Here is a 239,661-nt window from a genome sequence, read left to right as displayed (position 1 = left end):
GTGTGTGTGTGTGTGTATTCATGTGACTGCCATCCATTCCACATGCCTCGCTGCATTTGCAAAATCTGTGCAAAGGCTACTGTTGTTTACTGCACTGTGTGTGTGTGCTGTGTGTGTGTGTCAAACTGTACTGGGGTGTATTGTGATGTAGTGTAAGGGGATAGAAGGACAATTAAGCTGTGATCTACATCAGTGTTTCTTGTGTTTTTGGATTTTTTTCCCACTGACCTCCTGCAGCCCGAGATAAATAAATCGCAGACCTTGTTTCCTTTGGTCTGGTGCATGTGTGTGTTTCATTGCTGGGTGTGTGTTCCCTGTGTGTGCCCCCTTTCCTCTCCCCCTCTTGTTTTCGAGCTCTGTGTCATGGCATGGGGCACACAGACATGGAAATGTGGAAATCCCTGTTTCAACAATGAGCTCATCCGTGCCCTGGCAGCCTGCCCCGGCCTCTCTCTCAATCTTTCTCTTTGTCGCCGTCACTCTAAATCTTTTATTCACAGTAACACAGTCGCTTTTTTTCAGCCGAACATGTGTTACAATTCGATAAATATGTGGTGTTTACAAGGAAAGTGTCAGTGTGTGGCATGCCTGCGCGTTTTGCATAATGGCAGACAAGCGTACGTGTTTATCTGAACTACTGATTCTGTCACAGAAAACACGCTGCGTTGCGACTATGATAAGATTTTGTAAATCAGTGGAGACTGTGGAAAGCATTCAAGTCCCCACCTGAGTTTTATTGGATTCTGCCCAGTACGGTAAACGCTTGGTCATTCACTATCTCATCTAAAATCAATAGAGTAGCCACACCCCTGAACTGAGATTAGGTTTTCTGCAAGGAGCAAACAGAAAAGCCACACCTTAGAACAATATTAAAATATGTTGGTAGAGCTATTGCTTTTTCGAATTTCATAACTGCATTAGCTGTAGTGATTTGAAGTTTTACTGGTACTTGATTTGCAGGTGAAATTCATACACTTGTGCTAATTTAAAGGAAAAGCTCCACATTTTGGAAACTAGGCTTAATTTCTGTTCCTACAGAGGCTTACATGTGAATATTAATGACAGTTTCGCAACATTTCTGTATGGGTAAAACTACAGTCAGGAGCAACATGCATACCAGCGCCTCTAAAGTTCATCCATCAGCACATCGTATCTCACTTGTTTATTAGTCACATAAAAAACAATGTGTAAAAATGCCCCCATGAGGTTTTCTGTAGGAGGCTGTGGGGATGAACAATGTCTTGCTCAGGTGCAGAGAAGTTCTTTTTACACTTCAGCATTCATATAGAGTACATACATGAGATCTCGGCTAATTACAGAGCTTTCTAGGCATCCTCACTAGTGTTTTTGTAAAATCAACTGCTTAGAGTTTCTTGTATTAAAAATATAGACCCTACAATAGGAACACTGCAACAAAACTGATTACTGAGATGCAAATCTTTTATTTACTACTTCATATGCCTACATTTATTTTGATGACAGCCTCAATCCTCCTCAGTATGTAGGATATAAATATTAGCACACTCTCTGAAGAAATGTTCTGCCATTTTTCTGAAATTTTGTTCTAATTTTTCTCTTAAAGAATCCCCATAGGTGTTTTGTTGGATTCAAACCAGGGCCATACTTACCCAGGTCATAGTTTTCAATTTTTCTTCTTTAGAATCTTTCGTGTGTTTTGGCAGCATGCTCTAAATTGTTATCATGTTGGAATATTCCTCTTCTGTCATGTTTCTGCAAACTGGGAATCATCTTGTCTGCCAGTATTTTGGTATATGCACAAGCATGATGCCATCGATAAAGGTCATAATCTCAGCACTTTTGGCACTCACATGGTCCCATATCATCTCACTCACACCTCTGCACTCATCATTCATCACTGTCAAGACCATGCATTCAGTGTGGTAGTCCTGACCAGGTTCATGCAAGACATGCTGAACCCTATTTGAGCCACATGAATTGATCTTGGTCTCGTCTGACCAAAGAATGTGCCTGCAGTTTTCATCAGAGCTCTTTTGATGTTCCTTAGCGAAGCTTATTCTTGCATGCTAGGAGCAAGCAAGGTTTGTTTTTTTGGATGCTCTCCAAACAGGCTGATATTATGCACTGCTCGTCGTGCTGTCTGAGCTCTCATAGAAACTGATTTCCACTGATGACCCCTGCGTTGACTCGGAAACACTTGCCTGTCTAGAACTAGTCTGTGCGAGTAGCGTAGTGTCTGTGGTGTCATTTTGGGAGGACGGCTACTGCAGCTCTGATTAGTGGTACTACAGCTCCTTCTATACCTCCCAATTACTGCAGCCACTGTGTGTCCACTGATTTCAGCTGTTCACCGATAAATTATTATTATTAAGTCTCAGATTTCCAGTTCCTCTGGGAATTCTTTTCCATGTGGAGTCATAATGTAGACATGCTCATTTTAGACCCATGTTCTTGTAAATTAGACTAACTGAAAATCCCAGGTATTCTCAATTAGTTTCAGTGATTGCAGGTGTATTCACTTCTATTGCATTGAGTTTCTACTTCGGGGACTGCACTTTCAATACAGTTTTTCTGAAGTATTTAGATATAGAAATACTGGAACTATGAGAGCCGATGCCATATCGAATCATTTAGCATTTTAGTCATATTGCACGGGGGTTTCTGTTGTACACTATTTTCAATTTTTCCATTACAGTTCTGTCCTCTCACCACCAGTGTAGTCAGAAGTGCTCCCAACAGATTCTCCCATGTCAACATCCAAGACTAACACCTCTTCTTGAGATTAGCGGCTCAATAGGCTTCAAAGCTGTCAGAGTAGCGTGGAAGTGTCAGACACACACTCGCCCAAACAAATTTTATTCCTCCTCCAACTCCCCAGTGTTTCTGACCGTTCTCTCTGTCACCACTTCTCCATGGAGACGTGCACTTTTGTCAACATAAAAGTGTGACCTCTCGTTCCAAACTCTTGAACTCTGACTTTTCCCACTTTCACCCTTGGGATAGAGTGGAGAAAATGACGCTCCCATCCTGTCATTCCTCTAACTGTCCCCCCTCCTTTCCTTTACTGTTCTTTCCTCTCTTCCCCTTTTTCTCCATTCCTCCCTTTCCTCTTTCCTCCTTTCCCTGTAACTTATCTTTTGCGTTCCTGAATTCCTCCACTGCTCTTGATGCTTCACAGTTTCCAAGTGTTATGTAAAGGAATGTTGTATTTCCCTTGCCTATATTGTAACAACATTCACTATTTAGTTAAAGCCCTTTTTACTGTTAACTTTCCTACTGTTGCATGTGATAGAACATACCAAAAAGCAGTTGTGAAATGGACACCAGCTGTTAAGGAAGTGTTTAAAAAAGCTGGTGAATGAAAAGCTTTGCAATTTAGCTTGAGGGACTGGATGTATTTGCCCTCTGGAGGCTAAGACATGCAAATGCATTTCCCAATTCTGACAGTTTAGTGAGTACTCTGCTTCAATTGGACCTTTAAAAATCAGTCAGTTGTCATATTTTCTCCTTTTATTTAAAGGTACAGTCACAGGTTGAGTTTGTAGTTTTGCCATTTTGCTACAGAAAGTTTCCACGCTCAAATCTTCAACTGCAACAAATCTCAAAAAACAAGAAGTGGGTGAAACCGCTGCAGCAGAAACAACAACCATCATATTCCATCTCCTTTTAACAAACATGTCACTGCAAGTTGCATCAATTGAATGAGCTTTGTATCCTGTGAAATCTACCTGGAGCTACTTCAAAACCCTCAGTAGGGGGTGTGGCATTGGTCTAACCGTCGGCTGTTGGCATAGTACCTGGGCGGATGACTGATTCCCCGAGAATGGTTGACGAACAAGTTTCTCTGACCATGACATGCAGTCTCATGCACAAGAGGATAACTGAAAATCTCTTTACATAGAAGTAAGCAATTTATGTCCCTTTTCCCTTTCCCAAAGGCAACCTATCCAGTTTAAGTGAGAATATTTGCAAATTCAAAAATGCACAGAGGATAGTTTAAAATTAACATATAATTCTGAATGGAAACACACACACCAAATCACCTGCACATAGGGTTTGTTTCAGTCTAGTTTCCGTCTTTTTGTTTCATTTCCACATGTACTGTCCAAGTCATAGTTAACTGATGTTAACATGCTGGCTGTCCTCATCTATGTAGTTCCAGACCACATGTTTGTTTAAGTGCCTGCTTGATGTGGAAGCAAGAATGCAACTGAAACACCTTGAGGCAGACTTCACAGGGACTTTAATGATGGTTTCTCACAAAGACGCAGACATTATGCTCTAATGTCAAAGAGGAAACACTCATGTTGAAGAGTGCTGTCTGCAGTTTTACTTACAGTTGCTTTTATGAAACTGTTGCCTTCATGTAACTGCTGTATGTGTGACACATGTCAAATGTGCAGTATACATCGTCACATTTAAAGCTGAATTAGTTTATTTAAGGGAACTCAGGCGAGGATCAAGAGCAAAATCATCCACTTTTTTGGAAAAAACTGGTGCAGCATTAGCAAAGTCTGATATTCTCTCTTGTGTTAGCTCATTTTATGGCCTCTACCAGCTCATGACAGAAATATCTGGATCTGGTGCTCACTTGCTCAATTCAAATTCTTGATTTCTGCATCCCCATGTGCTTACCAATATGGTCTTTAAATAGGTACAGCAGATGCATATGCACTTTCATTTATATTACAACTACAGAGTTCTGCAGCTCAAAATGGTCTGGCTACACCTCATCATCTTCTGCTTTAGGTAGGAAAAATGCTCTGTGTTGTTTCTATTTCTCAAAACAGTCACAACTGTATGGGGTGAAGCCAAGTGATCCGAATCCTCAGCAAAAAATTTCTGTGCTCTAGTTTACTGCTTGGAGGTTGTTGCTTCCTGTAGTGAAGGAGACTTTGAAAACAATAAAATGTAGATAGCAGAAGGGGAGGGAAAAGCTGCATGAACTGCTAGGTCAATGTCAGGCTCGTACCCGTAGCCTGCATCCAGTGAGTCACACCACTGACTGCTGCAGCTCCATGTCACAGATTAGTATTATTATTATTAGGAAGAATTTCTGGAGAAATTCTAGGATTTAAAACATTTTTCTTCCACTGTATTTGGGCCCTGTGAATGGAAAACACCAAGGACCTCCAAAGTCTGACAGAGACAATTTCAGTTCATTTAATGATGTATAATGTGTTCCCAGGTGCATGCACAGTCAGTCTATTATCAGTTCGGACTATCAGCGGGCATTTAGGTTTAGCACCTTTCACTAGAAACAAGGTATTGCTGTCTGTTCCACTGATGAGAATGGATTTAGCTGCCCTAAAAGCAAAATAATGAGCAAAAAGGCTAAGAGGATCCATATTTAAAAGGAGTACTGTTATCCTCTGTGGGCTCACTACTACGACTGACCCATGTCACATTTTCATAGTCTTTTATTCCAGTGTAAAAAAAACACAAGAACAAGAAAGGCAGTATTTTCAGAACTCTTCCACCTGCTTCCTCATACTTCATAGTTAGCTTCACCTTTTTACATGATGTCTGCAAGAGACACAGCAAGCAGGTTCCCTGATCAGTGTTTAAATGGGACCCCTAATGTTCGTGATTACCGACAACAGTCCCACACAGGTGGTCACACCTATGATGATACGATGGATGCCCGGCAGTGTTTGATTTGTATAACCAGTTCAGACTGGATGTCTGGTTGCACAGTGGGAAGGAAGGAAGCAATGGCACCCTTTTGTCACGAAATCAAAGGCCCCCACAGAGGGGAAAATGGCATGCTGGGACCAAAACAGATGGCGATGGATCTTTAAATGACCCTTTTTCACACACCAGCGTGTGTTAGACACACGCTCACTTAAAGGTGGCCTTGTACGTTCGGAGTGTGTATGCGTTTTCTGTGCTGTGTGATTTCTGTGATGCTATCAATTCTGGAGCTAATGGACCAGTTTTCGAGGTGTTGAGCTCTACACACACATGCCCTCAGACAGCGAGGAAATGCCTTTTGTATGTGTGGATGTTTGTTGGTGTGAGTGCGCATGTTTTCATGTGTACAACACCATCAATTTTCAAACCAATGGGCCAATTCTTCCTTGTGCAAGCAGTCGAGGAGCAGTTTGTTGATTGTAAAATCAATGTAAGGTCTCTCCTGGCCAGTCATTCAGTGTGATGGTTCTCAAATTGAGGATTCCTTAAAGACAGTCATGTGCCTCCCAGCGAAATGGTTTGATTTCACTGTTATGTATTCATTCAGTAGTATCTCAACAGTAATGGTAATTAATCAAGCAGTGGAGGTTTTATATTAACGTGATATATGTATTTTCTGCATGTGACCACTCTGGAAAACACACTAGTATGTTCAAACATGTTGTCTAAAATGGAAATGGTAAGGAGCTACATGAGGAGTTATGCATTTCTAAGATAAGTGTCAAATTCCAGTGCTAACTGCCTATCTGTTAGGCTCAGTGGGTCCTGGGTTGGGAATGAGGTTTCATTTTTTTGGTGCACACGTTGTGTTTTGAAAATAGAATGCTATTCTGGGTGTTTAGTCCTTTCAGGTCTTTGGTCTAGCTAGATAGAGTGAGCCATTCCACAGAAACTTTGCTGATATTTGAACTCAGCAGCCAAACAAACTTATTCCTACCTTCAGGGCTCCTTTGAAAGCCTCAACCCTAAATTAATGGCCATTTGTTGCCATGGCAACAACTGAGCCAGCTGACCAGAAGAGAAATGTTTAGCCCTTTATGGTGTGAAGGAAGATTTCTCTTCTCATAACTGAAGCAAAACAATCATTACAATATAAAACTTGACCAAATTAACAACATGCAAGCACATGAACAGCATTCAAAATGGATTAAACAGCAAAAGTTACATGTTTAGATTGGCTACCTTTCTGCAATCCAGGATGGAAGTCTCAGTCTGTCTGTGAGCACACAAGCAGAGCTTGGTGGTGCTGAAACCGGCTTCTAACTGGACATTTTCTCTCAGAAACAGGAAGGAGAGGAGAGGCTGCTGCTGTCTCTCACACCATCTACTACAAAAAATAACAGGGAGTTATGTTTCTTTAAGTTCATCCTAACCTTTGGAAGGTGTTCATGGTTTTATAGATCTCTTCTGTGCACAAGCACAGACATGCACAGCTAGAATAGTGTTGTGTGAATTAGTCTGAAATATGTTCTTTTCTCCATTTACAGAGTAAATGTTTATTTTTATTTTTTCAGTGCAGACAGATCACTCACAGATCATGAGGAGATATTTACTGAACTGGACAACACTATCTTCAAATTTTAAGTTGCATCAAAGAAATAACATTGATCCAGTGAGTTTTTATTTCATTGTGACAACCTGAGCTCAGCTAAAACAACATGAAGAGGAAATAGACTAGATCAACAGGTTAGTCTTCAGCCTTAATTAAGTGCTGATCATAATCTCTCACAGAGTGACCGACACAACAGACACGTGGTTGTTGTTATTATACTACTTTTCTAATCCACCAGCTGCTTCAAAGCCTTTGTTCCATGTGCTGAAAGTAATATGCACACTACTGCTCAGAATGTGCACTGTGTCTCCAGAGCTGCCACAAAGACACAAATATTGAGCTGCATGCCCTCACAAATGAGGACAGTACAACACTAGCCTTGCATGTATAGTCATTGTTATTAGGCCAGTGTTAAACTTATCATGCTCACGAGAATGCAAGGGTTCACTAGTGTCCTCGTGACATAAACTTCGTCATCTCCAAAGTCAAATGTCACACAGACCCCTCTGCAGACCTCCATATGCTGGCCAAAACTTGTACAGCTACTCTACAAGGGTAGTAGTGTGTATGTTCGGCAGTAGTGTTCATGTGTGGAAAGCGCAGATGATGACTTATTACACACGTATGAAATAAAGCAGACAAAAAAAAGTAGTAAAATACAGCTGTATGTCCAGAGTGTTTACATCTTACAGTATCATCCACTGATGCATCAATGTAAATTGTAGTGAACTTAGGTAGATGTCAAGATTTTCATCATTTGGTACCTACTGGACCCTCTCATGCTTGTAGACATGGATGATACCGGATGAAAGAAAAGATAGGAGATGAGAAATGGACCTTTCAAAGCTCTATCATTTGATTGAATGATTTCTTTATTTTCATGTCATGCACACAAGCGTGACAACCCTCATGAGTTTACAAGACACCAATATACTAGCACTGCAGCAATACATCCAAAACACACATTATTCTGCTGCTCACTTCTCAAGCAAAACATGTTGCCTTCTATCCCAGGCCCGGCAAAGAAACTCTGCCATGAAAGAAGTTCCCCTTCTAAAATATAACTCAACTTTTTCATGGCCGTCCAACCAAAAGAAATCAAAATAAACAGAGGACATCTTACTGAAAAGTACCTCCCATACATCTTTGTATACAGGACAGTAAAACATAAAATGAACCTCATTCTCAGCTTCACCTAAATTACAGAGCAAACAAAGTCTGTCCTTCTCTGGAGCAGCATTAAACCTCCCAGTCTCTAAAGCGAATGGTCATGTTCCTGAGGGTAACTGTGCACACAGAAATCTCTGAGTTTTGCTTAAATTATATTTGACATAAGGTTCCACACTGTATGTAGCCTTTACAAGACAGTAAGTTTGTAATTTTGGTTTGCACCAAATATCTGCAGACCATTTTTCTCTAAACCTAAGAAACAAATTACTTGTCCTGGATATCACAGAACAACCTATTATGAAAAATAAATGGTGAGCGTTCAAAGGAAATAAAGATGTTAACTCATTAGTCCAGGGGTGACGATTGGAGACGCCCCAATTAAATATCTTTTTTTAAATTCTCTGATTGGACATCTTCATCAGTCTATTCCAAAGGCAAAGTATTTGGCATTTATGTCTGATGTTTGGAGGTTCCCATCCCATATCCAGTAATGGCCAAAACTGAAGTAAATTTATGGACTCCCAGAAATTACTGAATCACTCTATGATGCCCTGTATTACAACTATCAGTAGTAAATAGTTCTTTTGATGGGACTCAAAATGTCTTAAAGAAGCTGAATAAGCATTCTGTCCCTGAGGAATCTTTCTAAAGAAGCTCCAGCACCAGTATCACTTGTGTCTGCAGCTATTTTAAGCTTGGAGTTCTACCTTTCAGACGGCTCAAATTAAAGTTTTGGGATGACAAAGCGATAGTTAGTGGTTAGCGCTGTCCTCTCACAGCAGGAAGGTTCTGGGTTTAAACCTGTTATGCCTGTGTGGGTTTCCTTTGGCGGCTCCAGCTTCCTTCCACAGGTGACAGGCTAATTGGTGGTGTTAAACTAGCTGAACACTCACGGAGCGTGAGTGTGCATGTCTGTTTGTGTTACCCCTACGATGGACTGCCAGTGTCAGCTGGGATAGACTCCAGCCTCCTGCAACCTAAACCAGCACAGTTTACAAAACCCTCAGTCGTGTCCTGTTTTCCCAAGGAATCATTTCAATTCTCGGTTGGTCAAAGATGCAGTAAAATTCAGGATATTGCTCACTTAAGCTGTACTTGACTCTGTTTAAACATGATCACACACAAACAGACGCTTCACTTCGTGCCTGTCAGATTACATCCTAGTTCACAAAGCACAATGTTAAATAAAGTATCTGTGTCTGACCCAGCACTGAAGGCAGAATGTGAACTTTTTATCTAATAAGTGAATAAGAAGTGGAATCACTGTGAGGTGACCTTGTTATCGGTGATACAACTCACCACATTCCGAGGTCTCAGATGGGAGCAGATACTCAGACATTCACAGAAATTTCCTTCCTGCTCCTCCCTGGCCTCGAGCCCACTGGATTTGAGTCGAAACCAGCAGGAGAAGACAGGAAACTGACAGGATTACTGTGACTGGGTCTTGCTGGGAGCTGTGCAGACATACAGATGCGAGTACAAATAGGGTGTGGCCAGCGGTTGAACTGCAGGGGAGTGTGACTTTTTCTATTTCAACGTGGGGGAGGAACAGTGGAGGGAGATGAAGGTGAAGACATGCACTGTGGGACTAGATATCCTCCACTGGAGATGTCCTTGCAAGGCCCTTCCTAACGGGTTTGAGGAGTTCAACTACAGAGAAAATGAGGCCCTATCAACGTTGATATTTCAGATTTATTGCAAACATTTGCATTCCTACAGACAGTAATTACTGTCAGTCTGCATGCATAATTTTTTGACTTTTCTGTGTTAAACTTGGCATAGTCTGGTTATTAAGTATGTGAAGTTATTAAAAAACTACTGCAGCTGCCCTTCAGACAAACACATACCTGCACTTAATGCCTACAGGTCCAATAAAAAAGGCTGGGAACATTTGAAGTCTGCCAGAATGACCCAGGAGTGAACCTGAGCACAAGATAGTTTGGGGTGAAGTTCGCAGTGTTCCTCATTATAATGTGACTTTGATGTTTTTCTTGCACTTGGTAGCTGCTGGATAAAATCTTGAGCGTTATGGGTGATACAGATAATACATTAACTTATCCTGTACAAGTTTTGTAAAAAAAAGTTTTTATTTTGAGACCTTTATATCGTGCTTTGCACCAAATTCTAATTCATTTTTTGGTTGTAACAAGTTTTTATATGACATTGTTGCCCTATCAGGTAGTCGAGTGAGAAACAGCAGTTTGTTTCAGCCTGTGTATTTTTGTAAGTACTTTGTGAGAAATGACAATAAAAGGGTCAATATATAATTGTGGGGCTTTTGAAGTTCATGGGATATATCTTGCATAGATATCTTGCAAGACTCCAAGGCTTTCTGAGTTATTTAGTATGAAGTAGCGTGAGGATTTAGCGCATGTCAGCAGGTTTACTACGATATCTTTATAAATAACTTTCAATTTCAATTTTACTCAGTTGTATATATAATATTTTAGACGACTCTTTCTGTAAAAATGCCATGTGGTGTTTGGTTATAGGTGGCCATATTGATTTTAGGCCAGAAAACAGCAAAAATGTCAACTATGATACCTGTCAAGTATGTTACAAAAAGTCCCGCAATTATATATTGACCCAAAAGGAATCTGATCTGATTTTGTGCGTAAATTGCTCTAATCTTTGTTGAACCGTGGATTATCTGGTGGCATGAATTTGAATGAGTCTACTAACCTTGATCTGTCGTACACCTGTGAAGTATAAACATTTCAGTGTACCATCCATGCAATATTGAAGCTCTACGTTTTTGTTCTTAAGTGTCAGAGGGCAGCTCGTTCGATTTAAATTTCACTGGAAATCTGCAGAAACAAGTTCTCACCTTTTGACTATTGAAACACTGTATATATAAATGACTGCAGATGTGCTAAATAATTCTATCAGAAAAGAAACAAATGAGGGAAAACCCTAAAGTGTGCTTGATTGAGAGGAATAACAGGAATAACCTAATAATAATCTGTATAGCTCTGACATGTATTTAATTGACTCTGCTCATTCATTCATACAATTTTAAACTCAACAGTAAACCCACCTACTCTGACAACTGAGCCGTAAGAAGCGGATCTCTTAAAAGAGCCAGAATTCCCATCACTAATGCTCACCGCAAGGTCATTTTTTTATTAAAGATTTCATCCATCGGAAATGATACAACGACTGAGCAGCCTTGGTGGAGAACTGCACTGTTCAACTTTGAACTAACGGATATCACTAATAGATATTAAATGTGCAAATGAGGTGTCTAAAAAAAGTGCCCTAATGTGCAATAATTTGCTTAACAGAAATCTGAACGGTGAATAACGACCAGCCATTTTGTGGTCATGCTAGAGTCAAAGGTTTTTACAGAAGGGATTTTGGATATCTCTCTTTTTTTAATCACAATATAAATCAGAAAATACTGTACTGTAAAAATCTATCAAAAACTAATCTCAGCCAAATAAACAAAACAAAAAAAACAATAACACATTTTGCCATATTTTAAAGCATAAAATGCTCACTAAATGAGGCTATGAATTATATATGAACAAATCCCCCCTGGATAAACCTCTAGAATGTATAATAGATCCAATAGAACTGGGAAGTTTATGTGTGTGTAAGATGGGCAGATTTCTGACTAAACTTATTTTGAGAAAATGGCCCTTAAGGATATGTATTCTATTTAAAATGTACAAGCACAGTTAGACAAAGTGTGGTAGAATAAACTCCTAGCTGTGTATTTTGGGTGTTTTCCAGTCTGAAAGGAAACATGTAATGAAAGAAAAATATCCTAAAATCTCAAAATTGTCTGGTGCATGAAAGCGATGTAGCTTCTCCCCTTAATCTACGAGGCATCATAGTCTGTGAACTGATCATTTATAGAAAGAATTGCTCCATGGAATGATAGCTGTCAGATAAATGCAGTGAAGTAGAAAGATCAGTGTTATATTAGCTTCAACCTGTACTTGAACATATGTAGTTACACTTAAAACACTGCAAAAGCAGGATTGAGGATGTGTAGCTACTTTCAAATTGATGTACTTACATATGAAGGATTAGGATATTCGTATGACAACAGTTCTTGTATTTGAGTTCCACTGACACTTTATTCATTTGAACTACAGCTTTGTGCAGCTAAACCAGAAAATAATTTATGGTTACATTACGAAAACAATCGCTCGTTGTCGGCAGGATTCGAACCTGCGCGGGGAGACCCCAATGGATTTCTAGTCCATCGCCTTAACCACTCGGCCACGACAACCGATGAGAACAACACCAAGGGACGATCCAGAATCATTTCAGATATACACTCTGTGGAATATTATTTTGATGCTGTACGATCTTACAAAATCCTCATGTATGTACAGGCTCCGTGTAGTCGCTGGTACTAAGTTTCACTTTGTGCTCCATGTTAATGGTGGATATCGCGCCATCTGGTGGCGGCTCACACCTGTTGCTATTGTTTGCTGTCTAGTGTAAAGCCAGTAGCCTAAAAATATAAGAGAGGGGCAGTTTACTACAGTTCTTAAGAGGGAAAAGATTGCATAACTCACACTTTTATTCATGTGCTAACATAACTGCACAAGGGTTTTCTAATCATCAATTAGCCTTTCAACACCATTAACTAACACAATGTAGCATTAGAACACAGGAGTGATGGTTGCTGGAAATGTTCCTCTGTACCCCTATGGAGATATTCCATTAAAAATCAGCCGTTTCCAGCTAGAATAGTCATTTACCACATTAACAGTGTCTAGACTGCATTTCTGATTAAGCTAATGTTATCTTCATTGAAAAATCTGCTTTTCAACATCCTTGTCTGTTTATTTGGAACAACTCAAAATTGTGCGTCCCTTATTGTAAAGCTGGAATATATTAAAATCAGTATAAAAGCACAGTGGTGAAGGAATCACACAGGCACTGCAGTAAAAGCAGCAATACAACAAAAAACAGACCAATATAAGCACACTATTGTGTTATAAATGTAACTGAATACGTTGTTTGTTAGCATTATCTTTGTTATTATTATTATTATTATTATTATTATTATTATTATTATTATTATTAGCAATATTCTGATGTGTTTGGGTGAGTAGCAGATACAACAGAACTGAAGTTGGTCAAGATGGACTGAGTCATTCTTAGCCACTTCTATATGTTGGTTATTTTAATCTATTAATGCACCACACTATTATCATATGCTTTGTCTTATAAAACTTGTTGTTTGAAGTAACCAATAAATACCCCTACCTGCTGGTAAAAAGTGTTTACATTTAAGTGAAGATGAATCTATTGTACATTTGTTTTGAATTTTATAACGTTTCATCATAATAATATCAGTGTAACAAGTTCAGCGCAGAGTTACATTTCTGAGAAATGTGAATAGTGAAATATCACATATTTGCTTTAATGAATGCTTTGTTAAGCCTGCCACTTGTTCCAAAGAGCTTTTCGTTGTTTTTCAATGTCTCATAAATGTTCAGTGAGTTGAGATCAGGTGACTGGGGAAGAAAATCCATGAAAGTCACCTCTTGTTGGTCTTCTTTGGTCTTCAAGCCAAAGCTTTGAGGTGTGTTTGTTTCATTATCCTGCTGCAGTAGCAATCCATCTTCACCAGCCTTCAAACTACAGGATGGAAAATGTCTCTGGTTGATAGAGAGCTGCTTGTTCTTAGTCAGGGTTGAGTTGATTCACTGCAGGTGTCCAACTCCAGAACACCTTTGACTTCACTATTCTCACCACAGTGCTTCACTGTTCCTTACATTACTGCCACAGATCTCTACCTTGAATTCATCAGTAAATAAGACTTTCTTTTCCATCATCCACTGTTAAATCCTGCTTCGTTTTAGTCCAGTCCCAGCGTCCGGCCTTGTTTCTCCTCCTTAAAAGTGAAGTAGAGTTGCTCATTGTCCTCTGAGACTCTACCAGACAGCCTTCTTTTTACAGGGCTTTTGCTGATTGGAGTCTCAGGGCAGAAGTCTGTCTACAGATGAAGTAACTATTTTATCTCTCAAAGAGCAATGCTTGACATATTGATCTTCTGATGGTGTGTTCACCTCTTGTCTGCCAGATTCTGCTTTGGATACAGCTGATCCAGCTTCCACAAAGTGTTTTAAAGTGAAGTGGACTGCTCCCTCGATACTGAGAAAGCTCCTCTTTGCTTTGAGTAACTGTGACTTCCAAAACCTTTCACATAGATGTGATTTTCTCAATATCACAGTGTGACTTCGTGAGCAATGTCTGGCTGTAAGCTTGAGACGCAGAGATATTTTAACAGGTAAACAACGACTGCAAACTGATTTAGTTGATGAGGCGATCAAATCAACCTGAGTGTCATCTGAGCCCCGCTTCAGTAGAAGGAAACAGCTCAAGGAATTGTGACCTTTTGTACAAAGGAGCCAGCAAGTTTGATGTCACTGATTTGCTTCAGTTTGATAGCTGGACTAGAAATAATGCAGACCTTGAAATTTCTTCTTCACTTTAAAAGCCAGAACGTCTTGTGTTTTTGTATGTTTCGAAATCCTAACATTGTCAGATTTATTTTTTCCAGATTTTTACATAAATAAACAGTGCTCTCTAACTTTTCTACCCCTCTGTATGTATCATAGTATAATATTTCTTGCTGAAATGTAGTGGGGAAGTGGAAATGCTACAGTAATGTACAGTTATTTCAGAATTGTACTTAAAAATAAAAGTATAATAAAGGTACTTAGTTGTATTCTGCCACTGAAACAGCGAAAACAGCCTAATTAGTGAACTGAATCCGTGATTGTTAGGTAACACAGGATCAGTTCTGCATGTATTCAGTTGAAGAAATGTAACCATAACGTATGCCATTTGTGTCACCTTTGAAGGAGTGCCATCCACTGTGTACAGTTAAGACCATGAGATGAAGAACTAATAGAGGACACCACAGACATGCCTTATGTAGCTGACATTTAAATCCTGTGTGATACACAACAACATTAATGAATATGAACTACATGGCAAACAAAGGCCGACACATCGTTTTACATTTCGTGATATAAATTATTTATTTACATTTACAGAAAAATGACCCCATCAAGACAACGTAGTAATAACTATTGGAAATAGAACCCAAGATACAGTAGCTGACGTCATCGTCACAACCGAACAGAGAGCTCTATAATAACATTGTGCCCTCTGTCAAAGGTCTCCTATAACACAAAGTGCAAGGCATCACGTGTAGCCCCGAAACCCTCCCCACCCCCCTCCCAGACTGAACACACACCTCATTTAAAGCCCGTTACCCTGCTTTGCACTACCCCGATTTGCTTGTACCCCTCATCTATAAACAACAGACACCGACTAGCCCGCCTCTACCAAAGCGCACACATCTAATACACATTCACACACACACACACACACACATTCAGTATCCTCAGCGCCTCCCCCCTCCCCTCGGCCCCAAGACCTCACAGTTCAGTTTTTCAGGAGAACCTTCAGAAAAAGGTGTAAGGAGATACATGGGCAACTGGAGGGGGGCTGGCGGCGGTGGCGACTGATGACAACATTACCCCAGTGTTTGAGTCTCACCACTGACTGGTGTGCCAGCTCTGTCTTTGCTCCATGGGCGTTCTTCAAGTTCATACTGGGAGAGAGGGCGAGGAGTGAGGGGAAGCAGATGCTAATTTTCAGGGTTGGCCTACTAGGGGGAACATCTAACGCCACAGCGCTCCGTAACGTGAAGAGGATGCTGTCCGGTGTGTCAGGGCTCAGATAAGTCGAGTGGAGGCGCGCATGGTATTCTCTGAACTGAAGTGAACATTGTTCTGCTTCTGCCGGTTGATCCTGTTGGTCCGTGGGCACTTCCTGGACACAGACACAGGTGAAGGAGAGGAACAAGAAGATACATCACTTACTCTGTGAATAGTCACTTTGTTACAGAGACTTAGGCAGAATTCTAAGTGTTTAATGGGCAAGGCTGGTGATGTTCAGTACTTTTTTCGGTGTTACCAAATCCCATCAAAAGACCAAAGTCAACAGTGATCTGATCCTGCTCAAGTATTATTTAATATATGCACTACCATTCAAAAGTTTATTGTCACCCAGATAATTTCATGTTTTCCATGAAAACTCGCACTTTTATTCATGTGCTAACAGAATTGCACAAGGGTTTTCTAATCATCAGTTAGCCTTTCAACACCATTAGCTAACACAATGTAGCATTAGAACACAGGAGTGATGGTTGCTGGAAATGTTCCTCTGTACCCCTATGGAGATATTCTATTTCTATTCCAGCTAGAATAGTCATTTACCACATTAACAATGTCTAGACTGTATTTCTGATTAATTTAATGTTTTCCTCATTGAACAAAACTGCTTTTCTTTAAAAAAAAAAAAAAAGACATTTGTAAGTGATCCCAAACTTTTGAACGGTAGTGTATATCCTGATATTTTACATTTGCACTCATCTTGCTACATTACAATGAACACCAGTGTGCATTTTGGAGTTTTTTTATATCCAACATTAATTTATGACAAAACTGGATATTGTTTCATAATAAATGGTAGCATAAGTAAAATAGAAAAGCTATGTAATTGATGATATTGCCTAAGTACTTCTTTATATCTGTCCAGTACAGCTTTGTTTTCAAGCAATGTTCAATTAGTAAAAGTAAATAAATATAGAGATTAAGAAATTGTTCTCATGTAAAAATGCGTTTTTATGAAATTTAGCTTTTTTTTAATGTCTTTTGGCTTTTTGTTCACATGCAAATGCAGTTTTAGGTCACTGAAAATTGAAGAATTATTAGAAATTGAGTTTTCAATTTTGACATACAATTAGAGGTTTGGTGTGTGTGAGTCAGAGTATGCGCCGTTCTCCCCATTCTGATTCTGTACAATGGCAGATGTGATAATAATGCTGGTGCTAACATTGCTAGCAAGACTTTTTACATGTTTATATATAAATCTGCAGTGACTCCACCACTGTATCAAGGAACATGCATCACAGTCAGTTCACACATATTTTTTCACAAAGTGCAATTATTAGTAGGCTACTAGAACCATGGCCTCTTTATAAAAGATGGACATAGCCTCCATGACACCACCCGATGGTTTGTACATTACCATTTTATAACCACTGAGTTTGAAATTTAGCATCTCGCTCTTTTTAAACCAGTTGCAATGAGTTAGTGGATCTGACTACACAGCAATAGTAGCCCTCTGTTAATCACAAGGTAGCTCCGCCTTGCATCACACTCTGCTTTATCACCTGTTTTCATTTAAATGTGACAATAATTTATGAAATAAACACCTTGCTGCATTGAAAAAGCCTTGAAACTAGCAACTGAGATCATGAACTCACTATCAAAATGTTGATGAGGTAACAGATCAGGTGAGAAGTATATACATTTTTTCATAGACTTTGGTGCAATCTGACTTCTTCTTTTGACAACCAGAGGAGTCGCCCCCTGGTGGCTGTTATAAAGAATGCAGATTTAAGGTCCGCATTGGCTTCACTGTTCAAATCCAGAGGCTAAGTCTATCTTTAATGTACAGTCTGTGGTGGGAACAAACAATAGATATTTTTTCAGTTTTCTGAATGGCCAACATGACTTTAGGTAAGAGGTATATCGCTGCCTGTTGTCTTGGCATACTGTTGAGTGCGCTTGGTTTTTGAGAACGAAGGAGGAAGGAGGAATGAGGAAGGAGGAAATACCCATGGACTAGGCCTAATAGCCATTTTCAGCTCTGAATAGTCCTTGCAGTCTTCCTCTCAAGCTGTATACGCTTGACAATCTCCTCCAATAAGATAGGACAACCTGTGTTGACTGAGAGGTGAAACCCAGGGTAACAATGGTTGCTGAAAGATTCACCACTGTCCACAAAAACTGTTGCTGTGGGCACAAAGGGAGCAACTGAAAGCAAATCAGATGAGTAAACCATAAATACATTTTGTTTTACTAATGCCTGTTTTCTTTTCAGGACTTTTGCAGCTGGAATATAAGAGGTCATAGTATTTGTTCAAAACTACAGTGTCCATATGTTTTCTGAAATCACTAAGCCTTTTTAAAAATGTAAAAGTTTCTGTTTCTTTGGAGGGTTTTGGGTTAGGATAAAGATGTCAGAATGTTTCAAGAGACAAACTAAAGCATGGCTGGTTTTGTTCTGCTCTTTTTATGTGATATGAGTACGGCAACTGGGGGAAAAATACAGAATAATGTGGTCACAACATGATATTCTGCACTGAAATCCTTTGGAGCAGACCTTTTTGAAGATTTGACAGAATGTCAGGATGCAAAGCATAGAGATGACCTTCTCCACTCCCGCCTGCTTGTCCTTTAAGTGAATGGTGAAACTTTATAATAAGCAAAAATCACACAAAAAACTCCAGCAACATGTGATACATGAACTCCAAGCTCAGTCTGTCCAGCAGAGATGAAGCACGAAGGTCATCCATTTGTTTCTTCGCTCACTTGATTCCACTGTAACAAGTAAGAGCCATGATCTTCTCAAGGCAGAGTTTTTAATATTTCTGTGTTAAATGGATATCGCTGAACTGCAGGATACATTAGTGCTACTGTAGCTGCGTTCGGTGTTATAAATTCTCTCTTTGCTTCTTTATCTTCTCTCCTTACCCTCTCACCCTGCACCTTTACAACTGCTCGCTCTCTCATTTTGTCCCTCCTCCTCCTCCCCTCCTTTGCTCGGAGGAGCAGTTTTGTCTCGGCCAAAACTCTTTTAAAATCTTTTATTAAATGTCATAAATTGCTTAGGTCAGCCGGAGGCAGACAAGCTGCAGGCTATATATGTGTGCGTCTGTGGGTACGTGTGTGGGTGGGTTTTTACTGTTAATACAAAGCGCCTGTTAAAACACAAGTGTGCATGCTTGCCTACACAGATAACTCTGTGTATCCGTGCACACACTGCATGTTTTCAGATGTGTGTGCTTGCCCTCGGGGAAAGTGACAGTATTTTCTGTCCGTTGTGAAAAGCTAGGTGACCTTTCAGCTGTTTCCTCCAGGCTCAGGAGCTTGTGACTCCCAAACACGCACAACGCGGAAAATATTGCTGCCAGGCTCATTAGTAGGCTGTGTTTGTGAGTGTGTATATGTGTGTGTGTGTGTGTGTGTGTGTGTGAGGGCATGACTCACCTGGTAATGCAGAGCACCACCACACAGATGATGACCACCTGGAGTGCTCCAATGATAGAGGCGATGAGGACGTAGTGCAGTTTGCCGGAGCCTGGCACCACATAGAGCACGTTGTACTCTTTGATGTCGCACTGAGGGCCCCTAAAACCCGAGTGACAGCTGAGCGCACACACACCACATAGACACACACACACACACGGACACAAGTGGGGAGAAAGAGAGAGAAAGCGAGTCATTGCTTTGAACTGAGCGACAGGTTAAATCCTTTCAGTGACTCTAAATGAAACGCTATTACCTGTTTGATAAAGACATTGTGGTGGAGCACTGCATCACACAAAGGGTCCTTGAGAGAAATTTTTTGAGGACTACTTCTGCGTGACCTCGCATTAATGTTACCTCTCGCCCATAGAGGAAGGCTTAACTGTATGATGAGACAGTGTCATGCGTTCTAGTAGACTGCTGTTGCTAGTGACTTCAGTATGAATGAGCTGTGGCTGTCAGGAACGAATCTGTATCACTGCATTTATGAAGACAACTACAGGAGCTGGTTCAGCAGCTCTCTCACTAAACACTGCTGCTGTAGCTCCCTAGAAAGACAACAGGCTTGGGATGACATTATCAGTGCAATGATCAATCGATTAGTCGTTCGGTTGTCAACGATTAAAATTCACCCACAATTTAATAACCAAATAATTGGTTTGAGTAATACTTTAAGCAAGAAAAGTCAAAATTAGGGGCTGCACAGTAGCTCAGTGGTTAGCACCATCACCTTGCAGCTAGAAGATCCCTGGTTCATGTCCTCGCCTGTCCCTGGGACCTTCCTGCGTGGACTTTGCATGTTCTGCAAGTGTGTTTGTGGGTTCTCACCGGGTACTCCGGCTTCCTCCAACAGTCCAATAACATGCTGAGGTTAATTGGTAACTCTAAATTGTCCGTCAGTGTAAATGGGAGTGTGATTGTTTGTCTGTGTAGCCCTGTGATAGACTGGTGACCTGTCAGGGTGTCCCCTGTCTTTGCCCTTAGTCAGCTGGGATAGACTCCAGCCCCCTGCAACCCTAATGAGGATGCAGCGGTGTATAGAAAACGGATGGATGGAAGTCAAAATTCTCTGATTGCAGCATATTTAAAGTGAAGATTCATATCAGTAGACTGAGCATCTTTGGCTGCTGACATGTCATAGATCAAACAACTAATCGACTGATTGAGAAAATAATCAGCCTTTTAATCAACAGTGAAAATAACTGTCAGGTGCGTCTGTAGATGACACAGCTGTCACTGAGGCTGTAGCCGTGGCTCTGCTTTGGATAGAAGAGTTATGGCTGCAACACATTCATTTTCAGGGATTGTTACACTGACTACATTCAGTAGTTGTGCGTATACAGTGTTGGTGTTTCTATCTGAGTGTTATATTGAAGTGACTGTATTCCTGAATTCCTGTGGCATCTTGGTAACACATCTGTCACTGAAGCACTGCACGGTCAAACAGTGGTAGAGCTGGATATATCCACACCACCACAGATTTAAGTCATAAAAATAACCATATATCCAGCCACAGATTCACCATCACAGTGTGACAAAGCAGCTGTGCTGACAATCAGCAGCTGGATACTGTCACAGACCGGTCTTTTAAGATGAATAATGACCAATAAATGTATCATTTAAAGTGTCACATCATGTTTCCTTTTCTTGATATCTATTTGCCCAAACTGGCAGCGTATTAAAACTGGACCAGCACACCACCTGTTCACATGGACCAGAAAGACTGCAAAACTTACTCCAAGATAATACTCCAAAAATAGTCCCACCATGACTTTTGAGAGACTCAGTACATTTCTGTGACAGTCTGGTGACTGTGCTTCTTCTCTGCTGTGACTGTTTAGATCAACATGACTGATGGGGCTTGCAGTAGGAAAAAAGATGGAGGGATGGAGTCTGAGTATGTTCACACCAAGTGGCTACAAATGCATAATGTTCTCCTTGTTCTGGTGCACACTAATACTGGAACTATAGATGTGTGTCACTATGGAACCCACGCAAGCAGCTGCCATAACTTCACCGTAGACTCCCAGAGAGAAACTGTAAGGGCTGCGATTAGTCAGCTCGAGCTGCTTAGTGCTTTCTTCTACAAGCTTCTGATACCAGGAGACTGTTTATAGTGAAGGCAATAAGGAATGAAAAGGAACATAAGCACAGTTACTGCAGGGATTCTAATTAAAGCATCGTGTGTTGCGGTGGTGCCATCAGTGGCTGAAATCCAACACTGTACAGGAAATCTATGCTGTTAGTAGCTGTGGTGAAAATGTCATTAACACCTCATGTCAAGTGTAAATCCAATATTTTTTGGCACATAAGAACAGGGCTTTTTTGGAGTACGTATTGGAATGAAGAGAAAATGGTAAAAATAGAAGACAAAAATCAAAATCTGGCAATGAGAAATAATCCAAATAGAAACCTATTAATAATGCATTCAGCTAATTCTTCACGGTGCTGTATACTGCTCTCCCCCAACATCATAATAGGACTCAGATTTGGTCAGTTTAGAGTGGGTGTAGTCTGAAACAAGCAGACATATGCATGCTCAGACACACAGAAATAGAGACTGATAGAGACGATCTTTGTCCTCAGAGACGAGCTAAAACGGTCCACCTTTTAATCTCTCTCTCTCTCTCTCTCTCTCTCTCTCCATCTCTTCTTCTTTACCTGCTTTTCCTGTCTCTGGGGAGGTTGTTACCCACCAGCACCTGCACATCCTTGTTTGGCACAAACATGCACAAACACAGTCTCCTTCACATTCTCTATCCCTTTCGACCTGACAGTGTGTGAGATGAACATTGCAACCTTGTTCCGTTTGGGGGGCTGTGCACTTTCCACACTCATGTACACACACACACACACACTTACACGCACACAAAGAGGGACACACACCACTCCCACAGAGACCACTGTGCTCCCCTTCTCATTAGGATGCAGCCTCCGACTCCTACATCCAACAGGGGGCAGCAGAGACCCTTCACACTCTGCCTGATAAGCTCTGCTCTGTATGCAAGGAGAATGTCTGGCTGGGTGAGCTGGGACGATCGAGGTTAGAGAGAAAAGACAGAGACAGGAGGAGAGAGAGACACCAAGACCCCCTGGCTGCAACACTATGAGGCTGTAAAAGATGGCAGACCTAAGCAGCACACATGTATATTCACTGTGTGAGTGGGAGGTTAGTTTTAATATCATTCCTCATTGTGCTTTTATGTAAATAAGCGTGTATTCCGTGCATCTATGTAAATATATGTACACATGTGTGCTGTCATTTGCACCTGTGTGGCTGCTATTTAGCTGTGTGCAAATGTGTGTGTGAAGTGTCTGTTATTTGTTGCATTTTTTTGGTGTGTATTTCTGTGCATTTAAAGCCCAAATGTCACAAAATCCTTTAAAATATGGACATTTTGAAGCTCCTTGCTTCCTTATAGGGTTATCACTTTAGAAAGTTGACGTGCCTAATGCATTCGCAGTAACATATTCACAGCTCCAGCAAAAGCACGCTTTGAGAATTTTGTATTTGGCTGTTCAGATGCAGAATGCTCTGCCACTTCCACTCACTAGATGTTGACTTTTACACTAACAGTTAAGAAATTGGACACACCTTCTCATTCAATGTTTTTTATTTAACTATTTTATACATTGTAGATTAATACCGAAGACATCAAAACTATAAAAGACTACATATGAAATTATGTTGTAAACAAAAAAAGTGTTAATCTTCAGTACTAATCTACAATGTAGAAAATAATACAAATAAATAAAAAGTATTGAATGAGAAGGTGTGACCAAACTTTTGACTGGTAGAGTATTTTTGCTTTAGAAGTTAGTTTTTCTGATTATCACCCTGATGAGAGTGAACCATAACAATATAGCTGTTGGTAAAAAAAAAAAACAAAAAACCCAAAACATAAGAACTGACAGATGCTGTAAAGCACCACAAAGCTGAGAGAGCTTCCAATTAGTGGATGATTTTTTGGGGGTTTCTCACTACAAACAATCTCTTTCACACAACACACACTAATTACCACTGTTAATGATATGAAAAATACCAATTACAGCAGAATGGTGGGCGTGGGTTAATGAAATCAGGCACCACAATGTGACTAGTTGGTATCTTGTGCTGAGAACAGGCGTCTCAGAAACACGACTGTCGTCTCTCTGCTGCTGAGATTTTATCAAAACTAAACTAAGGATTGAACGTGCAGTGATGAGCAATGCTTGAAACATAAATGCATCATTTAAATTATTCACTCTCCAACCAGTAGATACGTTTAAATCAAAAATGAACATTTAATGTGAATGTTCAAGACAGTAAATCAGTCTGCCTTTATCTATACTTAAATATGAGTGATTGTTACACTGTCTGTGATCAACAGCTGCTTTAAGTTTCAGCTTCAGATCATTAAACCCCTGCAACCCTCTGAAGGCAACAGGAGAGATACGGTGAGCTTCTCTGAAATTAAGGAGTGTATTTTTAAGACACACAGCCTTATTCTCGTGGAAAACTTTGCGGTTTTGTTGTTAGTTATTAGTGCTCAAAACTGGCGTTGAGAGTTTTATTTTTTTTTATCTTTTCCTCTTCTTGCCTAGTACAGACATCTGACCTGCAAGTCTAAGAGTAAACTTTCTAGGATTGTGTTTTACAGTTTGGCAAGCAAAATAGTTGGCAAACCCTAAAAGTCCCTGGGTGTGCGTATTACTGGAAGGATGAGGAAGACGGCGAGGGGTATCCAGGCAGACAGCTTCCTTCCTCTCTTCAGCCGGTCTGAGCCTTTGAACTCTGAGAGGTGCTGCATAGTCCCTCCAGCAACCAAAAATTTATTTGAAGTACTCCTTTCTCCCCAGTGCCGCCAATATTCTGAACTATACAGGTCAACTGATGAGATTTTAAGCCACAGACACAGGCATGAGCTGTATTTAATGCGTAATGTAACTAATTGCTAGCCTGTTTCTTATCTTGTGGTTTCCTGTGTTTGGTGAGACGGAAAATTTCTATCCCAGTAAATAACAAGAAAAGCACTCAGAGACCGCAGTACTCTGCTAAGGCTGTTCAGTTGTTGTATGATTTCCGACAGCTGAAATTTTGAAAGAAATTGTGGCAGAAATCATGGCAGTATAGAATGTGGCCATTTAATACAGATATAACCACAAACAAAATGACGTTGCGCTGAGCACAGGCGTGTGTACGTTATGTACAGATACCGAACTGCGTGATCTAAATATGTAGCCGGCGGCAGGAATTGATGGGACTCGGAAACACCCGCACAATTTAATCAATTGTCCCCTGTATCATTTCTGACTGATAAGTCCTGATAAATCCGCAGCAGTGGATTTGTAGTCAGATCGCAATCATGTGATCATCGTAGTCATAGTTACAGTGACACTGTGCCGCTGTCTCACAATGATACAGAAATCTTTAACAAATCCGTGGATCCAGACTATAAGCCACATCACTGTCAAAATCTAATCACTTGGTCATTGTGTCATTTCTGACCTTTCCTGAAAATTTTATCCAAATCCGTTATTCTGTTTTCAGTAATTTTGCTCACAAACAGACAAACATATGTCGATCGTCACATAACTCCACCACATTCCTTGGCAGAGTAATGAAGCTCTATTCTATTCTATTCTATTCTATTCTATTCTATTCTATTCTATTCTATTCTATTCTATTCTATTCTATTTTCAATAAATCTGCTGCTGATTTGAAACGAGCTACACCAGGACACAGTTTGCCCACTGTGTTTCTTTGTTACAAATGACACCAGCTGCTACACAATACCCACGCACACACACACACACACACACACACACACACACACACACACACACACACACACACACACACACACACACACACACACACACACACACACACACACACACACACACACACAAACACACTGTCAGGGCTCGCTGTTTATGTTCATGAGATGCAGGATTGCAGTGGCTCCTCAACACAGCCTACTTTCTAACTTACTTTTTATCAAAAGTGGCGTATTTTGTTTTATTTGTGAATCACGTGATAAAGATAACATGTTTGCATCGCATTTTACGATATGTGACCATTTATGACATGAGGTGCAGCCGAATTAAACCTGAAATAGCCTCATAGAACAGAAAACTGATGCAGTCGTTTAAATGACTTCACCAACGTTTTTTTAAAAAAATGATTATTTGTTTCTACTATCATCGTGCAAATTCAATAAAAGCAATAATCTGCGACCACCTGCAGATTTGGGTTCATGTTGCGCTGCTCGGCACCATGCAGACAACAACGTGAATTCCTAGACAAGTGTCTTTGTGTTTGTTATGCTTGTCTGAGAACGGCACAGATGTTTCAGAGCTATGAGACTCTGGCTAAGACTGTAGACATTAATCACCACACTGTCTGATATGTTTATTTTCCACTCAACCAATTCCTTTTCCACTTTCTGCTGCTGCACATATGCGAACCACAATAGGAGGTGTGACTGGATTGGAGTCCAAGACACTGAGAAATAGGGCCAAAGATCATGATGCACGAGGAGGGAAACACCAGCACCCTCATTAAGCAGTGAGAAATCCAACATGGGACTAATTTGAAGCAGTGCAGCATATTTGACTGGTCAACAGCCTGGCTTACCACTACAGCAGGGGGGGGTATCTCAAACACTTTCCTCTCTTAGCACACTGGCTTATATTCCTTCAGCATAAACAAGCCTGATTAAAAAATAAATGGGCTTCAGCACTTGCCTAGCAGTTGCAAAATTTTACAGCTGATTAGCCAGCAGATCAGAGAGAGAGCTTCAAAAAAATGTGTGGTGACGAGACAGAAACAGTGTGAAACCTCTAATGTTTATACGCGGACTACAGCCAGAGTCACACGGTACAAATATTTTAACCAAATAAATATAATTAATTGATTGTAACAGAGTACATGCACTGCAATAGCTGACATATGGCATTATGGCAACATGGCAATATTGATAGTTAACTATTCAAAATCTATTCATCTCATTATGAACTGATAATAAATAGTCCATATTTAAATACAAAAAAGAGAAATGAATGATTTAATGAATTAACAAGCCTATTGTGGTCAAAGGTCTAGTGTGGAAATAGAATATAATATTTTGAATTATATTTTCATTCTTGTTTCATCACATGTCGTTACAAACAGACAGAGGGTCTTTAAGATTTTACATGTGTTTTCCATGGCCACCGTAGACTCTTCTAGGTGTGTGGAAGGTGAGGCGAGAGATACTCTAGTTCAACTGGAGATGCCATTAAACTGTTCGGTCTGAACTGTGGAAGCATACCATTAAAACCAGTTAGCCACCACAATAAAATCATGTGCCTAATATCATGTAGATCCCCCTCATGCTCCTAAAATAACTGTAAACCACTGGGGCATTAATCTCTGGGGTTGCCCTTGGGTGTCTGGCACTGGGATGTTGGCAGCAGATCCTTTGGGTCCTTTGGGTCTGTGCTTGAATCTAGTGGGATCATACTCAATATAAAAGATGGACACAAGGACTATGATGTAATCTATTGGTTTGTGAACTACTGCTGTGAGGTCTTAAATCTGTCATTTGGCCGTCCCCATAGTAGTGTTTTGAAATACATAACGAGCTAGATGTGGGTCTGATGGGAGAACTTGAGGACACTTTAAGTATTGACATGGTAGCGACCTGAAAAGCACGAGGTAGCTCCGTTCTAAAACATACTCTATTTTATCATCTGTTTTACTCTAAATTGGGCGACAGAAGTGGACATCATGCTCAATTCCAAAAGTCTCGAAACTGGTGATAAAATTCATAAACCCTTCGCAAAATGTTCACTGAGGTAACAAATCAAGGTAAAGGTAAGTAGAGTCGTTTTCTCATAAACTTAGAATACAATAAGACTTCTTTTTGCAACCTGAGGAATTGCCCCAGGTGAGCACTGTCGCCTTGCAGCTAGAAGATCCCTGGTTCTCGCCCCAGCCTGGGATCTTTCTGCATGGAGTTTGCATGTTCTCCCTGTGCATGCGTGGGTTCTTGCTGGGTTTTCCGGCTTCCTCCAACAGTCCAAAGACATGCTGACGTTAATGGATGATTCTAAACTGTCCCTAGGTGTGAATGTGAGTGCTCTTGTTTGTCTCCATGTGTAGCCCTGTGATAGGCTGGTGACAGGTGTCCTCTGTTTTGATCCTAAGTCAGCTGGGATAAACTCCAGCCTCCCTTTCCAAACCAAGAGACTACATCCATCTCATATATGTGTTGTATGATTGGGATCTAGCTCATTTGGAGGCCAGGTTAATGCTTTGGGCTCTTCACCTGTGAGTGGTTTCATTGTTGTTGCTCAGCAGTGTATTATAGCTTCAGTTGGATCCTGGTTGGAGAGCTTTGTTACACACCTGGCTATCCCTTTGTAATATCAATATACAATATCAATGTCAATGTCGTTTTCTAGCTTCCCTCTTCGTCTCTCTCTCTTTTTGTGTGTGCGTGTGTGTGTGTGTGTGTGTGTGTGTGTGTACCTGCAGGAGGGCTGGGCCAGGATACTGGGAAACTGACACTCTCCGTGGACGCAGTAGTTTTTGTAGTGATCTGGACAGGGGATGTACAGGCCGCGGGCCAGTTCACTCCCTTTTTCCTTTGCTGTGTAAACATACACACACACACACACACACAGACACACACAGACACACAAAGTCCATAATTGTTAAATACCTGCATACTTGGGGCCATCTGTGCAAATACATTAATGTACTGTACAAGAAAGACATTGATTTTGATAAGAAAAAGAAGATATTAATAATAAAAACCTGTGTATGACAATGGATAAAGAGAGAGAAGTGTCTGATTCTGATTCCTCTATGAGTGACAGCACATGCTATTTGCTAATCTACCAATGTTACAGAAGCACTCACCCGGGAGGTCGGTCCGAGCGAAGGTGCTATCTCTTATGCCGTCTCCTGGAAAGGTCAAAGACACATTAAAGCTGATCGCAGGTCACTGTAACCTCTCCTCTAGCTACAACCCCATCTATTATGTGATATTCATTCAAACTGGTTGCAGCTAGAGAGGACCGAATGAACATTATCATCTCAACAAAGGGTTAATACGGTGTTAGTACCCGTGTGCTTAATGTGTACAAATGTGACCCATTCTCTTCAAAAATCAGAGGCCGTCTCCCTTCCTGTATTATCCGGAACAAAGGGGAGAATGGAGCGGAGTCGGGTGGAAAAGATCAGAGGGACTAATGCATTTTTGCTCACCTTAGTGACGGTGCATCGAATTCTTCTTTTCACAATGGCTAGACAGAATCCTTCAAATCATTATCATTTTATTGCAATTGATTTTTTTCAGAGGTCAGTGAATATATTCCCACAAACTGAGATTGCGAAAGTATTTTCACAGATTCATGATGCAAGAATTGTGGCAAGAAATGTGTCTGGATCTGCGACTTTTAATTTCTCATTTCTTATTTTTCTTTTTTTTTCTATCTTTCACTGTGTATTTGCTCAATTGTAGAACACCACAGGCACAATAACAGAAACGAAACAAAGAAGGTTTTCGATGAGGTCAGAAGCTCAAGCCTTGTATGTATGACATCCACTTAAGAAAAAGCAAACAACAAAAAAAATCTAATGAATTTTAAAACTATCTGGAGGCAAGGTGTTGAAAATGGAACACACTGCAGCTACAATAATACAACACCTGATTATATGAGCATCTATATCTGTTGTGTTAGTGCAAGGTCATCAGTACTTTTTTTGTTGAGCTACTGCAGCAAGCAGAACTACCTCCAGAAATGTAAAACTGTTTCATAATGATACGAAAAGTGAGACATAAACCAGCAGTCTAAATGGCAAGAAGCCACTCTGAGTCCTGGCTGACATGAAGTTTATTTTCACATTGTTTGAATCCCTCACTTTAACGACACGTGTTGCTCTCTTCACTTTCTCTGATTGGAACAGAATGTGTGGAAGCGTGAGCAAATTGATCAGGGACCCACAGGCTGAATACAGATTTCTATTTGTGTTCCAGAGCTAGTTAGCTTTACTCTCCATTACTTTGCACAAGACCTGTTCATGCTCTGTGGATGCAGAGCCAGTAAAATGCTTTCAAATGTACTCATATAATTAAGGCCACTTAATTGTGATGTGAACATGTCCCTGAATTGCGACCATGGATAAGTCTCTGCTCTGCTTTCCACCTGATGACACTTTCAGCCTGATCTTAAAGCAAAATTATATATATAAAAAAAGAATAAAATAGCTGGAACAGACCTTGAGTACATTGAAATAAAATTAAATGCACATTCAAAAGAATAATTCTTATGTGCTTTTTCTTCTCCTACATGGATTAGCAATATGACTCAGTTTATGGATTTAAGCACAGAGATTAATAAAACAACTTTATCCCCTGAAATACCGCACCAAAATAAAAGATACCACACTAAAAAGGGGGGATTACCATTCAGTAAAATTATCAATAGAAGTGGCAGCGGAGGCGATGTGGGGTTTTGAGGATTATCTTTGCATGCTGTTTCAAAATATGATTGAGTGAAACTTTCTATAATTATGAAATGTGGCTGGAACTGCAGCTGGAGGCAGATATAGAATCACGGTGTCTGCGTTTAGCTCTGCAAGAGGCCTCATTTGCCTCCATGTCCTTACGTCGACGTGAGGTGAACACCTGCTCTGAGAGAGATTGACGGCTTCAGCTGTGTTTGTGAAGGCGTTGTTGAGTCAGTGCACGCATGCATGTGCGGCGTTCGAGTGTCTGACCTTGGCAGTGGCCCAGGTACTTGACCTCGATGCGCTCCTGCTTCTGACAGGATGCCTCTTTCACCTGGCAGGGGTTGTCATAGGAACGGCCGTCTGAGGCGCACACCGGGTTGAAGCTGATGTGTGAACAGTCGATGTTGCAAACACACCTGAGGAACAAGAAACGGTATTAGAGTGGTACACTTCCTGGTATTTAATGTACTATCTCTGCCAAGGTCTAAAAAAACGTTATCTGGAATATTAATGAAAATGAGAGCGCCATCATCCCAGAGAGATTCATGTGTGAGTTTGAGTCCAAGAGGCAACTCAAATTCATCCAGGGATTAAAAGTGAGACAGCTTGCACTCAGTCAGGATGCTGGACCATGCATAGTAATCCTGTTCAGACTGGGCTTTGGCTCATTCAATTTGATACAATAGCAAATGGATTTAACTTTGCAGAAAGAGACGGTCTGCAATAAAGGCGTGATTGATAAATGTTGTGCAGAAAACAATAAAGGAAGAATTGTAGTGAACAAAGCTTCACATTTTAGTCTTGCAGAGGAGACAGCACAAAGAAGAACACCATTCAAGTTGTCAGATGTAAAATTTATTTTAGATAAGAAGGAAAACAGTCTAAATTGAAAATAATGAACTAATACTATTTTAGTGCACACTGAGCTAGTTTGTTAAGACAAGCATTATGACAACTGAACAGCTTGTTTGTGGTATCACACCAGGCCTTTTGTAATATCTTTCAACAAAACCCACATGGCTGAAAAATTCTGAAAATGATCTTGATGAAGCTGAAGTGTAAAACTCCAACAGTCATATCTGGTGTATTACAGTCACACGTTGTTGCCTGCATTATATTTAAAGTTATAATCACCTGATTTACTTAAAATGTATGCATTTATTACCGACAACAGATGCTTTCCTTAGGTACAAGATGTTATGTTTAAATGTTAAAAATGCTTTTGTATATAACTGTAACAGCCAACATCTGTAATACGTTCAGATTTGTCAGGTTCAGTTTTCTCTGCATAATGAATCAGTTACTTTCTTCCATAACGCTGATGTTTCTGCTGTGTTTTTGTAACAGACTGTGATGCATTTGTTTCTCCGAGAATCGGGAACTTACTTGATGCTTTCAGCTCTTGCAAATTAACCGGCCAATTTGTTGTCGCACCACAATTTTTGATGAAATTTCGGTGCGAGCTGTTTTGTGCTTGTGTGTCTGTGTGGGTTCCTCCACATGCGTGACATCTGCATAAATGACGCTGAGATTGAAGGACCACGTATTCCTGTGTGCATGTACATATTGGTGTGTGTGTGTGTGTGTGTGCGCGGATAATGGCATATGTGTAGTGTGACCCTTAAGTCTGTGGCAGGCCTGATCAGCAGAAATTACACCCAGATTGCCTTCCCCAGAGAGTTGCTGCTGAGTAGCGCTGAACGCAAGATTCTGTAATTATAAATCTGTCATTATTCTCCCGGTGTTTTCATTTTCCCCTGGTGCCAAGCTCTCGGTAAAGCACAGGCGTTCAGCTGTCTTACAGCTGCATTTGCATACACGCCCACGTGGCCACCCACCAACACACAAACGTATGCCCACACACACACACACACACACACACACACACACACACACACACACACGCGCAGACACCTTCGCAATCAGCCATGATGATTCGTACTGCTGACATTGATGTTGATTGAAATGCCGCGCAGCAAAGCGTGGCGGCGCTCAGCTACTGTTGTAATGATGGATCAGCAAAGTAAGAATGATGTGAAGAAAGGCTTTGTTATGCGGTTGTGTAAAGGCTGGCAATATCCGAAATCCAGCATGACACTGAAGGTGAGCTGCCACAACTATGAATGGCCTGCCACTGCAGAAGGTTACGCAATGAAACCGTGACACCGTGATTTAAAATGTCGTTCCACTGAAATTATTAAACAAATCCTTTCTCTCTCTCTTGTTTTTTTTTTTTTTTGTCAATTAGGCTCTGTAAAAATGACAAGAATCTACATCGATGCACAACCACAAACCCGACACTAAGTCTTTGTGACATTTACTGGCGATTGATTCAGCTGTCAAAAAAAACCCACGTCTTTTCAGTGCTCTCTCAGTCAGTGTATGCCTGTAGTGTGTGTATGTGTGTCAGCCAGTGTGTGCCATCCACCCCTCTCTCGGTAGTTAGCTACGTTTTCATATATACCAAGTTTTCAGCTGAAAACTAAATCCTAAACTAAAAGAAACACAACTCTGTGCACTGTACAGAAACTCATGAAGTCCTACAAGAGAATGCATAATACATGGTGGTTTTATAAAATGTCCCCATGGCACTACAGCTGTTGCAAACCTTTTAAGAAGGAATGTGCAAACTGAGAGCTGTAAATGCTACTAAAAACTACACTGACCACTAACTCATCCCGGTAAAAGCCCATAGATTGTATGGAATAATTGCAAAAAACAGCCAGGAGGGGGCAACTCCTGTGGTTGGACTCCTATGGACTCCAGTTCTTACTCGACCTGGTACCTTAGAAAACATTTTTCTAAAGAGTTTATGGTCTTATGTGCTGGTGTGAAGTCTCCTTTAATCCAGCATGAGGTCTGTTTTGTAAATTACAGTCCAAGTTACAGGAAAATAAAAGATGAAGTAGCATATGCTTTATACCAGGGACGCTCTGTGATCAACAGTTACCGTATCACTATGTGTAGCTTCTCCAATCAGATCCATTGCTCGCTCATTTGGTCTCATTTCAAAATAGCAAGATAACGATGAATAAATTCCAAACTCAGGGTTTTCTAACTGTGATCCACAAGGATGACATTATGGTCGCTAAGGCCATAATTTATATCCACTCTGAAGATAAAGCTGTATACTAAAGCCTTAAAGTTCTATTTGCGGCTATATGGCATTGATAGAAATACCTATATTTAGAATACTCACTTAAAGCTTGGGTAGGCAGTATTTGTTTTCGGCATCATCAGGCAAAAATCCCATTCTAACCTTTTTAGGACATTGTAATTCAGTTAATGCACAAGGAAACTAGGCTTCTGCACCTGTTACATTATCAGAATAAGAGACAGGAGATGGTAGTCACTCATAGGGTTTTCAGAAGAGAATCTACATAGTGACAAAGTTCAGGGTGAGATCAAGATGTGGTGGCACAGTGAGTTAGATGCAGGATTTTCACTGAGGAGAATGGGGGTTGAATCCTCGTAGAAGTCACATATGGATGTTGACTTTTAGCCTGATTATCTTTGCATGTTTGAAGCACGTGTAGAGGGGCAAAGAACAGAGAAAGAAGCATGTAGTTTATATACAGAAGTTTACAAAAATTTCTACGTACTGCAGCTTTAAGAGGTAATTAATAGCTGTTAAGCAGGATTTGTATTTGATTGAAAAGTGAGGAAATGACATCTTTTAGTGACTGTCAGTCAAGTTTGTACTTGAAAACTAAGCTTAAATCTTTTTACATTGCACTGAACCATTGCATTGCATTGTTACAAATTTTTACTTCACTAAGGAGGCGGAGCCTCGGCAGAGTTATGTGGTGATCAGCGTACGTTTTTCTGTTTGTCTGTCTGTCTGTTAGCAACATTACTCAAAAATGTACAAACGGATTTGTATGAAATCTTCAGGGAAGGCCAGAAATGACACAAGGACCAAGCTCATTAGATTTTGGAAGTGATGCGGCTTATGGTCTGGATCCAACAATTTGTTAAAGATTTCTGTGTCATTATGAGATAGCGGCACGGCGTCACTGTAACTATGACAACAAGTGAACACTACATCAGCTGCGTGCTGATGATCACATGATTGCAATCCTACTATAAATCCACCGCTGCAGACTTATCAGGACTTATCCATCGGAAATGACACAAGGAGCAATTGATAAAATTGTGGTGGGATTTTTTTCTGAGTCCAATCAATTCCCACTGCATATTTAGGTCACGCATTTCGATATCCGTACATAACACACACATGAAAAACAAACGCCTGTGCTCAGCGCAAGGTCACTTTGTTTGTGGGTACATCTAAATTAAATGGCTACATTCTGTAGTGTTGTGATTTCTGCCACAAACTTTTTCAAGATTTCAGGCATAGGAAATGATACAATGACTGAGCAACCTTCGCGGAGTACTGCATTCTCTGAGTGCTTTTCTTGTCCTTTGTATGTAGATAAGTACCAAATCCTAAAAGGGATAGATGCACACCCAAGCTCCCAATGTATTTAGGTGGCTGCAGATATTCCTCAATCATGACTCTAACAACAAGCCAAAATTATCTGCATAGTGAGATATAACTGCAGGCAAGTGAGAAAAAATATTTTTTGTAATTTGGGCTAACCTTTAAAGATTATACAACACAGACTTTAATTTTGCAAAAGCCACCCTAAAGACGAGATTAGGCTTACAATTAAATCGTCCACGTTATCGTAAAAGTATCTAAATGAGAACAGTTTTCGGATGAAAGGAAGCAGCGAGAAGAACTGAGGAGCTAAGAATCAAAGCAGTATCTTAGCACTCTTAGAACTAAAAGGAAACTTCCACACATCCACTGCGTTAAAAAACTGAAATACAACACAGACTTAACATCACACACGTGTACATGTATGCATGCACACTACCATCACCAATCTCCCATCATAGAGGAGCTTTCAGAGTCTTGTCCATCCCGAGAGGCCGCTGTTGGTCGGTGGCTGATGTCTCAGCTCCATACATTTTTAATGAGGCCTCTCGCTTTCTCCACAATAGGCAATACACCACCAGACTGCAGTGCGTCAACACATCCCAGCGCTACCCGCAGACAGCCGTGCACAAACACTCATCCACACGTTCAAGACAGCTATCGCTTTGTGATAATCCTTGTTTTCCCCCCTTCTTCTTCTTCTTCTTCTTCTTCTCACACACACCAAATTGTTCCTTCACACATTCCGCTGAGAGGTAGAGAGGGGTAGGAGAGTGTTAAATGAAAGTTAGCGTGGTGCGTGTGTGTGTGTGTGTCGTGTCTGCGTGAGAATACTTTCTTAGCAGGATGTGTCGTATTGATTAGTTCCCTGCGATTTCCCTCCCATCAAAGCCTCCTCACCTCCAGACTGTCTGCGGGCTCCCAGCTGAAAAGGCCACTTTACACACATTTCAACACTTACATACACACAAACTTACACACAGGCCAACCTATCCACTGACTGCCTCGTGTTGTGTACAAATCCTAAGTAGCAAGCCTCATTGCAACTCAACATAGCATTGATTTCCTTAATCCTTTGCCTCAAATTTCACTGTAATCCTTTGAAAAACTGAGTGAGAGGAAAACAGACAAACGGGGAGAGAGACAGAGAGAAGCACGGTGAACAAAAGACTAACATTGAAGCAGAAAGATAAAAAAAACAGAAGAAAGACAAAATAGAGAATAAACATCCACAAGCACACAAATACACACAGAGCAAAATATACCACTTTGCTATGTGGCGATAAATGTTATGAGTCCAGTAATCATTGATGGATCACTGAATGGGGATACTTGGCGCAGACAAACAACGAGGAGGCCACAGACATCCCAAAACATCGTACAAGTGCTCGATCAAAAAACACATCCAAGACAAAATGTCATCACAAAGCAGAACAATCTATATAGAGACACAAACACATTCTCCACTCAGGTGACTGTGGTCCTCATGAGCTGGATAACACAGTCTGGTACTCCCATGTGATACATACAGTATAAGGGGTAAAACACCCCTGTATGAAAACAGCAAAAATAGAAAAATTTAGATAGATGAGTGAAAGTGTGTCGCATTAAACCAGCTGGGAGCTATCAGCACAATGTACAGATCCTTTTTCTGACTTTTACACATCAGGACCCAAGAGGTCAAGGTGGTGGTCGGAGGCTGTAGGCGCAGATTGACAGCCATGCTTCCATCAGTCTGCCCCAGGGCAGCTGTGGCTACAAACGTAGTTTACCACCACCAGAGTGAGAATGTGTGAGTGAATGAATAATGGATCCACTGTACACGCTTTGAGTATGCCTTAATAGAAAAGCGCTATATAAATCTAATCCATTATTATTATTATTATTATTATTATTATTATTATTATTATTATTATTATTATTATTATTATTATTATTATTATTATTATTATCATTATCCATCCATCCATTATCTATACACCGCTTAATCCTCAATAGGGTCGCGGGGGGGGCTGGAGTCTATCCCAGCTGACTCAGGTGAAGGCAGGGGACACCCTAGACAGGTCGCCAGTCTGTCGCAGGGCTACATACAGAGACAAACAATCACTCTCACATTCACACCTACGGACAATTTAGAATCACCAATTAACCTCAGCATATTTTTGGACTGTGGGAGGAAGCCGGAGTACCTGCAGAAAACCCACGCATGCACAGGGAGAACATGCAAACTCCATGCAGAAAGATCCCAGGAAAGCCGGGACGGAACCAGGGATCTTCTTGCTGCAAGGCAAAAGTGCTAACCACTACACCACTGTGCAGCCCTATTATTATTATTATTATTATTATTATTATTATTATTATTATTATTATTATTATTATAATTATTATTATTATTATTATTATTATTATTATTATTATTATTATTATTATTATTATTATTATTAGGCCACAGCCTCTGTCTGAAGTAATGGTTAACAAGTCTACCAGGAGAAGCAAAATGAACACAGAAAGACCCAACACTGCCACAAAGCGACACAAAACAACTACAGAGATGCAAAATGACAGCAAAGTGATGTGAAACAACTACAAAAAATTTACAAAACTCAAAAACACAATGTAAAATAATGACAAGTGTACAAAAACAACTTCAAAAATTCATCATGAACAACTATAAAAGGATTCAAAACTAAATTGCCTTTTGCAACATGACCACAAACAGAAACAAAACAACTACAAAAAGACTCAAAATGCCCTTAATGAGCAAGAAATGACTGCAAGGAGATGGAGGAGGCAAAGCAGCTACAACAGCACACAAAGTCATACCAGACAAAAACAACTACATAGATACACAGATGGCTACAAAGAAACAAGTGTAAGGAGATACAAAATGACTACAAAGGAAAGCAATACCACAAAACAGATGTGAACTGATATCAAAGGAAAACAAAACCACCACAGAGAAAAGCAAAACTACAAAATTCATTCTTTGTGTCTTGCTTCTACGCAGAAAAGCCACCCTTTGGTGGGAATGGTATCTGGGGCTGGCTGACATGTCTACTGGTTCACTGTGTATATATATATATATATATATATACACACACACACACACACACACACACACACACACACACACACACACACACACGCACACACACACATACACACACACACACACACACACGCTACCATTCAAAAGTTTGGGGTCACTTAGAAATGTCCTTATTTTTGAAAGAAAAGATAAGATTAAATTAATCAGAAATACAGTCTAGACACTGTTAATGTGGTAAATGATTATTCTAGCTGGAAATGGCTGATTTTTATTGGAATATCTATATAGAGGTACAGAGGAACATTTCCAGCAACCATCACTCCTGTGTTCTAATGCTACATTGTGTTAGCTAATGGTGTTGAAAGACTAACTGATGATTAGATGATTAGAAAACCCTTGTGCAATTATGTTAACACATGAATAAAAGTGTGAGTTTTCATGGAAAACATGACATTGTCTGAGTGACCCCAAACTTTTGAACAGTAGTGTGTGTGTGTGTGTGTGTGCGCGCGCGCGGGCATGTGTGTGCGTGTGTGTCCATGCATAGACGCGGCTGAAGAAAAGTAAAGGCTTTTACCTTGCCTTCTCTGTGGCAATTCATTGAAATTTCCTTTTGCTCTCCACAGAATGGGCTTCAATAAGGACATGAGTGCAGGCTTTGAAAAACCGTCGCTCTTTTCTCTGGTCTAACCTAAGCGTTCACACAGCAAGTGTCCCTGCAGCTCCTTCTCTATGACTGGCTCACTATCTGCTCCTCCTCTGCCTTAATTCTATCAACACCGATGGGTGCTATTGATGGGTTTGAAAGCATGGATTTTTGCGGGTAATTACAGTTTTACACCACAAATGGATCTAAATGGGTTTTTGTGGCACTATTGATCCCTCAGGGGCAAATTGGTCTTTTTTTTTCTCCTGCTGCGTGCCTCCGGAGTAGAGAGGTGGAGTAAGGATACCGAAGATCTTTACTACAGCACGGACAGGCGCGGTAGAGTTCAGCCACAAGAGTTTCATCTAACATGAATTACACAGAAATGTACACACACAGTGCATATTCTTCCTTTCCTGAGTCGGTATGAGAGGGAGAGGGATTTATTTATGGTGAATCATAAATGATGACAAATAGAATCAATGGGACTTTGTTTGGGGAGAAAATGGGCTGAAATAGCAATTTTCTCCTGACCAGGCAGTTCAGTGAAAGTCACAGCATCATTTCTAAGCATATTATGAAAATAACCCTTCATTATAGCAGGCTGGCATGCATTCCTTTATGTTGTCAAATTGTATAAAAATAATAATCATGTTTTAAAAAAAATAAAAGCATCAAAATATGAGGAGCATACTGATGGATTTCAGTAAGGCAGCAGAATATTGCTGTCGCCATCAGCAGCTCCAAATGTCTTGTGATTTGTTTGCTGTTTGGAAAGTGAAGCGCTGTTTGCAGAGGGTTTTGAGAATGCTTTGAGTCCAACCTGCTTCTGAATTGCCTCCCACATCTCAGGTATTTTTCGGTGATTTACATAGGGTTGTGTTCGCTGACTCACTGGTGGCTGTTTCCGCTGTTGGAAAAGCAACCGAGCCAATCAGAGCATTTAAGTTGTGATTATGAATGTGGAGGTTTTATTCCGGCATCAGAACCAGAAAAACGGGCACAAAAATAAGCACTAACAGAATATACACGTTGTTGCCAAGTTGAAACCTCCTGCCATCCTCACAATAATGGCCAAACTCAATCACCTGCAATTGATTGAAACCGTTGCTTGTTATAACCTGCATGGTGTTTCATTGTGGAACACAAGCAACAATAACAGTCGCATGCCACAATATTTTTTTGTCGCTTTTCTCATCAGGTCTGACAAATTTCTTAATGTCTTCCATTTTGTTGACCCATGGGACTATAGAGCGGCCTTCAGTGCCCAACAAACATAGTAAAAAAGAGGAATTACATACTTAGTGCTGTCAGATGGAACTGTTAAGTTGGTCTCTGGTACCTTACTGATCACCTGTGTGCTATAAATCAAGATATAATTGGTTAGGTTCTTGTAGCCACATCTGTAGGCCAAGCTTCAGCAGGAATTTGCGAGTCTGCGACTACCTGACGTGACAGTGACCCTAGAGTGCTAAAACAATGCACCACTTTCACTTTGTATCTGACAATCAAATGGGAAGCCTTTTGTATTTGTCTGGTAAATACGCAGCAACAGCAACAGCCGCTTAAATTAGCCTTAGAGACCACTTCTGTAGAAAAAAGGGCAGCCAATGCCATGGTTGAGTATTTCCACCTTGAGATTGTGTGTACTGATGACAGTCTCGAAAACACATTTATACTATGGAACAATCCTGAGGAACAAACCCTGTCAACTTGCAGGTGTAGCGCTGCCGAAGTGCACCTGAATGAAGCTCCACCACTTTTTTCTCCAAACATAATATATAATAAACTCCTAAATATTTAAATGGTAAATGTTCTGCACCTACACTACCGTTCAAAACAACATCATGTTTTCCATGACAACTCACACTTTTATTCATGTGCTAACATAATTGCACAAGAGTTTTCTTATCATCAACTAGCCTTTCAACACCATTAGCTAACACAATGTACCACTAGAACATTGTTGCTGGAAATGTTCCTCTGTACCCCTGTGTAGATATTCCATTAAAAAAACAGCTGTTTACAGCTAGAATATTCATTTACCACATTAACAATGTCTAGACTGTATTTCTGATTAATTTAATGTTACCTTCACTGAAAAAAACTGCTTTTCTTTCAAAATTAAGGACATTTCTAAATGACCCCAAACTTTTGAAAGGTGGTATATGAGGTGCTTTTCTACCTTAGTGGTTAAAATGTGTTTCTCATTCACCTTTTTAAACCCCGATAGCGACAGAACTGCCATGCAGGGTGCTTGCCTGCCACTGTGAGCAACTTTAACTTTAGTGTCTTGCCCGAGGACAATTCAGTGTGGAGGGGGATTGAACCGGCAACTTTGCAATAAGCGGATAATCCGCTTCACCACCTGAGCCACAGCATTTAGAGATCCCATCATTATTGAAATGCATCTCATGCAACAGAGTCAATAAAAAACAAACTGAATGGTCAAAGCTGTACTGGCATTTCAGGTGTATTGATTATTAAACAGCTTCAGTTCATGCATTAAGCAACACATAAGAAAACATTCCACCTTAGAATGTTCTGGTAGCCTTGGAGCAGCGCAGTGAATTGACTTATTTTTTTCTTTGTATCTAATGTTAACTTGTGCAGATGAAAAGGCAGAAAACCATTCTTTCATTCATCATTCACTCTGCTTTATTTCTGATGCATTCACGCAGAAACATTCTACAGGCAGCCTGTTAAACTGGAACAGCTTGTGCTGCCTTCACACTGCCTGCAGAAAATACAAGCTTGCTGAGCTACATTTTCAGAGTCTAGCCTCTTCACAGACTGCATCTATGACCCCCATTAGAAGATCATGGCCTCTGTCTGCACTGCAACTTTTCCTCAGAATGGATGTTTTGAATGCGGCTTCATTTACTTGCCACAAGTAAAGAAATCATCAAGAACTAGTGGTGGAACGTGAATTTAAAAAAAAGTATTGAATTAATTAGAGGCTTTGTAATTAATTAATTGTGATTAATCACATTTTTTGTCACATAGCAATATTTGACACAATAATTAAAGTTTTTCAATTCAAATAAATGTTGGTTGACGACTGAATCGATGAACAGACATGTACGTGAACTTAAAAAACAAAATGTTTACGTTTCATTTATCTTTATCTGTGCATTTTTCATCTGTCTACTACATTCACAGATTACTGCAAACTCAAAGTGCAATTATAGCGATTATATTCAGCTTTTTGCAAACTCAAGCACTTTCTTTTTCTTATGGTCTATAATGGGATGGCTCCACCGTTTGCCGGTACCAGGACTATCGTGGTTAACGTTAGCTCTGGTGCTAACAGCAACATGTTTTGTATTGAGGTGATACTGTCGGCTTGAAGTGCTGCGGTGATAAGAAAACTCTTTGTTGCACAATTTGCACACAACCACACTTTTATCTGCCATCGGGAAGATTTTTAAGAGAACACTTTCCGCCCAACAAGCTCAATGCGGTCTCGTCTTTCATCGCTGTTCACCAAACTTTTTTGTGCACTGACATCACTTAGTGCATCTTCTTCACAGACTTTAGGTGCATTACTGCCACCTACTGGGCTGGAGTGTGCATCAGTGTTACCATTGTGCCAGAAATGAGGGAACTGAGAAAGTTGTGATCAAATGTGTTATTTTTTTACCATCTTATTTTTTCTGCAATTAATTAATCGAAATTAACGCAATAAAGTCCCAGCCTTAATAATAAGTATCTATCTATCTATCTATCTATCTATCTATCTATCTATCTATCTATCTATCTATCTATAGACTTGCCACTGTAGTAACAGTGGTCACAGTCTTCTTCTTCTTCTTCCAAGGTGGTTTATGGTTTGAACCTGTACGGCTGAATTACTTCAATACTACAACTTCCTCTTGTGTAGCATAGAGTAGCTTTACAGAGTTTGAGCGGAGTCAGAGGTGAGTTGGTGTGTTCCAGACTGAGTGAGTGCTGAGAGGTGGATGGAGAGAGAGGCATGCAGGGACTTCAGAGATTGTGAGGAGAACAGTGTAGAGTTACACCTAAGCCATTTTAAGGTAGGAGGGGATTATTTTCATGGGAAAAAACTTCTAAATATGTAACTTTTGGGGGTTTAATCAATGACTTTAAAACTGGAAACAGGAGGAAACAGCTACCCTAGCTCTGTCCAAGGGTAACTAGATCTGCCTTCCAGAGCCTCAAAAGCTCACAAACGAAGGAGATAATTTACTTTCTCCAAATAAAAATGAAAAAGGTAACATGCACACAGATTTCCTATAATGTTGAACTGCTCCTTTAAAACTTGGCTCAACTTGTCGAACTTTAAGTGGGTTGCTCTCAGTAACCTCTACGGCAGCTTCAGTGCTGCTTGAAATAATAATAATAACAGTGTCAATATGAAAAAAAAAGAAAAAACTCCTGTGAAACAACATAGCTAACAAGAAATAAATGTCAGGCTGAATAATGAAGTGAAAACAAAATGCCACTTCATTCTGAATACATCCCGCATATCCTAAGCAACAGCAACACTGCATGGATCGGCTAACAATTTACAGGAGAATATTATTCACTAATCTGTACTGTTTGTGTCAAATAAAATACAATGCATTGTTACGAACACACCACTTTCCGGTCACCTGCTCTTTGATTACATCTCTCATCTCTCTCTCCACTCATTGTTTGATTAACTGACGGTTTGTTTGATTAAAATCGGCTGCTGCCTGATTGGAATAACCTGTCATTTTAATCAAAATGATCTTATGCTGCACCAGTTGTTGGCTGCTGTTTGATGAAAATTACCTGCTGTTGGGTTGCAATTACCTGTTTGATTATTTGCCAGGAACATTTTTATCAAAACACCTTGGGGCTTTTGAGGGATTAAAGAGTACTTGCAGTTTTCCATTTTACAAGAAGCGATCACTGAAATATTCATATATCTGTTTATGTCAACTACTTTTTTAACGAGATGCATTATTGACTTTGGCTGCTGCGCTAGTCCATTGTCTCCTTCCCACGTTATGTGCTGTGCAATTTGTCTTTATTTCAGGTTCTGCTAAATATGCTTGAGGCTCCTTTTTGCGTAAATGTTTTCACTTTTCTGTGCACAAACCACTGACAGCACACTGTGACCTTATGAATTCTCCCTTTGGGTATAAAGAAACTGTCAATAAATCAATTACTGCGTTTTAGTAGAATATTAAGGTGCATTTGTGGAAGTGGGTGGCATCGGGAGAAGTGGACTCCAGCTGTTTAGTATTTGCAACAAGGCTCAGAATGCATCATGAAGCCGGTTCTTGGCATTACGGTTATTGCACACCAGGGTACATTATCTTTCCATTACATCAAGCAGTTTGATAGAGTCATACTCTCAGGGCACTTCTAATTTCTAGCGGTACATCTGGGATTTCTTATAAGCGCTGCCTCCTTTTTGCTGATACCAGCTGATGGCGTTCCACACCAGATCAGTACCGTTGGTTCATTTAAACCTCATTCAGGCTGTACAAAGCCTCCATCTAATTGGGTTCCGCACATGCGTGTTTTTATGCACCCCCGAGGATGTTTTTAGTGCTGCTTCCTCACTAATGCACGTGGGCGAGCCAAAAACACATTACCTGCATCCATCTCATCTGCAATAAATGGTTAAATCTATGACCAACGTTATTTCATCACTGAACTAGTTTTTCTTGTGCGAGTCAAAGTCATTTTTGGCCTGACACTGGCAGGTCCTGTAAGGATAGTAATTGGATTTCCAGAATAAGCGAAAATCTCCTTTCTCTCCCTGCCCTGCTCTAGTAATTGAGGTTAAATGAAATGGTCAGCCATGCACTAAACCTCAGTGGGTGTTCAGTGGCGGGTGTGTGCAGGATAAAGAAGAGCTCCAATTTAAATTCTTTGTGTTCAAACTTACTAAAATGCTTCAAATAACAAATGCAGGGGCTATTTTTTGATTGAAAATGTCAAAGGGTTTCGAAATAGCACGCCTGGTTTCACATGGTTTTGAAACAAAATGGCAGATTCGATAATTTTATGGGGTGTGTTTGTTGCGCAAACTAACCAAACGTCCTCGGCGTCCACATCGCACTCTGCCCCAAACTGGCAGATGTCACAGGTGGATGTCTCCTTCTGCCCAGTCTCAGCTGAGCCCTCTCCTCCTAAAAGTGACAGAAAGAGACAGAGAAAAACATGTTTTACACGAGTCTGACTTCCAGCTTCTTGTGTGTTCTCCACAAGCCGGCAGGTTCATTCAACAGGGAGGACAAATGTGTAACAAACCCTGTATCGGTGCACCTCTCACAATGCAACGTGACCGTGAGAAATCAGCCTTGGACAACTTTAAGTGCATTTACATTCTGCCATATCCCACCATAATCCCACTGAAGCTATCTCCTTCATCCATTCACTCTAACCCCCTTCTTCTCCACCCTTCTCCACTCCCTCGCCCGACTCTCATCTATCACTCTCAAATCCCTGCTGATCTTTTCGGAGTCCCTCTTTTATTTCATCGTGCTGATTTTCTCGCGCTGTGAGTGCGACGACTCCTTGGCGGCGGTGTGGGTACTGGCGTCAGGCTTATGGCGGCTTAGGGACCCCACCAGTGCATATCACGCCTCATGAGCGGCCGAAGGGGAGAAGGAAGGGGGAAAAAAAAAAAAAAAAGCAATCTGGCCAATCTCAAATTGCATTCTCCTACCACAGAGGACTCCTTCAGACTCTGCACACTTTCACTCCTCCTCTGCTTCCCCCCCTCGGCCCTCTTCTCCATTAGACACGCTCTATTTTTAAACTTACTAGGGCCCATGAGGACAACTTGGGAAAAGAAGACGAAGAGGTGGAACTTGGCATCATTTCCCCATGTCACATCTATAATCTCCCCAACACACACACATTCACAGACACCCACTCTGCTGCCACCATGCATTGCTCCCTTGTGTCGCGTCTTTCATTTTCCCTTCTGAAACTTTTGTTATTTCTTGTGATCCCTTGCGACACGCTGGATTGAATTGGAAAGAACTCTTGTAGAGAGGTTTAACCTGATTTTCTGCTGCCAGTCTTACGTTGGGTTTGACTCTTATTTTAAGGTCAAAGTCAGTTAAGTTTACTCTGACTGTTGAATCTAGTTAGCATGTGACGTGCCTCATCCATAACTCTCTGCTTGGATTTTGTTGCTGTTGTCTTAGATTATCCCAACAGCTTCATTCGTCTCTTTCGACTGTGTCCAAAACCACAATGCAGCCTACAAGGGGGAAAAGTTCCTTTGCCGAGGATGTTAAGCTCCTTTCATATGTCCTGCCTTTGCTTTTAGTAGTTTTTTCCTTTTGAAGCTGTGTCTCAGGCTGCAGGTGTTAGAAGGCAGCCATGGCGGAGATGCAGCATGTCCTCTGAATGCTTAACATTTACTGGCACGTGGAAATAAATATACATTCTGTACTCACAGCTCTACCTTCAGGTCTGAGGACTGGCAAGACTACAGGGCTACAAGGTGTGAAGATGAGTTGGTGTGTGGCCAACTAGTGGCTCTTGAATGCCAAATAACCTAAGTATGCATGGAAAAAACATCTATCTATCCATTATCTATACACCGCTTAATCCTCACTAGGGTTGTGTAGGTCCTGGAGTTTATCCCAGCTGATTTAGGGTGAAGGCAGGGGACACCTGGACAGGTCACCTGTCTATCACAGGGCTGCATATAGAGACAAACAATGACACTCACATTCACACCTACAGACAATTTAGAGTCACCAATTAACCTCAGTATGTTTTTGGACTGTGGGAGGAAGCTGGAGAACCTGGAGAAAACCCAAATACACACAGGGAGAACATGCAAACTCCATGCAGACAGATCCCAGGAAGATGGGGATCTTCTAGCTGCAAGGCGACAGTGCTAACCACCAAGCAACAGTGCAGATGAAAAAGACATTTTCAGCAAATATACTCATATACAATGTTAAAGGGACTTTAAGTTCCACTGCAGCTTAATTTGATTCCAAGAGTTCTTGAAAATTTTTCCAGAACATAATATTGTAATAATACTGTAAACATAAAGTAAACCAAAACCAGTCATTTAATCACAGTGTTTTGTTTACTTTTAATTACTTTAACTCAAAATGTTATTTTTTCACTAAAAACAAAACAAAAAAAAATCCTGGATTTCTACAAACTTGAGCAATTTTGACTTAAAACGAAGAGTTGAATGAATGCACCACTTAGTATTCACTCAGCTCATTAAATTCCATTAAGAAACAAAACAAGCACATAAACATACTTCCCAGGATGCACTTTAAGGGAGACTCTACTTTTACACAGTTTGAAGAAAACAGACGTGATGGAAACTCGGTGTGTGTCTTAATTAAGTAAACTAAGCAACTTAATTTACTTAAACTTAAGGTTTCATGAATTTAATGTTAAATTAAGTGCCAGCTGTTCCCATTACAAACAATTAAAATAATTCTAACCGTGATCAAGGCTCACGTTGAATTCTGTCCCTGCACACATAGACTGCATCTCACTGTCACTGGCAGCAGCTCATTGCTTGTTTTGTACTGAACACAACATCTTCATTTGAAGTTCTGCATTGTAACTGAAAAAAAAACTATCTTTAAACTGAGAAGATATTTCATGAGTATAAAGATCGGCCAAACAGTTGGTTCAGCTTAATATCTTCAGATTAAGTTTGTTTAACTTAACTATTGTACTTTTACAATTTTAAAAACCATACAAGGACTTTGAACTAATTCATCAGCCTAAGTGCAGAGAATGCACATTTACAAGGCAGCCAGGGGATATTCATATACCTTTCATATAGGAATAAACTTGAAATACGTTGCAGCCCTTTTGCACAGCGATAAAGTGAAGGCATTTTAAAAATAATGTCCGTTGTTACTGCCCAGAGGAAAGGAAGCTATAAAGTGAGATCTCTTCTTTGTGCAGATCGTTTCTCCTACACATAATTGAGCTCAAGTTAACATCAATATGACATTCTGACCATTTTCTCACACTTCTTCAAATCAGCTCCGGAGAAATAGCCTTCGTCTTGTCTCAGCCAGATCCCAGTTCAAGATCTAAAAAGCTCTTCTTTTCTCTCACTGCTCTGCGCTTTGTTTGTCTGAAATAATCAGCTCTTGAGCTAACAGTCAGATCCAAAGGAAAACTTGATTGGCTTAGAAATGAGCCTGCTTGATATCAGGAAATTGTTTAAAGTCAGTATTTTATCTGTTCTCAGAGTTGTCTCACTTCTAAGATCTACACATAAACGTCACTTTCTCTTTGATTTGTCACAACCACATTTCACATGCCTTCTAAACAAGAGCAGAGCAGATGTCCTGCTGGGCGCCTCGTGAAGCTGGAGGGAGGGTCATGGGGTCACCAGAAATGTCAGGTCTCATGCCAGCATGAATGCTGTCACAAGATTTCATGGTGATCCAACTAATATATTTAGAAATGTGCTGCTTTGGACGGACAGTAGCTGCTGACAGACTGACAGATCTTTCACCTTAAGGAGGAAAGGGAAGAAGAAGCTGAAAGCGGTAATCACATTTCTTAATTCTTAACACATTCTGGTAATAAACACAAACATCCATTTTACTTTTTATTATTTAAGTATTTGAAAAGTCATTTTAATATTCCCACTGGCTTATCTAAAACAACTCAATATACTGAAGCCCTGTTACCCATTTCTAAAACACTACTGGAGGAAGATAATTAGGGCTCTGCTGTTATTTCAGCACATATTTTTTATTTTCCTTTTCGGTGCACATCTGTTTGGATGGAAGGTTTATTCACACTTCTTTTAATTTTATTCTAAAGGGTTTGTGCATGATGTGGCACGGTGATGTTCTGGTTAGCACTGTCATCTCACAGCAAGAAGAAAGCCTGTGAAGGTTTTCCTCTGCAGGTGTTCCAGCTTCTCCCACAGTCCAAAAGCATACATGGTAGGTTCAGCGGCCGTGAGTGTGAGTGTGCACGGCTGTCTGTCAGTGTTAGCGCTGTAATAAAAGGGTGACCAGTTCAGGATATACAACACCTCTCACCCAACGACAGCTGGGATGGACTCCAGCAACCTTCTACATAAAGCCAGTATAGCTAATAGGTGGATGGATTTTGTTTATTATGAGAGATTTACATTTCATTTATAGTCCCACACATTTTGTCATGTTTTTGAAATTAGTCCCCTCAGACAATTTATCAGATATACACTACTGTTCAAAAGTTTGGGGTCACATAGAAATGTCCATATTTTTGAAAGACAAGCAGTTTTGTTCAATGAAAGTAACATCAAATTAATCAGAAATACAGTCTAGACATTGATAATGTAGCAAATGATTATTCTAGCTGGAAACGGCTGATTTTAATGGAATATCTCCATAGAGGTACAGAGGAACATTTCCAGCAACCATCACTCCTGTGTTCTAATGCTACATTGTGTTAGCTAATGGTGTTGAAAGGCTAATTGATGATTAGAAAACCCTTGTGCAATTATGTTAGCACATGAATAAAAGTGGGAGTTTTCACAGAAAACATCAAACTGTCTGGGTGACCCCAAACTTCTGACATCAGACAAGTTTGATATCAGAAGTGGAAAACACTGAAATCTGAATCATGTAGTTTTTTTTGTCATGCCAGTTTAGTCATTGCTCCATAGGGCTGTTAAGGAGAAAACTCTGAGAATTCAATGAGCACAGTAAAAGAACCGCTTTTGTTGTGATTCTCCTGTTATTCTTAAAACTGGACGGGATAATTTGTCTGAGATTGATTTATTCTTTCGCTTCTCGTTTCTCTTAAGGACTGTTTAGGAGAAGCAGGTCAGAATTTAGTAAACTCCGACTACAAAGTTGATGTATGTCTGATGAGACAATGAAAAGACAGAAAAGTTTTCCTCAGAGTGGGGATTTGTACATTAAGTACCAGTGAAGAATTTCAACACAGTTTTTCTTCATTGATTTCTTCCCCCCCCTATTTTCTACATTGTAGAACAAAACTGAAGACAGCAAAACTATGAAGTAACACAAATGGATTGTTGTAGTGAGGAAAAAAAAGTTTCACAAAAGCTAAATATGTTTAATAGTTGAGCTTCCTAAAAGAAGCTCAGCATGACAGCTTGGCAGACTATTGCCAAGCTGTCAAAATTTTCATTTAACAAGTGAGGCTTTTGAAAAGTTAATGGTGAAATTTCTTACTTTCATAAAGCGTTTGATACCCCAGTTGTGTTGTGTTGAGGTAGTGTTGGTACAGAATCAAGGGCTCCATTCACTTACTGCAGCATTACAGTAGGTGTGGAGAAACTACAGTCCATCATCACTTTAAAACATGAAGGTCAGTGAGTCCAGAAAATTAAAAAGTACAGCCACAAAACCATCAAACTGTGTGATGAAACTGAATCACCCCAGGAAAGTTGTAGAGAGTTATATCTGTTGCAGAGTTTTTTTAAAGTTACCAGCCTCAGAAATTTCCATTTTACGGGCACTTAAGAGAGGAGTCCACATCAGTGCTTCCTGGAGTTCAAAAAGCAGACACATGCCAACATCAACTGTTGGAAGAAGATGTGACTCAGACCTTCATGGTCAAACTGCTGCAAGAAAACCACGACTGAGGGAGACCAAGCAGAAGAAATAAAAATGCTTGGGCCAATCGCAGAAATGAACATTAAAACTGTGGAAATCTGGACTTTAATCTGGCTTGTACAAATATGAGAATTGGATCCAGTGGTTTTGTCTTTGTGAGACGATGAGAAAGTGAACCGAAGGTGTCTGCATGTGTGGTTCCTACTATGAAACATGGTGGGAGGGGGGAGTGGAGGTGTCGGTTTAGGGGGACTTTAATGGTAACGCCATTGGCCATTCATTCATAATTTAAGGGAAACCTTAACAAACATGGCTACCACAACATTCTACAGCAACACGTCATCCTTTCTGGTTTGTGGGAATCGCCATTCGTTTTGTACAGCAATAAGCCAAAGCACACCTCGGAGCTCTGTAAGGGTTTGACCAATGAGCAGCGTGATGGAGCGCTACATCAGATGACCTGGCCTCCACAATCACTGAGCTAACCCCAGCTGACGAGGTCGGGATGAGTTGGACTGCAGAGTGAAGGAAAAGCAGCCAACGAATGCTCAGGATATGTGGAAACTCCTTCAAGACTGCTGGAAAAGCTCCATGTGACGACCTCATGAAGCTGGCTGAGAGAGTGCCAAGAGTGTGCAAAGCTGTTATTAAGCCAAGAAGTGGTTCCCTCAACAGAATTTGCTTTGTTTACCACTATCGCTTTGCTTACTACATCAATCCAAATTTGTAAAACTACTGAAAAACCCTTCAGTGAGTCGCTTTTGTTGAAACTGTTCTAATGAGGTGTGGATTCAACCTCAGAATCTTTGCACTTTGTGGTCCTTTTTAACTATACTGCATTACAGCTATTTCTGTGATTTATCTTATCCCCATCAATAGAAATGGAACCAAATATTTCTGTGATAACTCACCAGCATTGTATTTATACCTAATGAGTTTATCCACATTTATCTTCTTTTCAGCTACTAAATAGTGCATTGATTATAAGTTTCTCTCATATTAAGTAGAGTACTTTTATCCTGGAGTATTGGTCAAGCTCCAGAAACCTTACTTAGCATAATGCAACTCACATATTCTCATTAGACCCTCACTGCTCTGGTAAAAGCCATGTTTCTCAAACTCGAGGCCCTCAGTTTGGAAGGCAGGATTCATGTTATCAATTTGCAGTCTCCATTAATTGACTTAATATTTCTGGATTCCCACCAATGTATGCAACACACAGTGATACCACAGGCTGAGCACTTTATAACTGAACTTGATGCAAAAAAAATCCGCGAAGCTCCTCATTAACACAAGAAACACCAGCAAATTCATGTATGTTAATTTATATACTGTCAAGGACTATTGTCAGTGTTGTTCTCAATGTTCAGCAGCGCATGACAGTTCAATTATATGGACTTGGTTTCCATCCCACATCAGAGTTTAGGGTACTGTCAGTAGCTGATTGAATTAGCCAGTTGTGACTCTTTGTCCACTGACGTAAATGTAATTTCCCCTATTTCCACCTGTCATGTATGATGTGGTGTGTGAAATTCTCAAACAGACCACACCAACTTCCGAGTTCTTGCAGTCACCAGAGCTAGCCAGCCTCTCTAGCCTCTCTGTCAAGTGATCAGCTCCACATAAAGGCTTGTGGGCAGGGAAGCATGTAAGCTCTCCCACGACTCTACTCTCCCACCATTGCACACGAGAGAAGGAAAGGGAGATAAAGAAACAGAGGGAGAGAGAGAGAGATGTATAGGTGCTCTAGCTGTCGCCTATACGTGTCCGTATTGCTGACTTGTATTTCTTACATGTGTGTTCGTACAACGCAAATGCCAACATTGTCTCCTTCCCCTCTTCTTTCTGCCATTTCCTCTCTTACACTGCAGCCAACACATCACGTATGCACACACACACACACACACACACACACACACACACACACACACACACACACACACACACACACACACACACACACACACACACACACACAAACATACACTCTTCCTCAGATCCCCGTTCGCAGTACTGCAGGCACAATTACAAAAAGCGACTGGGGACAGGCAGTGTTTTCCACTCCTCAAATCCCCGATAGAGTCTCCTGTAGCACTAACACAACATCTCCCCTGTTTCTATGTCTGCTAATCCCTGGAATCAGGAGACACGGCTGGGTAATGACTGAAATGATTAGCCCTTCTCCTGCCCCACAATCACCCCCCACCAGCTCCTACATCACCTAATATCGATCCACGCCTGGACCAGAGCGGTCGACCGGTCTCATCCGTGAGTGCCGTCCTAGCCTCACCTTCATCTCTAACAAATACTGTCTTCCCTTTGGTCCTTTTGCTTCAGTCACTTCAGTTTAATAAACACGATGAAAGTGTAGCTTCTGAGTGACTTTTAACACTGCAGAGAAGGCAGTGAGAGCAACGGCAAGAGAAACTTAGGATTAGGTCACTAGGCAGAGAATAGATCAGAGGGAAATCTGGAGTTAAAGGGGAGCTAAGCAGGATGACAGATACAATGACGGAGGAGTAAAAAATGGTGGATCAGTCACAAAGGTGCTGTGGACCTTCTTCCCAGGGGTTAGAGATCATCTTTAATCCCCTTACTGAGGTCTGGAGCTCGGCAATGCACGATTTCACACAAATCCACCTAAAAACACAACAGAGTTCAAGACTGTGACTGTTGCTTTTAAAACTGTGACTCTGCCGGTGTTGCTACCCGTGTATTCACCAGGCTGCCAGGTTTGCTGCAAGGGAGGGAACCAGCGACAAGCTTGGAGCTCATTTCTCTGAAGCAGCTGGCTGAGTCGCTCTGCTGAGATCAAGCGTTGGTCGATTGGTTCAGCTCCTGTAACTTGTGAAATAGAACCAGGGACAGCCGCTGTGCACGGGGAACTAGGAAGATATTTGTGATTATATCACAAATAACTTCAGGGAAGAGATTCTAATTTAAATACATTCTAAATCTAAGAGCTAAGAAGCCATTTATTTTTTGGAAAAATATGTGGAAGAATTACAGTTGTGACGGTGAGCACATTTCCACTATGAGCATCCACACAAATTTGTGCACCGACTACAAAGGCTCTCATTGATCTATGATGATTATTTCCCTCCAGATCATTCTCATTTTGTTTCTATCTGCAAACATTCATGAATTGGAGTCAGGATAAGCACAGTTTTCTAAGCAAAATTCGATTCACGCCATCCACTGCAATTTTGCACCTTTTTACATCTTCCTGCATCTTGCTGTTGTCTTTATATTCAGTGACACCGCTTCGAAAATTCACTATGCATTCATTTTGCTTAAAGTACCTGTCAAAGAGCTATCATGTGAACTACATTTGCATGCATTGGGAGCAAAGGCTGAGATGAATCTCTGGGCTTTTGCTGTAAAGGACTGCTCTGAAAAGGGAAATTACAAAAAGCACCAAATATGCTTAAAATTACAGCAAGGCAATACATAAAAAATACAAACAACAATTTTCCTGAAGTAGGCCATCTTGAAAAACTGGCACAGCAAGAAGGGCACCAGTAAAGAGGCAATAATGAGTCCAGTGAATGAGCTACAAGGTTTCATGGCTGAGATGGGACACACAGATGCTGGGATGATCCACCTGTCACAGCTATATGGCTGCTGAAAAACCTCCCATGACATCTGGGCTGGTATTTCCTAGAAGGCATATTGGAAACTCTGTGGAGGAGTGTCCAATGGTCTAAAAAACCGACCTCAGCAGCCCAGATTAAGGTGCTAACGGCAGTGAGACTGTAATGACTGAAAAGCAACCATCTCTGTCCCAATCTGATCCCAATTTCACAGTCCCCATGAAACCTGACAGTCTTTTTTTTTTTTTTTTTTTTTGCAAAGAATAGAGGACAAATTGCAGTGTCCAGATGTGCCAAGCAGATACAGACCTATTGATATTGGCCCGAGGCTGCAGATGCTGCTAAAACTGCCTCGACTAAATATTGACTTGAGTGGGGTGAGTCTTCTTTTGCTTTAACTTTGCATCCCTAGCTGTTCTTTGTCTTACTTTCTTTTGTTCTCACACAATCCCTCTGACGATCTTGTACAGAATATCATGATATAACTGCACTGTACCGTACTGTACTGCACTGTGTATACAAGGACACTAGCACAGTCCTGTAGAATGTGACTTTATGTAGATATCAGTGAAATAAAAAGGAATTCAAGAGAGAACAGAGACAAAGGATCATTCATTTGAGTGAGCATACAGAGGGAACGAGAGAGCGTTTCTTTCAGTGAGCACAAACATACACACACACACACACACACACACACACACACACACACACACACACACACACACACACACACACACACACACACACACTCGCCAGCATGCACGCACAAAAGCACACACACCCAAACACAGACAGGAGATTTAGGGCACTCTAGTGTGCAGCTATCATACGGATGATGAATGAAGCCCACACACCCCTGAAAACAGAGCAAGACCACTACGACCTTGGTTGCAAACACACTGGGGAGAGATGGAGAGCAGTGGAGAGGGATGAGAGACACACAGGCGGATATATCCTACATATGGTTGTGTGTGGCTGCCGAAACAGATACAGTGTAAACCCCACATGACTCACAATCATTACTGAATCACCCTTTAAAGCGTTTCGACTGGGTTCAGACTTGACATGTGTGTAGTGATTTATTCACACTCCCCTGAGCATTTTACTAATTTGTTTGGCTGATTTGGAAAAGTGTAACGTCCATGTGCAGTAATATCATAATATGACATTATGTAATGCAACGTGTGAAATTCCAATTGTAAGCTGATAGAGATTATTGTGTCAGGACAAGCCGGCATAAGCAGTTAATAATTTAATGACATGATTCATTTAGTGCAGAATAACTCAGGTAGAAACTTCACATCCAGCACAATAGGACAGCCGTTGACAATATGCTACCTTAGCCTCACTGATAATAAATGAAGCAGACAAAACATCACTAACACCTCTTGCAGTGCAAACTGCAACCTCCAGATAGCTCATGCAGTTGAATCAACACTCTCTCAAACTGAACATTATAACCTTCATGAAGATACAGGGTTGTTACACTACACTGCATTAGTTTTAGCTACATGTACCTAATAAATTACTCCTCATAAATATACTCAATTGCGTTGAGTGTTCCTAAAGATACAGGCCACAAAATAAATGTACCATGCCAGCAAAACAAAATTATGGCTATTGGCAGGTGTGATAAATCTTACCGAGGCCTGTTTTCTTCCCGTAAAAGGACATGCGATCCATGAAAGGTGATACAGGAAGCAATGAACATGAGCCAAATAGCTGATAATGGCTTCGGATGATGATACAGAATCTGTCCTACAGCCGCACTGTATCAACATCACAGTGCAACCAGTACACAGTTTGAACTCTGACTCATCTAAGATGTAATCTCTCAGTTGTATGGGGAGCTCATTTAAAATAGGACCGTGCTGACAAACTATGGAACCCATCAATCAAAATGACATTATCAAAGGGCCGCTGACCCAAGTGGCCGGTCTGACATGGTGAGCTGAGCCCGAGAACAGAAGACAGCCAAATAATCTATAAACATAATGGACATCAATATTGAAAAGATGACAGATGAGACTGTCGACAGAGGCCAGGATTCAATTTCTATTCTTTTTTTTGCTGCAGGAGACCATATCGCGTTTCACAAAGTCATTTGTCAGCCATAAGACCAATGAGGAGAAGCCAAGCTCCTCCAACATGTGAGCCAAGGGCGGTTGTCCCAGTGACGCAAATGACAAAATGAATCAGGCATGGAACAATAATGACTGTGATATAAATAATGATACCATCAAAAAGCTTGGTGGGCAGTGGCACGGAAACACAAAACACATATCATACGCAGTACTACTCCAGTGACATAACATAATACCCATCAAGCCATATTTTCAAAGGATGACAGTGAGGGCAAAATTGTACATTCCGATGACAAAAAGGAAAAAGTACATTTTTAACTTTTGGAGTCAATTTACTCGCCTGAAGGTGTATCCCAACCAAAATGTACCTTTTGTTTTTTTAAATGATGTATACAGAAAAAACCTATTAACTTCCAGTAGAAAATTGATCCCACAAGATTTCAAGGTTCTGCCTTCTCCAGCCTGTTTGAGAAATTAGAATAAACCGATGTCTCTTGATTGACTATTAATATCCTTGTTTATCACTGCATGGCAAAGTAATACATGCAGCAGAGAAGGACTAATGCAGTTGGGCTGCAGTGAGCACGCCTTGCCGTTGACTGTATATGAAGATGGACGAACCTGCCATGAGATCACTCACAGGTTTCCTGAAGAGCGGTTTAGAAGCTCAGTGTGGTGGCTTTGGAAGTCGTCATCTTGGCAGTGCCTGACTCTACGTAACTCCCAGCTAATCAAAAATGAGCAGGTGGAACTGGAATGGAGCTGAAGAATGTCTCTGGGCCATGGAATGTCCTGGGACAGCACTCACCCATCACTCAGAATAGTCATGCCCCTAATTATATATAACTTTAAGCCTTAGACCATTTAAACTGGTAAGTTATATATTAAAAAAACACTCCCCATACAGTTGCAAGAACTGAAAATTATCTTAACATTTTCTTTATTCTTTTGACATGGGTGTCTATGAGGATTGACTTGCTTTTGGAGCCTCAAGTGGACATTAGAAGAACTGTAGTATTTGGTAGATTTACTTTTAGATGGCTCTCATGTTTTAACACGATCCAGTTAGAAATGACGGTTTTCATTTGTAACCAAAGAGACGCTTCACACGCATTTTCACGATCTCATCCTTTCATAATGAGATGGAATATAATGTGCATGTCACATTACACTAATGCCCGATGAAGACTTAAACTACAAACATGTCTGTCTGGCAATAAAGCTGCATCGCTGTAGTTGTGGCTCTTTATGGCTTCTTGCATTTACCTTGCCAGTAGGAGGTTGTCTCAACTTTTCACTCACAGTATGAACTCGGCTCTTGCGACAAATTCAGTGGAACTTTCAGAGAAGTAAATTCAGCAGATACCAAGTTAAAATAAATGGAGCTGACGGACTGAATGAGTACCTCACTCACAAACAGTAGCTAATGCATTTTGCACACAGCCTTCCCAACACTGAAGAAGCCTGGCTTACTGAAAACATAGCCATTTAATTTTAAAGATGTCAGCTGTCTAGGCAGGTAGACTGACTTTATTTGTGGCTTAAGGGCAGGCAATATTGTATACCTCTGGTATGTAGTGGGGATGTGAATCAAGATAGATGACTATCGGGGCAAATAAGTCACAGCACTAAAACTACTGACAGATGAAGTGAATAACACTGATAATCTCACCACAATGTAATTTCTGCTAGGAAACCTTGAGTCACGATGTTCATATGGATGTTACTTGGATCCTTGCACCCCCAAAAAACATTGTTCCAGATTAAATTGTGACTGATTGCTGCAGTTCTCTCCATGAGTGTGTTTAAAATCCTCTGTGCTTTCAAAATCTAAGTCAAACCTTAAGCGCAACACATACACAGTGACCTCTGGCTCACTGCCCCAAATCCAACAGGAACTAGACACAGCTCCAGCCAGGTACAACCACCATCAGCAGCGACCGTGCAGCTGTCAACGTAACATAATCCATAAACAAGGTCTTCAGCTGGGTCCGAGCCTTTCTGAATGGATTAAAAAGAGGAATTATGGACCTAAAACGTCATCTCTTCCTGCTTTGAGAGGATTAGATGGTGCATTCTGTTCTCTTCTCACTCAAATGGCACAGTGACTGTCAGCCAGCCACAGCTCAGGAAATGTGCATTCAGGTTGCTCAAAAAACTTGGAAAAGTGCATTGTATACCTGGATATTTCTTATCTGGTTTCTGTGTAGTTCATAAAGACACTCCAAAAAATGCTGACAATATTTCGAGAAGCTAACTGTTCTTTAGTTAAATAAAAATGGTCAGAATAAGATACAGTCAAAAAATGAAAATAACACATTCACATACAAGCGCATACACCCATCAAAAGGTAGATGAGGGTGGGTTTCAATAGAGATCTATTGACGGTAACAGCATGAGTCACCAATGCTATTTTGCTGTTTTTGACCATCTTGCTTTTATCAGAGGGGTGTCCATGGTCATTTCCTCATTTCACTCCTGAATTAGTCATTCTGTGAAAATATGACTTCATAAAGTAACATCTAGTCTTTGGAACAGCTCAATATCATTATACAAAAAGCGTTTTGTGCACTGCTTCACAAACAACATGGTGTGGAATCATCTTTTGTGCTTTTTTTCCCTTCACATTTGCAATGGTTTACACGAGGCCTTTTTTGAGCAGCCTCTTCCTGTGTTGTGTCCCAGACACGATTCTTCTTTTAATCCGGAAATACGCTGAAATAGCCTAAAGCAAGCCACATTGGACTTCAAATAACACGGGGGAGAAAGCAATGCAGGCTATTCCTTGCTAAAGAAGACACCCATCTATTTTAAGTTTGATTTTTCTAATGCATTATGACATAGCCACAGCTCTGGGCTGCAGCACTCACTGCCTATTAAGCTGTTAAATGGATGTTTTTGTCAAATCAACCACACTAAATCATTCACGCCTTTGTTTCTGCTTAATTTCAAGTCCATTTAATCCTATATAAATGTGGCAGCTAGCACCACCAAGGCAAAACGTAAGTGATCTCCATTATTTGATCGATGTTTTTTCCCTTCACCTATCTCCCCCTTTCCTCCATTACTCCATTATTTGTTGTCATGCACATATTGCACAAGGATTTTGAATTTCCTACCCATATCTCACATCAACATGCTCGTTGGAAATGTAATTAATATTGCTCTCAGCTCGCACTAGCAGCTAGACCTCTCTAACCTTGGCATATTTACTCTCCAAGCCCCAGCACAATGTGGAGAATATACCGGGGTGAGCTGGCAGTGAGTGACAAACACCCTCTTTTCTCTATCTTTGTCTACCCACCCTTGTGGAACATCGTGATGCACTCCTGTTTGGTGAGTGGTCCTGACACATATGGCTTGTATGGGCCACTAGTCGCCCACCTGGACCTGGTGCTACAGTGTGAAGCTCCAGTGATTTGTGCAGAGACACACTTCATTATAGTGTGATAAAAATGACCCGACAGATTTTCAAACGCACACGTTACTGTCGTGGTATCACAACAACACCCACAGAGCATTCAGGCTAATTAGATCTCTGCTCAGGTTGACAGGAATTATGTGATGTCACCAAAGTCAATAAACAACAAAGATACGAGCTGTTCTGCTCTGACAGGTGACAGCAAAACCAATGAAAAAAGTGAGGCAGATGTCAATCAAGCCTAGTTTGTACACATTCACAGTCCCATGAGTGACTTAATCAGGTGGATTAAGTGAAAACACCAGTAGGGGTGAGCCACGGGTGTGTGAGGACTCTAAGTGCTTCTACAATATGAAGTCCTGCTGCAATTACCTGGAATGACTAATGTTTTTTCAACTTGTCAAATTACAGCTCCCACATGCGACTTCAATTACTGCAACACTTTGCAAAGTATGCTTTTTCACTTTCTCGCTGAGAAGTAATAAGAAGATTGATAGCACTTTTGTGTGTTTGAAGCAACAGCAGGGGGACAGTTAGGAAGTTAGCCTGGCTCTGTCCAGTTAAAAAAACCCAAAAAGCTACAGCAACCCCTAAACACATAAATGAACGCCTTCTTTCTTAATCTTGATATAAACCCAAATGTAAATGAATTAGGATTTATTAGGGTGTTATGTACTCCAACTAGTTCTCTCCAGGTGAAGTGATAGTGGATGGAGCCAACCTGTTTCCTCTTTCTTTCAGTGTTTATGCAAAGATAATCGCATCTTCAGTGGTGGTATTAATCTCACTTAGCAAGAAAGTAAATGCGATCATTTCCCATATGTCACATTGTTTCTATTCAAACAACCCTGGGCAGCGTCTTTGACTGCTAACAAAATTATTTTTGAGTTAATTCTCCTATTGTGTTTGCAAAGGGTTTACACTGCTTGTGTTTGTGGTTCAGTGTGGACTTGTGTTTGACACCATTAACAAGAGTGGAAAAAAAGCACATCATCATCATTTTACATCTATCTATCTATCTATCTATCTATCTATCTATCTATCTATCTATCTATCTATCTATCTATCTATCTATCTATCTATCTATCTATCTATCTATCTATCTATCTATCTATCTATCTATCTATCTATCTACCAGTCCAAGTTTGGACACACCTTCTCATTCAATGTTTTTTCTGTTTTTACTGCATTCTACATTGTAGATACATACTGAAGACATCAAAACTATGAAGCAAGATATATGTAATTATGCAGCAAACAAACAATTGTGAAGTAACTAAATATAATAAGTAAATATGTTTTAGATTTTAGATTTCTCAAAGTAGTCACCCTTTGCTTTGCAAACCCTTGGCCTTCTCTCGATGAGCTTCATGAGGTAGTCACCTAAAATGGTTTTCACTTCAGAGATGTACCTTTTCAAGGTTAATTTGTGGAATTTCTTGCCTTTTAATGGGGTTGGGACCATCAGTTGTGTTGGGCAGAAGTCAGGTTGGTACACAGCTGACAGCCCTATCTGACTGTTAGAATCCATATTATGGGAAGAACCAATCAGCTAAGGAAAGAGAAATAACAGTCCATCATTACTTTAAGAACTGAAGGTCAGTCAGTCTGGAAAACTGCAAAAACTTTGAATGTACTATATGTGTATAAAACGGGTATGTTGATGTTTAATCTACCTTTGTTACAATGTAGGAATCATTTTAAGTTTGAAAAAGAGCACAACTGATCTATTTATTGCTTGTGATGATGATACTTCAAGAGGCTAACAATAAACCAAATAATTCTGCCAAAACTTGTATTTTCTTACATTAAAATGAGGAAATATTGTTACATCTTTTATGAGTCAAAAATTACGACATATACTTTTCTATTTTAAAAATTACATTTAATATCGACCAATAAGAATTTCAGTCGACCACAGATTTATGAATAAGTGTTATTTCTGGCAGTGTGTGTGTTTATCTATGTGTGTGCTGTATGCTGTACCAGTTGTGCGATGTGATATGAGAAATAAAGTGTGAAAAAGCCCCAGCCTATATAGTGCAATACAGCTGGGGAACGTGAGGTGTGTGTGTGTGTGTGTGTGTGTGTGTGTGTGTGTGTGTGTGTGTGTGTGTGTGTGTGTGTGTGTGTGTGTGTGTGTGTTTGTGAAAAAGAGTACGCGTGTATTTGAAGAGTATGTGTGTATTTGTGTGGGATCACACTATAAATGAATTCACGCTTGGCATGAAACATAATTTTAATATTATTATACAACATTATTTTACTATCTATTATATGGTTTTTAGCACCATTATTTTGTTGTGGTTTTTTTTTATTCCTAATGGTTCTTTTATAGGTGTTTAAAAAAGAGAAAAATTATAAAAATGTGGTTTATTGTATTCAGTGGACCATCACTGAGGATGCAATGAAGCCCAAACACAATAGGAGGGCTAATTATACATAGATGGCAAGAGCCTCAAATCTTAGCGTGTAACAAGAGTAGATATCAACTAATATGGACACAACCCACTGGATCAGAAGACCAGTGACGACAAGCCATCCTTCTTTTAAAATCTACTATGTTTCTGTCATCTCCACTCATCTTGCTGTTGTTATATTCACGAGCTGGAGCTGCAGACTTTTGCCGGCCAAATGATAGACCAAAGGTAACATCCCGCTCCATCTGGAACTTGAGCCAAATCCATTCATATTTTACTGCTTATCCATGTCCTGCCATTCAGCTGGCAGCAAACCACACTCCTCTCCTTGCAAGTGGTCAGCCCACATGGCAAACAAACGAGACTGCAGCTGACTAATGACTGTTTCTGTAAGCTAATGTTACGTTTGACCAGCAGTGTAATTATATACTGTGTCATTTGTTGTAGTTATCACTGAGGGCTAGCCGGGCTGCTGCAATACAAGCAGCCTTTGTTTGCTTGTTGAATAGCTTGTAATCACAATGGTACATAATAAAAAAGTCATTTTTTGCCCATATGCTGAAGTAGCTGACTGCATCACTCTCAGCCACGGGCTTTGAACTATCATCATCTTGCCATCAGATGTTTTCCAAATGCTCAGTGGAGTTTTCAGAAGCACAGTCTTGTTTCTTTTTTAAATGCTTTCCCAAAAGAATTACTGGATTTATGCTAAAAAGCAGCAAAATTCTGTCTGTGAACATCCCTCAGGCAGGAAGAAGAGATGGTGAGAAGAAGAGAGATGCAATACAAAAAGACATACCGAGCGAAATGACATGATAATGTTATTTTATTTTTGTGTGAAATCTCTACAGCTATGAGGTAAATGTTCTAACAGGGATCATAAAATAAGAGAGCGGAGATTATAGTCATTATGTTCGGATGACTGATATGGCAGGATAATGACTGAGTCTAACCATTAATAAAGGTAGCATGGGGTTACAATTGAGTTTTACCTTCAAGAGAACGTTGAAGAAATATTTGTGAGTGTGGTCGAGACTTCATAGGTGAAGCAATACAAACAAGAAAAGCACTCAGAGAGCACAGCACTCCACCAGGGCTGTTCGTTCCCCCATATGGCATTGTCAGAAATGCATAATTTTTCATTTTTTTTAAATTTTAGAAATGCAGCATTTGTTTATTAGTTATTGATGATGAGAAATCACGGCACCATAGAATGTGGCCATTTAATATAGATGTACCCACAAACAAAATGACCTTGCTCTGAGCACAGACGTGTGTTATGCATGTGTACATTGTGTATGGATAACGAATCGTGTTACCTAAATACAGGGTGTCTCAAAAAAGTTGACATAATTTCATCACCTTATAATTTCTTGAAAATTTGTTTGCTCTTTTTGCTCAAAAAAGTGTAATAATTTTTATTTTTCTGCTTTCAGGAATAGACATGCCATTTACTGCAACAGAAAAGGCATTCTGTGTATTGAAGTGTGCCCAGACTCAGTCAAATCTGAATGTGCAACGTGAATTTGTTAGAAAATTTCATAAACAAGCACCAACAGGAAAGCAGATTTGGACGTGGCATAAGAAGTTTCAAGAGGAAGGCTGTTTGTGTTGGGAAAAAGGATTTGGACGGCCGGCAGTTTCAGAAGTTTCAGAAGCGGCACACACATTGAACATTTATAACAACTTTGGAACATTTTCATTTGAAATTTGTAGAATAAAACATTTTATGCACAAAATAAATCCTATTAATTATTATTTCTCCTGACCATGTAGTCACTCCGATATGGACATCACAAATTATGTCAATTTTTTTGGGACACCCTGTATGTAGCAGGCCGCTGCCTGCTACAATTGAATGGGATTCAGAAACACCCCCACATTTTAATCAGTTGTTCCCTGCATCATTTCTGACGGGTAAGTCCAGATAAGTCCACAGCGGTAGTAGGATCGCAATCATGTGATCGTCAGCGGGCAGTTGATGTAGTCTTCACTTGTAGTCATAGTTACAGTGACACTGTGCTGCTATCTGACAATGATACAGAAATCCTGAACAAATCTGTGGATGTGTATTATAAGCCACATCACTGCTAAAATTATGACCTTCCCTGAAAATTTCATTCAAATCCGTTTGTCCATTTTTGAGTAATGTTGCTAACAGACAGACAAACAGATGGACAGACAGACAAACATAGACAGATGTCACATGACTCCACCGAGGCTCCGCCTCCTTGGTGGAGTAACAAAGTTTGTGTCTTCTTGTATGTACAGTACATGAATACACATGCACACTGTTCAGCCACAGTAGTAAAACCACCAGCCTAATATGATGAAGGTTCTCATTGTGTAGCTCTGACCCATTGGGGCATGGACATGGGACTACTAAAGGGTATCCTGAGGGGTCTGGTACCAGGATGATGGCAGTATGTCCTTTGGATTCTGTGGGTTGTGGGGTGAGGCATTCAATGGATTAGACTTCTTCTAGTACATACCACAGATGTCTGATCAGATTAAGATCTGGGGAGTTTGGAAGCCCGGTCAATGCCTTGGGCTCACTGTGTTCCTCTGCTGCTTCTGCCATGCGGTCGTTCTTGGTCTGCAACAATGTTTAGGTTGGTGGTACATGTCACAGTAGAAACCACATGAATGCCTGGTTTGACCCAAGGTTTCCAGCAGCATGTTACATTATAACGAGATGATCAATGTTATTATTAATGTAAATTTCCCCTGGAGTGGGGAGAAATAAAGAACTTTATCTTATCTTATCTTATCTTATTCACTTCCCCTGTTAGTGGTTTTAATGCTGTGGCTGATCTATAAAGCCTTCACAGCCATAGAAACAAAAGATTCTGGATGAAGGAAATTAAGAAAAAATACACTTTATTAATCAGTACTGAAATCATAATATCAACACATTTTCATATGCATAATAACATTTAATATGAAAATGCCAGCCCAAGCTTGCCAATAGCCTGGGAGAAGATTTGAAATTATTGCAATACTTCAGGGCATATTGGCAGTGATAATGGGTATCACAAAGCCTTTCTTCATCCTAGTTGAGTATAAAGTAACTCAACCTTCTCCAACATCAACTCATTAACAAATTAAAATGGACTCATCCACCCCCCGAGGGCCTCTATTTACTTGCCAGTATGTTAATGCAGTATAAAAAAAGTTCCCTTTGACGTTATACTGGCGTCTGTCCAGACTAGAATTGAATTTCTGGGCTTATATTTCAAACAGACAGGCAGATCTGCTAAAATATTGCTATATACACACTGTAGCAGAATCTTGAACAATGTGTCAGGAAGGGAGCAGCCCTTCTGTCAGAAGCTGCTATTAAAAACCTTTTGTGCTCGCATGGACTTTCAATATCCGACAGTAGTTTCAAAAGGTCCATTTTCATTGTGCTACTTATTGCTCTGAGCCATTTAGAAGCACTTTAATCACTTTTATTACAAAAGAAATTTGCTGTGTATATCTTTGTGAGAAACCAAAATATGCTCTCACCATGGTGTTCTTTCAGAGAGCAGAGGAAGACATGTCGTGTCACTTTAGTAGGCAGAACTACAGCATTGTGCTTGATTACTTGGGAAGCATTTGCATGACATAAGTGACTTTGACACACTGTCAGCAGGGCCCACTGCCTGACTTGAACAAACAGCCAATCGCATCATCATTAATGCTATTTTGAGTCAGTTAAATGCCAGTCATGTAAACATGGACGACCCCCTTCATAATAAAATCTTAGAAAAACAAATGTGTTATTGTGTTATCAACAGTCTGACAGATGAGACAGAAAAGACAATGGCAAAAAGATTTATGTCAAAAGTAGACTCCGCTGAACTGTGCTAACAATTTATATTGCCATTGACTACAAACCTAGTTTTCTTGAACCACCAAGTGTGAGGACATAGATGCTTCAACAACAGATGTTTCAATCCTGAAATCAGTAATCAAGCAGTCAGAGAAGCACCCATGCATATCTTCAACCCATCAGTTAGACACAGACTTATCATACGGACTACTTGGATGCTAAAAGAGTTGCTTTTTGAGACTAATGCACACAGCATTATGACTTAACTCTACAGCTCACTTCAGCTTTACAGAATGTCTCACTGTTTTTGTTTCCCCCCCAACTGAAATTGTGCAATTTAGATTAACTTAGTCACTCTCATAGTGCTTTTTAGGTCACAGCAGGCAGCTGGTCTCAGTGAAAAATCGATAATAAACTCCATGCACGCTACCTGTGCAGCTACAAACAACAGACATACAACATTAGAAACTAGCTGGTGACCTAGTGCAGCAAGAGCCCAATCTTTCCCTCAGGAACAGATCTAAAAGGAGACTCAATATTGCACTTACAAGAGCACAAACCCCTAACGCCACATGAATTATAATTTTGCTCTCTGCCTGCTTAATGTGTAAATAGGTGACTGTTGACTAATAAGTTTTCCATATCAACTTAAAGAGTGCATATATGTCAGTGTTGTGTTCAGAGTTATCAGATATCACAGGTTTAAAGCTAGAGAGGAGGACTTTTGCATGTAAATCAACATCTGTTACATTCTTACACTGATAAAGCGAGTTCACACAATGCTGATTAAACCTATCAGCACCACAAAAATCTTTCTGTATTTTGCAGAACACTGGAATTTTCCATCAACCTCATGTAGCAGCATTTCTGTGCTGGTAGCATTTTGCATCCAGCAGCAAGGACTGGCTTGTCAGAATAAAAGAGCGGCACAACTATAGTGAAGTAGACAACAGCAACTTGGAGAAAAAACACAGGAAGTGTCAACAGTGTTTGTGTAATTTCTGCCAGAAGGGGAAGATGAACGCTCCACAGGTTTAAGAAATAGACTCATATTTTTTCAAGCAATCAGACTCACTTCTTTACACAGATCGTGATGAGAGATCTTCCTAGCATAGCTAATATGAAAGATGAGACAACATCCAAAAAAAAAAAGAACCACAAGGCTTTCATGCAATAAAAAACCTTTCTACATTTCAACTGTAAGTTAAACTCGAAGTTAAACAACCCATGTGTATTTGTTGGTGGTGTTGTGTCCACGTTACATACTTAAATATAACCTCCCATCACACCTCAGCAAAGAAACAGTGAGGATAAATTTTGTAGAAGGAAAAAACAAACAGTAACTTCAGAAAATACCAATCTGGCAGTAATTCAGACTGCAGTGCTGTTGCACTACATGGCAGTCCTTCATGTTCAACAGAAATGCTAACTTGATTAACATTCTAATATACCTTCACATCAACTGATAAGACAAAACTTTACAGGTGTCCCGGTAGCACAACGTGGGCAACCCATAAACAGTGGGCTATAGTCTGCAATGCAGTGGTCATGGGTTCGAATCCAGCCTATGGCCCTTTGCTGCAGGCCCTCCCCATGCTTTCCTGTCTCTCTCTACACTAAAAGGTAAAAAAAAAATTAAAAAAGAAACTGATCAACATACACATCTACACAAACGCCTTTGGTTACACACAAGCTAACATTCTCCATCTCACGTCCCTCTCTCCTTGGAAAAAGACATAGATTGGTGATTTTGGCACAGTAATGCTCCTTCTGTCCCCATCACCTGCTTGCTCCATTATGCAGCGGTGACAGAAAATCTGAGGAAATGTCAGCTTCCAGCGTGCGACTTCTCTGCACCAGCTCCACTGGTGTCAGCTGGCTGCCCACTGAGCCCCACTGTGCCACGTCTAATCTCACCCCAGCCTGCGGGGCCAATCTCACACCACTGAGTCTTGGAGTGGAGCCTTGGACAGCCAGATGGCACGTGAGTGGTGGCAAGGTTTGGTCTCAGGGGCGGAGAAGGAAGAGCTAATGGCTAATCCTATGTACACAAGGCCACAAGAGAGGATTGGCTAGGGCTAAAGAGAGAGAGATGGGGAATAGAGATTTGGAAAGCAGACCAGGTGAGAGGAAAGGAGTTGGACAAAAGAGAGTAAGAGTCATGTCAGAGTGTAGAGGGCATGAGTGGTGGAAGACGGAGGACTAAAGGAAGAGCTGGTGGTCAGTGGCTGACATGAATGCACAAATTTGTGCACTGTAAAAAGTATATAATAAAGAGGTAACTTATCAGTGCAGTCCACATTTTGCTAAGTAAAAAAAAAGAGCCTCAAGTCTGCCTAAACCTACATTAACCTGTTAGCAAATTATGACTCATTTACATGTATAGCATACAGAGAGCAACATTAGCATTCATTTGGAGTTGTGTTTCTCTACAATGTGGCTTCAATATTCATGCTTCATTTGGCTCTGGTTGGGTGTGAGACTGTCCTGCAATGGAACATAATACCATGTTGTGCCCAAAAATGCCGTGGTTACCTTCAAGTGACAAACTTCCCTGGTGGGAATAATAATCCTATTTAACGCATCAAACCTGTCTCACAAAAACTAGATTCCTATCCAATTAAACTGCATTCTCACAGCTTTTCACCACAAAAGATAAGATTATGACTTTGTACAAAACACTTTCAGTTGTAAAAAGCAACAAAGTCCAAATCAGAGTACAACTTCTATTCACCAGATAAAACAAACCCACATTCAAAGACCATCAATGTGCTCATGTTCACCACAAGCAGAAAAGAATGAAGTAGCAGCATATTCTATGAATGCAAGACATTTCTACTTTACCTTCAGTCATTGCTGAGATTGATGGAAACAATTTAATAAAGGCTATACAGTGCAACAAAGGTTGTGCATTATATTTAGAAAACTGCATGCTTATACCAAGCTTAAACATCAGGCTTTATCAGGAGGCATATAGATGGAAATGTTCTGTTTTCATTCAAATATTTCTTGATTTAATGTTTTCTGTAGCTTGTGCAAAAATGTTTAAGTTTAGTTAGATTATCAACTGCACTGCATGGAATGCCGAACGCGAATACAAAAATAAAAACAAAACATGAGAACTATTTTCTGTCAGTGAAGGTCTGCTCTTGAATTATGCATCCAAGAAAAAATGTGCCTGATTTATATTTCAACAGAAAAAAGAATCTTTACTTTCATATGCTCCATGCTGATGAGTCCCACTGCAACACAGATTGTTCAGGAGTTAAGGAGTTGATGGAAACAGAAGAAATTGACATCTTTATATAATGTGTTAATTGTCTCGGTTTCCGTACAGCAATCACCTACAGTAGAAATGCCATTAACAGTTACTCAAACTTCCTTGCTGTTCCTTTCACCTAATCTGTGAGACTCAGACACAGGAAGAGAAAGGTGAGGTTAGTGTGACACCTGTAGTATATCCAGGCAGGCACTGTGACGTTTGTACTTAAGATGGCTATTAGTAAAACAGTTCTCAAGCTGTCCTTGAAAACCATTTATTTTCTAGTAGTTAGGTCTGGTATGTAGGACTAACTGTTGTTATCTCTTAATTGCTGAGACATGCTGCCTAGACTCTGTGTGATGGCCAAATGAGTGCTGGCATCTTCTGGCTTATCAAGTGGGCACTCTCTTTTCTTACTGGTCCACAGCACTTCTATTAACTCACTTGGGAGCCCAGAAGGAGTCATTTTTCTTTGTCCAGACTCATTAACTGCACTCTTCAGCAGCTCTGGAGAGGTCTTTGCTTGTCGGTGGGCCTTCGCACTCCCATCTGCCAGAGTAGCCTGCTGATGCAGCTACAAACCCACTGCAGCCTACTTTGACCGGTCGCACCTTTACTCTGTCTAGATTGTTGCGCATTAGATGGAAATTCAGCATACCTCAGCTCCTTGAGCTTATAGGCCTCCACTAAATCCATCCATCCATCCATTATCTATACACCACTTAATCCTCATTAGGGTTGTGGGGGGGCTGGAGTCTATCCCAGCTGACTTAGGGTGAAGGCAGGGGACACCCTGGACAGGTCACCAGTCTATCACAGGGCTACACATAGAGACAAACAATCACACTCACATTCACACCTACAGACAGTTTAGAGTTACCAGTTAACCTCAGCACGTTACTGGACTGTGGGAGGAAGCCGGAGTACCCAGAGTACAGGGAGAACATGCAAAATCCATGCAGAAAGGTTATGGGAAGGCCGGGATGCAAACTGGGGATCTTCTAGCTGTAAGACCAAAGTGCTAACTCAGGGTAAATTCAGTAATGGAGAGATGGAGTGAGACCAACCATAGCACAAAATATGGACTGAGGTTGGGTGACATGACTTCAACTGCAAATCAGAGCTTCTGGCTTAAAAACTTGAATTGCAGATGTGCAAATAGACATTTGCGGACACCACAGACATGTAGTTGTTGTTATTAGGTTACTTTGTAGTCCACTTGGAGTCTGCTAAGAAGACTCAGTTGCCTGCATGTGCTGTTAGTAAGTCAGGATCTACGTATTTCACCCATACACTACAGCATGTGCAGACATCCACGGAGTGATCTGCCTGTGGGACTTGGGTAGATGATGAAATTTACATCACTTGGATTCTAACAGGCCCTTGCATATTTGTGGATCCAGAGTATAATACCGGGTTAAGTCTGTCACCATCTTCCAATTGTTTGTCCCTCTCATCTGCCTGGGCTTGATACGGTGGGTCTAGTTTAATCTTCATCTTCCAAGACAAACGCTGTTTCCAGCCAGCAGGATGAAGAGCGGAAGGGGATTGATGCTCATTCGCTGACTGGTTCCTGCAAACCACTGTAGCGCTTAGTTGTGCCAGCAGGTGAATCAGCTTTATCCCGTCCTTGCAGCCCACAAGGATATGTTGTAGTGTTACTGGAGTTGGGCAGAGGAAGCAGGTGCAGTGTAAGACTGGCTGAGATTCTTGGGAGATGGCAGGTGTGTTGAAAAGAAAACATGCTGTCTGAACTGTCAAGGAATACAACAAGCTGAATGTTCAAGAACAAGAAAGAATGAGGGCTTCCTTTTTAAATAATATGTCATTTTCCATCTACATTTAGCACATCCTACAGGAAGAAATGCAGAAAAGAAGAAGCACAGACACTAGATGCTCCACAGAGAGAAACCTAAACAGATGTCTTTAAGGATGTGACTCAGAGGTCCTCTATTATCTCTACCTGGAAATTACAGTAGAATACACACACTCAAGAGATTTTAAAAAAGTACTTTGGGAAATATATTTTTTTTAAAAACCCTGAAGTTAAAGGAGAAGAGCTGGATTGATTTTGGATATGTACACGTAAAAATCCATTTATAATAACTATGCTAGATTTGTTGAGGCGGGCTAAAGAAAAAATGTGTCAGACAGTTGTTTTTTTCTAATGGCACATACTGCGCGAGTCAGGAAGTGTATTTTTCAAAGCTATTCATTTTCTCACAATGCACTGTAATATTTGTGAATAAATACATTCGTTAGTCTTAACTTCATCATGGGACCCTTTCAATCCGAGCACTTTTGCACGGCTGCTGTAGACGCAATTTCATTGAGCAAATAAACAAGTCAACTGTCCCTCTGCCACTCCACCATTACAACCCTCAAAATGATCTGTTTCTCTGATGTAAACAAACTGGCAGCCACACTGGGCTTTCCCAAAGCACGGCGTAGAAGTTCTGCTCTCAAAACACAAAGCCTTTAGCACGCACAGAGTTTCCCCACTTTAATGCCATGAGGGATTCACCCACTCCTCCTGAGATGAGTGCCGAAGCCCACAAATAAACAGCCTTCAGATGTTTACATATGGAGCACAACACTGTGGAAGGCCTCCGGAGAGTTAGTGGAAAGCTCATTTGCACTGTCGATGAGAAGAATCAGAAATGGCTGCTTTGGTTTACTGATTAAGAGAGAAATATACAGACTGAGAGGCAAAGGAAAATACCATGGAAGCAAAACTGGCATGCAGAGTTTTTCCAGAGTTTTAATATTGGCTTGTAAATGCTGAAAAATTGTGAAATGTAGTTAAAATGAGGTAAATGAGGTGGCAACAGAGCTCCATTAAATGTGGTGATAATGCACCTACTGAGCCTAATAGGAAGAGGAGGAGGTCCCTACTGGCTGCGTATGGGGAAGATCTGAGATGATAACAACCATTTAACGGGCTGATAACATCTGAAACGGGTGTCTAAAGGGAATATTTGTCCTTTTAAGAGAAAAAAATAAAGCCAAACATTCTCAGTTTCAAGCTTTTCTTTCTCACATGTGAGAGTGAAGTAAATTATTTTGGACTATTTGTACTATGAACGCATCTGTTGTATGCATCCCTGAATATAGAGCCCATTGTAACTGTAGTCAGCAACTGTTCTACTTTGTTATCATGGCTCACTCTAATAATGGATTTCGAAAACAATAAGATGAGAAAACACACACAAACAAATAGCTACAAGGTGTCCAGCAGATATTAAATCTCAGCTGTGAATATAAGTCCCATATAAAATGACCTGTTCTGGTTTACTGCTTAACTGAGCATCAGCAGAATAATAACTGCTGCAATTATCTTCAAGCAAATGAGAAAATGTTCTTCTCCCTGCTACAATGACCCACAAGAGAAACCAGCATTGTGATCTTTCTTTCTTTCTTGCTTTCTTTCTTTCTTTCTTTCTTTCTTCCTGGAATTGAGGCCAACGCATCTCTGTGAGCCCGTAGCTCAAATTGCTTTGCTAGCATCATCCAGGCTCTTGCACTCTCTAATGAGCTGTGCTGGCTTTCTGGTGACAAAGGAAATGACAGCTGGTGTGATTACAGAAATCTGGGACTTGACCAAACTGCAACTTGTGGGGGGGAAAAAAAAGAACAAAAAACTGGGGAAAGGAAGAACTTCTAAAAGCAACAGCATCCACTGAGCCGCTATCTTCTACCTAGAAAGGGAAAGGCAGAAAAATAAATAAAAAACTGAAAAGCATATCACCATGGTGACTGAAATCCTGAGAGGGTAATGACATAATAGTAGCAATGATGTTAAAAAATGACAGACTTTTTAAATCCAGGGAAACTGAGGACGCTGTTGTTGTACTATTACAAAGGCTTGCATAAGAAGGCATGACCTCAAACCCCCAGAGAAGCCAAGAGGGCCACTGCTGCTGCATAAAGGATTATGAGGCTTCATTTATCTGGGACATCCTATCTGTTTCCCTGAGTACTGTCTTTACAGCCATGACAGCTACACTGTAAGACTGTATACAGCAGATGGTTATGGCACAATATAACCGAGCTGATATATAGTATGCCAAGTTTCTGCGGATGATGGAGCTACAATCTGTCATTTGCTTTATTATCCACTGTGTGTTTTGACATTATGAAATACTACAGCCATAAGCGCACTTTTACAATCTCCTTTCCTCAAGTCAGACATGAATGTTCACAACTGCTGACGGTGAGCTTACACTCCAACTGGACGGGGCAGCTCACAACAGTTTCAACACATCTCCCTCTCTCACACACATGACACTGCTCGCATTCTTTTCCTAAAGTGCCCATCTGATTCCCCCGTTCCCTCTCCTAATCCCAGTCAAATCCTGCCATTACAGAAAAAAGCGCCAATCCCCCAATCTCTCTATCCCAATATCTGCCCATTCCTCCTTTTCCACGGGCCTCCAGTTGGCAATCTCTCCCCCCTCCCCGTGCCACTCTCCTCCTCAGCCCTGTTCCATTATTTTCAGGATGGCAAAAAAAAAAATATCCGACAATAAAATCCCTGACGCCGGTGAGAGTGAGGGCTGGCCCAAAGGTGACCCTGCTATTCTCATCAGCCTCCGTCCCACTTTTCGCCCACCTCCACTGATAGCTCTGACACACGGCGGCTGCCACTCGCCGTTTATATTCCCTTCACACGCCAGATACCGTCTGAACCTCCCCACTCCAGCTCATCTCATTTAGAGCCCCTGCTGCACACTCCAACACACACATGCAGGCAGACGAAATTTCAATAATAATTTCAGAGTGGTGTGATTGGATATGTTCCCATGGAGAGACGGAGGAAAAGCAAACCAGCGGAGGTGAGAGATGGGAAAGGAGAGAGCGTGAACGCGTGTGGATGAAGGGATCTAACGTCTTTGCTTCTATCTCATTTGCAGATCCTATCCGGTCGTGTATATTTTTACTTTTCTCACCATGAAATGCTGGCAGTAAAGATATCTTTTAGTAACTGTGTAGAGGAGATTATCTGGAATCTGGCAATATCAGAACCACAATGGTGTGATACAGTATGACTTTAAAATTGGAAAATAATATGTGCTCAGTGCATATATGAACATGTCTATGCAATAATGAGTTTGTGAATAGTTCTGGCTAAAGCAACGGACGTGGAGGCAGAGCTGTATGCAGGCCGTAACTGTGATTAAATCTGATGTCAATTCAAGAATATTTTTATCACCCACACTTTGTCGGGCAGACAAGCAAATACACTGATGAAAAGGTCAAGTCGTGCAGCATTATTAGATATGTGCTACACCTCACTGCAATACATATTTAAAGAGCATTACAACAAGAAGAATGGATGTGAATTTGAATGCAAAGTGCATCTGTCAGGGTCTCGGGGTTAAATTTGATTTGAAAAAGAAGCAAATGTTAGTCAATGAGGTCACTGACACTGAGTCTGTGGTTGCTATGATCTGTAATAGCACTACGTTAGCCTAAGGAGTCTTTTCCACCAAACAATTTACCAATCCACAACTTCTTTTGTTAACACTGCTAGCTTTTCATCACATCAGCACAAGCAATTTTTAGCAACTGTGACCACAGTAAACATTACAGGTCTGCATGCACCCATATATCACTTTAACGTCCAGTGACTTACTTTCTGATTTGCGACACGAGGGACACACTAAAGCGTGCACTGGTATAAAACTTTGACACTGGACTTTAATCATTCAATGTGGAACTGTGTTATAAACAAGCCTGGGCTTTCTGATGCACTGCAGACTTTTAAGTGTGTTATTTTTCTGCCAGCATGTGCAACACCTGCTGCCTTACAAAATAAATAACAAGAAACAAACCACACCATGATCACTAAATGTGCCCACTGCTGTTTCCAGAGGCTCATATGGCCAATCAGCTGGGGGACTGTGATCTGATATTCAGCTCATCATTACTGTAAAATGTAACAATCACCTCAATGATGACTTGCAGAAAATGCTGAAACGACTTTTCTGTTTACAGTCGATTCACTAAACCTCTGCAATAAACAGAGCGTTGCTTTAATGTTGAGGATATTGGTGCAGAATGTCAACTTCAGTAAGGTTCAGACTTTTCAACAAGGCTGGAAGCCTATCTACCCTTCGGCTTTCACCTGCCTATTAGGGTGGAACATATTGGCTAGATAGGTTTTGCGTGTGTGTGTGTGTGTGTGTGTGTGTGTGTGTATGTGTGTGTGCAAGATGTGCAGCAAAGAATAACTGAATAGGACACACACACACACACACACACACACACACGGGTGGGCTGGCGGTGGTGAGCCTTATCGCTATGCCACAAAGTGGGAAGATTAGATTACTCACTTCCCTAAACCTCTAACTTGGTTACCATAGCAATAGCAGTGTGACTGGGGCAGCAGCTCGTCACTGTGGAGGCTGCAGAGGCAGGAATGGATGGAACAATCACCAGGGGAACAACAGGTCAGCCGGCTGCTTTACCTCAGCACCTCACTGCTCTATTCTATTCTATTCTATTCTATTCTATTCTATTCTATTCTATTCTATTCTATTCTATTCTATTCTATTCTATTCTGTTCTATTCTATTCTATTCTATTCTACTCAGCAACATCAGTAAAGCAGATATTACTTATGATCAGGTCTGTTTTTGCAGTGTGCTGGATCATCTTTGTGAATCCTTGCATACATTTTGATTGGATATGTTGCTCCACAATATTTGAGGAGTCGATACAATAATAAAGTACAGGGTGCTACCTCATATAACCATTTTGTGCATTGCTGCATATCGACTAAGGAAGATCAATTGATATTGAATTCATAATTGTACCATAGCGGCGCCTCTGCCTTAATTCAAATTAATGAAGTGCTTGCAAATCCATAGTGTTGTGGGTCTGATCATTAGATTAATTACCCCAATCAGGCTATTGTATTTCAATTAAGCCAAGTGCAGTGTTTATCTTTTCATTAGTCAACACTCAGAAAAATAAATGTTAAACAAAGAGTGGAGACAGGGCGTGGTGCGTGTGCATACAAATACAGAAATACAAATCTAATATTGTTATCTATCTGGTGATAGCCTTGTCATAAATAATAGTGGAATTACAGCATCGTGTTTACTGATCTTAACAGTGCTGACAGACAAATACTTAAAAAGTGTCTGCCTAAACAAAGCTCAGGGGATAATTAGAGGCACACACAAAGGAAACCAGGTAGCAGAAAAGAATGAAAGAGATACTTAGAAGAATGCCCCATAAATACTGGTAATTGGACTGTAGACAGTCCTGACGTTCTCAGCCTGCCGCTAAGGACTCATAATGGAGTCAGTTTTTTACCATTCAAATAGAAAAATGGCTCTCATAAGTTACGGGACACTGTTTTGACCTTGACAAAGCACTTAATTTAGATAAGAGTTACCCTCGAAACTGCTGTGGAATTAGGTCACTTCAATGCCAGTAGCCCACAGAGCATGACTGAGCTTAAATCTTTGACTTCGGGACTTGAGGCAGCAGAGACCTGCTGATTCCTAACCAGTGTTCTAGCTGGTTCTGCAGAGGACTAATTATAGGTCTACTTGAGGATTTCTCAAAAAGTAGATATTTAATATTGAATTCAAAAAGCCATGAAGAAAGCCCATACATTAAGTACATTTGGGTGTTTTAAAATGATAGTGAATAACTGAAAATACTGGTTTGCAAACTAACATTTTCACAAGCTGGATTCTCCATATTAAGATGTGTTAGATATACACTATCGTTCAGAAATTTAGGGTTCCTTAGAAATGTCCTTGCTTTTTGAAAGAATAGCATTTTTTGTCAGTGAGGATAACATTATTAATCAGAAATACAGTCTAGACATTGTTAATGTGGTAAATGACTATTCTAGCTGGAAACGGCTGATTTTTAACAGAATATCTACATAGGGGTACAGAGGTGTGTTGAAAGGCTAATTGATGTTTAGAAAACTCTTGTGCAATTATGTTAGCACATGAATAAAAGTGTGAATTTTCATGGAAAACATGAAATTGTCTGAATGACTCCAAACTTTGAATGGTAGTGTATGTAGTGATGAAGTCCATGAACTGGTTGTTAGCCAGGCTGTATGGCTCTATGGATGGTGGTGGGTGGTTAGTCTGTCAGCTCACCTCTTCAGTGAAGGGACTGAACCTACATTTTCTACAGTCTTTGTCCTTAGAGGGAAGAGACTACTGACATTTTCTTTAAGTGCTTTTATGAGATAATTAAAATCTAAAATCTCTCAACAGCTATTGGAGTAAATTATGTACGAACATTCATGGTCACTAGAGAATGCATTGTGATTACTTTGGTACCGCCAAAATATATTGTGACTGTGGACTTATTTCAAGTGGTATTTCCCAGAATGCCTATGCATGAATTTCCATGTGGAACATTATTAGTCCTTTATATTACCATCACACATCATTCCCATACATATGGTCCAATAGGGACCTCCTCTACCTTCAAGGCTACAAGGTGTGTTATCACTAAACAGAAGTAACGCTGATAATGCTGGGGACCTTTTGCAGTCATGTGAATAATGTACAGATACAGGGTGTATTTTAACACAAACCACGATCCTTTTCTAAAGCTAACTGAGTAGTTTTAGTTTCTGAATTTAACCAAACACTGACTAAATTAAATGAATGAAAAGCAGTGAGTGAAAATGAAAGTCAAAATGACACTTAAGCCAAAAAATAATATTCTAGTAACGAACCAAAGTCCCTCAAACATCCAAAAGTGAACTTGTGTTCCGCTTTGTAAGTGCAAAATCCCAGCTCCATCAGCATTAAATGAGGTGATAACAGAGCCCCATTAAATGGGGCGATAAGGGCCTGCTGAGCCTACTAGAAGGTGGATGAGCTCTCCACTGGCCCATATGTTTGGGAATGATGTGCCATTTAATAGTATGATAACATCTGAAATGGGTAAAACTTGAGTGGATCTGATGTCAGATAGGTCAGTGATTCACAGTGACTGGGCTGCAAACTGGCACCTGTTCATGCAGTGTTGGCGACGGGTGTGCACAGATGTTGCAGCGAAAACCGCTTCTTTGAAACCAAGTCAATGCCAAAAATCATGACATCTTGATAGTACATGCTTTTCTTTGGTACTGTAGGTATCAATAAAAGATATAGGTACTGGAGACACTGGACATCATACAGCAACATGTAGAGTGACAGTGGCAGGCTCACAGTGACTGTAAAAGAAAAATCCCCCACACACACACACACACCAATTGTATGGAGATATTTTGCATTTAAATCGGATGATCAGGATTCACTTCAATTCAGTTTTATTTGGATAGCTCCAATTACAATTCAGACTGTCTCAAGATGCTTTACAGAATCCGTGTGCCTGAATGCCCAGAGAAAGCCCTAAGGTGACAGTGGCAACAAAAAAACTCCCATTTAACGGCAAGAAACCTTAAGCAGAACCCGGCTCACGGGGGACCCATCTGCCGCTACCTACACACAACTGAAGGTCAGTATAAAAATTGTGTTTCTGAGCATTTCAACATGTCATCACAACAAACTGAAATGTTACCATAATTGATGCTGTAAATGATGTGTTCACAAAGGCGTGACGCAACGATAGCTCATCATGTGAGGTGGGGGCAGCTCACAATTTTAGCAGATAATAAAATATAGTGTGTTTGTGTGTCAAAGACAAGAGTTTACATTGATATAAACTACCATTCACAAGTTTGGGGTTACCCAGGCAATTTCATGTTTTCCACGACAACTCACACTTTTGTTCACATGCTAACATAATTGCACAAGGGTTTTCTAATCATCAGTTATTCTTTCAACACCATTAGCTAACACAATGTAGCATTAGAACACAGGAATGATGGTTGCTGGAAATGTTCCTCTGTACCCCTATGTAGATATTCCATTAAGAATCAGCCATTTCCAGATAGAATAGTCATTAACCACATTAACAATGTCTAGACTGGATTTCTGATTCATTTAATGTTGTATTCATTGAAAAAATGCTTTCCTTTCAAAAATAAGGATATTTCTAAGTGACCTTAAACTTTTGAACGGTAGTGCACATTTTTCATTTGAGCTATGTTTTTGGTATTGAACTTGCTGTCACAGATTATCAATGGACCAGCTTGGCAGATCTTCGGTGTGAAGAACTTGTTGAAGAACATTGTTTTCTCTTAACCTTTCAAGAGATCAGCAGAGAACTATGATCTTCGACTCTTTCTTGCCACCACCTCCTGTCAGTGGGAGTGAGAATCTTACTGCTCCTTCCAGTTGCACAGTACTGTGGAACAGACACCCGCCACTTACAATTATACAGAAACTTTTCAGTAAGTGCTGTGCTGTGTTTGGTCCGTGGCAGCAATAGCCTCTATCTGATCTCTGCCTGTCTCTTGATCAGCTACTGCCTGCACAAAATTCCATGTCTATCAATCCAAAAGCTGTTGAGATATTTCAGTTTGAATGAAACTTGCTGATACCCATGATGGCATACTGCTTCAATCCAAAAAATAAAGATTGCATTTTTCCTTACATCATTCCAGTTCATTATTTTGATGTTCTGTCACAAAGTCTCACTGATTTACTCTCTTGGCATTCTAACAAATGTGCCATCACAGCTTCACAGATCTGTCTGTGTGTCTAAATAATCTGACTGGCTGCTTTAAAAATACAATTGTTGAGATGCATAGAAATCTTTTAGGTTTGAGGCTTTGGTTGTCTTTTGCTCTCCCGTGATCATGTGAGTGCAATTCAATTTTCTGTGCAATTTGATTTAGACAAATGTCTGATTCTGACTAAAGGGGCCATGTGACTACACTCATGTCCAAAGGGCATCTCTCTGCACAGTTGACTTGTGTTCTCACTTATCAGATAAAAGAAGAAAAAAAAAAACCCACAAGAGGATACAAGCACAAGGATGAATGCACCCATGCTTGCATTTCTGCTCTGCACAAACAAGCACCCACATTCGCACATATAAGGCCAATGAAACCGGCAACTTCCTGGCTGGGCCCAGTTTTATGTGTGTAGATTTATCAGTGGCCATTAAAATATATTTGATTTTCACCGGGACGGCTCTTCACTGCTGCCTCCTTCAATAGAAGTCCAACCCGCCTTTTACAACCACTTGCTTTAACCTTCTCTCCTGCTCATAAAACACCAGCAGCTTCTTCCACCTCTGCCAGATCCCCTCCTCCTTTCCTTCCATCTCTTCTACTGTATCTCTCCATCTATTTTGACCTCTGCTATGATTCTATCTTTACAGGCTGTTTGTGTTCCTCCTCCTCCTCTTGTCCTTGCCCTCGTCTTTCCCCTCTCACGCCTCTACTGCACAAATACCCTCTCCGCCCTGAGCTATTTTTCCTTAATTGTCTCTTTTTCCTCCTGAATGATCGATTCGTCAAATTTATCTGGCAGTTTGAGCATAAGGAGAATTCTCAAGCTTCTACTTGAAACCACCCAGAGGTCTCAGAAGGTGAGCATTCATAATGAGCTTTCATGGGGAGATCCAGAAAAAAAACCTTCCTCACTTGCTTTTTTTAGAGGACAATGGTCTATTTTAATGTGCACAATGACACTAAACTGTTCACCTTTTCTCTGACTGATGCTCCGCTGTCATTTCTGCTGTGCAACTCCATGTTTTCCATGACAAAGCAGGAACTTAACTAGAATTCTAACTTTTTAATGCAATCTGTAGTATAGTGCATATGGTGTTATAATATATTATGAACTGAAATCTCTGTAAAATCCTCTTCTGAAGGACAAATGAAACATGTCTGGTGTCTTTTCTTACTTCTCTAATGATTTCTGAAGTTCATCAGAGATCAAATGTATTCTTATGTAGCATCTGTTGACATTTTGTTAGCTCAAGTGTGGTGTTTTTGCTCTAACACTGTAAGATAAAATGCATGGACTTCTTCAGAATAATGGATTCCTATGTATTGCAGACTAACATGACTCACTCACATTAAGCATCTGCTTCATGATTTGGTTGGAAACTGTTTTTGCTGTACTTTTAATGTTTTCAGCTGACTCATCTTACTAATGGTTACTGTGAAAAAAAATCTAAAATATGCTTTTGGTGACAACAGAGATGATATTTGGCATCTCCAAAGCACAAAAAGTCAGCAGCGGTTGATAATCCATGTAGAAGGCATTGAGACACAAAGAAAACTCAGCATATAGGGGGGAAAAAAAAGGTCAGACTGTTATTATGCCAGAACAGAACCCTGTTTAGCTGCTTCACTTTCACATGAGCAGACAAATCAGATTTGATCGCATTCAAAAATAATATTTCTCTATTAACATTACAAGAGAAAATGCTTTTAAGATAAGGATTAACCCATGTAACAGAACCACAGGCTAACATTAATCTGCAACCTGACCTGTAAAAATGGATGCACTATTGTGAACAAAGCTTATTTTTTTATGTAAGCCCACAAGCTAATGTAGTATGAAAGGTTCCTTTCCCCTCAGATTAACACTGGGTTAGGATGCTAACATTAAATTACTAGACAAACGCATTCTATTTCATACAATAAAAAAGGGTTCTAGTCTCACTAGTGCAATTTGTTGCTGAATCCAAAGTGCGACAGGTCTGCCATGCCTGTAATTACAGCTCGCTTTTTTCTCCTTTATTTCCCTTTAATCTTATAAGAATTTGATTTATCTTTGGTTTTGTTGACTATGCCCTCTTCCTTGGTGCTTTTGCTCTTGCAAAGCACAGAGATACTTAATGGAAGCGAGACTCTGAATACTTAGTTCCTCTACAGCTATTATGCTCATGTCTCACAAGAAAATGCTGGAAAACAGCCCCAGGAAGTGCAGTTTTTGTCCACTATACGACAGAGCACAGAGTCAGAGCCAGCATCCGGGGTACTACAGACAAAGCATGATGATAATGCTCATGTCAGCCTTTACAATACATGTAAAACACACAATGCAAGTTGACTGTATGCATCCTTCTATTTATGCAAATATTGTGTTTGGACTTATACACTAGTGTTCAAAAGTTTGGGGTCACTTAAAAATGTCCTTATTGTTGAAAGAAAATCATTTTTTTTCAATGAAGATAACATTAAATTAATCAAAAATACAGCCTAAGCATTGCTAATGTGGTAAAAGACTATTCTAGCTGGAAGCGGCTGATTTTTTTTTTTTTAAAGAATATCTCCATAGGGGTACAGAGGAATATTTCCAGCAACCATCACTCCTGTGTTCTAATGCTACATTGTGTTAGCTAATGGTGTTGAAGAGCTAATTGATGATTAGAAAACCCTTGTGCAATTATGTTAGCACATGAATAAAAGTGTGAGTTTTCATAGAAAACATGAAATTGTCAGGGTGACACCAAATTTTTGACTGGTAGTGTATCTATAAAATGTATATTTCACTTTGTTCCTCCTTACTCCTTCTTCTAATCGCTGCCTGCCCTCCTTCTTAATCTTTGAATCAGTTGCCGTCTGTTTCCTCTGTTCTGTTATCTATTCTGCGACTTTCCCCAGGCTATTTCTTTGTCAACCCCCCCTCACCCTATCCTTCTCTCCTTCTCTCCCGCTCTCTGGTTGACCTAGCACCACTTTCATTTCCGCTCGTTCGTCCGTCTGTCTGCCATCTATTTTTTGGTGAGGACTAATCTCTTTTTCAATCTCTCCCTCTCATATACAGTAGGCTTGGAGAAGCTCCATGTGTGGGAATTAATGAAGGCACTGCATGGGTAAACATAAGAGAGGATGGAGCCGGGCGAGTGCAAATATATGCATGCGTTCAAACATGCACTGACAGATGAGCTTGACTGCTGCCTGTGTATTGTCTGTGCTCATGTTGGTGTCTTGTTAGTCAATTAGGCAACAAATGAGAGTGTTAGCTGAAAGACACGTTATTAATCAGCTGGAGACTTTGCATGATCAGTTACTCACACAAAAGTTATTCATAAAAAGCCATTCGCAGCTCTAAGCTCCTCTCCATCAGACAAACTCTCACAAAGTTTTCACTCCCTCTCACTGCACACGTCCTATTAGATTATCGACTGCAGTGTTGTCCACACACATTTTGAGAAAACAGCCACTGTCACTCCACTAAATGAGAAAACTGATGAACAAAGTTCCCCTAACATATGTAGCTGGCACTGCCTTTGTAAGTCACAACAAGTAACAAGTAACAACTGTGCAGAAACAACACAAAATGAAAACAAAGAAAAAAAAAACAACAAAATGTAGTCAAGTTAATCAGTTTGAGACCAAAAATCAGAAGACGTGGTCATTAATGCTGCATGCATTTTTGTACCAGGCGGTAAACATGTTTCTGTCTGCTGTACATTGGAACGATTTAGCATGGAGAGTGTCTGGGGATTGACTAATTTTTGGAGTTAGCCTCAAGTTGATACATTCAAGGAATTGCAGAACAACCTCATGATAGAAAGCCTTTATTTTGTAATTAAACGTTTCTGCCAAATTCACAAATCATTCAGAGCAGCAACTGCAAGCAAAGAGCACTTGAAAAGCTTGTGAGACAATAAGAGATATGTTGGCACTGACAAGTGAGCTTCACGTGAAAGATGAACGGTCAGGAAATGTCATGTACGGCATCTTTCTAAGTATTTACACTAAAAAAGTTTGGGGTCATCCAGGCAATTTCATGTCTTCCCTGAAAACTCACATGTTTATTCATGTGCTAAAATAATTGCACAAGGGTTTTCTAATCATCAATTAGCATTTCAACACCATTAGCTAACACAATGTAGCATTAGAACACAGGAGTGATGGTTGCTGGAAATGTTCCTCTGTACCCCTATGTAGATATTCCATTAAAAATCATCTGTTTCCAGCTAGAATAGTCATTTACCACATTAACAATGTCTAAAAAAATAATCTTACAAAATAAGGACATTTCTAAATGGCCCCAAACATTTGAATGATAGTGTATGTTAAAGAAAAAGACTATTTATTTCATATTTATACATTCTTGTTCTCATTTTAACTCTTTAATGTCAACTTGCCCCAAGAAAAGGGGTCTGAGAAAGCACATAAAGTCCAAGGGAATATGTTTATCTCTAGAAAGCTTTTTGTCTTTGGAAAGTTGGACTCAACATTTCCTAAATTGTATGGAAAACTAATCATTAAGTTAAATTTACAAAACTAGTTGCAACCATCTATGAAAAGGAATTCATGAGTTTTCTGTTTACTGTAAAAGCTGTTACATTTGTACTTCTACTTTAGGAAACGGGTAAAACACCAACGAAACAGCAAAGACTGTGTGTGTTTTAATTTTCACAGTGATTTTCCAACAGTTGGCTATTTATGCATCTGTCAGGAGTAAAATTAGTATTCATTTGGAGTCGTGTTCCTGTCCAGTTCATTCCTCTTTGCCTCTGCTTTTTCTCTGGCAAATATCTGACTCTTCAACTCCTAAATGCTCCAGTATGTCCATCAGCTATTTGTTGTTTTGTCTGCCTGCTGTGAATAACAGTGACATACAGTATGAAGGAGCACGAACCAAAGCAGTAACGCTTCGTAGGTTCAGCAATACAAGTGACCGTTTTCATTTGCAAGTAGTCATGTGACTGACTGATAATGTAACAATATTTCTTACAGCAGCTTTAAATAAAACAATAAAATACATTAAAACAGAAAACTTGTCCAACTGATATATTTCACTTATTTGAAAACTCAGCATAACATATTCTGATGCTTTCAATACTTAACTGATACTTACAATATAAAGCATGTTCAAGTCAAACCTGTTTCTTTCTTCCACAAAGTTCCTATTTTAGAGCTAGAGCTAAAATTCTTTCTAAGTGAATTCAGCTTTTTAGCCTTCCAGTCCACCATGTCTGTTCATTACAGAAAAAAAAATACATAGTTTCAGTGGTGGAAGACAGTGGGAGCAAAAAAAGAAAAAAGAAAAAGCATATTAAAAAGCTGTACATGTGGAATTCGAGGAAGAGGTGAGTAATCTTACCATCATCTCCTGATCCTGAGCCGGCATCTGCAAAGCAGAACAAACAGTTATTAACCAGAGGCTCACACAGCCACAAACGTTAGCTGAATAAGCGTGTGTCTGCATATGTAACCGAGTGTCTGGGCCAATTTGAATATCTGCTTGTGACTGTGTGTGCATAACAGAAACACATTTTGTGAGCTTCTGGATGTGTTTGAGCGATAGGAGATTTCTCTAAAGATGGTGCACAAAGTGATACTGACTTATGAAGAAAAAAGCAGAAAAAAAAACAGAGAGAAGGATGATAGTGAGATGGAGGATGCGCTCAGGCTTTGAGCATCCTGCATCTTCCCCATTCTGCAGCAGAACATCCATGCTAAAACCTTCAGCCGTGGACCTTGCAGTGGGAAAGCACAGTTGCAAATGTGTTTGTGTGTCAGTGAATCCTTCTCCATGGCTTTCCCGCTGAATCTATGTAAAGCTCCCGCAAACACACTGAGCTTACTGAACTGTTCAACAATACAGCTGTGAAAGGGATACTCATGAGCACTTCGAAGCTCAGTGTAACTTGAGCTGCCGCATAAAGTGATCTGCTAAAATGCACAGAGCAAGAGACCAGACGCATGCAGGCCCTCTGAGGACTGGAGGGGATAATGCCTCAGCTCCATATGAATACCCGTGTGAGAAGGGTTTAATAAGAAGGCTTTATAGTGGGGCGAGAACACATGGAGTCTGACCAGCAGGCTGATACTGATACTTTCAGGACATAAGGTCTGGATCAATAAAATACATTTTTGATGGGATAAAAACATGTCTGCATGGCGTTGATTCTCTGAGGTCGGTCCAGCAGATGGTTCGATATGTCAGGGGAACGTAAGTCTAAAAGCAAACAGTTAAAGTCTGAATATAATCAATACTGTGAGACTGCCTCAAAATGAAAAAAAAATACTTGAAAATATACAATTTCAATATGTTTTCTTTTTGGCAACTGATATTTATTTTTTTGATGGCCACTGAATAATTCACATAACTAACATCGAAGTGATGCATCATGCTCATGCCCTGGTGATTGGGTCCAAGCCCCTATGTGCAGAACTGGGATAGGGATAAATAATGTCAGTGTAATGTACACTGCCTGTCCAAAAAAAATAAAGTCACCACCTGGATTTAACTAAACAAATAGGTAAACCTTTCCTTGGATAATTGCTGCAGTGATGAATATGTTTCATCCGCAACAACTTATTTTACCCTAGCTGATGCAGTGAGTAGCCTCTCAGTTCTTAAACAACCAGGTTGGAAGACATATCCTGTGGTCATGGAAAGGATGTTAATCTGTTTCAGAAGGGTCAAATTATTGGCCTGCATCAAGGGAAGAAAATAACTAAGGAGACTGTTGAAACTACTAAAATCACGTCCAGAACCATCCAGTGCATTATTAAAACCTGGTAGGATAGTGATGAACTATCATCTTCGAGCAACAAATGTGGTCAGAATAAACTCTAGGATGATAGTGATTGGAGATCACTTACAATGTTCCCTGTAATTTTTCATGAGTGTGAGCAAACACACAAACTCCCTGAACGTCCCTTGGACCACTGTGAGCAACATCAGACGTGTGCACTGTGGTCACACCAGCATCACATCCATTCAAGTTACATGGTTTATTAAAAGAATCAAATTACAGCATTTACATTTCTGTTAAAACACTTTGTCAACAGGAGCCAGTTGAAGGCTGCAGTGATTTTAGTGACACTACAATGTATAAGAGTGAAGTTATTGAATATTTGTCTCTCTTTACTGTTGCAGCGGTTTTGCAAATTGCAGACGGACCCTGTTCACTCCATAGACACCAATGTTATTCCTGTAGCTTGAAAGACAGCTACTTTTGATAAAACTGGGCTTGTAGCACATTGTCTGCCTTGCAACAATGGGAAAGAGGCACCGTTTATGTTTTGACAACCTATATCTAATGACTTATTGATGCTGGAAGTCCAAATCTGTGAATATCTTTCCAACTTTACTGAACTTGGGGTCACTACCACCTAAGGAGTGATATATTTAATTTTGAAAAAAGCATTTAGCCATACTTAAAGCTTTAAGTGCTTTATTAACACGGAACTAAAAATTTTGTATTGTTTTATTATCACAGGTTCTGTCTGAAAAGAGGTGGCGTCATTTTAAACAGTGAAATCAAACTAATAAAATGTAATGACCAACCAGTGAGTAATACTGGATTCTGCAAAAACATAAACAACTTTTTTAAAATCTAAATCTTATCTTAACACAGTTAATGTATTAACTTCTTTTGTGTGTATGCATGTATTTATTGATTTATTTAGTACTGTTAACATATCAGAGTTCTGAGTGAGTTTTTCTTAAAATAGGCAAAGGCCATTTATTGATTACATATAGGCTGTTAAATGTTTATTAAAAACTAAAAAGCATTTAAAAAAAACAACTTAGGCATTTATTGAGTCTCTAAAATACTGTAGAGTACAGACCACATCAGCATGATTCTAAGCATCCTCTGGTAAATTAACAACCAGATACTGATGTCTCTCACCATATGGACTTCAGGAGATGACTGGGGGATGATAAACTGTGACCTACTGGTTGGGTTCTCTCTGTTCTCATGTTTCTTACATGTTTGTCCCCTGACAGCCAGGTCCTAATGTTTTTTGAGCAACACACCATACTATGACGTTTTTACAATGATGGTTCTACTATGAAACCAGTTTGACATGTTCAGGTGTTCTTTGTGTGAAAACTCAGAGATTTCAGGTATCAGAAGGTGGTTTTCAACTTTCTTTGTTAACTTTCTGCTTCAACTTTAAACTAAATTTCCTTCACTAACCCCGCCCTCTGGACTTCCAGGAAGCTGTGTTCCTATTGGCTGTCCAGGTGGCTGTGTTCCTATTGGCTGTCCAGGTGGCTGCTTGGTGTTATCAGGAACACCTGAGCAGCTCAGTGTCTTCCTGCTTTATGTGGCTGCAGACAAACATTTCCTCTGCTTCTCTCCACCAGTGAACCGGGTTTAGCTCCATTGCTTTAGTTTGTTCTTTAGGTGTTGGCTTGCAGCTTCCAGCAGTAAAATCGTCTTTAATGTGTTACTTGGTGTGTTTTAGAGCTTTGTACTGGATAGTTGTCTTGGTAAAGGTGGTTCTTTAGCCACAGTTAGCACATGGTGCTAATGTGTGCAGTGATTAGTGGGTTTGGTGCAGCTGAGTTGTGTCTTTATCTTGGCTGTAGTGAGTCTTTAGAGGTTTTTGATCAGACACATTCTGTATTCTTGTTTGTGAACCAACGTTGGTTGTCCAGAAGGTAAGAGTTCCTGTCCTGATTCTCTGTTCTCAGAGGTTCTCTGGTAGGCTGCAGGAGACTTTAGCGTTTGGGTTGTACTAGTTTGGTTTTTGTATGGTTTCATTTGGACGACTATCTTGAGGCCCCTCCATGTGGTTTAGTGAGGTTTTCTGCAACAGTTCTACATAGCAACCTGCAGCAGAAGAGACTTTGAGAGTTTTTAGGAAGTTCTGGAGACCAGACTTTAGAGCAGCAGAAACACTTGTCAGCAGTTTGAGCAGGAGAAGGTGAGCTTCAGAGCAGAAATGAGACGGAAACCTTCTTGACCCGTGTGGTGAGGTCCTGTACCAAGAGTTTGAGCAGGTTGTGAAGAGTCTGTAGTTCTTTGGTCTGAAAGCACAAGAATCGACTCATTAAAGGAGAAAACAGGAGATATTGTTGGTTCTTCTGTCATTCTGCAGTTTCCTTAGACTGAATATCAAGTTTATATTTTAAATGATTTACCATGTGAGCCCAAGAAGACTTCAATAAACTCCCTCCATCCCCTGGACACAACATATTTTATTACCATGTTAATTCTTTTTTTTTTTGTTGTTTTTTTGTTTTAATGTTTTTGAGTTTTAATCATAGTTTTTTCTCTTTGCTTGTTTAGTTTTGTCATCTGTGTGAAAGGTGCTAAACAAATAAAGTTGAATTGATAAACTGAATAACTGACTAACTCGTAATTGTGACAACATAAGTATTTTTATTGCGATTTAAGGGTTTGTTTCATTTTTAAGGCTGAGATTAAAATCTTAACAGAAAAAATGAGATTAAAGAAATAAACTACATAACAAAAAGCAATTAAATCAAAGGAAAAAAAATACTACAATAGAACTTTTAAAAATTTTATTATTAAAAAGATTTAAGAAATTTAAGGTGTAATTTTCTAATTAAACATCAAATTTTTTCATTAAATGTTTTGTCTTTTTAAAGGTTTAATAATCTAATTAAATGTTTTGCATTTTTTGAACTGTTTAACATTCTTCTTGTTGAATTGTATTTTTTAAATGTTTAATTGTGGAAAATATTTTAGCTGTAATTTTGAATATTTGTATTTTAAAAATTCTGTTTAATTTCATAACGACATGTATTGTATCATGTTGAATCATCTCATTCAATATTTTGTCTGTTTAATAGAGTTAAACATTAAATTACATTACATTACATTAAACAGACAAAATATTGAATGAGATGATTCAACATGATACAATACATGTCGTTATGAAATTAAACAGAATTTTTAAAATACAAATATTCAAAATTACAGCTAAAATATTTTCCACAATTAAACATTTAAAAAATACAATTCAACAAGAAGAATGTTAAACAGTTCAAAAAAATGCAAAACATTTAATTAGATTATTAAACTTTAAAAAGACAAAACATGGGTGCCCGTATAGCTCAACGGGTTGAGCAGGTGATTCACGTACAGGGGCTGGTCCCCGACGCAGCGGCCCGGGTTCGAGTCCGTCTCTCACTACACCTATCCAATAAAAAGCTGAAAAAGGCCAAAAAAAGGACAAAACATTTAATTAAAAAATTAAATGTTTAATTAGAAAATTACATCTTAAAGACAATAAAACTTCAAATAGGAATTACACAGAAAATACAATGAAGCATTTAAAAAGAAAACTAAACATTAAAAGGTGGTAAACCATTTAAAAAGAAAAACCTTAAAGATTTAATCGAAACATTAAATATTGGGAAAGAAAAAGAAACTCAAACAAGCCGATAAAACATTTGAAAAAACAAGTAAACATTAAAAAGACAAAACAGTTGGAAATCAAATCAGACATTACAAAAGAATAAAAGGTGAGAAAAGAGCAAAACTAAATGTTTAAGAAGAATCAAACTAAAGACGAAACATCTGAAAAGACACCAGTTAGACTTTAGAAGATCAAATTAAACAGAAGAGACAATAAAACGATCAAAAAGAGCAAATACAGATAAAGAAGTCTTAAAGCGTTTTCTAGTCTGAAACGAAAACATCAAGTTGTTTCTTCAAACATTTCCTCTTTCTATGTTCTTGGGTTGATTGTGGACAGATTTACTAAGAACTCATTTCAGAAAACTGCTTTCCAGATAAAGTCTACTAGTAGTTGAAGGCATTTATCAAACTAATGTTACCTTCTGATCTCCACAAACTTTACTGTTCAGTGAAGAGAATCAAAGTTTGTTAAGGATTTCTAAAAAACCCACAGGTGAAGGTCTGAGAAGAACTCAGATGGATGGTCTAAATGTGAAATCAAGACTCATGGTCACAAGTTTTAAGGCTTCTGTTAACCAGAAAGTTCAAACTAAACGTTGATTAGCTGCGTAAATACCATTATATACAGTCTATGGTAAATATGTATGTGAATCGCATCATTGGCTGCAGCAGCCAGTCACCGGTCATTCACTGACTCACATTGAAAAATAGCACAGAATGAATTGTTACATGTTTATTTTACTTACAATTTAGGTTGGACGTTTTTTTTGTGCGCAGTGCAGATTTTCTGTGCGCGGAGACCGTCTCAGCAGTGCACAATTGCGCACGCGCGCAGCTTAGAGGGAACAGTGATCACTTACATGTTTGGTGAAATAATATCATATTTTGGATGGGCAGTGTGTGATGCACTGTGTAGGACAGCTATGAATGTTGCAATCCTTCTCCTGCTCCAAAAAATGGAGGGTCTGAACACACCGATGGACAAAAATGGGTCTGAAAGCAACAGATAGACTGCATCAATTTTCCCCACAGTTGTCATTTTTTTCTGCAAAAAAAAGCTGTCATCAGTACAGTGAAAAATGCTATCACCAGAAAACAATTCAGCACGCAGTGGTTTCAAAATAAGTCAAATAATCTGAAATTTATGGATATAAATCAGTGTCAATAAAAAGTGCAATACATTTTTTACAGCTTGATTTTGGGGATGACTCAGCACTGCAACCCTCCTGACTACCAGCAGCCGGATTCTAGACAGAGTCTGGATGCAGATGGTATTTTTGAAGGTGGTGTCAGGGTCTTGGGACAACATTAGCATCAGGAGCTGGAAGCAGCTTTATAATGCAGCTAACTGGACTGAGAAGGGGGATGCGATTAGTGATTTGCTCCTGCGTGGACAGACAAGAGATGCAGTGGGGGAGCAAGGAGTTTCATATTCATACTTTAACCTAGTACACTACCTGGAACAAAAGCACCCAGCTTAGGAAGTAAAACCACAGTCAGACCAGTTTTGGTTTAATTGCAGAATAATGAATGGAAGAGTAGCGGATTACAAATATTATTACAATAGAAACACTCTCATTCATTCTGTCACAGTGACCGACAAGGACATCCCTCTTGTGAATCCTCGGCGTTTCAGGTCAGAATTATGGAAAACACAAATCGACTGACATCTTCTATAAACTACACTGTCTTGATGCATGCATACACTAAAATGCTATTTAAACTGTTAGGGAAAAAACTGAATTTGCGTGTGATTCATGAGGAAAGAAATATAGAGGGGTATAAAAGTCTGAGAGCACACTGAAAATCTGTAATATTTTCATGTAAACCTGGAAATAATCATAAAGCTTGAGGATTTACAAAATATTTGAAAACACAAGTTCAGAAATTTAAAATTAAGAAGAAGCATTTCACATTCTGCATTATTTGTAAGTCAGGTATCAAATATAGGCTTTTTGTGGCAGCTGTACTAAAGGTCAGATTTCCTTGAATTGTTTCTTTCCGTTGAAGCAGCGTCCAACTGACACTCAGCTGGATTTGATCGACTTGTCATCAGTGGCTTATTCAGGTAAATCAACCTGCAGCGACTGTTCAAACATCTTTGCACCGCAGGCTCTAGCAAAGCATTGCCCACTAAGCAGCATTGTGACAGAGGGAAACATGGCATTAGAAGTAAGAGAGAGGTTCAGAAGTCAGATTGTTACTCTGAGCAACAAGAAAATTGCTTCACAATTGGCTGTCTTTTTACACATGACTTTTTCTACACTTCATCAAGAGTGCATTGCACACATTATATCTGACACTAAAGTTGCATATAAAGTGCATCAAAACCGGCACCAATAAGAAAAGAAACCTTTACATATCAAACTAACAGAGTCCTTTCAGTGGCTGCTGGTAGAATCAGCCGAAGGTAGAAAACTGGTTAAAACAAGCCAACGGGCAGAAAAACTGTCTGTGAAAAATGTTCTGCTGCTGCACCGATAAATAAACCAACAGTTATTATATCAGAATTAATCCAAACAAGGAGAACAGCGTTTACGGTGAATTTCAGACCAGCTTGTCAATCAAGTAGCCCCGCCCCCTGAAGGGACTAAAATTTTAATGCTTTATGTAAAATTCAATGTTGATTTATTTTCAGATCGGCCACCTAGCTGTGGAAAAGCAGTCTTTCGTGTTTTAGTTTTTGCCATGTAGAATTGGGGTCCACGGAGCTTTTTGGAGTCAGAACCTGTCGGACCGAGAGGCACTGCAGGTTTTAGACACTTCTGGGTAGGCTTCACTTTTGGAGCCAGGTGCTACCTCCTTCTTTATTATACAGTGCATGGTATCTACTGAGGAACAGAGCAGCAGACCGGAGCCTTCTAAAGGGGCAGTGCACCACACGTTACAACACTGTGGATCCAAAGCTTGATCAGGTGGATCAAAAGTGAGCACATCATTGGGAGACACATCCAGCTTTAGTCAGAGATAAAAAAAAAAAAAAAAAAACTTCATCATAGACACAGAAATGGTTAAATTAACTATGCAAGACTCCAGTCAGCAAAAGTGTGGTTAAAATAAGGCTGTCACATAATGTCTCAGCGGGTAAGCGGCATCTCTAAACCACTCTTAAGGAGGGGAAAACAAGACGAGTCCCTTGGAAGGGGCTAAGACATGCAGTAATGGATGGAAAAAAATTCTAATTTATTGATGAATCCAAGTAAGGAACTTAGAAATTACTGGCAGTGACAGAAGGGTGTAAGTAAGTAAGCCAACAGATAAGAAGATGATACTGCGTTTGAAGGGCTGCTACTCTAGCAACGGACACCTGCAGGTAATTGACCACCCTGACTAAGGAGAAGCAGCACTCCATTCTTCAGGGACCTGCACCTCCCTCCCGTTTTCAAGTTTGCGGTGAAGGATTCCTACTGCAGCAGCATAATGAGACAAACACACCTCAAAGTTTTGATTTGAAGATCAAAGAAGATCAAGGAGAGCTGACTGTGACAGATTTTCCCCCACAGTCACCTGATCTCAACTCAACATTTATTAGACACTGAAGACTGAGAAACAACAAGAAGCTCTTTGGAACATTGTCACATCAGTAGGGCATAACATTGTTTATCACATCAGAACAAACTGGTGGAGTGTTTGCAGCTCAAGTACTGCTGTCTATAAAGCAAATATTGAAATATTCTGAAATTCTTTCCACTGAAGCTGTTAAGGTCATAATATCTGTTATAATGAATCATTTTCTAATAAACTTAGAACAAATGCACCTGTGCCAACTTTATTTCCTCACAAGAAAACTCCATAGAACATCTTTAATGCCGGAGAAAAAAAAAACTCAGTGAACATGCTCTACAAAAAAACACCCTCCTCTGCCTTTCTCCCTTTAAAATCTGCAGAATTTCACTGACCTTGGAGCACGTGGGACACTAAATGTGCAGTGTTTCATGAAAAGGCTTAGCTTGAAGGATCAGGCTGAAGTCAGAAGGGGTTCATGGGAGATCAATAAAAACCTTTAGTATCTGTACAAGGGCAGAGGTTTGAGGAGAAAAAGACTGGCATTAGAAAAGAGAACAAAACGGTGAGAGAGATAGGCGCAAGCTTACATTTTTACCTGCTTGTCTGCCAAATGGAGGGTCACAAAAAGGGGATACCAAGCAATTTTATATTGTGAAAGTCACTGGAGAGTTTCTATAGAGTGCAGGAAAGAAGGGCAAAAATAAAAATAAATGTTTTTTTTTTTTTTTTTAGTTTTAGAGCAATTGATTAGAAAAAGTAGAAAAGCAGAAAGAAGAAGAGAAGAACCTTGTAGGGGAAATGTTCTTAACCTGACTGAGCTGCATACTGCACTGTACACACATATACTCACTCGCACATGAATACACTTTTCTATGATGAGTAAGTCTTAAAAGTTAGGCTGAAGCAGATGATATGATAGCTGCATGGTAGGCAGTTCTCTTTGTGTGTGTGGGTCCATGTAAAAATTCAATTTGACTGGACTATGTTCATTGTGAACATTTGTGATCGATTGTCCTGAGATATAGAACACCGCAGTACCACTTCTTTCTTACAAAACACTCAAATCACTCAACTGTACCACTGCATGAATGCAAAGACAACCCATGAACAATATTTCCAACACAGACCACAGTCATGTACACTTGTTCATATAACTGTAGTCTGTACATTCCTTGGAATATGTCAGTATGACAGTTTTCGAATCTACATACACAAAAAAAGTAACCAGTGACATGAAAAGTCTGGTCACCCCTACAAATACCATGACCTTCAAATCCATTAAAACAGAATTGATGATTTAACTCTCCTTAGAGAGTGAATGAGAAAGTTGAACCTGTCTCATTGAAACCTCTGACACCTATGATCTGCTGTTGTCTTTGCTGTTAGTACTGGATGTCACCATGTCAAGACCTACAGAGCTCTCTAAAGTCCTCAGAAAAAAATTGTAGTGGATATCTATGAGGCTACAAGAGATTTAAAATGATCTAAAAATGATTTGAAATAAATCATCTACAAGTGGTGTAGCTTTTAAACGGCTGCCAACTTGTCCATGACTGGCCACATGAATTCAGCAAATTCAGTATAATACAAGAAATCTCCAAAGGAGCCCAAAATTGCATCCCAGGACCTGCAGGTGATTCTGTAACTGTTGGTGTCAAAGTGCACGTGTCTGCAATCACAGAGATTGCACAAATTTGACTTCTATTGGAGACATGCTGGAAAAAGCCTTTGCTCTCTGATAAAAACTTTAAAGTAAAACTACAAACTGCCAGTGAACATAAAGAGCCTGTAGCCTTTTGGAATCATCTGCTCTAGAGCTGTTTTGTCACATGTTTGGTGAAGACCAAAGACAGCTTTTTAGGAGAACCTCAGACCAATTGTGAATCAAGGTGGTGGAAGATGTTCTGATTCAGGGTTGCACCACTGCCTCCAGGTCTGGACAGCTTGCAGTCATTAATTCAACTATAAATTCTGGATAATATCAAAAATGTCTTTAACTTAAAATGATGTCATTTCTCTGAAAGTTGAAATTGAATCAGAAGTGGACTTTTACACAGGATAATGATGCTAAGCACATTAGTAAATCCACCAATGACTCAAAAAGAAGAAAAGGACAGTTATGGAATCCAGATCTGACATAGATTGAAATGTTGTGGTGGGATCTCAACCAAACAGTACACGCAAGAAGCTGCAGCTGAATGAATGGTTGAAAAGTGATAAAAAATTCACGTCAGAAAGGAAATTTCAGCTAAGAAGACCAATAAACATTCCACTAAAGAATGTTACATCCAATGACATTTTTTTTTTGGAGAAAATATTGAAAAAGCATTTTTACTCCACCAAGGAGGCGGAGCCTTGGCAGAGTTATGCGACGATCGGCGTTGGTTTGTCTGTCTGTCTCTTTGTATGTCTGTCTGTTTGTTAGCAACATTACTCAAAAACGGACTGATAGGTTTGGTTGAAATTTTCAGGGAAAGTCAGAAACGACACAAGGACCAAGTGATTAGATTTTGGCAGTGATGCGGCTTATAATCTGGATCCATAGATTTATTAAAGATTTCTGTATCATTGCAAGATAGCGGCACAGAGTCACTGTAACTATGACAACAAGTGAACACTTCATCAGCTGCCTGCTGATGATCACATGGCTGCGATCCTGTCACAAATCGACTGCTGCAGACTTATCAGGACTTATCCATCAGAAATGATACAACGAACAATTGATTACATTTTGGGGGTGTTTCTGAGTCCCATCAATTCCCGCCGCCCACTACATATTTAGGTCACGTGATTCGGTATCCATACATAATGTACACATGCATAACACACACCTGTGCTCAGCACAACGTCATTTTGTTTGTGGGTACAGCTATATTAAATGGACACATTCTATAGTGCCGTGATTTCTGCCAGAAATTTTTCCAAGATTCCGGCCATCAGAAATGATACGATTGAGCAGCCTTGAATGCTTTCTTGTTTTTTCCTGTGGTGTTGTGCAAGCAGTCCACAAAATTAACATTTTTTTACACTTCTGTGTTGATGTGAATCTATTTTTTCACATATACGTTTACTTCTTCACATTATGTGATAACTAGCTGTTTCCTCAACAAAATAAAATTTAAATTCTGAATCTGCTTTCCACAAAAACCTTAGTGTTAGTAGCTTTTACGGTTACAGTAGCTGTTTAAAGGGCAGATGTAGAGAAGGTTACCAAGTCTTTGTACCTTTAAAATTTGTTCCATCAAAACCTAACTTGACAGGAACTTTTTCAAGTGAGCAGAAAGAGTTTTTTTCATCTAGTGAACACCGTGGAGGGTGGATGCCAGGATTCAGAGCACTTTTACTATCTTACTGACTAAACAGTTTTCTAGATGGAGTAGTATGTAGTAAACAGTTTGTGCTTCATGTGAGGAGGTGGAAAGTGAGCGTGTGGAATCTGAGGGGTAGATGGACATGTAGCATGGTAGAAATCTGATCAAAGAACTGCATTTTTATAAACTACTACCATGTTTTAGCTGTTAAACATTAACTATCCCTGATCCATATTATCTCTCCATCTGTCTGTTAGCAGAATTATCAAAAAAATACTGTGTTGGGTTTAATGACACCTGACAGATGGGTGAAGCAGGGACACAGGAAGAAGCCCTTACATTCTATTTACTTCATTCAAAATTGTGAGGTAGTGCGTTGGCCTTGGCAGAGAACTGAACTCTGAGTGCATTCACAGTTTATTTGATATTACAATTACCTTTCATTATACTATAATGCTAATATCTCTTGAGCTTATTAAATCATGCTTCACCTTCTTCCAAGTGAACCTTGCATATTCAGAGTGGGAAGAGCGCAGAGAAACAGAAACACACAAATTCTTGAATATCTAAGACAATCCAGCTTTGGGATAAACATCACTCAAAACAAGAGGATGAAGGTGAAATTGTTTTTCATGGCATTTAACTCTAATGGAGTCGCGGAAGCAGGAATTTAAAAAAAAATATATATATTTGTGTAAAAAAAAATGTGTGCGTTATTCTGAGCTTTCGTATGCTCCAACATTCTCCCTCTGATGATAGAGTCGCTCCAACCTAGAATAAACTTGCTGCCCTGTAGCTCATCTGGACGTCTGACCTCGACTGGAGGACAGCAAGCCGAAAGATCTCCAGTGATCAATAATGTATTAGATTATCATTACTCACCGTAATTACTTTAAATTCAGACAGACTTTTCAAATAATTAGAAATGACAGGGGTTTTCTTTTTTTGTGCACAGACGATGAGTGGAGTATTGATGACTCCTCCTGTACTCGACGTGAGATAAACTGACATCATTGTACTGATTCTACTAGTCTACTGAGAGCTTCTTAATTCATCAGCCAAACATATGGCTCCTGTCATCTGTCATCGCAGTCACACAAAATAGTGATTAAACATGCCATCAACATTTTAACAATATGTCAGTTAAACCCTCTCTCACCTTTCCATTTAATGACTTCCTGAAAGTTATGCGGTTCAAAATTCCATGTTAGCGCTCGCCTTAGCTCAACTCTCCCCTTTGGGGAAAATAGACTGCTGGGTTTGTTTCGCTTCGCTAAGCTAATGCTTAACTGTTCCTCACTGTGCCGGGCTAGCACCTGATGTGATGGGAAAGTGGTGCCATTCTGGGCTAATCAGCTTTCAAAGCCTTTGTCCTGCTGATAGCTCTTCTTTTTATCGGCTTTTTAAATCAGAACTTCCTTATCTGTTGGCGACATGAAGGTAACAAAGATGGGAATTAACAAGAATAAAAGAAGAGTAAATTTGCTGATTCGTCTGATGATCGTTGCACTAAAAGCTTCTATAGTAGGCTACAAAAATGCACTTTACAAGATGTCACAAAACTAAACCTCTGTGATACAACATTGGGCCTAGTTTGCAGCTTGCATTTAGCAGCCATAAAATGATGCTTTTCTTTTGGGACCAAAAATAGAGGGCAATGGTATGAAATCATGTTTGTCTGTGCCTCAGTGTCATCACTTAGCATGAAACTGGCACCTCAGCAGGCCTCCTGTTTACTGTTTGGATCGACAGCAGAGTCAAACGTCTGGCCTCTTGGCCTGGGCAGCATCTAAGAGGTTTAATGAGAGCATGTGAATCTGTGAGGTGGCTGAGGAAGGATCATGGGTGTCTGTCATCTCCAGTAAACACAAGGAGAGACCTGGCAATGAAACAAGATTTGAATTTATTACGGAATCTGAAGAACTGTCTCCCACTAATCTTAAACTCATTTTGATTCCAGCTCAGCGGCTGTAACATAGCTGGAGCGGAAAATAGAAATCTGGTCTAAAAATTAAAACCACAGGAGACGCGGCAGCCACTAGGAGAAGCTGCCATTATTTCTGGCACCTATAAATTCAACTTTATATGAAGCATCAAGTATATAATAACAATAAAATATCTAAATGATATCAGTTGTTCAAAATCTTTGGCAAAATCCAAATATCTCTCTGTAAATATTGACATTCAGTCACATTTTAGTATTAGGGCTGCAACTGACAAAGATTAAAGATTTCATCCGTCGGAATACATGCAACGACTGAGCAGCCTTGGCGGAGTACTGCACTCTCTGAGTGCTTTTCTTGTTTTGTTCTGTTATAATTTAAAGTACTTCTATTCTTTCAAAGGCTTCGGTCTTTTGGAAACTTTTACTTCGAATGGAGTTGGCCTGCCACCATTGTTTAAAACTGTAGCACTGACTACTGCCAACCAATGGCTGTGGTCAACAGCTGCATAGTGATACTGAAGAAAAACATTTGTTAAAATGTTGGTGTTTTTCACAATATCATCAGTTATGTTGACTAATCACAGCAGCTTTACTTAACAGCAATACACAATAATGCTCCCCTCAGCTCGACTGTGTGCTTTAGCTTCTTTGAGTCCATTGTTTCATAGCTGATGCTTTTCGTTCAGTCTCGCTGGCCTCATCAGCATCATTTTCCCGCAGGAGCCGACATCTCCTTTCAGCTATGAAGCTCTGATGAACCCACTGTTCACTGCTAAGACGGAACAAACAAGCAAACAGGCAAAGCCACTGTTGCTGATTAACATAGAGAAGCATTTAGCAGCTAAAGAGACAGATACTTTGCTTTGGATGCGGTGCGGGCCAAAGCACAGCCGAAAGAAAAGCAAAAATATTGGGTTTGTTATTCATCAGGTCAGCAGAAATGTTCCATTAAAGTAATGCTTACGAGATGAACATCATGTGATATGATTAAAAGTACCATAAAAACCTAGTCAGTGGATGTGGTGGTGAGTTTGTTTTCTAAAATATACAGTCCCATGATGTTATGAATACTAGGTCTAGATTTTCTTTCACCAATTTCTTCTTGCAGAAATGTGTTTCATGATATCTCTCACCTCAGTAAGGGAAACAAGTATTGGCAGAGGCGAGCTGACATATATCCATTATACTGTGAACAGTTGCTGCTAATGGGATTTTGGAGGATGGAAATGGAAAGGAGGACAGGAGGAGGCTGTGTGAGGAACAGAAGAAGAGAGGGGAAGATGGCTTAGCAGCAGTCCATACAGTACAGCAGCTGTGGTGCTTACATTCTTTACTTTTACTCATATGGCCACGTTCATGGTATTTTAACATATTAACTGCTGCACTCATTTTACATTAGCTTTGCTGAGAGTATCAACTAAATGGCTAAGTGCTGAAGAGACCAGTGGGGAAACACTTCAGAAGTAGCTGCCTACCATACTTTTCCACATGACAGGCTTGTTACACTCAGTTATATAAGAAAGCTCTCACACAGCCAGGGGCGTCTTAGTGAGGGGAATAGTGGAACTGAGTAACTAGGAACACTAACATGGGGACGAGCCTCGCAAAGCCTGGAGGTGAAACATCATTTTAACTGTTCTGAAAAAGATTTGGATAATCTTACCAAAAGATTATATTGCTATCGTTTGAGATTCACCATCTGAATCACCAATTTCTCCACAGAATTAACTAAACTTGTGATTACATCATTAGTTGTGTATATGGTTGTCATTTCAACTCAAGGCTGAAAGTCCAACTCACATTTCTGAAAGTTCTGATGTGTATCTCAGCTGCGTTGACGCTTTGAGAGTGTTGGTTTTCTGGCCACTGTTTTTTGTCTGCCATGCTTTAAAAAAAATAAGCTACATACGCAAGATGTGTAATGAGTCACAACCAGTCACACCTTTGCTTTGTTCATGTGGAGTAGGAAGGTTCCACTCGCGCTGCTATTTATTACTCCACCAAGGAACACGAAGGACAACAGGTGTACGTTTGTCTGTCTGTCTGTGAGCATTACTCAAAAACGGATTTGAATGAAATTCGTACCCAAGGTCAGAAATTACACAACGACCATTTCTTTGGATTTTGACAGTGATGCAGCTTATAGTCTGGATCCACGGATTTGTTAAAGATTTCTATATCATTGCCAGATAGCGGCACGGCGTCACTGTAACCTTGACAACAAGTTAACGCTACGTCAGCTGTGATCACATGATTGCAATCCGACAAAAAAATCAACCACTACGGATTTATCAGGACTAATCTGTCAAAAAACAAACAAGGAACAGTTGATTAAATTGTGGGGGTGTTTCCAAGTCCCATCAATCCCACCGCCCGCTACATATTTATGTCACATGATTCAGGATCCATACATAATGTACACATGCATAACACATGTCTGTGCTCAGCGCAACACACTTTGGTTTGTGGATACATCTATATTAAATGTCCACATTCTATGTTGCCATGATTTCTGATCATTGATAACTAATACAAAATGATGCATTTCTTAAAAAAAAAAAGAAAAAAAGCTGCATTTCTGACAATGCCATATGGGGGAATGGACAGCCTTGGCGGAGTACTGCACTCTCTGACTGCTTTGCTTGTTTATTTAATGACACAATTGCTCTCCTCTGAAAAGCAGATAATACGCCAAATGAAGATCATAAACTAGCATTTAACAACATTTGGATACTAATGATTTAGTCGACTGTGGGTGTTGGATGGACAAAAGCAGTTTGTCTCCAAACACAGTAATTTTGCTGATACTGATGGTGAGGACTGCAGGTCCAAACTGTTGAGGGTGAAGTAGTTTGAGAAAAAGGCAGCATGACTCACAGAGCCCTAAAAACTAAAATGAATCAGAATTATTCTTCAATCCTTTCTGCCCTGGAGTTCTCTGTATCAGAAGCGAGTTGTATACATTACTGAAATGCAACCTACCGCTATTTTCTGAAGGTAACTAAGCGTGCTACATTAACTGAAGAGATCACCTAATACCACTGTGACTTGTAACTGTAAATGGATGCAGCATCCGTTGTGCCTTTTTTTCAGTTGCATGGAATTTGATAGAGTTCAGTGACAATTCTGACACCTGATGAAGTATTGTGAGGCTACAACCTTTACTATATGTGTGTATGGTTACCATAGTTACAGATAACACCTTTTTCTGAGCGTATTAAACACATTAGCATTCCTGGAGCTACCTGTTCTCTCCACTACAGAGCAGCGGCTCTTTCAGAAGATGATTCATTTGTTCACTAAAATCCTGTTGTGTGGGTCAGCATGGAGAACACTGATACAGCAATATTTAGCGAACATCTAGAGGAAGCTTTACATGCAGAGCCACCATTAATTCATTTATATGAAAGAAATCTGACTGAAAGAAACATCTAAGTCAAATCCACATCACCTGATAATATTATCATTAGCAGTGTTAAATTATTCTGAGCTCACTGTTTTATAAATGTAGACTTGTATGTTTTCTCACTGCAATGTGTAGACGAGCTTAGTTCATGAATCTGTTTATTATAAGAACCATTAACATCAGATAACATTACTGACAGCTATTTGGGACAGCAGAGGAAACTGTTCTTGATTAGGATGCTAGATTGTGATTCCACAGCTACTGCAGCTCACTGAATAAGACTTTGCATCAAACCACTCATTAGCTCATTTATATCTGTCCATCTTGAACATTACTCTTTACATTTTGCCACAGTTCAGTTCTCATCTTGAAATACTACTTTTCGCCCAGTTGTATTTTTGATTTTTTTTAATGAAATACACACTACTGTTCAAAAGATTGGGGTCACCCAGACAATTTCAGGTTTTCCATGAAAACTCACACTTTTATTCATGTGCTGACATAATTGCACAAGGGTTTTCTAATCATCAGTTAGCCTTTCAACACCATTAGCTAACACAATGTAGCATTAGAACACAGGAGTGATGGCTGTTAGAAATGGGCCTCTGTACCCCTGCCTGCTGATGGAGAGACAGAGGCTTATTGTAATCCAAAGTTCTCCCAGGACTGCCTTTTCCATAAAGTCCAGGATTGTTCATTTTGGCCTCACAGTTGTGGATTTGTTCCTGACTAACTGCAGGGATATTTTTTCAGATGGAAATTTCAGAGGATGGAGCGTCTCTTAACATAAATCTAGTCAATGCAGAATAATATTTCAGAGCAGAAAATGAACTCAAGTGAAAGTGGTTAACACCGCCTTCCCTCTGATACTTGTTCTTCAAAGCTTCATATCCCAAGACAGTCGGTCAACCACATCAGTATTTTTAACAAGATAAGGCACTCCATTTAGTGTGTGTGCTTTTAGTAATTATATTTATCTTTTATTATTATTTTTTGGGCTCTGGGCCACTGCTGCATAAATGCTGAATTTTCCACTGTTTAATTTCTGTAAAAACATTTTTTCATTTATTTGTTTCTCTCACGGGGTCACACCATGATTTGAGCACCAACAGAGACCGTACCTTATTTAAAAATGGATACATTTTTTTTTTCACTTTTCACACCTAATTTATCACTGTTCTACATCCAAAACAAACAAAATTTGAGAGTGGTGTTGAAATGCAGCAGGCAAAATTAATACCACTGTGCAGTACTCGTGGATAATTTGTAATTTTGTAAGAAGTCATACTCTTTCAAAATAAACACTTTGCTAAAAGCATCTCGCCTGTAGCAGAGATGGTAAATTTGTTTACTGTGACCTTGCTCTGGATTGATGCCACAATAAAGTGTGTCTGAATATAACATAAAATACTGAAGGGAGCATTGAAACACTGTTCTGGTCTGTCAGAAAGCTGCACCACAACAACATCTTTGTTTGAATCCTAAATGAATTTCTCAAAAGTACTGCTTGTTATATGGAAGAAAGGGGTCTTTATCCTTTTCTCTTTCAAAAGACAAAAATTCCTAACAGACACACACACACACACACACTGTCTTACACCCATCACATGTCTTGAAAGGGACCTCACACGCAACCAAAAAACAAGCAATTTAGAGAGAGGCGGGAAATTCCATGTGACTGGTGACACACAGGCACAGCTACAGTTACTTACTGCAGTAACATTTCCACCTCAATCTCCACATGTTCCCTCTGCTGAGCTGTGCCCATTCAAGGAGCCCTTTAATGGACTTCTGCCGGCTGCCTGTCAGCGAGGGTAACTGAGTCAGCGACTGCTCAACTTGAGCCAGCAATACTAGCTTGACTTAAGCGGTGATTCACACACGCCTAAGAAAACAGCCAGCATCACCTTGCCAGTGGATTCACTCATTCACAACTAAGCACATTATTCAGAACATGACTCACTAATTGGTAGATTTGTCTGTGGGCGTCGCTGCTTTTTCCCCCGCATACGCTCATCCATTTAAATCTGTCATCTTAGGATTAAACACGTTACATCGGCCAAAACCTAATTACACATGTTCTGATAGAATAAAAAATGAAAAGGGGGGGAAAAAAGACACATCACAGCCTGATTTTTGTATGTGCATGGACATTTTACAGACTGCTTTTATGATGAAAAGTTACATAAATATGAACATGTAGTGCAGTGTACGTTCATTACATCTGACAACAGTGTTATTGTTCACTCCTTTTACATAAATAATAGCTCAATTATTGTCAGGGTGTGCAGCTGGCACTGAGAGTTAACCCTTTGAATCCCAAATTCTATTGGTGAGGTTTAAAGGCATGTTATCTTTAAAAAAAAAAAAATCACAGTAATTACATCATTTACAGCCAGAAACTGAAAAAAAAAAGAAAGAATTGTTGGATGTTTAACTTTCCAACAGCCCTTGTTATGTAAGAGGTTTGGTCCCTTGAACAAATTGGACCTTTAAATCATATTATGCCATCGAAATCGCTCCCATGTCTTTGGCAAAAATAAACCATTTGCACCTGATCCTTCCTTGAGTGACTCAGCTGCATCCACCAGTCATGGGACTAAAATCGAGTTAATAATTGGCAGAAATGCTGTGTTTACACAAAGCAAATAGGTACAAGTATAGCTTAAAAAAAACAGTGAGACAGAGAGGAACATAAAACATACTTGATCAGTAAAATAATTGCAGCTCAAAAACAGCACACAGTGAAGCAAGTTGTTGAAAGATACACTCAGCATGGTGAAATATCTGTCTAGAACTGATGTGCTAGTAGTGTGAAAAACGAGCCCACGGTGAGTAAAAATGTGAGTGGAGCACAAAAAGCCTAAAGAGTGACTGAAGTTCAGAGAGTTGAAAGGATAACAAATGCTGTACACTGGTCATCAGGATAGAAACATGGTTTTATGAGGATCTTCTTTCTACTCCTACTGTACATCAGGTTAATAAAGCTGTTTCTAAACCTTGCATGACCAGGAGGCTTTATTCCAGGTCCTAACATAGGCCAAGAAGTAGCACTAAAAATATCACTATGCTCTTCGAGAAGCACTACTGGTTAATGAAGTGCCTGACCTTTTCCAACTGAAGACACGTAGTTGAGCAGCTTAAACCCCAAACTATAACAGCGAACAGTATTTCCAACTGTGTTTGATAATTATACAAAGCACTTTTTCTTTCCTGCTAGTGAAAAGATGAAAACAATGGGGGACATCTTCAATGGAGAGGGTAGAGAAAAGGAAACAATATTCTCTGAAGCAAAGATAAAAAATGGGTATCTACAGCAAGCCATGCAGCCGCTGAAAAATTGAAGTTCAAGATAAAACCTTGAAGTAAATCTGAAGGGGATCTGTCTGTCAAATGTTTTATCCCAGATTTAGCCATCACTGACCAGAACCAGCCAAGTCCATGCTGCTTGTCTTCAAAATACTAAAATTTTGATTTAAGCATCACAGTTGAGGGGTTCCAGAGTAAACCACCACTACTTCATGCTCCTCACCATCCACTACTGTTTAAAAGTTTGGGTTCACCCAGACAATTTCATGTTTTCCATGAAAACTCACACTTTTATTCATGTGCTAACATAATTGCACAAGGGTTTTCTAATCATCAGTTAGCCTTTCAACACCATTAGCTAACACAATGTAGCATTAGAACACAGGAGTGATGGTTGCTGGGAAATGTTCCTCTGTATCCCTATGTAGATATTCTATTAAAAATCGGGCATTTCCAGCTAGAATAGTCATTTATCACATTAACAGTGTCTAGACTGTATTTCTGATTGATTTAATGTTATCGTCATTGAAAAAAAAATGCTTTTCTTTAAAAAATATGAACATTTCTAAGTGACCTCAAACTTTTGTACAGTAGTGTACATCTCATAGGTGAGAGTTCACTGAAAATAGTCTTGGTAACAACATACTAATTTGTCTATTTCCGTGCAGTCACCGTAAATTAGGTAAGTGTGTTTATATTCTCTCTGTCAATTGAATATGAAGTTGTGTTGAGAAGAATGTTTGCAACAGAAATGTCTTTGCAACATAACAAAATGTGGAGTCTGTAAAGTAATTATCCAATCTCACGAGGTAAAACGGAATAACAACAACATAATAGTGTCCAGGGCACATCAAAGAAGAGCTAAAGGAACTGATTAGAGAGTGTTCATTTGAATATGGACAGCTACCATGAAACCTTTATACAGAAGCATGCCGTTACACACTGCAAGGAAATACAAGTACCTAACAGTTCCAAGTATACAGAATCTAAGAGCAAACATACTGTCAAGAGCCAATAAACAAAGCAAACACAGCCACCTACCTTAAACACTTTCAACCAAACAGTAAGTAAAATTAAAAATAAACTTTCCTGTTTGTATTGTCATTAAAATGAATAAGAACCAAGTAAACAATTAAACAACACATTCATTTTAGCAGCTTGGAGAAAGTGTACTTTAGGAGGTTCAAAGCTAAATGTTAAAATCAAAAGTATTTTATGAGCATTTTAAGGTCCCATCCTTCACATGTCTCATGAAATGACTTCCCTTCTAACAAATGTATTCATCCACACAGACTCCAGTATACATCCATGTGATAAAAGCAAACAGATGATTTCTTTACACTTCAAGTCAATTTTTTTTTGTTTGTTTTGGCATGGTTAAGAAGCCATAATCTCCACTGATAGCTGTGTTAGTCACAGTCACAGGAAGCATTTAGTTGCAGTTATTGCCGACCCTCTTCTGCAGCAACTAAATGTTTCCAGTAACAGTCGATCAGTTCTGGACACAAGCTTGGAGGAAGTTCAGTCCATTGTTCTGCATAGAATACAGTTCATGTTGTTTTATTCACATGAACTCCACGCTTCAGGTCCTTCCACAACATTTCTTTTGGATTAAAGTCAGTACTTTGACTTGGCTATTCAGAAACATTACCTTTATGCTTGTTTGAACATTCTTTGGTAGAACAAATTGTGCGTTCAGGGTTGTTGTGTTGCCACATGACTCACTCTGAGATTCAGTTTATGGTGAACTCATGGCATTGGCCAATGTGAGATGTGAGAGAAGTGACTCTTTCATGACCTCACAGACTATCAGACTTCTCAGATTGTTCTTTGTTGGTTGACCACTGGTCGGATGGAGTTCAGATTCTTTAGAGATGGTCTGTGACCTTTTTCGGCCTGAGGAGCATCAACCACATCTTTTTTTCTGAGGCCACAGAAATCACAGTTGCGTTTTGAAGAAAAGAATACAAAAAACAGGGCAAACACTCACACCTGATTGAACTCAAAATGGTTGAAAACACAGAATTCTTAATTTCACCATCAAGTTAAACACTCATTCAAGAGTTTCATACACTTTTGCCTCTCACACATATGAAATGTTGGATCATTTTTCTCAATAAAGAAACGATGAAGTGTAATCTATTACCCTCATTTGTTTGAGTTCTCTATAGCTACTTTAACGACTTGGGTGAAAAAAAACAAAACTTAAAAATCTGTCAGATCATGTTTTTGTGGAAACCTAAACAATTGTAAAGGGCTCACAGAATGTACGGCACAACACTATGAATATATTTATGCAGTAAATGTGTGCTGTCAGTCAGCCTGGTGAGGGCAGTTTGTCCTTCCACTCTTCTTTCAGCTGCCAACAGACAGGCAGCTGCTTCACATTTTGCTTTTAATGTGGATTTTCAGCAACATCAACATACTAACATGTTCAAAATCACAATGTAGGTAAAATGTCAACCGTAGTACTTTATCATGTGCAGTACTTTATCACTGGCACAGTGAGGCTGATGTAAATGTGTTTATCTGCTGGTCCTTAATTATATCATTGGACTTCATACTTTATGGGTTTGATTTAAATAGTGTTTGGAGAAAACAATACAGAAGAAATTGGAAGAAAAAAGTGAAATGGCCATCAAGATGATGTGTGATTCAGTCATTCAATTTTCTGCTTTGTTGAGCACGCCTCATGGCAACAGTGTTACAGTAACTACTTATGACAATTTGGCAAGTATTTATATTCTGTGCCTTTTGACATTTATTTAAACATTAAAGGTCACAGCTGTCGAGATCTCTTATACTTTCTGTTAAGCACGCCAAATTTAAATAAAGGATATAATTAACCCTCTGCTTTCTTAACAAGCCTCGTGGCCGTATGTTGTCTTCACTTTCTTGAGAGAGCGTCGCTTTGATGAATGCTTCATCTCTGCAGTGAAAATGCTTCCTTGTGTTTGTCATTGTGCTTGTTGCATTAAACCTGGGAATATTACATCAGTCTGTCACCTCCAGATTTTCTTCATCGTGTACGTTTTGTAATTCCTTTGAAGGAAAGCATCACTCGGTAATTACCGAATTCCATCTCCTAGCAGCATATTCATATATTGATGAGTACAATGTGAAAGCCTGGAAATTGTACTGTTGTATACACAATGTTTAAACTGGATTTTGTTTACAGTTTTAGCATCTTAGCTTTACATTTGCATTCACATGCAAGCTTCCAGACAGCTGTGCAGCAAGGAGCCGCAGTGTTACCTCAGCACTCAACTACTTCATATTCACACACGTCTGCATGTGCATATGATCACTGTGAAGGGGTGTGTTGGTGTCAGAGTGTGTGTTTGTTTGTGTAGACACCATAAGGAAAGCGTACATACCAGCAGGACAGTCTCCTTCTGACATAATAAGTACTTCAGACTGCTGCTTGCAGGCATCCCTGCGCAGGAAACACTCATTCTGGTAGTTCTTATTGTTGGAGCCACACACTGGAGCATAGTCATTATTGCACTGCAGGAAGGAGAGGAGAAGAAACGGGTAAGAAGAGGCGCACACGATGGTGAGGAGGTCAAATTAAGTTGACTGTGTACCCTTAAGTAAACTTTGTCAACATTCAGAACCCTGGACAGAAGCCACTGCCTTGATCTTCTAATCTAAATACAGTTCAGTCTCAGCATCAATAAAATGCTGAAATTCTTCACAAACAGCAGATGCCCACACTACCCATACTGCTCATTCCTGCTCACAGTCACATAATTAACTGAAACTGACCAATAACACAGTGTAGATAGTCTTATAGCAGCTTTCATTTGAGCAGCAATGATCTGGTTTCATAGCTAATACCTTTGAAGCAAAATGCCTGGATTTACCCCGCTGTAAAGCCAGTAGATCAGCTTGGAACAGCCTTACTTAGCTGTAGGCTGGAGTTTATCATTCATTTCCTAGGTTTTCTTTTGGTAAACAAACTAACTTCATGGCAACTTCATGGAGAGTAAATGAGGTGGTTCAGCTGCTGAGAACTCCCAACTAGTCTGTACCAGAACTGAACTAACCTCAGCACAGAGCTAACAGTGAACTGCCTGGGGAGCATCTACCACGGGCTGTAGAGACTGAAATCCCCTCTTACAAGGACAAATCATGGGTTGTTTAGTATCAGTTAAGGCCATCAATTGATGTACTTGTTTATGTCCAAACATAGAAATATTAACAGTACAGGCTGCTAAGGTCAAAAGACTAATGTTTGAAAACAGAGCAGAACTCTCCTCTGTTCCCTTCCTAACATGGTGCAATGTGAAAACACCATAGAATAAGAGTTTGACAGTTTCAGCCTCCAGCCTGTTGGTGACCTGTAGTGGAACCCATACAAACACGTGGTAACAAAAACTGAATCTGAAGAAATTAATCTGAACATGTGTGTGATCAATGTATAGTTATTTTCTTTAACAAGTAAAAGATGATAGTATTTATACTGAAATTACTGAAATGACCAGAACTGATTTCTAGTTAGCTAAGAAAGCTAATACTATGTGTTTCCAGTGCAAATTTATGTTAGCCACAGAGGCTAAGGTCACCTGTGGCCAGTGTGCAACCTGGTGTAGCTATCTATTTTATTGCGAGAACCAATCAGCTAAATACTGTGAAACAACAGTTCATCATTACAAGACACGGAAGTCTATCAGTCCGGAAAAATTCAAGAAGTGTGAAAGTTTCTTCCAGTGCAGTTGCAACAGCGCCTCAGATTAGAGTCCACATCAACGCTTACAGTTCAAGTAGCAGACACTTCTCAGCATCAGCTGCTCCTTGACACTCTGCAAACCTGTGTAACTAAACTTTATTCTCAGTTACGTTTTTGAAGAAACATACTTTTCTCTGATTATATTTGTTTTCAGTGTATCACATGTGTTTCTTATCAGCATGTCTTCATGTTAGCAATCATTTTATCACTTTATTGTTGCTGCTTTTCAGCCATGCAATCATCTATAGGGTGGGAGTTATAATGCTGGCAACCAAGAAAATAGAGGTGAAGCTTTCGACATGCTATGGATGGGTTGTATTTTAACCCAAAGCATGAGATTTTGCTAATCTGGACCAGGAAGCTTTGATGTCTAAAACTAACTAAGCTTCTAACATGTAGGTGAAACCCTGGTCTCCTGGGTCCTCTATCCTCCTGCTTACGTGGAATCTTAGCTTTCAAACCTGAACCCTTTTGTACTATGTCCCAGTCTTTGGGTGAGAAAATATATTTCGATACAGATGTAAATGAGAGTGCAGTTCAGTTGCGCAGAAATGATCACAACAATTTTTCCAAGAATTAAAAAAAAATAAAAAATCAAATACTAATTAGTCAGCGTGTTACGGAGTTTAGTAATCCATATTATGGAAAGGACCACTCAGCTAAGTAAAGGAAACAGCAGTCCTTCAATTATTTCAAGTCATAAAGGTCAGTCAGTCCAAAGAACTTCAAGAAGTGTAAAAGTTTCTTCAGCACCTCCGATTAGAATCCACATCAATGCTTTCCAGAGTTCAAGTCACAGCCACATATCGTCATCAGCTGTTCCTCAGTGTTCTGCAGTGACATCTGGTTTTGCTCTGTGACCATGAATTGTTTTTCGACAGGACAATGAGCCAAAAAACAGCTCCAGGCTATGAAAGCGCTGTTTGGCTAAAAGCAGATTGATGGAGTGCTGCATCAGATGACCTGGCCTCCACAACCATTGACCTAAACCCAATTGAAATGGTTGCATCACAGACTGACAAAAAAGAAGCCAACAAGTGCTCAGCATATGTGGGAACTCCTTCAAGACTGTCAAAAAGGTGACAACTTTATGAACTGATAGAGAGAATTTAGAGTGTGCAAAGCTATCAAAGCAAAACAATGCGACTTTGAAGAATCTAATATTCGAAACACATTTTGTTTTGCTTACATTTTTTTTGTACTCCGTGAATCCAAATGTGGTGTTTAATAGTTTGAATGTCTTCAGTATACAGGATACTTTCCTACATTAAAACAAATTGCACATCTGGCAGTAGGTTTGATGATGGACACATTTGCAATTCAATGCAGCAGTTCCAAAAACAGATGTACTAGTGACTAGAACTTTCTACATTCATGTTTAGGGGACAGCAGGGTGCATGCTGTCAGCTTTGTATTTAATTATGAAGTGATACAGAAATGCAATCAGCTGAAAGAAGGACTAGTAGGAGATCTAAGGACAATTTTTCAGATTTTTTAAAAAAATTATGGATAAGTGCAATGCCTGAAAAAATGTTGCAACTCATTATTGTTATGTTTTAATTTAGTTTTTTTTTTAAAATAATATGACAAGAAAGATTTATGTAATAGGTCATATTCACACTGCAGATTTTTTTCTGAAAAATGAGCGGCATCTACTGCCGCTCACTTCTTGTTGCTCCACTGGAGCAGTAGGAGGTTAAGTGACTTGCTCAAGGGCACTCAGCAAAATAGCTGCTAAGGTGCAGGAGAACATTACTCATTCATTTCCCCTCATGGTTTGTTGGTTACAGAGCAAGTCAAGATTTTTCAGATGACTGATGGCACTAGAGCGCTGAGTCTTAATTTTCTTTTCTATTTTTTTTTTTTTAAAGCTGTAGAGGAGAGATATTCATTTGATTTGATATTGATTTGCCGACGCGACACTCCAGGAATAACAAATCTGATTATTCAATTGAGAAATATTACCCACTATTCCCTGGGAAGAAGGCATGGCTATCAGAGGGTCCTCAGAAATTGTTGCTCCGTAGTCACAGTCCGTAACCTGATTAAATTTAAAAGTGCTGAAAAATGGTGAAAGTGTGACAGAAAATGTGTTTCTGCTGGGTGTGACATCGCGAGGACAAGGGGCTCACTGGAGAGTCCCCACAGGAATGAGGCTAAGGAGCTCATGGCTCTTTGTCTCCACTTCTGTTCCCCTTTAAGTCTCTAATGGATTGACCTGAAATCTCTTCTCCCCAGGCTAAATCATCTTTCTGTGCCCTCACAGAATACGATTTGGCTCTCACAGAAGGACACAAGACAGGCATTAATGTATATAAAAGTCTGTATGTTTACACTCATAAGAATTGCGAACTTCTCATTAGCATATCGTTAGAGAAGCAGAGACACTTAGCTCCTTTTTTCCACTCTTTGAAGAAACCGAGTGCTACATATAGTCTAATCCTTATCAATATGAGAGCAACACACTGTCGTACTTTGAGCTTCGAGTTAATTCAGCTTCTGTCCTGGTTACACCAAACCAAGAGCGCGATATTAGACACGACCAGTTCCACTGTTTCTGTCTGGCAGATGGCGATAACACAACAAAAAAAGAAGAGGTCAACAGCAAGATGTCTTGTTGTACTAAACTGCCAGCTTTCGCCACTTTTATATATAGTTTTGCATATTGTAATTGCTGTAGCTATCACAGAAGCAGTAGACCTTTAAGAGCAGAAAAGCACAGAATCACGGCAAAGTCAAGCTAGTATTTTTTAAATTTACAAACAGAAACAGTTGTGTGTTCAGCATTAATGTTGAATTCAAAGACCTTCTCCAGTAATAACTACATTTTTTATTAGTTTTTTAAAAAAATATCTTGTTAACATGTCCATATGGTGTTTGCGATACGCTGGAAGACTTGTCATGGGCAAAATAAGCAATCAACTCTTCCGTTTTTTCTGCAGATTTGGTTGTGACTGAATTACTCCAAAACATCTTGTCATTGTGTAGAGCAGAGCAGCTTTACAGTGTATGACCAGAGTCATATGTGAGCTGGTGAGAGAGGCAGAGGGCTTCATAGATTTAGACTGTAGAAGAAGTGACAATGTAGAGTTACATCGACGGAATAAAGAGACAAAGGGATTCACATAAGAGAAACCTTTAAATATGTACCTTTGATACACACAGATGAATTTTTAGATGTTTTATCTTTGACCAGAGAGGAACTTCAAGTTTTTAAATTGAATAATCCATCTTCTTAGGCCTATGGTTTTTCTTTTCTAGTAAATCCTTCTGTGTGGAGAGAAAGCAGGTAGCCTAAAGGCCACTTCATGGTTTCTGCATCCCTGTGCACTCACCAATGCAGTCTTTGAAAGCAGGCAGTGGATGCCAGTGCAGTTCTACTCATACTACAATAGGTATGGTTCAGACGGTTGCATTGCCCCTCGTATGAAATACAAAAAATAAAAATAAATAAAAACAGCCAGCTAGTTACTTTAGCTGTAGCACCGAGTTGATGTGACTGTTCCTGAGGTGGGTGGACATAGCATAAGATTTCTGAAGAATTTGAAACGCCTCACTGAGTTTGGGCACTGTTTATAGAAAGAGGTACTGATCAAAGCGCTTACAAAGTCCAGCAACGGTTACTTTAATTACATCTCTTTCAATGATTAAATATTAAAGTGTGGATGACAGAGACACTTTTTGCACAGTATTTCTCTCAAAACAAGCCTTGGTTTAAAGCACCATTTGTTTCCTAGAAAATGTAGACAGTCCTCACGGTCACAAACTGTGAGCAGCACATGGAGTTCTACAAAGGAGTCCACCTGAATCCTTGGGGAACTGAGCAGATGATGAAATTTATACCATGTAGAAACTTGCATGGTTGTGGAAAGCATGAATTGGCCTTAAGTAAGCAGTCAAGGTATGTGGTTGCAGTGAGATCTTACTGTAGTATTTAATGTTCTGGTTCAGTTGTTGAGTAAATGCAGCAGTCTTCCATCTGCAAACTTTAGCTTAGTTTAGCCCAGTTTACGGGCTGCACAGTAGCTTGGTGGTTAGCACTTTCGCCTTGCAGCTAGAAGATCCAGGATCCCGGCCTTCCCGGGATCTTTCTGCATGGAGTTTGTATGTTTTCCCTGTATATGCATGGGTTTTCTCCAGGTTCTCTGGCTTCCTTCCACAGTCCAAAAACATGCTGAGGTTAATTGGTAACTCTAAATTGTCCATGGTGTGAATGTGAGTGTGATTGTTTGTCTCTATATGTAGCCCTGGGATAGACTGGTGACCTGTCCAGAGTGTCCCCTGCCTTCACCTAAAGCTGGCTGGGATAGACTCCAGCCACCCATGACCCTAATGAGGATTAAGTGGTGTATAGATAATGGATGGATGGATAGCCTAGCTTAGCACAAAGCAAGACAACAGGAAAAAGAACTTGGGGCCTCAGTTGCTCCATCCAAGCAAATAATCAACCAATCAACACTGTCTCAGAGTAGACACAGTCTGAGATGATGTCCACACTAAGCTAGCAATTTTGAGCTGTTGGAAATTGGCCACCAGAGTGAATAAATTAGAAAATTCCCGTCTCAAATCAAACACAAAAATGGAACTTTGTGAAACAGTATGAAGCAGTAACAAGACAGACTTTTACCTCTTTGATAGCTGTGTGTTAAAAATCTTTTAACCAAATAAAGCTCATTTTAATGACATTAGTTAGGATATTGACTTTTAAGCTGCAGTTAAAACACAGCTGAGAGTCAGGAGAGAAACCAGACTCTCCCACTGCTCACCAGATGTTGGCTAAGAGTTTAGTTGCTTGGGGACAAAGAAGAAAAGATTTGGCAATGCTAAATGGTTTAAAAAAAAACAAAAAAAAAACAACAGAAAACACGAGTTTGAGCACAAAAATTGCATTTCAAATTTAGCTGGCTTAGAGCGGACAGCTTTTGATACACAGACACACAAGACCTGATAGCCACAAGGAGAAGCGCAAAAATAACCACGGCATCGATTCAGGAACCCAGGAGCATTATAACGATCAAGTGTGAACACTGCTTTTAACAAGCTGAGGGGAAAAAAAGATGGCAGAATACACACAAAAGGCCGTAAAAACAGGAGGAGTATAGGAGGGAAAGAGAAACTGCACACTGGCTCTTGATCAAAGGGATCGGGATGCGGGAAGGAAAGAGGCTGTAGAGAAAACGAGAGGCAAAAACGATCAGTGAAATTGGGCTAACGGGGAGAAGAACTCAGTGGAAATGGATGAGCCGAGACAGAAGGAGACTGAGGGGTAATGGAAGTAAAGGAAAATACAGAAGTGAGATGCAGACGGCCAGAAAGACACAGAGAGAGAGAGAGACAGAGCCCTGGCTCAACAAACTTGGCACGATAAAAAAGAACCACAGCGCCTGAAGAAACCGAGGCATACAGCGGGAAAAAAAAGAACATCATAAAATAAAAAAGAAAGAGAAGAAGAAATGGGGACACAGAAAGAGAGAGGATAGAAAATCCCCTCAAAGGAGAACGGGAAAGAATGAAAAAATGGCAACCCCACAAAGGCGCTTGGAATAGCTTACTGCAGGGCCTGCGTTTTTTTTTTTGTTTTTTTTTTGCCATCCCCTATCATTCCCCTCTGCCTCCCCCACTCACTCACACTCTCTCCCATCTGGCTCGGGCTGTCCTTAACCTGGGGACTCTCACTTTATGCCAGGCGTGATGCAACGGAAGGGAAAGCTGCCCAGCAGAACCCTGCGGGTGTCTTTTAAGAGTGCCTTCTTTTCCGTGAAAACTCCCCCAACCCATCTCTTGATCTTCCCTAGTATTTGGCTCTTGCCCCTGTGGAACGGAGAGGAGTGATGAGACGATGGGGGATTTAAAACCTCAGTTTCTGTAAGGGGAGGTGCAAGACGGAGGCTGCAGCTGTGTGCAAATTACAGTCTCTCCCAGAAATACTCATATGTGGGCCTTGAGGAGTGTCTTATGGGTCTTTTACAGGAAGGCTGATTCGTCTCTTTTGTATTTTAGGTAAGGCAGACCATATGTAAGACATGCAGGGAGCAGAAATAGATTGCCAAACATAAAATTAGAAAGTCAGAAGAGATGTCAAACATTGATTTCTTCATATTGCGTGAATCTTTCAACTGATCTTCAACTATTTTTGTTGAATAAACATCAACAGTTATCTGCCAGCTTCTTTTAATTCATCTGGGACTTGTGAGGGGGAGAGTGAACTGAGGTTACTCATATCCAACTTTTTCCTGACTCATATTCCTTCACGCAGTGCGTCTTTTATGCAGCACATGACCGTAACAGAGACAAAGGTGTTCTTGTTATAGCCCTTGTCAGGGTGCTGCGGCTTTGATCCTCAAATTCCTTGATAACTAGCAGCGTGTGATGTTGGCAGTCTGCAAATTTAAGCTTCGTCAGCTGTTGCGCTTTACTGTAAGTCAGCTCAGATGACTGTCAGCTGAATGGAAATGAAAAAGACAAAGGTGTCACCAAGAAGAATGTGAGATGTGTGTTTGAAAGATCGGACCATTCGAGGGACGATTCTGGTGGAGAGGAAAATGAAGTATGTTAATGAGAAGGGGCCAATGAGACAGAAGGTGAGAAAATTTGATCCTCCACAGTTCTCAGCAGACAGCGAAGTGGGGGCCAGTGGCCAGGGCCATATGGCACAGCCTTATGTGCCCGCTGGCTCAGGCTTCGCCAAAGTCGCAGACATTGCCCCACACCTCCACTCTGACAAAATCTGGACAGTTGTGTGGCATCTCGATAAAGAATACAATGACAAGAGAGGTGCGACTTCATGCGAGTTTGTGTATTTGGGAAAAAATAATCATATGACTGGAGTGGTTTGAGATAATAAATATAAAATATGCATATTCACACAAGTGAACCTAAGTGTTCTTGATCATACATTTCCGCTCTTCAGAGCTGCATTTGCAACATGTTTTGCAGCATTTATGTGTATACTCAGGCACGTTTCTGTTCTTCTTCCACTTCACATCCCTTCTCACCCATTCTGTCTTTTGTCACAAGAAATCTAGCTTCCACAAACCTCCTGCAGGGGCTGCTGTGGTTCTGCCTACCCTCACCTCTCTTCATCTGAGTTCCAAAAGCTAAGCTTTGGGACTGCAGCCAGGACCTGTTGTCTCCCTCCCCGCCTGGGATCCTGCACAGACACACACAGAGCAACCGACGCATCCACATCGGAGCACTTTGTACAAAAAAAAAAAGGCATCTGCTCCTTACCAGGTCACAACACACAACAACCTAGCAAAACAAGAAGAACCATCATCATTCATTCTGTGCCTCTATAACTGCTCCCAATGTTGACTTGACCAAGCATCCAACATGACTGCTGGCTGACAGCGGTGGAACAAAGACAGGTGGTGGGAGGAGGAGGGGAGGCAGGGGAGTGGGCAGAGTGAAAAAAAGCAGGTGTGAGGAAGATAATGTAAGGAAAAGATAGAGCAGAAAAGGTACAGAAGACAGAGAAGTAAATGCAGGGAGGACAGAGGGGTAGAAGAGGGAAGGAGGAATAGACCGAAAGGTTAAAAAGGACTAGTGATAGGATGATAGCAGTGACAGCAGTGAGGGGATGAGGAGGACAATGTGCGGGAGTGGCGAGGGATATGCAGAGCAAAAACTACATGAGAGCAAACCATGCGAGCGGGAGACAAAGGAGAGGCGAGATGCAAAGTGAAGGCGGGTGCATGCATCAGTGCGTGACTATGTAGCGGAGGGAAGGAGCGTGCCAATTTGAGGGGTAGAGCTCTGCGAAATGCTGCAAGAACAAACATGACAGGATATCAGCATCAATAAGCGAGAAAACAAATGACACATCCATCCGTCCAGTGGAGCTCCCCTCCGCCCGAACCCTGCAATCCCCACATATGCAAAAATGATCATCATTCCAAGCCGCAATTAGTCACATATTGCAAATCCTGCTCACAGAAGTCACGCTGACTTATGTGTGGACTGCAGGCTAGCAGGGGGGTGTTATTCAGCAGAGAGACACACACTGTACAAAGTCAGATGATTAGTGGAGTTAAAGTTAAACTTAGAAAAAAAATATTACAGTTTTGTGCCTTCACAGTGGCTACAGCAATGGCTGGAGGCTGAACAGACATGGATGTAAACAGATACCATAAGAGAAGAAATTAAAAGTTTTACTCAGAACATTGTGTCACTTTAAATAATGTGTCTCATTTATATTTTAAAAAAAGCGAAAAGCAGAACTCTCAGTCAAGGGATTAACAACCAAAGTTTGACATCTGACAAATTTAGTGCATTGGACAGCTGGCAGTTAGATAACCAAGTTCAGTTTTTGTCTGTCTTATTTTCCCTTATGCTTTACTACATTTGATCAATTGTAACATTGTGCATTACACTGGAATCTCATTTCAAAATATCTTTCTTGAGACACAGTAAAAGATGAAGTGTATGGAGCAGGTACATAAAAAATTCAAAGACACATTTCTCTCTGATGGCATTGTTAAAACACATGATCTGAAGTTAACCAAAATACTACAGTCATCAAATGACGGATGAGGAGTGAGCCCACACTTAAAGATATGACATGATATGATAAGTGTTCCAAACTTTTACAACAGAGAATAAAAGTTACACACATTTAGGTCCTTAAATCTTAGCAGTGCTTTGCCTGGTTTTTACTCTCTGTGTCTCAGCCAGACATTCCATGTTGTCTGTACGTCCAAAGATTTTCAATATGGGACAGTTACATGTAGATAAACGGTTTGAGGAGTGTGTCGATGTAATGGCAAACCCATTTACTGTACTGATAGTGCAGAACAAAAACAGTGGCTGGTAGGGCGTATTAGGGCACAATTCTAGAAAAGAGGGGTGATTTGTAAAAGTGATTCACATTGTGTTAAGATTCAAATTTAAATTCCTGGAAGTACTCATCAAAACTTCAGTTCATGTCTCCCCACTATAAATAAATAAATCACATTACTAGCTATATTGGGGAAGGACCTAATAAAAAAGGACCCAAGTTTCATGTTATTCAAATAAGTAACTCAAACGGGCACGCTAGCATCAGATAACTCAGTTTATTTACTTTCCCTATCAACTGATTCCTTTCCCTTCAACTCAGTTCCACTCCCCACAGCAGGGGGGCACTGCACCAGTATGAGCACCACTGATTTATTAAGTGTAGTAAACGGATGCCAACTAAACAACTTTAAATATTTGAATAGGATATGAAAAAAATAATAGCTGCTCGTTGTAACTACAAACAGTCACCAGCTATAAATGGACTGTGAAAGTGTCCCTGTGATGACAGAAATATAAAAGGCCCCCCAACACTTTATACACAGAACTAAGATGGCCAGATTTAAAGGGACATAAAATGACTACAAATGACAACTGAGTCAATCTTGGTGGTCGTTTTGCTTCTATGTGTGGTCAGGTTTAATCTGTGGCTGACTGTGGTCCACGAGGGAATATCATGAGGTTGCAGGTTCAATCCTCCAGTTCCTCCTGTCCACATGCTGAAATGTCATTGGGCAAGACAGTGAACATGTACCTCCTAGGTTCATTTAGAAAGGCATCCATGAGACTGCTAAGAAGTTTACCTCTGACCAACAAGGCAACAATAAGAGCCAATATGATTTGAGGGCGTGTTGCCAAAATGTTAGTTCTGCTGCGAATATGCAGGCAATAATTATCAAGTTCTAAGTTTTGGAACCAAAATTCGTCGGCTGATGCAAGCAACAACTGTGTTTAAATAAGTGAGTTATGCCTTGGGGTAGTCCTTGCAGCAGCACCTCCAGAAAATGCTGATCAAGTGTGCATTGGCACAAAAACCAAAAGCCAGAAAATCTATTATGCTCCACCACCTCAACACCAACACAGCAATACACACACCTACAGACTCCCTTTAGAGGGCTGGTAACACACACTTGCTCACTCACAGATATCAGATATACTTGTTGACTTGCACTTACGTCCTCTTTGCTCCAATTTATGTTTCACACACACACGCAGGGAATTAATTAGTATTGTGCAGTCCTCAGTGTGGATAACAAAGAATGCTAATAAGATTTAGATTTGATGGCTATATTTAATACCATAGTGGTGATAATGGTGATTTATGCAATATGTCACAGTACAGCCTTGTCTCAAGACTTTTCTATACACACACTCATCATACAATGAAGCCTTAAAAACATTCACTGGCTTTAAGTCCAAGGGCTTGAACAACTAATGATGTCTCAAGGAATTGCATACATTTCCTTCTTGTTTTACATTTAATATCACTAATATTCTGTTGTGCACAGAAAACGACAGTTAATGTTTTTGTTATCTGAGTGACCGTGCTCTAAAACAGCACAGGAGAAAATATGTGTATGTGAAGGGAGAGAGTTCACCCACAGGCAAGGAATCCATAGTCTGTAGTCAAACTGAGTTACGACTGAGAAGAACAAGTTCAGTGGCAACAACGTAGGTGTTTGCTATAAGCCTTCAAAGCTCCCACAAGGGATAGCTCAAAATGCGTCTCCCTCAGCTGAGTCCCTGCAGACTGATGATCCCTCCAGTGCGGCCTCCACCTTCTCTGTGGGTCTGATGCCAGGTGATTGGAACTCACATACCTACAAAGGGAGGCACCCAGGGGGGCAAATTTACCAGGAGCCTGCATCGCCTGAAGAAATGTTTGTCAGTGTAGAGGAGCTGAATCCAAAGTGCTGTCAAGATCTCTGGGCTCCTTATAGTGGATGAAACCATATTTCAGACGAGGTGATTAGCTTTCACTGTCATGCGTGTGTTTAAACAACCTTCCTTCTATACAACAGTCACATTAATGCAGCCATTCATCTAGCTGGCACTTAATCCCATGTTTAATTTTAATCTCAGTCATTAATGCTACTGATACAACCATAGTTGTATTAGCAGAAAGCTCAACTTTTTTCCTCCTCCATTGGGTCACCATACAGTATGATGCTTACTGCTCTGTATGCTTTTTTTGTTTCGCTGTGACTACAAAACTGCAGTTTGTTCATTGCTTGCAAGCCTTAAAGGAAGCTCAGAGAACAGCAGATGCACTTATCCCTGAATGCAACATCATACTGACACTACTGACACTGAATCTTCACTTGTCTCTTTACTTAACAGGAATAATACATATCGAGATTGTTCCATATATAGAAGTACTGCAAGAGCTGTAATGTGGCATTTAGCTGCAGCATCTGTACTCAGGAATAAAATGAACACTGAATCTTAATAATGTGCTTTTTCTGTTGTGCCTCTAGGTAACTACAGTCATTTTCCATACACTTTTCAAGAAGAAAAAGAAGAAAACCACAAGTATACTGCATCTTTATCCTTGGCCACCTTTTCCTTTTTCAACAGTAGGTTGTTTATCATCTAAATATTGTTCTTTTAAATTTCAGTAACGTAACATCAACATTAAACCAAGTGTAGAACTAGTGTGTAGCTCTAAAATAGCCAAGCAACAACCAAACAGCCGTTCCTTGTGTGGATACTGCATCTACAAAGCGCTCTAACGAAGACAGCAGGTGTTGTCTTTGTAGTCTTCCTGAGCTTCATTGCAGGTACACAAAGGTAGACAGCCATGGCTAATTTTCCATGCATACATATACAAGAGTATTGGTTAAGCCTCTGGAGCTATATACAAGGTTTTACTCTATGATAAACACTTAAAGAGTTAGAGTAGATGAAATAGTTTTCAATGCGAGGACAGACTTTTACGGGCACAAGAGGAAACGGTGAAGAGATTAGTTGGAAAGGCAAGCTTGCTGGCTTATTAAGTGGTAGAACGACCCTCCATCCACCAAAAATATCAAGGCAGCACTATCTTGACTAAGAGGAGGATGTTTTTTTTCAGTCTGACTGAAGGTAAAGACATAAATTAACTGCCTGGAATGGTAATTTTTCTCACTGTATTAGGGATCTCCCTCCAAGGCAATTTGTTAGTTTCTACAGGGTTAATTAAACACCACAAACAGAAACTAACATCTCCATTCTCAACGGTCCATATGTTGACCCTAGAGAACCATGTCAACCAGCAGAAGCTCCACAATCAGCAATCACCATTTTTATACTAGTAAACAGCTGTTAGAGCCATTTTCTCTTCATCAGTGACCAATTATGAGCTCCCAGCAGGTGCTAAAACTCAGGTGATGGTCGTAAGCAATAAACCTGAAAAGATCCGGGTGTTTATGTAAATGTCTAATGGTGAAGTTTTCCTGACACTGAGAGTGTAAAAGCAAAATGTGACATCTGTTTAAGTGGGAATTTCAGCACAATGGCAACTATAATGCAATTTCCACCATAAATAAATATTTGAAAATACAGTATCTTAGAAAACATTAAATCCCTTAAATGTTAATGCACTATATATGGTACAAATGTGTTTAGAATATAATACAATAATGCATATGCGTTATGACTAAGAGGAACAATTACTCCAACACGTTTCAGTGTTGGGGTCATTTTAAAACACTGGAAAGCAGTATGCCGTTCCACTTTACATTGCAGAATGATAAAGCGAGACACTATGACTGTATGCTCATGTTATGACAACATTTCCGAAGCTGTAAATAAATTGATATTTGCCATCAACACAAGATTTGTGGCACTTCTCACTCTTGAAAAGACACTTTAACATCAAACAGCACCGACCACTTTGCATCAAATTTAGAAAGCAGCTGCACTAACATCAACAGAGAACATATCACAAGCTAATGATATGACTGGCTCAGTTGGGGCAAATTTAGAGTGCTGCCATGCTAGCACAGCAAGAGACTGCTGTGCATGCAGGAAATTTGGCAGATGCTATCCCCTGAGAAGGCCTTAACTCAGATGGACTTACTGTGGCAGCCTTTCTGTCAGCGACTCTAAGTCCCGGGACAGCCTGCTAGCAAACAGCTAGACAGATGCCTCCACTCCCAGCGTATCACTTCATTGACTAATGTCAAAGTGGGACCATTTACTCTCAAGTCGGAACTGCGGCTTGTAAACTGCTTTGAAGCCCTTGCTCACTGAGAATACCAATCCATAGTATTTTCTGCAGTCCTTATCAAAGATTAAATTTTATTGCTTTTCTACAAGCACATGGATAAAGTGTGTTTAGCCATTTTCTTTTTTCTAAATGTTATTTTTCTCATCTGAAAGATATTTTGTTGTAATTGTGCTGTTAACCTACTTTCCAGTGAATTTAACTATCCATCCATCCATCCATCCATCCATCCATCCATCCGTCCATCCATCCATCTTAAGCTATACTTGCTGTATCCTACAGAGATGAGGAGGGCTGGAGCCGGTCTTTAACTCTACACTTTTTTCACTTGCATCTCTTGCTCACATCCTAACTCCTCTCAGTCAGGATGTGAGCAAGAGATGTGAGTAAGAGACACAGGGATGGAGGAGTCGAAGCTGCCAGATTAGAAATCCTTTATTCAGTAGCATCAGTCTTAAGTGATGCCAGTTACTTATGGCGCGCTGCACAGCTGTAACAACTGTCAAATCCAACCAGCACCAACAAGACACAACATATGTCACACCACTCGATTAGAGACTTTGGCATAGCATACAATTGTGTTTCCTTGCTCTAAGCTCCTCCCCAAGCCTCCTGGCTCTCAGTTTTCTCTTCTTGAAGATCCTTCATAATAGTGAAGGTAAAATGGCCCACAAGAGAAGAAAAAGGACACAAGGAAGCATGAGCTAGCATAAAGAAAAGCACCCAGAGACACACAACCATGCACAATTACAGCCAGTTCAGAGTCAACAATTATCCATGCACAACTTTGGATTTGGAAATCTCGAGAAAACCCACACAGACAAAGGGAAAACATGCAAAGTCGATAAAGAATATTCCACAGCTGACTGGCAAGTGAACATCAAGACTTTTCCTGCTGTGAGGCCACAAAGCACAACTACTGCACCACTGCGCCACCCGAGAAGTACAGTTATTAGGGTCCGAGCACCACGAAGTGGTGCGAGGAACCTATTGAAACCCTAGGAATTATTATTAGGGTCCGAGCACCACGAAGTGGTGCGAGGAACCTATTGAAACCCTAGGAATTATTAGGGTCCGAGCACCACGAAGTGGTGCGAGGAACCTATTGAAACCCTAGGAATTATTAGGGTCCGAGCACCACGAAGTGGTGCGAGGAACCTATTGAAACCCTAGGAATTATTAGGGTCCGAGCACCACGAAGTGGTGCGAGGAACCTATTGAAACCCTAGGAATTATTATTATTATTATTTTTCTTCGTCCGCCGGGAAATCGGCCTTTTTGACACCCTAAACATACACGAAAACGCATGAAAATCGCCACACACATCAGAACCGGCAAAAAATTTGATATTTTAGGGAAATGGCACGCGTGCGTGCCAAAATGGCTCAATAGCGCCCCCTAGAAAATTAAGAAAATTCAGCCCCCGGACAGTGTTTGACCTAGACTTCTGAAATTCGGTACACATATGTAACTCATCAAGACGCACAAAAAAGCTTCTTGCATCATTACCCATAATGCAACAGGAAGTCGGCCATTTTGAATTATGAGTCATTTTTGGACATTTTTTGATATCTATAAACTCAAACAGCGTAATCCTGAGAGAGCTGAAATTTGGCCAGGATGTACTCCAGTCATGGGTGATCAAAAGTTATCAAAACGCTCCGCAAAAGTCTGAGGACGCGGAAATGGCGAGCCACGGAATGCGGCCATTTTGAAATATGATTCATATTTTGGACAATTTTGTCATTTTTGGACATTTCCAAAAGCTATAAACTCAAACAGCTTAACCCCGACAGAGCTCAAACTTGGCCAGGATGTACTCCCGTCATGGTTGATCAAAAGTTATCAAAACGCTCCGCAAAAGTCTGAGGGCGTGGCCATAGTTACCAGCGGAATGCGGCCATTTTGAATGTCTTGCCATGAAACAGGAAGTGCTGTCTAACTAGCCTGTACATGCTCCAGTCTGCTTCAAATTATACATGTGTGATCAGAGTCCAGCCCTAATCACGTCCATAGGTTGATATACACTCACAGTCATAGCGCCACATGGCGGCCATTTTGAATTTCTCGCCATGAAACAGGAAGTGCTGTGTAAGTAGCCTGTACATGCTCCAATCTGCCTGAAACTTTACTCTCTCAGTTGCAGCGCCTCCTGGTGGATATGCGTGGGCCAGTCGGGCCGCTCGGATGCGAGGACCCGTCCAACGCTGCTTGCAGCTTTTATTGGTTTAGTGGTTGGAAGTCAATAAAACATTAGTGTCAGTCAAATTGAATGCGTCAGTGGATGGAAGTGGTGGTTGCCTTGTGCTGCTCTTCACTTCACTGCAGCTCCATGGCTCCATCTGCTGGACGGACAGAAGTGCAGCAGCTGATGGCAGCTTCTTTGACCTCACGCTGCTGTCAGACCCCAGATCAGGGTTTATTTCAGATATATATAATAGAAAATAGTAATTAAAAAATAAGCTGATGTTGTATTTTTGCAGCAGTGAGTTTTACAGGGTTAAGAGCAACCAGTCAAAGGTTATTACTGAGGATTTTAAACAAAAACATTCAGGCAAACAGTTAACATCATAGGGTGCCTGACATGTTTGTTTTTTTTCCGGGTCGATACAGATTTTTTTTGTAATCAAGGAGATCAATAACCAAGATTTGGAATCACTACACATTTGCAGAAAAAATAAAGTTTTTGAACAGCACATAAAGTTAAGTTAAAATTAAAATAATCACGAGTTGCAGCCTTTGCTTATTTATGTTTTACATGCTGAAGTTGTCCTTCAGTGTTTCACTGATCAGATTGTGCTGTGGGCAGGAACAAGATCAGAGGGAGGCAGCTGCAGCAGACCCAAAGTAGTTTCACATTCATTTATCTGATCAGATTTCAGGGGGCTTTTTTTTTTTAAGAAATGGGACCAATAATTGAAAACATGCTAAATATCAGATGGGATCATTGGTGTCACAGGACATCTGCAGACACAGGTCAAAGATTACAAGGAGTTTATTTAACGAATGAAACTAAAACCAACACAGAAAGGATAACTAAACCAAGGTGAAAACAAAAAGGGGAAACCAGACTAATTGTAGGAGAAAGGTTCTGGTTTCAAAGTCTCTGGTCTGGCAGAGAGCGGAAGAATGAAGAACCGGGCCTTCGTGGATTAAGGTGATTGAGAACAGGTGAATCAACCCCCACACCCGTGAGAGAGATGGATGGATGGATGGATGGATGGATGGATGGATAGATAGGTAGGGAGGTAGATGGACCATAGATAGATGGATGGATAGGTAGATTCTGCAGTGGGGAAATTTTCAGTGTGGCAGTAGCAGATAGGAAAAAAAGTAAAAAGAAAAGCAGCACTCAGTGCACAGATATAAATAGATGCTTTCTCCTTAGAGAAGAAATAGAAATGCTTGTAAAAAAAAAAAAATCTTGTGAAATTGCACATATTGACTTATTTACATTTTATTGCAGTTACTTCATGAGTGATCTGAACTACTGGGAGCAGGTTTGATTGAACACAGTCTGACTGCTGCAGGAAGGAAGGACCTCCTTCAAACATCGTGGGTGAAGCAGTCTGTCCCTGAAGGAGCTGCCGGTGATGGTCCTGTTTCCTGCAGGGGGTGGGAGATGTCCTCCATGATAGACAACAGCTTTGTCATCATCCTCCTGTCTAACACCAGCCCAGGACAGAGCTTGCTTTCTTAACCAGTTTCTTTAGTCTCTTCCTGTCTGCAGCCGTGATGCTGCTGCTCCAGCAGACCACTCCATACAGGATGGCTGATACCACCACACAACCATAAAAGGTCCTCAGAATTGCTCCCTGCACCCCGAAGGACCTCAGTTTCCTGAGCAGGTGAAGTCTGTTCTGACCTTTCTTACACCGTGCGTTGGTGTTCTATCTCTAGACATGTTTGAATGTCTTTATCAATAAATGGTCAAACACATGTTGAGTGTCAGTTCAGCTCTTTGTTCCACACATGTATATGTTCCTATGTGATTGGTGTCTTGCAGTCAGAGTGTAAAGAATTGAAGCTGTCAGAGGCTTTCTGTGGTGAAGAGGCTGCAGGACATCAGCTGCTCCAACAGGTGACGCCTTTGTTCTTTGGCTCCAACCAGAACCAGCAATAAATCAGCATGAGCTGCAGCTTATCCACCTCATAGAGTGTATAATAAAGAAACCAAGAGGTTTTAGTTGATAGCTGTCTCTAGTGAATGACCAGCAGTGTCTTGTTCAGGTTGTGAGGAGAAGTAAAAAGCTTACAGCAGCTGGTATTCCCAGGTAGTCTCCCATCCAAATACTAACCAGGCCCAACCCTGCTTAGCTTTGCAGATCAGATGAGATTGGGTGTATTCAGTCTCAGAAACAAACCTACAATGTAAGTTCTGTACCTCACATGATTCAAATCTCCACTCACACCTTTTATTTGTCCTTTGATTGCTCCAGTACTGATTGATGCCATCATTTAAGCCAATTTACAACAACACCTTGTAGGAAATGTGGTGCAGAGGTAAGTTCTGTGCCTCACATGTTGAAGGTCCATGGTTCAAATCCCCACTCACACTTTTTATGTGTCCTTTGGATGCTCCAGTACTAATTGCTAGCATCATTTAAGCAAAGTTAGAGCAGCATCTTGTAGGACAGGTGGTGTAGAGGTAAGTTTTTTGCCTGGCATGTTGAAGGTCCCCGGTTGAAATTCACCTTAGTACCTTTATTATCTTCACCTCCTTAATAGTTTTGTGTACCATCATTTACGAAAACTAACAGTTACACCCAGTAGGAAGGATAGCGCAGTGGTAAGTTATCTGCCTCTCATCCAGGAGGTTTTTGGTTCGAATCCAGCCCAGGGCTCTTTTGACACTTTATAAGATAAAGATAAGATAAAGTTCTTTATTTCTCCCCACTCCAGGGGAAATTTACATTGTTACAGCAGCTTTATTTACAATATATACATACTTTGGCTGTATGACAACCTCTTTCAACCATCATTACAACAAAGTCCACGAAGGACCTTGTGTGAAAGATAGCTCACACATAGGTTGTGTGTCTGTCATGTGGAGGGTCACGGTTCGAATCCCCACTGGGAACCTTGCGGAGGATGATAGTGGAGTGGAAAGGTTGTGGTCTGTGGTGTGAAGTGTCAGTGGATTGGAGTTGAAGGGTGGTTCCTGCAAAACCAAGAAGTTGCTGGAAAAACCAAGAAGTTGCTGGAAAAGGCAAAGAGCGCAAAGAGCGCAAAGAGCGCAAAGAGCGCAAAGAGCGCAAAGAGCGCAAAGAGCGCAAAGAGCGCAAAGAGCGCAAAGAGCGCAAAGAGCGCAAAGAGCGCAAAGAGCGCAAAGAGCGCAAAGAGCGCAAAGAGCGCAAAGAGCGCAAAGAGCGCAAAGAGCGCAAAGAGCGCAAAGAGCGCAAAGAGCGCAAAGAGCGCAAAGAGCGCAAAGAGCGCAAAGAGCGCAAAGAGCGCAAAGAGCGCAAAGAGCGCAAAGAGCGCAAAGAGCGCAAAGAGCGCAAAGAGCGCAAAGTCTTAACTGTCTTTCAAGAAGATTTTTGGCGAATTTTGCCCAAATGTGAAAAAAACGCTTGAGCAGAGTGGGGGATTGAACCTGCACTCTCCAGGTTCCAAACCACCATCACTACCTCTGGACTACCAGTCCTACATACCCAAATACAGGCTTTTCTTCTATTCGTCAAGGCGGTGACATCAACACTGAAAGAAAAAAAAAACAATCCACAAAATCAAAAAAAGAACATAATCTACCTACAACTTTTAAAGAACACGCTAAAAAACACAATACTAAAAAGTCACACTCTTCTCCTCATCACTCATTTTTACATTTTAACACAATTTCAAAGCCACACAAATCACATTCTTCATGTCAAATCACTTCTCTTCACTACAAATGGGAGAGAACAGCAAACAAATAAAATACAACTTATGGCTTAAATATCTTCAAAATCTCTTTGCTATTCCTCTACATTCAAATTCCTCAACACCACTCAACAATCACCTGCAGGATCTCTTACTTCTTTCTTAGCTCTGACAAAACATCTTCAAGACTCTGAGAAGACAACTCATTTTCAACACATTTGCTGCTTCGTCTAAGTGTCCACACACATCTCCAGTCATCCACAGGCCTCACCACTGATCAGCTGCACAAACTTACATGTTAAACTTCTCCAAAGATAAAATACAGGCCCTTCTGTCTGATCACAACTTTTACTGGTGGCTCATATTTCAAGTTCATTTCCTTGCAAAGTCTTTATTTTGGATTAAAGTGGGATCTGTGACCAGGCAGATCACTTGTTTATTCTTAGCATTTGGATTTCACTGACATTCCTGTCATGTAGAAAAATAGAAATATCTTTGCATTGATTCAGCTAAACTAACTGCAGACACTGAGAGGCGTAAAGTTCAACAAATGCTGTTTTTATTTACTTCACTGGTGACATCAGTAGATGCTTGCAGTGAAACCACCACTGCAAATATTTATGCATTAAAGTATCGCAACTGAAAACTCCCTACAAACGTCCACTTCTAACACCACCAACATTGTCCAGAGGAAATGATATTAGCTGAACATAAAAACATACACATATGTAACTCATCAAGACACACAAAAATGTAATTGACACCCATGACCAAAATCCAACAGGAAGTCAGCCATTTTGAATTATATGTCATATGTTTTGATGATTTTGGGTCATTTTTAGACATTTTCAAAAGCTATAAACTCAAACAGGGTAACACCGAGAGAGATGAAATTCGGCCAGGATGTACTACACACATGGGTGATCAAAAGTTATCAAAATGCTCCGCAAAAGTCTGAGGGCGTGGCCATGGCGGCCTCCTGAACTTTGATGCTTCGCCATGAAACATCAACTGCTGTGTAACCGCCCTAAACATGCTCCAATCTGCCTCAAACTTTACATGTATGATCAGAGTCCCGCCCTGATGACATTCACATGCTGAAATACAGCCACAGTCATAGCGCCACCTGGTGGATAGAAGGAAAAGCTCTATAACTAGCCTGTACATGGTCCGATCTGCCTGAAATTTCATATGTGGAATCACAGTCTGACCCTGATCACATCCATTGGCCAATATACACTCTCGGTCGCAGCACCACCTGGTGGATGGACAGGAAGAGCTCTGTAAGTAGCCTGAACATGCTCCAGTCTGCCTGAAATTTTACGGCTGTGATCAGAGTCCAGCCCTCATCGCATCCATAGGCCGACATGCACTTTTGGTCGCAGCGCCACCTGGTGGACATGCGTGGATTCGCCGGCCAGCAAGGATGCGAGGACCCGTCCAACGCTGCTTGCAGCTTTAATTGTTATTGTAACACTACTTTCAGCAACAAGAAAAACATGGAGTAATGCAACACCACTGTATCTGTCTAGGATTACAAGAAGAAAAAGAAGCAACTGAGAGAGTATCAGCTCCAAAATTCAGTATTGATTACTTTATTTCTAGTTACTTCCACTTCTCCCTAACTTGTTTGAGACAGTCTCTTAAAACTACCAAAGCTCTGCTAGAATGAGCAAACATGGGCAGCATGGGTTGGACTAGACCTCAGTACATGAGTCGAATCAGTAGTGCAGCCCACTAATGCTAACCCCTCTGAATCTAAGCCCCAGGGATACTGCCAAGCTCATGCACAAATTGGACTGGATTATATTAACAATCACATTATCATGAAATCTTCCAAGCTTTTCCTTGGCAATTTTACAGCAGGAGACAACAATTTAAGATGCATGAAGGTAACAAAAAAAGGCCCACAGTCTACATGATACTGTAAGTACTATAACAAAGCGAACTCAACTTTTTACTTATGTGCGCACATCTCAAGAGAACAACTGTGAATGTGGGCCTGTTCACTATCCTCCTATATAGAGTCAGTGGTTCAGAACTGCTGAAAAGGGATTTCATTCTGCTGAAGGACACTCTTGGGAACCTTTTTGTAGAAGCATCTCAGGCACTACCCCAACATAAAACAGGGGTATGAAATGCTTCAATTCACAGCTATCCCTTCATCAGCATGTGTGGCATATAGAATGAATTTCAATGACAACTTTGACATTTTCTAGGGCAGCAGAAAACTGTTTCAAGGGGACAGAGTCCACTGATCCTAGCTGTGAGTTAAGGTGCTACCCAACAATTTATTACAAGGCCTTCAGAAACTTTCTTTGAAATGTCTGAGTGTATCTAAAGTGATGTAGACGGAGACATGCGGAGCTCAGAGCAAACCTGACACTGTTTGTGCATCAATGAGGTAGACCTAGAGAAGTAGATAAAGAACCAGTACCATCCTTTTGTGCATGAACCCTTCCTCAGTGGCTGTTAGATTTTAAGCTTTGTGCTCACATTTTTCCAGACTCCTCTGCAACACCTCTTCAGCCCAGCATAAGACTGGATTGCTATTCTGAATACCTTTAAAATGAACACATGCAAATCTGACACGTGGGGAAATTCAGAGGTCTAAAACTAGCCTTCAAACCAGTCTGCCTGTTAAATCTCTCCTCCTGGACCACTTCCCATCTCCCCATGAGAAAGTAATTTTTTAATAATATCTTTGGAGATTTGTGCTACAGTAAAATAGCATCTGTTCCAAGGGCCATAATCCAGGACAGATGAGTAGTTTCATTCACCTAAATAAATTGCTATTTTTTTTAAATTTTTTTGAGACTCATCCACTGAAAAAACAGCAAATGCCATTTTAGCAGATGCCCAGTGATGACAAGTTTACATGTAGCACATTTCCTCTGTTCAAGGGGAAGAAGACCTCTACCAGTCATATGATATGAAGCATGACTTCTATGATTAGGTGTGAAGGGGGGAGAAGTGGGTTATGGAGAAGGTCACGATGGATGGATGGAAGTGTTGGGCTTTGACACCAGAGATCACTGTTTGTTTCCCCATTTCCTACTGACAGCCAAATTGGTTTCTTTTAACCATGACCACGATCCCTCTCTACCCTCAAACAAATGGTTATCGCTGTAACCATGACAATGAATGGTATCTAACCCTTTCACCCTATATCTCTTCTTCTAACCATAACCAAGTTGTTTTGTTGGCTATACCTAACCACACCTTAAACATCATGTTACCAGATCAGAACACTGTTAGAGGCATCTGATCAGGAAATATCTTCTATCTGTTGTTCAGGTGTTTTAATTGTGCAGTTGCTATTTGTCTATATAGAACACAGATTATTAGATGTAGTATTTTCCTGTGGGGCTGATGATAAATAACAACACATACTGGATGTGAAGGTTATTTTCAGAATAGCACATGGAGTAATTACTTGCAGAAAAGAGAAGGAAGAGAATATGCCTCCACAGCCATTACGCCCAGGCTTCAATTGTTTTGACCCTATTTGATGCCTTTTCAGGAAGCTCTTATGCAGTACTTAAGTTAAAAGGTTTAAAATTCATTTCAGATGTCTTGCTTTTTGTTTGTCTTAGGCATTTTCCTTCTGAAGTAAAACCTCCAGAATGTTTCATTTTTTATGGTAACATTGAGGAAACCAAACTAAAAATAGAAAACTACTCATTTGTTAGAAACTGATGTGAAAGCAGTGCAAAATAACATGTTTAAAATTTTACAGGATTGACTGAATGTAGTGGCCAACTGTCTTTTTGGACTTATAATTAATATGGACCCACATAAGTATACTTTGTGGTACACTGTGTAAAAAATACTAATATTTAGTGGGTAACCTCACACTCAAGAAATGCTTAAGGTACACTGAAATCACTCAACAGTGGTTGTCAGGCCTGTATAACTCAAGTGTAGAAGCTGAGCTATCTGGACAATATTAGGACAGACAATGTGGAGACATCAGAAGAGAGACGAGTTGTGTACAAAATACTACATTAAAGCTCAAAGCTGCTCCTTTTGTTCCCTATCTTCTAAAAGGTGGCAAAGGACACTTGGACTGTTTACTGTGTGAGGACAGTACGAGACAGTTTAAGTGTCGATCAAAACACAGCCTAATGCACCATTTACAGTGGGCTTTCACAGTGTACTAAGACAGAAGTGGAGACTGGGAAAACAGTGGAGAGAGGCAGACACATGTACCGAGAGATACATTTAGATAGAAAAAGAAGGAGCTGCATTAGAGAGGTGACAAAAGAGATCTTCATAGATGGGAGTGTAATGTATGTATCTGTCTTGAACTGTGCAGTAAGCATCATGAGCTAAACACTGGCAGTTTTAAGTCTGTTTATGTGTGGGTACTTGGACTCCCAGAATAAAAATTCTGCAGCATGACCTGCACCCACAGTATTTTGGCTATCAGTTATGGCATGCTAGGCTTTAAAGCACTGTAGCTGTGTCTCAATTCAGTGTTCGAAGGCTTCATGTGCAGACAAAAATGCGTCACGGTGGCGTGACAAGACTGTCCCATTTTGAAGGTTCCTTCAAATGTAACCCTCTTCTTCCCAACCTATCCCATGATTCATACTGGATTTTTTCTAAAATATAGCTTCTTAAATGATGCAGCAGCAGAGGAGTACATTTCTTAATGTAAATGTTCTTAAAGGTTTTAGCTCAGCTGAATAGCTAATGACACAAATGTTAAACACGTGTCCCTGTTGCTGTCAACATTGTTAGGCAACAGGCAACAAAGGCACTTTGTGACGCAACAGTAAGGGTGGTAACAGCTGGTGACACAAATAGGAAGCCTTCCATAGACCAGACTGTCTCATTTAAAAATGCTCGGTTCGAGCCTTCGCAATGCTTCGAAGAATACGGTGCCTGCATTGAGACAAAGTGAAAAATGTATTCCACATGTACGCTGTGCTATCTCTCAGAACTTGGCTTAATTGAGTCTCCTTCATGGCTGCTGTTTTCTTTTTTAAAAAAAAACAAGATGACTGTGTCCTCATTATTGACAGAATGGTAGAAACGCAGCATTACTTTGTGCAAATCTAAAGCTGAAATTTCATTGCTGGCTTTAATGGTTATTGTAAGTTAACTGTGAATATGTTATACTTGTCTAAGTGGACCATTATTTTTTTTTTGCAGGTCACATTCTTTTTCTTATTGGCAATATAAAGCTTTTGAGTGCCTTAAGTGTTATAGAATTATGGCCAATTAGACACTTCGGAATGCTTTTAAAAACTAAAGGAAAAATATGTTATTTAATGCATTTCTTTGTTTTTACAGACTACAGAACTGAGGTACTTACCAGGCCTGAATTTTGTGCACTCCTCCTGTACACTACACATTGAACTGTTTAAACTTCATCACTACTTTATACTTTTTATTACAGTATGCAATTCCTTTCTGTGTACTTTTGCGAACTAGTCAGTACAGAGGTCGAGCAGATGAAGTCAACAAAGGGTTTTAGCTGTACTTTGGTCAGATATCTGTTTGGACAATTTAAAGTTCTGCTTTTAACGCAGAACCGCTTTACTTTAGTCACATTCATCCCCTTAATCGAAATGTTCATCTGTGACATGTTTCATATGCAGTATGTACGCATCAACTGATCTTCCCAGACACCTTGACCTAAAATCCGCAGTGTTTCTGGGTTAAACAGTAATCAATATCCAGCAGCTAGACCAACTACAAATATTCACCTATTTCTGCCCATTCTGGTGTTTTGTTGATTTTATGCTGATTTCATTCAAACACCCACAACAGGTGTCTACACTTACAAACACCACTTATTATGCCAACTTGGAAACTCTGCAAATGATCAATAATTCCAACAGTATCTTTGCAAGGGCACTTACACAAACAAAGACAGACATTGTGTGGTCAGGCAGATTTGTGAAAAAGTCCAAAAGAGAGCAGTAAAACAGCTAAAAGAAAATTAAAGCGTTATGGCATCTAAGCAATCTCTAGTTATCTATAGTGATGCTGTAAAAGATAATACTTTATGCAGCTAAGCTCACACTTAAACAGAACGTCACTCCTGCCATTGTAAAAATTGCAGAGGAGAATATTACATTCACTCATCTTATTCATTTAACATTAAAATATATTTCTAGTTTAAGTTTTTTTAATGACAAATACATTCAAATTGTATTTTTCTCTCAATATCTTCAAAACAGCAGCAGTGAAATTCTTCATTTAAAAACTGAGACAAACATTGATATGTATTCAATGTTCCATTTGAGCTGTAATTAAGAGAGGAGGTTTTAATCAAATCACCAACTTCCCAGTTGAAAATAAGATCTGTCAGAGCATTATACTTTCTGTCAGGTCACAGAATTAATTACAGCACACAGACTGCTCTGACCGAAATAATTAGAGGCTTGACATTTAACACAGACTCAGGAAAAAGTCTCTGGTGATGTCTTTTAGATCTCTGTCTGACATGAATGCTTGGGCATGTGAATGGTTTCTCTGACTATGTCCTATGCAGAAGGTGCCAACATATATAAGAACAGCACTTGGCTACCATGAGGGATATAGTCATGATGCTTAATATCCTCTGGTGTTGTTTGAGAAAACTGCGTCAGTCTTTCATTTTCCCTTACATTAGTTTTTTTTTTTCAATGAAGAAACCATTCAATTAATCAGAAATACAGTCTAGACATTTTTAACATGGTAAATGACTATTCTAACTGGAAACGGCTGAACATAGGAGTACAGAGGAACATTTCCAGCAACCATCACTCCTGTGTTCTAATGCTACATTGTGTTAGCTAATGGTGTTAAAAGGCTAATTGAGGATTAGAAAACCCTTGTGCAATTATTTTAGCACATGAATAAAAGTGCGAGTTTTCATGGAGAACATGAAATTGTCTGGGTGACCCCAAACATTTGTACTATGTAGTAGTGTAGTGTAGCCAACATGTACAGTATATGTATATGTGTAGATCCCCCTCCTGTTCCCAAAACAGCTCTGAACCATTGGGACATGAAAACAAGACTTCTGGATGTCCTGTGGCATCTGGTATAACAATGCTAGCAGCATATCTTTTAGGTCTTGTGAGTTGGAAAGTGAGGTCTCCATAGATTGGGCAGTTCTGGGGGATTCCATGGATGCTTGATCACATTGGAAAGTGGGGAGTATAGAGGCCGGGTCATTGCTCTAAGCTTTTTGTTGTGTTCTTCAGAGTGGTTTTCATCAGTTTTTGGGATGTGGTAGGGCCCACTGTCCTACTGGGGGAAACCACTACTGTCAGGGTGGTGCTGTGGCCATGAGGGAGATGTGCTTGTTCCACAATAATGCTTAGATACATGTCAAAGCAACATCCATGTGAATGCCAGGACCCAAGGCTTCCCAGCAGAACATCGTATTTTAATGGCATGATCAGTGTTATTCTCTTCGCCAGCTGGTGGTTTTAATGTTGTGGCTGACTGATGTATATTTCAACAAGGGACTTCTATTTAAGTAGAAGTACTTGTTAGTGATTTGCAGTATCTTCTCTAAAGACTCTACACATCTGTAGTCCACCCACACACATGTTCCCACTTATCATACCTGATTATATCTCTTCTGAGGACTGTGAGACTATCTCAGTTGACATTTCCTCTTGCGATATTGTTGCAGCTGTGAAGGTGGGAGAATTGGACGTTTTTCATTCAGTTCAGTTCAATTCAATTTTATTTATATAGCGCCAAATTTCAATTAAAAAAAGGATATACAACTGCTTATCTCACTGCTTTGCTTACAGGCATTTCCCAGCTCTCAACACAACAGCAGCCTTCTGTGGAATCAACTGTGGATAAGTTTTCGTGGCTTTGGCACGAAACGCATTCAGCCAACACTATCTGTCAAAATTCATGACTCAACCGCCAGCTCATAACTGTGCAGGCCATTTTGCTATCGCTTACACTCTGTTTTGAAAACTGTTAAGAGTCCCCAATGTCACACATCACAACGTTAATTGAGACTGCAATTTGCTCCACGCTGCTTCTTCCTGTACTTCTGTGAAGATAGAGATAATTTTTAGGTTAAGATTCAGAATAAAGGTGTGATGTGTCTGAAAACAACCCTTTTTCATAGCAGGCATTTTGACATATGGGCATCTTAATCTAACTGTGCCATTGTTATTGTTAATAGCACTGATAAATCTAAAATGATCTCCTGTGAAATATTTACTTGTAATTATTGTACTTTCACTCAGGGAAAATACCAGTAAGAATCTATAAACTTCTTCTTGTTGGTGTTTTTGTTCCACCACTTTATTGAAATAACCTTTAAAACTGCCATCCTTGGGTATCTAAAAGCTGTATTTTAATAATCACCTCCATGCAGCACAAACTTTAGGAGATGGTCAATGTGTGCTGACAGTCAGTTGACAGGACCACACTACTGCCCAAGCTTACTGCGCGCACACACGCACACACACACACACACACACACACAAAAACCTGAACATGCACACACACTCCCATGCATGCATACAGAAAGCGAGACACATACAAACACAGACACATCCTTCATCCACAGAGACCTGACTGATAGCCTGATCCATTTCCTGTATCCATTAGAGGCGGCTCGAGATTATGCAATTCATCCCAAGGCTATCATCCACCTCTATCAATAATAAACATCTCCATGAAACTAGGGCTAGCCTCAGAGGATGGAGACGGCACCGCCCAGCACGTTCTACTTCTGATGCAACCCTCTGCCTGCTCGGCCCGTACTAAGCATCGCATTTGCTTTCCACACGACTTGTCTTCAGTTGCCGAGACCCCCAGGCGCAATCTTTACTTATGCCTCCTCGCACTTATCAGAGCTGCAGCTTTATCAAGTTTGACAGATACGTCTCAGTGCCTATGGTGGTGGCAGAGAGCACCTGTGGCTCGTGACAAGAGACAGACACTCCCGTCCGAGATTCCTCTACGCCTCCGATGAGCCTTCTTTCTTTCCATCGACCTGCCTCGTCGTCAAGTGACTGATGTGTGGTGTTTGTGAACTGACCTGGTGTTGGGGTGAGGTGGGAAAGGAAGCTCCGAGGGTGGGAGAATGTGTCTCAACACAAAAATACAACGTATGACCTCAATGTATGTGTATTCCATTTCAGCTGAGCTAATAGTTTCACGGCTATAGCTGGTGTTCCATCACAGAAAAACATGTTTCTGCAGAATTCTCAGCTATAGTGAAAGTAAACACATAAATGAGGCATACATTTAAGTCTTAATTTATCTCTATCACTACATATTTATATGATAAGGACTCTTGGAAATATGGGGAGGAAGAAGTGAAGCTTTGCGGCTGACCCACTCTACCACCTCAGTACATTGACCTTTCCACTGATAAAAGAGTGCTGTGGACTTTGCATTAAGTTCTCTGCGTATTTATGTCTTCCTGTAAAGCTTTCAAGTTGTGCAGAATTTTTACATTTTTTCACATTTGTCTGATCATTTGATGAATTATGTATAAGCATAACGGAAGCAGTTCTGATTGACAGAATTATTTATTTTAATTTGTGATTCAGATAGCGCACCTGGGTATATTTAAATGTCATTATTTTTAAAAATCTAATTGGCTTGGATTATGCTACAAAAATGTGCTTTTAAGAGCTTTTGAGAAGGAAAGGCTGACATTTTGTGTAAACTTTAATGATTAATCCATTATGTGGCTGCATATTGATCAAGACCATTGCTTGAAATTTGCTTGTTGTTGTGGGTTCCCTTGATTTAGTAGTTTTCCAAAGGGTGGAGTATCTTCAAGTAAGACTAGCGCATCACTACCCTTCAGAGACGAGATGTAGTGTAGTCGCTATTGGCAGAAATGTTTGAACATGATGCAAAATCCTCTTGTTTGAGAGATTTATCCTTTAATATCAAAACATGACATCTGTGTTGGTTGGGAAAGAAAGTCACAAAGCCAAAAGTTGATGAAATGAGTCCAGAGAGTGTATTTAGATGAACTTGAATTATATTGCATCGCTCCGCTGATGTTAAACAAGCACTTGTCAGATTATTAGCCTCGTGCTGAGGGAATTACAACCAAACCCTAATGGTGACTCACTAGAAAAGACAAGGAATGGTGTGGTTGGCATGTTTGAGATGGTCACTGACAGACCTGGGGTCAGTTTTCTTTCTGTTCCAGTTATGTCAATCCAACTTTTCCCAGAGAGAGCTGGCTGCACTGGAGTTACTACAAATGAAATGTATTTTAAAGTGTTGCAGAAAAAAGCAGTGTTCCACAGGCATAGTAAAGTTTTCTTATGTTTTGGATAAACTTTAGGAAAGAAATGGCACACTACCCCAGACACTTAGAAGTAGTCAACACCGGTGAAGGTGAATGGGAAAAAAACAACAACAACAAACCAACAATGAATCCCTGAGGAGTGCCGTCAGAGTGACAAATCTGTTCTGTGCCTGACACTGTTGTATTCTGCAGACCTCCTGGACAGAGGAGTGTCAAGCGCTGCCTGGGTAAGTGACAAACTCTTTTCCCATGATATACTTTCCATGTTTATGCACACTGGTCAAGTCTTTACAATGCAGGGAAAGACAAAGAGAGAGCCGCAGAAGACAGAAACAAGGGCGGGTGAGCTATTTGGACAAGCGAGAGCAGGGAAAGAGACAGGCAGAGTGTAATGGAAGAGACAGGAGTTACTGTGACAACGGGAAGATGGAGAGAGATAGAGGGAGACTGGGAGGTGGCTGGCTTGTGCATCTGCTCTTTAACCGCTTGGCAGTCTTCTCTTGATTAGGGCCTAGCCCGCCAGTCCCTGCAGAGTCTCTGCAGCCGAGTCACTAGAGACAGGCTCCTCTGTAATGGTGTCTGACAGGCCAGCCAGAGCCGCAGAGGAGCTGACACAGATGCTCCGTTTTTCAGGAGAGATGCCTGACACAATTCCTCCCCAAGTCCAGCGTCTTCCTTCTCTGCCATCATAATGTAACAGGCAACTCCATGCCCAACGGTGGTCGATATTTAATTTGTCAGTGATATATGTACCATCCTATACAGTATGTCTTGGTGCTACAGCTTATGCTTATAGAAGTAGCCTCCCTTGGAGCTTCATTCTAATGCTATACTCTAAATTCTGACCCCAACCCTCAAGCAGTTGAACTAGGCTGAACAGACAATGGGGAAAATATTTTTTTTCAATAACCTCAGTGGCTTCACATTATGAAAACTCAGTCCAGCGTTGTCATGCCTTGTAGCTCCGAGCCACCACCAGAGATTAGCACACATTCATATAGCTCAAACATGCTTACTCGTGCTTTTTAAAGCTTATTTGGAAAACAAATCCTGTTGGTAAATAGTACATAAGAGCACATGCTACACAAATATAACTATGTCAACAGCTCACTCCAAGCAACAGACCAGACTGAGCAAAATATACTCACTTCCTTCATTATCACTGGCTTTGTTTTAGCCGGATGCTTTCTCATTTTCAGACACACAAATATGTGACTCAGAAACTTTCCTCCTGTGCTAACTTGTCTTTAATTGGTATATTTATCTTGCAAAGATGAGAGGTGGCTTCGCTCCACCACAGAGTCTCTGACAGGAGCAAGGCAAGAACCTGAAGGATTAATTGACCCAAATTACTAAAAAAACAAATATATTTTTTCACAGGTGGCATTTTCTCCTGCTGATCATTTTGATTTACTATGACAAGGCGCTGATATCCTGCTCTAATCTGTCTGCTGCCACTACAAAGCCTTCTCCTCCACTAAGAGTCCAATTCAGAAACTCTTTTACATGAACTGCTCAGGATACTTCAAAGATCTTCATACTTTTCAGTATGAATTGTTTTAAAGCATCTGAACTGCAGTTGTAGCAGAATTCTGAGATAGGTATCTCAACACCTTCGCACAGAAAACAGAATCTGTCTGTACTGAATGAGGCCACTCAAGGCAAATGGTCTTTTTATGATTTGAATGAACTGGACCTTCAACACTTCAAGTGTTAACAACTCCTACAAACAGTGAGAAACTAGCAAGGAGACCACATATATAAGTGCGAGTGATTGGCGTACGACAGATGAGTGGATGGATGTAATGGCAGGTGGAGGCGTGGAGACAGCGGGAGATGAAAGGTTTTGAAAGAACTGGTGTATTAAATAATGCAAAATAACTATGAGCTGTAAAGGAAGGCGGCATACATTAATTTGCTTTGCTAGAACAAGAGACCATCGGATGGACTTTATTTCCCCGCACTATCACACATTCACAACAGTGAATTGAGCACACAGCAGTACAACTTTAAGCCTGTACTGAACGACATAAATTAGGTTTTAGTACATGCGATGGAAATGTCTCACAATCGAGCCAAAAAAGTCTGACCCGCTTCTTTACCCAGTGTCACATCCCCTTAATGCCATATAGTGTGCGACGGCCAAATTCAAACCTGAAGCTTCAAAACAGTAGTCCACAAACAGGTGATGTCATGTTTACAAATGAACTAATCAAACTGCAGGCATTGTGCTGTGAAGGCTGACCAAAAATAATATATTGTCAAGAAGCCGCACATATTCAATCCCCTTTGATCTCATCTGTGACTTCATAGCATACTTGAAAGCCCTTATTAACAATCTCACCACCACCTGCTACTAGATTCCACAACTGATTTTACACAGCGTGAAGTCTGATTAAAAAAAAAAAAAAAAAGAACAAAACTGTGAGATCAAGTTGGCATTTAACGTTTTGTCACCTTACTCATTCTTATCATTGTCTTTGACAAGGGCCCTGCTGTTACATTTATCAAGTGTGGTCATTCTTACCAGCCTGCATCTGAAAATAAATTCATCGTTATTCAAAAACTCACTCCCAGTCCGTTTGCATGGCCTTGGATAAAAGGATGATAAATGGATGCAAATATATGGAATGGGGTCTGCATCAGAAGCTGGTGTCAGTACCACCTGGGCTCGTGTGAATATGCGTGTATCTGGGTAATTGTAGGTATTTCATTATTTTACATTCCATATTATTAGCCTATTTGTGTGAATGTGAAGATGTTTGAGCATGTGTGTGAATGGAGAGATGAGAGATGAGAGAGTAGGATGAGAGGGAGAGGGAGAGGGAGAGGGAGGGTCAGATGTGTTTCGGCTGTTTGAGGAGCATTTGTTGGCTTGTGTGAGTATGTGTGTGTCTGCAAAGGTGTGCATCAAAACATTTTCACAGGTTCTTGTTTAGTGCAATATGAAGGACGCGCCGCCCTTCCACACTCTCCCATCAGCGTCATATGCACCCACATTAGCGCTCATCCCTCTTTGATGTGCGGTGAGCTTCAGCAGTCCAGCCATCACAACCCAAACATTAGACGGCTTCCGGCAGGGAAAAATGGGAGAGCAATTTGAGGTCAGGCATTATGGTGAACACTTGCCACATCAAACAACCAGCAGGGAGCATATTGAAGACCGAATGTGTCGCCAACATTATCTTACATTCTTTTATATAAATTCAATAAATATGCGTTGCAGGTTGAATGTACAGTATGGTGTTAGATGTGTCTGAGGAGGTCAGAAGATACTGTCTGCATGCAGATGAATGACTATGAGCAGTTTCTCCATACTTAAGCATACAAAACTATGTATGCTGATTTTGGCTCTAGCACTGTATATAGCTTTCTAATTGTATTTATTGTATAGTTTTTGTTCTTTTTTATAGTCTTTGTTAGTTATGGTATCTCCATGTAGCTTTCTAAATGCTTACGCAGCCACCTTGACCTCTACTTTCTGCAATACAATCATAATCCAGGGCAGTTAACGTTTACCTAACTATATACCGTTGTTTTTTTCAGCTAGTGCCTGATTTTGTTGGTGATCAGATATGATACAACATCTTCATAAGGTTAAAAAGTCCACATTATACTTTTTTGGGTCTTCGCTTTCTTCAGCGAGGTCCATACCAAAGGGAATTGTATTCTCTTACAGAATACGTTGCTTATTACCTGCCTCAAACGCCTTGTTTGAAGTTCAGGATTGTGTTCTGTTACCTATTTACATCATCATGTAACACATTTGCATAATGCCCACTGAGTGGTCTCACCCACAAACAAAGAATGAGCAGCTTTCATGCAGTCTCCCACTATTTCTTCACTAAAGTTACTGAGAGCTTCCCCTCTCTGCCGATATGCAGAGGTCAGGGTTTACAGTACATAACCATTGCCTTCCAACTATCAGCTGACCAATCAGAGCTGACTGGGCTCTTCAAGTGAGGGGGCCTCAAAGAGGCGGGAGCTAAAATGAAGAATTTCAGACAGAGTGAGAAGAGGTGCTGCAGCAATGTACAGTATGAGAAAAACAATGTGTTTTTTAAACATTAAAGCACATAAAGATAATCTATTAAAACACAAAAAATAAAATAAAATAATGAAATGTAAATCAGCATAATATGGGCTCTTTAAAAATCCAAACAATATATTATACATTTGCATTATATAATCTTGGGGAAATTAGATTATTTAAATTGAACAACATATTTAACTGTTTGTCCACCTTTGTTAAAATCAGGGAAAGCTCAGACTTTCGTAATTTTAGAAATAAGCACTTCTACTGGTGCAGTAGAAGAAAGGGTACCAGCACACCTGCCACATCAAAGCAGACTGCTCACCCAAACCTCCTCTCTCAGAACTGTTGTAGTTCTACATAATCACATTTATGGTTAGGCATCAAGGACCAGTTCAAAAATTCAAATTTCAAAAGGAGTCGCTGAGTAATCTTAATTTCAATTCCACTTCCGCAGTTACAGCTACCATACAGTATATCTACCAGGACCTGCTATCTGTCTGCAGAATTGATCATGGCATTTAGGTTGAATGCATGCATGTCTTTCTATCTCCTAATGCATTTGTCCTACTAATTTGAGTCTGTAGCATTATTCTCAGTTAATCCACTCAGCTGTTGCTGAGCGGCTTGATTAGCTGGTGCACAGCTCAAATTTTGTGACTCTCATACCAATCACCTTAATTTACCACATGATGCTACAAAACACAAGACAAAGATGGCACTGGATTCTGTCATTAGAGTAGGCGAAGTGAACACAAAATTTTTGGCCAAAAAAAAAAACAAAAAAACAAGACCATCATCGCTACATCATCTTGCTCTGTGTTCCCACTGGAAACCCTAACACAACAAACCCACTGGTCTACATCACCACCTTCATTAACTGGTGTTTGCAGTTTGGCTGTTGGTGTCCTGACCTAACACGTTGAAAAGGCAGTAATCATATTCATTCATAAAGTTAATAAGTGGTTATTTATCTCGATGGACAGGGGTGGGCTGTTTGCAGGAAGTACTGAGATTCTTTACTTCAGTAAAAGAACAAAAAACACACTGTAATGACCCTGCATTGAAAATGTTACTTGATGTAAGAGTATATCACTATAATCAGGAAACTGTAATATGGTATTAAAGTAAATGGGCTTAATGCAGAAAATTGTCCTCTGTGACCATTACAATAATAATTATTACTCCACCAAGGAATGCAGTGGAGTAATGTGACGATCAGCGTTGGTTTGTCTGTCTGTCTGTCTACCTGTTAGCAGCATCACTCAAAAACGGACGAACGGATTTGGATGAAATTTTCAGGGAAGATCAGAAATGACACAAGGACCACCTCATTAGATTATGTTAATGATGCGGCTTATAGTCTGGATCCATGGATTTGATAAATATTTCTGTATCACTGCGAGATAGCGGCACAGCGGCACTGTAACTATGACAACATGTGAACACTACATCCGCTGCCTGCTGATGATCACATGATTGCGATCCTACAACAAATCCACTGCTTATCGGGACTTATCTGTCCCATCAATTCCCGCCACCTGCTACATATTTAGGTCACGCAATTTGGTATCTGTACATAACAAACACATGAATGACACACACCTGTGCTCAGCGCAAGATCATTTTGTTTGTGGGTACATCTATATTAAATGGTCACATTCTATGTTGCCGTGATTTCTGATCATCAATAACTAATTAACAAATGCCGCATTTCTGACAATGCCATATGGGGGAATGAAGAGCACTTGGTGGAGAATTGTAATCTCTGTGTGCCTTTCTAGTATAGTGTATTATATCATCTGATTATTAATACTCATGCATTTATCTAAAAGCAGGACTTTACTGTTGTACTCACAAAAATCACAGAATTAATAAATTGCAAATTATTCCCAACCCAAAATTAATTCTGTCTTCATCCCTGAGAGACAACACATGTTGTTTGCATGACTACAAGCCGTCACTTGATGGGACAACACATAGTAGGCTGTTTTAAATGTAAGCGAGCAAACAACCCTGTCATTTCTCGAGTGCAGACAGACTCAAATATGCAGCTGTCTGTGTTTTGAGCCCAGCTAAACAGAATGCGCCAGTGTGAACATTTGGACTGCCAGTGCTGCGTCTATGTTAAGCTCCAGCAATATTGGTCAGTTAAAATTACAATCAATTTTTGTGACTGCAATGTGCATTCATTTACGCACACACACAGAGACTATACTGTGACTATTTGAAGCAGCATTAAGTGAAATCTTCGGAGCTGTTGTGTTTTCAAAACAGCCAGACGGAAGAGACATAAAATTCTCTCAGTTATGTTGATTTTATTGCCTGTTCATTTAAATTTAACCAACCAATAAACACTCCAGCAGTGTGACACTGCGGTAGGTATTTGTTTAGCACAGACCTGGGCATCGTACGGCCCGCGGGCCACATCCGGCCCGCCGGACGACCCTGGCTGGCCTGTATGAGGTCATTCGAAAATATTAAAAGTCAGTGCAAATATATATCATCACAATACATGCAAGCAATACGCCCGCACTGCTTTTATTTTGAAAGATCTGCTAAGTTAACGTTTTTTCGCGCGTGGTTTCCGTACTTAGCATAAGGTTTATGCTGATTGGTTTGTTGGTCAGCTTCAGCCCGGGAAGATGTCAGCTAACGGCAAAAAAAGCTTGATTCCGAATGCAGAGTTTTTAACAAGGCATGGACTTCCAAGTATTTCTTCACTGAAGTCAGAGGTAAAGCTGTGGGCTAGTTTGTGGCGAACAGATCGTGGTGCTCAAGGATTATAATCTGAATCGACATTACGAGACCAAACATGGCGGAGAAGTACAAACATTTGACTGATGCAGAGCGAGGAGGATATCTGAAGGTTTGCTAGCTAAACTGCTAAAGCAGCAATGACTTTGTTTTACCAAAGCTCACATCAAGGGATGCAGCAGTCAAGACGAGTTTTCTAATATCCTACAAAATCGCCAAAAACAGTAAACCATTCTCTGATGGAGGGTTTATAAAAGAAAGTCTGGTGGACTCTGCAGCGTTTATATGCCCGGAGAAGAAAGGAGCGTTCGTTAACGTGCCCCTTTGGAGGCGAACCGTAACGAGGCGGGTGGAGAGCATCGCCGAAAATCTGGAGCTTCAGCTGCACAACAAAGTGGACGATTTTGACGTTTTCTCCTTGGCTCTGGACGAGAGCTGTGATGTCCGTGACACAGCCCAGTTACTCATCTTTGTACGTGGACTAACAAAAACCTTTGAGATGACGGAGGAGCTGGCAGCTGTGCAGCCAATGAAGGGAACCACGACGGTGAGTGATTTCTTCATTGAGGTAAATACATGCATGAACTAGCTGGGACTAAAATGGGAGAATTTGGTTGGTGTTACTACTGATGGCTGTCCAAATTTGACAGGGAAAAATGTTGGACTTTTGAAACGGATGCAAGATAAAATGACTGAAATAAACCCAGAACAGAAACTGATATTTTTGCATTGTATTATACATCAGGAGGTGCTGTGTAAGTCAGTGCTAAAAATCAACCACGTGACTGATGTTGTAGCTAAAGTAGTTAACTTCATCAGGGCAAGAGCATTGAATTACAGACAGTTTGTTGTCTTTTTGGAGGAGATGATAGTGAACATGGTAATCTTGGTTACCAGACAGCTGTCAGATGGCTCAGCCTGGACAAGGTGCTTAAACGAGTTTGGGATCTGAGAGCAGAGATTCAAGACTTTGGCATTGTATATCATTGTGTTGTGTAATGTACTGTTTTTATTGAGATATATTGAACATTGCTCTAAGTGTAGTGGGGAGCTGTTGTCTTTCTTTATGCTTCACAGTCATCTTAATATAAATTTAGAAAAACTGACAACACCTAATAGCGTTCATGATGAACAAAAACTGACATGATAAGGCAAGTTTCAAATCTCTGCCAGCTGATGGTCATATTGTTGTGGAATAAATTCTGAGTGATGGCTTGCTTCGTTTGTAAAAACAGTGACTGCTGAAAAGTATTTAAAGCACTTGGAAAATCAGTTTCACATTTTAAGTATGTCTTTATGATAGTAAATATCTACAACTCAATAGGGAGCAATCATAGTTTGAATGAAAAACAAAATCTGTCATTAAATAGTTGTGTTCTGTGTTCCACATTTTCATTGTATCATTGTATTGTTTCCTGTACTGTTTTTATTGAGATATATATTGAGCAGAGCTTTTAAGTGTACTGGTCCGGCCCTTAACAACCGTCAAAGTTTCTCATGTGGCCCCGTATGAAAATTAATTGCCCACCCCTGTTGTAGCACATTGTGCATGTGGGTGAAACTTCTGTCTGAACACTTGTTTTTCTTTTATTTTTGTTTTGTCAAACATTTTATGTATTGAATGATGAAATAAATTTGAGCAATTAGGAATAATTTGTAATTAACGGATCATTTTATGGATTACATACAAATGTATAATACTGGACACAACAATTATTCAGGTCAAATCATTCACAACTACAAGCAAGTCGACAACCAATAAGAAAAGATAGAATCCAAAATTAGAATTCTATTTATATATATGAATTTGTATTGCCGAAATGACAATCTAATTCATTACTTGATATGCTTTACATTTCATGCTGCAACTTCCATACAAGACTGTACCCATAAACAGTACTGAGATATCAACAACAGCACATAATCTGACTGTGTCCCATTCAGATATTGGCAGAAAAATTCATACATGTGGGGTTACTCGTATCTGCCAAAGAATAATTTAGCAGAGATTTTCTTGTGCACACGTACTAAATCCGACCTACCTTGAACACTAGAAGTATTTTTCAACCCAGGCGCGTATAGTCAACAGCGCAGAGCTGTAAGTAATCCTGACATAAATGACCCATCACATTACTTACATCTGCTGTGTTAACATCTGTCTCCTATTCATCTGCAAAACCTTCCACAGGAGTCGCGTTAAAGCTTGGACACTTTTTACAGATATTCCACTCACAATCTGCTGCAATGTGACATCAAGCTTGTAAACAGACATGCTGTATCTATTCCTACTGCTTTCCAACTCTGCGCCCTTTGAGACTTGAATGCCTTTCAAAAAGAATTCCTGTATATCTAAACTCTTTGCTTTGGTCGGCATTTTTCCCAGTTACTTTCACCTCCTAATATTTTCAGTGGACTATTTTTCTACTGTTGGCCATTCTAATTCACTTTTGGCAGATTTTTATACTAATTTTGCCTTAAGCATAAACAAAGGTTTATTAAACAAAATTAATAACTTAGGTGTCACGTGGCTTTAAAAATGCTATTAGCTAATGTTTCTTTTTTTTATAGTTACGATTAATTGTGCACTAAGCCACTGTAAAGGATTCTATGGTAGTTTCACTGACTTTGATGAAAAACATTTAATAAATTACAGTTTAAAAGGCAGATTTATTATTCACAACCTACATGCACATGTTAATTATGTTCCTGATTGGTAAAACAGCAGCCCAAAAGCTTTTACATAAACTGAATAAACTGCTTAATCTATTCCACTAATCTGGATTTCAGTAGTATTTCACTGATAGTAATGTACAGTATATCAGCATTATCAGCTGTAGGTTAAATGACGCAATCCTTTCAAAAAAAACAAGACAAATGCACCAACAACAGGAGAAACCAACAGGCCCGCATAATGAATCAACATATACTAAAAGTTGAGCTAACATTTGTTAGCGTTATTAAGTGACTGACTGTAAAGTTGTTTTCAGCAGCTGTAAGTGCAGGAGTAGGCTATCAACTGTCTTGATCTTTTGCTAAAGACATATTACTGCAACAACAACTAACTCAAAAAGGTTTTCTTTGGGTGGAGATAATGTTTGTCACTTGGATTTTATCTCTGGTCCTGGCAGCTTGAGTCAGACTGGGTTAGATGGTTTGCTTCAAACCTGACAAGTGTGTTTTTCTGTTAGATTAATGACAAAAAAAAACTGACACTCAGCAGAATCATGTCTTCTGCACCAAAATGTCTGCAAAACACTCGGGGTAAACAGAGCGGCACATAAACTGCATACAGCTTGTGTGTAGATTTGAGAAATTGTTCCAGTGACTCACAACATTAACAATATATTACAAAGCACCATTACTGAGAGCAATGAAATGTGCCATTTACCCTTTGGTGGACAGTTTTAGCTGAAGTGTTTCACAGTGCCATGAGCGCACATATTTTTAGGCTAGATGACCCCTTTGGGAATCCGCACTATGACCTGACATTAACAAAACCAAACTGGCAACAATGGCTTTTCCCAGCAGCTATTGTTAGATGAATTACGAAGAAATGTTATGTGATTAGTCAGGGCATCGTGTAAGCTGACAAAAACAGCAACTCCGGTTAGTGAGAGAAAGTCTTGGTTCTTTCAAGAGTCCGTGTGAGGCGAATCTAATGCATCTTGGCAATGAATAGTGTCCATTGATTCCACCACATCAAACCCACTTCCTCTTCACAGAGCCCCTTGCATGTCTCTTCCCTGGGTGTTTTTCTGTGAGAATGTGTGCACACATCCATAGATTCTGCTCGAACAAAGGAAATTCATCTGAGATGAAAATTTATGCAACGTCCATGTCTCTTCTGGCAGTTCTGAATGAACTGACAACAGGAGAAAAATCTTGGACCTATTTAGTTGACACTGATTGGGAGAGACTGATCATTTCAGGGCATAGCAACAGTTGCTATGCTTGCGGGGTCGTGTTTACATTGACTGATGAAATAAAGATGGTGACATCAGAAACCTTCCACACAAACAAACAGAAGATGCATAGCTGACTTGACCTCAGACTCATGGTATTAAGCCAGAAATTGTGATGTGACCTGCTCTTTTCTGAGAGCACAGAGTGCCTCAGCGCACAGCGACAGCAGTATCAGTGTGAGATCTCCTGAAGAGGAATGGAGCTGTAATGTCATTTATCTACAGGCCTCTGTTAACGTTTGCTCCTAGGGAAGTACGAAATTGAGATAAAAGCTGGTGACCAATCGAGTGTCAGCCTGCCTAGTGCCTGCATGCGCTGATGACGTGCTGATAAAAGCGACGGATGAGAACACGTGCTACGTCTTCAGATCTCAGTGGCTTCATTTATCTGGGGCACTGCGTAGCATATTCATCGGCAAAGCTTGCAAACGTTACACCAAAAATCAATACACGGCTGACTGGCTTGCTCCTTTTTTATTATAGGTCTGGTCGTAAAGTTAAGTATGAGTCATTATCGGGAACAGCGTAATTTCCCAGATTTATGCCATTAATGAGGGCCTTTCAGTCTTTGGTCTCATCAGTAGCAGTCTTGTTTATGAATGGGGAGCGTGTGCAGCGATCCAAGATAGCAACATGGGGTTACACTGTGAGCCATAAACTGGGCTCTGCTACACAACCATCTCCCCCTGGGACTTATATTGTCTAATCGAGACAATGGACTTTGATCCAGTTGATTATATAACTTTAAAATATTGTTTCACACACAAAATATATTACCTTTCAACTCAGCATATGCTTCCGGTAACATATGCTGTCATTAACATAAGCTGTGCATGAAGTTTCCTATATATATATATATATATATATATATATATATATATATATATATATATATATATATATATATATATATATATATATATATATACACAGCCATTTTTCTTTTATTCAAGAGGAATTTTAATTGCTACTGTGAGCTGTTCCATCTGAATGATTTTACAGTTTGAGGTAAACACAGCAGCATATCTTTTAAGTTTTCTTGTGTTGGAATCAGAAAGAAGTGTTCTGTAAACAGATCACACACACATATGTAAAAAGGATGATTTTATCTAAGAATCCTGGCTTTCGTGACTGTTTGTTTTTTTTTTTTTTTGCAGCCATGCTGTACACAAACTGCAAATTGGCCCAAATTCAATTTTTCCTAAACCACCAAAAAAAGATTATTTCAGTGTTTTCAAAACTCCTGCACTAATACACCCACTGTAACAGTTGCTGCACAGTTTTTCTGTTTCTGTCAAAGTGATTTATGTTGGTAAACTTGCCACTTAAAAATAAGCCTAAGCAATTTTCAAAACAACAAATCCCTGACTTCTTATAAAGACAGACAGAAGCAGCCTTGTCAGTTCAAGCCACCACAACCATACATTTGGTCAGCTGAAATAAAATCTGTTGCCCAGCATCACTCCCTTGTTCATTCATTCAATCCTGCCTGTGTAATGGACACTACAGGGGTCACTCATTAGTGAGCATTAAATTAAGATTATAGATATTTATGGAGACAATGAAATGTTTGGGTCACACTACAGTATTTTATGAATGTTATATTTCTTGTTAATTTACATTTGTGAAACTGATTTTCAGCAGTAAACTCATAAAACCTACTTTCCAGGTAACTATGTGGCAATGTGTACCAAAGTAACTCTTATATGTTGAATTATGTCAAAGCACAAAAAAACTTAATTTAACATTTCAATTTCAATCAGCGAAATGTTGATGCAGGCTGCTTTTGAGATGACAGCTGAATCAGTATTGGTTTACTAACCTTGTTCCAATATTTAATCAGCTCGACTTAGAGTCAAGATGACAGCTGAATCAATCTTGATTCAGTGACAGAGCTGCACAATATATTATCGCAAGTTGTGCACGTGTATTCGTTCAGTCACAAGTAGCGCAATGTAAAGTGAGGCAAATTAAGTTAAACGCATAATGTAAGAAGAAAATTCATACAGTTCTCAAGTTCCATGAATAATCTACAAGACAAACTTACTGTATTGGATAGAACATTATATACTATGACTTAGTGGTTTTTGGATACAGAGGGGTTTTTCAACTTATTTTGCAAGAAATGGAGTTGACATGAATACTCTACATGTGCACAGCAAACTGAGTGAGGAACAGAAGGGAAGTACAAAAAAGCTAGATTTGGTTGCAAAAAGACATCAGGTGGTATGGAAATATTTCAGCTGCAGAAAAGATAACATTGACCCAAACAGGTGCTCTGTCTGTGGTGTTTTGCAACTGTTCCTCCAATTTGTTTGCTAAATTAAATCAGCACAACAAAGCTACCACAATTAGTGTTATTCAAGTAATTTGGAGAAAATTCCAGTGTTTTTGCATATTGAAATACATATAGCAGAATATGGCAACAACATTTTTTTCCAATGTCATGCCGCCTTAGTGGCAGTTATGGCTTATAATCCAACCTTTGTTCAATATCTCTGCCAGACATTTGAATTCAAATTTTATCGGATTTTGGAATGAGGTTAACTAATCAGAAAACAAACACTGTCACCATCTTAGACCTGCATCACTGTTAGTGTGGCATCTGTAAAATGCAGCACATTGCATTGTGGAACTCACTATTTTTTTGTTTATTTAAGGAGTTTTCTATCCATCCATTATCTATACACCACTGAATCCTCATTATGGTCACGGGGAGCTGGAGCCTATCTCAGCTGACGTAGGGCGAAGACATTGGAGACCCTGGACAGGTCACCAGTCCATCACAGGGCTACATATAGAGACAAACAATCATACAATTTAGACTCACCAATTAACCTCAGCATGAAAGCTAGCGTACCCAGAGAAAACCCAAGCATGAACAGGGAGAACATGCAAACTCCATGCAGAAAGATCACGGGAAGGCAGGGACGTGAACCAGGGATCTTCTAGCTGCACAGTCAAACTGCTAAACCACCGTGCAGCCCAAGAGTTTTCTAGCTTTTTATTATTTACACACTAAACACTTGGAATTTCAAATAAAATGGTGGGCAGTAAATGTTGCATGCTATATCTAAATAGGCAATGATTTCAGATGAAGTCTGTCACATGTTATTAACTGGAACTAGCTAGTTAAGCTAATGTTGCTTGAAGAATTTCTCCTCACCTGTTCTTATTTTCTCCACTATTTTCGGCATATAATGTTACAAGAAGAGAGGGTTTGAAGATACCAGTCTTTATCCAAGTACTAACTGGCGTCAAATCTAACAATATTACAGGCAATGTCAGCTCCAAACTGCTAACCTTACCCTACATTTCGTTGGCATCCAGAATAGGGGGCCAGATGAGGGAGAAAAAATGTACAGTGAAGTTGCAGGTCATGAACCTTAACCTGCAACCTCTCAAGCTACTAGACATAAGATAGTACAGTCAACAATAAGTAGCTCAGTTACTACTTCAAAGCTAGTTAGCTGCACAAGCTAACAGTTATCTATGTTAGCATAGATCAGATAAAGCTCTGGTTTCTTGGTGTTTAGTTTCAAAAAAGCCAAAAAGCGACATTTCCTCTTGAGTGTTGCTCTTGTGACATCTGTACTCTGCTTCAACATGTACACATATCCAAAGTTTGTCTGGTTTGTCATTTGTAGTTACAGATGCTCAACTATATTTGGATAATGGCTGTTTGGTAAGATAGCTGGCATTTTCCATCAAAAGAAAAGAAGAAACACAGTGAAACAACAGAAACATCACAGGACTTACCTTGAAATCACAAATGCATGTCACCATGTTCCCGATTCGTAGACACTCCCCATCAAACTTGCATGTGTTGGTGTCACACAAGAACAGATCTGTGTCCCGGTCATCAAAACCTGGAGGACCAAAGCCAACAAGAGACATCAGTGACTAAGTGTTTCTCTGTTCAGCCCTCAAGCAACTCTAACCTGAGCCCCGTTCAGGGTCGTTCATAATGAGCATCTGCCATTAGTCATGGCTCCCACAGCACAATGCACTCTTTGATCACATACTGTGCAATTTAAAAAGACAATGCTAGAGCAGTCCCTGTCCTTAGCTGCCAAAATGACAAAATAGATTTAAAAAACACCAGTCTCTAGATTCTACTGGTTGGCTGAACAAACTGTATTTCTTTCATTTGTTTTGATGATGGTGAATGGTGAAGGGAGCTGTATAATATGTCAGCCCTGAATCTCCCATATGTTCAATAGACTTGACATCTGGTGACTGCAGAGGTCGTAACATATGATTCACAGAATTTTGCTCCCTGTACAGGAACATCTGTATTCATTATGTTGCTCCGCTCATTTCTTTATGCTTTCCCTTTAACATTTGGTTGTGGACGGTAGAGCGAGGCTGACTCCCGGGGCGTTGTCCTGGAGAGCCAAACCTGGGATGATCCGATTCAGGCTGCGTTAGGGATCTCAAATGACTCCAACAAAGCATCCAGAATCAAATCAGAGAGTCACATGGGCATGAGACTGTAGACTGAGCTCAAGGCTATTAGTCTACCTGAACTGATTGCTTACAAAAAGCCACCATGTATTGAAGGCTTTTTGCAAAGTACCTTGGTCTACATTCAACCCAGATTCCAGCTGACAAAGATGGAAATTTCACTGTTAAGGCAAGAATCTCTTTAACTTGTTCCAAAGAGGCCTGTTTACTTTGGTATTATAATCTCATTCATGCAAAGGTAAAAGAAGCAAAGATGATGTGTTTTTTATAGGTTTGCTGCAAACAAAAAGTCAAATTGCTGCAGATAAAGAAGACATTTGTGCACAGGCCACTGTCAATCTAATTTATGACAAGCAAAACAATTCCAGCAGCATTCGATTCTATAGACTATTTTGGAATAAAATCCTATCACTGAATTTAATAACAAAAAAAATCCAACTGAAGGGATCTTACTACACCTTGTTTTAGTTGCAGTCTCTCTGAAAGAGACATTTAGGCATTTTCTGATTCTCACATTATATGTTGTGTATATTCACAGAACAAAGTGTAAAAATCTAATATTATCATGCCTTTATAAAAACTGTTATATGGTGCATATATGAGCCTATCACATATCGCCAAAAATGATCTGATATGCAAAATGAAATTGTATTCCAGTGCTTTCATGAGCGACAGACTGCTCATTATGACACTAGCTGTTTATAAATCAAGTTTACTACATTTTTGTTGTAAAAATCCTTTTATTAGGTATTCATAACATTTGATTTCTAGAGACGTGTACTGTCTTTTTAAACAATAATTTGACTGTTATGTTTTAAAGTGGCAATGATTGAATTTTTTAAAATCACAATCTATCATTTACGATAAAAATTAAAAACGACAACTGACTGCTTGCAGTAAATCTTCAACTCCCATTTGCTATTTAGAGTTTGAACTCATTTTTAGGTATCCAGCCTACTACTCACTGCTCTTCATGGTATTTTTTTTTCCCTTCAGGCACCTGTTTCGGGAAAATCTCCTCTAAAAACCCCACTCTACTCTACCTGGTCAGCTCTAAACAGCAGATATTTAGCACCCAGCTGCTGAATATAGTGCAGGATTTAGTGGCTGTGAATCAGATATTTCCCTTAGGAGTTGGCAGAGACCAAACCAAACCTAAAAGAGAATGAATACTGGACTTTAATGCAGCAGATTGACACAAACACCACTACATGTACATTATAATGGTGTTGTGTAGCAGCTGGATAATTAAGCAACTTTTTAATTTCACCCTGTCAACTTAAAAGATGGTGTGAACAATTTGTTTCCATTTTCCCTGAATGGCAAAAACAATTGCTGTTGAGAATTCCCGAATTCTTGCTTAAATATACTATATTAGCCTTATCAGTCAATTTATCTGCCTGTTCACTAATGTGATGACTAGTAATTACGCAGTTATGACCACTAGATCGGTTTATGTAATCGGTTTTATCCAATGCATGAAGTTACAACTAATAAGAGAACATATTAGGAAAAGAATTCTTACAATTTTAGTTTCAGAAGAAAGAACAAGTAAATTAACAAAAAGACAATTGTGGAATTACAGTGTTCAGATTACCTTAAGAGCTTCTTAAACTTGGTAGGAAGATGTAACCATGCCTCACAGTAATTACACTAATGTGCAACCAAAATTTACATTTAAAAGGAAACACATTTTCTCCCCAAAAGGGAAGACTGATACCACGGGAAATGCTTCTACTTTAAAAGAGCCACAGAGTCTGAGTCAGGAGGTGGAGGCATAGGTCCGTGACAGGACTTTCACCCGGGAGACTGAGGTTTTCATCCCATGTGGTACCATTATTCTTTGAATTAAGTTTCGCTTTTTACTTGCTGTTTAGTCAGATTTAGGCAGTAAAAGGGGTTAAAATATGACCCTTTCATGACATTTGAAGCTTTTCCTCAGTGTTCCAGGTTACCAGGGTGAAGAGTCCCATCCTAACTCTCTGATTTACTGAAAAGGAGTGACAGTAAAGCAATGAAATAAATGGCAAACTGGTGTGAGATATGTGATATGTCACAAACAAACATTATCCAAGAGAAAATATGCTTCCCTCGAAAAGTAATTGAGAATGAGGTTTAGTTGTAAAGGAAGATCAGCAAACAGGGATGGAAGTTGCATTCTTGGCAGCTTTCAGGCTTAGTAGTTTTAGGCATTTAAAAAATGTTTAATGAAGCATTAAATAAGACAATACAGTAAGTCAAGAAGAGGCTCAAGTCCAGAGGGCATGATAAAATTGGAATTTAAAGTTCAGATAGAACATCAAAGATGCTGATCTTTGATGTTCACAGAAGAACAGTATGGATTTTGTCCCTGTGTTTGTCTCAGTTCATGCTTTGCTGCCTAGGGGAAATAGTTTTAACTATGCAGAAAGCTAGGCATGGAAAGTTCGACAGTTGTTATATTTAGACAAGATTGAAATCATGCGTGCTTTCTGAAAGGGATAAACCTTTTAGAGGGTAGAAGTTATTCAATTTAAATACTTAACTAGATGGTTTTGGATTGAAGACATCTCTGATTTGAGTGCTTAAGGGACCTCACACAGACATTGTCTCCTGGCAAACCCTCCGACTACCCCTCCATCAGACTTAACCAAGGTTTCACTACCATTCAAATAGTTGCATTCAAACCACTAAGAAATAAGCAGATACAAAGCACCACAAACAAAACAGCTAATAGTAAAATAAAAAGTCAGAGTTTAAACCACGACCATTTCCACATTGACGAAAAAGGACTCTCTGTATCCACCCCTATATCTTTAATCTCCAAAACTGTTCAAACACCATTGATACAAAACCTCGCAAGAGCTCTATTCAGATAAAACATCTAATGACACTCACATTGAGCCCTAGGAAAAGTTTGCCATTTACCCTTGTAGAAACTTTGACAGGCAAATTTTATCACAAAGAAAGAAAGAAAATAGAAATATTCTCAATGTCCTTAGCTTTGCCATGCACATTGCAAGCCAAATATTTTCCCGTGCTGTTTTCTATTCATAGCATCGAGATTTGTATTGTAATGGACACTTAGATACAGCACCTTCTGTAACCTAACTGTAATAACCAATGTCCCCTTCCACTTCTAAAAGCCCTCCTTGGCATGGAACAACCTATTAGGTGATAATACCCCATGGAAGAGAAGCCCATGCTAAAATGAACCTGCTATTTGCCATGGTCCTGAATGACCATAAAGTGTAAGCTGTCTATGCAAATATACAATCATCGAGCCAAGAACAATGACATGAGAGGTCTCAACGTTTGGAGTGCACGGATGGAACAAAGCCCTTAGCCCGAAGAGGGCCATATGAGGCAGCCTGGAAAGCTACAAAAAATTGGCACCCACGCAACTGGCATGTTGATGATACTCACTGGAGAGAAGCATTGTTGTGATGACAGCCATAATACTGGCTACATGTATACAAACGATTGGAAAATATCAGATCCTTTTCAGGCCAACTAGTAGCCTTTTTGTAAGATAGGAAATGTTTTTTTCGTTGTGAGTGTGTATGTGAAATCACTCCAAACTACTAATTTCATAGTTCGATATTTTGGCATTTTTTCAAGCTTGCCTGGGCAGCAGGACAAAGAAAAAAATAGGTAACTGTTGTTACATGAAAGGAAAAAGAAAATACGACTCCTCCACATGCCATTAAGCTGTCTTCTTTACTACGAAACAGATGTGCCGCTTGGACATCTTCAGGAGCCAGGAAGCAAGAGGAACATATCTATCACTTGTAAACAATAACTTAGAGGGATTCATTATTGCTGGAGACATTCTTATTGTCTTATGAACAACAGTGCAATCAAGACTCACAGATGAAGACACTTTGTCTACATTGTAATTACAAAGAATGTTTCTGTGAATGGTTCACAAGTGACATATCAGCCTTTTCTATGGCTGTAAATGTCTGATGCTCAGAATGAATCGAGACTAAAACAGAACAGAATAATATGTCTCATGATGATCACTTTTGAGAAATAAGGCCCCACAGTGTGAAGACTTTAAATAATAAACTGCACAAATTGTAATTAATCTTAAAACAATCATTGGCTGTGAGCAAGATTTTCACACTGGTACAATTTAATTTCTCATATGTAAAGATGTATTACACGGTAATAAATGGCCTACACTCACTCTGACATGCGGTTCGTTAGAAGTTGGTTCTCATCATCCCAGAAACACATGTTTTTAACCATGAAAGAAATTTGGCCTTTACTGCAGTCCGACTCTCCCGCGGCAGCTGGTTTGAGTTCTAACATCTGAGTGCATATGTTTGGAAGACATCAGCATCAATATGGGAAAAATGAGGTGTCAGTGAAATTTGGCAAACGTTACTGGAGAGAAAACACTAATTTGAACATATTATTTTGTAAAAAGAAAAGCGTGTGTAATAAGAAAAATATGAAGCAAATGTTACAAAACACTTTTCATCCAGCACAAGGGCTTGGAACAAACATCATCATGTCTATAATCACCTCAACTAATAACATATAAATCTACTACAGTTATCTGTAGCTCAACAGTGTTTTCATGGAATAAATTTCCAATATTAAATAAGTCTTAATGAGTCAACAAATTCTTATGAAGTTATGTAGCATTATGTACAGTGCTCTGACCTTACTATAACTGTGTAATACTACACAGATTCAAAATCAGGGGCAGACAGTTCCTTAAACTGAGACTGGATTTTGAAAAAAAAAATCCCAAAAAACTCTGTATCGGTTACAGCAATATTCCATGAAAAATCAGCTTCCAGGTAGAATATTCATTTACCACATTAACAATGTCTAGTTTTGATTCATTTAATATCATCTTCATTGAAAAAAAAAAGTTTTTCTTTCAAAAATAAGGACATTTCTGAGTGACCCCAAACTTTTGTACGGTAGTGTATTAAGCTGTCAAAAGGACACGGAACAGGCAAGGGTTAGAAAAAAATAACGACTGTATACAGAAGCTACACATAGCACCCATGTCATCACCCATTAGTTTTACCATTTTAAAGCCTCAAGTTTGGAATTTCATCATCATCATCATCCTTTTAGTCTTCTGAAACTGGACATAGGTGAGGGGTTAAGGTGACTGAGAACTTACCCACAGTAGCCACACCCTACAGCATTCTCTGCTTTATTGTCTATTTTACTGTAAATAGGACAATCATTTACAAAATGAACATCACACTGTATCAGAGGGGGCTTTAGAGTAGCAATTGAGACCTTTAAACTCATTAAGAAAATGTTTACTGAGGTAATAAATCAAGTGAATAGTAGGGACACTTTGTCGCAGACTTCACTGCAATTAGATTCTTTTCTTGCAACCAGTGTAGTCACCTCCTGCTGGATTTTATAAAAGGTTTAAGTTACCTCCACACTGGTGTCGCTTTTGAGACCTGGCAGCTACTCTATATTAACCCTACTATTACCTTTAAATTTACTAACATCTTTTATCCGTGGGTTCAATTTGACTCAAGCAATTTAAACCTCCAGCAAATTCTTATTATTAAAATTGTTCCCCAGGTTTATGTGTCAGGTACTTTGTCTTTTTGTTGACTACCTAAATAGCCTGTTCAATAAAACAACCCCCACCCACTCCCCTCACACATCCAGAATACCTGGTACTGGACTACGGAGAAATTTGCAAATCACAATAAAATCTCACTGACTGACCTAAAATTAGAAAAAGATATCTTTTTTGTGTTTTAATTGATTTATATTATTTCAAAGTATATATTTTTGTGTTATCTATAACATTTGGAATGAAAAACAATTTCTGTTATCAAGAATAGTAACATGTATTATGTTCAGGGTCAATTTGACTCCCAGGAAAAACACAATTTCAAAAAGTTTAGGGCACTAAAGCGTTGAAGAAGATTAGAAAATTGCATTGTTATAGTGACCTCAATATCATCCAAAACAACCAAAACAAAATTGTGTAAAACGTTTATATTTCTTGTATGTTTTCTACAGCTAAAAGCAAATTGACCCCAAAGAATGATGATGTGTACAACATCCGTATAGGACATTGAAGAAAAATCATCACTTTCATTTTATGTTTACCCAGTTGTCCCCATTAGATTAGGAAAAGTCATTAAATATGAAGAAAAAATATGATGTCAGTCATAGGGTTAAGTGTAGTCTACTGCAGCAATACACTGAGGTGTAGTGTTTAGACCAGGGGTGTCAAACTCATTTTTGTTCAGGGGCCACCTGTAGCCCAATGTGAGCTCAAGGGGGCCAGACCAGGAAAATCATAACATAATAACCGATAAATAATGACAACTAAAAAAACATTCCCTTTGTTTTAGCTTTAAAAATTACAATTCTGAAAATATTTATGTTTAATGAAATATCTTTTTACAAAACATTATGAACAACCTGAAATATCTCAAGACAAATTAGTGAAATTTCAACAATATTACGCTTCAGTTTATCATTTGTGTATCACAACTTACAGATCACAGCGTATCGACAGAAGTACAAAAATTCAGTCACAGGTATCTGGAACTGAACTATACAGTATTTTACTTTTTGATCAAAAATACGTCTCAAGAGCTACAAATTCTTTTAAATTTACATTAATATAAACATTGGTGTAGTAATCCTAACCAATGTGTAAAATATATACAGAAAAACTACATTAAAGTTGTGGCAGCACGGGACAAATTTAAAATAGCAGTTGCTTTTATTGGAAAAATTGCAGTTAATGTCGTCTGTAATTTCTCCACTTTGCCATATGTTTGACACCACTGGTCTAGAGTAGCCAGCATTAGCTCACAATAATGTGCTACTTAAGCTAAAGAACATTTAAGCTCTAATGAGCTAGTGGATGTGATCTCATGCTGTGATGCTTCGCTTAACAGTGTAAAGTTTGCTATCACATATCAGGCAGTGATACTTCAGCAACTACTGGCAAGTGTAAAAAAAATCCACTACATGAACTCATGTGCAAGGATCAGCTCACTACTAAGTTGACTCTTGTCCAAATAAAGACAGAAAGATGAATGTTTCACATGACAGCGCTGGGTATGAAAGCTAGCACTGTTTCTCTTCCTTTTAGGGAAACTGTGGATTGCATGTCCAGAAGTAGCACAAGTCTTTTCCATGACGAAAAAAGACTAAAAACGAAGACTAAAAATTCCTCTGACGCACAGCCACATATCCCACATCGCTCTAAGCAAACCTCAAACAAAACAAAAAATAGAGGATTCGTTTTTCAAAGCACAGTTACTATGAATTTTTAAGTTGCCATTCAATAAGTAGTCTGTGATTTAACCTACGAGTCACACTTTAATACATTTAATAGACTCTTTTAATGGAACAACTCCAGCTCGAACATCATCAGCATTACAAAAAGGAACTGTGGGGAGGGCAGTGACGGCAGACAGTGGAAGCAGCAGGTGTTCCTGTGCAACAATGATACTATATGATAAATAATTCCATGACATTAAATATGAAATTCACAATGATCTGAGCTGTCATTGCTCACTGTGCACCTTCAAGGTTTTATCACAAGGCGTACTGCCTCTTACTGTGTTTTCAAGGCCGTCTTCCGGGCCATCAAGTGTCAGGGTGCTGGTTGTGCTCACAGCCCTGGTTGCACCGTGTCACAGACCTGGAAAACTTATACTTCCTGCACCTGCCCTGCCGTTCCAGGAGGAGATTACAGTGAGCTGAATAATTAACGAAAACAAGCTGGCAAACATCAAATATTGAAAAGGTAATGTTTATATGCTAACGATTAAGATGGCAAGCGAAGCACTTACTTGTCTATAAGAGAGAGCTTGTCAGCCAAATGCATCTCCTCCTACCTACCTGGAATTTCACTACACTAAGAGGAACAAGGAGACCTCCCCCTGCTTTAAGCATTGGGCTGATCAATAATTAAGTAGGTTAAATTAATAATGAAGGCTGAACAACCACAGTGGTGAGACATCCTCTCTTGACCCCTTTCATGCTGGGGGCTTTTTTAATATGTATCTTTGCAACAGGTTTTCAAATGTTTCTCATGAAGGGAGTTACAGTTCAACTCTCATTATGTCAGGTTGACAAAAGGCACTGCAGCTCCAAACAATAAAAGATACTCAAATTATTATAAGAGCGGCTTACTTTAATTACAGCAAGTCTTGAAAAGTGTTTTTTTCACATGGGAAAATAAAAACAATTTCAGCTAAACAACTTTCAAAAACTCCCTTAATGCAGCCAATTGCCAATTAGTAACTTTAGATCCCTTTTTGATTAAACCGTGCCAGCACTGCCTTCTCTGATAATTCATTTTCCATTACCGTTTACTGTCAGAGGTGTAGACATGCATGCAAGCAAAGTACTTTTGACCGCTGCCTTGACAAATCTTGGGAGCAGATGGCCAATTCTCTCCAGACTAATTCACTCCACTTGATGGGATTTACAGGAGGCTTTGCATATTCTACACTTCTGCCTGTCACTTCAACTATCAAAGCATCACAGGGACTTTCGGAGTTAACAATGGCTGGGGCATTCACTGAAGAAGGGATTGTGGCTTCTTTACAGAAATTTCCCGGCAGGGGATGTAAAGTATATCATGGGGTGATTAAACTGTGACCAGACATTCATGCAGTGCCACCATTACAATGCGGTAATCTGTGATAAAGATAAAACTGAATTGTACTGGCTGTACTTGTTTTTAATATGGATGAATATGGCCAAAAGATGTAAACTGCCTGTTGGCAAAAGTCTGCCTGTGTGTCTAATAATGACAGCACAGACTTTGCTCATTTATTTAAATAATACTTGCCAAAAAAAAAATTACAGGCGAAATGCCACCAATGGTTTGATTGTGATAATTACACAAAATACTGAAAACACAGTTAACTGTGCTGGATGAATATGAAAACCTGCCCAATGTGTTTGAATAGAGTTGACTTCTCTGGGTCCACGTGCAGAGAAACTTGGAAGTAGGATCAGCATCTGAGCTCCTGTAAGGTAAATTAGCACTTAGCCCACCACCTTACTTATTGTTTAAAAGAGACTTGAAGTTGCAGTCATCCATTTTTAATATTACAATAGCTCGAAAGACCATGAGGATGTGAAAAGTATCACCCATCCATCCATTAACCATACACCGCTTAATCCTCATTAGGGTAGCGGGGGTCTGGAGTCTATCCCAGCAGATTTAGGGTGAAGGCAGGGGGCAGATCAGAAAGATCTTCTAACTGCAAGGCGAAAGTGCAAATGTTTTAGCTCATTCTTTTGACTCCACTGTTTTGGCTCCTATCTGGGCAGCTGTGTACAACAATAAATCTACAGTAACCGTAAGCTATGTGTCCAGAGTCACATGACAGACTGAGTTAGCGGAGCAGCAGTTATAATGCTCAGTATTTCCCTAGATTCTGAACCAGAACTAAAGGAGTGTGGACATGTGGACACTGGACTTAAGGTTGCTTTAGGAAGTATTTTAAACCCCTTACTTTTTGGACACTTTATTGTGTTGTAGATTTTATTTACCTTTATTTAACCAGGAAGTCCCATTGAGATCAGAGATCTCTTTTACAAGGGAGACCTGGCCAGTCATACAAAATTGAACAAGTAATATAAAACAGATACATAATACACGAATAAACAATAAACAGTAAAACAATAAAACAGATTGACAGCTATTCAAGGACAGTGACCTCTGAGGCTTAATCTTAAATGGCTATAATTGCCATTTTGCCCATGTGTTGGCAAATTTACATTTACTTTAGATGGGACTAAAACTCCACTCGCTTGAATGAAAGCTCCATCAAACCGATTGTGCCACCACATCTTACTCTCACAGTGGACTTGGTTTCTCTTTATCGTACCTTCTCTGGATGAAAAGATGTGTAAGTGGCTAAAGTCTACTGTGACATGGCACAAGGAGGAGCTACAGAAGTCTAGTTTCCTCTCAGAACACTTGACAATATGGACATGCAGTATGTTGAAATGTTAGTATGTTTTTTTTCTCTATGATGGCAAAAAAATAAATTAATTAAAATACTGTCAATCTTAGTTTTAAGACATATTTGAAGTTTGATTCACCTGGCTTCATAGGTAAAGACATGCACTACTGTTCAAAAGTTTGGGGTCACTTAGAAATGTCCTTTTTTTTAAGAAAAGCAGTTTTTCAATGAAGATAACATTAAATGAATTAGAAATACAGTCTAGACATTGTTAATGTAGTAAATGACTATTCTAGCTGGAAACAGCTGACTTTTAATGGAATATCTACATAGGGGTACAGAGGAACATTTCCAGCAACCATCACTCCTGTTCTAATGCTACATTGTGTTAATCATGTTGAAAGGCTAATTGATGATTAGAAAACCCTTGTGCAGTTATGTTAGCACATGAATAAAAGTGTGAGTTTTCATGGAAAACATGAAATTGCCTGAGTGACCCCAAACTGTTGAACGGTAGTATAGCTTTGTGTCGTCTGTGTATTAATAGAAATATATGCAATGATTTTAATAGTATGAAAAGTATCAGTGGAACTCCATACTCACTTTTGTGTGCATAGCAGTCATCACAAACTATGAGCAAACTAAAAACCAAAAAGAAAGATTTTTTTCTAGGGTTTCATATAATATTTAGATGACAACCTTATTTTCACACACTAAGAATGAGATCCTTGGACTGGCTAGTTCATAATGCAGCAGTAGGCATACATACAAATCAATAGAAAATTGACATCCTCTTTGATCAAACTGGCCCTTTTCACAGCAGTATTTATGACTTACCATAGCAATAAAAAATCCCTTTAAAGTCCTTTTAATTGCCTTAACAATGTCGCAGCTCTACCTTTTCAGGCGTCCTAGAAAGTCATGACAGTGTGACAGGGAGCCTGCACAATACAGCACTAGAAACTGAAGCAGCTAAACGGAACTCAGCCATCATTCATTTTATTATTTACGCCCGTTCCTTGCCTACCGTGACATGTCACCATGTCTAACTTTTCATTTTCTCTAACATTACTCCTTCAATATGGCAGCAAGTGACAAAAGCCTTTCACGGCTCAGTCGTCATTTTTCAGTCTCGGTACGTACGTGGAGATTACAGATTCTCCTGCCCCCTGAAAAATAGCTCAAATATCATTAATTTGAAAAACAGCAGAATGTCAAGCATATAGAAGACTACTCTTTTCTGGTACAGGACCCACAAGATTGTTTTCATAAATCCTGACTAGTGCAACTTTAGATTTATACCAATGACATGCCAAGTCTGTCTCTGCACTGAACAGATTCAGTTAGTGTGAGGATCATTTCGGGACTGTGCCTCCTCACTGGCAGTTCTTTAAGCCATCCACAGATGCAAAGCAAACAAACGGCAATCTTTGTCTAACCGAGCTGTTTTTTCAACTTCACATTTTATCCCACTGAACAAAATCTTATTCAGTACTTGTTGAAAGGCAGCACTGATTGAACTGGTACCTTCTCTTCCTCACTCTTCTGCTTGTGTCCCAGCGCTGAAGTGACACCAAACTCATTAACAAAGTGTCTTGTGTTGTGCTGTTAGAGTACATTATATACAGAAAGGAGTGAATAATTAATCCCAGGGCAATTATTGTGAGATTTTTATTATTAATAATCTTACTGTTATTATTATTATTTGAAGGGCATTATCTGCTTTATGGTGGACTATATCAACAACTACGTCACTGTCATATACCCTATTAATTCTAATTGATGCTGGGTGCATGTGTGTGTGTGTGTGTGTGTGTGTCTCTCTGTGTGTGTGTCTGCAGCAGTGTTCTCAGCATATGCACTTAAGCCTCCTCAAGGCGTGTTGGATAAAAGCCTTCGCCGAAATGCATATGAGAGTGTCAGGAAGTGGAGAGGCAGGGAAGCATGTATTTGGACAGGATGTATGCCATTATCAGTCATTATAAGACGCGCAAATCATCACCATCACCATCAGCAGCTGCAGCACAAACCCATCCTCTGGTTCAACACAACGTATACTGTGGTAAGGAGCTTATCTGAGGAGAATCTGACTCGATGTGCGATCAACTGACAGCTAAATCACAGGACAGTAACGCATTCAAACAGATGAGCTCCTTTATCACTGCTCTGCTGTGGATTCTTGGAGGGAAAACTCAAAAATAGCGACCGTTCCTTTAAACTGAACACAACTACAGTTCAATAGGAAGAATGCTATCATTGAAAACTCACCGAATATTACAATTCCACACATGTAAATACCACAGATGCTGAGAGTAGTGACAGCAATCTTCCAGAGGTTAAAGTAATAAAAGATATTTCTCATTTGGTCTTATTTGTGTGTGTTTAATTAAGCCAGACTTAATTAGCCTATTATCATAATCAAATTCATTTAAAAAAAAACTTTGATCTCCAAATTAAGCTCCTCTGACAGGACGGTTTTGCCTGCGGAAAGTCAAATGCGAAATTATCACAGATCGTTTTTTAATATCCTACCTGTCACCATATAAAGCATTTCTCATGATGTCTGTAATATATCATCTTTTTATTTAGCTGTCACCCGCTGATGCTCCTTCCCAGTCATGACTCCACGCTTATGCCTGCCTGTTACGAGCCATGATATCAATACTGCTGCTGCCCATGAGTGTGTGGAATCGGCTTGGAGCTATTTTAAGGGTTCAGACTTGGACAGGCGGCAGGGGAAATATATGGCGGCACAGTCGGCTGCTTTACAAAGGGGAGGCGAGGCGCTGTGCTCTGCAGCCCGCTCCGCTTCTTTTATCGTTTTGGGCACCGCGGACAGAAAACAAGTTTACAGCTCAGTGGCCTATAAAAGAAACGACTGCGTTTTTATTCAAAGTAACACTTGATTAAACAACTGGCATGCGAAATAAGCCCATAAAAGCAGATTCTTAATGTCCCGCTGCGATGGAGGGAATTTGCTGAATTAAAGTTAATGCCCAATCTGAGCTGAATAATAAACCGGAGAATTTTTACGCACCAATTTCGACTTGACGCTTGCGCTCCAAACTAACAGTTAAGGTGGCGCACGTCCCGTTATTTATTCTGGGGACAAGTCTTCACTGTCACCTCCTGCTCTGCCACTCGTTAAAAATGATCCTTAAATGTTGCTGTTTCCACTTGGTGTCGGATCGAAACCATCGACCCCTCTCTCGCTTGCCAGGTGACAGGATCTGCGCTGCACGCTCTGCTGCACGCTCCAACTGAACTCAATACACATCGAGCAACACCATAAAAAAAAAAACAAAAAAAAAAAAACTCCTCTCTCATCATGGGGCTTTGCAGTCCTCTGCAGCCCGAGCGCTCCGCCAGCAGCACAGAGCCCGGGCACGGCTGGCCGCAGGATACAGCAAAAAAAGAAGACCTCACCTAAACTTTGATGCTGCTCGGTGTTGACGTGACGGACTTACATGACCCTAACTTGGACAATAGGTGCGCGTCCAGATAAACGCATTATGAAACAGAGCCAGAGGCAAGGCGGCAACTTAATGAAATGACTCTCACCGGAGCAGTTCCAGCCGGTCGGCGTCTGGCAGTCGCTGAGTGAGGAAGGGAAGGCGCGCAGCTGCTCCACAGGTAAAGTGGCGAGAAACGAGACGAGGGTGATCCGGAGCCAGCCTCCCGCTGTCCCGCTCCACTGGCGCAGCCGTCGGGGCTCCTCGAGCTGTGCCTGCGCCACCACGGACAGACCCATGTCTCACTGGCCCCGACCGCACAGGCGAGGTGGGAAAGCGACGCAGACGCGCACCGACAACTCCAATCCCGACAGGTTCAGCGGGGCGCCTAGAGACCAACAGCGGACCATTTTCCGAGCGAGACCGTGCGCCCCATGTAGCAGTGCCCCGGTGTAGACTGACCAAATGGGTTCCGCCCGATCCAAGGAGGGAGGCTGCTGCAATAATAGTAATAATAATAATAAAAAAAAAAAAGCAGGAGGAGGACTCGGGTTGAAACTGCCGAGAGGGTTGGTGAGCGATGGAGGAGGTTATGTGGGATGAAAAAAGTTAGCGATGCAAGCGAGAAGACTTGCGAGCAGGAGAGGATGCTCGAGGATGAGGAGAGGGGAGAAAAGATGGGAAAGAATTTTTAAAAAAGGAGGGGGTGACACTAAAGGAGGTCGTAAAACTGTAAAAACTGAGAAGATGCAGCCAGAGTATCCCACAGGCAGGGTTTGGAGACGACGGCAGTTGTGAAATAGTATCCACGGGTGAAACGAGCTGCGGTCCTCCCGTTTACTTTGTATGTGCGCTGCGTTCAGAGTCGCGGCGAGTTGGTGTTTGTCTTTCTCTCGCTGTGGCTCTCTCACCAGCAGCTGGTTATGATCACGTGGAGTATGATGCGAGGAGGAAGGGGGCGCCCCTCAGTAACTATTAGAATATCTTACTGGTGGAGTAGGCAAAGGAGAGGAATAATGATAGAAGGATTTTGAAAAATAAATGAAAGAAAAGAAAAAACAAAGGATGAAGATAGAAAAGAAAAACTGAGAGCTCCAGGCTGAGTCCCATCAGCTGGTGATGACAACTCCATGGATAGGCAGTATAAAAAGCAGGATACACTGCCTTTATAATTGGCCAGGAGCATTTAAAAAGTCTGCAGGAATCGATTCGTCCAGCCTGGTCAGGGATAATTGCTCCACTTTGAAACGACACTGACGCTATTCCTAGGTCTCTGCCTGCAGGCAATCCAAAGAAACCTCAATATTATTTTGGATATAAGCTACTGCTGTCAGGCGGGGCAGGATGCGGCCAGTAATTGACATGCTTTTGGCCATGAAAGCCCTAGAAAGTGTTCAGCATCAGCGGGAGTTAAAGAGGTCAAGTCCAGAATCAGGTTGAGAACGGTCACCCTGTCTGAACCGAGGAAATTGAAAGCGATGCGCATGGAAAAGCCCTACAAAGCAAACAAAGGGGTTGTTGGCAAGGCGGTCACAGCCATAAAGACACTTGACCTCATGATATTAAGGAAGAAAAGCTGTACATGCTGTAAACAAATAAGCCTTTTACTGCTTGTCCCTCTAAGATCATTACATGGGTTTTTCGCAGCGAATGCGGTTCACGACACATCTGCTGCAGCAAACATCAACTAGTCACATTCAAACAGTTAGAGGTCCTCTGGGTCATCACAAGGAGTGAGGAATACTTCACATAACTTCACAAACACGTGCACACACACACACACACATTGGGCAAATATCCTCATGGCAGGACAAATCAAGAATGTTCTACTTAATTCACACGAGGTTAGTCATAGATTGGCTTTAAACATCTTGTGACGTTTGCTGCTGAATTGCTAACTCAACTTTGGAGTTCTGCAGAGCTTCTAAGTCTTCTTTTAGTGCATTGTTTGGGCTTTACTGTCCATAGATGTACAATATGAGGTGGTTATTTCCAGCTAAAGATGCCCTGATAAACCCTCAGTCTACATGCCCAGCAGTTGACAAAGTGACAAGAGGTGTGAATAAATGTCATCAAGCATCTATCAACGGAAGGCTATTATAGAGTATATTTGTCAGGACCTGCTGAGGAACAAAGTAACAGGACAGTGCAACTTCACTCAACTAGTACTGCTTTTGTGTACTGGATTTTTAAACTAGTGTACATAGTTTTAGCCACCCAGGGGCAGCTGAATCAAGCTGTGAACACAAGCCTGATAAATTATCTTTCAGATATTTAAATCTCATCAGTGAACTAAGCCAGCAATTACAAAACAACACTGGCATTCAGTTGGAGTCATGTGTCTGAATATCTCTACAGCAACTCCAGTGAGACATATCTGGTATTTTAGCAGCTAAATGCTTTACGGTGTTCACAACCTTGTTGCCAATTGTGTCAAGCCAATGCACCTTTAAATTTTTTGGTCTTATGACATTAGTTGATCAGATTTGCTGTGGGATTATGGCTAGCGAGTACCCCATAGATTGCAATGTACTTGAATTTTCATTGTGAAACTGAGACAGCTGAATTTAAAGGTTCATTTAAAATCATGGATGTAGTAGTTTGACAAATAAAATCATAGCAGAACGTCCATTTACTGAAATATTTCTCAAACTTTTGCCACATCTCTTGCCTTGGTCAGCATCGTGTGAGACGCAGAATTTGCTCAGCTGTAATAGAGAGGCTGGGTTGTAAATTCACTATGTAAGTATAAAATTGCCATCATGTGACTGCTGAAGAATCCCAGAGGAAGGCATGCTTCTGAGCGAAAATGCAATTTTCTTTAAACAGAAGCAGCTTGTAAACAAATATAGCATCATTGAATTTTATAGATGTGTAGTCTTTGCCAAGCTACAGCAACCACAGCTGAATTAATTGTATCATATTAGCCTAAGACTATGGCAAGGGAGGGGCAAAGGGAAGGCTAACTAGTAGGGTGGTGGCAAGCAACCCAAGGCTGCCTTTCCACTGTACTAATTTGGACTTCAAAGTGAGCAGTCTCTTTTTGCTTCCAGCTGTCTTTATTTGTCTACTGAAGTGTTTGGTTATACTGTACGTTGCTGCTTTTAAGGCAATATTGCATATAATATAGTGTGAAATCTGAGTACAATAAGAGAAATAGAAGCAAAATGTGACAGTTTTAGTGCAATGGAGTTTGTGAGTCACTTAAGTCTAATTTTCTAGAAGCAATACTGAGTCCTTCGTATGAAGTACAGGCTTTTTTCAGTGGCAAAGCTGTAGAGAGGAAGCTTTAGACCTTGGTTGTCAGTGACTCTTGTTAACACAGTTGTCAGTCTTACTTTCACTATATCATTCTGTCTCTTGACATACAGAGAAAACAGCATTCATTCTGCTTTTTGAGCCATCATCAGAAGGAGCAGTCTGGTCATATGGAATAGATTTTCTAATGGGAGACTTCAACTTTTTTGTCTGATGTAACGCATTGTAGATGAAAGAAAAAGAAAACTCATCATCTGATGGTAACCAACACTAGCCTGTTTCAGCAGTAGTGTGTAAAGGTATAAGATGGCCATAGGTCATTATCTGATTTTTTTTTGTGCATCCAAAGTAAGACTGACCTCCTAAAGGAACCTATAGATTGTTTTAGAAAGTAGCTTTTAACAACAAGTAGATCATTTCTTTGTGATGAATCCCTCTCATGGCTGTAAAAATGATGAAGGAAGCAAAATAGCAAGAGGTGTCATTAGGGAGTTCCTCAGTTGGTGTAGAGTGGGATGTAAGGGTGGATGGATGAGTCTACAAAGCATTGGACTGTAACATAGAAGACTGCTGGTTGTTGTGCGTTTCAAATAATCATCTCAAACAGTTGGTATTGTTTCTTTAAACTGTGAAAAGTACTTAATTTTAATAGCATGATTATTGTTCTTCTATACTTAGCAAAGTACTTTTTTTTTTTTTTTTTTAACCAAAACCACAATCCTTCCCTAGTGCTAACCATGATGTTTTTGTAAACCTAGCTAAACATGTACTACAGCAACACCTCTGACTACCAGTACAGTCTTCTTACCTCTGGTACACTCATTATAAAGAACTATATCAAAAGGAAGTGATAAAGCAGCAATAGCTGGGGCTGAAATATGAAGAAAGCATCAAAGTGCTAAAAAATAAAATAAAAAATGCAGTTCTTCATTTGACCACTTGAATCTGCCTCCCCAAGTGAATCTATCCCCACAGAACTCCATGTTAAAATGGCCAACTTTACAACGGAATTAAAGCACGTTCAAAGCCTTGTACAAAAACAACTTTTGTCTCCATAGCTTATTTCGCAGCTCATGACAACTGTATGGGGGGTGAACTTTAAATACTTCATCCACTTGAGCTTCATCCATCGTTTTATGCCACCAATTGCACAGACAAATGACATATTCAGTTATTTTTTATTCCTTGTCCATCTCTATTCACCATTAAATACACTGAGAGCTGTTTTGCTTGCTGACATCTAGAGGCCTGTCACCACCACATTGTGATTTATAAAAGGGAAAGAGCAAGCTTCACTTTCCAAGGCTCTATATAACTGGCTGGGGATGTAAACAAAGCAGCAAAGCAGTTTAGCGCTTAGATATTCAGATAGGCTTTAAGCAGGAGTCAAAAAGCCAAGAGGAGTCTTTGAAGAGTCTCCAGTCTGACTCAAAAGGTTTCAACCACTGTGACAGCGTCTGGCCTTGTTGGCTTGTACCAGACATCCTTGAGGTAATGCCACATACAAAAGCTCACTTTAGACTTAGAGAAAGGTTGACAAGTAAGAAATATTAATATATAGGAATTTTCAATGCCATGGATGATCATTCACAAGTTGTCTCTTTTGTGTGTCTTTAATGGGCCGTGAGGGGTTTTTCAGCCGTCCAGTTGGCTACTGGGACAAGGGCATCAAAGCTCTGCAGCTATTCAAAGTTTTGAGAGAGAATGAATTAGTCATTTGTGCTCTGGCATTAATAATTTGTGCCTCAAAAAAGCAAGTTAACTTGCAAGTAGTTTGTCAGACGGACCTGGTGATTGCAGCTGAATAGAGAACCATCTTCACAGAGCAAAATCCATTTGTTTCGCTGAAAAATGTGGTTAAAATGTCAAAGACAATATAAAGGGCTGTTTATCAGGCAAAACAACAGGCACAACAGACAAAATAAGGTGGATCTAAAAACAAAACACAACTGCATTAAACGTGCAACAATTTAAGATTCTTCATAGCATGATATTTTTGGTGTTTATTTTGCACTGCTTTACAAACTGGTATATGTACACTGAACAGCTAGCAGGCCGAAACTGGTCACTGTTGCTAAAGCAACATCCAATAATGCAGGCATCACAAATGCATGAGAAACAGATTTTTTAAAGTGTAAGAATTGGTGGAATTAATTAAATACATTTGAAGGAATGAATTTTTTTTTTTTACAAACAACAAAAATCATATTCTGTTCAAGCTCCTCCTTGATCGACAAAAGAAGGTAAAATACCATCAACCCAGTTTCTTAGTGCTCTAATGGCACAATGGTCATTTAAATCATTTTTACTTTCTAATTTTATGCATACAACTATACTTAGTATTGGAGCCAAACAGTGTTTATAGGAGTGGCTGAGACCAGTGCTCACAGTAGGGTGGCTTAATTTCTCCTTAATTTTGTAATTTCATTTTTCTTTTTCCTGTGTGGTCATTTGCTGTAAGCCAAATCATTCATCATCATCAGTCACGTTTTGTTGTTGACTCCGTCTTATCAGTTGCTTATGCAGGCAATACTGCCATGCAGAAGTATACCATGAGGACTAAACATACAGTATAATAAGCTTTTTATGTAACCCTCAATTGATTAATTGAACTGATTATAAATATGGAATGGTTGCTGAAGTTCCATTTCACAGTTTAAATTACATAAGATAATTACACACTTGTGTTAAAAATGAATTCTTCTGCCCACAACACCCAGTTGAGACGTCACACTGTGTCCATTCAGCCTTTTGTTTCTTCCTTTTGGCTACAGGTTCTGAGTCAGCCTAGCATTGTTCAGCAGTTTGCACTCTTTAAAGTAGGTTTCATCTCTGCAGTGTTCAAGAGTTTGCACAAAAGCTTCATGTAAAGCACAGCTAAACCTAACTGTGTTCACTTTTAAATGACTATTATAATACTTTTTTGAATTAGTTGGATTATGTTCATTTTGTCGTTTCTTACTATAGAATAGCGTTACTTTTAAACCGACAACTAAATAAGGAAAGTATGGTTTTACCTTGCTGACATGTTTCCACTACGTCTGCAGTCTTCCTCATCCGACGTGTGATGACGTGTCCTTTTTCATCAGGTGACCAGTCTGACAGATCTGTCAGAATCTGTAGGACTGGCCACGCCCCCTGCCGTCTGGTGGTCTCTGGAGGATGGAATCCCAGGTATGTGAGAGGGTGTAGACCCCCTCATCCTGGTTCATGGAACTGCTCGCTAGCTTCCTGATCTCTATGGTCTCCTTAATCCATCGTTTGTATCTGTTGGCCTCTGATGTTACAATCCTCCCCCTGTCCCCGTCCATGATGTGGTTATTTCTTTTACAGTAGTCCATGGTGGCTGATTTTTTGTTTTCTTGATCGGCTTTTTTTTGTGTGTTCTTGCGAGTCATCCAATTGCTTCTTTTTCGTATTCTGTCTGGTGGTCCTTTTTTATTGTGTTGTATGATCTACCTGTTTTGCCAATGTTTTCTCGCATGATTTGCACGGAATTTCATATATGATGTTGCATTTATTGTCCGGTTCTATTTTATCTTCTGGATGAACTAATAGCTGCCGGAGTTCTGTGTGTGGTTTTACTGCTGTGTTGATATTGTGTTTCTTCATTATGCATTGTACGGGTTCTGTTATCCCTCGGATATATGGAATGGTGATTATATCTTTATTTTTATAGTCCGGTTTGTGTGTGTTTTGTTTTTGTTTCTTTTTGTTTTTTCTCTTGGTTTTTGGCTTGTTGTTTTCTTTTGTTTATGGCTCATATCGGATGTTGACAATGTGTGAGTGCGTTCCTGATGTGTTTATCCTCCTGTCTGTCTTTAGCTTCAGTTATGATGCTGGTCTGTTCATAAAGCGTTCTGACTACTGGGAGTTTGTGTGCTGTGGGGTGTTCTGATGTCCAGAGGAGGTACTGGTCCGAGTGTGTAGGTTTTCTGTCAACTGTGGGTGAGCAGTTCCATGAACCAGGACGAGGGGGCCTACACCCTCTTGCATACCTGGGATTCCATCCTCCAGAGACCGCCGGACGGCGGGAGGCGTGGCCAGTCTGACAGATCTGTCAAAGGGTCACCTGATAAAAAAAAAAAAAGGGCACGTCATCACACGTCGGATGACGCTCTGAAGAAGACTGCAGACGAAGTGGAAACCATAAACATGTCAGCAAGGTAAAACCATACTTTCCTTATTTAGTTGTCTGTTTAAAAGTAACGCTATTCTATAATTTTTAGAATTGCTATAAAATCAGCGCAAACATTTTCTGGCTGTTCGGGACCATGCCAGCCTTTGGCTCCACTCCTGACCACATGATAAAAAAATGAATAGCAATTTCTATTCTCATGTGGACTTGCTTTGTAAGGTGACTGTAATGATGTATAGTGATCTTCCTGCACAAGAATAACCCTTGCAAAAGCTGATCAACAAAGCCACTTTCAGGCTTAGCTCTTTAGAAGAGCATAGTTTATTCTGGAGAGACAGACCTTGCTAAAGCACTGATGGATGAGTTAATAACAACACTGATGGCTGCAACAGCATTAGCCGCTGGCCTGTTTGAATAGTTTTGTCCCATCAGCATTGGGTTGCATTTTCCCTGCAGTGGTTCTGAGAGTGCTTTGTAGTCCAGTTGATGGTTGACCAACGACTGGTTCGTCACACACACTGCGTTGCTCTGGCTCGAGTCTTACTGAAACATCCATCTTCACTGGGTACCTTTACAGACAGTTGTGTCTTTCTTTCTGATGTAGAAGAAAAGCACAGTCTGTTTTGAAAACCTGTTGGATTAATGTACAAAGCTTACATAACTAGGCCTTTTCTGAAAAGCTGTTTGTGTGAGAAATGGGAAATTCCAAGTTAGCGTCTGAATCATGTACAGTGTTTGATTTGTCCTTGAGGAGTAAATTTGTAGTGAATCCAGCTTTGTCCTGGCTCTCGTTCTTGTCCTTGCTGGAGACGACTGAACACTTGGTGGGTTTTGTCTCGCCGCTGACTGGGAGCAGAGATGAAAATTCACCTTGGTGGTTGGCCAACACAAACTGTAGCTCTGCGTTATGGTGTTTGAAACTGGGCACTAAAATATTGGGGGTTTTCTCATGTCTTTTCTGTTTTTGCTTTAGTGTGAACATAAAATATATGTGCACAGATCACAGGGATGCAAGACTACACTCGGTTTTGTTACTTTATTCTGTTTCATATCTTGAAATAAGGGTTTAAAATTAGCTTGTGCCCAGCATGAAAAAAGGCTTGTTCCACATGAGTTTTTTTTCCTCTCTTTTTTTCAACTTTCCATCACAGGCCAAAAGTGAAGAGTCATTTACACTTTGGGAGTCCTGGAGCAGTCAAGAGAACTTGGCCTGGTCTGCGTAGGTGGATCCTACAGAACAATACCAGCCACACTAACTAACTTTGTCCAAAATTTCACCCACATGGTTTTGCAGGGTGTAACACGAACAACTGTCTTGGTTTTGCTTGGCTTTACCTCAAGGCTAGACAGTTATCGCACTCAACTCCTTCAGCAAAAGTAGATGCGAGTTCAGCTCAGCACAGAGCATATTGGTATAGTTAAGTTTCCTTTGGATTTTTCCTGAAGTTCAGAGTTAACTGCAGAATTTACAAATAGTTCAAGCTTTAACTCAGCCTCAGCCAAACAGCCATTTCTACAATATTTTCTTTTCTCTTCGGGAGTCATATCTGTGCATTAGTCTGACTGAATACCTGCTCTGGTATCAGTGACACTCATGCAGGCTTGTTGAGGAGGAGGTCAGCCTAAACGCTGCCTAGCCCCAGGCTAAAGGCTAATTACATTTCTGACTTGCTGAAATGTATACCGTCTCCTGAGAGAGCATTCTGGAATAACACTCAACCCTGTATCGGATATCTGATGATTGATTTTTACCTCATAATTACTTTGATGTATTAATAAATCATCCATTTCTTTTGTAAATCCAGGGGCTGACAGTGTCTTGGGAATCCTTCGCTGGTGTATGTTACCCACGCCAAAAGTTGAAAGGTTAGAGTGCACATAGAAGTGTATGGTATATAATTATGTCAGCCTGTTACTGTGATTGCTAAGATACATTATCAAAACATGATACTGGGCTCTTGGAAGCATTTTCTTGTGTGTGTGTGTGTGTGTGTGTGTGTGTGTGTGTGTGTGTGTGTGTGTGTGTGTGTGTGTGTGTGTGTGTGTGTGTGTGTGTGTGTGTGTGTGTGTGTGTGTGTGTGTGTGTGTGTGTGTGTGTGTGTGTGTGTGTGTGTGTGTGTGTGTGTGTGTGTCTGTGTGTGTGTGTGTGTGTCTGTGTGTGTGTCTGTGTGTGTGTGTGGTTACAACTGGTAAGCCAAGTACTTGTCAGTTCTTTTTTAAACTTTTGTTTCAGCACAGGCTGATTAAAGTCATGACTCTTTGTGACTTTCTCTGCTTGTGCGACTGCATTGAAATTATGATTATGGGATTGATTAAGATTTTGTGGAGAAATTAGCCTGCATATGCAGACCTTCTGTTAAAAGTATCATCATCATCATTATCACCATCATCATCACCACCTCCAGCGTCATCATTCATCATTATTATCATGCTTATTGTAATTCATTTCCACCTTCTTAGCCATTTTTATCCTTCATTCCCCTCACAGGCTGCAATATCTTGTGTGGTTATTGTTGTCATTCATCCAGCAGGCTATTATTAAAAACGCGAGTTATGTGACGATTGGCATATGTTTGTTTGTCTGACTTTTAGCAACATTACTCAAAAATGGACAAACAGATTTGGATGCAATTTTTAGGGAAGTTCAGAAATGACACAAGGACCAACTGATTAGATTTTGGCAGTTATTTTGGCATTGTTATTATATATACTAATTTCTTTTCTATTTTATGTTTTTAATTTCTGCCTGCATGAAGAAGGTGCTCATGGTGGACAGTGGATGTACGACGCTCAGGACTAAAGAAAGACATCAGGTTTGTTAAATAACCCCCCAGTAATGTTTTAAGACATAAAATCCTCTCGCTGGAACAATTTATTATATCTGATGTGCTCTTTCTTCAAAAAATGTTCCATTACCTAGCATATAGTTCTAAAAATTCCATCTACTCCCTTTCCCTCTTGAATACCCAGAACCTATGAATATGCTAAATGTTATACTGAACTTGAAGTTTAATGAGAAGACTTCTATTTAAACTGAAATGCTGGTTCTCTGGATGTGCACAGGCAAGTGTAGGTTTTCACATGACACACAAGTTGCATACGGAAAAACTGGTTTTGTGATGTCGCTGGCTGTATTTACATAAGTTAAAGTGACCATTAAGGCAAGCACAAGAAATTGACACAGTTTGGGAAAGATCATTATTTCAGTTGCAAATTAAACACCACTCATCTCTTATTTTAAGTCAGTTGTTTTTTCTTTATGCAAGCTGACATTCTCTAACCAAGTGTTGTGAGTGCATAGGGTTTGGCAGATATATTTATTAACATCTTTTCCTCATTGTGAATTAAACAACACTGAAAATGTGATGTGGGTGGCGGTACATCTCTATCAAATTATATTTGCCGTAGTCGTATAATTATAAGATCATTTTCAGGGGACAGAGCTGCTTAGGGAACTCAATGCAGAAGGTGTCAGGAGGGAAATTTGTACCCTTAAATAAGTAAATCTGTGCTGTTGAATTAATTATATGACCCCCAAATGACTTAAAATAAATCCCTCCATTAAATAACGCTGCGACCTTCATTGAGCTTCCAAAATTCACGGCGCTTATCAAAACTCAATATACTTTAGTTAAAGTGGTCTTAATGGATATTTTCTCATAACAATGGTTCAAATGGCAGCGTGAAAACAATGTGACAATTCACACTGGTCATTTGTCTTGTCACATAGCCAGATCTATTTCTACAGTATTGTGTCAATGCTGGAAAATGGACTGGCTGCATCTCAGAATCATTCTGCTGTATTCGGAAAAAAATGCTCTGTTTCTTCTTTAAACCAACACCATATATTAGGCAGTGCTAAGCCCAGGATGTAGCAACAGTGTCCCTGCACAAGACTGACAGGAATTTGTTTTGGTGCAACACTTGCATGCAGAGAGATGAGCACTGTCAATAAAAAGGCTCAATTAATGACAGAAACAAGGAAGAGCGCCATTATTGTAACGATCCAAATCTTCTGCAAAACCTGAAATTTTCAGCCTGTAGTTTGTGGCTCAGAAATGGTTGTTGTTGTTTCCTGTAGTAAGGGGATTCGGAACACAGCAACACACAGGTAACAAAAGAAGAGGAGAAAGCCACGTGAAATACATTACAACAGCAGGCTTTTACCTCAAGTCGACATCGGGTGAGTCAGACTAGGTCACGTAATGATAAACCAACAGCACATTATTACCTGAATCAGCAGCTCTTCTTGGCTCATTTTTAGCTCTCCGAAAGATTATTTTGTTTGGCACCAAACGGTACACTGGGAACTAGCTGGTGAACATAATGGAGTTTTTAGCAGCTCAAGAGACACGTTTCCCTTAGGAGTTGGTAGAGAACAAAAACAGAGTGAAAAGAGGGTGAATATTGGACAGGAACATGACTCCAAATAAATGATAACGCTGCTCCTGAGGTGCTGCATGTTAAATTGTTGCCGGCAAGTTTGTCATGTCAGTTGATAAGGTTCCAGTCCCCAAGAGCCAAAACAGTCATAATATTTCAGATGTAAACCAAGATTTTGTGGAAATACTTTAAGCTTTGTTTGTGACACACCAGTTTTGTCCCATTTGGATAAAGCCGTATGCTGGAGGGGCGGAAGAGCAAAACTCTAAAACATGTCTATAAGCATGGCTACTGGACTATAATTTGATCTCTGTTGTTCAAGCAGAAAAGAAAAGAACTTAAACGTACCAAATACTCCTTTTTTTTCCACAAGTAAGCATCCTCTGTCCATGTGTTTCTCTGAAGAAAAATAGGGTAGAGTGCATCCATCCCTGACACAAAGCCATTCAGGCCATGAAATATCCATCATAAATATCCCAGTGTGTTTTCAGTCAGATGGATGTTTGGGGGGGGTTGAATGAGGAAGTAGATTTTTCCTCTTTGCCACTCTTGGGAACTAATAGAGTTAGCCTGGGGGTATTAGCCTGCAGTGCAGCAGAAAGGCGGCTGCAGCAGAGTTGTTACAGTAAAGCTGTAGCACTTGGTGGATACTTCCACCTAAAGCACCATCATCCCGCACATTTTTAGTATGGGTGGCATGACTGGTAGTCAAGACACTTCTGGCAGTGTTAGTTCCTATCTCTAGAGCTCTGCAAGTTCGCATAGTTCATGGAAATCTTACTTTTTCATCTCAGAAAAATATAAAATTTGACACTTCCCTGTGGTAGGTTGGTATCTGATTTGCTCCTTGAGTGATGGGCTATATCCAGATCATATTACTCCAGGCCAGTGAATCAGTCTCAGGTTTGTGTTCCTTTACTTATCGCTTACACAAAAATTAGCCGAGAATTAAATTCTTTTTCAATTCGTTAACAGCTCACTCATACACCAGAATAGATTTAAATTGTCTGAATGGAAAAGAAAAGTATGTGGATCACCTTTTTTCAGCTTTCCTCGAGCATCAGAAAGTGAAAAATGTGAACAAGGAGCCTAAACATTGTCAAGCCTAATTTGCAGCAATTATACTACAATAGTTTTATGTGTTCCTATAGTTCAAGGGTGTCAAACATAAGACCTGTGGGCCAAAACCGGCCTGCCAGAGGGTCCAGTCTGGCCCGTGGGATGACTTTGCAAAGTGTAAAAATAACAGGTGAAAATGAATCCTTGCTGTGAAAATATTTAAAGACGTTGAACACTGTGCAACATAATGTGAGTCAGCAGCTTCAGTATGACAGAGTTTGGTTTGTGGAACCCTATTGTTGATGCACTGTCACAACTTATATGCATTTTTTATGTAGAAAATTTCTACATTTACAAATCAGGAGGACAATTTAACCTTCTTCCTGAATAGTTCCAGCTTTAGTTAGTGTGGTGTGGTGTGTCAGGATTACTACACAGATGTGGAAATGAATGGGATTTTAAAATAATTTCTAGATCTTGACAAGTTGTAAAATACTATATTGTTCAGTTCCAGATTGCTGCGACTAAATGTTTTGTGCCTCTGTAGACACACTGTGAACTGTAAGTTGTGTTACACAAATGATAAACTGAGGCTTAATATTGTTGAGATTTCACTTATTTTGCTTAAGAAATTTCAGGTTGTTCATAATGTTTTGTAAAAAAAAGAAAAAGTTCATTAAATGTGAACATTATCAGAATGTACTTTTTTGCACTAAAGCAAAAGGAAAAAATTTGGAATTGTCGTTATTTATCGGTTACTATGTTCTGATTTTACTGGTCCGTCCCACTTGAGATCAAACTGGGCTAAATGTGACCCCAGAACTCAAATGAGTTTGACACCCCTGCTATAGTTCATTCACATTCCCTGATGTTTGTATGAAGGCAGGCCTTGAATACAAAACATCACCCTCAGGAATTTCTTCTAATCTTGCTTGTGTGACATTTACTCATAATGACTAAGAAATTAAACCTGTCCTCATGCTATATGTAATTGTATACATATGCTCAGCACCTGCAACATACCTTTCCTAGTATGTGTGCACATGAATGTGTATATACTCCAGAGTGATTATATAGGGGCAGATGTGCACTTCTGTGCATATGTTTGGCTCAGTGCATCAGCAGCTTGCCTACAAAGTATGCCAAACTGGCCATGTCTCTGTCTGAACAGTGATTTTAATGAGCAGGTGCTGGGGAGCGGGACAAAAGGCATTAAGCAGCTCATCTGTCCTGATTGCAGGCAGCCACGCTCCTCTAGGTGGGATGTGGAGGGAGGGGTGAACTTGTCCTATCCTCACTGTGTCTCCGTGTGTCAGCCTGTGTCTGATTATGCAGATTCCTTTGGAAGAACTACCAGTCACTGCACAAATGTAAGAGGGTTCAATTATGATGCCGAAATTCCACAGTTCCAACAGAAATTTAAAAAAAAAAAAACTCACAGAATTAGAATATTTACTGTCAGCACCTTATGGTAGATCCATAGCTGTGTATTATTAAAATAAGTGTGTGTAAAATCCCTCTCTGGTCATTGAATAAACTCTAAAACAAAATATCTCTGTCCATCCATCTATCCATTATCTATACACACTTAGTCCTCATTAGGATGGCGGGGTGGGGTGTTAACAGTGTATTAAAGTTAAATATTTCAGGATTTGGTTGTTGTTGTTGTTTTTTCAGTTAACTGCTGCTTCTGCTTTAAAATGACTTCGATGTAGCTCTACACCATTGCTTCTACAAGACTGTGCAGATCTAAGAAGTGTCTACCCCTTATTTTACCCACCCCTCCCCCAATCACTGCAGCTTGAGCACACCGGTTCATCACCAACTCCTCAAACATTATACTGGACTGGTTCCTTTGGTTTGTTAAACATGAAACTCTGGCAGTTTGAATCTGTGTTTTTGACTCTGTCATATATTCAGTTTGCTGCAGTTTCAAGGTGGAAATGCTCAGTCATGGTGTTGACTGCTTACATATTGACAAGGCAAAAAACTTAGACTTTCATTGGAGGGGTTCGCTAAGTTAGTATTCAGTATACAACAGTAGAGCTACTGAAGTAGTGGTGGCACTGACTGGTAATGTTGTTTGTGACTGGTGAAGTGAATAATCATACAATAGTAAAATTTCAGTCATTGCATCAGTTACTGTTCATAAAGACGGCATTATGTACACAATTTGCATGAAGTTCTCGTCCACTTATCACACTACGTTGTGTCTCTTTTGTAGTCAAAAGGCCAACAGCAAATGCTGTTACTTGAATATGAATCTAAATAGGTTCCATATGAGTGCTTCAGTTGATGTCTCACCTTTACTGATTATACCATTACTGCTGAGTCAAAAATAATATCACTGACAAAAACCACGAAAACAAGCAGATAAAAAGATCAAGGACATCAATGGCACGTATGCACACCAACTACAACTTCAAATAAAGTAGAATCTTAACAGTAAACACATATTTTTTCCTTAGAATAGCAGTTCCTGCTATATTTACCCACCTTTTTCATCTCTTTATTTCCAGCTGTTTTACTTTTGTAAGCATAAAATGCATCTCATTTTGTGCACCACAAGATTTTCATGAGAAATTGCTGCTTCCACAGTACGTGTAAATGTGAAAGCTTTCATGAAGTGGTCATAGGTTGAATCATTATTGTGTTGAATCAAGCATCGACAACGAGCGACAAAGGAAAATGTCACGCATTATTACTCAGAGTGGTTTCATACGATAAGTAAATATCACTGGCAATGTCAGTCAGGGGCATCATGACCAAGAAGCAGGATAGACAGAGTTCATGAGTTTATGCTTCTTTATGTCTTTGCTCCAGATTTGATGTTTTTTTTTTTTTTTTTTTTTTTTGTCATTTGCACAAATAAGTACATGAGAAACAGCAAACCACAGAAATAAAAACTGCTCAGAAGCAAAAGGAAATTTAAAGGACATCACAACAAAAAGAGAAATATGTCACTATGACACACAAATGCTGCGACAATATAAAAGCTAAACAACTGAAATAAAAAGCAGTGATGCAGATACAGATATAGACAAAGTGTGTGCGTATGTGTGTGAGACAGAGAGAAACTGGAGGGACATGATGTGTACATGGTGTGCATGATGTGATATGACACATTATCATTTGTAATAGGATTCAGTAGCAAAGTGCATGTGCAGAATGTGTCCAAAATCCAGTCAAGTGAGAATTTCAGTCAGATTTAATTGAACTAAAGGTAAATCTACGTGGATTGTACAAGACTAATGTATAAAAAAATAAGTAAAATATATGGACATGTGGAAACTGATAGGTAGGTGCAGCTCCTAAAAATTACCCCACTGTACAAATAAATGCTTTGAAAGAAACAAAACCTAATTTCTGCCATATATATATATATATATATATATATATATATATATATATATATATATATATATATATATAAATAAATGGAGGAAAAGCTTTAAACAGGCTGTAAAAGTGTTATATTTGAACAAAAAGCATGATATTTTCCTAAGTCTAACCAAACAGTGAGTGTGCTTCAAATGAGCAAACAAGCTAAAGCCAACATTCATTTATGGTGGTTTCATCCAACCACCAACCCTCAATGGACAGTCTGATCTCTAAGCCACTGCACCACCACATCGACTTCTCACTGTAGACCTCTTTAAATTGTCTCATCTGCTCAATGATAGGCTGAAATGTCCCGTCATTGGCTAGATTTTCTAATGCCTGAGAGCAGAGCCAGGAGGAGGTTTAATTTCCTCTCAGACCACTTGAATTACAGTATGCTGAAACAAAAATATTACTACCCCAGCTTCAAACCTTACATATACCCACATATCAACACATATCCATCACGTAATACAAGGACACATACAAGATATTTTATACTTTTATTACAGCTGAGTTTGTGAAAAGCAGCACTTCACAGATTATGTTACCATAAGAACAAGGCTCAGTTGCATATCTAAGAGAATCAAAGTGGCACTGGAAATAGGCTGCCTCAGCTGAATTTACAAACAGTGAAGTGTTACATACTTTCATTATACGTTAAATGTATTACAGTTGCAGCAATACATCATTCTTAGGGTTGTGACTTTAACATATTTATTTTGATTAATTATTACAGAACGAAATAATGCGTTAAAAAAAGACCGCATTTAATCGCACCTTTCTCCGTTCCCCAATTTGTGGCACACTGGTAACACTGATGCATACTCCAGCCCAGTAGGTGGCGGTAATGCACCTAAAGTCTATTCGCCAGCCGTGAAGAAGATGCACAGGAGTGAAGTCAGTGCACAAGAAAGTTTGGGGAACAGTGATGGAAGACGAGACTGCATTGAGCTTATTGGGCCGAAAATTATCTCTTAAAAATCTTCCTGATGGCAGCTTGGATAAAAGTGTGGTTGTGTGCAAATTGTGCAACAAAGAATTTACTTATCACAGCAGCACTTAAAGCCAACGGTATTATGTTGTTGCGAGCACCAGAGCTAATGTTAGCTAAAACAGTCCTGGTACAGGCAAACGGTGTAGCCATCCCATAATAGACCACTTTTCACGACACTGAAAGTGCTTGAGTTTCTAAAAAGTCTAAAATGTTGAGCATAATAGCTATAATTGCAGTTTGAGTTTGCAGTAATCTGTGACTGTTTTAGACAGATGAAAAATGCACAGATAAAATTAAATATAAATTAAACAGTTTTGTTGTTTAGGTTGACGTATATGTCTATTCATCGATCCATTCGTCAATCAAAATTTATTTGAATTGGAAAACGTTGCTTATTGTGTCAAATATTGCTATTTGACAAAAATGTGATTAATCGTGATTTATTAATTACAAAGCCTCTAATTAATTAGATTAATTTTTTTTAATCGCATCCTACCACTAATTATTTTTGCAATGTATTAGACCCAACACTAATGAGGGTCACTTCAATAAATCAATAGATCAAATCTATCAAACCTCCCAAAATGGTCTCCAGTATGCATTTGTTGGCTGCATCAGTGCAGTCAGCCTCATAATAGTAAAAGAAGTCTCAAAGGAGAAAAGAACCTGCATGCCAGGCTCCAAATTTGCATCCTCACCGGGCAATGAACCATGTGAAACATATGGAAATAGACCTTTTTTTTTTTTTTTTTTTTTTTACAGCAGACGTTTTGACTTCTCACAGTAGGAAAAACACAGTTGTATCAGTAATGACTTCATTCCACTTAGGAGAAGTCCTGCATTTGTGCATGCTGGTTCGCTGTCATGGCTTACTGGGACTCTTAATGGAAATGAACCATCGTTAATTCCCCTTGTGCTCTTCCTACTGTGACAAGTCAAAATGTCTGCTGTGACAAAGGTCTGTGGCAGGCAGCGGATTGTGAACTCATTTAGTACAGCAAAAGCATACAGTACTGCAAAAGCTCTGCAAAGGCACGGTTTGAACATTTTTAAAATGTTTCATTTCTACATGATAACAGAAAGGTTTATTAATTTGTGTTGTGCGAGCAAACAGTGAATGCAAAAGAGGACAACAGGTTAGTTGGTGACTTTATTTGACATTTCTGGAGGCTTTAGAAAGTCCATTTTCTTTTTTACACTACCTTCGCTTAGTAGCTGCTGTCTTTTTTTGTGTGTGTAATAACAATACTAACGTGCATGCTAAGAGCTGTGACTGTTAGTACAGCTTTTGAGCTGAAATTCTTTTTAATACAGGAAATTTAAGCTCCAAAAGCACAGCCTGTGAAAAGAAGACAATAAATCCAGAAGGTGCTAATTCGTCATAAATTACAATGCTGGTGATTAGCATTCATACAATGTAAGATTTTCCCCCTGAAGTGACCCTTGGCTCAGTTTCTGCAAGAGTGATTTGACACAAATTATTTGTGCTGATAGTATAATGCTATCCATGTCAGGACTGAAGAGATAAGGTCATACAAATTGGGATGGGGAGATCAATTATTTTAGAAGTGGCGAATGAAATTCAGTGGAATTCCATCTGGTTTGTGACACTAATTATGCTGAAAAAACAAAGGAAAAACTGATTATGTCTGGAAGCACTTTAGTAGCTTTGAAGGCACAAGTGTGTTGGTTGTCCAAATGATGACTTTTGAGTTTTTGTACTTTTAATTTGCTTATCTGCCAAGATAACCTTGTCAGTGTTCGACAGCCATGAAACCAAATCCTGAAAGGTCAGTGAGGACAGGAGTGGAAAAAAAATCAATACTGGTGGCTGTGATCACAGAGGACATTTGGAGTTACAAGAGTTTTGTCACTTAGAAAATAACTTTATCTGGCTATATGGCACATTGTGGACATGAGATAAGGATATAAAGAAATACCGGCGAATAAATAAGTGCGTGTCAACACACCAATCCATAAAACGAAAAGAAAAACACTGTATTTTTTATTAGAAATGGTTTGCAGTTGTATCTTCATTGGAGCACATTCTCTAATAAGGTTTGTAGGGCACATATATTTTGAGTGACAGCAGGCAGAAACTAGTCCAATAGCCAATGGCAAAGGAAAGAACTATATTGAGATGTTATCTAGGCTACATTACAGACAGATGTAGAAGCAGTCTGTTGTAGTCAAACTTTTATCTTAAATTTCTGGGTTGACCTGGTGGATTTGTTTTTGGTACACATTATGGAGATAGCAAGACACATTTTTTCCCTAAAGGCTTAAAGAGGATGATAGGTAGTGTTGATTTATCTGAGTATATTGAACATGTCTGGTGTATAGAGATTTTGAACTATGCAGAGGGTGATATGGCATCATGGCACTGCTTATAAATAGCACCTGACTGATAGCATTTAAGCTTTTGATGTGCCATTTTACGGCATTAAAATAATATGCAAAATGGTTAAGGCTGGCATAAAGGTCGCAGGGAGGGTGTCATCCCTCACCTCTACACACATGCAAAGTGCAAATGCAAAAAATGTGTTCTGATGACACATGATAGGTCTTGGCATGTTATTTTCATGCCTTTTCTTAACGGCAGGTTACAGAGGGAGGAACAAAAGTATCTTGTGATGAGAACTATCTTACCTGCTACTCTGTTGTATGTCCAACACTGGCATTTATATTTTCCCTTTGACAAGTTCCAGACTTTGCGTTTTTGGTCTTTATAAAAAAAAAAAAGACACCATTTATTGCACTTTCAAAATAAACACTGCTGATAGTAATATGTTAAACTTACCAGCTGCACATGAAAGAAGATGGAAGCTGTTTTCAAAAGTAAACAAGTGCATGCATCCTGATTTCATCTGCTCAAGTCATAAGCTGCAATATGCACTTAGAAGAGTCCACACCTCACCCTGGCCTAGAGCAAATTGTTCCCTGACAGCACATCCCATGTATAGAGGTTAGGTTAAAGATCAGGGTCTTTCTGAACATAATTCTAAGTCGGGGTGTGACCTTACTCACCAGTTTCCTTTAAAAACCTCCAGAACCCCTTGAACAGCACACAGCTCATGGGAAGAACACCCTGTGGAGTCACCTGAAGGCCAATTCAAGCTTGACATATATCCTGACATCGACCCGTCCATGAGGCAGCATACAGACTCCTCTGTTAACACTTCTGTGCAGCTCAAAATTTGTAACCGTGTGAACTGTGCCGACTACACATGCCAAGAAAACAAATGGTGCCTAAAGCAAATGCTTATTTAGAAGAGAGGCTGTCCAAGGAGATTGTTTATCATCTGCACCTTTCTAATTCAACATGAATAGATTTGTTACTAAAGTAGATCCAGCCCAAACTTTCCACTGGCAGAGCTTAAACTCTGTGGGAAGTTCTAAATTTTCTAAAAATCCTGTGTTACGTCCACACTCTGTGCTTGACACACCTCAGGAACAGTCACAGCGACACAGTGCTACAGTCCAATTTGTAACTAAGTGCTATATCCTGTAAAAAAGAGAAAAGTCCCAGCCAACCTTTCAGACACAACCATGAGAGCCCCGTCTGTTTTTCTGAGTTTGTTATGAGGGGCATAGTGACCCTCTGCAGGAGACCAATGGCAGACCAATGTGCAGCTATTGTAGTATGAACCACATGCATGCCCACTGTCCACTTTCATACCCTGCATTGGTCATGTGGACACCATGGATTGGCTTTTACTCTACAAAGCATTAGGAAGTCTGTTTGAAAACACATAACATGAAAGCTGTGTTTGTACAGTTAGAATATACAGTGGAAGAAAAAAGTTTTCAGACACTTAAAATTTTACACAATCTCAAATACCATCATGAAATATTTGTGGAAAAATATTTTTGTGTTTCAAAAGGTGTGGCTGCATTAGAAAGACACAAACAAATACAAATTATGTCTTTTATTTATTGTTTACAAGAAAAACTAACAAAACTAAACTCTGAAACTCAGTTTCAGTATGTCAGTTCTCAACATTGTTGATACCAAAGTCAACAAATAACAGAGAATGTGTTCAAAACTGAACAAAAAATAAATAAACCATCACATCATCAAATTAATATTTAGTAGTCCTTCCATTAGCATGCAGTAGAGCTCTAATCCTGGCTGGCATGTTCCCCATGAGCTTTTCACACTGTTGAGGGGTAATCTGGTCCCATTTTTCTTGAATTACTGCTTTTAATTCTTCTAAATTCTTTGGTTTACGCTTTGAAACAAACCTTTTGATAATCCACCACAGATTTTCAATGGGGCTCATGTTCGGGGATTGAGCTGGCCACTCTAAGACCTGGATACTGTGCTCCTGCAGCCAAGTTCTACTGGCCCTGGATGTGTTCAAGGAGCATTATCTTGTTGAAACATCCAGTTTTGACCTCGAACAGTGCACATGCAGAAGGGAGCATGCGGGTTTGGAAAATGGCACAGACAGTGAGATGACCAACATCAGCAGCACTCATGCGTCCGTAAACCATGATACTGCCTCTACCATGCTTGACAGTAGGCACTGTACATGCTGGAGATAATGCTTCTCCTGGCCTTCTGCATACCCTCACATGAGCAGGAGGAAGATAAAGCTGGAAAATGGACTAATCTGACCACAGAACCTTCTTCCAGTTCCTGGCTGTCCAGTTTTTGTGTGCTTAGGCTCAACAACGCCAGGCTAACCTCTGTCTCCCATTGATCAGGGGCTTCTTGACAGTCTTGTAGGACCTTAAGCCATGATCTGAAAGTCGGCCATGTATAGTGCGGGTGGAACACTGGACACCAGTTTGGTTTGACCACTGCTGCTGAAGCTCCTGTGATGTCATTCAGCGGTTTTCCCTGCACACGTGTATCAGAATGTGGTCATTTCTTGCTGAAGAAACCCTTGGATGCCCAGATCTTGGTTTGTCTTCCAAGCTGTTGGTTGGTCTGTATTTCTGCAGAGTGTATCCAACTGCTGAAGGACTGCATCTGCACTTCCTGGCTATCTGGTGGCAGCTGGACCCTTCCTGGCTGAGAATCTGTATCTTCAGGTGTGGTTCCTGTGTTGGGTTCCTTGTTTTAGCCATTTTTGTCTCTGAAGAACTTTCAAATGTGCTGGCTTTATGTAGACATGAAACTCGGCAACAAAAATTGTGTCTTTTAAAAAAAAAAAAAAAACACGACCTTCATTAGTGGATCACTGTTACCAAAATGACCCAATACTCAAAATGTCTTAGGAATTTTTATGGAACCAATCAATTCTAAGTTTTTAATGTTTTCTTTAGGATTTGTTTAGTATTTTGGCTGTAACTGTACTAAAAGAAATTGTACTTGAAGACATGAGTGATTCTTAAGGCAATATTTCACAAATGTATGGGGTGCCCAAAAACATTTTTCCACCACTGTACATTTGGATTTAGAGTCAGTTGATTAGACAAACCCTAGAGAATACATTGTGTAATCCACTAGGACCACCATAAAGTGATAGGCCAGTGAGTGAGGATCACGGCAAAATTGTAAATGCGAGCACAGTGGCAAAACATGTAAAGATGTTTTTGGCACCACCAAATGATGAACTGTTTGTGTCACACCACTTTGGAGCGTATGAGCACATAATGGAGCAGTGTTAGGTCACCAGCCAATGGGCAACATTGAGCTTAAGTGTCTCTTGAAGCCATCCTCCACCCAAAATGTTTCTGTCAAACACTTGCCAAATTTAGGCTTGAAATACAACTCTTCTGAATCAGCTTTGTGATATAAAAAAAATTCTATCAAAACATCCAGACAGACCTCTGAACCTCTGAATAATTAGCCACTTCACTGTCCACCTGTATACTATGTGGTCTGATCATTTCTATTTTTGCCCGAAATATGACATAATACTCCTATTACATTTTGGCCCTCATCTAGTGCCCTATGGAACTTGAGGGAAAGATTGCCGATGGTGTGGCACATACAGTGTATTTTAAGTGTTTAAATCGTCTTAGGCAGATAAAGAATCTGTCAACTCTAAAATCTCAAAGCAGTTTGTTGGTAAAAATTCACTGCAAATGATTGTGCATTTTTTATTTTAGAAAAGAGCTTGTTTCTTAATGTTTCCACTCACTCTTCAATGCAGAACCATCAGAAATGGATTGTCCACTCATGTGGACAAGAACACCTGCATTCATTCCATTTCTTCTGTCACACAAGTCAATGTCAGCCCACTTATCCTCCACATATACTGACGAAAAATGCGATCCACAGCTTTATACTGACTTCTCAGAATGATAGTCATACAGTTTTTATGACACCTGATCAATTTACAGAGAACTTTGCACTAATGTGTACATCCTTCTGGAGACCGCTTTCCGCTGCACTCGAGGCAGCTGCAAAAATATTGCAAGGGTACTGCGGAGAAAAAAAAATGGCATAATAAAAAGAAATAAGCTCATCTAGTGGGTGCTTAAGCAGTGGTCTGAATTGCAGCTATTAGAAGCCTGAATTGCATCATTATATAGTAATAAGCAAAAGCTTTACAATCTTTCTCTGATCCTGATGGTAATTTAAAACTCTTCAAGTATTGCTCTTTATAAAGTCAGCTTGCTTAAATGTTCCGCTACAGGTCAATTGAAGAAATTCAATTGCGGCCCTAGAGGGCAGAGAGGCTACATCATACTCCCAGGCCCCTTAAAGTAATTAACGTTACAGTTGGCTCAGGAACTGAAATCCTTCTTAAATCTTCTCATCTGCGAGGGAGGGATCCTGCAGACCTTGGGGCCTCCTGCAGCAATGAAGCAGCCACACACTGTCATGTCATTTGCTTGAGCAGCCCACTCAGCTAATTGGTTAGGCAGAGTTCATTTGGCTTCCTCTCTGATTTGGCTAGCCACTGGGGATAGGAGGAGAGAGTAAATAGAAGCTCCATTTAAATTTAGTTTTCACAAATGGCTCAGAGGAGACTGATGGCACACAATGTGATCGTGGGTTGGCTTCATGGGTGTTGAAGCTGTCCTTAAGCCAAAATGGTCACAAGTTGCAGAAGATGTCAATAAAATAAACGAAAAGTTTGGTTGAGTTCTATGTGATGTTATTTACTGTTTTCTGGAATTAGTAAGGTTTTCTTTCCTCAAAAGTCTGCCTGAATATTAAGTTCTCCATAAAAGTTTTAAAGGTTTCACCAAAAAAACATTTTGCTCATACTGACAGTAGAAGTAGCATCATAGAGCTCTGTCTCCATAAAATGTTCCTATAGTACTAAATTGCATTGTTTGTTTCTGACATATCACAAATTCCCATTTATAATCAACATACAGACCAGTGACAAATGAAAGGAAATCCCAACATCATATGTCTTAGTAAGGTATTGGCCAATCGCATGCCATGAGATCAATATCATGCTCAAACATTGATTCTCTAAGTCTCTGGAACTCGAACGGAGTGATGAACACCAATTTTCCAAAACATAATCCCTCATTTACAGGTTTGATGATGGTAGTGGAGAACACTGTTTAACACATCGGCCCAGAATCTCCCATTGGCGTTCATTTTGGTTGAGACGCATCAAACCACTTAGTGACCCCTCGTGCTCTATTGATGGGGTCATTCAGGAAGAGACCAATCCTATCAAGATAGAAATGTTTCATCATGTGATAAAGTGTGGCAACAATAGTACCCAGACCAGCAAGCCAGCAAAATGCTTAACATAGTACAGCAGAGCCACCAGATCTCCTCACTGGACGGGTCAGTGGTTCAGATGTAACCTAAAGTGTGATATTTCCCAGTACATAACCAAGTAGTTTTGTTGGCTAAACCTAACCAAACAGCAATGAAAGCTCAACTTCTAAAGTCAAAAATATAGGTTACCAATGAAATATGAACCCCGGTTTCCTATGTGAAATCTCTGTTTCAAACATATGCCTCCACCACCCTTTAGCTTCCTGTTGTGGTGTTTACAGTTCTTTGAAAGTGGAAACATTTCCTAATGCATCATACTGTGATTTACTTAGAAAATGTATTTAATTCAAAATGTATTTCAGAATTCAGGTTTGTTATTTTTTGGAAGCAATGTGGCATCATAATAGTCCAGTGTAGCTGAGAACCTTGATATCGTGCCCAAGTCTGTGGGCTGAATATAACGCTTTAGCTAGTACCACCATCTAAAACCTCACTATTAAACACAGGACCTTGTTTGTTTCATTAAAAAAAAAGTGTAAAAAGTTGTTACTTTGCTATAGAAAAATTGTTACTTTGCAGAGAGTTAAGTGCTGGAAACGTATATTTTTGGCTACAGTGACTTCCGAAATCTTGCTGCCAACCAGTGGAGACTTCAGGAATTCACTGGTCCAGCCAAGAAATAGTTCAGAACAAAATCCACACTTAGTTTTTTTCTATAAATTAAAGAAGATTACTGTAGTTAATCATCTTTAGTGGTGCTGGCAGAAGGATTGTGGGTTTTTTTTCTTCTTTTTTTGGACAGAACTAATCAAACTGTTTCCAATCTTTACGGTATGCTAAGCTAACCATCTCCTGGCTGTAGATTCGTCTTTACACAGTTTACAGGCACGAGAGCAGCATTGTGCTTCTCATATATCACACAAAAAGCTAATAGACATATGTCAAACTAATCCTCGAACTAAATGAGCATCCGAGGAGGGAAATTCCTCTGAATCGTTCTCTTTGACAGATAGACACAGGGTGTTTTTGCAGTAAATTATCTTGAGTAACTTGAATGAGATACCTCTCAGGAGATGATTAAATGTGTGGCTGTCAAATTGAATTTGAGCTTAGATGCATATCTCCATTGGAGTTTTGTGTATTCAGACCAGTACAGTTCATTGTGGTTAAGCAGCCAAAGTGATAAATGGAGAGGCTGAAGCAATAAAACGATGCATGTCAGAATTATTACTGTATCCAAGCATTTGGTCTTTGTCTTTACAAACAGTTAAGGATGTAATAGGTGCATGAAAGATCATTTGAATATATATCTAGACCACAGAACATTTCTTTAATACGGGCAATCATAAGTAGAAAGCTGTTCAATTCTTCACAATGAACTAACTGCTCTCATGTTTTTCCATCAGCATCCTCAGCAGTAAAGTATTTGCTACTCTGTAGATAGAAAATATCTCTTACTTGTGTATTTCCATCCCACTGACAGGCTATGACTGCATACAATGGCTATATACTTACTTCAGCTGCATATTGGAGTAGTACTCTTTGCAGCTAACTACACTTTTCTGTGTTAGTGAAGAGGCTCTGCACTCCTCACTCACCTACACAATGGCCTGAAGAGGTAGGTGTGGATATTCCATTTGCACTTTTATGATAAGCCACTACATACAGTATCTTTTAATCAAGCTGCATACTGTCACTTGCTGCCTAAAATAAAGATGCAAATCAGGGGACACAAATTTGGCACCAGATCATCCCTCAGACGAAGCTGAACACTTTGAGTCAGGCTCTGTGGGAGAATAGAGCTGAGTGCACCCCTGCAGCCCTTCCACACTAATCTGACATATGCAGTGCTTTGCACTATTACAGGCTTTGAGGCAGTGATCAAAGGAATGAGCTCTAACAGGGCCAGGAAACAAAAACAGAAACAAAGGAACAAATGATTTAGTTCCGACCTCAGTTTGATGCTTACCTCTTGCTCATCACAGCCTCTCCACCTACTGACTTCACACAGCCATCTCCCCCATTTCATTTTCTTCACAACTTCCTTTCCCCACCAACCACCTCCACCAGCCTTTACCTCATGTGTTCGACCAAAAAAAAAAGAATTCAAAGATCACCTTTGAAACCTGATGGATTTGAGTCCACGTAAGGACAGTACATTGGCATATATAGCTAATATTATTGGCCAGTTATAGCTTATTTGGCTCATCTTGGTGTATACAATGATGGCTGATAACTAATGAGAAATTGCAGCATAGATATGCCAAGATATATATGTTTGTGTCCATTTTCTCTGTTACAAAAGATACTACAAAATGTCTTGCGGAGGTTTTCTTGGTTATACTGGTTGCTCTTTTATATTTAGTAAAATATTTAGTGTAATTTTTTTTGCTGTTTGTTTAAAGAAGAATCTCAATCACTGTATGACATGTGCTTTGAATGCCTCAGACTCTAATATTTATATAGTTAACAGTGTATCAGCAAAGTGTGACATACCAATGTGAAAGTAACGATCCCAGCATAAGCTAAATATTCCATAATCACGGAGTTGTCACTGACCACAGCTGCTCAAATCTGAGTTGTTACATCGACCAACAATAAGCCTATTTATATGACAAAGAGCAGTGGATGTGCATTTCTTAGTGCTGGGTGTTGTACTCATTATGTACTTCAGGAAAAGTAAGAATTCAAGAAGCAATACTGGAATACAAAAAATATCTCATTACCAGTAATACTTATAAAGTGCACTTAGAGTATTAAAGTTAAGTATTTTATTTATACCGTTGGGGAGTTTAAATAATGTGCCATTTCTATAGGCTTAATCTCCTAAAGGCAGAGGTGTATGGAGAGAACATTTCACTCTAAAAATGAAGTGGCAAAGATGCGTAAAGTAACATGAAATTAAAATAATCAGGCAAGGTACAAGTTTAAAAAAAAATGCTTATTTGAGTAAATGTACCAAAAAACCAAAGAGGTTAACTCAACAGTCTTGCAGGTTCACTTTACTGGCAGATTTAATAAAACACTGTGTTCTTCCATGGATTTCAGTTAATTTGAGGATTTCTTTTTCATTTTCAAGTTTCCCCTCCAACACCATCTCATTTAGTGCCAGATTTCAGTTTGTATGATCTTTGTACAGGAGGCAAATTTGCAGAACAGGACGTTATATTTCATACTCAGGCCTGATGTAATGGGGCTGTCATTGCAAGGTAGCTCTCTGTACCCCACTGGTGTTGAGAGTAACAAGCAGTGCAATGGATGATGCTTAAACAGCTCGAGCTCTCTGTACAGAGTGGACAGTAGGGGCTGGCTGAAGTGAACAATTGAAGGAACATTCTGTTCTCGCTCAAGGGTTCTGAAGACATTATGATCTGCGTTCTCTGTAGCTACGTACGGTTGCACATTTGCAATAGCATTTCTGAGCTGTTCACTGTTGCGTGGGATCACTCTGAATATGCCTGCTGCTGCATTTTTCACTGAGTGCTGTCTATACAAAGACTTGTGCCCATGTGTTTAACTATCCAAGACACCTGGTCCAAGACAGGGCAGATGTCAGAGAAGTGACATATTTCATGAACGTGTCAGTATCTCAGGGCCTTAAGGCAGCTCTATTACACAGAGTTGCTTGCATTTGTGATGGCTGAGATCAGTTGCCTAAGGCGATAACGTGGAGCTGGGATACACTGTCCACGCTGAAGAGGAGATTGAAGAGAGCAAGGTCTGCTTTAAAGGGCAACAGAGGAAGAAAGAGGGAGGATGACTTTTATGGTGACCCAGAGGCTGCAGAGGCAAGTGAGGCCACTCATGGAAGACCCCTGGGCGCTGTAGAAACAAGCAGGATTGCACAGGGAGGAGGTCTAATAGCTGGAGCAGCAATCAGCAGGATTGCTGAAGAAGAGCGCTTGAGGAAGACAGAAATAACCATACAGTAGTCGAACGAATACAGCCCCATCTAAACCAAACCACCTGGAAATTTTAGAGGTCTGCCATCTATACTGGGCACAGCAAGACTCTGGACTATTGTGCTCACAGACACTGGGTGCTGGAAAAGCTGACTTAGATGGAGGTCTTCTTGGATGAAACAAGAACAGAAACAGGGCTGGATAGGACAGGAGAGGACACAGAGAGTGAGAGATCAACCTGGGACTCATCACTGTGAAAAAAAGACGGTACTGAATGTAATTAGAATGCACAGCCACCTTGTCATAAAGAGGCCAAGAGTGAAAATGGTATAAATTACTGTTTGAATGGGCTCAGTTTTAGCAGTCTGGTAACCCTAGCAACTACACGCTTAATAGATAATTCTGCAAATCACGACTTACATTGCCAATTAACAGTGACAGTTTAGGAAGGAATAGCTAGTAAGTAACATGCAAACAGGTAGACAGCAACTTGGTTTCTACCCAGGCTGTGTAGCAACACCAAACAGCAGTAACAGCAGCACTTAGGCTGCAATCACAATAATACATTTTCTTTCCAAAATGCACAACTTCTGCTATGTTTACACTAAATGTCCACAATACCCCTGAACTTTAGACACCTAAAACAGAGGCTTTTGGAAAAACTATTGACCCCATTTCAGTTTGAAAACTTCAGGGTTGCATTTTAGTCTGGACGGGCAGAAATGGAGACTTTTGGAAATGATACCGCAGATACCTATGTCTGCTGTCTGACAGGGCTTTATTGTGTGCCTAAGGCCTTGTGACCCTTCTCTGGAAGAAATCAACCTTGACTACCAGTTATTTAACATAGATAAAGAATTACAGGCATTATTGGATTACTTTCTAGCAGCTTTTGTGCAGTTAAAGAACTCTCTGGTCTATATATTAGCCATTGCTGTTCTTCTTCTATAGTTTTCTCTGTATCTAAGCAACCAGACCCCTGCTTTATGTTTGCAGCGACATCCACATGTATGTCAAAGGTCATGTGCTCTACGTTTTCATGGAAGACAGAACATAGAAGTTAGGTTTTCATTTGAAAGTAATTGTTTTTTTTTCCATAAAAATAATCCCTGCATGCTGCCAAATGGCTCAGATGTAACTCTACTCTTAGTCCCGGTCGTCCTCTGCACCCACCCCTCAAGCACATCAGCTCACCTACAGCTCTGCTCAGACATTGTAAAACTACTCTGCACTACAGAATGGCAGGTTTGGAGTGATTCAGCCAAACTTGTTCTAGCCAGAACCCGATTCTGTTGAAGAAGAAGAATATAGAAATGCCCAGACTGCAAGTTGACTGTATTGTTTCTTTAGGTTTGTTAAGTGTGAAGCCAGAGAAGTCTGACTCCATGTTTTTGAGAATGTTATTGGCATACTGCAGTTTTAAGGTGGAAATGCACAGCTCATGATGTACCAAGGTAAAACAACAACAACAACAACAACAAAACGGATGATATTAACTGGAGGGAGCCTCTAAAGTACATTGCTTTTTGGTCCCTCACACGGGAAATGAGACAGATCTGGATGAGGGTTGATCTTTCCATAACCTTAACCTGAGTGTTTTGACTGTTCTTTCTTTCCGAACCCTAACCCTACTGTCGCAGAAACTAAGATGTTAAAAACTGCACCAGCACTGAACATGCTGCAGTTTTGTTTTTGGTTTTTTGTTAGAATTCCTCAATCATCATCCAATACTGATATTCTTGTCTGGCATTAGGTTTGTGTTTTTAGCCACCATGTACTTTGAAGATTTTCACCTTTCTTAGTCAGAGGAAGACTTTGCATTATGGCTGATAACCCTAATTACCACACCAATTATTCTGATTCCGTTATACATATAATCAGGCCAGACGAAATTAGATGTGAGGATTTTTTTTTTCCATTTCACTTCTCATTATAGGATTTTCTTAATAGAAAACTGACAATGTGTGGTGGAGCTAAACCCCATATAGAGTTTTACATGTGTGCCTGAGCTGCACCATTTCTGATCAACCTGAAACTTGGTTTCTTCATCCTCATATGGATCATTTAAACTAATTATGTGTGCTCAGCATTATTAAGGCTTTCCAGGGGAGATATAATAAGGACTTGCTCTCTCTTTCCTGTTTCTATCCCACATTTAACCCTTCAATCTTAACCCAACTTTGTATTTGAAATAGAGCTTATTGATCTGAACGTACATGATTACATATATCGAAGTCAATGTCCACAACAGATACGTCTCCTACACCAAGCACATCCTATGGTGACAGGCAAAGATATAGCATCTTATGAGCCGAATCACACACCCTTTGTTTTCTTTCCCTCATCACTCCAACACACTCATGTATTCAAACTGGTGTCCATGTCTCTGTCCGCCAAATCCTGAGGTGTAACATATCTTCGATGCACAGACCCGCTTGTAATTAAACACCTCAATGAGCAGATTACGAGTTTCCCCATTTGGAAATTTCATTACCATTCCCATAATTGGATTCCAAATTTAATTAGTGTTCCTGGGCTAAACAGCATGTGATTCAGGGGTGAATACAGTCAGAAGTCTTGAACGCTGCTTTAACCCTCTTTACTCGACTGATATTTGGCAGCAAACACACTGACCATCATAAAAAAAAATAGTTTAGACATTTTGGTCTTAATTGCACCCATCTTGAGTGAAATACACTCATGTGTGTCATAACAGTACAATGTGCTGTTAAAAATCGCATCCAAAAATAACTTAGATTTATTGCCATGGCACTCTTTACTAGAAGGCTGGAACTCTACTTAATCTGATTAGGGCAAATGGGTAACTAGCATGCTTAAAAAAACTCATAACTTTCCACTGAGGACCTGTAAAGTAATTAGCGCAGATAGACTAAAACCCAGTTATTTTTTTCTTGTAATATTCTTGGTAAAAGAATTTTCAGCATCTGACTGAAAAGGAAATCTAATAAGTTCAGAATACTTCCCCTGTCCGGTAGGTTTAAATACGATTATCCCAGATGGTCTCTGTATATGTGTCTGTGTGTGTGTGTGTGTGTGTGTGTGTATGTGTGTGTGTATGTGTGTGTGTGTGTGTGTGTGTGTGTGTGTGTGTGTATGTATGCTTGTAAACACATATATATTCTGTATTTAGTTAAAGAAGTAGTTTGTCATTTTTGGAATTGCACTTATTTGCTTTCGTTCCTCATAAAGTGATGAGAAAAACACTCTTGAATTAACCAGATTTAAGTTTATTGAAAAAAATGAAACTAAAAGAAAACCATAGACACTTGCAGAGACTTGTAGAAGGCCTGCCACCACTTATCCCTGAAAGAGACAACCTCTCTTATATTGGTACACTAAGTGTGAAGCAGCAGCCATCATTCATTTAATCCAAATTTAAACTAGAGAACACTGAGGCACAGAAGCCTAGTAAGAAAACTGAAAATGTATAAAATATTAAAACATTAGTTAGAACATTTAATGTTAGAAACAAATGAATCAACTAAAACAAGAGAAGCTGGAAATAAAATATTATAAATTTAAGAACCTGAGCTACCTAAAGATTAAAAATGAGCCCAGCTTTGGATGGTTCGGAAGGTTATCCCAGGTTATAGGTGCACATTAGAGAACACATGATTTTCCAGTCTCAGTAAGAACAGCCGCATCTGCAGAATAATTCAATCATTCAAGTTCAGTAGGTGCCAGTGTTATGCCTTGTGTCAGGAGGATTGGGACATAACATGAACTATACCCATCAGCCGACATGCATCGATAGGTTTCAGACGGGCAGAGAACACATAATGAACACAACAGAATACAACCGCAGTTGTGACAGCAGTTTAGCTTTGCTTTGTTCCGGCAGGTTATCTTGATTTAACATAAAGACTGAATTCATGGTCAACAACAAACCTGATTCTGTCCTGAAGGTAATAAAATCTACCTAGCAGCTGTTTTGTGGTACCAAAAACAGATCAGTGGACACAGGGGCAATGATTTACACCATGTCTTGTTACAGTCAAGGCAGTGGGTGAGTGACACTTAGTGAGAGAGTCCCAGAAGTTCAGTAATGGGAAATGTAATGGTGGGACTGGTGGGGTTTGGCATAGTGGCACTGACTGGAGTGGACTTCTTACAAGATGAGTGGTTTATGGTGTTGAACTGGCTTGAGAGTAATTCTGATGAAGTGTGTGATACTCTGGTGGATGCTGGAGTCTGAGCAGGGAACCCAGACAAGGTGAAGCTGAAGAAAACTGAAATAAATGAAGTAAGATCTATGCATGAATTAAGATCTAGAGATGTATGTATGTATTGTATGTATTGTATGTATGAATGTATGAATTAATGTATGTGTTGTATGTATTAATGTATGTATGTATTGTATGTATTAATGTATTTATGTATTGTATTGTATGTAATGCATGTATTGTATGTAATGCATGTATTGTATGTATTGTATGTAATGTATGTATTGTATGTATTGTATGTCATGTATGTATTGTATGTATTGTATGTAATGTATGTAATGTATGTATGTACTGCAGAGGGTTGATTGAATGTTGAACCTTAGTTGTGTCAGCAGATTTCCAGTGAAAGGGAGTAGGTTACCACACCCAGTCGCACAGATATGGACAGGTGGAGAGAGAACATACCCAAAACACAAGGGAAGGGGAGAAAACAAGAGAACATTCAGGAAGAGAAAGAGAGGCACCGCCAGGACCACGACACACTCATTAACACATTATATAACCTGTTTGCTCAACCTGCACTAAAAACAAAGAGTAAAAATGACAAGATGGGGTTTTACTGGGGGGATTGCAGGTCTAATGTGATGTCATGGGATTACAAATAAATAGCATACCACTTAAGGCATATTTTGTGTCTACACATTTTAGGCTTTTTATTGCATTAAAATAATGAGCACAATGGTTAAAATTAGGATTAAGGACAGGGAAAAGGGTCATTTGTTGCGAGTTGTGCGATGAGACAAAAGGAAGAACAGAATACATTCTGATAACATGCACAGTGATTTGGTGTGTTATTAACATGTCTTTTTAAGGACACCCGACTTGTAGATTCATTTTCTTGTCCAGGCACAGTGACTTTATGTCAAGTAAAATTTATTTGTAAAACACATTTAGAAACCGCAAGAGTTGAAGCAAAGTGCTAATAGGACAAAATAAAAGTAAAAATCAGATTTAAAGGCATCACACAATGACTCAAACACGAAATTAAATAAACAGACAATAAAACAATAAAAACAAGAAAAGCACTCAGAGAACCAAGGCTGCTCAGCCATTGTGTCATTTCCGACCGATGAAATCTTGAAAAAATTTGTGGCAGAAATCACTGCACCATAGAATGTGGCCACTTAATATAGATGTACCCACAAACAACATGACCTTGCCTGAGCACAGGTATGTGTTATACATGTACACGTTATGTAGGGATACCGAATTGCATGACCTAAATATGTTGGGAATTGATGCGACTCAGAAACACCCCCACAATTCTGCAACGGTTGATTTGTAGTAGGATCGCAATCCTATGATCGTCAGCAGGAAGCTGACGTAGTGTTCACTTGTAGTCATAGTTACAGTGATGATGTGACTATCTCGCAATGAAACAGAAATCTTGAACAAATCCGTGGATCCAGACTATAAGCAGCATCACTGCTAAAAAATCTAATCAGTTGGTGCTTGTGTCATTTCTGACCTTCCCTGACAATTTCATCTGTATCTGTTAGTTCATTTTAGAGTGAATGAAAACCAAAGTGCTGACGACTATCCTTGTGAGTGTGGTGCCTGCTATAAACGAGCCATTACTGACAGAGATTAACTAAGCATATTTTTGGTCCAACTTAAATAGAAATACAACAAAAGGGTTGTTGATGTTTGGGCAAAAGTTGTGGCAAAACCAGAGGGTTTATCCAGCACTGACTGAAACCAAAATGCAAAGTAAAGCAGAATTAGACTTCTCTGTGCCACACGTAGGCATTGGAGATGTTTTCAAATCATTTTACAGGATGCATTTTAACACAGTTCAGAGGTTTCCAGTCAAATGCTCTTCCCTGAAAGAAAAAATGTACATTGTGTAAGAATTCTCCTTATTTCCACAGGGGCCAAGATTAATTGTAGAGCCACCTTCCTTCGGAAAGTGAGCATCACATGCCTTGGAATGATTATGATAATAAATTAATTTAAAGTGTCTTGAGGACAAAATTCAACCCCCACCATAGTTAGTCGAGAATTCAGCAGAGTGTGCGCCTTCAAATTAAAACAAAACATGATGTGTCTGTCTCAAGTGACTGCATAATCTCTGCATTCACCTGAGACATACAGTATAAGATGCATAGAAGTGCTTCAAGGAATGAAAGGAAGGGAAAAAAAGAATTAAGTAGTAGAAGATAAAAGGCAGTTCTTGGCACACGACTGAGACTTTCTGGAGGCTTAGGAGCCAGAGAGCTGCAGGCCCAGACCTGACCTCCACAGGAGCCAAGCCTGAGGCAACGCGACTTTGAGGATGTTTATCTGAAACATGGAACAGGTTGGGTTACACAGCAAGAGCACATTCCAGCATGTGTACGTAACCTGTCGACCAAACAGTGAAGCAACTCAATTGTCAGGTGGCTTGATATCTTCAGTCAGGGCTGTCCTGGAAAAGTATATTTAAATCAGTCAACCTGTCTGTTTAAATCTATAGATCTATCACGAGCATCTACAGCGGTCACAAACCTTGGTGCTTAGCACTGTTTGGTTTATGTTCTATAAAGTAGCTAATTACAATTGGCTTGAGTCTCGTCTTGTTAAGATGGCTATAATTAAAACTTGTAAGCCTGTGGGTGCATGGGACCGGCTAGAACAACTAGCCCACAGCACCACAATCTCAAGCACGCACACAGAAAGGCTCTCAGTCTACTGCTGATAAAATGTTGAGGCATAACCGCAGACATATCCTCACTTCAACTGCTTACGCAAACACTGCAAAACTTACTAAGGTTTGGATAGTGTTTTTTTTTTTTTTTTTTAACCCCAAAGAGAAAGTGTGTATCTGTCCTTCTTTGCAGCACGTCTCTTTCACAGAGCACAGTTGTCAGACAGATTGGTTGCCTCTGGCAAAGTTTGAATTACTTTCAAGTGACTTTGTTCCATCCCTGATATCACCTTAGCCTAAACTTGTCTTGAAATCTGCACAGAGAGGGAGGGAATAGAAGGAGATATTGATTAGTACACTTCTCATGAAAGGCTCCAGGGTGAACAGTAAATACTTATGGAAGGACGCAATAGCACATCATTGTAAAATGATGAAAAGTCTCTTCAAAGACCTTTTCCATCATATCTAATGAATTTAAACAACACCCTAAGTAGGTGGTAAAAGGGGAAAACTGCTTACGGATCTTTGATAAGAGTTAGTGAAGTGGTTTCTGTAGTGATCTAGAGTCGGCAAACTAGTGTGTAGTTTTATAGTAATACATGAAAAAAACTAATTGTAATGTAGGCTACCTCTAGTTTCTCAGTAATAAAAAGATGGCTGTGTAACTGTTGTTCAAAGGGACTGACAGTGCATTCATGATTTTAGCAAACCTCAAAGTATCAATGAAGTGTAGATATTACTGGGGCCAGTAATGAAACAGCATTTACTCTTCAAGATAACCGTTGACCTCAACCGTCAGTTCAAACCATATGCCCTCGGGCTATTTATTGTATGTCAAAGTTTTCCGTTGCTGTTCCTTGTCCACTGTAGCAAAACCTATTATCTGGATCACTGCTTCCAGGCAAAACAGAAAGTTCTCAGAAATGCTGGAATATTTGTATTGCTGTCCTTGTATCTCAGGTTATTACCATATTTTGTTGATAAGAGAGAAACTCACATGAGTAGCATGAATGACTGTATTTGTTAAGTTAAAAAAAGGAAAAAAAGAAGAAGAAGAAGGCTGTCTTCCTGTGAGAGCAGAGATGAATTTCTGTTTGATGACTCCTTGGAACTGGAATTCCACTCAGAACAAAAATATTACAAGTTGACTGTTGCAAATACTTTGTTTAGTTTTTAAGATTTTAACAGAAAAATAGTTTTGCGCTTCCTAGGCACCTTTTATCTGGTAAATAAAATTATAAAATTATGAAGTCTTTATTTATATATATATATTTTCCCCTCAGCCCATATGGGCAACTTCTTTAGGGCCTGCTGATCCTGCAGAGGAGGTACAAAATGAACAGCTGGAGATTATACACTTTACACTTTCTAGTCTGCTTGGAATCCAATTGAAGGATTCATTCTATACCTGTGTAGTAAATCAGCATATTCTAGCGCTGTTAGTGTCATTGTGCTGATCTCTCTCTCTCTCTCTCTCTCTCTCTATCTTACTATATTTTTATATATATATATATATATATATATATATATATGTATGTATGTATGTATGTATGTATGTATGTATGTATGTATGTATGTATATATATATATATATATATATATATATATATATATATATATATATATATATATATATATATATATATATATATATATATATATATGTTCTTATTTTTGAAAGGAAAGCAATTTATTTTTTTAATGAAGACAACATTAAATTAATCAGAAATACAGTCTAGACCAGACCTGGGCATCGTACTGCCCGCGGGCCACATCCGGCCCGCCGGATGACCCTGACTGGCCCGTATGAGGTCATTGGAAAATACTAAAAGTCAATGCAAATATATATCATCACAATACATGCAAGCAATACGCCGCACTGCTTTTATTTTGAAAGGTCTGCTAAGGTAACGTTTTTTCGCGCGTGCTTTCCGTACTTAGCATAAGGTTTCTGCGCTGATTGGTTTGTTGGTCAGCTAACGGCAAAAAAAGAAAGATTGATTCCGAATGCAGAGTTTTTAACAAGGCATGGACTTCCAAGTATTTCTTCACTGAAGTCAGAGGTAAAGTTGTGGGCTGGTTTGTGGCGAACAGATCGCGGTGCTCAAGGATTATAATCTGAATCGACATTACGAGACCAAACATGGCGGAGAAGTACAAACATTTGACTGATGCAGAGCGAGGAGGATATCTGAAGGTTTGCTAGCTAAACTGCTAAAGCAGCAATGACTTTGTTTTACCAAAGCTGACATCAAGGGATGCAGCAGTCAAGACGAGTTTTCTAATATCCTACAAAATCGCCAAAAACAGTAAACCATTCTCTGATGGAGGGTTTATAAAAGAAAGTCTGGTGGACTCTGCAGCGTTTATATGCCCGGAGAAGAAAGGAGCGTTCGTTAATGTGCCCCTTTGGAGGCGAACCGTAACCAGGCGGGTGGAGAGCAGCGCCGAGAATCTGGAGCTTCAGCTGCACAACAAATTGGACGATTTTGACGTTTTCTCCTTGGCTCTGGACGAGAGCTGCGATGTCCGTGACACAGCCCAGTTACTCATCTTTGTACGTGTACTAACAAAAACCTTTGAGATGACGGAGGAGCTGGCAGCTGTGCAGCCAATGAAGGGAACCACGACGGTGAGTGATTTCTTCATTGAGGTAAATACACGCATGAACAAGCTGGGACTAAAATGGGAGAATTTGGTTGGTGTTACAACTGATGGCTGTCCAAATTTGACAGGGAAAAATGTTGGACTTTTGAAACGGATGCAAGATAAAGTGACTGAAATAAACCCAGAACAAAAACTGATATTTTTGCATTGTATTATACATCAGGAGGTGCTGTGTAAGTCAGTGCTAAAAATCAACCACGTGACTGATGTTGTAGCTAAAGTAGTTAACTTCATCAGGGCAAGAGCATTGAATTACAGACAGTTTGTTGTCTTTGTGGAGGAGATGATAGTGAACATGGTGACCTTGGTTACCAGACAGCTGTCAGATGGCTCAGCCTGGACAAGGTGCTTAAACGAGTTTGGGATCTGAGAGCAGAGATTCAAGACTTGGGCATTGTACATCATTGTGTTGTGTAATTTACTGTTTTTATTGAGATATATTGAACATTGCTGTAAGTGTAGTGGGGAGCTGTTGTCTTTCTTTATGCTTCACAGTCATCTTAATGTAGATTTAGAAAAACTGACAACACCTCATAGCGTTCATGATGAACAAAAACTGACATGATAAGGCAAGTTTCAAATCTCTGCCAGCTGATGGTCATATTGTTGTGGAATAAATTCTGAGTGATGGCTTACTTACTTCGTTTGTAAAAACAGTGACTGCTGAAAAGTAATTAAAGCACTTGGAAAATCAGTGTCACATTTTAAGTATGTCTTTATGACAGTAAATATCTACAACTCAATAGGCAGCAATCATAGTTTGAATGAAAAAACAAAATCTGTCATTAAATAGTTGTGTTCTGTGTTCCACATTTTCATTATATCATTGTATTGTTTCCTGTACTGTTTTTATTGAGATATATATTGAGCAGAGCTTTTAAGTGTACTGGTCCGGCCCTTAACAACCGTCAAAGTTTCTCATGTGGCCCCGTATGAAAATTAATTGCCCACCCCTGGTCTAGACATTGCTAATGTGGTAAATGACTATCCTAGCTGGAAATGGCTGATTTTTAATGAAATATCTACATAGGGCTACAGAGGAACATTTCCAGCAACCATCACTTCTGTGATCTAATGGTGTGTTGTGTTAGAAAATCGTTTTAAAGGCTAATTGATGATTAGAAATCCCCTGTGCAATTATGTTGGCACATGAATGAAAGTGTGGGTTTTCATGGAAAACATGAATTTGCCTGGGAGACCCCAAACTTTTGAACTGTAGTGTGTGTGTGTGTGTGTGTATGTATATATACACCGATCTGGCATTACATTATGATGACTGATGGGTGAAGCGAATAACACTGATTATCTCTTCATCATGGCACCTGTTAGCTGGTTGGATATATTAGACAGCAAGTGATTTTTTTGTCCTCAAAGTTGATGTGTTAGAAGCAGGAAAAATGGGGGTAAGCGTAAGGATTTGAGCGAGTTTGTGGGGTGTTCCTGGTCTGCAGTGGTCAGTATCTATCAAAAGTGGTCCAAGGAAGGAACAGTAGTGAACCGGTGACAGGGTCGTGGGCAGCCAAGGATCACTGATGCACGTGAGGAGCGAAGGCTGGCGAGACAAGTTACTGTTGCTCAAATTGCTGAAGAAGTTAATGCTGTTTCTGATAGAAGGTGCCAGAATACATTGTGCATTTCAGTTGTATGGGGCTGCATAGCTGCAGAGCAGTCATGGTGCCCATGCTGACCCCTGTACACTGCCAAAGGCACCAACAGTGGACATGTGAACATCAGAACTGGGCCTCGAAGTAATGGAAGAAGGTAGCCTGATCTGATGGATCACATTTTCTTTCACATCATGTGGATGCCTGGGTGTGTGCGTCATTTACCTGTAGAACACATGGCACCAGGGTGCACTATGGGAAGAAGGCAAGCCAGCGAAGTCATTGTGATGCTTTGGGCAATGTACTGTTGGGAAACCTTGTGTTCTGCTATCCATGTGGATGTTACTTTGACACTTACCACTTACCTAAGCATTGCTGCAGACCATGGACATCCTTTCATGGAAACAGTATTCCCTGATGGCTGTGGCTTCTTTTAGCAGAATACTGTACCATTCCTGTTGCACAAATTCAGACAAATTTGCTTTGTTTTTGGGATGGTGGTTCTCCATTTGTGTTTGATGATTTTTCACAAGTTTTCAGTTGGATTTAGATCTGGTGTTTGAGCAGGCCAAGGCATGGTGCCAGTGTTCTAGTTCTCCATCCAGGCTTTAACAAACGTTGTCGTGTGGCAAGAGGCATTGTCTTGCTGGAAAATCCAGTCAGAAGAAGAATATATATTCAGAATTTCATTCCATATATTCAGACTTTCATTCCGTATATTCAGACTTCCATTATATATATTCAGATTTACATTATATATATTCAGACTTTCATTATATTCAGACTTCCATTGTATATATTCAGACTTACGTTCCATGTATTCAGACTTTCATTATATATATTGAGACTTACGTTTCATATATTCAGAATTCTAGATTATATATAGCTATAGATAGATAGATAGATAGATAGATAGTGTATGTGTTTGACAGGGTAGCTTTGTACCACAATGGCTGCATGCAACCAATACTTTGAAGGTACAGTTCACATACACCCTCTGATGACAAAATGTATGTCACTCTGATCCCAGTGGACCCTTATGCACATGTATTATTATTCTAACTTAACTTACATCAGTGAATACAAATCTGCTACCTCTGTGGTGAGGCAAGGAAGGGTAAAGGGTGACATTGTTGTGGCTGGGTGGATACATGGTGCCACTAAGCAGATTCAGGAATTTATTCATTTTAACAAATTTTATGTAAAAATGTACACTTCATAATCATTTCTTATTCATTTCTATTAATGAAGTGAAGCCCGCAAGACACTTCAGGCACCCAGCTGCATCACACACAACATACCCTTATTCCATTGATAGTGTATTTATATTATTAGCGTTTTGCTCATTCTCTTGCTGAATTTCTGCTGCCACACTATTCAACCAAAAGCAGTGCTGCTGGTTGGAGCAACTGCTATCTTTTTAAAAACCCACCTCCACACAAGCTTCCACCTGTAGTCTTACTTACCCCTGGGGAGGATGTTAGTATCGACCTTATTGTTTCCTTGTGTGGAGCAGTGAGGTCAGAGCCTCGACAACAGACATTAATTCTGTGCATATTCTGCAAGTAAATACCAGTCTTTTCCTTGTGAGCTGGCTGGCTGACTGAACTTCACCTGTGACAATCCACATCACACACTCTCATCCTTGAAGTTACAGCCATAATAAATCATGTCTAGCTTTCACACCACACTCGTACTAGTTAGTTACTGCAGTAAACATGTACTGTATGCAGTGCGGGTTGACCACAGTCTGCTCGTGATCTCTGGGTGTCACAGAGAAGCCAGCCACTGAAAGCCTCGCTGACCTCTGAGGTAATTTATCTCAATTAGGCTGCACTATTGCATTCATACTTTTGTTAAACAAATGTGTGTAGTAGCAACACTTTCCTTAACAAGCATGCAAACACCCTCAGTCAACGCTCTTAATACATCCACCCAGTAGCCCTGGAATCTTTTTAAATCCATCATCACATTATTCATTGCTGTTTCCACTTTGAGGCATAATTAATATGCAACAACAAAGCTAAGGATAATTGAATTTTCTTTCCATTTTCATATTGCAGCAAGTGCCATCCAACGTGACACTTGATCAAAGGAGAGCTCCTGCTGTCCGCATTATGCTGACAGATGTGTTTCAGAGGAATATTCACTATACAGTTGGCACAGAGTGGAGTGGATTTTCAGCTTTGCAGGACTTATCTTCTGTGAGGCACAAATTAAGGTTAAAAATTAAAGAAATACTATAAATCAACGTCTATAGAGCCTGCAGTGTAATGCACTACACATCCATTTGTAGGCCAGTAAAAAAGTGGAAACTAAAAAACTCCCGAAATGCATTACATATGCAGAAGAAATGATAGAGGAGATAGAAGAAAAAAATTGTGAGGTTGGCGTTGTATTAGATGATTAAAGTACTGAATTTGTGGTCTGGTCAGTCAAAGAATGTAATTAAAATTTTGACTTTCTTGCTGATTAAAAATTGCTGGTTTGCATCAGCCCGCTGTTAAAGCACATTATCTTCCCTCTTCTGCTGTCGTACCTAATAGTGGTTCTCACATGTGGCCTTGAATGCTAGTGTGTCTTTATGCCAGCAAAATGCTCAAAGATCTGTAAATGAGAGGAGCATTGGTCATCTGTTCATTCTCCGTGTGCATTCCAGAAAAAAACATCAATTAATAGAGCTTTTTATTGCAGCCGAACATATTTATTTACACTTGTAATATAATGAAACCAACCTATTTGTATTTGTAGAAGAATTATTATCGACACTTTTGGCATATGAATCTCATATTGAAGCATTAATACAGAATCAATAATATTTTTTTTTCTTTACGACATCGTGCTTTTTCTGTGTTGATTTGATTTTCCAGGAGCACAGCCCATTGCTGAAATTAAGTAGACAACTGTGAAATAGCAGTTTGTGGGGCCTAAACACCACATAAATGCAGCACAAGTCAGTAGGTTGACTACTTAAATGAGTCAGCACTCGGAACTTAATTCCCTTTCAGCAATAAGGTAAGCTTGAAAAAAATGAATGAAAAAATGATCACCATAACTTAGCCTATCAATTTCTTAAAATAGTTTAAGCTTTCTTGCATCAGCTGGCTTAAGATGCCATAATCAACATTCTTAGGTTAAAAACGGATCAGTTTACTCCATATATGTGAATGAGGGCACAAACCCACAGCATCAAACAGCAGACAAAGTTAGCGCAGCAATTAGCCCCACAAGAGGCAGATATTTCCCTCCAGAGTTGGTGGAGATGAGACCAGAGAAGCAGGGTAAATATGAGACTTAAATCTGTCAGATAGACACAAATGCAACTGCAAACACACGCTAATATGACAGAATGAGCAGTTTTGGAAAGTATTCCTCCAAATGCATGAATATGAAGTAGTCCTGAAAAAGAGAACAGTCTCAACAAATCCCAGACAACATGTAACATTCAAAATGAAATGCACTGTCTCATGCTGCAGTGTTAACTCAGCTGCATTCTACTGAGTACGTGATACTTCTATGGGAAAGAAAATGCTCTATCAGAAAGGTTTTGTTGGCCCAGATGTAGACACTGATGAGAGACTCAAATCAGTTATTGTAACTTTCTAATACAATGACATTCACATACTGTAGTTACCTTCTGAACTTGGAATAAGAAATAAGTCTGAGAGAAAACATGGTTTGTAATTGCAGAAAATAAATTTCCTAACAGTAAATTGTTCTTGTAATGGCTGAGAGTAAGACATTCTGCTGTAATAAAAATGCATAAAAACCAAAATGAATGGCTGCTCTGTATGATTCTGGCAACACGGAGCTTGGGTTCACTTAAGAGGAATGTTTGGATGGAAGATGCTGATTGGCCTTTGATGTGGGTTTAGACCGAGTCACGTGGAGTTTGGTCTGGGTAACGCTGGTAATCTGTCACTGGTCAGATGGTGGTTTTTCTTCAGGGCAGTCACCACTACAATGGCAGCACAGGTAGCAGAAAGTATCTTGGGGCATTTTCACATTAGGTTTGATTAATCCCTTTTCCAACTACCTCTCTGGCCAGCGTTCACATCACATTAATGTTCTTCATGCAATTACACGGACATCATTATCCACATAATAGTTGTTTACACGGTAAAAAATGCTTTTGTTTTCTGCACTCTTCTTCAGACCGCATCTGTCAGGCAAAGAAGTGGATGCGGGTGTTGGCATCTGTTCAAATATGCAAGTTTCTAAGGACATGGTTGGTGTGTAGACTTATTACTCTGCCAAGGAATGTGGCGGAGTTATGTGACGATCAGCATATGTTTGTGAATCCATCTGTCTGTCAGTGTGCAACATTGCTCAAAAACAGACTAACGGATTTGAATTAAATTTTCAGGGAAGGTCAGAAATGACACAAGGACCACCTCATTACATTTTGGCAGTGATGTGGCTTATAGTCTGGATCCACGGCTTTGTTAAGGATTTCCCATTGCAAGATATAGTGACCGGCATAGCATCGCTGTAATCATGACAAGTGAACACTGTGTCAGTTACCTGCTGACGATCACATGATTGCGATCTTGCAGCTCCACCAGGACTTATCCATTGAAAATGATACAAAGAACAATTGTCCCATCAATTCCCGCCGCCCGCTACATATTTAGGTCACGTGGTCCGGCATCCGTACATAACGTAAACATGCATAACACACGCCTGTATTCAGTGCAAGGTCATTTTGTTTGTGGGTACATTTAGATTAATTGGCCACATTTTACTGTGCCGTGTTTTCTGATAATCAGTAAATAATTCTTAAGGAATTAACTCCAGGCTTCTTCATGGAACAGGTAAAAACACCGCATCTTCATTAGGAACTTCATCAACATAGACCGCCAAATGACAAGTAACAATTTCACAGAATACACAGAATACTTCACTTCCGCGTATCGGTGCACACATCCTTCAGAATAAAAGCATGGCTCAGAACACAATGAGGAAGGGCATATAAATTTCATCTTGCTTAACACTAATTAAAAAAAATACTGCATTTCTACAAAAATATGCTGCATTTCTGGCAATGCCATATGGGGGAATTAACAGCCTTGGTGGAATGATGCGCTCTCTGAGTGCTTTTCTTCTTTAATACAGTGACAGTGTGGAAATGCAGATGTTATATACTTAACAACTATCTGTACCAAAGCCTTTCGATTTTTGGTACAATTCACATCTGATGCATATCAAACAGAATCTCGACTGGAGTTTACCTCTTCCAAAAAGACTCTGCCACAGATCTTTAGAGTATGCCATGCAGTGTTAATTTCCAAGCGTACTGGACTTTGGTCTAAAGTGTACTTGAGCCTTGGTATGGAGTACCAACTGTGAAAACACTCAAAGTTTCTGCCACAGATGGGTCACATCACAAGCACAACCTCATTTTTGCTGACACAGTCTTCCTCCCTGGTAAAGTACCTTTAAGTTCAACACTCTATGGAACTTAATGGAACAGTCAAAATAACAGGGACAAAAGCTTTGGTATGATGACCAAAACTTGGTTTCTGTAGCATGGCTCTTAGGCAGGTTGGTCTTTTGGCTCAATAAATCTTGGGGCAGACATGACATATAGTTGAGCAATTTTATCCTTTTTCATTTTTCCATATGCAGCTCAGTTCAGCAAGAAGGGCAGAACTGAAGCATGACAGAGTTCCACTGCTGGTTTGGGTTAACCTCTTAATACTCACCAGCTCAAATACCATACCTTGTGAAAAATCTGCTGCAATATTTTCAATAGTATGAGATCCATTTATATTTTGTCTGAAGGTGCAAAGCCTCATGATTCAAATGGTGCACACTATTTCAGAATTCCAGTACCACAGGAATAAATGCAGCAGCAGCAACAATAGCGCCTTACTTTGTAACAGAAGCATTTACACAAAAAATGGTGTCTTCTTTTTTCTTTTTACCTTTTATGTCTTCAATAGAAGCACACACTTGTTGAATCAAAAAAATCCTGCAGGCTATTTTCACTGATTTGTACAATGAACAAAATGCTTCCAAACCTTGAGTCTCCTTTTATTCAAAAAAGAGATTGAGTGATAAGGAGTTAACCATAGTTACACCACAATAACCAAATGTTCCTATGATTAACAGAGGACATAATGTAACTTGTAGGCTACGTCGTACCTGTTTTGATTTTAAAATTCGATTTCCCCGAAATGTCACAATTTTTTGCCTTTTCAGGAAACTAAGGTACAATCAAACAGGAACTACATTGACATTTATTCTAATGCTCAAGTTGCTATATTGTACTGTATAGTGAGCATGTGCTGCACACTGTCGGTACTTCACAGGAAGCTTGAGAAGACTTCAGCAGATGCAATTAACAGGTATCTAAAGGCAGTAAAATATGATTCATAAGGCAATCAAAAGCTACATTCAGTCTTCCTCCGCATTTATATTGGGTCAGCATGGTATCCAGAAAGAGCACTGCTACATCTTCTCTCCTGTCTTATCTATACATACAGCGCATCCGCTATCAATGTAGTCTGCTCGCCCACTTCCAAACACCTGAATTACAGTATCTAGTGACCACATAAAGATACCAAAGAAGATCAAGATAAGAAAACATAATGGTGTAAGCCATCTAATATCCTAACATCTGAAGCTGATACTTTGCAATAATAACGAGAGTGTGGAGAGTTGAAGCAATTGCCTCCGCATTAGTGTGAATTATAAGCTAATCAGTATTTTGGTGAGCAGGAAAGCAGGCCATGAGATAAAGGCCGCTTCTTCTCCCCTGGTGATGCATGCTGGTGCCTCGCTAATGGTGGCTAATTTGCTAGTGAGGCATAATTGGGTTCCGGAAGCATAAACTCCACGGGAATTGTGAACACCAGCAGAGATAGTAGTAGGGCGAGAGAGCATGTGTGTGTGCATGTGTGCGTGTGTGCGTGTGTGCGTGTGTGTGTGTGTGTGTGCGTGCGTGCGTGCGTGCGTCTGTGTGTGCATGTGTTGCTGAGAGAGGTTTTCTTGAAGTATGAATGGGGTCGACGTACATACACAATACTTATGTGTGAATGTTGCATCTTTAGCTTGTATACAAACTGCATGAGTATCTAGGGGGGTTTTCACCATTAGCTTTAATGATATTAATTGTTTGTGTGTGCGTGTGTCTGAGAAGGTGTCTTTATGTAAATGAGAAGCTGCAGGAAGCAAAGAAAGGCTTCAAAGCACACGGCCTCGAAAACAATTCTGTGCCACCTTAACATTAGTGTACATATAACTACTAGAAAAAGGGATCTGGTAAGTGACAGACTATAAAAAAATTGAAATATATGTGTGTGTGTGTGTGTGTGTGTGTGTGTGTGTGTGTGTGTGTGTGTGTGTGTGTGTGTGTGTGTGTGTGTGTGTGTGTGGATATTATGGATGGAAGATGGCCATTTTTTGCTCCTCTCCAGTGGTGTAATTTGCAGCGGGAGAATGTTTAATTGCCTGTACCAAATGACATCCTCAGGCAGGTTTGCCTTTTAAATATGAACTGTCGCTCTTTTCAGCAGTATACCATGAGTCTGTGTGCGTCTATTTGTGTCTTATGCTCATACTGTTAATCACAGCTTCTCACAAAGCCATGCCGATAGTACTTTTTTTGACTATGATTCTGATGTTGACCAACTGGCGACTCAGCCAGCAATCGGTGCATCCATTTTTACATTTTTACAACAGTTTGCTCTCACATTCATCTTTTTCGAATATCCTACTTTACGCCGACAAACAGTTAAGTGCATTGAGGGCAGACTGCTCCCTGCCGATGACCCCTAAGTTTCAAATCTCAGTCACAATAACCTTTCCACCTCTTTTACTACATCCTGACTCAAAATAGAAGACTTGTCTCCTACTGTGTTGACACAGAAGGGTGTGCATTTCATTGTTTCATTTCTGAGTTGCAGAGATACTTGATGTCTGCCATACTCAGTTCCTCTTGTCCTCCTCAATTACACACACCCGGAAAGGCTTGAGGTACGTTGTTCACTTAGAGCACTCAACTGAAACCTCAATTTGTGAAAAATGAACTGTGTTGAAAGTATTGATGTTACTTGCGGCTGCGTGACTGACATGAATCGAGTTTTTCTTTCTTTTTCGTTTTGGAATTTTTATTTTTCAAAAGTTTATTTCTTCAATTCAGATAATCATTGGACGTTTCTTATAAGTGAAAACATTGATTGCCTGGTTTGCATTTGGTAAGCAAATAACAGAAAACACGGAAAAAAGATTAGAGTTCAGTCTCAGATTTAGCTCATTTTAAATGTTTAGGTGTTCAATTTTAAATGAATAAATATACTTTAATTATCATTCTCACATCACTTTATCTTTTATTGTGTAACACTAAACAGTGAAGGATATAAATCTTGACTTTAAATGCTGGATTTCAACAATACAGATACTGTCTAAAGGAGTGCCAGAGACGTCACTGAAAAAATTAAAGGTAAGCTGGGGACTTTTGTTTAAGTTTTCTTTATTAAAGGCCTTAAATAAAATATGGAAACTCAAATGCAAACATGCTGATTTTTATCAGAGATATCTACCATGTTTACCATCTCAGTTTAGCATTTTAGTGTGCTACCTTTTTCCAAATACCCCTAAAAACTCATAGTACAGCTAAAGCCATTGAACATTAACTTTGTAGGTCTTTAGTCCTAGACTACTGAATGGATTTAAAATCCGACTTGAAGATGATGCTAGATGGAACACCACATCAGCTATTTCTAGCTATTCTAGGGGAACAAAAATGTCTGCAGCAAATTGTATGAGAATCTATTAAATGTTGTCAAGACTTTTCAAAAGCATAAATGTCAACCTCATGGGGGCACTGGAAGAAAAGTCATTGTGTAACTTGAGATATTTCTGTCTGAACATACACTGCTGTCAGGGATTATGCTGGGATTTGTACTTTGGGCTCTTTGATTTCAGGGTTGCCATGGGGGCAATTGCATGTGCACATTATCAATAGCAAAATAACACTACATACTTGTTGCGCTGACAACCCTCTGCTCCTAATGTTCTAGTGTGCAAAATGACCATCTGATTCTGAACGTGCACTCTGCTTTGGATCACTTTTAAATAGGAACGGTGGTGTTAGTCTGCCGCTGAAGGAAGAGTATTAATCAATTAATATGCATGGACTAACCTTTTTCAAAACTACATTAAAAGGGTATAAATTCAATTTTTACAGCACTAAAATATACACAGACATTAGTGATGTTATAAGAAATTATCTAACTAGTTTGTGTTACATAGCCATGAAATAATTTGTGCTGCTCTGATATTCTTATCAGTGAGCTTTTTATTTTATCTCAAGTAGGCCTGAGTCCTGTTGAATAGCATTTACTACATAGCAACATGTATATTGTTTTGGAAATATTACTCCATTTTACATTCAGCTGTGAATCGCAACCATGTCAACCATCCATCCATTCATTCCATCTGTGCCATCTGACTGACAAAAAGGGGGCTGATCTACAGTGGAGGCTGACTTCTGTGGAGGCCCTTTGACAATATGAAGGAAAGCCCTATGTTACCATCCAATACTTCCATGTTACACCCATTTCAATTGGTGTCTGCACATTAAATTGCTGTTATTCTTGTGGATCATTCCTGTGGGTCAGTAGGGATTTCCACCCTATTCAGTGGTGTTGAAGCTATGAGTTTACACTTACAAAGAGGAACAAAAGTCCACATTTGGATGTTGGAGGAGTTGATGGAGTAAGTGAGGAGATTTGACTTCTACTTCCATCTTGGGTGATAGTTATTTGACGTTGCTTTGACATTGGCTTTCACTGTCTGTTTTTCATTCAGTGTTTACTTGCATTTTCAGTCGATATTTGGTTCAGTTTAGGTACCAGAACAATTTGATTAGGTTGAGATCATTATTGGAGTTAAAATACATCCTGTTGCGACATTTATCCACAGGTTTCCAGACTCCCATTCTGTTTGTTTCCACAGTGACGACTCCACCGCAGATTTTACGTACATTTATTCACATGACCTCAAGAAGGCGTCAACACTGCTAGGATTACGCTCTGTTGATCAGTGATCAAAATGGATGATGCCTACTAAATCTATTAGGAAGTGGAAGAGGTCCTTATTGGCCATTGTTGGATGGGAATGAAGTGAAATGATAATGGACAGTTAATGCACTGATAATATCCAAATTGGGTGTGAGCTCCAATGTTTTATATAATCTACAGCTGCAATTAGCTATAGGATTTGAATGTGAGTGTGCTTGTTTGTCTCTATATGTAGGCAGCTGGAATAGACTCCAGCCCCCCCATGACCCTAATGAGGATTAAGCGTGCTATAGATAATGGATGGATGGATGGATGGATTTGAATGTAAGAGTGAAAGCACATTTTAGTTTTTGTTTGACTTATTAAGATGAAGAATTTTAAAAATATATGTACTACAGTTCAAAAATTCGGTGTCACCCAGGCAATTTCCTGTTTTCCATGATAACTCACACTTTTATTCATGTGCTAACATAATTGCACAAGGGTTTTCTAATCATCAATTAGCCTTTCAACACCATTAGCTAACACAATGTAGCATTAGAACACAGGAGTGATGGTTGCTGGAAATGTTCCTCTGTACCCCTATGGAGATATTCCATTAAAAATCAGCTGTTTCCAGCTAGAATAGTCATTTACCACATTGACAATGTCTAGACTGTATTTCTGATTAATGTTATCTTCATTGAAAAAGAATGATTTTCTTTCAAAAATAAGGACATTTCTACGTAACCCCAAACCTTTGAACAGTAGTGTATGTGCATTGTTAGAGATGGATGTAGCGAGGTTGAGCTTCCATCGATGACGCTGATTAGTGAATGTGCCTGAGTTGAACCATGCTGTTTCCTTACAGCTGCACTACTAGCAAAATCCAACACTAATAATCCACATACGATTGTGAGATTCAGGCTGATATGCTGCAGCAGCTCTATATTAATGAATGCAAACATAAATCTAATAAAAAACTAATTTTGCATTGGTTGTCACTTGGCTTCTGTTGCGTTTTGTGGTGCTGAATAAAGATATTTCAGATTTTCCAAGCATTTTGTAATTCACTGTAGCATTTGTTATTACTGCTCCTGACGCTGTATAGCAACACAAACCACGAAGAAGCTCAATAGCTTGAACTCTATTTCTCTCCATGTGGCTGTCACCCTCTAATCTGCTAGACCAGTCTTTCACCTCTCTCTTGGTCGAATGCTTTACGTGATGATACCAGTGTATCTTTGAAACTCCTAAGCCCCGTCTCTGCACTCCCCTGGATTCTATTCAGATAATGTTGGGAACCCAAACAGAAGATATGTTTGCAATACTATTAGATTTAAACCAGGTATAAGAAAACTGCAACCTAGGAGCAATGGACAATGTTCTTGGAAAAACCGCAACCTTATCTTATTTTCTTGAGATGTTTGAAATTGGGTATGGATAAATCTACTGCGCCAACACCAACCCGCTATAGAAATAGAGTATTCAGTATAGATCTTGACAAGTAAATGGAGTTACTGCTGCCTCTGTCGGATATACAATAAAAACTTTTCAGATATTATCTTCATCATCTGGAAAAAAAAGATCCCATTGTACCGCTGCACTGTTGTTTGTGCAAGCAAGCGTGGAGGATCTTAATGTATGTCCTCCAGAAAGCCAGGGAGGAAATCTGAGTGAGTGTGTGTTGTACAGTCATCTGCTATTCTACAAATGAAAACATAGAAGTATTAAAATCTGTGCGTGCCTGCAAAATCATATAGATGTCCATGCACGCTGCACATACCCGCATGTGCATGATTGTGTGCATCTGTCCGTATTACACAGTATATATGTGGGGCTGAAAAAGGCTCAGGTGTGGATATGTGGGTGTAATCAGGCCTCCATTCCCTCTGCTGACAGTCCTTTTACTCTCCCTGTCTGAAGTCAGCTTCTTCACGAGCAGCCAATATATTAGTGTTGCCTGGCCACAGGGTCATCTTTGGGGAGTTTCAGGCCCTTCTTGAGATAACCGCTAAAACTCTGTCCCTGCCAAATCAGAATGTTACTGTGACTCATCTGACACAACATTCAGCTTGTTTTCCTCTCTGTTTGAGACAGTTTACTTTTCCTGGCCTGCATTTCTTCTGTGGCATTATGTTTCTTTTTTTTTTTTCTTAGTGCAAAAATCTGCTTACTCACTGCTAAAATGAATCCTATATCTGTAATTACTGCAATTTGTGTGCAGTAACGCAGTTTCTATTGTAAGATGCAATCTCTGAGTGCTTTTCTAGTAAGTATAATGCTATAAGATCTATAGACTAATTGTTTTCAAATTGCTTGCAGCAAACAGGAAGAACAAAATTCTACTGCTTTGAATCTGCTTGTCTATATCTTATATTTGTACTCATCAGAGAAAGTCTCACTCGCCACACAGAACATGTATGATTTTTTTTTTCCCACAAATATGCTACAATTATCCACAATCAGCTAAGCAATATTTATCTGCCTTTTCATCAGTAGTTGTCCCATTGAGCTGTTCCATTTAAGCAAAGGGCCAAACACAGAACAAAACTGGCAGCACTGAAACCCTTTGAGATGTGGTTATTCTTGCAAAACCCCATGTTTGTAGTTTTAACCAAGGTTGCAACCGAGGTTGCTGTTCTGAATATTTAATGCGGTATTGCTATCAGCCACATTATTAGATAATTAACTCCCCTGCAAGCCAACAATTAACGCTTAGTAAGCAGAGATGTACCGCCTTAAACTCTTGTTTTGCAGTTATATTTAGTAACTTAATTAACTTTGAAGTTACACCATTTGGCAACATCCCATTTGAACATCTATTCTGTATCAGCTCGCTGAAACTCTCCTTTGAAAGTATGCAATGATTATAAATATTTAAATTATTCACAGGAGTAGTTTTTGGACATGTGATAAAAGCAAAGGATGTATAAACAGCATAAATAAATCTTAACACCTCTGAGACTGCCACCAAGACTGAGTCAGCAGCCTGTTGAGCTTAGTCTTGTGCCTCCCGCCAGACAAATGCATAAATAACTAAAGAAATAAATATCAGAATAAAGCACGGTGTTCTTTGTTAACACCCTATGAGCCCTCAGATCCACTTCAAAGCCCTTCTAGCTGTTTCCAAATCTCACCTTGTTACAAAGGGTGGCAGATTCACGGACTTAGGGCCTGCATTCCATGCAAATCTCCATGAGTGCTGAAGGCCGCCCAAATCAGAAATTAATCAAATCTGCGAGGGGCCTCAAATGAACTGTCTGTCCGATTGGAGTGTAGATTTCACTAGATTCAGAAAACTCCTAACAAGAGGAATATATTTATCATTGTTGTATACATTCAGTGTGGTACAGTTTTAGAAGATGAAACTACTGATAAATAATAATGTGGATAAATTATGATCTACAAAATTACAATGGCAAAGTTTCTTTTTCTCTTTCGATAGATGGGGTGTCATAAATTGAGGTTCTAAAGTTTCTATATACACTACCATTCAAAAGTTTGGGGGTCACTTAAAATTGTTCTAATTTTTGAAAGAAAAGTAGTTTCTTTTCAATGAAGATAACATTAAATTAATCAGAAATACAGTCTAGACATTGTGAATGTGGTAAATGACTATTTCAGCTGGAAACAGCTGATTTTTAATAGAATATCTACATAGAGGTACAGAGGAACATTTCCAGCAACCATCACTCCTGTGTTCTAATGCTACATTGTGTTAGCTAATTGTGTTGAAAGGCTAATTGATGATTAGAAAACCCTTGTGCAGTTATGTTAGCACATGAATTAAAGTGTGAGTTTTCATGGAAAACATGAAATTGCCTGGGTGACCCCAAACTTTTGAATGGTAGTTTATATTATGTTGTGTTTGGCAACTCATGTATAGAAAAATTACAAAAATATTCACTGGTTGCAGGGTCAAGAATTTCAGTTCATCTCCATGGAAACACATGAAGCCGTGGGAGTCAAATCTCAAATCCTCTCAATATCCAAACATCTGCAAGGCCAGAAGTCTGTCTGGACATTTGGATTAAACCAATCACCATTTTCAGTCAGACATGCAGATTACGTTACGGCAGAAGGTGAAAATAATGACATCTCTAGAAATATTGCCTCCTGTTTATAAAAAACAAACAAACAAAAAAAAAAACCCCATTGTGACCCTGTGATTGATTAGCACATATATGTTTATCTAAGTTTTGTGTGGGTGTCTGCATACATTTGGCTCATTGACATTCAGACAGCAAAAGTTTTTTATCTTAAGATATAAGACCTGCATTGTGTGCAGACCAGTAACCTCACAATTTAACTTATCATTTAACCTTTGGAAGGCCTTCGTTAAAAGATGAGCCACTTGCTCAGTAGTCAAAATATGAAATGAGTTGGTGTCTGACATTTTCACAATCTACATATTTCTTTGTCGATGCTCACAGGAAAATGTAATATATGTATTCAAAGAGGGGCAGGGGCAGAATATACACATATAAATGCAAATAAAATGAGCATGACTCAAATATCATGAAGACAAATTATATAGTCTGCAAATTCAAGCTGGGGTACGCAGGACTCAGAAATCAGAATTTGAAAATACAGCCCTCCTGCTGTCCTAAGCCCCTCCCACTACACTAGCACAAACTTATGTACACACTTCAAATGCACAAAAATAGTCTAAAGTTCACATCCATTTGTGTCTTCACAAGTTGTTCATAAGGTTTATTGATCAGGAGAAGTGACACTAACAAAAAGTCAGTGCATGTGAGCAATGCCAGCATCAGTTCTCAGGATTCTCTCTCATCTTTGGGTATGTTTTGTAGTTGGGAGAAGGTCAGATTTAGATTACAGACCAATGGGGAGACAGCTAGTCTGCTTAAGGTACGTTTCCACTGGATCCGTCAATTTCCCACATCCCATTCATTGTCTGTGTGAAACGCCCCTCGTTGCATGCAGGTTCCATTGCAGTGTTTTGAGCTGCGATCCGGTGCGTCTCCTCAGAGAAGGCTGCAGCTCATTTGCATAAAGCAGACTTGACTTTTACTTTATGCAAATTCGACGTGGGATGCTGAGGTCCGATGCATCACGAAACTTTTGTCAAACGTCTAAACTAGCCATTGTTGAACTAAAACGAGGACAGATTCAACAACTGCACAGGTTATTTCTCGCCTCAAATGCTTTCAGAGACACTTTTCACTGAACAATTTTCATGATAAAAGAGAAAGTTAGTGACTGTGCTGCCATGTTGGTCCAGCTTGAAATCCAGAAGCAGACAGCCCCTGAGTCGATGCGTTTGTCCAATCAGGGGCAGGCAGGATACTTGGAGAAGAAGGTTGGCAGGAGTTGAACAACGCCTACTGGCCGCAAGTACACGCCCACCAAGGGGGCAATATTCAGATTCGGTCCTTTTACATGCGGGAAAAACGGACACATAGCATTAATCACGTCAAAATAGATAATATCTGATCTCCTGCAGCATCTACCAATTTAAAGGCCATTATGACCTTAGAAAGGGGAAAGAGTAATTTTTCCTTCACAGGATTGAAACTCCAAACTGCTGAGCGAAAGTTTTCTGTTGGTCCCTCTTGGCCCCTATATCGTATGTTCAGTGTGGACATTTTGCTCTTTTTGCTATCATGTCCTGAAAAGACATTTGATTGGACAGTTTCCCATCAGGGGCTGAAGCCCGAAAAAGGAGCAAACAGGAGGCTCAGAAGTTTTATATTCCCTCAGACCACTTGAATTACAATTTAACGGAATGTTGTGAGATTCTTGCACAGTCATGATAAATGGAATTAAAAACTTGCCAACTCTAGTTTTAGGAGAAGGAAAGGCCAAACAGTTTAAAATTTCCTCACATCCCTGTTAACTGTGAACAATTTAAAGAGGAAAAAAAAGAGAAATAAATCCATTTAGCATTTGGCCCTATTTAGCCCTGGTATTAAAATGCATTCTTGTTGTATTGATTGTTTCTGCAGTTCCAATCCCGATATGTACATGACAAGGCTGGCTGTCTCAACAAACACGGTGTATCTCAGTTCAAGGGGAAGAATGCTGGTGTATCGTCTCATTTTTTTCTCATTGCTGAGCTGATGTTACAGCCACTACCTTTAGTTTTTGGCAGGTTGCTTGACATAGAACCAAGAACACAAATTTGGGTGACTTTTCAGCATGTAGGACTGATGGTTTTTCTTGGTCTTTAAGGTCTTTATGGTCTTTAAGAAGTGCTCATATTCTGATGGCAATGTGTTCAAAAATTTTGCCATATCAATGAGTGTAAAAAGAATAGAATTTTTAATTGGTATCAATTGCAAAAGTTCCAAAAAAATTGTTTTATAAGATTATGTTTTTCTTTAAAAAAAAAATAAATAAATAAATAAATAAATAAATAAAAAATTCAATGATTCTTTGTTGCTCATAGCCAGGTTTAGATTTTTGCACATTGAGAGCTACAGAAGAAATACCCAAAAGTCTTCAAATGAAAATAGAGGTCAAGGTGAAAGTAGAGGGAACAAAAGAAGGCAGAAGATCAATGTGAGAAAGAAGAAGTGGGGTCTCCTGTCTGGGACCACGGACTAAGGGAAGGATAGAGGATGATGATCCCGGTCAGAGATGGAGAGAATGATGGATGGGAGCTGTGGCAGGACTCCACACTGAGCGCCACACTCTCCAATGGAGCACGGAAAGGCAACGGCAGAAAATAGGAAAAGTGTGCTTGTCTTGTCTTTGGTGACCCTGCATCACTGCCTACAGCACTGGCTCAGTCTCCTTGTGGACACTGGAAGGACAGAAGCTGTTGAAAGTCATCCACGGCGTGTGGACAGAGCGTAATGGTGTGTTTGATTTGGAAAGTGAAAAGGAATGACAGATTGTCTTCTTCGTGGTGTCTCATTTTAGGCCCGAACATGTATTACATTTAAGGAATGAGACGCATGATTCACTGCATAAATCCTAAGAATCCACTTAAGTAATTGGATAACCAGTCCGAGGAACCAAGACCTGACACATTAAACTGCAGCTCTGACAGCTGTTGGGCGACAATTTTCAAATAAACAGTTGAACTAAGAAAAATCGTGAGCCAAACATGAGGGAGTCTTTTGTTAAAATGTTAAAATGAGATTTCAGAGATGCAGAGCACACTTTTTCTCCCTGTGCTCTGCTTTTTTTTTTAATAATCTGCTATTCCCTCTTCACCGCACCTGAAAAAAGAACAAACTAGATTCTGAGAGAACGCTAAAGATCCAGCCCCCAGGACAAACCCCTGCTGGGCACACCTGTCAATCAGAAGTCTCCCAGCGCAGCTCACTGAGGGTTGATTTTCTGTTTGTAGATGACATCAGCGATAAAACGATCACCCATTTATCTTGGGGTTGTGCTAAAAATTACCAACCAGACATTTGTCATTGTATTTGGGGTATGGTTGCAGTTACCTATTGATCCTTGTCAAGATGAGACGAATGAACAATGAGAAAGGCAAGGGCAAAAAATAAGAGAAAAAATAATGTAGTGTTTTAAAATTTGATTTCAGACAAGCTTCCTTCTTGAAGCCTTTTTCTTTAACCAGATGAATGCAACTGTATCTAACTAGTAGACCGCTAGAACAGGCAGCACCTTCTAAACTACAGTATTTCTACCAAAACAACAGCAAAATCTTGAAAGATTTATAATGTTTGATTCAAAATTTGCAGCAAATGTGTTGAAAATTATTGTATAAAAGAATAGATCGCACATGTATCAGCCAATTGTGGACCATTAAGCTAGCAAAGAACCAGCTATTTTATTATGTGGAGACCAAAACAGAGCTAAAAGAGAAGTATATTTTAGATTTACAGTCATCAGTTAGCTAGATATACAACCCAATATAGATAAAATTCTAATTTAATGTTGCTCTGTATCTGTTAATCTGTTAATAAGTAAATTTTAGCTAGATTCAGGAAAACTGTAGTTGTACCCAGGGGGCAATTAAGAAGCAGGCAGTGCAACAATGATGCAAGAAATTGAGTAGAAAAAAAAAGTTTCTTTGTAGATAAAGTAACATAAAATAAACAAATAGGAATATCTGTGACAATATATACATGTATATAAAGTTAGATACAGTGGTCCCTCGTCTATCTGACAAAAATCCGGTGAAGTAGCGACCATTTTTATTTTATTTATTTATTTATTTTTATATATATATATATATATATATATATATATATATGTTATAGTTCGGGCTGCACAGTGGCGTAGTGGTTAGCACTTTCGCCTTGCAGCGAGAAGATCCCTGGTTTGCATCCCGGCTTTCCCGGGATCTTTCTGCATGGAGTTTGCATGTTCTCCCTGTGCATGCGTGGGTTCTCTCCGGGTACTCCGGCTTCCTCCCACAGTCCAAAAATATGCTGAGGTTAATTGATTACTCTAAATTGCCCGTAGGTGTGAATGTGAGAGTGCTTGTTTGTCTTTGTGTGTGGCCCTGCGACAGACTGGTGACCTGTCTAGGGTGTCCCCTGCCTTCGCCCGAGTCAGCTGGGATAGGCTCCAGCCCCCCCCGCGACCCTAGTGAGGATTAAGCGGTGTATAGATAATGGATGGATGGATGGATGTTATAGTTCAGTTTCCAGGGCCAGTAGAACTTGGCTGCAGGACCACAGTATCAAGGTCTTAGAGTTGCCAGCTCAATCCCCAGACATGAGCCCCAATGAAAATATGTGGTGGATTATCAAAAGGTCTGTTTCAAAGCACAAACCAAATAATTTAGAAGAATTAAAAGCAGTAATTCAAGAAGAATGAGACAAGATTTCCTCTGAACAGTGTGAAAGGCTCGTGGGGAACATGCCAGCCAGAATTAGAGCTCTACTGCATGCTAATGGAAGGACTACTTAACAGTAATTTGAGGATGTGACGATTTATTTCCTTTTGTTCAGTTTTGAACACATTCTTTGTTAATTGTTGACTTTGATAGAGAGTTTAGTTTTGTTAGTTTTTCTTGTAAACGATAAACCAAAAAAAAAATCATTCGCATTTGTTTGTGTCCATCTATGCAGCCACACCTTTTCAAACACACACACAAAAAACGTTTTTCCACACATATTTCATGACAGGATTTTGCAAAATTTTAAGGGAAAAACTTTTTTCCACTACTGTACAGACATTAAGACAGGACAGCAAGCAGTTGGTAACACAGTAATGTAGCTTCAAGAGGAGGGGTGATAATCAATAAAGGGGCTAATTATAAAGAGGGCTATCCACTGGTAGACATCCATCTTTGATCTGCGACCAGACTCACAAGACAGAGCTGGTGGAGTTTTCATTATTAGTATGACTTTTTTTTTTCTCCGTCCAACCAGGCCGTTCTTTATTCTTATTATATTTTATACATTTGTTTTTATCCCTTTCTTTCTTATCTGGGTTGTGAGGGAATGCCTCTTTTCCCATATGCTTCCCACCACTTCTTGGCAAATCTAGCCTCTGCAGGTTATCAATTAGGCTGCAACAAGCCTTCACTACTTCAAAATGTCATTTACCTATTAATAATTCATACTATTATTATTAAAATTAACAATAGCAGCTTTATAAGGTAATAATATATCACTTTTGCATTCACAACTTTCTCCCACCCTCAAGTGGGGAACAAAACCTGTTAATAAAACCTGTTTTGTCAGTCTCATAGTACGGGAAGTTTAAAATCCTAATGGATTGTGAAATTGAGAGGCATCGTACACATAAAGAAACTTCAAAGATATTCTTCTCTCTCATCTCAGATATGCACACACTACAAGACTGGAAAATAATGTGCATCACACACTAAAGAATATTATTAAGATTATTGTGCCTGAGGTATCTGGGTGTGATATGGGGATGAATCAACCCAGACCTCCTGTGATCAGAGTTTAGCATTATTGCAGGTTTAAAGCTAATTAATTGATGTTTTTGACAAATTGTGGACATTGTTAAAAGACCATTGCCTAAAGCTTATTTAAGCTGATACAGTGTTAATGTTGGCTGCCAGTTGCCCATTTTCTCATCCGGTTGTGCAGAGCAACACTAGTGTTTATTCACAGTCCCATTTTCCTCTCTGTTTGTTCTGGTCTCTACCAAACCCTGAGGCTAACATCGTCCTCTTCAGCTCCCTATGTGTTCACTGTATTGATATTCAATGTAAGCCATGTCCCCCAGACCTGAACATTATGATTAGTTCTCTATCAGCATTTTAAAGTTTGAGAAGCAGTGATGCAAAACCTGTAGACTGACCAGCCCAGCTTTATTTGCAACATATTCCAGGCCGACATATTGATTTATAAGTAAATCAGTTTTCTCTATGTAATCATTGTGGGTTGGCCCTGAATGCTGATACCACAACTAAGCTCACAGATGTAAAGCCTTGGTTCAAAAGTTTGGGGTCACCCAGATAATGTTTTCCATGAAAACACACTTTTATTCATGTGCTTACATAATTGCACAAGGGTTTTCTAATCATCAATTAGCTTTTCAACACCATTAGCTAACACAATGTAGCATTAGAACACAGAAGTGATGGTTGCTGGATATGAGCCCCTGTACCCCTATGTAGATATTCCATTAAAAATCAGCTGTTTCCAGATAGAATAATCATTTACCACATTAACAATGTCTTGGCTGTATTTCTGAATAATGCAATGTTATCTTCATTGAAAAAAAAAAAGATTTTCTTTCAAAAATAAGGATCTTTCTAAGTGATCCCAAACTTTTGAATGATAGTGTATATTTGTATCAGATCAGTCAGTTAGGTCAGGCCCTCCTCTGCACTTTCAGCAGGAATGCAGCTCCTTACCTACATGGCCTTACGTGGCCGAGCTCCAACCTGTCACATCTGTCTAACCTCCATGATTTGTATGGTTTCCCTCCTCTCCTGGCCTCTTGCTGCATCAGAATCTGTACCTGAGTGAAGTGTTGTCCATCACTGACAAATGCTTAAATTCAACTGAGGAAGAACACCATACAGTGGATTCACTGTGTGAGGCTTTCTCTATGATGTGTGTCTGAGTGGGATGTAGAGGAAGAGGAAGGCCAAGGAGGCCTTGATCCCCACACTGCTGTGGAGAACAGCTGGGTATTAATTGAAGGGAGACCCTCGGAGGTACTGGACCCAGCTGCTGCTGGGGTGCTGCAGGGTTCAGGCCTCTGCAAAATCCCAGTCTCCCAGGCCTGCTGTTCTCTTCTGTTAGCCACAGCACGGCAGTCAGTTCGGGTCAGGAGTTTCTTGAGCTGAACAGTAAAATTGAGTACAATCCCCTTTAGCATCCAGAGCATTGGTAAACCAGTGCATTAAAAAGAAAGGTAAATCAGTGGAAAAAGTAAGACCTTTTATAGTTTGAATTCACATTTGGGCTGGGTTTATTATTTTTTTTAATTTTCCTATGCTGACTCTGCAACTCTGTTACAAAATGCTGTTTTTTTGCTGAATATATTTCCAAGGTAAGATACAATAAGAGCTACAGGATTTAAGGCTTTGCTGTTATATGAAAACTGTAGTTCAAAGGGTGCAACTTTCAAATACCCACATTTCTTTTAGCTTACAAATTAATCAATGAGAAAGCTGTTAGTTGACATAAATTGTTGATACTGCAAAATTTGAACTTTATTTAAAAAACAAAAAAACAAATTAGACTTGTTTGCAGGTTGAGGATTTTTTTTTTCAGATTTTGCAGTTTCCGATATGTTTTTCTAATACAAAATGCAATAATGTTAAATAATAGATAAATAAGCAAAACATGATGGGAATGGGAACATGGCTATTTTCAAACTGTCATTAGCAGCTAGCTTGCTAGATTTTTCCCAAGTTGTCTCCAAAATGCCACTGTCCTGTATATTGCACCAATTTTCAAGTGTAAGTTTTGTTTGCTTTGTCTAAGTGCCTCAAAAATGAGATTTTCTGATTTTGAAACGTAAAAGGACTTTCTGCTAACAGTTCGACAACACATTTCTCAGCAGTTCATGCATGCACATTACACCTGTTAGTAATTATGTAACGTGGCAACAATAAGTATTCAAAATCCAAAACTCTTGAAAAAACACTCAACCATTGAATCTGTTTTCTACAGAGAGTAGTGAACGAGTCAGTGTGTTAGTTGTGAGGTTCCTGCCTCATTTGTGCTTTGTGGCGATTCTCTGTGGACCTCAGGATCACCTACAGGGATGATTCCTGTCAGTAAGGCCTTTCCAATTATAGAAGTTATTTCCTCCATCCACAAGTGATTCTGATGAGGTGGAGTGTCCATCTGTGGCTGTTACTTCTTTTTATATTCACAGCCATTCAGTTTTGGTAATTAATTTCTAAACTTTTTTTCACCCTCTGCAGTTGCTCTTGTTACAAGAGACACAGCGCTGACTTCTTTAGTTACGGGTGCCCAAACCGTGTCCTTTTCCTTTTTTGACAGACCTTCAGAAACTCTGACAAATAAAACAGTTTTAATCAGTGCTGTCTTTTTATCGGGACTTCCACATCGCTATCAGTAGAGTTTTTTTTTTTTTCTTGCATACCCATTTCCCTTGTTCTACATTCAGAACCATTTAAAAGAAAGTGGTTTACCACTTAGGCATGTAAAGAGAATGATCGCACCTGAGCAAACTCATATGGAATGCTTGGGACTTACCACTGCTGACGGTGTACAGTGTGTACACACACGTGATGAAGGCCAATTTTCTTGTGCGCGCTGCTTGTTTTTATGCAAGAGATTTAGGACTCATCCGGTGTTTAATAAACGAGGTCCCTGGATAATAACCGCAATTAAGTACTGATCTGAAAAATAATAATGAGATACGCGCCACTAATTGTTAAGCTCTAGCCTGTGATGTGTTGGTGTGTGGTTCAGTTTTGTATTTTGAAACTTGTTTGAGCATGATTTGGGAAAGGTTGTGGGCTTGATTAATTACTGAAAACAAAAGTCATTTATGACATTTCAATAGGCAGTGGAACCAATAAAGTTAAATTTTTTTTTTCCGTGACTAAATAAAACTATAAACTCGATTTTGAAAACAGCAGCCCGTTCAAACTACCTCATGTCTAAAAACACTTCACTACATTTGCAAAACATCCCGTTCGAAGTCAATATAGACCAGTGGTTCTCCAATTTTTTCTGTCGGGCCCCCCTTCGGAGGACAAAAAACTTTCGTGCCCCCCCAATAACTGTGCGTATATATATATATATATATATATATATATATATATATATATATATATATATATATATATATATATATACATATACATATATATATATATATATATATATATATATATATATATAAATAATTTTTTATATATATATATATATATAAAAATCTGTGAAAACACGAATATGCAGGGCTGTGCTATTTTATCTGATTCCATTTTGTTGTTTTTCACAGTAAAGATCAGGGGTGTCAAACTCATTTTAGTCCAGGGACCACATAAACCCCAATCTGATCTCCAGTGGGCCCCACCAGTAAAATCACAGCATAATAACCTATAAATAACCACAACTCCAACTTTCCCCTTTGTTTTAGTTCAAAAAAAGTACATTCTGAAAATGTTCACATTTAATGAACTTTCTTTTTACAAAATATTATGAACCTGAAATTTCTTAAGGAAAACAAGTTCAATTTCAACAGTAGCCTATTATGCCTCAGTTCACCATTTACACATGCATTGTAGCTGCCAGATAACAGTTTATCTACAAAAACACAAAACATTCAGTCACAGGTATCTGGAACTGAACAATCTAGTATTTTTACTTCATGATGTGAACAACGTCAAGTTCTAGAAATTATTTTAAATTTACAGTTTTACAGATTTACAATTTACAGTTAATGTTGTAATTTTTATCATTTGTAAAGTCGGCCCGCGGGCCAAAATGGACCGTCTGGTGGGCCCACAGGCCGTATGTTTGACATTGCTGGTAAAAACAATCGGAGGAGATGAGCCGAGTATGTGACGTGATCAAGTACGCTGGTGTTCCGACTGCACATTAACGATGCGTTCTCCCGTTATCAGGAGTCTGTACTTCGGAGTCTGAACGGCCAGTACATATACCATAGGTATATACAGAAGATCATTATTATTATTATTATTTATATCTATGGCATATACAGTCTATGGGCCAGCACAATTTCAGTATTGTTGTACGTCGCGAAAAACAGGCCGACGTTAAAACAATAGTTCAGCTAATTAGTTCCGTGTTGAAGGACCTTTTCCTCCCAGACGCCCGCGCCCCCCCTGACATGCCTCTGCGCCCCCCCAGGGGGGCGCGCCCCACTATTTGAGAAACACTGATATAGACCAACAGAAGATAAATACCATAAGACCGCTTTTGCGCACAACTAGGCTACAATGTGGACGTGTGGAGAACATACACTGATATGTTTAAACATATACTAATGAAACAGGAGCAGAATGGAGACCACAAAGAACATTAAAGGACATGCAAATACACTGCCTGTCCAAAAACACGTCACATACTCTAATATTTCATTGGACCGCCTTTAGCTCTGCAAACGACACACATTCACTGTGGCATTGTTTCGATAAGATTCTGTCCAGAGTTGCATTAATTCTCTGCCAAGATCTTATATTGATAATAGGAGAGTCGGTCCGCTGCGCAAAGTCTTCTCCTGCACATTCCAAAGATTCTCAAAGGGGTTGAGGTCTATACTCTGTGGAGGCCAATTCATGTGTGAAAATGATGTCTCATGCTCTGTGAACCACTCATTCACAATGTGAGCCCCATGAATGCTGGTGTTGTCATCTTGGAACATGTCCATGCCATCAGGGAAGAAAAACTCCATTGATGGAAAGACCTGGTCATTCACTATATTCAGGTAGTCAGCTGACCTCATTCTTTGGGAACATAACGTTGCTGAACCTGACCAACCCCAGATCATAACCCTAACCCCCACAGGCTTGTAGGCACTAGGCGTGATGAGTGATTCCTTCATCCACCTCTCTTCTTACCCTAATACGCCCATCACTTTGGAACAGGGTAAATCTGGACTCATCAGACCACATGACCTTCTTTCATTGCTCCAGAGTCCAATCTTTATGCTACCTAGCAAACTGAAGACTTTTTTTTTATCCTGATTAGCCTCACTGATTAGTGGTTTTCTTAGAGCTACACAACTGTTTAGTCCCAATCCCCCTGAGTTCAACATCTAAGAAGTTGTTCCAACCACATTTGTTCCTCGAAGATGATGGTTCACCACTGTCTTTCAGGTTTTAATAATGTGTTGGGCGGTTCTTAATCTGATTTAGTAGTAATAATTCCACCCTTCTGAAACAGATAAACATCTTTTCCACGACCGCAGGATATGTCTTCCGACACGGTTGTTTAAGAAATGAGAAGCTCCTCACTACATCAGCTAGGGTTAAATAAGTTGTTGCTGCTGAAACATATTCATCACTGCAGTAATTATCCAATGGAAGGCTCTTAACTATTTGCTTAGTTAAATCCAAGTGTCGACTTTTTTTGTTGGACAGGCAGTGTACATTTAGCATGTTGAACATCGTGACATCGCGGTTTAGACTGGAGCCGTAAAACCAGCTAGTTTTTCTGCTATTCTTTTGCCATTTGCTTGCCAGCTCTAGCAGTGTGTCTGCCTGGCCTTGTGGTAGATTTTGGTGACGTACAATGAGTGCATGGACAGCTTGGTATAATCCACAATGAATGACTGAAGTAGTTGTCAACAAATGTATGTGTGGATTAGCAAATGACATCATTTTGCATCTTTTTCATGCTGACTCAGAATGCTTTGGCATCCTGCTGGTGTGAAGTGTGAATATTAGTGGTGTGACATGATTTAAAAAATTAATGGAACTAATTAGAGGCTTTGTAATTAATTAATCACGATTAATCACATTTTGTCAAATAGCAATATTTGACAAAAGTTTTTCAATTCAAATAAATTTTGGTTGACGACTCAATCAATGAATAGACATATACATGAAGTTAAACATCAAAAAATGTTTGTTTCATTTATATTTATCTATGCATTTTTCATCTGTCTACTACAATCACAGATTACTGCAGACTCAAAGTGTAATTATAGCGATTGTATTGAACATTACTTTCAATGTCTTGAAAAGTGGTCTATTATGGAATGGCTACACGTTTGCCTGTACCAGGACTGTTGTAGCTAACGTTAGCTCTGGTGCTAACAGCAACATGTTTTGCATTTAGGTGATACCGTTGGCTTGAAGTGCTGTGATGATAAGAAAACTCTTTGTTGCACAATTTGCACACAACCACGCTTTTATCCAAGCTGCCATCGAGAAGTTTTTTTTTTAAAAGAAAACTCAATGCGGTCTCGTCTTCCATCACTGTTCACCAAATTTTCTCATGTGCTGACATCACTCAGTGCCTCCTCTGCATCTTCTTCACTTTAGGGTCATTACCGTCACCTACCAGACTGGAGTTTGCATCAGTGTTACCGGTGTGCCACAAATTAGGGAACTGAGAAAGGTGCGATAAAATGTGTTATTTTTTTTAAATGCGTTATTTTTTCTGTAATTAATTAATCTAGATTAACCCAGTCCTCATGAATATATAAACATGGACAACGTCTGACAGTCTGTGGACATTTGCTGTGAGTGGGCGTTCACTGCTGATGTTAGTGGAGGTGAACTGGAGAAATAGTGATGAACCGGAAGTAATGATCAGAGTTTCAGTCAGTGCAGTGCAGGTGCGGCAAAACTCACCTACTCTGGCGCTGCCCCCAGTCAACAAAGATACTTAACTGCAGTTTAGCGGCTGATGAGCCAGTAGACCATCAAAAAACTACTTTTTTAGCATAAAAACAACAAAAGCTGGGTGTCAGATATTGCAGTTTTGTAGCAGCAATTCATATGAATCACAAAAAGCATACTTACTGCACATTACAAAAATACACAAGGACCATCTTTACTGACTTTGTTGTTAGCACATGCTTAAAGCAAGCTCATACTAAATTTAAAAGCTGATAAGTAAATAAGAGTCACTGAGCAGTTGTGAAATTCATAATCTGAATAGTCACTAATTCATATTAATAATTGGTAAATTATTTGGATCAGTTACAGCCCTTGCAGAAAAATATGCAGCATGTAGGTCTTCCAGTCATCTCATGTCAACCTAATACAATGATATAATGGGCTTTTTACAGGCCTGTGACCACCACAGAAAACTTTTCCCTCCATTTTATTATCAGAGATCTTGATTTATTGACTACAGTTGGCATGCATAGACTTTACAGCTTGAATGTGCAGTGATACTGAAGCGTTTTTGTTATATTTGTGTTTTTCATGCTTTATTTGCCATAACCAGTAAAAAACAAGCAAAAAAAATAGTCTATGAGCTTTTTCTAAATACGTTCAAAATGAACGTTAATATGTTGCAGCTCTGTAGCAAAATTCACAGAAAATAAAACATTTTTCTCTGTTATGTTGATAAAAAAATATGCAATACATGCTGTTGCAAATCACTGTGCATGGTTTACAGTATAAATGTAATTTTTAGGAGACATCTCCTGATTCTTACTGGACAGTTCTAAAGAGATTCTTTCTCTTTGTTTACTTTTCTATCCCGATAAAATCAGGGCACCTGTGGGTATGAAATTCAGCAACATAATTTATCAGACATCTTGTCTGTTTGGTTTTATGTGTTAGGTCATAAAGTAATGTATCAGGGACACAGTTAAGCCTCATATAGTTCTGCGGTTTTAATACAGGTGGAGATATTACTCCTCATCAAAGCTAAAAACACATTTCTTCATTTTTCATGTTAATGGATTTCTGTTGGGGATGAATTATTCACTGGAGCCTTGAAAAAAACCACGCCTCAGTGTTTATTTGCAGATACTCCCATTAGACATTTCTCATATCCAGTCCTTCTGTCTGGTTTGCAGGCTGTGGCCTCTGCACAGCAGCTCCCTGTTTGGCCTGCATTCTTATCAAGAAGCAATTGGAATTGTAAAGGTTTTGCATACTTACATGGGAGCCACAGGGTAATAAATTGTTTTCATGTCCAGATGCATATCTTGAAATAATGGTATCGTTGTTTTACGCACGGTGTTCCAAGTTTATTTAATTTATTGCATCACTTTAATTGCATAGCCTCCAAACAAGTACATGTATGAATGCATTACACGTGGCCACCATCAGCCTCCAGAACTGCTTCAGTGCTGCCCTGCAAAGAGTCACCAAGTCTGCAGATTACTGCTGAAGGGTTAAATACAAGTGTGGACTGACATCTGGTGACTGTGAAGACCAGTCATTTTCATATTCATCAAAATATTTATTTTAGGCTTTTCCTTTCATTTGTCACCTGCTTTTATGTGTACACTTGCCTGCTTCTACAGAGTTTTAACCATTCAACCTCTGATCTGAAACACTGACATCTGGTGTACAATGCCACGCTACTGAGAATGAAAAAGGATATTTTGAGTAATTACACACAATTGCTCACAGCCTTGATTAATGTTTATAGACAAAGTGAAATTAGTAATGCTCAGTGAAACCTCCACTGAAGGATTTCTTTGTTATTCTGGTTCACAAGGTGAGAATCAAAGATTCAAGCTCAAAGGAATGCTGAAGCTGGAGAATGAAAAATCCACTCTAACTCCTACACTGAATATAACATGTTTCAATAACTCTTCAATTTCTGCTGTATTTGGTCCAAATCCAAGAGGAATCGCTGCCAAATTTTGCAGCCAAGCTCATGATTTAAAATAGCTGTGAGCCTTGTGAGATAAACTTGTATGGAGAAAGAGATAAATGATTGATAATTACTGTGTGGGGCTACCTGAGGGCAAATAGAACATGTGTAAACAAACAATCTTGGTTGCCTGTATAGCTCAACATGTTAAGTGGGCGACCCATGTACAGGGGCTGGTCCCAAACGCAGCAGCCCGGGTTCGATTCCTGCTCGTGGCCCTTTGCTGCATGTCTTCCCCCGACTCTTCTCCCCTGTTTCCTGTCTCTCTCTCACTGCACCTTTCGAATAAAAGCCGAAAAAGTCCAAAAAAAAAAAAAAGTAAACAAGAAATCTCAACAGTCTAATACGACAAGTTCAAGTGCTTCTTATGGAAAACTGTTTTTATTCAGACTTTATTTAATCAGTTGACTCCTGCAGAGCTAGTAACCTCTTTTGCAAGGCAAATCTGGCTAAGATGGTAGCCATAAAACGTGGAGAAACAACTGAAAAGCCGACAGCGTTGCAAAACTTTATTGACTGGAATCGGAGGTATTTCAAGAATCATCTAAGAGTTTTCCTCAGTTCTGAGTAAAATGACAGAATCGGTTGTTCAAGCGGATCCTTGAAAATAACAATAATATGTAAAAGCTGCACAAAGCAGAAATTGAAAGAAACAAGAATGCCAGAATTTGAGGACACAGTCCTCCGCCAGCAGATCTCCCCTCCCAGTTTTAAAGCCCTCCTGCCAGACGAGCACGAGCACAATCGCATGCTTCAAATGTGCGGAAATAGCCAAGCCAACATTCATTCGTTTTTGGCATCAAACAGGTTTCAAACCTCAGTGAGTGAGACATACTGTGAGATTGTTATAGAGCAGCTGGAGAGGTTAGGTTGTTAACAAAATGTCAGAGTCTGACATTTTTTCAGTCCATGCTGGTTTCATTTCATCATTTCCTAACTCCAACAATATCATTTTCTGCCTAAAGTTATCCAAACCTTAACTTTAATGTTGTCAGATTAGAAATTAGTTTATTTCAGAAATGAAAAATGACATTATTATTTTCCTGCCAGTAAGAGTATCAAATCATAGCATGCTTGAATGCATCCATCTGGAAGCCAACTGCAAAAAATATATTTTAAACTGTTAAAATGATTTTTGCCTGTTACCCTGTAGTGATATCGGGATTTCAAACAACTGATGTTAGTCAGACAATTGATGAACGTGATGGTTCTCAATTTCCAGGAGATTTCCAGGAAGAAAACTACTAAAGTAAGCAGACAGAAGAACAGAAAAAATAGTATCTGATGGTGAGTTATTTAAAATTTTACAGGTTGTAGCTTCTCAGAATATGAGAATTAGCTGATTTCTCATTTTAAAGTCTGACCTAAAAAACTCACCTATTTTTTCCTCAATACTTTTTTTTTCATGAAAACAATCCTTTCCTGTCTTAAAATAGCTTAAAAGTAACACACTGCTTCTTGAACAAAAAGCAAATTAATGAAGTCCCCACCTCTATCTCCAACTGCCCATCACTGCTCATTGCAGCACAAGCACACCAGCTTTCATATAAAAGTAATTTAGGGCGCCCAGGTAGATTAACTGGTTGAGTGGGCGACCCATAAACGGGGGCAGTGATCTGGGTTTGATTCCAGCCCTTTGCTGCAGGTCTCCCCCCATTCTTGTTCCTACTGTCCTGTCTGTCTATCTACACTAACCTGTCTAATAAAGCCAACAAAAGGCCAAAAAAATCTATGAAAAAAACAATTCAGTCATACATGTTTTAAAACCGGGCTACACAGTGGCTCAGTGGTTAGTCCCGTTGCCTTTGCCTGGGATCTTTCTGCATGGAGTTTGCATGTTCTCCCTGTGCATGTGTGGGTTTTCTCCAGGTTCTCCAGCTTCCTCTCACAGTCCAAAAATATGCTGAGGTTAACTGATAATTCTAAATTGTCCATAGGTGTGAATGTGAGTTTGTCTCGATGTGTAGCCCTGTGATAGACTGTGACCTGTCCACGGTGTCCCCCCCCGATGAGGATTAAGTGGTGTATAGATAATGGATAGATGGATGTTTGCAACCAATTCTGAGGAGAAACAATCGTCCAGAAAGGCCCTTGCAAGTCGACAGGACTGGCTCCTTGGGACTGTCCGTTTGAATCTGTTTTTGAGACTGTAAGCTGCACTTTGAAGGTGCAAATGCTCAGCTGTGGTGTTGTCAGCTTATTTTGCTCCTAATGAGTCCTCCAGCATTTGAAAACTCCATGTGGACATATTAACATGGTATAAAGAAAAGGAAAACACTTTTTTTTTTTGCCAGAGGGGATCTTTAATATCTTCTGAAATTGAATTTCTTTCACCTTTATTTTCCTGACTAAATGATTAAGCTGATAAACTGATAATGAAATTGTACTTAGTTATTACCACAATTGAAACTGTGACTTAATTTATCCTATTAATTAATTATTAATGAAATAATTTATTCATCTCATTTGGCTGCTCACCAGCACTGGATTTAAAAATCAAGACATTTCTCAGGTGAAGAAGAAGAGTATACCTGCCATTTTCCATATTAACAATCTGGAATTTAAATACTAAATCACAAACATAGCTCTTCAGATGCAGTGCATATTCCATGTGTGCTGTAATCAAGAAATATTCGTGACAACTGGTGCAGTATTCCTGTCACACATGTGGAATATAACACTACTCCTACTGTAGTGCTTTTGATCCCCAGTAAGGATTATATCTTATTCCAGCACATTGAATCAACTGGTTCAAAAATGCCCTATGTATTCTGCCTGAAGTTGTGATTTTTTCATGAGCCTAAAGAGCATCTCCCCACATGATCCCCCACTAAATGGGCTCTTGCCTCTGGAATTCCAATGAGTCACTTTGTTTGAGGTCTGTGCATGAGGCTATTGTGATGCAAATTTACACTGCAACCCGCGCCTAAGACCAAAGAAGATCTGAAATACCTGACATCAGATTTTTCCAATTAAAGTCCCAATGATTTGTTTATGAAATAATCCCACCACACTTGCCCACTTCAAACACTGTAATGATATCAAAACATGGGGTGCTTTGAAATGCAAATGTTGTGTAAGGGGATATAAAACATTCTGTTTCCCATCCGTTCACCACATCAGGCTGCGACAAAGATGCAGCTTAGTCTCATTTCTAACACAAAACACTCCATTAAATTCTATTTAAAGATGGCTCTGGTGAACCCATTTGACAGCACCTCCTACACTGGAACCGACAAAGGCTTTTAAATATCACTGTGCCTGGTGCCTTTTTTTTTTTTTTTTTTTTGCGTTGTGGTGTATGCGTCTTGTTTTGTCTCACACATCTTGTGGTCTACACTGCTGATATGTCAGATCTACCTGAAGATGGAAGAAACTTCAAAACTGGTACACTGAACAGATGCATTGAACATTAAAACCACCTGCCTAATATTGTGTAGGGTCCCCTTGCGCTGCCAAATAACTCAGAACCATAGCGGCATAGATATATGGAGGTGTCCTACGTGGCACCAGACGTTGGCAGTGGATCCACTGAGTGGGGCTTCTGCAGATCAGGCTTGTTTCCATAGGGTGTGAATCTGGGGGTTTGGAGGCTGAGCCAACGCCTTGGACTACTATGTTCTTCAAGTCATTCCTGAGCAATTTTTGCACTGCAGGTTGGCACATTGACGTGCTGGTGGAGGACACTATGGCATGCCATCAACATGGGGTGTGTGCTTGGTCTGCAGTAAGGTTAAAGTGAGTGGTATTTGTCAGGTTTTGACTCTGACTCAGTACAACAAAGACACGACAAGCGAGTGATTGAAAATACTTTTATTTACAGGCACATGGGAAAAGACTACAAGACATGTATTGGACTACAGCAGGAAACAGGAAGTTGCATAAACACGACTA

At 39.7% G+C, this 239,661-nt stretch overlaps 1 protein-coding gene and 1 non-coding gene across 2 annotated transcripts; both read right to left on the bottom strand.

Moving 5' to 3' along the window:
- Positions 1–12,553: 12,553 nt before the first annotated feature.
- trnas-aga (transfer RNA serine (anticodon AGA)) lies at positions 12,554–12,635 on the bottom strand. Its single transcript has one exon. It is a non-coding gene; the product is annotated as a tRNA-Ser (tRNA).
- A 2,747-nt stretch (positions 12,636–15,382) lies between these two features.
- Positions 15,383–168,081, bottom strand: tmeff2a (transmembrane protein with EGF-like and two follistatin-like domains 2a). Its single transcript, XM_055015400.1, has 10 exons — positions 167,292–168,081; positions 153,094–153,203; positions 108,132–108,261; positions 84,248–84,274; positions 44,193–44,289; positions 30,287–30,435; positions 28,424–28,468; positions 28,031–28,151; positions 19,495–19,653; positions 15,383–16,207 (listed from the first exon to the last, which is right to left on the bottom strand). The coding sequence occupies exons 1-10, from the start codon at positions 167,479–167,481 to the stop codon at positions 16,111–16,113; spliced, it is 1,125 nt and encodes a 374-aa protein (XP_054871375.1). The 5' UTR covers positions 167,482–168,081; the 3' UTR covers positions 15,383–16,110.
- Positions 168,082–239,661: the final 71,580 nt, after the last annotated feature.

Source organism: Amphiprion ocellaris, chromosome 11 (genome assembly GCF_022539595.1).
Source record: "Amphiprion ocellaris isolate individual 3 ecotype Okinawa chromosome 11, ASM2253959v1, whole genome shotgun sequence".
Taxonomy (NCBI): Eukaryota; Metazoa; Chordata; class Actinopteri; family Pomacentridae; genus Amphiprion; species Amphiprion ocellaris.
Note: the sequence above shows the minus strand (reverse complement) of the source record. Positions and strands in the feature narration are given on the sequence as shown.

Excerpts from the sequence above, each read along its gene's own strand:
- tmeff2a (XM_055015400.1), bottom strand. The coding sequence starts at position 167,481 with ATGGGTCTGTCCGTGGTGGCGCAGGCACAGCTCGAGGAGCCCCGACGG. Across the intron at positions 108,262-153,093 it reads CATGCATTTGTGATTTCAAG|TGCAATAATGACTATGCTCC; the intron begins GTAAGTCCTGTG and ends TCCTTCCTGCAG. Across the intron at positions 28,152-28,423 it reads CGCTCGGACCGACCTCCCGG|CAAAGGAAAAAGGGAGTGAA; the intron begins GTGAGTGCTTCT and ends ATGTTTACACAG.